General features: G+C 55.1%; 17 protein-coding genes, 1 long non-coding RNA gene and 1 other non-coding gene across 25 annotated transcripts in view; 10 read left to right on the top strand and 9 right to left on the bottom strand.

The window, feature by feature from the left end:
• Positions 1-2,815, bottom strand: part of Vasp (vasodilator stimulated phosphoprotein) — a 14,536-nt gene extending 11,721 nt beyond the window's left edge. The window contains exon 1 of one of the 2 annotated variants that reach the window (XM_051207155.1): positions 2,546-2,815. In XM_051207155.1, coding sequence (XP_051063112.1) covers positions 2,546-2,550 — 5 coding nt within the window. In that variant the 5' untranslated portion in view covers positions 2,551-2,815. The remainder of the gene's footprint in view (positions 1-2,545) is intronic. The other variant, XM_051207154.1, reaches the window with a different exon arrangement.
• Positions 2,816-8,444: 5,629 nt separating this feature from the next.
• Positions 8,445-10,151, bottom strand: Ppm1n (protein phosphatase, Mg2+/Mn2+ dependent 1N (putative)). Its single transcript, XM_051207176.1, has 2 exons — positions 9,234-10,151; positions 8,445-8,581 (listed from the first exon to the last, which is right to left on the bottom strand). Exons 1-2 carry the CDS (start codon positions 10,149-10,151, stop codon positions 8,453-8,455), a joined length of 1,047 nt encoding a protein of 348 aa, XP_051063133.1. The 3' UTR covers positions 8,445-8,452.
• A 2,222-nt stretch (positions 10,152-12,373) lies between these two features.
• Rtn2 (reticulon 2) lies at positions 12,374-23,269 on the top strand. Its single transcript, XM_051207837.1, has 10 exons — positions 12,374-12,545; positions 15,155-15,199; positions 15,278-15,748; positions 15,842-16,111; positions 20,366-20,573; positions 21,146-21,284; positions 21,376-21,445; positions 21,593-21,639; positions 22,569-22,627; positions 22,818-23,269. The coding sequence occupies exons 1-10, from the start codon at positions 12,512-12,514 to the stop codon at positions 22,891-22,893; spliced, it is 1,419 nt and encodes a 472-aa protein (XP_051063794.1). The 5' UTR covers positions 12,374-12,511; the 3' UTR covers positions 22,894-23,269.
• A 4,879-nt stretch (positions 23,270-28,148) lies between these two features.
• On the top strand, positions 28,149-28,235 carry Trnastop-uca (transfer RNA opal suppressor (anticodon UCA)). The gene has a single exon. It is a non-coding gene; the product is annotated as a tRNA-Sec (tRNA).
• Positions 28,236-31,079: 2,844 nt separating this feature from the next.
• Fosb (FosB proto-oncogene, AP-1 transcription factor subunit) lies at positions 31,080-36,565 on the bottom strand. Of its 2 annotated transcripts, XM_051207842.1 has the most exons (5): positions 35,826-36,565; positions 33,622-33,942; positions 33,070-33,177; positions 31,646-31,801; positions 31,357-31,505 (listed from the first exon to the last, which is right to left on the bottom strand). In XM_051207842.1, the coding sequence occupies exons 1-5, from the start codon at positions 35,949-35,951 to the stop codon at positions 31,503-31,505; spliced, it is 714 nt and encodes a 237-aa protein (XP_051063799.1). In that variant the 5' UTR covers positions 35,952-36,565; the 3' UTR covers positions 31,357-31,502. The 2 variants fall into 2 exon arrangements, with proteins under 2 accessions (XP_051063798.1, XP_051063799.1); XM_051207841.1 differs by having other exon boundaries at positions 31,080-31,801.
• LOC127239044 (uncharacterized) lies at positions 31,348-32,428 on the top strand. Its single transcript, XR_007835949.1, has 2 exons — positions 31,348-31,436; positions 31,748-32,428. It is a non-coding gene; the product is annotated as an uncharacterized LOC127239044 (long non-coding RNA).
• Positions 36,566-68,360: 31,795 nt separating the features above from the next.
• Positions 68,361-171,797, top strand: Ercc1 (ERCC excision repair 1, endonuclease non-catalytic subunit). 2 transcript variants are annotated; one of them, XM_051207843.1, is made up of 11 exons: positions 68,361-68,573; positions 68,928-69,036; positions 71,139-71,354; positions 73,513-73,616; positions 74,144-74,243; positions 76,002-76,078; positions 77,560-77,659; positions 78,588-78,659; positions 78,797-78,865; positions 79,974-80,037; positions 171,788-171,797. In XM_051207843.1, the coding sequence occupies exons 2-10, from the start codon at positions 68,935-68,937 to the stop codon at positions 80,025-80,027; spliced, it is 894 nt and encodes a 297-aa protein (XP_051063800.1). In that variant the 5' UTR covers positions 68,361-68,573; positions 68,928-68,934; the 3' UTR covers positions 80,028-80,037; positions 171,788-171,797. The 2 variants fall into 2 exon arrangements, with proteins under 2 accessions (XP_051063800.1, XP_051063801.1); XM_051207844.1 differs by lacking the exon at positions 68,361-68,573 and having other exon boundaries at positions 68,898-69,036.
• Positions 80,231-82,831, bottom strand: Polr1g (RNA polymerase I subunit G). Its single transcript, XM_051207838.1, has 3 exons — positions 82,810-82,831; positions 82,525-82,666; positions 80,231-81,446 (listed from the first exon to the last, which is right to left on the bottom strand). Exons 1-3 carry the CDS (start codon positions 82,829-82,831, stop codon positions 80,246-80,248), a joined length of 1,365 nt encoding a protein of 454 aa, XP_051063795.1. The 3' UTR covers positions 80,231-80,245.
• Positions 84,449-102,102, top strand: Ppp1r13l (protein phosphatase 1 regulatory subunit 13 like). The gene is made up of 13 exons (XM_051207847.1): positions 84,449-84,587; positions 91,923-92,003; positions 92,095-92,237; positions 93,494-94,004; positions 94,081-94,179; positions 94,266-94,357; positions 95,115-95,556; positions 96,610-97,070; positions 98,467-98,598; positions 98,682-98,815; positions 98,932-99,098; positions 100,840-101,039; positions 101,482-102,102. Exons 2-13 carry the CDS (start codon positions 91,949-91,951, stop codon positions 101,518-101,520), a joined length of 2,475 nt encoding a protein of 824 aa, XP_051063804.1. The 5' UTR covers positions 84,449-84,587; positions 91,923-91,948; the 3' UTR covers positions 101,521-102,102.
• Positions 104,170-115,435, top strand: Ercc2 (ERCC excision repair 2, TFIIH core complex helicase subunit). The gene is made up of 23 exons (XM_051207834.1): positions 104,170-104,184; positions 104,406-104,505; positions 106,779-106,856; positions 106,929-106,991; positions 107,107-107,220; positions 108,458-108,574; positions 108,663-108,779; positions 109,105-109,228; positions 109,329-109,425; positions 109,517-109,650; positions 109,723-109,891; positions 110,233-110,351; positions 111,559-111,628; positions 111,706-111,775; positions 111,859-111,960; positions 112,607-112,670; positions 112,996-113,117; positions 114,157-114,249; positions 114,339-114,411; positions 114,588-114,658; positions 114,742-114,885; positions 115,001-115,144; positions 115,324-115,435. Exons 1-23 carry the CDS (start codon positions 104,180-104,182, stop codon positions 115,414-115,416), a joined length of 2,283 nt encoding a protein of 760 aa, XP_051063791.1. The 5' UTR covers positions 104,170-104,179; the 3' UTR covers positions 115,417-115,435.
• On the bottom strand, positions 115,586-120,409 carry Klc3 (kinesin light chain 3). Its single transcript, XM_051207849.1, has 12 exons — positions 120,131-120,409; positions 119,066-119,296; positions 118,660-118,729; positions 118,100-118,319; positions 117,370-117,457; positions 117,188-117,289; positions 116,697-116,870; positions 116,287-116,377; positions 116,156-116,196; positions 115,967-116,073; positions 115,804-115,867; positions 115,586-115,672 (listed from the first exon to the last, which is right to left on the bottom strand). Exons 1-12 carry the CDS (start codon positions 120,392-120,394, stop codon positions 115,601-115,603), a joined length of 1,524 nt encoding a protein of 507 aa, XP_051063806.1. The 5' UTR covers positions 120,395-120,409; the 3' UTR covers positions 115,586-115,600.
• Ckm (creatine kinase, M-type) lies at positions 130,583-140,074 on the top strand. Its single transcript, XM_051207840.1, has 8 exons — positions 130,583-130,639; positions 133,822-134,033; positions 134,525-134,679; positions 135,076-135,208; positions 136,641-136,812; positions 137,986-138,109; positions 138,749-138,938; positions 139,737-140,074. The coding sequence occupies exons 2-8, from the start codon at positions 133,841-133,843 to the stop codon at positions 139,913-139,915; spliced, it is 1,146 nt and encodes a 381-aa protein (XP_051063797.1). The 5' UTR covers positions 130,583-130,639; positions 133,822-133,840; the 3' UTR covers positions 139,916-140,074.
• Mark4 (microtubule affinity regulating kinase 4) lies at positions 142,179-172,092 on the bottom strand. Of its 2 annotated transcripts, XM_051207836.1 has the most exons (18): positions 171,911-172,091; positions 165,301-165,501; positions 162,411-162,464; positions 162,232-162,280; positions 161,636-161,701; positions 161,375-161,445; positions 160,412-160,468; positions 158,696-158,932; positions 155,036-155,155; positions 154,663-154,762; positions 153,117-153,226; positions 152,875-153,034; positions 150,902-151,119; positions 148,487-148,590; positions 146,594-146,872; positions 146,378-146,457; positions 144,685-144,729; positions 143,238-143,444 (listed from the first exon to the last, which is right to left on the bottom strand). In XM_051207836.1, exons 1-18 carry the CDS (start codon positions 171,959-171,961, stop codon positions 143,380-143,382), a joined length of 2,067 nt encoding a protein of 688 aa, XP_051063793.1. In that variant the 5' UTR covers positions 171,962-172,091; the 3' UTR covers positions 143,238-143,379. The 2 variants fall into 2 exon arrangements, with proteins under 2 accessions (XP_051063792.1, XP_051063793.1); XM_051207835.1 differs by lacking the exon at positions 146,378-146,457 and having other exon boundaries at positions 142,179-143,444; positions 171,911-172,092.
• Positions 172,093-181,814: 9,722 nt separating this feature from the next.
• On the top strand, positions 181,815-202,695 carry Exoc3l2 (exocyst complex component 3 like 2). The gene is made up of 11 exons (XM_051207848.1): positions 181,815-182,380; positions 185,902-186,493; positions 189,878-189,989; positions 192,305-192,406; positions 192,505-192,605; positions 193,304-193,414; positions 194,636-194,771; positions 198,728-198,850; positions 199,200-199,355; positions 200,985-201,106; positions 202,350-202,695. The coding sequence occupies exons 1-11, from the start codon at positions 181,861-181,863 to the stop codon at positions 202,639-202,641; spliced, it is 2,367 nt and encodes a 788-aa protein (XP_051063805.1). The 5' UTR covers positions 181,815-181,860; the 3' UTR covers positions 202,642-202,695.
• Positions 202,696-213,261: 10,566 nt separating this feature from the next.
• On the bottom strand, positions 213,262-214,481 carry Bloc1s3 (biogenesis of lysosomal organelles complex 1 subunit 3). Its single transcript, XM_051207845.1, has one exon. It carries the CDS (start codon positions 214,471-214,473, stop codon positions 213,874-213,876), a length of 600 nt encoding a protein of 199 aa, XP_051063802.1. The 5' UTR covers positions 214,474-214,481; the 3' UTR covers positions 213,262-213,873.
• Positions 214,482-215,374: 893 nt separating this feature from the next.
• Trappc6a (trafficking protein particle complex subunit 6A) lies at positions 215,375-223,594 on the top strand. The gene is made up of 6 exons (XM_051207846.1): positions 215,375-215,471; positions 221,679-221,746; positions 221,900-222,017; positions 222,491-222,574; positions 222,686-222,779; positions 223,306-223,594. Exons 1-6 carry the CDS (start codon positions 215,388-215,390, stop codon positions 223,335-223,337), a joined length of 480 nt encoding a protein of 159 aa, XP_051063803.1. The 5' UTR covers positions 215,375-215,387; the 3' UTR covers positions 223,338-223,594.
• A 2,301-nt stretch (positions 223,595-225,895) lies between these two features.
• Nkpd1 (NTPase KAP family P-loop domain containing 1) lies at positions 225,896-232,269 on the top strand. Of its 2 annotated transcripts, XM_051207832.1 has the most exons (4): positions 225,896-226,010; positions 226,902-227,357; positions 229,269-229,400; positions 230,459-232,269. In XM_051207832.1, the coding sequence occupies exons 1-4, from the start codon at positions 225,920-225,922 to the stop codon at positions 232,258-232,260; spliced, it is 2,481 nt and encodes an 826-aa protein (XP_051063789.1). In that variant the 5' UTR covers positions 225,896-225,919; the 3' UTR covers positions 232,261-232,269. The 2 variants fall into 2 exon arrangements, with proteins under 2 accessions (XP_051063789.1, XP_051063790.1); XM_051207833.1 differs by lacking the exon at positions 226,902-227,357.
• Positions 232,270-237,466: 5,197 nt separating this feature from the next.
• Ppp1r37 (protein phosphatase 1 regulatory subunit 37) lies at positions 237,467-265,066 on the bottom strand. Of its 2 annotated transcripts, XM_051206955.1 has the most exons (13): positions 264,681-265,066; positions 243,854-243,951; positions 241,870-241,915; positions 241,660-241,760; positions 241,169-241,288; positions 240,744-240,894; positions 240,504-240,659; positions 240,182-240,294; positions 239,107-239,248; positions 238,836-239,002; positions 237,999-238,716; positions 237,730-237,816; positions 237,468-237,651 (listed from the first exon to the last, which is right to left on the bottom strand). In XM_051206955.1, the coding sequence occupies exons 1-12, from the start codon at positions 264,892-264,894 to the stop codon at positions 237,734-237,736; spliced, it is 2,109 nt and encodes a 702-aa protein (XP_051062912.1). In that variant the 5' UTR covers positions 264,895-265,066; the 3' UTR covers positions 237,468-237,651; positions 237,730-237,733. The 2 variants fall into 2 exon arrangements, with proteins under 2 accessions (XP_051062913.1, XP_051062912.1); XM_051206956.1 differs by lacking the exon at positions 237,730-237,816 and having other exon boundaries at positions 237,467-237,651.
• A 3,038-nt stretch (positions 265,067-268,104) lies between these two features.
• Positions 268,105-271,375, bottom strand: Gemin7 (gem nuclear organelle associated protein 7). The gene is made up of 2 exons (XM_051207607.1): positions 271,181-271,375; positions 268,105-268,817 (listed from the first exon to the last, which is right to left on the bottom strand). The coding sequence occupies exons 1-2, from the start codon at positions 271,347-271,349 to the stop codon at positions 268,414-268,416; spliced, it is 573 nt and encodes a 190-aa protein (XP_051063564.1). The 5' UTR covers positions 271,350-271,375; the 3' UTR covers positions 268,105-268,413.
• Between the last annotated feature and the right edge of the window lie 2,574 nt (positions 271,376-273,949).

Genomic DNA, 273,949 nt, shown 5'->3' with positions numbered 1-273,949 from the left:
CTCACTATGGAGCAGAGGATGACTTGAGGGGGGGGGAATATTTTTTAATGGTAAAAGCGTGTTATTTGTACAAAAACAAAGGAAAAAGCCCACAGATGACGTTACTTTCCTTTTTCTATAATACCAGGAGACTTAGACAGTCCTGGGTCCAAGTTAAAATGTTACCACCTAGAAACTGACTTTATATATTTATTGTTGAGACAGGGACTCAATAGCCCATGTTGGCCTCCAAGAGGTAGCTCCAAGTGCTACCGTTACAAACATGAGTCACAACACGGTGCTCCCAAACGGTTATACTTTAATAGGCTATTCCCTTGATGTCTCTGAGCCTCTGTTTTACTACCTATAAAATGGGGACACAAACTTGTGCTAGCATCACAGGTAACTGTGGTGGAGGTGGATCAGACCACGTTAACTGCTCCTCCTAGCTCCTGGCATGAAGATGTGTGACTGAACCCTCTTCATGGCTTCAAAATAAAATAACAGCCGCCGCTTCTGTTATTACTGTAAGAGGAAAGGAATGAACCCAAGTGCTGTCTTTCAGAACTCGGTCTGCCCAAGAGCCTTCAGACCTCTGACCCCTTCCCTGCCTTCCCAGCTCCCGGATGCAGCAGGCACTCCACAAATATTTGTCAGAGTGGGAGAGAAAGAACCGTATCTTGTAATTTTCCATCTCAGCTACCTCCCTTCCCACTGCCCCCAGGGCTATCCCCAGCGAACCAGTCTGCCCCCTTCCCCAAGGCAGCACAAGATCTCGGAGGGCCCTGGACCCAGGCTCCTGAGGTCACCCAGCTGGGAGTAGGGGGTGGGTCTCTCTCTCGTCTCTCTTTTAATCCGGGCTGTCCCGAGACTAAAGTGCACAGCCCACCAAGTGGCCGAGGGCGGGAAAGGGCAGGGAGACCCTCACTCAAGAGGGTGGGGGACCCGCCCACTCCTGCCCACCCTCAGGGGAGGGAGGATTGTCCCGGGTCACAGTCAGAGGGAGGAGGCTGCGGGAGGACCGCGGCTGGGGGTGGGGGTTTAGGGGGCCGGCCTAGACGTTGCTCCTGCCCTTTTACGGTCTCAGCGAGCGAGGCGGCACTAACTCGGACATCCGCCATCCGCCTTCCACCGGGCCTGGGACCGGAAACGGGTGGGGGAGGGGCAGGGCCGGGGGCAGCAGGAGAGGGGGTGGGGGAGGGCCCCGTGGAGGAACTGACCCCCGTTCGGGGGACAGCACTCCCATGGGGGAGGGAAGGTCAGGCAGGAAGTCTGCAGGGTGTCTCGACGTCCCCTTCCAGCCCCAGAGCCCAACACTCCCACATGCCAAGGCACAGGCGTGGGGGGGACGGGTCCTCGCTCAGGTCCCGGGGCGGACGGTCACCCCGCTGTCAGAGGGCAGGGGAGGAGGAGGTGCACTCGGGGCTGAAGTCCCCAGAAGACTCCTCCCCCAGCCAGGGGCTTGGGGGCAGGAAGTCCCGGCCAAAGTGGAGGAAGGGAGATAGTATTGTCAAGATGTGGCCCCGAGGGAGAGGTTCTGGGGGGCGGAGGGGAGGCCTCTGCCAGCGCAGGCCCCGCCCTCAGGTGAGCCCCGGAGTCCAGGGCACGTCCGGGGAAGACATTAAAAAAGAGAAAAGAGACATTCCTAGGTTCCCCTCACCCCCTGGGTTAGATTTCCGAGAAGAGCTGGAAGAAGCTGGTGAGCCCAGGTCCCCGAGGGAGAAGGCTGTGACCTTGACGCCTCCCAGCGCCCCCTCCTCCAGTCCCACGGCTGGGGCAGGGGGTGACCCCGGGCGACGCTGCGAGCCCCGGGGGAGGGGCCGCGCAGTGGGGAGAGCAGCTGGCCCGCAGCGCTCTCGGGGCCCGCCCCCCAACACCAGCTGTCCGGACAGGTGAGTCCGGAAGACAAAGGCCCCCTCCCTCCCGAGCCGCCCTGGGCCTGAAGAGCTCCCGGCCTGGGTACCCAGGGGGAGAGGAGCCCCATGCAGACCCTCCAGGCCCCGAGGTCGGACTGGCAGGGCCCCCTGTGCAGGGGACCTCCGTGTCCCCTCATTTAGAGGCATCAAGAAGTAACCCCGAAGTTAGGACCCGCGGCCCGTGCCGCTCTGGGGCACTGTCGTGCGCCCCGGGCGCAGGGCGCAGGGGTCCAGTCCCCGCGCTCCGGGGCTCGGGCTCTCCAGCCTCCGCCTCCCACCGCCTACCCACCCAGGGCTGGAGTCAGGGGCAGTGACTCCGCGCCCCGCTGACGCCGGACGGCTCCACCTATCTGCCAACTCGGAGGTGCTCCCCGAAAAGTCTTCACATCCCGAGTCCCGAGGGCGCCCCTCACCCTGGAAGCCATCGGGAGACCCCCAGCCGGCGCCGCCTCAAGCCTTCGGGGAGTCGGCGTTTCCAGATCGCCCCAGGAGGCGTCGGCTCAGCCCCGGGGCGCCCGGCGCCCCCGAAATGCAGCGCTGAGCGAGCGGGCGGGGGGAGGGGGACAAAGGCGGGGCGCGGAGCCGGCGCCCGGCTGGAACCGGGCTGCGGGTGGGGTGGGGAGGGGAGGGGAGGGGGGTTCGGAGCTCACCTCATGGCTGCGCGGAGGGCGGGCGGCGCGCCCACGGGGAGTGCTCCCGGGGCGCCCCTGGTTGGAAGTGCAGGGGTGCGGGGCTGGCTCCAGGCTCTGCTCAGTCTCTCTCGGGGTCCCGCCCCATAGAGTCCAGCTTCCTGGGGAGAACGTGGAGCGGGCCGGGGCGGGTCCAAGGGCGCCTCCTCCCTCTGCTGCCCTGGCGCGCCGCGATCGCCGGTGCTGGGAAGCGGGGTGCAGCGTCCCGACCTCTCCGGCCGGCGCACCCCCTCGGCCGGCTGCACCTACGCGGTTACTCTTACTACTGTACTCTCTTTGCTACATTTCGTTCCAAAATTCCACTCCCCGCACCCACAATGCCCCGCGCCTTAAAGGGGCCGTGGACACCTCCAGGCGGAGGCGGGGGTGGGGGTGGAGGCGGGGGGGGTGGAGAGCGCTTAAAAGGCGACGCGGAACCTTCGGCTTCCGCAACTGCACGCCTTCCCGAGCCCGCGGCGTGGGGGTGCGCCCTGCGCCTCGTCCCGAGTTGGAGGGGGAGGCGCGGTGGAAGAGAAGGGGCCTTTCTTTGATCTCTAGGGGCCTCCGCTATTGAATTCTTAGGTGGAGGTCTGGGGGTGCAGGCTCTCGCGTCCTACTCGCCCCGTGGACTTCTCTGCTCAGTTTTTTTTTTGGGGGGGTGGAGTGGGGTGGGCGGGCCCTCCGGTTAAGCAAGGGATCGCATCAATTTCCACCTTTAAGTAACACTTTGGCTTGTTCCGTGTTCCCCAGATGCCGCTGCTCAGGCCGGGCCCCACCCCTCGCCGCCCCCCACCCTCCCGGGGAAGGTGTGGAGGAAGTGAGCGAGGGGGCGCGGCGGGGCCGCTGACTCACCGCCGCCGGGTCGCGGCTGGGGCGGGGGCGGGGGTGAAGGTGGGGATCGGCCAGGAGCGCAGGACCAGGGCTGGGACCCCCTGATCTGCTCCCCACTCGGGCCCAGCTACCACTTAGCTTCGCCCACGGAGCAGAGTAGGACCGTCCCAGCAACCCCGTAGGCCCAGAGACAACCCCCCCCTTGGGGACCCCTCCCCCAACACGCCCGGGTCGAGCGGAGCCCAGACACCCTGCGAGGCTTCCGCGGAGTCCCTTGTAACCCCGCCCAGAGTTACATCATCACCATGTGGACACGCCCCCCCGTGCAGCTCCACCTGGCTGGGGGAAAGGCGTTATTCCCCTGGAAAGCACCAGTTCCTGGTTCCTGCTTTGCAAGTCTGGAAACTGAGGCATGTAGGTAGGGATGGATGGGTTTAGCCTATGATCGTCTTGGTTGGGTCCCCCAAGACTCAGGGAGAATCAAGCCACGTGGCCTTTAGCCAGTTCATTTCCTGGATGCTTGCTCCCTGTGGGCCCTTCACCTTCGAGAACCTCTTCCTTCACGCCCAACTCTTCTAATTCTGCACTGAAAAAACCTAGTAAGCTCGCCGCCATGCCACAAACCAGGAGGCTGAGGCAGGACAATCGCGAGTCTGAGGCCAGCTGGGGTTACAGAGTGACTTCGAAGTGAGGTTACATATTTAAGGGGTGTGGGGATGCCTCCGTAGTTAAAAATACTTGCTACTCTTCCAGAGGACACAAGTTCAATTCTCAGCACTCACAAGACTCACAGCTGCCTGTAATTCCAGTTCCAGGGTATCCTAGGCCTCTGGCCTTCCAGGGAGCTGCATTGTAGGTGCATACCCTATACAGTCACACGCGCACGCGCGCACACACCACACACAATAACACAGTAAATTTTTTAAGATAAGAAAGCACAAATAGACCAGGCTTACACCTTTACCTCTAGCACTCAGGAGGCAGAGGCAAGCAGATCTCCATGAATCGGAGGCCAGCTTGGTCTACATCGTGAGTTTCCCAGTCAGCCAGGGTTACACAGTGGGACCCTGTCTGAAAGACAATAATCGCAAAACAAAAACATGAGCAATCCATGCTCCCCGGCATCCTTCTAGAGTAGTGGTTCTCAGCCTCCCTGATATTTTGACCCTTTAATACAGTCCCTCATGCTATGGTGACCCCCCCAACCCATAAAGTTATTTTCATTGGTACTTCATTACTGTAATCTTGCTATTGTTGTGAATCATAACGTAAGTATCTGTATTTTCTTTCGACCCCCAAAGGGGTTGCGACCTGCAGGTTGGAAACCACTGATCTCCGTTATAAATCTGTGACTCCCCCAGTCTCTGAGTAGACTGGAACAGACACAGATTTACCCTCTTTGGTGTTCTCAAGGAGGCCAAACTGGAGCAACAGTTACAACTGAAGAACAACCCCATTGCTTGTGAGTTCCCTTTTGCCCATCTGTGAAATGGGAAGGGCAAAGCTCCTGCCCTGTCGCAAGAGCTAGCAAACATTTCCTATAAAAAGTCTCATTAACAGGGCTGGAGAGATGGGTCCAATGCAAAGCGCCTGTTCCGCCATCCCAAGGACTGGGCTGGGGTCCCTGTACCCGTGTAAAAGTAGAACTCAAACCCCCCCCCCAGACCTGGGGAATCAGGACATGAAAGGTACCCACGCTTCCCTGGCCAACTGAATCAACGAGCTCCAGGTTTGGAGAGATGCTGTCTCTGAAATATGGTCAAGAACAATCTAGGAAGAAGTTCCTGAAGTCGACCTCTGATCACATGCATGAGAGCACATGAACACCTGTACCCACACGGGCAGGTGCACAAAAAAAGTCCCAGTGGAAATACTTCAAGCATAGTACACAGTCATGGTCCGTGTGTGTTTGCGTGCACGCGCGCGTGTGCCCCTTGTGAGAGATACAACACAAGCCTTTCACAACTAAATAAGACTCTACCACTTAGGTACATGTGCAGCCCCCTCGCATCTTTTTTGCTTTGATGTTTTTCTTTCTTTTAGTAATTTATTTATTTTATGTGCATTGGTATTTTGCCTGCATGTATGTCTGTGTTGAGCTGCCACATGGGTGAACCCGATCCTCTGGGAGAACAGCCAGTGCTCTTAACTGATGAACCATCTCTCCAGTGCCATTTCTTTGTTTTTTTGAGACGAGGATTTTCTGTATAATCGCCCTGACTGTCCTGGAGCTCACTCTGTAGATCAGGCTGTGTCAAACTCACAGAGATCCACCTGCCTCTGCCTCCCAAGAGCTGGGATTAAAGGGGTGGGCTACCACATCCCAGCTCACATCTTTTTCTTAGAACCCTTTAAAAATATAAAGGCAGAGAGCTGGCTCAAGCTATAAGGGCATTCACCACCGACTGTCCTTCCAGAGGACCCAGGTTCAATTCCCAGCACCCACATGGTAGTTCACCACTGTCTGTGACTCCAGTTCCAGGACATCTGACACTCTTTGTTTCTCTGTATTGCTTTGGAGCCTGTCCTGGAACTCGCTCTGTAGACCAGGCTGGCCTAGAACTCACAGAGATCCACCTGCCTCTGCCTCCTGAGTGCTGGGATTAAACGTGTGGGCCACCAACGCCCAGCTAACAAGCCACTTTTTAGAAAACATGGAGCTGGATGAAGAGGCGGCGCCTGCCTGTGAGCTCGGCACCTGAGAGGCCGAGGCAGGAAGGCTTCCGGTTCGAGGCCCTCCTGGACTGCATGGTCAGAACAGAAATTAAAAGGGCTGCTGGAGATGATGGCTCAGTGCTGGAGGACTTACTACTAGTGTGGTTCCTAGCATCCTTCCACCAATTCAATACTCAGGGTAAATCCAATCGGAGGGGATCTGATGCCCTCTTCTGGCCTCTGCCGGCGGCACAAGGCACGCATGCAATACGTGCCGATAAATGCAGGCAAAACATTCATATCCAGAAAAATAAATAAATAAACGCACGAAAGGGAAATGCAGGGGGGTAAAAAAAAATAAACAAAGAAAGGGGCCCAGCGAGATGGCCCAGCAGGTAATAGAGCTTGCTGCCAATCCTGAGGACCCAAGTTCAACCCCCAGAACCAACTCCTCAAAGTTGTCCTCTAACTCCCACGTGCAAGCTGCATCATGTACGCGCGTGCGCGTGCGCGTGCACACACACACAAAATAAATAGTAATAATGAAAAAAGAAACAAAGAAAAGGAATACACTTGAAATTGCTTTATTAACTCTAATTTAATATTCAGATCTTTTACCACATCCTTGTAGAGAAGGTTAAAAAAAAAATAGGCTGTTACACACTGATTTCTTAAGATCTGTTTGGCTTTAAATACTAAGCAGGAGAAAAAGGAGCACGCTCAGCTGTTTTTTGGTTCTTTGTGCTGTTGGGTGATGGTGGCGTGGCCCCCTCGTAGGAGAAGGGGAAATGAAGATTCTAGGTTCCTCCGTGGCTGGCCCTCCTTCCTCTGCCCCTCATGGTAAGGAAGCACAGATTTCCCCTGAGCTGCGCAGATGGTCCCCAGGGGACAGCCACTGTCAGGCCTGAGTTCCTGTCAAGTGCTGAGTGGGCGCTGGTGGGTTCTCCACCATCTCACCTCTTCTGTAAAACAAACCGTGGGAGATGGTGAAGCCGCCCGTCCGCACCCCACTCAGTCTTCTAGAAGCAGCCCCCCCCCGTTTTGTTTTTCTTTTTAAAAATTAAAATGCAAGTGTATGGGCGTTTTATTTTTTTGTTTGTTTGTTTTTCTTTTTTTGAGGGAGGGTTTCTATGTGTAACCATCTTGGCTGTCTGGGAACTCACTCTGCAGACCAGGCTGGTCTCAGATTCACAGAGATCTGCCTGCCTCTGCCTCCCGAGTGCTGGAACTAAATAATGTGCCACCACTACCCAGCCTCTTTCTTTTCTTTTTTTTCAAACCAGGGTCACATGCCATCCATGGTGACTTCAGTCCCTCACTCCAGAGTGCTGGAGTTGCAGCTGTGACCCACGGTTCCTCCGGGACAGCACTAAGTGCTCCTAACCAGCCAGTCATCTTACTTGCTGTTTTTGAAGGGAACCAGGGCCTTGCACATACTAGAGAGTGTTCTACCACTGATCCTATCTATGGACCTTTATTTTATTTGTGGATTTTTTTATTTTTTTTGAGACAAGATCTCACTGTGTAGCCATGACTGTCCTGGAACTGTCTTTATAGACCAGGTTTGCTTTGAACTCTCAGAGATCCGCCTGCCTCTGCCTTGTAAGTGCTGGGATTAAAGGCATTTGGCACCATGCCTGTCTTAAATTTAAAAAATAAGCACACACGCACGCGCGCACACACACGCACACGCGCGCACACACACACTTTGAAGGGGTGGTGAGACTATCTATCATAGTTTGTATGATACACTTTGTATGTTTACACTTGCCTCCGAGCTTAATGACCTAAGTTAAATCCCTGGGACCCACATGGTAGAAGGAGATAACTGACTCTGGTGGGTAGTCCTTTGACTCCCCTAACAGCAACATGGCACACACACACACACACACACACACACACACACACACACACAAATAAAAAGGGTAAAACATAAAAGTTAAAAACAACAACAACACAGGCCTGGGCCGCGGCTGGGACCTGACCGCGGCTGGGACCTGACCGCAGTGGGGGTGTCCTTGCCAGAGCGGCAGGAGTGTGGAGGGCGGGTAGGGGTGTCGGGTAGGTCCGGGATAGACTCTAAGAGAGCGTGCTTTACCTCTTGACACTCCTCTGGGGTCTGACGGAGTTTAGAGTAGGCTTCAGCAATGACAGTGGCCCTAAGCGCAGAGGGAGGGAGCCCTTAAGAGAAGGCCTAGCCCTGTGACCCAGCCCATCCCGCCTCACCCCTGCTCACTTGCTATGCAGCCCTCCTCCGGGAGGCAAGCCTGGGATGTCCTCTGACTCTAGGGTCCTGAAAACCGTGTTTAGGCAAGGGGGTTCCTGAGCAGACAAATACAGCTCTGAGAAGGAGGTGAGTGGAGAGCCCACCCTTGCCAGCTGCCCCTTCCACAGGCCATTTGATCACCGCTCACCAGCAACTTTGTGGTTCAGGGCTGCATCCAAAGCCATCTCCCTCCTGATCGCCTCCTCACAAGGCCCGGGGGCCCCTGGGAAGCAGACCACCATGCAAGTCATGTTATCCAGACTTCCCTGGAAGGAAAAAGAGCCTGCTGGGAAAGTCAAACCCTTCCCAGGTTCCAGGCCTTTGAGAGCATGGTTTTCCCAACCTTCCCCTCCCCCCCCACCCACCTGACTATCTCATTCAAGCTTTCTCTCTCCCATTTGGGCCCATCTCTTGGACCATGCCCTTTACGGGTCCTAGCCACCAAGCTTTATCAGAGAAAACAGCCACTGGCCAGCAAGATGACTCAGTGTGCAAAGATGCTTGCCACCAAGCCTGACAACCTGGGTTTGATCCCTGGGACCCATATATATGGTAGAAGAAGAACAGACTGCTGTAAGATGTTCTCTGACCTACGCACACAAAATACATCAAAATGTAATACAACTGAATAAATAAAATAACAAGCAGCCCAAAGCCTTTTAAATTCTTCCTGTTTAAGGGGCTCTTTCTGTTTAGGACACATCTCAGGACTGGCCTGAAATCCCAGCTTGGGTACCATTCCTAGAGGCCACGCCCCTTCTCCTAAATCCCTCCCGTTTACCTATATCTGCCCCTACTACTATGCTCTATCATGCTCAAAGCATCCTTGCTCTGGACTCTAAGCCACTCACATCCTCTAGCTCGGTCCCACCTCTTATCATACAAGCCCCTCCGCCCCACATACAGTGGCCCCAGGACCTTGTACAGGCACGTATCCAACAGCTGAGCGCAGAGCTGCTCCGGGGCCAAGCCCAGACGTAGGCGCGACGCCACCAGCCCCGCCAGGTCCGCCCCAGACAGAGCATCCCACACGCCATCGGAGGCCAGGAGCACAAACTCGTCCTCGGCCTGGCGCGCCAGCGCAGCCACCTCGGGCTCAGCGGACACGAGCTGCAGTTCAGGAGGCCTCCCGGGTGCCTGCTTGTAGGCGAAGTCGCCTAGGGCTCGGGACACGGCCAAGGAGCCCTCAACGCGCCGGCGACGGATCGTGCCGCCAGCGTCGTGGATGCGCTCGCGTTCCCGAGGCCGGTGGGGACGGTGGTCCTCGGTGCAGAAGGCCATGGAGCCCGAGCGACTCAGCAGCGCGCGCGAGTCCCCGCAGTGCGCCAGGTAGAGAAAGCGCGGGGACACGAGCAGCGCCACCGCCGTCGAGCCACCGGGGTCGCTGCGGGGCCAGAGCGCGCGCAGATGCGCGTCTGCGCGGAGGAAGGCGCTACGCAGAGCCTGGCGCACGTCCTCGGGCTCCCGGGGCGCGGGACCCAGCTCCCCCAGCACGTGATCTGGGAGGTGGCGCGCTCCGAAGCGCGCGGCCCGCGCTCCGCCGTGGCCATCCAGGACTGCGAAAAAAGCCCAGCCCGACGGCAGCCCGGGCAAAGCCAGCCGAGCGCAGTGCGCGTCCTCCATGCGCGCGCGCCAGCCCTGCACCGCGCTCGACCCGAAACGCAGGCCGGGTGCGCTCGCCGCACCCCCGTGTAGCCTCTGCGAGCATCGGGGCGCAGCCAGGAGACACCCAGGCTCGCCGAGGACCCTGCGCTCCACCTCTGCCTCCTGCTCCGCAGCTTCTTGAGCTTTACCGGACCACCTGAGACGCTCCAGCAGGCGGGCAAAGACAGCCATCCTCCTGCCGCGGGGTCAGGAAGGTTCCATCCCCTCACCGCCTTCCTTCCGTGCCTCCCCTGCCGCCCCACCCCCACCCCGCCTCCCCTAATCTCTCTTCCGTGAGACTTTAAACCAAGTAAATCTCTTTCCTATCCTTTCATCTGACCTGAATGAAGTTGGGTCAATAAGAGGTGTATTCATGGGTTTCTTTCCCGCACTTTCAAGAAAACAGACTTAGTGCCTGGGTCAAGCGCTGGGTGCGGGTGTGTGGGAGTAGGAGGATGAGCGAATTATTTGCATTCTGCTTCCAGGTGTAACGCACCATTTAAAAATCTATCACACTCAGTTAATGTGGGCGGAGGTCAGAGGACAATTGTGAGAGTCCGGTTCCTTCCACCTCGTGGATCCTGGAAATAGAACTCAGGTCATCAGGCTTGGCAACAATTGCCTTTACCCCCTCAGCCCTCTCACAAGCCACACGCACACACTATTCTATTTGACAAATTATTTATTATTATTGTTATTATTATTGGGTTTTGAGACAGACATGGGGGTCTCACTATGTAGCCAAGACTGGCTTGGAAATCACTTTGTAAACCAGACTCTCAAACCAAGTCTTCCTGCCTTCGCCTTCTGAATGCTGAGATAGAAGGCTTGCCCACCACACCTGGCTTTTTGTCTTGTAATTTATTTCTAGATTCATTTATCTTATGGGAATGGGTATCTTGCCTACATGTATGTATATGTCTTGGAATCCTTGGAGGTCAGAAAAGGGCATTGGATCCTCCAGGACTTGAGTTGCATAACTGTAATGGGGATGCTGGGAATCGAACTTGGGCTCTCTGTAAGAACAAGTGTTCTCAACCACCAAGCTAACTCTTGACTCCTTCCCTCCCCAAATGCCCGGCTTTCATGTGGCCAGTTTAGAAAACAGGAAATGAACTCTAGAAAACCCTTGCCCTCAACATAAAGATAGCCTTCATATTGCAGATTGCCTAAACTCAAGCTGCAACCACTTAGGTGGGTCAAATGCCTCCTCCCAAACCATTTTGTGTTGTTATTGAGACAAGTCCTCATTGTAGCCCAGGCTGGACTCAAACTCCATATTGTTGCTGAGGCTGGTCTTGAACTCCTGGCCTTCCTGCTTCTGCCTTCAGGGTACTGGCTAGTCAAAGGTGGCCTCCAAGCCAGACATGGTAATACAGTCCTGTAATCGCAGCACTTAGGAGGTAGAGGCAGGAGGATCAGGAATTCAAGGCCACTTTAGGCCTTGTCTCAAAAGTAAAAAACAGCTATAGTAATAATACCTTTTTAAAAATGCCAGGTGGTGGTGCACACCTTTAATCTCAGCACTCAGGAGGTAAAGGCAGCTAGATCTCTGTGAGTTTGAGGCCAGCCTGGTCTACAGAGCCAGTTCCAGGACACCCAAGGCTACACAAAGAAACCCTGTCTCGAAAAACTTTAAAAAACAAAAGATCCAGCAACCAAACAAAGCAAAGCTGTCTGTCTCCCGCAGAGGTCGCTATGCTGAAGTAACCTTCGTCTCATCCTTTCTATTCTCTCCAGACCACATCTCTAGAGCAGACCCCATCGTTTAAGTCATTTTATGCCATTCTAAACCTCTCCTGCACCCATGCCTAAGCTCTTCCCTGTGCCTCAAAAGTTTTCAGTGCTTTGGGGCGGGCAAGACGGTTCAGTTCTTGCCTGATGACCTGAGTTTAATCCCTCTGGGGCCTAGAACAGTGTCTGCCGCACAACACGCTCTCAGTAGATGATCGTTGAAAGAAGGATGAACTGAAACTTCCCCGAGCTCCTACTTTGACGACTGTGAGTGGAGATTGACCTGCAGACATGCTCCAAGGCACACACCCACACACAATTATTTATAAGTGTAAAAAGTTTTAAGTCTGAGTACTTTTTTCCCGCCCCCCTTTCCCACGCCATCTGCAAGTCTAGGCTCGGACTGTACCCCAGAACATCATATTCCACCCTCTCTCAATGCCATCACCCCTACATTTGCGCCAACCTACTCTGGACCCGCTTCTCCAGCGCCACATTCCACTCAAGCCCCGCCCCACTCCTCTCAAGGCCGCGCCCTCGAGCTCGAGACCCCGCCCTTATGAACGGTAGCCCCGCCCACGGAGCTCTCAAGCCCCGCCCCTCCGCTCCGGGCCCCCGGCGCTGCAGTGCCTGCTCCTCCGCGGCCCCGCCCTCCCGCGCCGAGCCGAGCAGAGGGCGGCGGCGGCGGCGGCTGCTGGAGCAGCCGAGCAGGATGGCGGCGGCGTCGTGGACGCGGCGGAGATGAGCGCCCGTGGCCCCAGGCCCAGGGCGGCGCGGCCGGAGTGGGCGGGGGTCCCGATGCAGGCCCGAGGGGGGCCATGGGGCAGGTCCTGCCGGTCTTCGCCCACTGCAGTGAGTATGCAGAGGCTCCGGCCTGGTGTGGGGCGCAGGAACCCGCGTGGGGTCCTTCTTGGGTCTCCATCTTCCGTGCGCGCCGCGGGCTCGAGGTAGATGGAGCCGGGCGGAGGGGCAGAAGCCGAAGGAGACAAAGGAATTCCTCCTCTCCCCTCCCCCCTACCGCGCTTTGGCGGCAACTGGGACATCCTGACCCGGAGGACCCGGTGCAATGGGGCGGAGGTGGGGGGTCACGGAGATCGCATGTCGGGGGGGCTCCCGGGGCGCGGGATTGGGTCGCCCCGCCCAGTCTGAGAAGGAGCAGGCGCGTGGGGAGCTGTCCCCAACCCTGGTGCTGGCCGCAGCTGACGGGTTGAGTCAGAATGGAAAGATCGACACCCCTCATCATCCATCTTCGAATCTAACCCTCAATATCTGCCCAAAAGGCACTCCTAATGTCACCCCGGATGTCAGGCCCCCTGTCCCCCGCAAAACACCATCCTTGGGTTGGTGCCAGGACTACTGAGCTGAGTCTTTAGCGGGCTTTGCCACTCAGTAGTAACCCGCTGAAGGCCCCATTCCTCTGCAGGCCTCCGGTTGCCCTGCCAGGTGGGGGCAGGGGGTCCGGTTTCGATTTTCGAAGGCTTCGAGGCTCTCCTGAGTGCAGAACTCCCAAGCTAGCCCTGAGGGGCTGGCTTCCGGGTTCCAAGCCCCTCCTCTGATTCGGCTCAACTCAGAGCCCTAGCAGTCGGTATTTACCATCCTGCGTCCCACACAGGGTGGTTCTGACATCTGGGAATGCCGACGCTAGCAGATCTAGCCTCTTGCACATCTTGAGTATCCAGATGCCCAAGTTCTGAGAATATGTGATTTGGACATTTTTAGTTTCACTCTCCTCCTCCCCAGTGTCCAAAGATCTTGTCCTTAGCTGAGATCACATGGGGAGACACCCTGCAGGCCTGTCCCCAGCTCCACTCTCCTCCACGCACACCTTTACACCCCGAGTCCTCTTCTGACCACAGCGCCTACGCCCCAGGGGCTTTGCACAGACCTTCCCCTCTGTCCAGCAGACCTCTCCCGAGAGGTCTGTGTGACTCCACTTCCTTCGGGTCTGAGGTCTGATGCCTTGAAGACAATCACGTGTCAAGCTAGCTTTACCTTGTCTGACTCCATGTTTTGTTTTACGGACGCTCCACTTTATGAAGTCAGGGGTTTTGTCTAATTTGTTCAGAACATGTCCCTCTGGGGTCTGGGGCAGTGCCTGGCGCGGAACATGTGCTTAGTGAATGAATTGAAACTTCCCAGGGTTCCCACTCTGAAGACTGATGTCAATCGCCCTGTAGCCAGCGGAACTGGACCATATATGTTGTATATGTAGTGATCTGAGGTTAATCTTGACCTTCTGATCCTCCTTCCTGCGCCTCTCCTGAGGTGCACACTATCGCCCCCTGTCCGTTCGATGCAGGGGATGGAACCTGGGGGCTTTGTGCCCTGCTGGCCTACATCCTTGGCCATATATCAGAGCCTCTCAGATTCCTTTGCTTCTGTGTTCCTCCCATCATCCCCTTCCTCTTCTGTGTCGTTTATTAATTTTACTTTTTAATATTTATTTATGTTATGTATATGGTGCTCTATCTGTATGTACACCCGCACGCCAGAAGAGGGTGTCAGATCCCACTATAGATGGTTGAGAGCCACCATGTGGGTGCTGGGAATTGAACTCAGGACCTTTGGTAGAGCAGTCAGTGCTCTTAACCACTGAGCCATCTCTCCAAGCCACTAATTTTATTTTGTTGTTGTTGTTATTGTTGTTTTTGACTGTGTTTTTTGTGTTAACGGCTCTGGCTATTAACTCTGTAGACCTGGCTGGCCTTGAACTCACAGAGATCCTCCTACCTCTGCCTGCCCAGTGCTGGGACTAAAGGAGTGTGCCACCACCGCCCGGATGTAAAGGCATATTTTTTATTTTACATATGTAGATGTTTGTCTTCGTGTATGTCTGTGCACCACATACATGCAGTGCCCTCTGCCTAGAAGAGGGAGTCTGGTCCCTTAGAATGAGCTCTGTAGATGGTTGTGAGCCACCGTGTGTATGCTGGGATCGAAACTGAGTCCTCTGCAAGAGCAGCAAGAGAGACCAGCATCTCCCCTTTCCCGTCTTCTTCCTCTTCCCCTTCCTCCCATCCCCCATCCTCACACCCCCCTCCCTGGAGTGTACGGATTGACTGAATAGGGCCAGTAAGTGATTTACTCCTGAGTATCCCCAACCATCTTTTTGCCTTATCTGTCTTTCTGTCTGTCTATCTATCGTTTGTTTGTTTTTGGATTTTTTAGACAGGGTTTCTCTGTGTAGCCCTGGCTGTCCTGGAACTTGCTTTGTAGACCAGACTGGTCTTGAACTCGCAGAGATACGCCTGCTTCTGCCTCCCAAATGCTGGGATTAAAGGCACGCGCCACTTTTTTTTTGGGGGGGCAGTGCTGCTCCACGGGTCTTGTGTGTGCAGGTCAGAAGTCAATTTTAGAGACGCGGGTTGGCAAGGTTGGCAGCATGCACCTGCACAACTATGACAGCTCATGTCTGTGATTTAGACAGTCTGAGTCTCTAGAATCTTTCTTTCCCGTTGCAGAAGAAGCTCCGTCTACAGCCTCTTCTACCCCTGATTCCACGGAAGGTAAGTGGAGTTGGGGAACGTGGACGGGTCTCACGACTGGGTGCTTCGGAGAGGCTGAGACCCCTTCTCCCACTGCAGGAGGGAACGAGGACTCGGATTTTCGCGAGCTACACACGGCCCGGGAATTCTCAGAGGACGAAGAGGAGGAGACCACATCGCAGGACTGGGGTACCCCAAGGGAGCTGACCTTTTCGTACATTGCCTTCGACGGCGCAGTGGGCTCTGGGGGCCGTAGGGACTCTGTTGCCCGTCGCCCGCGGCCCCAGGGGCGTTCAGTCTCAGAACCGCGAGACCTACCCCCACAGCCCGGCCTGGGTGACAGCTTGGAGAGCATCCCTAGCCTGAGTCAGTCCCCAGAGCCCGGGCGCCCAGTTGACCCCGACACCGTGCCTCCAGCTGAGCGCCCGCTGGAGGACCTGAGGCTGCAGCTGGGCCAGCTGGGCTGGGCTGCCCGGAGTGCGGGGTCCGGGGAGGATTCGGCCACCAGCAGCTCCACCCCACTGGAGAACGAGGAGCCTGATGGATTGGAGGCCATCGAGGCCAAGGAAGGTGAGATCTCAGAGGTGCACGGAGGGAGGGTGTGTGGGCGCACCAGGACACGTCTAGAAGAAAGCTCATGGCCTTCTCTCTCTGTGACACTAGAGACCAACCTGGAACTCCGACTTGCTCAGGCTCTACGTTCGCAACTTGGAGTCCTGACTCCTCAGCCTAGCCCCAGCCCTGGGACCCCCCAGGCTCATACCCCATCCCCACCAAGATCACAAGATTCGAACTCAAGCTCGGGTCCTGACGAGGTTCTGCCCAATGAGGAAGGAGAGCATTGGCGGCGGCTGCTGGAGCAGGAACCAATCACGGCACAGTGCTGCGATAGCACAGACCAATCAGAATTCGCATTGGAGCCGCTCCTACTAGGTAAGCGGTTTGTGATCAAACGGGTCCTGTGTTCAGCTACCCAGAGGTGGGGAGATTGACCGGGGTCCGCCCACACCCCCTTGACCTAGGGGTGTGTGGGTTTGAGGTTCTACCCCACAAAGCACATTTACACTGGTAGCTTACTCCAGGACCTTCTCCACACTGGTCTTGAACTTCATCCACCTGCCTTAGCTTCTGCTGGGATCACAGCCTGCAGCCACCAGACCTTGTCTGTTTCCCTCCCTCCCTCCCTCCCTCCCTCCCTCCCTCCCTCTTTGTCTCTCTCTCTTTCTATTTTTCTCTTTTCTTTTTTGATTTTTCAAGACAGTGGGTTTCTTTGGGTAGCCCTGGCTGTCCTAGAACTCGCTTTGTGGACCAGGCTGCCTTTGAACTCACAAAGATCCACCTGCCTCTGCCTCCTGCGTGCTGGGATTAAAGGTGTGTGCCACCGATACCTGGCCCCATTGGCTCTTTCTATATACAAAATTAATGGTCCATGGGGCACCCGGGTTGGGTGATGTGAAAAAAATTAAGCCTCACTTTTTCAGAGAACTCTGTCTACAAGCTGACAGCATATACCTTAAATCTCAGCCCTTGGGTGACAGAGGCAGGTATATCTTGGTAAGTTGAAGGCTGCCCTAGTCTACATTGTAAGCTCTAGTCTAGTTCAGGCCAAATAGTTCAGACCCTGTCTCAATTTTTGGTTTGGTTTGTTTTGTTCTGTTTTGTTTTGGAGACAGAGTTTCTCTATGCAGCTCCGGCTGTCCCAGAACTCATTATGTAGACCAGGTTGGCCTTGAACTCACACAGATCTGCCTGCCTCTGCTTCCTGAGTGCTGGGTTAAACTGCCTGGTGTTGTTTTTTATTTTAGATGTATACGGTTTTGCCTGTGTGTATATCTATCTAAGCACCCTGTGCACACTTGGTGCCTATGGAGCTTGGAAGAGGGAGACATATCCCCTGTAACTGGAGCTACGGAGCCTGTGAGCTCCTGGGTGGGTGCTGGGAATTGAACCCAGGTCTTCTGCAAGAGCCCCAAGTGCTCCCTCTCAGGACAACTTTTAGGGGTCCATCTTCACCTTTCAACTTGTAGAGGCAGAGTCTGTCTGTGGTGGCGGTGGTGGGGGCGGCTGAGAAAGGGTCTCGCTGTGTATGCCGCCCTGGAACTCACTGCATAGCCCAGACTGGACTCAAACTCACAGAGATCCAAGCAGAGAATGCTATTTCTGTTCCTACATTGCCTACTCCAGGCTAGGCGGCTGAGAGCTTCTGGGCGATTCTGCTGTTTCAGCCTCTCATCTCATCATAGAAGCTGTTTAGGCACTGAACCACCCCTACCCCCAACACACACCCAGGGCCTTTACAAACGCTTACTTATGGGGTAAAGAGATGGACTAGCTGTTACAAGCACTTACTTTTCTTACGGAGAGCAGGAGTGTGGTGCCCAGCTGCTTGAAACTCCAGCTCCAGGGATCTGACATTCTCTTCTGGCCTTATTCGTCACCCGCGTTGGTGTGGGCATACTCACACAAAGGTCCATTAAATGAAACAGGTTTCCTCTTGCCGAGTATGCTGGCACACGCCTGTACTCCCAGAACTTGGGAGGCAGAGACGGGAAGATCAAGACTTCAACCTACACAGCGAGTTCTGTTTGGTCCATTGGGACAACTCAGGGTTTTAATCCTAGCACTTGGAGAGGGTGAGGTGAGGTAGGAAGTTTAAGGCCAGCCTGGGCTATGTGAGACACTGTGTTAAAAAAAACAGAACCAAACAAAAACCAAGGGGGCTGGAGAGATGGCTCAGTGGTTAAGATCAAGGCCGCTCTTCCAAAGGAACCAGGTTCAAATCCCAGCACACACATGACAGCTCACACCCGTCGGTAACTCCAGTTCTAGAGTCCGATGCCCTCACACGGAGATACATGCAGGCAAAACACCAGTGCACTTATAAAGTAAAATGGAAAAATTAAACAAAAAACCAAAATTGAACTAAAATTTTTTACCCTGGCTAGGCACACCTTTAAACCCAGCACTTTGGAGGATAGACAGGTGCATTTTGGGGAGTACCAGCTCAGCCCCGGCTTCACAGCAAGACCTTGTCTCCAAAACAAAACAAAGCAAAACAAAACGTTCTGCTTTTCTCTAGCTGTATCCATTGCTCTTTTGTGACTACACCCTGGGTCTCGGTTTTAAAAGCCTGGGCCCCAGGAACCGCAAGCAGCTGTTTAAAGAGGACTCCTAGTCTATTTACAAAGTTCCAATTTGGGAATTGTCCCCACCTCTCTGGACAGCCATTGGTTGGGTGCAAAGGGGCCCTTCCCCTCTGCTCTTCGCCTCGGGTCCCTCTGAAGTGGGCAAAATCCCCAGAAGCCGGGCGTCCGCAGCCGCTCTCTCGGAGCCGAGATGGGGGGTAAAGGTGGGCTTGTGGGGTAGCCTGGAACGGGGGTCCGGGAACGGAAAAGGGGTTCAGATTCGCCCTTTCCTCACTGCGATTTGGGGCATGTCTTCCACCCGGGTATTAGGACTTCGTCAGATTTGCGTGCTGGGACTGGGGCGGCAGGTCAGGGGGCGTCTTGGGAGGACGTTGAGGGAACACGGGGTCCCTTCTTTGAGCCAGAGCTTTGGGGCCCGGGAGCAGGGAGGTTCCCCTCCCCCAGCCTCGAGTCCTGGCTACTGCGCTGTCACTCAGGGGCTGGACGTGCCAGCACAGCTGCAGGAGGCCCCCTCCCCCTAGCGGGCCTAAACTTAGCCCCGCCTCAGGCGACCCGGCCCCTCCCCCACCCCCGGAATCTGGGTGTCGGGGCAGAGAGCTCCTCTGTAGTGGTGTTTGGGAGAATCTATGTGGAGTGTATGTGTGGACTCAGACTGACAGGAACCAGCCCAGGCCCTGGCAGGTTGAAAGGGTTGTTTTGACAGCTGTAAAGGTGGGCGCCTGTGAATCCAATCCCGCTCGGGAGGAAATAATCAAAGTCTGGCGCTCCGATGGGTGGTTTCGTGGGAGGGCTGTAGAGGTTTAGGTGAATAGGCTGAACCCTTGGAGGCTGGGGGTCCCCAGCCCAGCGCTCTGGCCTAGCTTGATAAGTGAGTTCGCCGGCTCTGGGAGGGGTCAGGCGTTTGTTCAAATATCAGGTGGTGTAACCATACGCTTAGGACTTTTAAGAAGTGTTTTGGTAACTAGGGCATGGTGGCACACCCCTGTTACCCCAGCACCTGGGAGACAGAGGCAGGAGGATGGGATGGCTCTAAGTTCCAGGCCAGCCAAGGCTATGCACAACAAACTCACCACCACCAACAAACACATAAACCGTTAGTCTTCCTTGTGAGCAATTTGAGCAAGCTTGTAACGTGAAAGACTAGGGAACAGGATGGGCTGTGGTGGCGCACGCCTTTAATCCCAGCACTCAGGGGGCAGAGGCAGGCAGATCTCTGTGAGTTTGAGACCAGACTGGTCCACAGAACGAGTTCCAGGACAGCCAAGGCTACACAGAGAAACCCTGTCTCTACAAACCAAAGGGGGGTAAAGAAAAAGAATAGGAAACAGGCCAGCCCAAGTGATTTCCAACCTAGGAGCATATCTCAGAATCAGATACATGCGTAGATGAGAGCATCCCTAGAAGGGGCCCTCTGGGCGCTCTGCTGCAGCAAGGGGAAGGAGGTGCAAAACAGATTTAATCCCAGCCCTCCAGAGGCAGAGACAAGTGAATCTCTGTGAGTTCAAGGCCACCCTGGGCTATATAGCAAATTCTGGGATATTCCAGGATAGCCAGAGGTACATAGTGAGCCCCTGTCTCCAATAAATAAGACTGGTCAGGGCATTTAGCTCAGTTGATCGAGTTCTTGTCTAGCATGCACGAAGCCCTAAGGTTTGTGTTTTTTCTTTTAAGGTGTACCTATTTATTATGTATAGTGTTCTGCCTGCATGTCTGCCTGCAGGCCAGAGGAGGGCACCAAGTCTCATTACGGATGGTTGTGAGCCACCATGTGGATGCTGGGAACTGAACTCAGGACCTCTGGAAGAGCAGCCATCTCTCCAGCCACCCATGAAGCCCTAAGTTTGATCCTCAGCACTCAGGAGGCGGAGGCAGAAGGATTGCCTTGAGTTTGAGGCCAGCCTGGGCTACAGAGTGAGACCCAGTCTAAGAAAAAGAAACTGAGAAGTAGAATAGTCGTGAGTTCGAGACCAGCCAGGGCAGCAGAGTTTGAAGTCAGCCAGGTTAGGTCCAAGCCCCAACATTGTCTTCTCCTTGCACGCAGTGGCGGACCTGCTGTACTGGAAGGACACCAGGGCGTCTGGAGCCGTCTTCACGGGCCTCATGGCCTCTCTCCTCTGCCTCCTGCACTTCAGCATCGTGTCTGTGGCTGCTCACCTGGCCCTGCTGGGCCTCTGCGCCACCATCTCTCTCAGGGTTTACCGCAAAGTGCTGCAGGCCGTGCACCGGGGTGATGGCACCAACCCTTTCCAGTGAGAACGCCTGGCCAGCCTCAGCTGACCATCCTCCGTGATCCTTCACCTCAACTCATGCATTGACCGCTTTCAGCCTTTTCCATCCTGGTCGTGAACCCTGGTCCCCAGCCCTGGGTCCTTCCCTTGATCTCTTTCCTAGCCCAGAACTCAACCCTAGCCATTTTCTTCCTTCCTTTTTTTCTTTCTTTCTTTTTCTTTCTTTCTTTCTTTCTTTCTTTTTTCTTTTTTTTTTTTTTTTTTTTGTTGGTTTTTGTTGTTGTTGTTTTTGTTTTTTGAGGCAGGATTTCAATATAGCTTTGGAGTCTGTCCTGGAACTAGCTCTGTAGGTCAGGCTGGCCTCGAATTCATCTGCCTGCCTCTGCCTCTAGAGTTCTGGGATCAAAGGCGTGTGCCACCACCACCACCTGGCGACCCTAGCCCTTTCTACAAGAATCCTCAACCCTAACTCTGGTCTTCTACCAAACGTCCCATTCTATTCTGACCCCTGTTAAAGCCACTGGGCCGAGGCTGAGCCCCCCCAAGCTCTCCTCCCCCCCACAGGAGTCACACCACCTCCTTGATCCCATCAGGGCCTACCTGGACATGGACCTGACCCTGACTCGGGAGCAGACAGAACATTTGTCACGGCTGATCGCCTCCCATGTGGTCTCCACGGTCACACAGCTACGGCATTTCTTCCTGGTAGAAGACCTGGTCGATTCTCTCAAGGTACCCCCCCCTCAACTCCGCCCTCGTGCCCACGGTGGGGGGCGGGGTTCCCAGCCCGCCACTGTCTCTGACACGGGCCCTCACCCTGCAGCTGGTCCTTCTCTTCTATATCTTGACCTTCGTGGGAGCCGTCTTCAACGGCCTGACTCTTGTCATCCTGGGTGAGCGGGGATGGGAGGCGTGGGGAAGGGGCGGGATGGGAGGCGTGGGGAAGGGCTTGCTGAGGTCTAATGAGGGGTACAGTTCCACATGGAGCTGTCTCTCTCTGCTAGAAGAACCTGACCCCTCCCTCCTTTCTGCATCTATAGGAGTGGTTGCTTTGTTCACCATCCCCCTTCTGTACAGACAGCACCAGGTGAGTATGGCAAACTCTCCACTGTCAACATGGAAGCCAAAAAGCGGCTGGTGTGGGCACTGGAGAGATGGCTCAGCAGTTAAGAACACTGACTGACAGCCATCTGGGTGGCGGTGTCGCACACCTCTGATCCCAGCGCTCGGGAGGCAGAGGCAGGTGGATGGATCTCTGTGAAGTCAGCCAGGTCTACAGAGTGAGGTCCAGCACAGCCTCCAGAGCTAGAGAGAGACCCTGTCTCGAAAAAACAGAACAAGGGAGGCTGGTGTGGCTGCCTCCCTTCTATAACTAGGGTCCCACAGATGTGCCCCAGGCAGACTCAGAAGCTCTGCTGCCACCCAACACTCAGGAGAGTGAGGAAGGGATTACAGAATGAGGGTTTACACGCCGTGAGGTTGCCGCATTAGGGAGGCTGAGAACCCCTGGCCTGGACAGATCCCTTGGGATCAATGCCTGTGCCACCAAAAAAGTGAACAATCCGAGAACCCAGGAGGCTGAGGCAGGAGGATTCCCTGCATGTTCAAGGCTAGTTAGGGCTATGCAGCAAAGGCCCGTCTGAAAAACTGGGCTGAGGGTGTAGCTCACTTAGTAGAGTCCTGGCCTAGCATGCAGGAAGCCTCGGGTTTGATTCCGAGTGTACAAAACCAGCGAATGCTGCACACATCTGTAATCCCAGCACTTGGGAGCTAGAGACAGAAAGACCAGAGGTTCAAGGCCAGCCTCGGCTACATTACAAGTCTGAGGCCAGCCTGGGCTACACGAGGCCTTGTTCCAAAGCAACAAAAGCAGAGGTGCGGTTGTGATTCTCACAGCTGAAACTGGTGCCGTAGACGCCACACCCTCTTCTGATTAGGAGGTGGCAGGGGAGGGCTGCAGGCAGCATCCCACATCAATGACCCCTCAATGACCCCTTGCCTCTTTGGTGTCCCCAGGCCCAGATCGACCAGTATGTGGGGTTGGTGACCAATCAGTTGAGCCACCTCAAAGCTAAGTAAGTCGCTGAAATGACGACAGGGAGGGGGACAGAGCCTGGGGTGTTTGCTGTCGTTTGTGGGGGGTTTTGTTTGTTTTCCCTTTATGCTTCCTACCCCCAAATCTACAGGCCGAGGACGGGGGCTAGCTTTGAGCATTAAAAGCAAATCTTCCACACCTCCTCCATCTCCCTAATTTTGCTTCCTCAGGATCCGAGCTAAAATCCCGGGGACCGGAACCCCAGCAACATCTGCAGTCTCCGGATCCAAAGCCAAAGCCGAATGAGAGGGGTGTCTCTCTCTGCCCGAGGGACTCCTGCCCACACCCCAGCAGCCCTCTTTCCTTTCACTTCCTGAGCATCCACACCCTCTCCCACTCGGCCGAGCCATTTCCCAGTGGGAAGTGCCTGAGCGACCGGACTACACTTCCTAAGAGGCTCTGCTCTAAGAGTCCAGGAAAGGCTAGGCTCCTTGGCCGCGGAGCCTGCTGGGACTTGTAGTTGAATAGTCAGACGCTGTCCTGCACTTCCGAGACCCGCCGCTGGAGGCGCCGTGAGGGGTTGGTGTCTCTGAGGCCGCCAACCCCTATGCTGGGGCTTTGCATGGGGCCCAGTCGAGCCCTGAGCTTGGATTTACACTGTAATAAAGACTCCTGTGGAAAATCCACGGCCTTCCGTGCTTTCGGGAGTCTCCACTTACACCATCCTACACTAAAAAGTGTTTTTAAAAAACACACTGCCAGTGGTAGTTCAGTCCTTAAACCCCAGCACTCTCCGGAGCCAGAGGCAGGTGGATCTTAGAGTTTGAGACCAGCCTGGTCTGCACAGTGAGTGTCAAAAGCAAACAAACAAAACAACAACAAAAAGAAATGAATGGGGGCTGCAAGATAGCTCATGTGGTAAAAGCCCGGATATTATGAATCCCATATGTGCCCCGTCACAATCCTGCACTCATCTGCAATAAACAGAAGGATCACTCTAAGGATTTCCAAATGAAAGTTAGAAAATTACTGGGCTGGTAAACAGCGCCTACCTCCAAGCTGATCCCTCGAGTTTCATTTCTGGGAACCACATTGTGAAAGATGGGAAATGACCCCTTCAAGTTGCTCTTGGACACCCTCACATATGCAGTCAAATATATAAATGTTAGAAAGAAAGAAAGCCAGACGTGACCGAGGCAGGCGGATCTCTGCGAGTTCGAGGCCAGCCTGTCTACAGAGTGAGTTCCAGCTCAGCTGGGGCTGTTCTGCAGAGAAACCTTGTCTTGAAAGATAAATAAGTATGAAAATACGCAGTCTACAATCATCAGACCCTGTCTCAAAAAAAGAAAGAAAGAAAAAAGAAAAGAAAGAAAGAAAGAAAAAGGAAAAGGAAAAAGTTTTAAGATCGGTCAGAGAGTTCAGCTCTTGCTACAGTAAAGGCACCTGCTGCAGAGGCCGTAGTAGGATGAGCTGAATTTGGGGCATGTACATAAAGGTCAAGAAATGCGGGGCTAGAGAGATGGCTCAGCAGTTAGCACCAGGTGCTCCTCCGGAGGCCCAGGTTTTCTCAGCTGCCACAGCAGGGCTCACATCCACCTTTAACTCCAGTCTCAGGAGATCTGATGCCCCCTTCTGGCCTCTGCATGGGCTGTGGTGCGCAGACTCATACATGCAGGCAAAACACACCAAATAGACAAGAGTAAAGATCAGAAGTGCCTCCACGATGCCCTCTGACCTCCACGTTCATGCTATGCCATGTACACACACACACACACACACACACAAAGTAAGTACATTTTCCAAGTGTGACCTAGCAGAAATGCATAATTCTAGAAACTCTTATGGCTAGTTAATGATACTGTTTCCCTGATGTCAACCATTCCCTTGTGAGATCCTTATACTAATGGTTCATCCTAGGGATGTGGATTAGGGAAAGAGTACTTGCCAGCCGGGCAATGATGGCAAACACCTTCAGTCCCAGCACTCAGGAGGCAGAGGCAGGCAGATCTCTGTGTGTTCGAGGCCAGCCTGGTCCACAGAGCGAGTTCCAGGACAACCTCCAAAGCTACACAGAGAAACCATTGCCTAGCATGTGTAAAGTCTGTGTTTAATACCCAGCACAGCCTGACACAGAAATGCCGAGCGGACAGTCAGACGTGGTGGTAATCCCAGTGCTGAGCTCCAGACCAGCTACAGAGCCAAACAGAGCTACAGAGAGGCTCTGTCTCAACAGATCAAGGGCGGGACTGCAGAGATGGCTCAGTGGTTGAGAGCACTGGCTGCTCTTCCAGAGGACCCAGGTTAGATTTCCAGCATCCATGTGGTGGCTCACAACTGTCTGTAACTCCAGCTGTAGGGACCTGACATCCTCACACAGATATACATGCAGGCAAAACACCAATGCACATAAAATAAAAAATATTTTTTTAAAAAAAGATCAAAGGCTAGGAATGCAAGTCAGTGGAAGAATCCCCCAGTGAGGGGCTGGGGTGTGGCTCAGTGGTAGAGAGGTAGCTTAGCTTGCAAAGGGCCCTGAGTTCCATCCTCAGCACCATAAACAAGTAGAATAAAATAGAACAAATATCTTTTATAAAGAAAATGTTACTTGCCACCTTGGAAGCAAGCCAGCATTGCTTGTCAGAAATAGACCACAGCAAAGACAAACACAGAAACGTTAAGAATTGTTTGTCACTGTATCACTCTCCTGTTGCTGTGCATGTCCTTGCAGGATACAGATACGGAGATGCCCAGGAGGAGTTATAGACAGAGTTTGCATAGTGGGAAGGGCCAGGCCGTGCAGCAGCTGGGTACGAGAGGAGGGCCTGGCAGTGGTGGCACACGCCTTTAATCCCAGCACTCTGGAGGCAGAGGTAGGGAGAACTCTGTGAGTTCGAGGCCAGCCTGATCTTCAGAGAGTTCCAGAACAGCCAGGGCTACACAGAGAAACCCTGTCTCGGGGTAAAACACCAAGATAAAAGGAGAGAAGTAACTCCACAAAGTTCTCCTCTGCCCCCAGGAGGGAAAAGCAGGCACATCTCTGTGTGTCAGAGACCAGTGTGGGCTAGGTAGTGAGTTCTAGGTAAGACCAGGCCAAAAAAAATAAATAAAATAAAAACCAAAAGCCAACCAACCAACAAACCCCCCCAAACAACAAACAAAAAAGCAAAACAAAACAAAAACAAAACACCAGAATCTGAATCTTCAGCCAAGTTGTGCTACTTTTTAATTTAGTTTACTGTTGTTGCTGTTGGGTTTTTGTTACTTTGTTTTGTTTTTATGAGCATTGGTGTTCTGCCTGATGAGGATGAGGGTGTCAGGTCCGCTAGAGCTGGAGGCACAGACAGGTGTGTGAGCTGCCATATGGGTGCTGGGAATGGAACCCGGGGTCCCCTGGAAGAGCAGCCTGTGCTCTTATCCACCGAGCCTTTTACAGTACTACAAACATGTACATGCACACAAAACATAAAGGTGGGTAAAGGTGATCCCTGCAAGTCGTCCTTGAGCATGCACCCTCAAGAATAAATACGCCAGACCGTGGTGGCACACACCTTTTATCCCAGCATTCAGGAAGCAGAGGCAGGGGTATGTCTGAGTTCGAGAGGGGGAAAAAAACAAAACCAAATAAATATGTATAAATACCCTATATATTATATATATTACACACATACATACTTTTTTTTTTTTTTTTAAGTTTGCAAGACAGGGTTTCTCTGTGTAACAGCCCTGGCTGTCCTGGCACTCACTCTGTAGACCAGGCTGGCCTCGAACTCACAGAGATCCACCTGCCTCTGCCTCCCGAGAGCTGGGATTAAAGGCGTGCGCCACCACTGCCCGGCAACTCTCGTCTTTCAGAAAAGCTTTTTAAAGATGCGTCGGTTCACCTCGTGTTCCCATCAAAGTGTGGGGAGCGTCCTGGAGAGTTCCAGCTCCAGCAACCCGAGCCCTCAGGCTCGTCCGCACCCGACCTGTCCCTGCACCCCGGCTCAGGACACCCAGCACAGCTCGGAACTGAAGGGGCCACCACCGAGCGCACCCTAGCGGCTGCTGTGACGCCTCTAGCCATTGGTCCCGACCCTTATATTCACATTGCGATTCCTAACAGCGGCAAGATCACAGTTAGGAAGTGGCGAAGAAAGCAGTGTTCCGGGCGAGGCGTCACCGCAGCACGAGGAACTAACTGTATTACGGGGTCTCGGTCTCGGGAAGGTTGAGAACCTCCGTCTGCTCTAGGGAATTCATGTCTCAAACACGGTATGCAGATGGGGAAGCCGAGGCTCGGAGGGAGATGGCGACAGCATCTAAGCGCCAGGCGACTTGGTTGTGTGCGGCCGCGGAGAGAGAGGGGCCTTCCTAGGTGGAGGCGCCCGAGGCCAGGGTGAAAGGAGGCTCTGCGCCAGCCGGGCAAGCCGAGGAAGGGCCACCAGGGTCAGCATCACAAAGGCCCCTAGCAGGGGCGAGCTGCATGCCCCAGCCAGTTCCAGGAGGGTGCATGGGGGTGTTTATGGGGCGAAGGGGGTTAGATTATAGGCTCCACAAAGCAGGTAGTGGGTGCTCTGTCTTCTGCGATGGACGGTGCCCTAAGGTTTAAACCGGGTGTGTGACTCATGCCTGTAGCAATCCCCGCACTTGGGAGGCTGAGGCAGGAAGATCGCTTCAAAGTTCAGGTAAGCCTGGGCTACACAGAGGATTCCAGGCCAGCCAGGACTACAGAGTGAGACCCTAACAAAATAAATAAATTTGTAAATAAATAAATAAAAAAGACACTGTCTCAAGGAAACAGAAAAACCAGTGTTGGTAAGAATATCTATCATAAGTTAGTAAGAATATCATACATTACACATAAGTGACCCTGTCTCAAAAAAAAACAAAAAACAAAACAAAAAAAAAAAACAAATAGTATGTGTGTGTGTGATGATGTATTAGGTTTCATTTCCGCTACGGAGTTGGGGGGCAGGAAGTGGGCTGTGATACTATCCATGCCTTGCCTCAGTTTCCCTGGCACAAGTGTAGAAAGGGATGGTCTCTAGCGTCTCATCGCCAGGACCGCTCGGTTGTCATCCCCGTCACCTGGGGACTCAATGCCCGGGGCTCACAGCGGACCCTATGCTTGCAGTTCCGCAAACGAACAGCGGGTGGCGCCCTGCGGCCGCGCTCCATCAGACCCTACGAGAGGCTCGAGTGTCCCTCGCAGAAAGACTCCAATTCCGCCACGAAGTGGCTCCCGAGTGTCGCACAGGAAGTTTTCCTTAAAAAAAAAACAAAACAAACAAAAAATAAAGCTGACTTTTCACTTTGCAAAAAAAAAAACTGTTCCTTATATAGTCACATTAGGAGCTGCTTCCCAGAATGCAAAGCGCTATGCAAATAAAGCTACTCATTTTTGTTTAGTGGGGTAATTCATGGCATGTTTGCAAAGAAAAGCATATATTTGCGATAAAATGTGGAAATAATGTGAAAAAAAACATTAGAATTGGTTGTGTCCTGTAAAAAGCGTAGTCACCGTAATCGAAAAGGTTTGATTTGTTTGTGCTTTATATACCTGTCTGAAAACACATCTTCCTGCCCGGATGATCCTCAGTGGTCTGGGGTGCAGGCTTCAAACCTGTAGCTGTTTAGCGACAGAGTGGTTCAATTCCACCTTTCGGGCGGGAGTATCTTTCCCATTTTGCTCCCTGCAACCTGTATCATGCAATAAACATCTCTAAATCCACACCTCTATTCCTATTGATTCCCTCTTCGTACTTACCTTTTGTCCCTCCCTGAATTACCGAATACACCTCGAAAATGCATTTAAATTTGTCTCTACAGCTTTATAATATTCCTGTATATCTCTGATGTCTCTCCTTCGACGATTTATTATTCATCCAGTCATTTGCTGGGTTATGTATTTAATCACGCATGCAGTTATTAGTCATAACTTTGTTCATTTGTTCAGTCTGGCTCAGCCTTGTCTCTGTGATTTGAGCAGTGATGGGGATAAAGCTGTGATCACACCCTTAGCCCTGGTCTCACGAGGTAACCCAGCCAGTGGAGAAGACAGTACCAGGCAATTATGTATTTAATGAACTCAAGCCATATTGCAAGAAGACCGGACCAGGATGACCTCGAGACAAACTTGATGGATGACAAGGTTGACCTAAGATCGAGAATTGCAGCTCAAGCAAACGCCTTCTCTTTTTCTAAGGTCACCAGAATTCTCTGGTCACTGGTGGTACACCCCCTCCTCCAGTGATGTGTCCTTCCCAGCCTTGCTAGTAATGAACTGACCAGTGTTTTGCCCACTCTATGTGTCTTGGGTTCTTTCTTTCCCAATCCTGGGTCCTCCTCAGCCTCACCACGCCTCTTCTGGCTACTCTCGGTCCAGGAATAGAAAAGACCACCCAACACTAACTTCCCTCTGCTTCTCGTCTTCCCAATACCTGCTATGGACATCCAGTGTTCTGAATATATTCTTTCCCAGCCATGAAGTCTCTCAGACCCTTCTCCACGTCAATACCTCACAGCCGACAACCTGCCCCTTACTTTTTCCAGTAGGCGACACAGCCTAGAAACAGGGGAAGCCCTCCCAAGCGTCCACTTTCCTTTTATAGGCTGATTTGTTAGGTGCCTCAATAAATGCCTGTGAAGGCTTCCTAGCAATACAAATTCATTCTGTCTTGTTGACAGCCACGTAATAGGTACCCAGGGTATATACACACTTCGACCTGATGGATATATTTTTTTTAAAGCTTTTTTATTGGCGACAGTGCAGAACCAAGAGGGGGAGGGGAGTGCCCAGTGCTAGACTGCCCCAGCACCCCCGGGGTCAGGTGCAAAATACAAAAAACCAACAACAACAAAATCACAAATACAGCATGGGCAGGGAGCTATGCAGTCCCGAGTCGTGGTCGGCAGCGGCAGGCCCTTCTCCTGATCATACACTCCCATCCAGAATTCTCAACGATACACACTGTAAAAATCTACCACCCATTCACACTTACTCAAAAAAAGTAAAATTGCATGTCCCCAACAAACCCGGAGTTGACAGACAGAAGGAAGATCAGGGCCAGTGAGAGAGGGGACATGTTCGAGGTGGTCAGAGCGAAACACACTGAGAAAAGACAGCAACAACAACAAAAATGTGACAGTTACGACAGTTATGGAAGGGACAGCCAGGAGAGTCTGACTCGAGTTCCCAGAAGCGATGTCAACTCCACAGCACACTCGCAAACGAGGAAACTCGTATGCACACACGCACGCGCGCACACACACTCATTATATAATATATTTATCTATACATAATAGATATAAGTGCTTTTCGGGAACCAGGGAAAGGATAAATAGCTTGGCTGGGGTTAGGGTTGGAACCAGGGACCCAGGACAGGGTGTGGAATGTGTTCCATGCAGCACAGGGAGGGAGGCGGTAAAGGCCCATCTCCCCAATATTAAAAAATAGAAATCTGACTCGTGGACTTCTCACGAGGTGAAAGCTGGAGGGAGGAGCCAGAACCCATATTTGGGGCTGGAGGAGTTGGACGGACGGGGTGGGATAGTGGGAACTCAGTCCCTCTTTATGCCAGTCCAAAAATATTTGGGGGTTCAAATATCAAGGGTAGGGGAGCCAAAGCCTCAGCCCTGAAAACTTCTCTGGAAATTGCCTCGACCTCTGTGAGAGGATGCAGGGCTCCCAGGGTTGGAAGAAGTTGGCTTCCTAGGCTGGGGAAGGTGGGAGACCTTGGAGAAAAATGCCTGCGGCCTGAGCAAGAAGGCCACCGGCCACCGGGATGCATCACCATCACTCCTTTAAGTCTAACTCCCTGTCGGGGGGAGGAGGGGGGCAGTTGGAAGAAGGGGAGGTCCAGGGAAGGCTTTGGAGGGTTGGGGGTCAATCCCACCCGGCGCACCGCAATCCGGCCGCACAGCTCATTCACAGTATAAAGCGCTCCAGCAAGACGGGCGTCGCAGCGCCCCCTGCTGCCCGAAACCAGAAAGGCCCAACGAGGACGGCCAAGGGCGGCTGGGGGTAGGGGGAGGTGAGGGGTCATGGCATAATACAGGTGGGCTCGGGCCTGAGCTGGGAGGGGGCTCTGTAGCAGATGAGACACATATAAAAATCCAATCCGAGCCAGTTTTTTCCCGGAGGGAAAGACTGGACAGTCAGAGAGGGGTTCACATTTTGGAGTGCAGTCACGGGGAAGTGGGGTTAGCCAGGTGAGGTTGTAACCTCTTGGAAATGTTGGGTTAATCAGCTAAGGCCCGAGGGAGCATAGAGAGCTATCTTGGCCACCCTGCACCCTGGGGGGGGGGGAGAAGAAGGACAGGGCTGTCATTTCCTCGTTGGGCCTCTCTGGGGGTGCATGCCAGCTCATACATACACAAGCCCACCCTGCGGACCGCACACCCAGCCTCACGCAAGACGCCAGAAGTGGGCGTCACACCCCGCCCGCCCGCCCGCCCGTCCCCCCAGGAGTTGGGCTGAAGTGACAAGACCATCAGACATCTGAAAGGGGGGTGTCCATCCCCGCCCCGCCCCCTGTCCCCAAAGTCACCAGCTCTCCGGCCTCGCCGGGGCACAGAAACCAGAGACGGGAGCGCAAAACACAAAGGCGGTCGGTCCTTGCGTCCTGTCCGATGGCAGAGGCGGCAGGCGGTCAGACAGCAGAGTCCAGGGGTGCACGCGCACCCCCAAAGCGCTTCTTCCCCTCTCCTCCTCCTGCTCCTCCTCCTCCGCCTCGTTCCTTGCGGCTTTGTTTGTTTTGTTTGTCTAAAGAGTTCACAGAGCAAGAAGGGAGGGCGAGTTCAGGGGGTCGGACGGCTGCTCGCTGCCGCTGGTGCGTGTGGCGCCGGCGAATGCGGAGACTTCCGGGCAGGTGAGGACAAACGAGGAAGTGTACGAAGGGCTAACAACGGGGAAGGGGTCGCCGAGGACTTGAACTTCACTGTGTGTAAAGAGAGAAGCCGTCAGGTGGGGGGGTGCGTCTCGGCTGCTCTGGAAGGGCAGGGGCGGTGGTGGAGGGGGCGGCAGCAGCCAGCCGAAGCCGTCTTCCTTAGCGGATGTTGACCCCGGCAAATCTCTCACCTCGGCCAGCGGGCCTGGCCCCGGCCCCTCTTCATAGGGGATCTTGCAGCCCGGTTTGTGGGCCACCAGGACAAACTCCAGACGTTCCTTCTCTTTTTGCAGCTCGGCGATCTCCGACTCCAGCTCTGCCTTTTCCTCTTCCAGCTGATCCGTTTCCTGATGGGCCCCCGGCAGGGCCAGGTCATAGGAGACAGAAAGGAAGGACCACGGTCAACGACCACACAGAAAGCCTCAGCCGCCCCCACACGCATCCTAGCTGCTGATCCACAGACCCTCCCGACGGAGGGGCGTGCCCCTCTGAGAGGGACTCCGGGTGGAGAGATGGCGCAACATGGAGCCTCAGCCCCCCATCTGCGCAAGAGATGGTTGGGGGAAAGCCAGGCTGGAACGGAAGTCTCTGATGGGCAACAGCTCCAGGCCTAGTGTGGTGGTGAACACCTGTAAAATCCGGACACTCAGAGGCTGAGGCGGGGGAAGGATTGCTTGTTTGTGGCCAGCCGGAACTAAGGACTGTCCTGCCTTAAAATGGGAGGAAGGGGGCAATGTAGCTCAGTGAGCAAAGGCGATCGCCAGCAAGCCTGACAAATTGAGCTCGATTTCTGGGGCCCACAGAGGGAAGGGGAGAACCAGGCCCTCTGAAAATTGTTCTCTGACCTCCCTATGCGTGCACACCTGCACCCACTCGGACGTAAGAAAATAGATAAATATTAGGAATATGCCTTTTAAAGAGAGCAAAAGAAAAACACTGCAATTTTCTGAGTGAATAAACAACGGTTAAGTGTTGTTTTTAGGGTGGTTCTGCTATCCCCCCTCCTTCAACCTCCCAGTAGAAAAGCAGAGATGTACCCTTGTTCCAAGGGGTAAGAGGATACTCTGCAGGCATAAAGGAAGGGGGACCCTTACACGGAGGTCGAAGGAAGAAAGGGGTGGGTTGGGTGGGGGCCACCAGCTCAAGTTCTGGAGAAATGTAGGTGGCTGGGGCAGGAGTTGATGCAACATCAGATAATTTCGTTTCCAGCCAGCCAGGATGATGGTCCATGTGTCATCTCACCACTCACAGGGACCGAGACTAAAATCCATCAAGTTGTGGGGGAAGGGCACGCGGGGCTACACTGGGAGGCCCTCTGGCTCAGAAGAAAACTGGAGGTGCTTTGGCAAAGTGGGTTGCTCCTTAACCAAGACTAAGAGAATGGCCACCTCCAGCTTGCCCTCTTATGAGCTGAGAGAAAGGGACAGTGGGGGACAGCCGGAAGTGAGTGGGTAGGGGTCTGAGCATCCTTAAACAGCGACTCCATCAGGCAGCATTGACCCTCGGTCCCTAAGTGGGGATCCGCATTCAGGACACAGAGGCAGTGAGAAGTAGGGCCCGAGCAAGGCAGAGCCCCCCGAGCACAGCCCCGAGACACCCCAGAACTCCCCCTTACCGCCTGGAGTCGGTCCGTCAGCTCCCTCCGACGGTTTCTGCACTTAGCTGCCGCCAGCTTGTTTCGCTCCCTGCGAACCCTTCTCTTCTCTTCCTCTTCTGGGGTAAGCTGAGTCAAAGAGACGAGGGACTATGAGATTTGGGGGCACCTCTACCCTCCCTGACAAAACTCCTTTCCCTCCATAACCCCAAACAACAGCCACTAGTCCTCGGGGGTAGGAAGGAAGGTACGATAAAGCTCTCTCCATCTTGAGGCCTCAAAAGACCCCCAACTCAACAGTGACAGATCGCTCACTCCTCTTACTCCCCTCATTCCCCCAGGCCAACTTTTTTTTTTTTTTTTAAATAAAGATCTCTTGCAGTCCAGGCTGGTCTCAAACTCAATAAGTAGCCCAGGCTGGCCTCCGCCCGCAGAGAACTAGGGTCACCAGCCTGCACAGCCACTCCTGTTCATGCTATGCTGGAGATCTCTGCAAACTTGATGCATGCTAGCAAGCTCTCCACCCACTGAGCCCAGGCTCCTCCAGACCAGCTCCCGAGGCCTCATACTTACCGTCTCTTCTCGGGGTCTCCTGGGCCTGGCTCTGGCTGGGCGGGCAGGCCCCGGACCACCGGTGCTTGTACTGGTCGAAGGCCCACCACTTCCGCTTTCTCCACCAGTGCTGTAGGTACTCAGGCCTGGGGTTGAGTAGCTGGTTCCTGGCATGTCATAAGGGTCAACAGCTGGAGGCTGGGAGGCCAATGGCTGCCCCTGGGACTGGGCCATGGAAGAGATGAGGGTGGGTTGCACGAGCCACTGGAGGTCCTGGCTGGTTGTGATTGCAGTGACCGTTGGCACGAAGGAGCCGGGCATTTCCCCGAGACCGGCGCACTCCTACAGGGTGAGACATACACACACAGGCGTAGACACACAAACAAAGCCACCGACACACACACGCCCAACACACATAACACACACCGACCCCTGTGAGTGAGCACAGGGTGAGCGGGTGTGGATGTGTGTGTCACAGGCAAAAAGCCACAACACCCACCCTTTCACTACCCCGTGACGCAGTGGTTAATGAGAGGATTCTGCTCAACTGCCTTCTACCTCCTCCTTCTTCCTCGGGGAAAGGTTGCACGGTTCCAGCGGGTGGTGAATCACACCCTGGGGTTGGTGACTCTTAGGTGTGGGGGGGGGGTGGAGAGGAGGCTGGACAGAGCCTGGTGACAGAACCTCCCGAGATGGAGACACACACACACACACACACACACACACACACACACAGTCACAACATCCCACCCCCACCCCAGAGGAAGCGAGAGGGAGAGCCCTTAACCCAAGCCTTCCTCTCCACTCACACACAAACACACCCCCACTGTATGAGGGCTCCCGCAGGGGCGGAGATCCCAGCTCCAATGGTGTTGGGGGACTGGCCTAAGAGTTGAGAGCATCCCTTTCGAATTTCTGTCTCTTCCCCAACGAGACTGACAAGTGACGAGTTTGAGTGGACTGACAGGTAGAGGAAAGTGACAGTGAGAATCCCTTAGACTATCTTGCAGGGGATGGGGACGATATAGGATCCGCGTCCCCAAACCCAAGAAGCATCCATCACCCCTCCCTCAAGTGGAATCCTAGAGGCTTAACTACTCTGGGGGGCGTGGCGAGGGAAGGGCTGAATCCCTGGCCAATCAGGGTCCTGGGAACCAAGAGGAGGCGGACCTTTTAGAGACCACCTGGCTCTTCCCTTTGGGGTAGTTCATGTAGTGTTTGGACATCTCGAAAGCGCCGGGTGTTCAGCGCGCAGGGAGCGCGTATTCGTGTGCCTGGAGAGGGGGTGACGGCCCCCAGGGCCCACCCTAGAGGCGCTAGCACTCAGCCAGAAGCCTCCTGCTTCTGACAGCGGAGGGGCCAGGTCCCCACAACGTCCCTTTAGACCCATGAGTTGACAGGGTCGCTCCAATCACGACAAGAATCCCCTAGCTCTGCCTCTTGGAGACCCCCCCCCCCAGCACGGAAGAACCACAAAAAGCAGGGAACGGAGCTACGCTCTACAAATAGGAAAAAGACGTTGATTGGCTAAAGCCCGCTCCGCGACAGCCAATCAAGAAGCCACGCTGCCCCCTCCCTTAGCAACGTGGCCTCGGCGTTCCAAAATAGAACGTGCCCGGGACGTCAGGGGCGGGGCGGGCAGAGGGGGCGCTGCGCGCTGTGCGTGCCCCGCGTCAGACGGAGGATTCCAGCACGTCAGCCTTTACGCACGGGTCCCCCGTTACGTATCCGCGCAGGAGGCGGAGGCAGCGTGAACGGGGTTCGAGGCCCGAACTCCCGCCGGGTGGCGGGCGAGCGCGGCCCTGCAGTCCGCGCTTGGAAGGAGGAGGGCAGAGAAGGCTACTGGAAGCTTCTCTGTGTTTTTCTATTGTTGTGTTTTCTTCCCCCCACTTGTCTAGCTCTGGGTTAGGGAGCCGGAGCTCAGCTAAAAGTTCTCAGCTTCTGCTAGCTACCGCGTATGCTTTGCACCGGGCATCGCCAACGCTTGCCCAACTGCATTCCTTTCCCGCGCTCTGAGCACACAACCCGTTGCAAACATCTCTCCTTTCCTTGCAGTTTGCAAACAACAACAACAAAAACCAAAAGTGCAACCCGAGCCTCTTGCTTTCCCAGATCCTGAGTTTTTGGCGCGTCCTATTTGAGAGGATGCCTAATTCACACTTCAGACTTAAAGACATATTTTTTCCATGACCACCAAAGTAGCATCTTTGCGATCTAGGACTTACCTGGGAGGCGGCGGCGGTGGGTGGACTGCCGAAGGAGTCCACCGAAGACAGGTACTGAGACTCGGCGGAGGGTGACGAGCTACACCGGGAGCCGGAGTCGTAGTCTCCGGGGAAAGCTTGAAACATTTCCCTGGGCACAGGGGGGCCCCTGTGACCACGCTGAGGTCGCCGGGAAGCCAAGGCTATGGCCGAGTGGGATGAGATGCGAGTCCGGAGTAGACCGGACACGTCCCCAAAGTGCGCTGCTTGGGGGAGCTCCACGTCCGGCTGGGAAAACTGCCCAAGTTTCGATGCAAGTCCCCTCTGCAAGCGCCCAGGTTCCCTTCAAGTCGCCGCTGTACCTCCTGAAAGTTCAGGCTCCGTCGATTTCACGGGGGTGGGGGCGGCGCGGGGATCGCTCCCCGCCCAGAGACCCGCCGCGCAGTGTCGCCGTTCAGCGTGCGCTTCGGATGCGGTCCCCTTCCTTTCCAGGAGTTCCACGAAATGGGGGAGGGCAGAGGGGCGCGATCCAGAAGCCCACAGAAAGTAAGTCTATCCTCAGGACGAAACGGAAGAACGATCTAGAAGGAGTCTTGCAAAAAAGAAACCCACAAAACTTTCTCTCCAGTTAAAAATTAATATATATATATAAATAAAAATTTTCACGGACGCCAAGAAGAAGAAGAAGAGTCACCAGTAGTCAAGTCCCGCAAGCCCCGGCTCCGCGTGTGCCCGGCGTAGCCGCTCCAGTCTTATGAATGAAGCCGGGAGCTGCCGGGCTTAATTTATGCGGTCGGGACCCGCCCCCCCGCTTGCGTCACCCGCGGCTCGGTGCACAAACCTCCCGAACTCCCCCTCCCCGCCGCCCGAGCCCCTTGCGGCGCCCCCCCCAGGGCCTCGTGCATCCTCCACCTGCCCATAGGGTGACCCTGGTGGCCCCGGGGGTCCCCAAATCCACGTTCCGAGGGTCTCTGCGGGAGGGGATCCCGCCCCGCCCTCCCCGGAGTTCCTGTGACGCAATTAGCCATATAAGGAGCTCGGCCGGCGCGGCCGAGTGTTTGTTTGGTATCCTAGCAATGACGTCAGAGGGAATCCCTCGCTCCCGCGCGCGCCCGCCGCTACGCCGTGCGGAACCCGCCCGCGCCTGCGCAGTGCCACGCCGCCCGGGGGCTGAGATTGACAGGCGCCTGAACTGCCCGGGAAGGCCCCTGCTGACCCCGGCTGGAGAAGGTGCAACCCCAGATGACCAGACCTGGTTACCCCGAGACCCCCCCATCGTCCCCAAGTCGGTGCAGCGCCCCCGGCTGGTGGAAGAGAGCAAGTCCCCAGTGCAGATCTTAGTGAGAGGGGTGTAGTCAATCGAGGCCGGGAAACTGAGGCTCAGGAGGGGCTGGAGGGGCTGTGATGTCCCCAGGTGTGGGTAGAGGTCAGGATGGAGTCCCCTCCCCACTAGCTTAGTCACAGATTATGCCTGACTCGCTGACCTTGGAAAATGTGCTTCCTCCCTGAGCAAAAACTTGAGTGCTGGCAGCTAAGCAATGGATGGTGGCTTCCGGGGGTGGTGGGGTGCCCTGCATCTGGGAAACCTAAGGAATTGAATCAGGTAGGAACCTATACCCTGTGAGTTCTTCAGGCTTGGTGTTGGAAGCCTCTCCTTCCCGCTTAGCGCCTGACCCTGAGACAGAAAGGGCGGTGTGTGTGATTAAGAACAACAATAATAATTGCTGGTAGCGGGTTGGTGGCGGGGCACACCTTTAATCCTAGCACTCGAGAGGCAGACGCAGGTGGACCTCTGTGAGTTCGAGGCCAGCCTGATCTACAGAGCGAGTTCCAGGACAGCCAGGGCTACACAGAGAAGCACTGCTGAAAAATAATAATAATAATAATTATTATTATTATTATTATCATAAATTAATACTTAATGATAATATTATTATTGGTGGCATGCATTTAGCAATCAGCAAGCGTCTACGGGTAAGACCCTTAGAAAACTTCTAACCCTTAGAAGTTAGAGCACTTTAAGAGAGTAATATCTTCATAACAGAGGGAAATGAGGGCAGACAAGATGGCTCATAGGTTAAAAAAGCCTGCCACACAAACCTGGTGACCTGAGTTGTTGTTGTTGTTGTTATTATTATTACTTTAAGCAAAGGTGAATAATTAAAATGAGAACTGGCCTCTAACTTAAAATGGAGCACATGTCTGGCATGTGTGACGTCCTGGGTTCTAATCCCCAGCCCAGTAAGGAAAAGGAAGAAAAGAAAACAGAAAGCAAGGATGTTAGGTTAATTGATAGGTTTGAGTGTCCACTGGAAGGGACAGGGGATGAAGTTTAGATGGTAGAGAGGAAGCCGTAGGGAATCCATTATGAAGCATGCTGGATACAGAGTTTGAGGCCAGCCTGGGCCACGTGATAATGTCTCAAATATATATCTCTCTATATAATATAATATAATATAATAATAATATATATATATATAATCTAGTGTGGACATCCCCCTTTTCTCCCTCCTCCCCCTCTCTGTTTTTGAGTCAGGGTCTCATTGTATAGCCCTGGCTAGCTCAGAACTAGTTATGTAGACCAGGCTGTCCCCTCCACCACGTCAGATAGTGACCATCCCTGATCTTATAGCCTGTTTGCGTGTTTTAAAAACTGCGTCTGCAATTTGGTGCACATCTGTGGATGACCATCAACTTCTGAACCCCCTGTCCTCACCTCCATATTGTCACCGGGTCTGGCTTATGTGGTGCCGTGCCGGGGATGGGAGCCAGGTGAGCAGTCTCCTAACTGAGCTGCATCGCTGGCCAGAGCCCTGACTGTTAAACACTCATTAAGCAGGGTGCCACCATCAACTCCACAAGCCATGTGGACCTCCAGGCCAGCCTGGTACTGTGTGACAAAATTTTCCTGGGGAGATGCAAAACACTCATAACCACTCATCCCAAACAGAGCTGGGAGCCTGGAGCACTCTGCACAGCCTTCGGGCAGCTCAGCAGGCTGGAGGGCGGCCCGGCCAGGTGCCTCAGTTGGCCTAAACCTCTTGCAGGCAGTTTGCCAGTGTCCTCGTGCCCCCTTCCACTTGGCCTGTGAGGGCCTTCTTTGCATTTTGTTTTGTTTTGTTTTCTCCCCTCCGATGGGGGACTCTCTCTCGGCTTTTGTTGCTTACTCTGGCAGGAAGGGGCTTAGTAGTCTGGTCAGTTTTGGGGACTTGCTATTTTGAGTGGTTCAGCCTCCTGTTTAAAGAACTTCTCCACAGGGTGGGATGTTTCAATCTTGGTGGAAACTGTACTCCTGGTCCAGCCCAGAATCCAGAGAAGAAAACAAAGATGTATGTTCACTGCGTTATTTTTTTTTTTTTTTTTTTTTTTTTTTTAGGATTCTTTATTTTATGTGATGTGTAGGAATTTTTGTCTGCATGTGTGCCTGGTGCCCACAGAGGTCAGAAGAGGGCATTGGTTCCCTGGAACTGGAGTTACAGATGGGAACCAAACCAGGTCCTCTGCAATCACAGACAGTGCTCTTCACGATGAGCAATAGGCGCTAAGAAGCACTTTAAACAGGTTGAATCCCACTAGGCACAGTGGTGCACCCCTTTAAAGCCAGCAGTCTGTCGGCAGAGGCAGGTAGATCTCTGTGAGTTCAAGGCCAGCCTGGTCTATATAGCAGACCCTATCTCAAGGAAAAAACAAACAAGCAGCAAAAAAAAAAAAAAAAAAAAAAAAAACAAAAACAAAAACAAAAAAACAGTGAAGTTGAATCTCACAGACCCAGAAAGAAAAAGAAAAAGTCGTAGCTTGGGGCCAACACCAAGGACAAGGTGTGATGTCTTATACCCAGAAGAGTCTTATTCTCTGCACCAAAAATGTAAAGAGGATGGGAAGCCACACAAGGCTAATGGGACGTGGAGGGTGGTGACAAGCGATTATAGAGATGGCCAGACGAAAGCCTTGCCTCGAAGCACCCTCCACCTGGTTCCTCACGCCCCCTCCGTCTGCTCCATTTAGGAGGGAGGAACAGGTACTCCCAGGATGACACAGCAGCAGCCACCGGCAGGCAATAACTTGGCTCAGGCATCAGACAGGGAGTGACTCTTTAATGGTCTCAGCTTCTCATCTTCTTTTCCTGGGGATAAGAGAAACACACAAACGCCCACTCTGGCTGCCCCAAGGCCCTCAGACACCCAAAACGCCACCACAGGGCCACTCAGATGTGTCCACAATAGTAGCCCACAGCCATCTAGAGCCTCTTCATATCTCCACACATCTGCATGGAGAACACACCATCTCCCTTTCTGGGACAGGGATAGAAGACAATGTGCATAGAGACCGCCGGACCTTGCTACAGCTGCTCATAGATACACCCACTCTTAACCACTGGGCCATCTCTACAGCTTCATTTGTTTTGAGACAGGGAGTCTCTATGCAGCCCAGGCTGGCCTAGAATTCATTGGACTGCAACCATGAAGTAGTCTACTCAACTCTCTTCCTGTTTTCTGAAGTACGCTCTCACTCTGTGGGCCAGGCTAGCTCTGAACTATTAAACTCGCCCACCTACCTGCCATTCCTGATACCGAGCTTATTTGCAAAATGACATCGCCCTGGTCTTCATGTATGCAGAGTCCTCTGGACTTCCCTGAGCCAAACCTTCACTACTGCGTCCCTCAGTTCCCCCAAACTCTCGGGTCACACCCCAGCTGTGGCCCGGAGGACCCTTGTGAGCTGTGATGTGTGTGGGCATTCCCATAGCTGAAGAAGAGGGCCTGCCCGTGCAATGCATGCGTGTCCTTGTCCTGCCATCCTCGCTCTCAAAGATTTAGTAGCCTGTCCCCTGCCCGGCGGTCAGGACAGAAGTGGCTGGCTCAGTCACTCTTGGGTAGCAATCCTGGAGGCCTCCTGGAGGTGGTGCTCATGGAAATTCAGGGAGACAGAATGGAATGGTTTATGGTACCTGTCCGTGACCCCTGCCCAGCATCCCTGCTCCTTGTTCTGCTTCAGACTATTGTTCCCACAGCCTGGAACACCCTTTCTGGTTTGCTTGGCTCCCTCAGCCACCTTGTTCTCAGATGAGCCTGCACCTAGTGTGTTATCTCCCAGATGTCCCCCTCAGAGCTGGACTAAGGAGGCCCTGTTCAGGGTTGTGTCCCCGCACAGCGAAGGGAATCTGTAGAGGCTGCAAACATTTTTGCCAAGTCATGATTTTGCCTCATTTTCCCTTTATCCTCTTGTTTTTATTGTTAGTTTATTTTAATTTTTTAAACGTCTTTCAAGACAGGGTTTCTCTGTGTGGCTTTGGAGCCTGTCCTGGAACTCGCTCTGTAGACCAGGCTCGTTTTGAACTTACAGAGATCCACCTGCCTCTGCCTCCTGAGTGCTGGGATCAAAGTCGTGCGCCGCTGACACCACCACCCTGCCCGGGTTTACTTTATCATTTTTGAGCTAGCTCAGGCTAGCATCCAGTGTCTCATGTAGCCAAGGATGACCACCTAGAACTTCTCTGATCCTTTCAGTTCTAACTCCCGGCACTGATACTGTAATTGCAGGTGTGTGTTACCCCACCAGGTTTGTAGAGTGGGGGAGGGCCAAACCCAAGCACACCACCTGAGCCACGCCCGAGCCCATCGTGGGTGTGCGTGTGTGTGCGCGCGGGCATTCCTGTGCCCATGCCCGTGCGTGTGCGTGCGTGTGTGTGGTTAGAGGGCACGTTGTGGGAGTCTTCCCTCATGTGGATTCCAGGGATCGAACTCGGGTCCTCAGACTTGTAGGTAAGCACCTTTACCCACGATGCCATCTCTCTTTCATTTGAGACTCTGTAGCACACACAGGCTGGCCTCCAACTCCCTGCCCTCCTCCTGCTTCAGCCCCCAAAGTGCTGGAATTACAGGCATTAGCTGACTCATTCATGTCTTCACAAGCATCCATCCACCCACCCACCCATCCATCCACCCACTTACCCACCCACCCATCCATCCATCCACCCATCCACCCATCCATCCACCCATCCACCCATCCACCTACCCACCCACCCATCAACCCATCCATCCATCCACCTACCCACCCACCCATCCACCCATCCATCCATCCATCCATCCATCCACCCATCCACCCATCCACCTACCCACCCACCCATCAACCCATCCATCCATCCACCTACCCACCCACCCATCCACCCATCCATCCATCCATCCATCCATCCATCCATCCACTCACCCACCCATCCACCCACCCATCCACCCACCCACCCATCCATCCACCCATCCACCTACCCACCCACCCACCCATCCACCCATCCACCCATCCATCCATCCATCCACCCACCCACCCATCCATCCACCCACCCACCCACCCACCCATCCATCCATCCATCCATCCACCCACCCATCCACCCACCCACCCATCCATCCACCCATCCACCTACCCACCCACCCATCCACCTACCCACCCACCCATCCATCCATCCATCCATCCACCCACCCATCCATCCAACACAGTGAGAGACCTATCTGGACCTCCCTAGACCTTGGGAATGTAGCTACAGGACCACTTGGTGGCAGGGACAGTGTGTAAGTGTGGGACCTGATTCCAGATGTGCCCGAGTATGGGGGGAGAAGCTTGTGTCTCAGGTCTGTTATGTCTTAGGTTCGGGACACTCTGTTACCCAGCCAGGCCTTCAGCACATTGATCCCTTCTGCTTTGGCTTCCTGAGTGCTGGGATTAAGGCGCAGCTGCTAGGCACAGCTAAATATCTGTCAGTGAGTGCATGTGTACCTTCGGGCAGCGCCTGTCCGACGGTGTGTGTTTACACTTGTCCTTCTTTGGAGTCTGTATACCTCTGTATAAATATACACAGCTAGCACTGCATGGTGGCACATACTAATCCCAGCACTCAGGAGGCAGAGGCAGGTGGATCTCTGAGTTCAAGGCCCGCTTGGTCTACATAGTGAGTTCCAAGCCAGCCAGGACTACATAGTGAGACCCTGTCTCGGAGTTAAAAATAAAGCAGGGTTCTGGAGACAAACAGCCAGGCACTTGGCTAGACTCTATGAAGGAGGGGCTGGGGACGGGCTCTGTGGTAAGGCCCTTGCCTCGCCCAAAAGAAGAAGGCCTGGGTTTAATCCCCAGCGCCACTAAATAAACAAATAGCCTAGAACAGTGCCTGTCAAGCTCTACGAACTTCGTGTGTGTAAGTCATTCATATCAAATGAGATAATCGAATACCACGAGTAGCAATCTTCACAATGAGGATTATGGATGCCACTCAGTGGGGTAAAGAAATAAGCATAGGGAGACAGGCTTGTGTGGCTGGAGGCGGTCTGGCCCTGTGCCTGCGTGTGCTTGTGTAAGAGCCCATTATCTGCCCGCTCCATTGTCCACTCTGTGCGCAAACAGCAGGACCCCATTCCACATCCCTGCCGCAGGTCCCCAGGCCACTGCCCACAAGCCACGGCTTCCTGTCACACCCACAGGCACCTCTCTCCCTGGCTGGGGCCTCCCCTCTGGCTTTCCTCCTTCAACCTTGTCTTCCTGTCCCCGGTGGATGCTGTGGTCGGTGGTCTCTGGCAATAGCCACCCTGTCCCTGACTCAAGCTGGTACGCCCTCACTGACCCTGATGTGGCCTGCACGCCCACCCCCGCAGTCAGACAGCCACTCGGGGGTGTCTCAGGGGGTCACTAGTGGCCATGTGCCCATGCCCAAGGTGACTGAATTCAGCCCATGATTCAGTCTCCTTGTCTAGGCCACCAGGGTTACCCTGGTCGCATGATGTCAGCAGTCAGGTATGTGGCCAGGGTTTCTCCAAGGTGACTCAGACGCCTGAGATACCCCATTCTTCCTCCAGACACTCTGGGCCAGTGTCCAGGGCAGGCGGCCACTGACGGTGACACTCCCTTCCTGGCCCCCTCCACACCCTTCCTGGCCCCGAGCTGGGGACACAAAGGAAAGAGAGGGTTCCCGGAGTCAAGGCTCTGGGCCAGCCCGTGTTGGCCACCAATCCGTCCCTACTTTCCCAAAGACCAGAGACTGTGGACCACATCCATCCATCCATCCATCCACCTATCCATCCATCCATCCATCCATCCAGCCATTCCAACATTTACTCCCCATCCACTTGAGCCCCAGGGCACAGAAAGGAACAAGACATCCAGCTGTTGACACAGATTTGTAATAGCTGGGAGGTTGAGGCAGGAGGATGACGAGATCAAGACTAGCCTGTCCATTGTGCATTTCCCACACTTAGAGTCCTTACTTTCTAATCGCACCAACCTGCAGGCTGGCTTCTGTCACTCGCTGAGAGTTCATCACACAATTCTGGTTCCTCAGAGTCCCCCACCTCCCACTGTCCATTCAGGAGTCGGCCCACAGGTGGTCCCGCCTTAGCAGGCCCTCTGTTCCTCTTTTCCACGCCTTGGTCCCACCGAGGGACCCCGATCTCTATGTTTATTCCCCAGACTCTACCATTCATCTGCCTTCCCCAAACCATGAACTTCCAGAGGTGTTTGGAATGGGAAATGTGGACTTATAAACGTGTGTGTGTGTGTGTGTGTGTGTGTGTGTGTGTGTGTGTGTGTGAGTTGTTTGCTTTTGAGATGAGGTCTTAATATGTAGGCCTGGCCAGCCTGGAACTTTCCCTAATCTTCCTGGCTCTGCTCTCCAAGTGCCAGGATGCAAGTGTGTGTGTGCCCCCAGGCCTGGCTGTGCCAAGTGCTTTGTAAACATTTTCCTTATGAACTTGTTTATGGCTGGCAGTCTCATGAATGGGTACAACCACGCGCCCTTCTCTAGGGGAAACCTTGAAATAGGGTCTCATCCTAGTCTTTGCTAGCCTGGGATCCGCTGTGAATTGTGTTGGCCGTCTGGGTGCTGGGATTATAGGCACGGGGCACCGCCCGCATCCATGTTGCCCCATTTAACAAATGGCAGAGACCCAACCACTGGAGCAGTGACAGTCACGCCGCTCAAGCCGTGCACACTGACCCTGTCATGGGTGTGACAGCTGGCATCTTTTAGTTAGCACACGGACGCTGTGGAGACAAAGCTCACAGCAGACAGAGCCCCAGAAGAACTCATGTGATTGCATACGGACACTCATGTGTGTGCAGGGCAGTGTTGGGGACCCGATGTGTGTGTGTGTGTGGCATCTGGGTCCTTCTTGCATAGGACACAGTAACCTGCAGAAGACAGGTAATAATGGAAACTGTAGATAGTACACTATCTTGGTACAGGTTTGCCATTCTAGCACTTGGGAGACCAAGGCAGGGGGATTAGGAATTTAAAGCCAGCCTGGACTATAAAAGAAGATCCTCTTAAAAAAAAAAAATGGCAAAGAAAAGTAGGCGTGTGTTTCCTTGGGTACAGTGCTTGCCTAGCAAGTATGAAGCCCTAGATTCGGTCCCCAGTACTATCTAAACTGGGTATGGGGTACATGCCTGTAATTTCAGGGTTCCTTTGGCTATATGTTAAGGTTGAAGCTGTCTGTACAACATTAGATCCAGTCAAAAAAGAAAACAAACAAATTGGACCCAACACTCAGAGGCAATTCTCACTGGTGGGATTTGAACCCACGGCCTGGTGTGCGCTAAGCAAGCTGCTCTATGAGCTACAACCCCAGGGGAATCTCTGAGTGGATCGTGTGAACACACATAGCTACAAACAGGAGGCACGGCTAGAGAGAGGTGAAGCCACCCACACACGGGCGCTTGCACGTTCTCGGCTTCACAGGTCACCCCGGGGGTGGGACACACACACACACACACACACACACACACACACACACACACACAGCAGTGATCCCCGGGAACCTGCTGTCTATCACACAGCTGGGCACTGTCCCCAGAACTCACTCCACTCAGGCGGTCCGTCACACCCTGCTTCTGCATGCTCAGAGTGCATTCAGCCCAGCCCTGCTCACAGGAAGAAGCTGCGGCATGGGGGGCTCTGGGAGGGGGGGGAGTGTGCAGGCCCAGTGGGTGGGTAGGACCCTCCCAGTTCGCGGATGGCTTTTCAGACACAGCTGGGATGCCTCAGGACGGTGACAGAGGCGGTGGAGGCGACAGGTAGGCAAGAAACCCCCAGGGGAGGGAGGGGAGCGCCGGGCCGTGGCCCCGGGTCGCTTGCGTGCGTACAGGTCGTGCACTGCGCCACCGGCTCCCCCGGTCGGGGGAATCCCCCTGCCCCAGCACTGCACCCGGAAACCTGGGGCCTGAGGTCACAGTGACAAGTCTGAGAAGGGCACGCCTCTTGTTTTCCTGTGTTACGCTTTGGGGGAAGGACACAGTCAAGGCGCGGGCGGCTCTGGACAGACGGGCACTCCGGGGAGGAGAGGGTAATCTGGGGACCCGGGTGTCCCCTCGCTGCCATCCCCGGCTGCCCCGCCAGCCCTGGCGGCTGTGCACGGTCGTGCCGCCTGGCCGGGGACAAACAACCTTCCCGTCGCTAGGCAACGGCGTGCCACAGGCCGTCGCGTCACCGCGTCTGCGCGGGCGGGCCTGGTTGGGGGGGAGGGCGCCCAGAGTGGCCGGCGGCGCCCCGGTTTGTTGACGTTGCCAGGCAACCGCCGCGGCCGCTGCCGGGGCAACGCTGGCCGACTGTTCCCGATCTTAAAGGGACAGGAGACGGCCCTGGGCCCCGCGAGGAGACCCCGGGAGCTGCAAGGAGAGAAAAGGTGTTGCTTCCAGACTACGGGGGCAGTCCGTGGATTATTCGGAGGCTGGGTTAGCAGCAGCTCCGCTGTCCAGGCGGAGCGAGCACACCAGGCTGCAGCTGTGCGTATTTCAACTCAAGCGTTTGAGAAGCCCGCGTTTGTCGATTGCACCTGTGGGCAGGTTCGCTTGCAGCAGGTGCGCAAGGCAGGTACAGGGCGGTTAGAACAGCGAAATGGATTCCAGTGCCTGCCCGATCTGAGGCTTTGACCTGTCTGTAAGTCCCTTCCTTTCCTGGGGCAGATTGATAATGTCTCTCACCATGGACATGTAACCTCGCTAAATGGTGTAAAGTAGGTAGTGGGTAGTAAGTACCATGGGCCGCCTAGGTGGCCAGTGGGTAGAGACGCTTGCCACCAAGCCTGGATAAATAAATTACTTCAGCCCCTGGGCCTCACGTGGTAGAAGGGGAGACCCAACTCTAAAAAGTTCTCCTCCTCGGACCTCTACACGCACCCTGACACCCTCACCTCCTACCCTACACAATAAACAAATAAATGTTAAACAAGCAAACTGGGTTTTGCCCCTACCTCCCTGGTTTTTAAGATAAATGCATGAATGAAGGGGTGGGTCAGTGAGCCGAGGCACTTGCTGCTAGCCTGACAGCCCCGGTTCAATCCCTGGGATCCACAGGCAAAGAGAGAGGTTCTGTGAGCGTCTACACACAGGACATAGCGTGCATATTCACCCCACACAGAACAGATTAATGGAAATATAAAATAAGTTGAGAATTAGAATGAACTGTGCTTCATACAGTGTGGCCCGGTAAATATCAAGATGTGTGGCGCATTAGTGGTTTTTCAAATATATATTTCTTATGTATATGTATGTATATTTATGTATATGAATGTGAACCACCTGAGTGCTTGGGCATTACAGATGGCTGCGAGCCACTAAATGGGGGTTGGGAATAGAACGCAGGTCCTCTGCAAGAGCAACAACTGCTCCAACTGCTGAACCATCTCTCAGCCCCTATTAATGATGTTTTCATTCTGTTCCACTGGCAGCAGATGGGGCTGGAATCCTTGCCCTATCAAATGCTGTGTGACCGTCCCCACAAGCAAGTGCCTTGCCCTCTCTGACCCTACTTGCTTCTCTGTGAAACCGAGTCACTTCCGGCTAACTGTCCTAAGTGGGGTTCCCCTCCCCGGGCTTATCAGGTCACTGTCCCGCGCGTCTGTGTCATGACTCACTTCGCCATGTTATGTAAAGCTCCTGGGTTCTGCATGCAGGGCAGGTTATGTAAACGATGTCTTTTGTCTTCCTACATAGGAGGCCTGGAGAGGAGAGCCTGGTCCCCCGAGGTTGCCAACCCGTGGCAGCGGCTGTGTCTAGCAAGCATGGGGCCATGTGTGTGCACAATGTTGGGAGAGCTTGCACCCCTCCTGGGGAGTCTCAGTCATCGGCTTACTTTTTAATTTAATTGTGTGTGTGTGTGTGTGTGTGTGATATTTGCCCAAAAGCCAAGTCCTGATGCCATACTAGTAGGATAGTTTCTACAAGGATGTATAGGTGCAAACAAGGGTTCATTCCACCGCAAGCTAGGTAGGGAGGCGCAAGCCTGTAATTCCAAGAGGCTGAAGCAGGGGGATTATAAGTCTGAGGCCTGCCTGGGCTATACAGAGAATTCATGACCAACCTCAGTTAACTAGGCAAAACATGTGTTTCAAAACAAAAATAAGAATTGGGAGTGTAGCTCAGTGGTAGAGCTCCTGCCTAGAATCCCCCAGTGAGGGGCTGGGGTGTGGCTCAGTGGTAGAGCCCCTGCCTAGAATCCTCCAGTGAGGGGCTGGGGGCGTGGCTCAGTGGTAGAGCTCCTGCCTAGAATCCCCCAGTGAGGGGCTGGGGGCGTGGCTCAGTGGTAGAGCTCCTGCCTAGAATCCCCCAGTGAGGGGCTGGGGGCGTGGCTCAGTGGTAGAGCCCCTGCCTAGAATCCCCCAGTGAGGGGCTGGGGGCGTGGCTCAGTGGTAGAGCCCCTGCCTAGAATCCCCCAGTGAGGGGCTGGGGGCGTGGCTTAGGCCTTGAGTGCTTTCCTGAGTTCTCAGTGTCTAGTGCAGACAAACAGAAGTGACAGGTACAAAACTTTTGTTTTCATATCATCAGAAAATGCATCTCCAAGAGCCCAGGGCCACGTCTCAGTATACATACATGTGTGACTAAGTTTAGCACGTTGCTGCAGGAAGTGTGGGGTGTGCCTAGTCTAGTCCCATGATTGATTGTGGAAGGCTGTGGGTCCTCCTCTTGGCATGTGCCGGCCTGCCTGTAAGCAAGTGACCCAAGCTGGCACAGGTGATGGTCTGACAGCCCTAGCACCAGCCAGGCAACATTCTCCCTGTTGGTTGGGTCCCGACAACACCCTTCTGGGTGTGGTTAGCATGAGAATCTGGCCCTAGAGTTATGAGACAGCTCCTATGGAAGGGCGCGGCTCTGGGCGCTGGGGGTCTGACAGTGTCTGTCATATCTTGGCGCCTGAGCATCCTGTGTGAAGTGAATGACATTTGGGGAACCTTGGTTTCTGCATCTCTTCTGAAAGACTTACGTTTTCACTTTTCAGTGTGTATGGGTGTTTTGCTGGCATGTATGTCTGCCCACTACATACATGGCAGGTGACTGGTGTCGTCAGAGGCCAGAAGGAGATCTAGGAATCACTGGGATTGTAGTTAGAGATGGGTTTGAGCCACCAGGTAGGTGCTGGGGATCAAACCCGGGTCCTCTGCATGAGCAGCCAGTGCTCTTAACCGCTGAGCCACCTCTCCAGCCTCTAAGATTTTTCTTTTCTTTTTTTTTTTTCTTTTCTTTCTTTGTGTGTGTGTGTGTGTGTGTGTGTGTGTGTGTGTGTGTGTGTGTCACTGTATGCATGCAGGCAGATACTTAAGGAGCCAGAAAAGAACATCAGATACCCAGAAGCTCGTGGTTGTCGGCTGTCACAGCGTGGGCTGGGAACTGAACTCCGGTCCTCTGAAAGAGCAGCCAGTGTTCTTAACTGATGGCTGAGCCATCTCCCAAGGCCGTTTCCCTTCTAAAAACGATGTTTAAAGTATTATTAGTGTATGTGTGTCTGTGTTTATGCATGTGTGAAAGAAAGGTATGCGTGAGTGTGTGTGTATGTATGTGATGTATGCACACATGCATGATATGTATGTGGGGAATTTCCTGTCACGGTGAATGCGGAGGCCAGAGGACATGTCTGTGAAACCGATGTTGTTCCTCTGTGTTTATCTGCCCCCACCCCACCCCCAATTGAACTCAGGTTGCCAGGCTCGCCCAACAGGTGCCTGTACCCACTAAACCATCCCGCTTGCCCTGGTGGAGACCGGCTGCAGGCCATCTGACATATAATGGTGGCTGCTGCTCTCTGCTATGAACTTGCCAGGAATGTGACCGTCAGCAAATTCTGCAGCTCAAAGTTCAGACGCCCTCACAGTCTGCCTTTCCTTTTTTCCTTGCCAGTGTTCGGCGGGGTCTTCGCCACCGCCGCTGCATGACCCTGGGTGGCCTTCGATGTGAATGACGTGACCTCCTCCCTCTGCCTCCCAAGTGCTGCAGTCATAGATGCTCACCACCACACCCCGACAACCTGGGGATGCTGATCTCCATTAGCCGCTTAGTCCCCTGTGACTGCGGTCTGCACGCTGCTGTAACCTCACTAGTCTTCCGAGTCAGCTGTACACATGTAGCCACCTGGGTCCCATTAAAATCAAAGCCAGACCGTGGAGTTCTTTGTTTGAGTCGGGGTCTTCTGTAGCCCGGGATGACCTTAAACTCTTTGTGTAGCTGAAGATGACTTTGAACTCTTGATTCTTCTACCTCCAGGGACTGGGGTTGTAGACATGTACCAACAATTCTAGTCACATGTAGCACTTAGCCTAAAACTCTCTCAGTGCTCTATTCTAGGTGAAAGTCAGAGCCTTCACCAATGGCCTGCATAACATTGTCACTCTCTCCTCCCTCTGCTACACTGACTTCCTCCGTATTCCTGCAAGCTCTCTACACTTGCTAGGCTCCCCTAGCCCCATTTTAGGGCTTTCCAAACTCCACAGAAGCCATGCCCCAGCCCCTCACTGGGGGATTCTAGGCAGGGGCTCCACCACTGAGCCACGCCCCCAGCCCCTCACTGGGGGATTCTAGGCAGGGGCTCTACCACTGAGCCACGCCCAGCCCCTCACTGGGGGATTCTAGGCAGGGACCCCACTTTTGAGCCAAGCCTCTTACTGCTATACACCTGCATTTCCTCTGATTACTACATGCTCTGTCCAGATGTCTACTGGCCCCTTCCCTGACAATTGCCGTATTTACTGAAACATTGCCTTCTTTTTTAGGCCTTCCTTTTAAAGATACTTTGGCTACATTTGAAAAACTTATTTATTTTTACATTGTGTTGTGTGCTCGTGTGTGTGTGTGTGTGTGTGTGTGTGTGTGTGTGTGTGTGTGCGCGCGCGCGTGCGCGCGCGCGCGCGCATGTGCCCATGTGTGCCATAGCTCTAGTGTGGACATCAGAGGATAACTTGCAGGAGTCAATTCTCTCCTTTCTCTTTGTGGGTCTGGGGATCAAACTCAGATCGTCAGACTTTGCAGCAAGAACCTCTTACCTCTTCCTGGCCTTTCTTGTTCACCCCTTTCTTGTTCACCTCACTGATAGTTAGTTACAAGCCCCAACCATTTTTATAAATCCCCTCATTGTTTCGTAATCTTTCTTATAATTTTATCGGCTCATCTATGATATACATACATACATATATGTTTGAGACAGGGTTTTTCAGTGTAGCGTGGCTGTCCTGGAACTCACTTTACAGACCAGGCTGGCCTCGAACTCAGAGATCCACCTGCCTGTGCCTCCTGAGTGCTGGGATTAAAGGCGTGCGCCACCACTTCCCGGCTTTATTTCCTGTGAATTTGTTGGCTAGCCCCTTCCCTACTCATGACCTTTCTCGTGCCCACAGCTGGGCACGCGGGCTGGCGTGCTGATGCTGGATGACTCCTTTAGGAATGGTGTGTGAGGTGCTCGTGGCTACAATCCTCAGGTCTTAGGAGTCCCTTCACCGTCACCACAGTGCGGTCGCCTAAGGCCTGCGTATGCAGGTCCCCACTCTTACCGATGTGGATCTGAGATGTTGAGAGGGGAAGTCCCACATGCAGGACTTGAGGGCTCTGCTGAGCAGAGAAACAGATTGTCTTGATATCAGAGGCGTCCCTGCGCGTCTCGGAGTTGCCTGTGTTTAACCGCACTATGTCGGTGTCTATTTCTGGAGCTGGTCATTGCTCTTCTAGTTATTGGCCTCTCCCTTATCTTTGCATCCCTGATAATTCCCTGTGGCTGACGTCTCTGTGTCTCTTAAGGTTTTTTTGTTTTGTTTTTTGCTCCAGGGTCCCGAGGTTTGTTTAGCCTTGTTATGTCCCGGTCTATTGCATGAGCCAGGACTTGGGGGGGGGTTGTAGTGCGGGGTGACCCCTGTTCCATGCTCTCCGGGCTGAGGCCCCAGCAGAGCTCTTTCTACAAGCGCCCTCCTCTGGCCCTGGCTGCCCGGTTCCCACAGGAGCCGCCCCGGGGCGGGGTTTGTTGCCCCGGAGACCAATGTTTTGTCGCAGCAAACTGGGTCTCTGGGCCACCAACCGAAGCCTGGGAACCCGGGCTCGGGCCGGGCTGGCTCCTGGGGGGTGGGGTGGCTTGACTTGAGAAAGGAGAGGTGGGACATCAGATTGGGGGAAGTGCAAGATGGGGACATCGGGACGGTTCCAAGGAGATAAGCGAAATCTGGGACTAGCAGGTTAGAAAGATCTCTAGGGGTCCGTTGGAAGGGAGAGAGGGGGAAACTCAGAGATGCTGGAGAATACCGGGAAAGGGTAACGGAGGCCAGCGCAGGATCGGGGTGCTGAGAGACAGACTAAGGGTGGCCGAGCCAAAAAGAAAGAAATTTAGGGGGATCTGTAGCTATGGGCTGTAAGGGTGGGGGCTGGCGCAGAGGACAGGTTACATTCACAGGGCGTGTGCCGAGGGGAGTTGTACAGTACAGGATCGCGAGTGATTTTGAGGGACACCGGAATCCCTGCCTGGGAAGGTCACAAAGAGCCGGAAATTCGGGTGAATCAGAAAGGGGGTGCCCCTCCCCGCCCATTGTCCCCAGCCTGGCCAGGACGTCCGGCAACGTCCCAGGGGACACGAGGGCCGGTTATGTAACGCTGCGGGCCGGCCGGGCCGCCGATCGTGCGGGCTCAGTCTCCTCCCTCATCCCCAAGGAGGGGCTTGGGTCGGGATCCCGGCCGCGCTCACTGCGTCACTGTGGGCGGGGCAGCGCCAGGCGGGAATTGCTTCTTCTCGCCCAGGCACTGACCTGAGGCCTGGGGTGGACCCGAGGCTCCGCGATGGCCCTGTGGGAGGCACTCACTCTCATGGCCGAAGCTGTCAGCCAGGAGGGTAAACTAATGCAGTCCCAGACCATAAACTGATTCCCACGGAGTGCTGGTGGAGGGCCAGATGTGGTGTGGCGGCCCTTGCCTTGCAATCCCAACTCTCTGGACGCTGAAGCGGGGAGATTGAGCAGCCGGGCCCCCTCTGGGCGGGCCCAGTCTCAAAACAACAACGGCCAATGTACCGGTGCCAGGCACTGCCCTCAGTCACCAAAACCGGCGTCCAAGAACCCAGACACCCTTGGGCCAACTCCGCCTGTCTTATTGTCCCTGGTCCAGGTAGACCTCCTCCAAGTCTGGGCTCCTCGCTCAGACCAGCCTCCAAAGGCGGACCTTGCCATCGGCCCTGGGGCTGGGGGCAGAATACACATAGGCGTCTGCTACCGAGTTCCCGGACTTCCTCATCCCCACCCCAGAGCATGACTAGCTACGCCCATGCCCGCAGGTGGCGAGACGTCACTGAGCTGGCTATGCTGGCACCTTAGTGTGTCATTTAGAAGCCTCATTTCTCCTGCTTTAAACACTTCTGGGTGCCTCGGGGCCGCAGGAAGGGAGGACAGAGGCTGCAGTGGCCTCAGCCTCCCAAGCGGGGAGGGCTGCCATCCAAGCGCCCGCCAGAATGAAGCGCAAGAACTTCCTTTGTGGCCTAACCCGAATCTTTCTCTTCCTGATCATATCCGCGCGTGTGTGTGTGTGTGTGTGTGTGTGTGTGTGTGTGCGCGCGCGCGCGCGAGCATCTGCGCGCGCACACTCCCGCTCTGGCACATATGAATATGTACATAAGGGTGCACATGCATTTCTCTGTTCACACATGTGCACATGAATATAGAATCCTGGGCGCTCCGTCTGGTATTATTCTCAGGTGCCAATCTACCTTGTACTTTCAGATAGGGTCTCTCACTGGTCTGGAGCTACACAAATAAATGAGGCTGCCCAGCTCTAGAGGTCCATCTGTTTCTGCCTCCATAGTGATGGGATTAGAAGATGCTTTAAATTTTATTTATTTATTTATTTATGGGTTTTATGTCTATGATTGTGTTGCCTACCACATGTGTGTGTAGTACCTAAGGAGACCAGAAGAGGGCATCAGATCCCCAGAGCTGGAATCACAGTTGTAAACAGCCATTCGGGTACTGAGAACTCAACCCTGATCCTCTGCAAAAATCTCTCCAGCCCTCATGCCTCACTTTTATTTATTTATTTAATTAATTTAATCTTTTTAAGGATTCATTCATTTTATCTCATGTGTGAGTGTTTTGCCTGTGTGTGTGTGTACACCATGTGCGTGACAGGTGCCCACAGAGGTTAATTAGAAGGTGGCATCATGCCTTCTGGAACAGATGGTTGTGAACCACCATGTGCATGCTAGGAATCGAACCCTGGTCCTCTGCAAGAGCAGCTAGTGCTCCTAACCGATGAGCCATCTCTCCAGTGTGTTCTGGTGATTGCCGTCAAGGCTTTGAGCTTGTAGGGAGAGCACACTACTGACTAGGAAGTCTCCACAGAGTTCATGCACCCCCTGCCCCCAAACCTCTCTCTCAGCCTTCTGGTCTTCAATGTGTTTGAGTCTTCCTGCCTCTGGGGTGAAAGGTGTACTCCATTACACCTGTCTTCCCCTTGACAATTTGAAAACCCCTCATTCCCTTAAAAGGCAGTATCCCTGTGCTTCTCCAAGCCTGAGGGTCTCCTCTTTTCTTATGAGGTAAGGTCTCATAGGAATATATCTCAGGCTGGTCTAGAACTCTTGCCTCAGCTTCCTTAGGGCTGAGATTTTTGGATGCCCCACAACTCTCATGGGAGGGGCTTAGTGGCAGTGCCTGGGCCCCGTTGGCACGGGGTCAGTGATAGACCACCCCAGAGGAGGCAAGGCGAGGTCTGCCTAGATCCTCCTGACTGTAACCTACAAGAGTTACTATGGATAAATGACAGGCTGTCGGGGTGGGAATGAATTGTCCTAGCACCCAGGAGATAGGAGCAGGAGGGAAGTTCGAGGTCATTTTAGGCTATAAAGCCAGTTTAAAGCTAGTCTGGGCTATGGAAGACCCTTTCATAGTACAGAAGAAAAAAAAAAAGATAAAAGTTAAAAATGATAGATATGCTAATTAGCCTATGCTGATCATTGTCCAATACAAGTGGAGTTTAAAAAAAGATAAAGTACCTCATGAATATGTATACCTATGATGTCAGTCAAAAATAGTAAATAAGAGCCTGGGAGGTAGCTCATTTGGTAAAGGGCATGCCTTGCAAGAGAGAGGACCTGAGTTAGCCCACTTAAAAAACAAACAAACAAAAAAGCTGGGTTTGGTGGTGTGAGCCTTTAAGCACAGCACTGAGGAGCCAGAGACAGACAGATCCCTGGAGCTCCCAGGCTTGCCTGCTTGGATACCAAGAGACCCTGTCTCAAAAGTAAAAGCCTGGCAGAGATGGCTCAGTGGCTAAGAGCACCGGCTGCTCTTCCAGAGGACCTGGGTTCAATTCCAGCACCCACATGACAGCTCACAACCAGTTCCAAGGCTCTCACCCGTCCCCTCTCTGACCCCCCAAGGGCACTGAACAGGCAGCTGCCAGCAAATAGGAAGGGAAAAAACCCAATCACTGAGGAGATTGAGGCTGGAGGACTGGGATTTAAGTCTAGCCTGGGCTGCCGAAATGAGGGCCTCAACCCACCCAAGGAAAAAAGTAAATAAAATATAAAATAGCAATATAGGGCTGGGGAGGTGGCTCAACCATTAAGCATGTTTACTACTCTTGCAGACGACCGTAGGACCCACATGTTGGCTCAGAAATACTTATATCTAGGAGAGATATGACACCATAGGATTCCCCCCCCCCATTGCATTGGATGCGTATGCGTATAAATTCAAAGCCAGCTGGGACTCCGTCCTAAAGACGCCCTCAAAAAGCGTGGCTTCTGGAGACTGGGATGGCTCAGTTGGTCAAGGGCTTGGTCCTGAGAACCCGAGTCCACTACGAAGCACCCTTGGACAAAGCAGGGTATGGCTGTACATGGTGTTAGTCCCAGAGGTGGAGACAGGAGGATTCCTGCGGCTCTGTGATCAGCTGGTGTGGCCAGTCAGTGAGCTAACTCCAGGGTGGAAAGCAATTGAAGAAGACAGGACTTCGACCTCTGGCTTTACAGGTGTAAATACACAACAAATACATAAGTAAGTGTACATTTAAATTATTTTAAAACCAATAAATAAGAAATAGTCAGGTATGCTAAACTTCTAACCCCAGCACTCAGGAGGATAGGGCAAATATGTCTCTCTGATCTACAGAACGAGTGCCTGGCCACTCAATACTACATATTTGAGATCCTGTCTAAAAAAAACAAATATCTTTTTTTAAGTGACACGAGCCGGGCAGTGATGGCACACGTCTTTAAATCCAGCAATCGGGAGACAGAAGCAGGTGGATCTCTGAGTTCGAGGCCAGCCTGGTCTACAGAGTGAGTTCCAGGACAGCCAGGGCTACATAGTGAGACCCTGTCTCAAGAACAAAGTAATCAAACAAACAAAATAGAAAATAAGAAAGGGACCCGAGTCAGGCCCAGGATGAGTCCTAGCTCAGGCCATCTCAGGAGACCGACCCCAGTAGAGAAGGGTGTCAGACCCTCTCTGCCTCAGCGCTCAGCCCGGCTGCCTCCCTGGACCACGCGGCTGCCACGGGGCTGGGATGGACAGACAGATGCAGAGGTCAGACGGACAGATTCGGTGGAGGGGGTGCAGATCCGGGCTGGGCTGGCCGGGGTGACCGCGGGGCCGCCTCCCGGCTGCCTTCCGCTCCCCGGAAGCGCTGAGTCGTCGCTGCCTTATCAGGCGGCCGCTATTTCGGGCTCCGCTCTCGCAGCGCGGTGACTATTTTTAGCGGCGTTCGGGTAAAAATGGAGCCGCCGCGCGCGCGGGTGGCCGAGGCCGTGCGCGCCCGGGGAGCCGGGGACGCGCCTGAGTCACCGTCCCGCAGAACCTTCCAGGAGCCTCGGGCGCAGTTAGGAGGGGGCCTTCCACGCAAGGGCATCGCGGGAGGACGAACCCGAGGCATGCTGAGCCCGGGAGGGGCTGGCAATGTGGATAGTGGGCTAACGGCGAGGTAGTATCCTGCGACTTGAGCTTGGGTCTCTTTGTGTTTCTGTGTGCCTGTCTGCATTCCCCTGCCTCTCTGTCGCTGTGTGCGTCTGCCTCTCTGTGTCTGACTCTCTGCCTTTCTCTGTGTCTCTCTCTGTCTCTGTCTCTCTCTCCCATGCCCTCTCCTCTCTTCCTTTTGAAATAGGTTATACCAGACTAGCCTTGAACTCACAGCGATCTCACTGTCCTCCTTGCCTTCTAGCTTCCTCCCTCCCCCCCACCCTTTGTCTCCCTTCTCCTCTCCTGCCTGTCTCTCTGTCTCTGTCTCTCTGTCTCTGTGTGTGTCTTTCTCTCCCTCCCTTTGAGATAGAGTAGCCCTGGCCGGCCTGGAGCTGCCTATGTAGACCAAGCTGGCCTTGAACTCCAAGAGATCTGCCTGCCTCTGACCTCCAAGTGCTGGGATGGATGGCTTACACCATCGAACGTGGCTTTTATGTTTGTGTGTGTGTGTGTGTGTGTGTGTGTGTGTGTGCGTGCGCGCCTGCCTTTACATGGGTTCCAAGAACACCTTTACCCATTGAGCCATCTGGATGGTCCTGTTATACACTTAAAAAGTTTATTTGCCAAACAGGGAGTACACACCTTTAGTCTCAGAACCATGGCCCCACCACCACCCCTGGGTCTTCTCAGAGGCAGGCAGAGATTTCTAAGAAAGGTCAGCCTGGTCTTCATATCAAGCTCTAGGCCAGCCAAGGCTTTGTAATGAGACCCATTTCAACACACACACACACACACACACACACACACACACACACAGAGAGAGAGAGAGAGAGAGAGAGAGAGAGAGAGAGAGAGAGATCCAAAACAGAACCTCCAACCTGTTTGTGAGCTGTGGAGGTCATGTGGAGGTCAGAGGACAACTTTGTGGAATGGGTCTCTTGGACTGAACTCGATGGTCAGACTCAGTAACAAGCACTTACCTGCTGAACACTCAACATACATTTTATGTGTGCCAAGCCTGGATGGAGCCAGGCTCGTGGTACGGGGCATGGAAGGACCCCAGAATCTCATCCACAGTGCATTGTAAGAGCTGCTAAGAGATGCCCATCAGCCATCAGGGACCGCGAAGAGAAGCTCTGGGTCTGGGTCAGGGTCAGGCTCAAGTCTGTGTCTGGGACATGGAGGTGAACACCCGGATCACCACAGACAGCCTGCCTTGTGAGGGAGGGAGGGAGGGAGGGAAAGAGGGAGGGGCGGAGATGCGGATCACACAGCCCAGGCCTCACAGGGTCCCAACTGTCATGCAGAGAGTATCATGATGCTGTCCCCAGGACTCAGAGTAGTAGAATTTAGGGCTAGTTCTGGGAGGCCTTGAAGAGTAGCAAGGGATTAATTAGGAATTTCTCAGCCTTGGCTACAGATTGAGGAAAATGTATTGGCTTACCAAATAAGTAAAAACAGAGAGAGTGTGGAGGGAGAGAGAGAGAGAAAAAAAGTTACTATCCAGCTTCAGTCACAGCTTGATGCCATGAGATCACAGTCTGCATTTCCGTATTCCTCTGTGGTCCCCCCAAGGCAGGCTCTCCGTAGCATTTATTAATCACTAGCTTATTATTGCTTGTGTGTGTGTCACATGAGTGTGGTGGGGGGGCAGTTTGTGGGGTTGCTTCTTTCTTTTCTTTGTTTTGTTTTTCGAGACAGGGTTTCTCTGTGTAGCCCTGGAACTCACTCTATAGACCAGGCCGGCCTTGAACTCACAGAGATCCGCCTGCCTTTGCCTCCCGAGTGCTGGGATTAAAGGCGTGCGCCACCCCAGCTTGGCTGGGGTCTGTCTTAGTGTTCTAACCCTGTGTTGGAACGCCACAACCAAGGCCATGTGTAGAAGGGAGCATTTAATTGGGGGCTTGCTTAGGGTTTCAGAGGGTGAGAGCACATGACCATCATGGCGGGGAGTATGGCGGCCAGCCGGCAGGCAGGCGGTGGAGCGGTAGTCAAGAGCTCGCATCTGATCCACAAGTTGCAGATAGAGAGGCAGGACAGGCATGGCTTGAACCTTTGAATCCTCAAAGCCCAGCCGCCCCTAGTGATAACCTCCTACCTTTTCTCAAACAGTTGCACTAACTAGAAACCAAAAATTCAAATGTGTGTTCTCCCCTCCTCCCGCCACCCCGTCCCCCAGACAGGGTTTCTCTATATAGCTGCCCTGGCTGTCCTGGAACTCGCTCTGTAGACCAGGCTGGCCTGGAACTCAGGGATCTGCCTGCCTCTGCCTCCAGGGCGCTTCAGACACCACACCCAGCACAGCCAGAATTCTTGACCATGACCGTGGACTTCTTATCCTCCTGCTTCCATCTCCCAAGTGATGGCAGAACAAGTTTGCGCCACTCGCTGCTGGGGATCGGGCCCAGGCCTTCCTGGTTGCTAGGCGAGGGGTCCACCCTCTGAGGCCCCCCCCCACCCAGCCCTTACTGCAGCTTATTAACGTTATTTTAGGAAAGCGCTCTCTATGCCCTCGGAGCTGGGCACCTAGCATTCCAAACCTCCTGCCTCAGCCATCACTCATTGGTCCCCAACAGGGTCACATGACTGCCTCTGAGCCAATCACGGCCACATGTGGGCAGAGGCTAGGGGTGGGCCTGGGTTGGGTGAATTCTCTTGAAAAAGAGATAGACTGAACCCAAGGGGACCCTGTGAGTCGAGCTTCGGAGTGGGAGCCTCTCCCAAAGAGCTGGATGGCGCTAGCAGAAGGCATGGCTGGGTGGAGGGGGAGGCAGGGCGGGTTGCCTTCCATGTTAAACGTATGAGAACAAACAGTTCTTCCCTTCCAGGGTTAGGGTGAGCGTTTGCGTGGGAGGCATTCAGCCCACAGTTTGGCGCGGAGCCGGTGCTGGGTGACAGACGGCTGCCACTTTCAAAGTCACCCCTGCTGCTCCTGAGAGGCGAGTTCAAGCCAGGAGGTCATGAGCTCCCCGGCTCGGGGCGCAACCAAGCCGGGGCTGAACCTGAGATGGAAGCTCACTCTGCACCTGAAAGTACGCCTCCACCCAGCCCTCTGAGTCTCCCTCCGGGGATGGCTGTGACAGGTGGATGAGATGGGGAAGCCGGAGGGAGGTGGAGGTTTCAGCCGTCACCGTCATGGCTCCCGACAAAGGTTGCCTGCTCTGGCTTACTCTCACCAGACCTTCCTATCAATTCACTTGTTCATTCGTCAAGGCTGGCTTTGAACTTGCCAGGCACTGGAGGATGGCCCTGCATATCTGAGCTTCCTGTTTCTTCCTCCAGAGCCCTAGGATTACAGGTGTGCACGGCTCCCCTGGGTCTACTTTACTCGCTGCTCACTTATTTCCTTTTGAGACAGGGTCTTGGTAGGTAAACCAGACTGGTCTTGAACTTACAGAGATCCGCTGGCCGCTGGCCCCCTAGTTCTGGTATTAGAGGCATGTGCCACCACATCCAACCCCCCCCCCCGTGTGTGTGTGTGTGTGTGTGTGTGTGTGTGTGTGTTATGGTGTTTGGGGTAGAACTCAGAGCTTCCAGGGAGACAGACAAGTACTACATCACTGAGCCACGCCCCCAGCCCCTCACTGGGGGATTCTAGGCTGATGTTCTACCACTGAGCCACGCCCCCAGCCCCTCACTGGGGGATTCTAGGCTGATGTTCTACCCCTGAGCCACGCCCCCAGCCCCTCACTGGGGGATTCTAGGCAGGGGCTCCACCACTGAGCCACGCCCCCAGCCCCTCACTGGGGGATTCTAGGCTGATGTTCTAGCACTGAGGTACACCTCCTTGGCTCAGTTTCTGTAACATTCTCAACAGAGTCACATTTGTGTACATTTTATGAATAAAAATTAAGCTATACCCAGTTCTCAGGAGCTTGAGAGATGATTGATTGCCCCCTGGGCTACACAGCAAGACCCTGTTTTGGGAGAGGGTGGGGAGTGTGGAGGGAAGGCAGAGCAAATTAAAACCTCCAAATCTGGCTGGCAAGATGGCTTGGCAGGGAAAGGTGTTAGCCTGGAAAGCCTGACAAACGGGGCTAGATCCCTGAAACCCTGAAACCCTTGTACGCAGGGTGAGAAATGACCCCACTCCCTCCTAATAACAAGTATGAGAAACCCCAACACCAGAGCCAAGTATGCCGTCTCCCACTTATGACCGCAGCACACGGGAAACTGGGAAAACCGAGGCAGGTGTATTGGTGGTTTTGGGCGGGAGGGTTTGGTTTCTTCCTGGGCTAGCCTGGCCTGTATAGTGAGGCCCTGCTTTGCAAACCACAGCCAGACTTGATACTCCATGCCAGTCACCCCAGCCAGGCTGTAAGGCAGGAGGACAAAGAGGAAACTCTATCCTGAATTAATTAATTAAGATCAAATACAAAAACGTCACCAGGTCAGCAGGACAGCTCGGTAGGTGAAGACACTTGTCACCAAGCGAGACTACCTGGCTTAATCTCCAGGACCCCCACATGGCGGAAGGAAGGGGAAGAACATTCCCGAGTGTTGTTCTTTGACTCCCATATGAGTATCGTGCACACGTTCCCCTCCCCAATGAATGTACAGCACTCATAATCATCATTATTATTATAAAACAACAAAAACAGCCACATTCGGCGAATGGCCTCCATGTGTGACAGCATGCCGGAGGCAGTGGCCTAAAGTTATGAGTGAGGAGGCCGCAGTCCGGCAGGTTGCTTTGGTTCTAATATCAGCCCTGCAGCTGTCCAGCTGTGGCTTTAAACCTCCCTGAGCCTCAGTTGATTCATCTACAAAATCAGAAGCCCCAGCAGGGAATGAGGCTCAGGGGACAGAGTGCTCACCCAGCAAGTGGGAAGCCTTGGTCCCATCCCAGACGCCCCCCCCCATGTGGTGCGCATGTGCGAAGCCCTGGTTCCTGTTCCTGTCCCTGGCACTGCACAACCAGATGTGGTGGTCGAATATGTCTTCCCAGCACTGGGGGAGTGGAGGCAGGACGATCGGGGGGGTAAAAGAAATCTTCAGCTACATAGTGAGTGGAGGCTAGACTGGAGAGAGAGGGAGAGAGGGAGGAAAAGAGGGAGGGAGGGAGGGAGGGAGGGAGGGAGGGAGGGAGGAGGGGAGAAGAGAGAGGGGAAGCTGCACTGGCAAAATGGCCAGTCACAAAGATGTTTGCCATGCAAGCCAGGCAACCTGAGTTCTACCCTTGAAACCTGTGTAGAGACAGAAGGAGAGAATTAATGGCACAAGCTTGTTCTCTGACCTCCATCTACACACACACACACACACACACACACACACACACACGAAGAAGAGTTTTTAAAAATGAAATCGGGCCAGATGGGAAGGTGCGCGGTGCACACCTTCAGGCCCAGCACTTGGTAAGCAGAGGCAGAAGGATCTCTGTGAGCTCAGGGCTAACCTGGGTTACATAGTGAGTTCCAGGCTAGCTTGGGCTACATAAAGAGACTGTCTCAAATGGATAAAGAACAAAGAAAACGGACAAATCCAAGGGACATGTAGCAACTCATTAAAATAATAATAATAGCACATTTCATGTTAACCTGTGTTGTACAGTTTAGTAAAACAGCACATTCTCCAGAAGTCAGTAAGGTCTCACTGTTTTTTGTTTGTTTGCTTTTTCTTAATTTATTTTTTTACATTCCAATTCAGTTCCCCCTCCCCCCTCTCTTCCCAATCCCCCCACTCCCCCTCAGCTCCCATCTGCTCCTGGGAGAGGGTGAGGCCTCCCCTAGGAAGTCTACTAAGTCTGTCCCATCATCTCATTGAGGCAGACCAGGCGCCTCCCCACCCCCACACCCCTGTGTCTAGGCTGACAAGCTATCTCTCCATACAGAATGCCAGTGGCCTCATACATTGTCCCTGTCAATATCGCTGGTTTTGATGTCTTAATTTATTATTATTATTATTTATTTTATGAGCACTGGTGTTGGGCTTCCTGGGACTGGAGTTACAGACAGATGTGAGCTGCCGTGTGGGTGATGGGAATTGAACCCAGGTCCTCTGAAAGAGCAGATCTCTCCAGCCCCTGTTCTTGATGTTTTTTAACACACTACAGCTCTAACCAACAGCATAGTACTATTTGCTTGTTTGTTTTCTTATTTACTTGTTTAGTTTTGAGACAGTTTCAGGTATCCCAGGTTGGCCTCAAACTCCCTGAGTAGCCCTGGATGACCAGGAACTCCTGATCTTATATTTTTGGTTGTGAGCTAGCCTCTAACGGCTGAGCCATCTCTCCAGTCCTCATACACACACACACTCTCTCTCTCTCTCTGTCACTGTCTCTCTCTCTTTCTTTCTTTTTTCAAGACAGGGTTTCTCTGTGTAGCTTTGGAGCCTGTCCTGGAATGCGCTCTGCAGACCAGCCTGGCCTAGAACTCACAGAGATCCGCCTGCCTCTGCCTCCCGAAAGCTGGGATTAAAGGTGTGCAAACTCCTGGTCTTTTAGTCTCCAGCTCTCATGTGTTGGGATAACAGGCCTGAACCAACCGGCATCCAAGGTTTATGCAGTGATGGGGGATCAAACCCAGGACTTTGTTGATGCTAGGTAAAAGCTCTACCAACAGAGAGCTAGTCTGCGGCCATTATTTGATCTTGTTAAGACAGAACCTTGGTGAGTAGCCCAGCTGACTCCTAACTAACCCTTTTTTAAGCTTTTGTTAAATTTTAAGTGTAAGTTCTTAGCCACGTGGGCGCCATTTGTAAAGAGTAAGGTTTTTCCTCCCGCCGCCTGGTCTAGTCCCGCCGCCGCGCCAGCCCCAAATAACGCACAGAGACTCTGTATTTGATATAATCCTGTTGGCCAGGTACTAGTTTCTTATCGGCTAGCTCTATCTTAAGTATTAACCCATTTCTGCTGATCTATGTATTTCTCTTACTGGGGAGCGGGCCGGCATACTGCTTTCTCCAGACTCTCCATCTTGGCTCCTCCTTCCTACTTCCTCCTTCCTCCTAGTCTCCTAGTCCTGCCTATCTTGCTTTCCTATTGGCCAACAGTGCTTTATTCATTAACCCGTATGAGAAACATATATACAGAATGGCATCTCCCATCAACTTTTCATCCTCTGGCCTCAGACCCTGGAGGGCCGGCATCTAGGTCTGGGCCTCCACACCCAGTTTAGGATCCTTATGTCCTTACAAGCTGCCATCTTGTTGGGCTTCAGTGAGACTTCATTTCTCTCCCTCACATTTACTTTTCTTTTTTTTTTAACAATCTTATTTTACATACCAATCCCAGTTCCCTCTCCCTCCTGTCCTCCCATCCCCCCTAATCATACCCATCCACTCCTCAGGGAGGGTGAGGCCTCCCATGGGGGATCATCAAAGTCTGTCACATCACTTGGGGCAGGCCCTAGGCCCTCCCTCCTGAATCTAGGCTGAGAGAGTATCCCTCCATGGGGAGTGGGCTCCCAAAGCCCATCCGTGCACTAGGGATACATACTGATCCACTGCCCGCAGCCCCATAGACTGCCCAGGGGTCCCAGCTGACACCCACATTCAGGGGTCCTGCTTCAGTCTTGTGCAGTCTGGAGTCTGAGAGCTCCCACTTGCTCAGGTCAGCTATTTCTATGGGTTTCCCCAACATGGTCTCGACCCCTTCCTCATATTATCGCCCCTCCCTCTCTACAACTGGATTGTAGGAGTTCAGCTCAGTGCTTGGCTGTGAATCCCTGCTTCTATCAGTACTGGATGAAGGCTCTAGAATGGCATTTAGGGGAGTCATCAATCTGATTACAGGGGAAGGGCAGTTAAGGTAGCCTCTCCACTACTGCTTAGATTCTTTGTTGGGTCGTCCTTGTGGATCCCTCTGTCAAGGTATCTCTTCCCTTGCTCTATCTCTCTGTTCATATTTACTTCTGTGTCTGGTCTGCTGTGATTTCCTGCGGGCTCCATTTAACTCAGGAAAAATACAAAAAGTCTTCCAAATGTCTACATGTGATTACAGCAGTCATTTTGTGGTCCTGAAATTGCAGGAGATCCCTGAGGGGTCATCACACCTCTCCCTGGGGCCTGATGCTGGGGCCTGAATGACCTCAGGACCGGTTTGCCCAGGTGTAGGCTTACAGTAGGGCACTGTCAGCCTGGCTGAGCACCCCCTCCCCCCCCACGAGCATCTTTGCAGTGTGCCCTTCCAGGGGCTGTAAGGAGGCTCTGGGGCCATACCTGCCCATCGCACCCGCTGCCAGAACAGAAAGCATGCTGCTGTTGGATCCATGCTCTCTTCCTGCCAACACTTTTTAATCCATGCTAATCAGCTAAGTGAAATCCATATTTAGCTCCGTCTTGAGCTACCCTGGGCATCACTCATTTATCCCAGGCCAGTAGGTCACCGAGGGATGGCTTTCTGAAGTAAGAGGATGGGTTCTCAAGTCTTTGGAAGCAAGAATGAACATCCCAGGCAGAAGGGATATGGGGAAGACGGGGGATTGCACAGGCGACACATTATGGAATGACGGCTGTCCGTGGGGTCAATGTGTCTGTCCCTCCCAAAACATTTCAGTACTCTTTCTGGCGAGAAGCAGGTGTGCATACCTAAGTCCAGTTCCTTTGGTGGAAGTCCTACCCCTAATCCATCTGTAGTACCCCACGCTAGAGACATCTCTTGCCGTGTTTCTATCTATCCACGGCCTGTCCCAGTGACATGTTGGGATGGCCTAGTTGAGGAGGTGTCCGCGAGGGCGCAGGGTCGGGTCCGGTATGTTCTACTGTCCTCCATCCCGGGGCCTCCACTCCGGGCCGGGTGAGTCAGCTCCGGGCGGCTCCCGCGTCATCCCGGCCGCTCTGCTCCACGCTATTTCGGGCTCCGGGCGCTATAAATAGAGGTTCTCACAGCCTAGGCGAGCCGCCCCCCTCTCTGCTCGGGCCCCCTGCGTCCCCAGCCCGCCGCGATCGCCGTCACCACGGCTAAGTTTAGAGGCGGGTGGGGACGCCGGCCTGGTCACTGCGCTCCTCCCCCCACCTCCCCACCGCCGAGGGCGGAACCTTTGTGGGTCTCCAGCTGCCCGGTTACTTTTTAGTCCTAGACGCTCCCCCCCCCCCCAGTTCTCCATCCCTTCTGGAGTGCAGAGGGGGAAACAAAGTTGATACAGGAGGAACGCGCTCAGGAGAGCAGGACCTGGATGCTAAGTGAGAAAAGTGGGGTCATTTGAACTCAAAGCCCCTGGAGTGGGCATGCGAGGCTCAGTGCAGAAACTGAACACGAAGAGCAAACTTGGAGATGGTAAAGAACTAAGAGTAACTTTTCCCGCCCTTGACTAATACAAACGACTCAAAGTCACAGCCGCGGGCGGCCGGGACGCAGGTTGGCTGCCGTAGGGATGCGCATCGCCTTCTCTCTGGGTCCTGAGCATTCCGCGTGGTCCAGCCCAACCTGCTGGGGAATCCTCTAGCAGGGAGCTGCCGACCCCTGGCGGTAGAGCGGAGAGTTGCAGAATCAAGACTTGGGATCCCCCGAGAGAAAGAAACTAAGTTAGGATTCTGCTTGGCTTGGCCTCTGACTTTTCATTTGGATTCGGAGACACGTGTCCTGGCACTTTATTTTTAAAATGGTATTTTGTTTTATATGCACGAGGGTTTTGTGTGCCTGGTGCCTGGGGAGGGGTTTGAGATGGTGTGAGCCACCCTGTGGCTGCTGGGAATCGAGTCCTCTGGAAGACAGAGCAGTCAGTGCTTTTAACCGCTGAGACTCATCTCCAGTCCCTCGTCCTTTTATGTATCTCTCTCCCTGGCTGATCTGAGACTCACTGTTGTACACAAGACTGACGTTGTACACTCACAGAGATCCGCCTGCCTCTGCCTCTCGAGTGTTGGGGTTGAAGGCGTGCGCCAATACGTCAGGGCTGGCTGTTTTGTTTGTTTTTCAGGGTCTTGCTTTGTGGCACAAGCTAATGATCCTCCTGTCTCAGCTTTCTCAGTGCTGGGTGTAAGAGTATGCGAATGGTTGCCACCACACACTGCTGTTTCACCGTGTCCTTTTAACCTCAGCAAATGACTCCAGGTAGAGAAACCGACTCTTGCAAAAGCTGGGTTTCTGTGGCTTCTTCACACAACACACGGTTCAGGCGCGCCCTCTGGAGGCCAGGCTTGTGAAGGGCACGCTTTTTCGGTGGCCGCTCAACCCTCTTCCTTTCCTGTACTAGTAGGGTCAATGCCTACTTACTACTTTTCCTTACTTCAGTCCTTTTTTGAGACAGGATCTCACTTTGTAGCTCTGGCTGTCCTAGAACTCAGGACTAGGTTGGCCTTGAACTCGCAGAGATCTCCTGCCTCTGCCTCCTGAGTGCTGGGATTAAATGTGTGAGCCAATGCCCAGTTATTAACTGCGAATATTTTCTGCTGTGTAGGGGCTGGGGGCGTGGCTCAGTGGTAGAGCCCCTGCCTAGAATGTGCAGCACAGTAGGCATGTGCTTGTATACACACACACACACACACACACACACACACACACACACACACACCATAACAAGGAAAACATTAAAAATACATAGCGGATTACATATTATAACCTTCGGGCATGTCCTCCTTCAACACTTCAAGACCAAAAGGAGAACATGTTGGTAAATACACGCAGAAACGGAGAATTCCCAAAGTATGAACCAGGAGGAAACATTTGCAATCTATGGAAGTGACTAACGGAATCGACACCCAAGCATCCCTCCAATAAATGGGCAGTAATAAAAAGATGCTCATCTCCTTCGCCTCCCCCTTTTTAATTTTAAAAACTATTTAATTGAATTGCTCATTTTGAAAAACATGGGCAAAGGATATGAGCCAATCTTTTTTTCAAAAAAAAAAAAAAAGTGGGCAAAGGAAATGAGCAAGAACACAAAACATATAAGACCATTAAATTCACAAAACGATGCCCCATTTCCTTAGCAATCAGAGAAGAACAAGTTGAAACAGGGCGAAATTCTCCTTTCAGGAAATGAGTAATACTAAGTCATCCATCGGGCCCCAGGTCTCGCGGCTCTGGTGTCCCTTCCTTCAGGGACCTGGGTGTCCTGACGCCCAGGCGGGGTCGGGTGCTCTCCCTTCCCAGGTCTCAGTGTCCTCTGGACTCTCCCGTCCCGGCCTGTGGGGGTGGGCACACGTCTGGCTGGCCCACCGACCGTAGGTCTGGGAAGTCACAGCTGTGGCTTGCAGCCCTGTCTGACACGCAGGTGGGGGACGGCGGCTCAGAACGAGTGAGTCAATGCCTGTGGGCAGAGGTTCAAACCAAGCCAACCCCCAAGGACAGGCGGGGAGGGCGTGCGTCCTTCGGGATCTCGCCTCCCTGGCTGGCTTCTTTTCCCTCCCGCTCGCCCTCTCTTCCCCGCCGAGCCCGGTCTGGAATCTGGGGACACAGGAAGCTCTCAACAGCCCTTGTAGCCGAACCACTCTGCACCGAGGTCCACGCCTCTACCCGCCCCAAACCTCCACGGTCCTCCAGGACCATAGAGAGCAGCGTCAAGACGGCGCCTCTCCGCTCTACCTCGCCTGGGGGAGCAGCGAGACGAGCGGCGGGCCAGAGCGGCCGGAAGTGAGTGCAGCCAGGGGTCGTGCTGGCCGCGCCGGCGGTGTGTCGCCTCTATTCCCCTTGTTGTAGTTTCTTCTAGGCCTCGGAAAAGAGCAGGTGAGTTTGACAGGACTTAGACCCGCGAGGCAGAGCCCAGAGGGGCGGGGAGGGGTGGGGGGCGCGGGTGGGCTGATGATTGATAGAGTACGAGACCAATCATTGCCGAGGCTGAGACGCTGGGCGGAGCGAGCGCACCCAGGTGTGCCTCTGGGGGCGGGGCCAACCGTCCCCGGGCGGCTGTGGGCGGGGCAGCGTGGTGGTGGGCGGGGCCGCACGGCTCGCGCGCCAATCCGCAGTGGGCAGGCTGAAAGGGGGCGGGTTCGCGGGTTGGGCTCCTGGAACGGTGCAAGCTTTCTGGGAGCACCGCGGGGAGACTGGAAATGCCGACGCCCTTGTCGCCACGCCTCTCAGGCTGCAGATGGACCCTGGGAAAGACGAGGGAAGTCAGCCGCAGCCCTCAGGGCCTCCCACCGGCAAGAAGTTTGTTATCCCGCTGGAAGACGAGGTCCCTCCTGCAGGGGTAAGGGCGAGGACTTGGGGGCGGGCTGTCGGGAGTACAGGGAACGGGAAGGGATCCCTGGGATCACCGTGTGAGTTTAGCGATCTTCGGGGTTTGCCTTGCTTTGGAAAACTAGCCCGCTGTCCTCTACAGGCCTCGGTTTCCCAGTCTGTAAAATGGGATGACAGAGTGGTTGAGAGAGGGCTGAGTCAAAGCTGTAGCCTGGCAGCTAGCCAATGGCCAGTGATGGATTTTGTTGTAGTTTTGGTCTTTGAGATTGGGTCACATGTTTCCTGGGCAACCCTTAAAATTATTATGTAGCTGAGGCTGGCCTTGAACCTGTTCTTCCCATTTATCCCTCCCAGGTGCTGGCTGGCATTACAGAAATGGGCTATGCCTGGTTTTTTTTTTTTTTTTTTTTTTTTTTTTTTTTAATGTGTGTAGATGTCATGCCTGCACATATGTCCGAGCACCACATGCATGAAGGCCCACAGAGACCAGAGGGTGGCACTGGGTCCCTTGGAACTTGGAGGGGTAGTGTTGTGAGCTGGCACGCTGGTGCTGGCAATGTAACCCCAGATCCTCTTGATGGACAGCCGGTGATCTGAACTGCCAACTCTCCAGCCCCCAAACGTTTCTTTATGGTGTGTGTGGGTGTGTGTCACGGAGCTCCTGCGAAGGACAGATAGATAACTGTGGGAGTCGGCTTTCTCCTTACACTGTTTAGCTGGGTCATGAAGCTTGGTCACCAGCCTCCCCCCTCCCTCCCCCGTTCCCTACCTTCCACTTTCTCTTCTTTCCACTTTCTCTTCTTTTTTTTTTAAGATTTATTTATTGTGTTTACAATGCTCTGCTTACATGTCTGCTTCAACACCAGAAGAGGGCACCAGACCCAATTACAGATGGCTGTGAGCCACCATGTGGTTGCTGGGAATTGAGCTCAGGACCTTTGGAAGAGTAACTAGTGCTCTTAACCTCTGAGCCATCTCTCCAGCCCCTTCTCTTTCTTTTTTAAGACAGAGCATTGCTATGGTAGGCCTGGCCGACCCAGAAATTGCACCAATCTTCCTGCCTCCATCTCCCAAATGCTAGGGCATCACAAGTGTGTTTCACCACAGCGAGCTCTGCTATGTGCTTTGTATGACCAGTTCTCTGGGTTTTCAAGACACAAATTTGGATCTGACACTTTTGGCTACTTTGCTTTTACATGTATTTATGCCAGTGTGTGTCAGGGTGTGCGTGCCATGGCACTTGTGTGGAGGTCAGGGGCAGCTTTTGGGAGTTCTCACCACATAGCTCTCAGGCATCAGCCCAGCCTTCTCCCTGGCCCCAAATCTGATGTTTAAGAATCCAAAGCTGGCAGGGCGGTGGTGGCACATACCTTTAATCTCAGCAGAGGCAGGAGGATCTCAGTGAATTTGAGGTCAGCCTGGTCTACAGAGTGAGTTCCAGGGCAGCCAGGACTGTTACACAGGGAAACCATGTCTTGAAAAAGCAAAAACAAAAAAAAAACAAGAATGGAAATAGTTTAAGAAATGGAAATCAGGGTCTTAGAAAGATGGCTCAGAGGTTAAGAGCACTGCCTGCTCTTCCAGAGGTCCTGAGTTCAATTCCCAGCAATCACATGGTGGCTCACAACCATCCATAATGAGATCTGATGCCCTCTGCTGGCCTGCAGGCAGACATGCAGACAGAGCACTGTGCACATAGTAAATAAGCAAATCTTAAAAAGAGAAGCCACAGTTAGATAGGGTGAGAGTAAGTCAGGGGGCCAGGGGCAGTTCCCACAGGAGGTCTGCTTCCCCAGGCAGGGCAGCAGGGACAGACCTAGTTCTGTTTATTTTTCTTTTAGACAGACAGGGTCTCAGGTAGTGTCACGTAAATGAGTAGGACTTGAACTTGAGATCCTCCTGCCCCTGCCTCCCAAGTGCTGGATGATGTGTGTATACTGCTCTGCCTGGCTCACCCAGAGCTTAGGCAGGCACTGCATCGACTGAGCCAGGACCCCAGCCCTTGTTTTGAGTTCTTGGTCCCCGAAAGCATGGGGAAGAAGGATGAGAGTCAGAGGAAGGTGAGGGTTCCAGTGTTCCTTCACAAGCCCCAACCTTCCTTTCTCTCCATAGGCCAAGTCCTTATTCAGATCTTCACGGAACACCAGCACCACGGCAACCTCAGTCCAAGCAGCCCCTCAGACATACGCGGAGTATGCCATTGCCCAGCCTCCAGGAGGGGCTGGGGCCACAGGGCCCACAGGCTCCGAACCTGTGAAGGGAGAGAACCCCAGCCAGACCCTGAAAACAGGAGCTAAATCCAATAGTATCCTTGTGAGCCCCCGCCAGGTGAGCGGGAAGCTGGGGTGCTGGGGGTTCTGGTGGGAGACCCCGTTACAGGCATTAGTGTTGGGAATCAGTGGAAGGAGGTCTGAGGCTCACACGCTGCTCTCAGAAGCACTGACGGTTCAGGCCTTTCCTCCTGCATCCATCACTTCATTCTCTGATTTCATTCTCTGCATTCATTCACTGATATATAGGTTCTATCATTCATGCATTCCTTTATTCCTATATTTGTGCATTACTTCCTGAATGCATTCATTTGTTCCTTCATTCATACATACAGCCCTTCATTCATGTGTTGCTGGTGTTTTCTTCCCCTTCTCGCCACCCTTCAGCCCGAAATACACACACTGGCACTATATTAATTCTAAAACTGTTGGCCGGTGGCTAGGGCTTCTTACCAGCTAGATCTGCCGTAATTATCAACCCATAACTACTAATCTATGTGTTTCTACATGGCCCTATCTTACCAGAGGACGCCTGGCTCATCCTGTCTTCCCGGGCTCTACATGGCGTCCTAACGGTCCCGCTCTGCCCACCCTTCCTAGAATTCTCCTCGTCTCCTAGTCCCGCCTATTTTCCTGCCTCTGTTGTCCAAACAGTGTTCCACTCATCAACCAATAAGAGAAACGTGTACACAGGACATTCCCCGTCATTCATACATTCATCCATCCCTTCACATGGACACCCCACAATTCATGCACTCATTGGTGGCTCGTGGGTTGAGAGGGCCCCAGGCCTTCCTGCTAGGGCTGTCGCTTTGTTAGGCCCCTCTGCTCCTGTCCCAGGTTTGTTCATTTAGTTAGAACCTACAAGGAGAGCACTCCATGAAATGGTGTCCAAGCACAAATGCTGGCTGTCTTTGTGGGTGCAGGGGGTCCCCACTCAGGTACATTTTACCGTTTTTACCACTTCACCAAGTGAGCCCCAAGGTTCTCACTATGTACCCCTGGTTGGCCTGGAACTCACTAAGTCACTCTGTAGACCAGGCTGGCCTCAAACTCACAGAGTGCTTGCCTCTGTCTCCCGAGCGCCACTACACCCAGCTTCATAACGAAGGATTTTGATATCTGTGGTAGCTTCAATGAATTCATGCATCCATTCTTTCCCATGTATGTTCGTTCATTCCTTTCTCCATGCATTAACTCTTCCATGCATTTAATGCCTGGGGTGTCATGGCATGGGAGAGGACGTAGCCTGGAGCTTCCATTTTCCTCCACGCCCCTACCCTCTGGGACCACCCATGCACCCATGCACCCAGCTACAAGGAAGCTCTTGAACTTGGTCCTTTTGGGTTATGGTAGGTTATGTCATAGGCTTGGACTAGTGCCATCCCTAGCTGTTGGTGTACACTCAGCCTTGAGCTCCTCCCTTCCCTGGAGGCGGGGCAGACAATCCCAGCCCTGAATTCTGGGCATGGGTTCTCTGTGTTCTGGACCAAACAGGAGCCACTGTGAGTCACCCTACACAACACAAGGTGTCTCACGGGAACCCCACAGGGCTTAGGAAGTGCATGCCAGACGCTATCTGTCACTCAGGAAATTCCAGAAGTCTTAAGAATCGGGGTCAAGGTGCATGTGGCAGAACCAAAGGCCATCTCTGTCCCATCCACAAGGGCTTCAGGAGAGCCAGATCTGGAACCAGGGGTCAGAGTCCAGGTGACCCCGGAGCCTGGCCACAGCTGTGTCTCTGGCATGGAGTAAAGCTTGGCTCATCCAAATGGCTTCAGTCCCAGTCTGTTGAGGGTGTCGGAGCACAGGAGGGAACAGAGGACGTGTTCTATAGCCTGCTTCATTCTGGGGACACTGGGGACCATGGTGGAGCTGAGCTGGTGCTCCTGGTTATCGTTTGCAGGGTGGCCTGGGCCAGGGAGGTGCTGTGGTGTCGGAGAAGGGGGTGCTGGCAGGGGAGGAGGGGGAGAGGACAGCCTGGGGCTCTGGAAGCCGGGCCCTCCCAAGGAGGGGCAAGTATGGGTGCTTTTGAGGTCCCAGTGGGGCATCCAGCAGAGAGTAGGATGAGCTGAAGCCTATGGTGTGGAGGCTGTGATGAAGGCCTGGGGAGGGATGGGCTAACATTCAAATTCCAGGCTTTAGGGTGCAGCCGGGCTAGCCTCCTTAGTCCAGGTGTTACCCCATAAGCAGCTTCTGCCTCTCTCCCTTGGCAGAGGGGCAACCCTGTGTTGAAGTTCGTGCGCAACGTGCCGTGGGAATTCGGCGAGGTGACCCCTGACTATGTGCTGGGCCAGAGCACCTGTGCCCTTTTCCTCAGGTGAGGAAGCCCCGTCTGAGTCCTGTCCCACAATTCTGGCATTTTGCCGGGCTCTGTGGACAGGTGTGGTTCAGGGTTGTGTGCTCCGGGCCTGTGCATGGCCCTGTGTTGAAGAAGGGTGTGTGGCCTCTAACTGTCCAGGGGAAGAGTGGCTGGAGCTGGACCCCAGGTTGTGAGGGAAGAGGGTCTGCACACTGGGTGTGAGGAAAGGAGGCTTCTGTATCTGAGGTGGGCCGCCTGGGGTCTATATTCCTGCCTCTGACAGAGAAGGGCGGGGGTCCTGACTTGAGGGAAGAAATCAAGTGTCCGGCCTCCGAGAACACCGAAGCCGGGCTGCCCTTCCCTACCCAGAGCCTACCTGGAAACCTATCCCTGCTGGCTGACTTCCCTGGTCCCGGGCCCTGCGGTCTCCACCCCTTGCTGTGCTAACGGGTCTCGACCGCTGCATGCCAGTGAGACACACAAGGGTACCTGGGCCTCGGGGACACTGAGACCCTCATACCTGTCCCCTTCCCTGTCTCCACCAGCCTCCGCTACCACAACCTCCATCCAAACTACATCCACGAACGGCTGCAGAGCCTGGGGAAGAGCTTTGCCCTGCGCGTGCTGCTGGTCCAAGTGGATGTGGTAAGCAGGGCCGTCGCCGCTGACCTCCCTCTTCCCATGCAGCTGTTAGCGTGGAGTTAATGCACGGGCTGCTGGATCCCTTTTAAGACAGAATACCTAAAACCTCAGCTGAAACTGCTACCAGTCCCGGAAAGTCCCGGAAAGCCTGCATGGGCTGGGAGGTGGGAAGGGAAAGTTGCTGAAACCAGACACGATGGTACATCCTTGTCTTCTGATCTCAGCACTCGGGAGGCTCGGGCAGGAGAATCATGAGTTCCCCAGCCAGCCTGGGCTACTGTGGGACTTGGACTCAAACAAAAGATAAGATTTCTAGCTCAGCAAGAGAGCCCCTGCCTAGAATCCCCCAGTGAGGGGCTGGGGGCGTGGCTCAGTGGTAGAGCCCCTGCCTAGAATCCCCCAGTGAGGGGCTGGGTGTGGCTCAGTGGTAGAGCCCCTGCCTAGAATCCCCCAGTGAGGGGCTGGGCTGTGGCTCAGTGGCAGAGCCCCCGCCTAGAATCCCCCAGTGAGGGGCTGGGTGTGGCTCAGTGGTAGAGCCCCTGCCTAGAATCCCCCAGTGAGGGGCTGGGGTGTGGCTCAGTGGCAGAGCCCCCGCCTAGCATGCACTAGGTGTGATCCACAGTATTACAACAGCAAAAGTTTGCCCCATGCCTCTTCGCCTAGTCCCTGACCTTTGCCTAATTATCTCTTAGATCTTCTTCATCTGTCATCACAGCCTGTCATGTCTGATCCACAGTTTCTTCCTGCCTGCAGACCTGGCTACCATCCTTTATTTTGTTTTTGTGTTTGAGGCAGGGTTTCTCTTTGTAGTGCTGGCTGTCCTGGAACTCACTTTGTAGACCAGGCTGGACTCCGCAAAGGCATGAGCCACCACCACCCAGCTCGTTCTTCTTCTTTTTTAAAGGCAAAGTCTCACAACACAGCCCAGACTAGCCTAGAATTTAATATATAGCCCAGGTTGGCCTTGAACTCCTGTCCCAGCCTCCTGAGTGCTAGCATTAAAAGCTTGAGCCAGCATGCTCACCCCTGTGGCCTCCAGTCTTACTCTCCTTTCATAATAGCAGCTGGACAGGCCCCCGCATGGATCTCACACCAGCCTCTGGTTCTCTAACACCCCGCCCCTTCCTGGGCGAGTGAGTGATTGTGAGACGTGGCCTCCACTTGGCTCCCTGGGCTCATGTCTAAGCTTCTTTATTGGACATTGTATTAAAGAACTTGAGAAGAGCCAGTTGGTGGTGGTGCACACCTTTAATCCCAGCACTCAGGAGGCAGAGGCAGGCGGATCTCTGTGAGTTCCAGACCAGCCTGGTCTACAGAGTGAGTTCCAGGACAGGCTCCAAAGGTACACAGAGAAACCCTGTCTCAAAAAAAAAAAAAAAAAAAATTAAAAAAAAAAATTAAAAAAAAGTGTTTTCCCATTTATTGATTTGTGTGTGGACACACACTCAAAAGTCAGAGGGCAACTTTTCGGGGGACACTCATGAAGCCCTACACATCCTTTATTTATTGAGATAGGCTTTCTCACTGGGACCTGGGGCCCCACAGCATTGAGATTAGCAAGCCACCACACCCAGGTTTTTGGTCCATGTCGGGGACAGAACTTGGGCCCTTGTGGCTTTACAGGCTCTCCTGTTTTATCCATGTCAACCCTGCCCTGTGCCCTCACACCCTGGACCACCCCTCCCCCCAAGTGCTCAGCTGTTGGGTTCGCAAATCCCTGTTGTCTCCCAGGTGTCTACTTCTGCCTTTCTTCTCTTCTAGAAAGATCCTCAGCAGGCCTTGAAGGAGCTGGCTAAGATGTGCATTTTAGCAGACTGCACCCTGGTCCTGGCCTGGAGGTAAGACACAGACCCCCCTCCCCCACACCTCACCTGCTGCACCAGCCCATCCAACCTGTGTAGGTAGTCCCTAAGCCAGGCATGGTGGCACAAGCCTACAATCCCAGCTCTGGGGACTCAAGGGGGGGGGGGCAAGAGTACAAGGCCAGCCGGGGCTTAAGGAGACCAGGGGCCCCCACCCCCATGGTGCCTGCTGTGAGCACTGCCTCTCTGAGCCTCAACATTCTCATGTGGAAGATGGGGTCTTCTCTAGTTTTTTGTTTTACTCTTCAAGACGGTTTCTCTGTGTAACAGTCCTGGAACTCCCTTTGTAGATGAGGCTGGCATCGAGCTCAAGAGGATCCCCCTGCCTCTGCTCCCCAAGTACCAGGGTTAAAGGTGTGCACCACCACTGCCCAGCACATTTTTTTTTTGTAGCATTCTAAGCACCAAGGCAGGTGACAGAGGTCAGATGTGTCCAGGTTAGACCAAATGATGGAAGGAATTCTGCATTTAGTGTTTCTGGTTTGTTCTGACTCCCAGAGTCTCCATAGCCGAGGCTGACCTAGAATACAGCAGTCTGCCTGCCTCGGCCTCCTAAGTGCTGGGATTGTGTGTGTACCCACACTGCTATCAGTATTGAGATCTATAGATGGCACACCAAGAGACCACAAATAGATAATAAAAAAAGACACTCTTCCTCACACCATAAGTAAGACTAAAGCCTGGCAAATTAATAGTGTTCATCTTAGAAAGAAACACTCAGTGTTTGCGAGCGCTGGCTTCCTGGCAGTAAGCCCTGGGTTCTATCCCTGCACGGCATAAACCCAGCATAGCGGCTCACGCCCGTGATTCCAGCACATGGGAAGTGGAGACGGAGGGTCAGAAGGGCAGCACAATCTTTACTAAGTAAGCAGTTCAAAGCCAGCACTGGATAATTGAGACCCTGTCAAAGAAAGAAATCTCAGGCTGGGTGTGATGGGGACATCTGTAATCTTAGCAGTAGGCTGAGGCAGGAGCATCAGTTCAAGGCCAGGCAGGGATACTTAGTGAGACCCTGTGGTGGTGGAGAAAAGGGAGATGGGGGGCGTGGTTCACTGGTAGAACACATGCTAGAATCCCCCAGTGAGGGGCTGGGGGTGTGGCTCAGTGGTAGAGCCCCTGCCTAGAATCCCCCAGTGAGGGGCTGGGGGCGTGACTCAGTGGTAGAGCCCCTGCCTAGAGTCCCCCAGTGAGGGGCTGGGGCGTGGCTCGGTGGTAGAGCTCCTGCCTAGAATCCCCCAGTGAGGGGCTGGGGCGTGGCTCAGTGGCAGAGTGTCTAGCTCTACAGTATCCTGGATTCCATCCCCAGCATGACTACCGTGTAAGATCCTACCCTGCAGGGCTCACTAGAGGACAGGAGTTGGGGCTGGGATTGTCTAGTTTTGGAGTTGTTAGCAGTCCCATGAAGGAGAGCCCTGAATGACAGCCCTCATCCCAGCTGGCCTGTGCCCCGTACCCAGTGCCGAGGAAGCAGGACGGTACTTGGAGACCTACAAGGCATATGAGCAGAAGCCGGCCGACCTCCTCATGGAGAAGCTGGAGCAGAACTTCCTGTCCCGGGTGAGACCGCCTCCCTTGTCCCTCTGCACCTCCTGACCCTGCGGTGGCTTGTCCCCTTCACAGCAAGTGCACGCACACTGTCGCCCTCCCTCCCTGTCCAGCCCTCCCCCATCCCCCTGACCTCTGACCTCCTGGCTTGTCCTCAGCATCCACCATTCCTCCCTCTGCTAGAACCACATTTCCCATGCCAGCTCTGCTGCTGCCTCCTCCAGGAAGCCGCCCTTCACCCGCTCAGCCTAGTAGCCCAGAGTGCCAGGCTGCAACCATCGTGACCCTATGACTGCAGCACCACCCAGCACTCGGGCCGCTTGGATGTTAATTTGTGAATGAATTGATTTCCAGTGCTAATGAGGCGCCCTGCATCTGTGTCTGGGAGTTTTCCTGAGCCACAGCGCCCACTAGCAGTTAAGGGCCTCCACAGCTGTACCCCTCTCCCCACACTGGACACACTGGCTCCATAACCCTCAGGGACGGTGCTCCCCTTCTCCCAAGGGAGAGAAGAGACTCACCGGACCCAGAGCCAGTATGACCTGGCCCTGCCCAAGCTACGGTGGCCCACGCCCTTAATCCCAGCACTAGAGAGGCAGGGGGATGTCCGTGAGTCCAGGCCAGCCTGGTCTAATTGCAGACCAGTCAGGCTTACATCTGGAGATCCTGTTGCAAAAAGTGAGTCATGCAAGGTGGGTGCTGGGAACTGAACTCGGGTCCTCTGGAAGGCTGATGTGTGCTCTTAGTCACTGAATCATCTCTCCAGCCCCCCTTTCTGTTTCTGGAGACAGCATCTCCCCGAGGCCCAGCAGCCCTGAAAATGGCTGCGGACCAGGCTGGCCTCAAACTTCCGGAACTCTCCCTGCAGCTGCCTTTTATGCAGTACTCACGGGCTGTGCTGGCCCCGATCCTAAGAAAACACCTGTCTCTTCCCACTCAGGCCACCGAGTGTCTGACCACTGTGAAGTCAGTCAACAGGACGGACAGCCAGACTCTCCTGGCTACATTTGGCGTAAGAGGCCCCCTGGGCATCCCCTCCCTCCCTCCGCACTGCCCCACACCTCCCCAGTGAGGTCCTGGGCTCCCTGCAGCAGGGACCGGCTGGAGTGTGGAGCCCACGGCCCCTGATCCCTCTGCCCCACCTTCCAGTCCCTGGAACAGCTCTTCACTGCATCACGGGAGGACCTGGCCTTGTGCCCCGGCCTGGGCCCCCAGAAGGTGAGAACTCTGGGGAGACACCACCGGGCGTGGGGGCGAGCCCCAAACCAATGAACCTTAGACCTTGAAGGGCTATTAGATCAGTGGCTCTCAACCTGAGGGTCACGACCCCTTTGGAGGTCAAATGACCCTTCCGTGGGGGTCACCTACCATCAGAAAATAGATATCTGCACTACGATTCATAACAGTAGCAAAGTGAGTTATAAAATAGCAATGAAAATAGTGTTGTGGTTGGGGTCACCACAGCATGGAGATCTGTATTAAAGGGCCACGGCATCGGGAAGGCTGAGGACCACTGTATTAAGTGGTTGTTTTTAGGCAGGCTCTGAATATAGAGCTCTAGCTGGCCTGGACCTCACTGTAGACCTGGCTGGGCCTGAACTCAGTTCCGCTGCCGTCATAGACCTGAGCCACCATGCTTGATTTAAACAGCCCCATAAAAGCTTTCTCCTGGGGGCTGAGAGCGTCACTCAGTGGGTAGAACACTTTCTTAGCATGCACAAATCCCGGACCAATCCCAGCACTGCCTAAACTAAGCGTGATGGGCACTCAGAACAGCCTGCGAGTCCTGGTTAAGTCCCGGTACTGGGATAAGGCTGGAGGATCTGAAGTTCAAAGTCACCTTGGCTAGCCGGGCCAGCCTAGGATACTGACACCGTGTCCCAAATATAAATAAGGTTTTGTTTGTTTCTCTTACTTGACTTTTTTGGGACTTTCTCATGCAGCTCAAGCTGGACCTAATGTGTGGCCCCAGCCTCCTAAGGGTGTGTATTCATTTATATGAAACAGTTTCTCTGCACAGCCCAGGCTGTCCTAGAACTCCCCCTGTAGGCCAGGCTGGTCTCGAACTCACAGAATTCCACCCGACCCTGCCTCCCGAGTGCTGGGATTAAAGGTGCGGTCACCACAGTGGGCTAGTTTTATGGTTCTAAATGGTCCTATTACGTCTGCTGCTCTCTCACACATGGGGAAACTGAGGCCCAAAGGATGAGAGAGCCCAGCCTCCTGGCCAGTCTCAACTAGAAGCCCAGGAGAAAAAGAGCCACACGGCGCTCTCGGCAAACAGCCTTTAATGACAAGCTCTTTTCTCTTCTCTCCCTGCCCTTAGGCCCGCAGGCTCTTTGACGTCCTCCATGAACCCTTCCTCAAAGTGCCCAGATGACCCTGCCACCGAGGCTCCAATGGCACAATAAAGCATTTCCAGGCCCGGGCTCCTACTGGATGTGCTGGCGTGTTCGCTGGAAGGGAAGGGCTCACCTCTCCTGTGCGGCTCATTTCTGACGGCCTTCCCGGGCCACCTCAGCCCTGCTAGTTCCTCAGTTTCCCCAGAGTGCTCTTTCTCCTGCCCGCGGTGTCCATCTCCCCGTGGGGAACGGCGGTTTACACCACACTTTCCCGGTCCTTCTTCTGCTTCTTTTTCTTTGTGGACCCTTGAACTGTCCTGGCCTCAGGCTCTCTGGGGTCAGTCATCTCAGATGGGGGCTCTATCGCCGTCTGTCCTTTCTCTTTCTTCTTGCTGGGTGCTGGAGCCACCTGGGGCTCAGAGTTAGCCGTGAGTGCAGCCCCTGTGGCCTCCGCCGCCAAGGCCAGTTCCTCACCCAGCCGCTTTTCCTTTTTCTTCTTTGCCTTCTTGGGGGACACAGGAGCTGCCTCGGCCTGAAGCCCATGCTCTGATGGTTCGGGCTCCGTGGCCACTCCAGGGAGCCCCGCCTCTGGCTCCATCACCAAATTCTGCCTCTTTACCTTTCTCCTCTTCTTTGTGGGGGACAGTGGGATGGCTTCCTCCTGGGGTTCCACAGTGACCTGTGACTGAGAGCCAGCCATGGTACCCTCGGCTGCCTCCATCCCTTCGGGCTCCTGCTGCCTCTTTCTCTTCTTGGTGGGGGACAGGGCGGTCCCATCAGGAGGCTGTGTTTCAGCCACAGATTCCGTGCTCCCCAGCTCCTCTTCCGGCTGGAATGTCTCTGCCCCCTTGGACCTGCTCTTCCTCTTCTTGTTGCTGGTGGCGGATGGGGATGGTAGTCCCAAAGGCGCCACCGCCTCTGCCATGGGCTCCGATGCCTCAGCCTCCATCATCTCTACCTCACCCGCCTGATGCTTCTTTTTCTTCTTCTTCCTCATTTCTAGGCCACCGCAGGGTGTGTCCCCCTCCACGACCCCGAGGCCGTTCAATGCCTCCTGAATGGCTGAGGCCTCTGCCAACTTTCTCTTCTTTTTCTTCTTCCCTGAAGTGGATGACCTCAGGGCCATGACTGACCCAGGCCCTGTGACCGGAGGGCTGCCTCCAAAGGCAGAGAACCGAGGCCTTAGGCCATCAGGGATCCCAGGTGGAAGGCTTGTGGGAATGGTCTGCAGAGGGACCCGAGAGATAAGGAATTCTTGAAGACCCTCCATGATCCTTAAGCTTCCATGGGGGGCCGGGGCGCAGGTGAGTTTTCCTCCTGCCTCTGTTGACGAGGCCAGCAAGGTGGCGTCTCCATCCTGGGGGCTGCTGGTAAGGACCCGGTATCGGCACCTCCTGCCATCCAGTTTGCCCTTAATGGTCTTTGAGCCAGAGAGAGGCACACGCCGCCCATTGAGGCTGAGGAGAGAAAAGGGGGAAGGCAGGAGCTGGCTAGATCCTTCCTTTGCCAGTGCAAAGCTGGGCTGGGAACAGCTGTTCTGGGCCGGGGTGCAGCTCAGCATTAGAGACTCCAGTTCCCTGTCACAACTAACCAATCAACTGCCATTGCGTGACACCCAGAACCCCTGACCAGCCTGCATCAACTCCCCCACCCCCAGCTACGGCAAACAGACGGGAATGTGCCACTGCTTGCTTGCTTTTTATTGCTTTGCTTTTTCAAGACAGGGTTTCTCTGTGCAGCGCTGGCTGTCCTAGAACCAGGCTGGCAGGAACTCAGAGATCCACCAGCCTCTGCTCCTGAGTGCTGGTTAAAGGTCTGTGCCGCCAGTGCCCGGCTCCTGGCTGGCTTCCTTCCTTCCTTCCTTTCTTCCCCCTGAGACAGGGTTTCTCTGTGTAGCCCAGTCTGTCCTGGAACTCGCTCTGCAGACCAGGCTGGCCTCGAACTCACAGAGACCCACCTGCCTCTGCCTCCCAAGTGCTGGGATTAAAGGCGTGCGCCACCACCTCCCAACCTGGCTGTTTCTTGAGACAGACTGTGTGAGGCTACCTTGGTACTCCCTTGCTCATGATGGCCTTGAAGCCCACCATTTTCCTGCCTCAGCCTCCTGAGTGCTGAGATTAAACCCAATCCGGATCATTACCAGCTAAGTAATGTTTAAGGTGGGCAGACAGGTGAGGATGAGGCTCAGGCGTGGAGTGTGTCTGGCATGAACGGGCCCTGGATTTGATCATTTGCACTACATAAAACTGGGCACAAAGGCTTTACTACTGAGGTGGAGGCCGGGGAACCTGAAGTTTAAATACTACACAGGACATAAGACTCAAGAAAGAAACTGAGGCTGGGGCATTCTGCGACTTAGAAACCAGCCTGGGCTACAGAAGGAGGCTGTTTCCAAAAAACACAAAGTAGCATTTCCGGGCTGCTCAGAAAAGCTAAGTTCTAGGTCCACGGTGTGGGTGGGCTCAGCATGTGGCGGGTTCAGCCTCTGGCGTGTGTGCGTGTGCGACTCCCAGTAGGGGACCTGGGACCACTCACCACTGTGGGGCGAAGTCTGCAGGGGCTCGGATAAGCCACAGTTCTGTATCTGGGAACGTCAGCGCCTCCAAGGAGAAACGAGGGGGATCCGAGTCCGCAGACACCGCAGTAAAGTTGGGGGGGCAGGAGAACCGAGCGGCAGCTGTGAGGAGACAGGTGTGGCCCTTTCGACACTGCCAACCTCTCAAGGAGTCGGAAGGTCCCAGCCGTCCCCTGCAGGGCCCCCTCCCCAGTCCCCTCTGCCCCCGGGCACCCTTCCCCTGCACCGGCTCCAGCTCCACTCACCCGAGGCCTGGAGACCCGCCATGCCAACTCTGCTCTGCGCTGCCCACCACGTGGACCCCGGAGGTGGAGTCGCACCCGGAAGCGTCCAAGTCGCGTGGGACAGTGGGGGCGTGGCCAGGCGCCCGTCACTCTATTCATGGAACCCGGCCGGTCTCCACCTTTGAACTGCGCACAGCGGAGGAATGACGAATTTTCCAGCCATCTACCACCGGGGGAAATCAATCCACTGTTTGTCGGGAATGCAAGCCAGGGCGGATCTCGGAGGGTCCGACCCCCCAACCTTGCTCACGTGGTTCCTTCCAACACAGTCTTAAAGGGGCAGTGACCCAGCCAGGCCACGGCTCTTAAAGAGACAGAAGGCCTATTGTGCAGACGTTGCTGCAAGGGCCAGGAGCGAATTCTGGTTGGCAGGCTTCTGCTATCAAAGCTTGAGTGTGTCTTGGGGAAAGCCCTGATGTGGCGGAAGCGGAAAGCTTGAGTGGACGAGGTCGGAAAACTAGAGAAGTGTGGGCAATCGGAGCATTTAAAGCACCAACGAGAGGCGGAGTTTCTGGAGTCCCGGGTAAGCGGGAAACCGAGGGGGAGGAGTCCTCGGGGTCAGGGGAGGCGTGTCGGTCCCCAGGGTCCCGAGCTTGGCTCCAAGCGGAGTGAAGGGTAGTGAGTGGGTCGTGTGGAACTCCTAGGTGACGCCGTGGTCCTAGCGTCCTGAGCGGGAGGGAAGTATTCCCCACCTCTGCCGACCCCTCCCTGCCCCGCGCGGCCCAAGTAAACAGCTGCACGTGGACGCGGGACCTGGGGGACGCGCCCACGCCCCTTCCCAGCAGAGCTGCAGCGCGTGGGGCGGCGGGTGGAGCTGCGGGACGGCGGCGAGACAGGGTGACCCGACTGCATTCCTGGCCGGTGTGTCAGCGTCGCGTCCCGCCCCCTCCGCGGGGATTTAGAAGACTCCTCCAGAGTTGGGGTGCTCCCTCTTCTCCTACGGCTTTCGAGAACTCAGAGGGGGCCATGCGGACAGGGAAGGGTTCCCTCCGCCGGGGACCTCCAGGCTACGTGTCCTCCGCGCGCCTAGGCTAGAGACTCGGGCTCGCCCTTTGATGCACAGAGGACCCGAGGGTGGCTGGCGGGGGGGGGGGGGGGGGGACTTCGCTCAGTAGTGATGCTGGGGATTGTAGTCCAGCCTGTTGCTAGGCACGCCAGTAAAGCGCCAGTGCGAGTTTTTGTGTTGTTTTGGTTTTGAGACGTGGTCTTACTATGTAGCCCAGGATAGCCTCGAACTCACAGATATGCCCCTGATTCTAAATTGCCGAGTGCTAGGATTAAAAGCCCCTTCATTTTTTAATTTAAGCATATAAACCGGGACTAGGAGACCTGATTAAGGTGGGTCGTGTAAATTTCTCCCCTCCTGGGAAACTGAGTCCGGAGGAGTGGGGAACTTAGGAGTTCTTCTCCTGCACTCACAGCGAAGTGGGGGTCTGGACTCCTGTGCATTTCACCGTCCAGGGCGCCCTCGATCTTCTTGTTCTCGTTCTTGCTGTGGGTGAAAAGGATCGCGCCTGACTCCTGAGTGCGCCCCGTCCCGCCCCTCCGGGACTACAAATCCCAAGATGCTTCAGGCGACCGCAGCTCTCCCTCCCCTGCAGTCAGCTCTCCCTCCCTCCAGTCAGAGTCACGTCGTCTAACCTGTTCCCCAGCGACTGCCCCGCCCCGTCCTCCGCTCCCCGCCGCCGGAGCCGGAGCCCGAGGAAAAGCCCCCCGGTGCCAGGATCTGCCCCGGACGCGTGAGTTCCACCCCACCTGGGGTCTAGCCACCCCAGAAGCTGACACCGCGTCCCTGGGAAGACCTCGGGGACCTTAGGTCCCGGAGCAAATGTGGGGCGCTCGCGCCTGGGTGCCTGGAAAGGGGGCCCGGGGGTGCAGGCTTCCCTGGGCAGGTGATGGGGGCTCTGACGCCTGCGACCTTAGGGGTGCTCGGAGCCTTTGGTCCTGGGAGCCATTGGAGAGGGAATTCGTGAATACTTTCACTGGGGACTCTCGCAAGGGTCGGGGGGGGGGATGCTGGGGTCTCGGTTCTCTGAGTTTTGGGTGAGTGTGGGGTGTTAGGGCGTTCTAGAATGGTTGGGCGCCCCATCGCCCTCCAGCTGCCTTCAGCACCTAGTCGCTAGGTCTTTGCGTCGTTAGTGGCGCTGAGTGAGTGGATCCTGATGTTTGAAGAGACAAGCGCGCGCGGCTGGGGTGGCGGTGGCGGTGGCGGTGGGGGTCCTTCAGGAGGCTGTGTCCCGACGCTACACACCACTTTCTGGTTTTGGGGTGGGGGCAGGGGATGAGAAACCGGGCCAGCTCTCCAACCTCTTCTGTGCCGCTGAGCGAACCCCAACATGTCATTAACCCGGGCGTCAGACCTGCCTAACCAGAGGAGGCACATCCGACCAAGGGCGCCCCCTAGCGGAGACGGGGTTGGCCCTCTTGTTGCCCCATTAGGGTGGGAAATAACTGGAGTTTGCCGAGGTCATTGTGGAGCCCGGGCCAAAATAACAGGACCGCAGGGGATGGGTCCTGGAGGCTTGCGTGACCCTGCACACCGCTGCATTTACACAGCATTTACGCCGAGGCTGGTGGGCATGCAGGCAGCTGCATTTGACATCTCCTTTCCTCTTGTGACAGCTGTCTATGGAAAGGGTGTCTTCACTCCCACCAGAGTCTTCCAATTAGCCTTCTTCCTCCCCGGGTGGGGTTCCCTGCTCTGACCCAGAGGTGAGAAATGTCACCTCCACCTCCATCTGTCTGACCTGAGCCATTGTGGGAGATAAGGGAGGGTTAGAAGCTAATTCTGGAGGTGTCTGTCCTTGAGCCTGGGAGAGGGCAGGGGCAGGCAGGCAATTCCCTCTCTCTCCACCTCTGGGCCCTTACTTATGTCAGGGATTAAGAAGTTGGGGCAGAGAGGGGACAAGGCTCTGAAGAGTGTGAGGGGTGAATGCCTGCGATAATACCGGTTGACAACCCTGAAATGAAATTCAAAAAACAATAGTCACAGCTGCCAACACAGACTGTGCTCTGCCAGGTTTGGGTCAGGATGGATCTCTCTGTCCACAGAAGCCTTTGGCAATCATCCAAAGGAAGGAACATCGAGTTCCACCTTCAGTGGAGTTTGTTGACCCTGGGGAGGACTCCTCCCTAACAACGGGGAAACTGAGGCCAGCAAGCCGGCACCACCCACACCCTGGGACCTTGCCAGTTTCTGTCTGGAATCTTCCAGGGTTCTCACCCTGCAGTACTCCTGAATTACTCAGGATAACCGCTGTTGCAGGTGGGAAATTTAGGGTCTTAGGTCCAACGGCTCAGGCAGTTGAGACCACACCAGCAACAGAACCCAGAGCTCTTAAGAAGGGATTGGCATGTGGGCACAGAGTGTAGAGTGCTGGCTCATCTGGCACGCAGGAATCCCTGGGGTTCAATCCCCAGAACTGAATAAAGCAGGCTGTCACGTTACATGTATGTCTAGCACTGGAGAGATGGGGGCAGGAAGACTGGAAATTTATGTCTAACATGGGTGCTGGGTGGTGGTGGCACATACCTCTAATCCCAGAACTTGGTGGGGGGGGGGGAATAAGCAGGCAGATCTCTGGATTCAAGGCTAGCCTGATCTACAGAGTTCCAGTATAGCTCAGACTACGTTAAGAGACCCGGTCTCAAAAACCACCCCCCCCCCAAAGAAAAAGAGAAAGAAAGAAAAGAAAAAGCATAGCATGTCAGAAATGCTGTCAGAAAAATACAAACCACTGTGGGCGTGGTGCTGCACACCTTTAATCCCAGCACTAGGGAGGCAGAGGCAGGCGGATCTCTGAGGCCAGCCTGGTCCTGGTCTACATAGATCCAGAGAAGCTAAGCCCACATGAACAAACCAACTAACGAAGAATCTCTGGGAGAATTGATGGAGGCTGGGTTTTTGTCCCTGGCTCTGAGTCTGCCCGTGTGTGGTTGATTCCCCCTGGCCTCAAGGAACTGAACCCAAGCCACAAGCAGGCTATATAAGCAAACTATTGCTGGGAGCTCTAGATTGAGACAGTGTCACTTAGCCCAGGGTGGCCTTGAACTAGAGATCCTCCTGCCTCAGTGTTGAGTGCTGGGATTGCAGACACTCACCTGTGTTATGCTGGGGAACCAAGGAGGAAGGCTGGTAGAATGAATAGCAGTCCAGGGTTGGAGACAATTGGTCCTTAAAGTGCACTGTTGTAAACACTATAATTTAGGTCTTCCCATGCCCACACCTCATTTGGGTGAAGGCATTGACTCCCCCCCCCCCCACACACACACACTATTCACATGAGCAAACAAGGGACAAAGGAGGCATCTGGGCTAGCAGACGCTTAGCTGGGGGAAGTCTAAGCCCATTCCACAGAGGCAAACATCAAGTCTGACCCGCCTAGAGTGAAGGATTACACTTTGGGTGTTCCCAACCCATCCCAGTGCCCTGACCTGGATCCCACAGACTCCTCCAGGAAGCCCAGAGGGATCCTTCGCCTCTGAGAATCTGGCTGGGGTGCAGAGGAGGCAGGCAAGGAAACTTAAGGGTGGAGGAGAGAGGGAAGCCAGTTGAATGGGAAGCAATAGAATTGGAGGGGAGCCCAAGGAACAGGAGCCTGGGAACAGAGGCTCTGCCCCGCCTGGCCCGTCCTGCTCCCTGGCCTGGGGAGCTATGCACCTGCCCGGGCCCGCCCCGCATTCCCAGGGCCTGAGCTCAACCATTGCGCCCGCGGGGGACGCGCGCCCCCTCGCGGTTGAGATGTTCCTAACACCCCCACCAGCACTGGGAGCAGCTCCGCAATCAGAAACCAGCTGATAATGATGCATTTACCAAAAGATCCTTTTCCTGTCGGGCATTGGGAAGGGAATTTCTGTCCTCTGGAAGAACAGGCTCTTCCCTGCAGAGCCATGTCTCAGCCCTCTGTGTACATAGGAGTGCTGGTACCTACAAATGTCGAGGCAGCAGCTGCAGCTGGTACATGCAGCTGGGAACTGGAACTCTGGTCCTCCACATTCTAAACGTCGGAGCCCTCTCTGTCTCTCCAGCCTGGAGCCCGTGTAGCTCTGGCTGGCCCGGAGCATGAGATGTAAATAAGCCTGGCTATCTGCAGACCTCTGCCTTTGAAAGCTAGGATTACAGGCGTGTGCAGCCAGGCCTGGCTATACTTTCTGAGGCCCGGATTCTCTCACGGCCCTGATTTCTTCTTCTGTCTTCTGTCCAGATAGATCTTTGCACTGGTCCAGTGAGGTGACCTAGTTATCTTTGTTTTACAAGTTAAGCAGCTGAGGGACTCTTGTCGGGGTGTTCTAGAGGTCACATTTTCATCTCTGGTTTCTGGTCTGTGGTAGACCCCAGAAGAGTGTAGTTCTGGGATAGACAGAAAGTACAGCAGGAAAACTGGAAATGGTGAGCAAAACAAAGAATTCTAGAATAGAATAGAGATATAATAGAAGGGTAGAACTTGGACTTGGATCGTATTTTTTTAATAGGGATTGAATTTAGGGCCTCAGTCACCATAGACAGAGCTCCATTATTGAGCCACACCCCCAGCCCCTCACTGGGGGATTCTAGGCAGGGGCTCTACCACTGAGCCACACCCCAGCCCCTCACTGGGGGATTCTAGGCAGGGACTCTACCACTGAGCCACACCCCAGCCCCTCACTGGGGGACTCTAGGCAGGGGCTCTACCACTGAGCCACGCCCCAGCCCCTCACTGGGGGATTCTAGGCAGGGGCTCCACCACTGAGCCACGCCCCAGTCCCAGGTCAGAAGTTTCTCTCAGTAGACACTGAAGCTTTCATCTCCATCTTGGTAGAACTTCACCATCTCAGAGTCATTACTGGGCGTGGTGATGCATGACTGTAGCCCCAGCCACAGAGAGGCAGGAGGAGCCATTAGCAAAGTTCTTGGATAGTTTGGGCTACACAAGGAGACTATAACATTACGTTTCAGAGTGCAGCCCTCTTTGAGATCAGAAGGGCCTTTCGGAATACTTAGTTTACATCCTCCTGCCTTGTGGGGAGTCTCAGGAGTAGTCAGGGAGTCTCCAGACCCAGGAGTGGAGAGGACTCAAGGTCACACATCCTCAGATGAGCCACCAGCCCCAACAGGTTCTGTCCCTCGTGCCTCTCCAGACAGAGGCTGGTGTCAACATGTCCCAGCTGGTCCCACTGCCTACACCTTTACCGCCAGTGCTAAGAGGTGGCAGGGCTGGCAGGCTTGGCGGTTGCCATGGGGATAGGGATGGCTGGTGTGACCGGTTCCCAGTGGCCTGGCTCCCTCCTGCTGGCTTGTGACCATAGCTTCCTCTGTGGCCCTGGCCACCCTCCTGTCCCTCCTCTTAACAATGGGCCAGAGTGAATAGGGCCTCTTATAGGCAGTGACAGAGAGGAGTCAGTGATGTTATATCTGCCCCTGGCCGGCCTAGAACACACTCTGTAGACCAGGCTGGCCTCAAACTCAGAGATCCTCCTGCCTCTGCCTCCAGAGTGATGGATCAAGGCGTGGCCACTACCACCTGGCTAATTTATCTTATTTTTCAGTATGTGAATGTATGTGGGCGCACACACACGTGAGTGCAGGTGCTCTTGAGGCTGGAGAGGGCATTGGATCCCTTGGAGCTGGAGTTCCAGGCAGCTGTGAGTTGTTGCGCATGGATGGGTGCCGGGAATTGAACTCAGGCTCCTTGAAACAGTGGGAGGTGCCCAGAGCTGCTGAACAATCCAGCCCCAGGTTACTTTCTTTCTTTGTAGTTTTTCCTTTTTCTTTTTGCTTTTTGAGACAGGGTCTCATATTGTCTAGGCTAACCTCTGACTTGATGAGTAGCCGAGGATTGTGTCTTAACGCGTGATCCTGTTGTCTGTACCTCCCAAGCTCTGGGATGGAGGGGTGTACCACAGACGTGCGCTTGGCTCCAAGCCATCTAAATTGTGTTTTCTTGCTTATTAGCAAGAAGGTTTTATGTGCGTGTGCTCCTGTGTGGGGAGTGTGTGTGTTCCTGTGTGTGGAGTGTAGGTGTACCTCTCTGTGTGTGGTGTGTTTGTGTGGAGTATGTTGCTATGTATCGTGTCTTGGTGTGTCATTGTGCATGGAAGCCAGGGTCTATATCACATATCCTCCACTACCTCTCTCCACCTTGTATGTGGCTGTTTCTAAAAATGTATTTCTTTTGTTTTATGCATATGAGTGTTTTACATGCTGGAGGTACAGATGGTTGTGAGCTGCCATGTGGGTGTTGAGAATTGAACCTCTTGACCTCTGAACCATCTATCCGTGCCCATCTTAGTTTTTGAGACAAGGTCTCTTTCTGAACAGACTTGGCAAGAGTGGCTAAGCAGCCACTGCCTGTTTCTACCTCCTCAGAGCTGGCATTCCCAGCATGCACCTGTACTCCCAGCATGCACCTGCCTCTCAGTTTCGCTGGGGTGCTAAGGGCTGACTTCGTGCTTACACAGAAAGGCCTGAACCGACTGAGCCAGCTCTCGCGTAGCCTTTAACTCAGGCTAACTTCTCCCTTGCTTAGTCTGCTGGTATGCCTCACCACAATTGGTTGGAAATATTTTTTTTTTTTAAGGCAGGGCTCACTCTATCCCAGGCTATGCTGAATGAGCTCTGTAGTTCAGGCTGGTCTAAAACTAGAAATCCTTAGCAGTGGCTCAGTGGTTAAGAGCACTGACTGCTCATCCAGAGGACTTGGGTTCAATTCCCAGCTCGTACATGGCAGCTCACAACTGACTGTTACTCCAAGATCTGACACCTTCACACAGACGTACCTGCAGGCAAAACACCAATGCACATAAAATAAAGATAACTTTTTAAAGAAATCCTTTGCAGCTGCCTCCTGGGAGCTAACATTACAGGTGAATGGCACATGCTCAGCTTGTAACTATTGTTTAGTGGGAACTAGGGATGTGGGTTAGTTGGTAATGTGCGTACGTAGCATCCATTCCCAGCACCACTTAATCCACTTGGCGCTCCAAGCCTATAATCTCAGCACTCAGGATGTACAAGCAGGAGGATCAGAAGTTTGAGCTCATCCTAAATTACATACATGCTTTAGACCAGCCTGGGCTACATGATACCCTGTCCCTAACAAAACAACAAAATCGAACTGGAAAGATGGCTCAGAAGTTATGAGTACTTGTTATTCTTACAGAGGACCCAGGTTCAGTTCCCAGCACCCATATACATGAAATAAGTAATCTAAAAATGAACAAAACAAAAACCAAACAACAAACTTAATATGCAGGTATGGTCTTTAATCCACAAGTCCTGGATGCCAAGGAAGGTCAAGGATTGTGAATTTGAAGTCTGTGTAGTTTTTGGCTATATGAAGTTTTCCAGGCCACCCTGAATATTTAAAAAGATTGTGTCAACAGTAAAATGATGGCTGGACGAGTAACTCAGTGGTAGAGCCCCTGCCTAGAATCCCCCAGTGAGGGGCTGGGGGTGTGGCTCAGTGGTAGAGCCCCTGCCTAGAATCCCCCAGTGAGGGGCTGGGGCGTGGCTCAGTGGTAGAGCCCCTGCCTAGAATCCCCCAGTGAGGGGCTGGGGTGTGGCTCAGTGAGAGAGCCCCTGCCTAGAATCCCCCAGTGAGGGGCTGGGGTGTGGCTCAGTGGTAGAACCCCTGCCTAGAATCCCCCAGTGAGGGGCTGGGGCGTGGCTCAGTGGTAGAACCTCTCCCTAATATGTATGTGGCACACTGCCTTTAATCCTCATTACAGCAATAAACAAAACAAAAAATCAACAACAGAACATCTGGTGGTGTCTGCTGGTCCCTAGTAGATGTTTGTTACAATAACAGTTATTTCAGCCCCAGTTCAATACATGAGGGGTGATAGATTCTTTGTCTCAAACTTTCTAGAATGGCTTAGGACTTCTAGGTATCTAATGGACAAGGACAGGGTTTTGAAGAAATTGGCATTCTGGAACTTTAATGGCTGTTGAGGCCACCCCCATCTCCACACACATACACACACACACACACACACAGACACACACACACACACACACCGCCTGCCCTGGGGGTGGGGCCTTAGGGCGTGGTCTGTGAGGGCGTGGCCCGAAGGGTCTGAGTGAAGTCTCCATCCAGGCAGGCACCCTGCTCCGGCCGGCACCATGGACAGCGAAGCATTCCAGAATGCGAGGGATCTTCTGGATCTGAACTTCCAGTGTGAGCTGAGGGCAGGGGCAGGTGGGTGGGACCCGGGGAAGGGGGCGTGGTGGAGGGGGCGTGGCCCTGACCTTCACTCCCATCCACCCAGCGCTGGCCATGAAGCACATGGACCTGAAACAGATGGAGTTGGACACTGCAGCCGCCAAAGTGGACGAACTTACCAAGCAGCTAGAGTCCCTGTGGTCAGACTCGCCAGCGCCTCCTGGCCCACAGGCTGGAGTCCCCCCTAGGGTGAGCCCGGTGACACCCACTCCCCACCCCCAAAGCCAGCTTCTCTGCATGCCCCAGGGAAGGCTTGACTTTCAAAGCTTGTACAGTGACTGTGAGCTTTGCCAGGCCATCTGGAAGCGACGGACAGCTAGGCATAGAGAGCAGGCTCACCCCTGCTCTAGGAGCTAAGGCAGAAGTAGCAATTCAGTGCCAGCCTCTCTACTTCATCGTGAGTTCAAGGCCAGCCTGGGCTACACAGAGGCTGGCTAAATTGGTAGAATGTTTGCGTAGCATGAATGGAAGTCTGGGTTCTATCTCTCCTGCCATGTAAAACCTGGGCTTGTGGTACATACCTGTCATACTGGGGCGGAGAGGAAGGAAGATAAGGAACACATGGCCACACTTGGCTGCATGAAGACCTTAAGGCTAGCTTGGGCTCTGTGAGACCCTGTCTCAAAAGTAATTTTTTTAATTTTAGTTAACTTTTTTTTTTTTTTGGTTTGCTAGACGGGGTTTCTCTGTCTAGCTTTGGAGCCTGTTCTGGAACTTGATCTGTAGACCAGGCAGATCCACCTGCCTCTAACCTCTAACCCCCAGCATTAGGATCAAAAGTGTGTGCTACCACCACATGGCTTAATTTATTTATTTTTAAGACAGTGTCTCAGTATGTAGCCCTAGCTGACCTGGAATTCACAGAGATCCACCTCTATCTTCTGGAATTAAAGATGTCAGCCTCTCTCTCTCTCTCTCTCTCTCTCTCTCTCTCACACACACACACACACACACACACACACGCCACTTTTTTTTTTCCCTAGACAGGGTTTCTCTGTGTAACAACCCAGGTTGGCCTTGAACTCACAGAGATCCTCCTGCCTCTGCCTCCTGGGTGCTGGGATTAAAGGCATGTGCCACGATGCCAGGCTAAATTTTTGTTTTGGATACACAAGTTTCTCTGTGTAGTCCTGGCTGTCCTGGAACTCACGCTGTAGACCAGGCTGGGCTCTGCTTCCCGAGTGCTGGGATTAAAGTGGAGAAAACGTGAAAGCTCACGTGAAGCAATCATATAAATGAGCCAGTAACAAGCTAGACCCCTCCGCACCTGAGGTCCGCAGGCCACCACCCCCCTGCACCTGCAGGCCACGCCCCCTCCTCACCTGCGGACCGCAGGCCTAATCTGACATCTCTGCCTTGACTTTCCATCACCTATGCTGATCTCCCCCGGCCACGCCCCTCCCCTGTTGTCTCCTCTGACTCTTCCACGCCCGAATTCCCCACAGATGTCCAGATACAGCACCAGCCCTGTCCCGGAGCATTTTGGCAGCAGAGGGTCCCCACAGAAGGCATCCACGGATGGCACGGAGGGCCGATTTGGACGCTCGGAGAGTGCCCCGTCCCTGCACCCCTACAGCCCTCTGTCCCCCAAAGGCCGCCCGTCCTCCCCGCGCACCCCCATCTACCTGCAGCCAGATGCCTACAGTAGCTTGGAGCGCGCCCCATCGCCCAGACCCCGCGCCTTTGACGGGGCGGGCAGTCCCCATGGCCGAGCGCCATCCCCACGGCCGGGGACCGGCTCGATGCGCCAGCCGGGACCCCCGACGCCCTTCGACTACCTGGGCCGCGCAGGGTCCCCCCGGGGCAGCCCTCTAGCCGAGGGGCCCCAAGCATTCTTCCCGGAGCGCGGACCTTCCCCGCGTCCTCCCGCCGCAGCCTATGACGCACCGGCCGCGTTCGGGAGCCCCCTGCTGGGCGCGGGTGGCAGTGCCTTCGCTCCGCCACTTCGCGCACAAGGTACACAGGGACCCGCTCTTAGGGAGGCTGGCCTGGTCTAGCCTGTGCTCACACCCTCACTCACCCCTTCCCCCAGACGACCTGACGCTGCGCCGGAGGCCCCCGAAAGCCTGGAATGAGTCGGACTTGGATGTAGCTTATGAGAAAAAGTCTTCGCAGACAGCGAGCTACGAGCGTGAGTGACGGGCGGGCAGGGGGAAGGGGGGGATGGAGGACGGGAGTCTGGAGTCTGTCCTCACCTATGAGGTGCGTGTTTTGCAGGGCTGGATGTTTTCACACGGCCTGCCTCGCCCGGCCTGCAGCTTTTGCCCTGGAGAGAGAGCAGCCTGGATGGGCTGGGGGGCAATGGCAAGGTGAGGAGGGGCAGGAGGACAGCACAGGGGTGGAGGAGGAGAGTCCAGCGTGCGTGCGTGCGTGCGTGTGTGTGTGTGTGTGTGTGTGTGTCTATATGTGTACCTTTTTCATGGACTTTAAAGTGAGAGGCTGAGGATTGAATCCAGAGCCTAGTCCACTCTAGGTGAGTGGATAATGGTAAGCTACACCCCAGCCCCTCACTGGGGGATTCTAGGCAGGGGCTCTACCACTGAGTCACACCCCCAGCCCCTCACTGGGGGATTCTAGGCAGGGGCTCTACCACTGAGCCACACCCCCCAGCCCCTCACTGGGGGATTCTAGGCAGGGGCTCTACCACTGAGCCACACCCCCAGCCCCTCACTGGGGGATTCTAGGCAGGGGCTCTACCACTGAGCCACACCCCCAGCCCCTCACTGGGGGATTCTAGGCAAGTGCATTACTACTAAGCTAACTATATCCACAAACTTCTGCTTAGCTTTCGTAAACTAGTTTGAATCTCACCTCAGCCTTCTGAGCGGTGGCCTCCAAGTGTGGGTACTCTTCCTCTTTTGTGTGTGTTTTTATTTTTTATTTTTTTTCCTCTAGTCCGAACTGGCCTTGTAAGTGAAGGCAATCCTGCCTCAGCCTCTGCTGCTGGGTTTACTGGTGTGGGCCATCACACACAAGTTCTTCCCTCTCCCTTACACCCTTGCCCTTACCTGTCTAGGTTCCTTTCCCTCAGTTTACTCCCTCTCCCTTTCTCTCTCCCTTCCCCAGGACAACATCACCAGTGCCACATTGCCACGCAATTACAAGGTGTCCCCTCTGGCCACCGACAGGCGTTCCGACGTCGGCAGTTACCGCCGCTCTCTGGGCTCAGCAGGGCCCTCGGGCACTTTGCCCCGCAGCTGGCAGCCTGTCAGCCGCATCCCCATGCCCCCCTCCAGCCCCCAGCCCCGCAACGCCCTGCGCCAGCGCCCCATACCCCTCAGCATGATCTTTAAGCTCCAGAATGCCTTCTGGGAACATGGCGCCAGCAGGGCTGTAGTCCCAGGGTCCCCCATCTTCTCCCGAACACCCCCACCTAAGCTGCCTCCCCAGCCGCCAGCCCAGCCACCCCCCCAGCCCCAACCTCAGATGCACCCCCAGCCCCAGGCCCAGCCCCAGGCCCAGCCTCAGACTCCAGCAGCTCAACAGACTTGGCCTCCCATGAATGAAGGTGAGTCAGACGGGGGTCCGGCACAAATGATGGGGACCAGAGCAGCTGGGCATCCATGGCAGCCAAGCCTGAGTCCAGACACTTCCCCCACAGAGAGCCAGGCCAGATAAACACGGGGCCAAGGTTACAGAGTGGTTGAACACGCTGTGAAGTTTAAGGCATGGGCTTGAACCTTTCTGAGCCTTATGTTCCCTGAGTGTAAAACCTGAATGTTGATAAAATCCTGTCTTTTGGGCCATGGTACTGAAACCATATCAAGTCTTGAAAATAAGGCCCAGTGCATAGTAAGGGCATATTGCCCTTCGTCTCCTGGCTGACAGCATCCTTCAGCGCTGGAGGGGTGGAGTGAGGCTGAGAGCTGAGCCTCTCTGAGATACTCACTTGCTGCGTGACTCAGGATAAATCACTCAACCTCTCTGAGCCTGGTTTTCCTCACCTGTGATAAGACTGTAACAATGCTTACCTTGTAGGATTGTGCCAGACTTTGGGATGGTGGATAAAAAGTTAGTGCTTTTCCCTTGCTTCCGAGGCACTGCTATGGAGTGAGGAGATAGAAAACAGAGGACCCTTGAACACTGGGTTTCTGCTCTGGAATTTTCTGCATGAGATGTTAGGGAATACAATTGTTAGGATCCTAGATGACCAAGCGTATTGTTGTTGGTAGGAGTGCGAATTCCAGAGTCAACCAGCTGTGTGACTTTGGGCAAGTGGGTTTCCCTCTCTGAGCCATAAATACCTTTCTGTAAGTGGAGACAGTCGCTGGTCTTCTCTGTAACATAGAAGGGTGATGGGTATGTAACTCAGCGGGTAGAATGTCTATCGTGTGCCCCGCGCTCAGAGCTCAGCACCATAAAATAAATCTGGCATAGATGCTTAATAAGTGGGAGATAGCACAGCGTTATATGATGTACAGCGCTGGTCAAAGTGTAGTCTAGAGAGGGCAAGTAACTGCCCTGGGGCCACACAGCACCGGAACTGGTTGCGTCCCACAAGTTGTAGATCTTGGGAAGCTTCTGGTTACTCTTCCTCCCATGGTGCTCCTGTTCTTACCAGGCCTCCTTAAATCCCCTGCCGAGCTGGAGCCAGAGCCGGAGCTAGAGGGACTACTGGCTCCCGTGCTGGAGGCCGGGGACACAGATGAAGGCACCGTCACTCGGCCTCTCAGTCCGACCCGGCTGCAGCCAGCGCTGCCACCGGAAGCACAGACCGTGCCTGAGCTGGAGGAGGTGGCCCGAGTGCTGGCAGAGATCCCTCGGCCCCTCAAGCGCAGAGGCTCCATGGAGCAGAGCCCTGCCATCGCCCTGCCCCCCACCCACAAGAAACAATACCAACTGATCATCAATAGACTCTTCCATCGGCATGGAGGCCCAGGGCCTGGCGGGCCCGAGCCCGAGCTGTCCACAATCACAGAAGGATCTGAGGCCAGGGCGGGGCCCCCTGCTCCCGCCCCACCAGCCCCCATCCCACCCCCAGCCCCACCCCAGAGCACTCTTCCAGAGCAGCCACAGAGCTTGGTAAGTCACAGCGGGAGCCTATGGTGTGTCCTCATCACTGATACGGTTGCTGTAACAAAAAAGTCTTCACCATATAGTGGTTTAAATGAGAGGAAGTGTTGTACCCAAACCCTGGTCTCTGGCTACACACTATCCATCAAGATTAGCCTGGCTTCCTGACCCACTGTGCTGCAAAGGAGCTTGGGAAATGTAGTCTTTTGTGTAGACAGGGCTGGGCTCAGGGAAAAAGGGAGAGGCTGGATGGATGGTGGGGTGGCCTGACACCTTGGCTTCATCCTGGGCACCTGCTCGGTCTCCTTTTGAAGAGAGAGTCTCTGATCCCCAAGTCTTTGGTCCTCAAGGCGTGTGTGTGGGTGTGGGTGCCAACGGTAGAGTTTTCCTTCACTCCCTATTCCGCTTATTCAGCTGAACGGCCCAGGGCGGCACTTAGCCACCCTGTGTCTATGAAACGGGGGTGAGGATAGCCGTGCCCACCTGATCGGTTTTCTGTGAGGTTTGACCGCTGCCTGGGACGGGACGTAACCGTGACCCTCCCGTTGTTAACACTGGCCCGGCAGTTTGTTTGTGCTTGTGTGTATTTGTTCATCTTTTATCGACTGGCAGTTCAATTACAATAGCAGTTGCTGACCAGTTAGCAACATTATTAGCAACTACAAATGGAGGGCAGATTGTTGGCTCAGTTTGAGGGTGCAGTCTGTCATGGAGGAGGGCAGATTGTTGGCTCAGTTTGAGGGTGCAGTCTGTCGTGGACGGAGAAGGGATAGTGGCGGGAACAGGTGCAGCTCCACAGTCGAGAAGCAGACAGATAAATGATGGTGTTTTGCCTGTCTTCTCCCTTCTATTCGGTCCTGGCCCATGGAATGGTGGCTATGTGTGTTATTTTTCTCTATTTATTTTTTGTTTGTTTTTTTGAGACAGGGTTTCTCTGTGTAGCGCTGGCTGTCCTAGAACTCTCTCTGTGGGCCAGGCTGGCCTCGAACTCACAGAGACCCACCTGCCTCTGCCTCCCGGGTGCCGAGATCAAAGATGTGCGTCGCCACCGCCTGGCTCTAAGCTGTCCTTGAACTCACTGCAGTCCTCCTGCCTCAACCACCCAAGTGCTGAGATTATGGACAAGTACTACCATGCCCATCTTACAGAAATAATTGTGAAGGCCACCTACTCCCTGCCTTCCTAGCTTGCTCTTTGATCTCAGGGCTCTAGACCCCAAAGTCATAGGATGACCTGATAGCTGTAAAGGACCAATGTACAGGGGCGTGGCCAGCCCTCCCTACCTTCACATCTCCCTGCCTGGGAGTGATTCCTCCTCACCTTGAGGTGACCTGGCCCCTGGGTCTGTATTCCCCACTGAGGTGTGGGTGGGAAGGCCTCTCTGAAGCCCCGCTCTGTCATGCAGGAAATGCGTTCAGTACTGCGCAAAGTGGGGTCCCCGCGCAAGGCCCGGCGTGCGCGCCTCAACCCACTGGTGCTGCTGTTGGACGCAGCGCTGACTGGCGAGCTGGACGTGGTACAGCAGGCGGTGAAGGAGGTGAGGTAGCCCCCCCACCCCGAGGGAGTGTATGGCGAGCACAGGGTGGCAGGCGGGGCTGAGTCCTCTGCTGGTGTTCCCAGATGAATGACCCAAGCCAGCCGAATGAGGAGGGCATCACCGCTCTGCACAATGCCATCTGTGGTGCCAACTACCCCATCGTGGACTTCCTCATCGCCGCAGGCGCCAATGTCAACTCCCCTGACAGCCATGGCTGGTGAGTCCTTAACTGCCCCTGCTGAGTGGAGGGAGGGACCTTGGCACGGGCACTTGCCGTAGGGTGGTGCTGCCCGGTGGTCGGGACCTCCGTCTCCCTCATCCTTCCGCCACCAGGACGCCACTGCATTGTGCGGCCTCATGCAACGACACCGCCATCTGCACCGCGCTGGTGCAGCACGGTGCAGCCATCTTTGCCACCACACTCAGTGACGGGGCCACTGCCATCGAAAAGTGCGACCCTTACCGCGAGGGCTACGTGGACTGTGCCACCTATCTGGCAGGTGCGCGGCTGTGCCTGAAGGCGGTGGGGTGGGGGCCGTGCATACCCCTGGCAGATGCCCGCGGATGGGTAGGGACTTGGGAGCTGTGTCATTCAGACTGTATAACTCACCTGTATTCCACCTGAGGGGCAAGCGGTCCAGATGCCAGATATGCCATCCAGCTGCTGTGGTAGCGAATGCTTGGGATCCCAGAGCTGGGGAGGCAGAGGCGGGTGGATCTCTGTGAGTTGGAGGACTACCCGGTCTACAGAGTGAGCTCAGGCTAGCCAGGACTACAGAGCGCTACCCCGTCTCAAGACCAAAGACAGACAAAAGGAAGGCGCCCTGCTGGAAGCCGTGTAGAGGCTGGGACACTTGTAGATCAGGTTTTTCCCCGGGACCAGGCTAAACTGCATGAATGGGACTGCCAAGATAGATTGCACCGGAGGCTTGCCCGTAGTCTCCCCCTGGAGAGGCAGGTCTTGTCATAAGCTGGCATTAGGGGTCATGGAGCAGAAAGCGTTTACATTGTATGGGGTGGGGATGGGGGCCAGGCAATGCCAGCTCATTCCTAAGGCTGGAGGATCATAGTTAGAGACCAGCTAGAGTTCTAGACAGGGCCTGTCTTTAAAAAGGTTGGGTGGATGACAACCGTCTATAACTCCAAGATCTGACACTCCTACGCAGACATACCTGCAGGCAAAACACCAATGCACATAAAATAAAAAAGCAAAGACATTTAAAAGGGGGGAGGGGTGGATATAGGTCAGCTGGTAGAGCGCTTGCCTGGGATGATTGAAGTTCTGGGTTCTGTCCCCAGGGCCACACCGGTAATACCACAGCTTGGGATGTGGAGCCAGAAAGACCAAAAGTTCAGGGTCATCCTTGCGTGTGTACCTAGTCTGAGGCCAGTCTGAGACACATTTGACCCTGCTGGGGAGCCGGGCAGTGATGGTGCACATCTTTAATCCCAGCACTCTGGAGGCAAAGGCAGGCGGATCTCTGTGAGGCCAGCTTGGTCTACAAGAGCTACTTCTAGGACAGGCTCCAAAGCCACGGAGAAACCCTGTCTCAAAACAAACAAAAACAAAAACAAAAACAAAAAAAAAGAGGACATGGGGGCCTGGAGGGATCACGATCACTCAGCAGTTAAGAGTAGTGAGTTCAGTTCCCTGCCCTGCCATGGTGGGTCCAACCAGCTATCACTGTGATTCCATGGGATCCACTGCCCTCTTGTGGCGTGCCGGTGTACATGCAGACAAAGCATCCATCTACATAAAATATATAAATAATCAACTCTTTAAAAACAAACAAAAAAAGGACTAGCGAGATGATTCAGAAGTTAAGAGCACTGAATGTTCTTCCAGAGGACCCAAGTTCAATTCCCAGCAACCACATGGTGGTTCACAACCAGCCATAATGAGATCTGGTGCCCTCTGCTGGCCTGCAGGCAGACATGCAGGCAGAACACTGTATACATAGTAAGTAAATAAAATCTTGGAAGGAAGGAAGGAAGGAAGGAAGGAAGGAAGGAAGGAAGGAAGGAAGGGTGATAACCCCAGCCATTGATTCTGAGCAAAGGTAGGTTGTCCATTTTTGCACACCAAGACTCCTCATATGTCAGGGAGTGCCTGTCCCAGCCCCTCATTCCCACCCACAGACAGCTTTTCGGTGGCTCACCTCTGTTGACCCTGCCCCCCCCCATGGCTGTCTTCATTCCCGGGCCCTGGCCCGCCTGCCATTGTTCTTTATGTATTTTCAGACATCGAGCAAAGCATGGGACTGATGCACAACGGGGTTGTGTACGCACTGTGGGATTACAGCGCGGAATTCGGAGATGAGCTGTCCTTCCGGGAGGGCGAGTCAGTCACTGTGCTTCGGAGAGACGGGCCAGAGGAGACCGACTGGTGGTGGGCCGTACTGCATGGCCAGGAGGGCTATGTGCCGCGCAACTACTTTGGGGTGAGCCCGGAGGGGACCCGGTGGAAGCCGCCATTAATGGGTGTGGTCAGGCTGCTCTCAGGAAAGAGAGAGCCGGCAAGATGATAACATTTCCTGTTATCCCAGTACTTTGGAGGCTGAGGCAGAGGAATTGCGAAGTTTGAGGCCAGCTTGGGCTACATAGTAAGTTTTAGGTCAGCCTGAGCTACAAACGGGCCTCTCTCTCCCTACAGAGTTCATTATTACAATGGTGAAGGAATCTAGAAAAATCATTATTGGGTGTGCTATGGTGGGGTTGGGAGGGATTCCTTTCACTCGGGAAAGTGGATGACGGCCCCATACAGGTTTCCCCATGTCTTCCTACCAGCGGTGTGGCTGGTGGTTAGTTGGCAGCCCCCCATCGTGGGATTGGGATAAGCAAGGGGGCCTGGGTTCCTGGAGTCTAAGGGTTCCCTTCCTTCAGCTCTTCCCCAGAGTGAAGTCTCAGAGGAGCAAAATCTAGCAGCAACGAAGGACGATTATCAAGGTCAAAAGTGCAAGCCCGCCTTTCCACCCGGACCTTTCCAATGCAACTATTGCTGAGTTTACCTGCGCCCTAATCTCCAGACAGGTGCAGCCTACACCAGAAGTTCTTCCAGAGGCTCGAGGGAGGCCAGCCCCAGACTTAAGAGTAGGAAGCTGCCTTAGGCATTGGGGTGACGTGGGGCTGAGGACATTTGTGGGCAGGAGACTTCCCCCCCACACACACCCCCCCCCACACACACACACACAGACTTGCCAAATCAGATCTGGTGCAAAGAGCCTCCTAACTGCCAGCAAGCCACTGTACTGTCGCAGCTGAGCCTGGGAGGGTGAACCACCATTTCTCTCTGAGTCCCTTCTGCCTCCATTGCTCCCAGCAGCCCCCATTCCTCCCAGCAGCCCCCATTCCTCCCAGCAGCCTTGGGGCCTGGGTGGGGTCCATAGCTCCTGAGCAGGATGTCTGCCCCCCTTCCCCAGCCAAGTGCCTTCACACCCGTGTGGCTTGATATTTGCAATGACACGGGGAACTGTTCCTTTATAAATAAAGGTAGTTTGCACAGAAGTGAGCATCGTTTTAAGTCTGTTCAGGTTTCAAGAATGCTGTCTGTGCTTCAGCTTAACACAAACCTCGACAAGGTCCTTCTCACAGGTCCGTCACACGCAAGTCTAATATTTTTATCTTATTGTTGGTTTTTTGAGACAGGCCTGGATCATGCTATGTAGATCAGGCTAGCCTCAAACCTGCTGTTTCCCTTCCAATGCTGGCACTAAAGACAAACACCACCATACCCAGATTTTTGTTTTGTTTTTCGAGACAAGGTTTCTCTGTGTAGCCCTAGCTGTCATAGAACTTGCTCTGTAGACCAGGCTGGCCTCGAACTCACAGAGACCCGCCTGCCTCTGCCTCCTGAGTGCTGGGATGAAAGGCGTGCTCAGCTACCTCCTTACATCATGCCCAGCTTTTGAGAAAGATTTTGAGATTGGATTTTATTGTGCAGTCTAGGCTACCTTCAAACCTGTAATCCTGGTGCCTTGGACCCGGTAGGAGGTTGCGGTGACACATGTGTCCCACCATGACCATTTTCTATTTATTTATTTATTTATTTATTTATTTATCAAAAACAAAGAAAAGTTTTTAAACCATGTGACCACATTAGGAAGTGGAAGAAATGGAAAAGGTCGAGCGAACGCAGATGTTTAAAGGGGAAATAAAGAAAAATAAAGAGGGTCTGGGGCCACCTCCCCCAAGTCCATCTTCAGGGTCCTAACGTGAGGTCCAAGTTGAGAGAGCAACAGGTATGTGTAATGAAGCAGCTGGACACTGACCCCTTCGTGTCTGGCTGGCCTCCACCGTGGCCTGCAAGGTGGTTTGATACATGATCAAGAACTGTGTGAAATCTCAAATGGAAACACAGGTTTCCTCACCGACTGGCACCAGTGTGCGTGTCCAAAAGACGTGATTCATTTGGGAACTTGGGGGTTAGAAACACCCTCTTTTAGAAGATGACATCTGTGAGCTGGCAAGATGGCTCCGGGGGTCAATGGATGCTCTTACCACGCCCAAAGTTCTGAGCTTTCGCTCCCCAGGATCTACACAGTGGACAGAAACAAACTTCCCGGAAGTTGTTCTCTGGCAGACACAACACGTGCCCGCGTAGCTAATAAAGAAGTAAGCTATAATTAAAAAGCAAAGTGGAGCGATGGCTCAGGGATTGAGAGCGCCGCTGCCCCTGCAGAGGACCTGGGTGTGGTTTCCAGCGCCCAAACCATCCACAGCCCCAGTACCTGGGGATCTGATTCCTTCTTCTGACCTCCAAGGGGACCAGGATATATCTGCTGCACACACATGCAGCAGGCAAAACACTCATACACATGCAATAAAATAGTTAGAAAGAGAAAAAGAAGGAAAGGAAGAAAGACCTCCAGGCAACCCAGCATTCAGGAGGCAGAGGCAGGCAGGTCTCTGTGAGTTCAAGACCAGCCTGGTCTACAAGAGCTAGTTCCAGCACAGGTTCCAAAGCTACACAGAGAAACCCTGTCTCTAAAAACCAAAAACAAAAAAACAAAAACAAAACAAAAAAAAAAAAAACCTGCACTGCAATGCAATCAGGTGGGACTAAAGGCGTGCGCCGCCACCACCTGGCCTTTAATGATTGTTTTTAATTACAAGTAGAAGAATCTGGCTAGAGTAGGAGCTCAAATAAAAGGGAGAAGCTGTTTTTAGGTTTCTTGTGTTAGGTCTGGACACGGATTTTGTAATTCTGTGCTTGTCTGGTACATCTAAGTCATTAGAACTGAAGGTCTCCGAAAGGCCTCCAACTTTTCTGTTGAATTCTCCTCTCCACTCTATTCACTGCTTCCCCAGCCAGGAAACAACCAGAAAGAGCTAAGTCAATGAGCCTGATCGATTCTCGGCTCTCACCCTTCCCAGTCGTCGGCGATCCTCAGCCATGCCTCGGGCTCCGCCTCTCTCCCTCCGGAGCCCGCCCTCTCGCCTCCGTGCGCACGCGCCGGTCTTCCTATTGGCGGGCTGACGGACAGGCTCGGCCAATAGCGTCACGAGGGAGGTGGAGCTTCTGTGCCCACGCCCCCTCGTTGAATATTCAAGAGGCGGGCGAGGGACGCCGCGGCGAGACGCCATGAAGTGAGGAGGGGTTCGGGGCGCGCGGTCGGCGCTGCGGTGGGCGATGGGGCGGCCGGTGGGCGCCGCCGGGGCCGGGGCGCGGCGCGGAGACGCTGCGGACACCGGTCCGGGTGGCTTCGGGGTCCGTGGCGGGGACACGCCGCGGGGGCGGCCGGGCGGGCGGCACGGAGGCCGGGGCGGCCCGAGAGCGCCGGGCACCGACGCTCCGCCGCCGCCGCCAGGCTCAACGTGGACGGGCTGCTGGTCTACTTCCCGTACGACTACATCTACCCGGAGCAGTTCTCCTACATGCTGGAGCTCAAGCGCACGCTGGACGCCAAGGTGGGTGGCGGGGCCGCGGGCGGCCGCTCGGCTCTGCACACCCAGGGCTCCCCCGCCCCGGCCCGGCCCGGCCCGGCTGACTTCCTGCTGGGGGCCCGGGCGTGCAATCCCAGCACCCTGTGACGCTCAGGCTGCAGCACCGCTGCGAGCTTAAAGGCCAGCTTGGGCCATAGCGGGAGCCTGCTCAACAGTTAACAAGGTAGCTCGCTCAGCTGGTAGGGCGCTTGTCCAGCTAGCGTCATGGATGAAGCTGGGGGTTCAACCCCCGCCACCGCAAACCTGAATGTGACAGCGTGTGTCTGTGATTCCAGCAGCTTTGAAGGCCAGCCTGGCTTTTATAGTGAGTCCCAGGCTAGCTAGGGCTATGTGTAGGGAGGCTGTTTTCCCAAAATGTCTAGATAACCTGTGGAAGGGTGAGCATACTCGAATCCAAACACTGAATTAACCCGGTATGGGATGATGCGTGCCTGTAACCCTAGCCCTGGGGTGGCTGAGGCAGGAGAATGACTGGGCACTTGGAGCCAGTCTACATACAGAATTTCAGGACAGCCTGGGCTATGTAGAGAGAACCTGTTCCGTAGAAAGAATTGAACCAATGCGCTGGGCAGGTACCTACACCTTCGGCTACATCAAAGCCCACTCTTCACTTTTTGTTATTCGACAGGACCTCACAAACTTGCCTAGACTCACGATGCATTTAACAACCCACTTGCCTTAGGTCCCTGTCTTGAAGAAGAGGAAGAAAAAAAATAATGTTTTGGTGATCATCTTGGGGTATATGAGACTCTGGAGAGGTGGCTCAGTGGTTAGGAAGGCTTGCTGCCCTCCCAGAGGACCCCAGTTCGATTCCCAGTGCCCATGCCTGGCACTCACAACCAGCTGTGACTTCAGCTCTAGGGGATCCGGCACCCTCTCCCTGCTTCTGCAGGCACTGCATACACACAGTGTACACACATACATACATACACATGAGTTAATTTTTTTTTTTTTTTTTTAAGATGGAGCCAGTGACGGCCTTCCTAGGTTATTGTGAGGATTGGGCCAGTTCACACATGAAAGGCAACAGCTTCCATTTTACAGCAGTTTTTTTGTTGTTGTTGTTTTTGTTTGTTTTATTGTTGTTGTTGCTAGGAATTAGACCAACGTGCTGGGCAGGGTGAACATTTGCACCTGGAGCTACATCCCAGCCTCTTTCCTTTTTCTACGAGATAGGACGGCCCTGACTTGCGCAGGCTGACTCTGTAGCCCAGGCTGACTGGCGCTGGCCTTAGCAGCCCCTGCCTTAGGTTCCTGGGTGTCAGACAGGCTTTCATAGGTAACTGGTGTGGATACTCAGGCTCTCCGGCAGGTGTGCAGTCACAGCTGTGGAGGTTGGAGGGCAGCTGCCTGGGCTTGGTGGTACCTCCCACTTTCTGTGGGGCCTAAGGATCAGGCTGGTAGGCTCAGTGGCAGCCACCTTTACATGCTCGTCTCCACAGCCCTGAACACAAACTTTCTTTAAAACAATTTTTTTAATGGTATTTGTTTGTTTATTTAGAGTGTGTGTGTGTGTACATGCTATGGGGTGCATGAGGAAGTCAGTGGATAACTTTGAGAGACAGTTTGGTTCTTTCCTGGGGATTGACCTTGAGTGATCAGGCTTGGCCACAGGTATCTTTACCTGCAAAGTCATCTCGGGGGCCCACAATTCTATTAATCCTCTCAGTGTTTTGGTTTTGGTTTTTCAAGACACGGGTTTCTCTGTGTAACATCTCTGGCTATTCTGGAACTCGCTCTGTAAACCAGGCTGGCCTCAAACTCAGAGCTCCTCCTGCCTCTCTGCCTCCCAAGTGCTGGGATTAAAGGTGTGCGCCCCTGACTGTCCTCGCAATCTTGCTCCAAGTAAGGGCTGTGAAGGCACTCAGAAGCAAGGATACTGTGACCCAGAGACGTAAAGGTTCTCAGCTTCTGCTGCTCAGCAAGGTCACCGGAATAGGACTCAGCCTGTACCCTCAGTACTCAGGAGGTAGAGGCAGGAGCATCTCCAAGAGTTCAAAGCTGGCTGGAGGTGCATAGGAAGTACTAGACTAGCAAGATTCTTGGGGTGAAAATTAAGAATGAAAAATAAAAACTCAGTAAAAAGGAGAAGCAGAGATGAAGCTCCTTGCTCCCTGGGCCTTGATGGCAGCTCAGTGTTTTGTGTCTTGTGTTCCTATGTAATGGATGTGTTGGGGAGAGTCCCCATAGTTTTGTTCTGAGAGCCGGGTCTTGTGTCTTCTGTGCCCAACTTTCAGGGTCATGGAGTCCTGGAAATGCCCTCAGGCACTGGGAAGACAGTGTCCCTGCTGGCCCTGATAGTGGCCTACCAGAGGGTGAGTGACCATCCTGAGTGTCTGGACTGGGGAGGGGGTGCTGGATGGGGCTGAGCTGATTGTCACCCACAGGCTTTTCCGCTGGAGGTGACCAAACTTATCTACTGCTCTCGGACCGTACCTGAGATTGAGAAGGTGGGCAGCGAGGGTGGACCCGGTGCTCTGTCCCCTCCCCTGGGCCTCAGTGGTCCCCAGGTGCTGCCCTCACCAGCCTGGTGAGCAAGGGCTTATACTGCCATCATCTAAGCAGGTCATAGAAGAGCTTCGCAAGCTGCTCAGCTACTATGAGCAGCAGGAGGGCGAGAAGCTGCCGTTCTTAGGACTAGCGCTGAGCTCAAGAAAGAACCTGTGCATTCATCCCGAGGTGAGACCCGGGCCTTGCCCTCAGCCTTGGCCTACCCAGTAAAGCCCCGGAGACAACCCTTGGCCAGTATGGGGTGCCCACCAGAATCTCCTTTTTCAGTTAGATCTTGGCTCATCCTTCATAACCCAGGTTGGCACTTGTGCCAAGATCAGAAACTGCTTGAGTGCCAATGTGGGGCCTCAGAATTTCTCATTTGACCTTACGGGATAAGTCAGTCTGAGTGGTATAGCATGCTTGAAGTATTGGCATTTTTGTATACATAAAACATAAGTGAATTTCATGGCAGCCTCCCGTCCTATCTGACAGTCTATTACATGTATGAAGGTATTCCAGAACCCCAAACACAGTTGAGCCAAGGGCTTCTCAGTGAAGACAGGGTTTCTCTGTGTAGCCCTGGCTGTCCTGGAACTCACTGTAGACCCGGCTGGCCTTGAACTCACAGAGATCCTCCTGAATGCTGCGATTAAAAACATGCACCACTATTGTCAGCTTGATTAGTTTTTTAAAGATTTATTTATTTGTATTTGTTGATTTTATGTGAGTGCTCTATCTGCATGTGCACCTTTATTCCAAAAGAGGGTATCAGGTCCCATTATAGATGGGTATGAGACACCATGTGAGAATTGAACTCAGGACCTCTGGAAGAGCAGCCAGCGCTCCTAACTCCTGAGCCATTTATTTTTGGTTTTTCGAGACAAGCTTTCTCTGTATTGTTTTGGAGCCTGTCCTGGAACTCACTCTCTAGACCAGGCTGGCCTCGAACTCACAGAGATCCACCTGCCTCTGCCTCCAGAGTGCTGGGACTAAAGGTGTGCACCACCAACTCCTTGCTAGGTGTTTATTTATTAAACATTTATATGTTGGTTTGTTGTTGTTGGGGGTTTTTATGATTTATTTATTGTGTATACAGTGTTCTGCACATCTCCCTGCACACATTATTGTGAGGTAGGGCCTGAGTGTGCAGTCCTGCTTCAGCTATCTTAGTAAGTGGGATTCAGGCAGGGGCTGCCATGCCCATCTCTAGGGAAAGTTCTGGGTCTTAGCAGTGCCCCCACTCTGACACTCCTGCAGTACGTTCTTTTAACTAATAGTGGGTCAGGTGAAGGTTCCGGTTGCCCAGAAACCCCTGCTGACATGCTACTCGTGGTGGCCTGAGTTTGGAGACCCGGGTTGGCACAGCTGGCATGTACTACCCCTGCCTCTGTTGTAAGTTGTCCCCTGTCCCCTGAACCCCCAGGTGACACCACTGCGCTTTGGGAAGGATGTGGATGGCAAGTGCCACAGCCTCACGGCCTCATACGTGCGGGCCCAGTACCAGCAGGACGCCAGCCTGCCTCACTGCCGTTTCTATGAGGTGCAGGGAAGGGAGGTGCCGGGCGGGGAGGGCAGGGGCTCTGGGCGGCAGCTCTCCCTGACCCTGCCATCCTCTGGCCTTGCCCCAGGAATTTGACACCCATGGACGCCAGGTGCCCCTCCCTGCAGGCATCTACAACCTGGATGACCTGAAGGCCGTGGGGCAGCGGCAGGGCTGGTGCCCCTACTTCCTGGCTCGATACTCGGTGAAGAGCTGTTTTGTTCTCTTCTGGCGCAGGCTGGCCTCAAACTTAGAATAACCTTGCCTCAGGTTCCTAGCTATGGGGGTTGTAGGCATGAGCCACCTTGCCCACCATCTGTTAGCCTGTCCGTCTGCTTGCATCTTTGTTGACTGGTACCTAGGCTAAGTCTCCATCCCGCTACCTCTGTTTTTGCCTTGCCTGGGTGGTCCTCTCTGTCTGTTCCATCCATCTACTGTGTCTGTCTGACTTTGGGTCACGTCTGTACGTCTGGGAAGGATGACGGGAGCAGCTGGGCCCAAGGCAAAAACCCTTCCATCCACGTGCCCAGATCCTGCATGCCAACGTGGTGGTTTACAGCTACCACTATCTCCTGGACCCCAAGATCGCAGACCTGGTGTCCAAAGAGCTGGCCCGCAAGGCTGTTGTGGTCTTCGACGAAGCCCACAACATTGGTGAGGAGGGTGCCAGGGTGTGCGGACGGGGGCAGCCTCTCTGCCCCTCCTCCACCCCCAGAACCTGGCTTAGCCCGCCTCTGTCTGCTCTTCTCCCTAGACAATGTGTGCATCGACTCCATGAGTGTCAACCTCACCCGCAGGACTCTGGACCGCTGCCAGAGCAACTTGGACACCCTGCAGAAGACTGTGCTCAGGTGCCTGCTCTGTCCCCGTGTTCCGTCCGGCTCAGTGGCCCTAGTCACCTGCCCCATTCCAGCTCCTGTCCCTGTCCCGTGTCCCCATCAGGATCAAGGAGACGGATGAGCAGCGGCTGCGGGACGAGTACCGGCGCCTGGTAGAGGGGCTGCGGGAGGCCAGTGCGGCACGGGAGACGGATGCCCACCTGGCAAACCCTGTGCTGCCCGACGAGGTGCTGCAAGGTGAGCCGTGCCCCGCCCACCGCCGCTCCTACGCCCTTCCTTCCTGCGCCAGCTGACTCAGTCTCCCCGCAGAGGCCGTGCCAGGCTCCATCCGCACAGCCGAGCACTTCCTGGGTTTCCTGCGGCGGCTGCTGGAGTACGTCAAGTGGCGGCTGCGCGTGCAGCATGTGGTGCAGGAGAGCCCGCCTGCCTTCCTCAGCGGCCTGGCCCAGCGCGTGTGCATCCAGCGCAAGCCCCTCAGGTGCGCCGGCAGAGTGTGTGTGTGTGGGGGGGGGGCAGGGGTGGGTGACACAGCCTCTGGGAGCCTGGGAAGGTGTGTGTGGCTTTTCCTTTTGAGTGTGGGGGTCCATGACACTGGCTGAGGGGGGTGTGGCCGCACAGAGGTAGAGTGACTGTTGGTCATGGGTCTTGTTTAACAAGAATTTGCATGCAAGAGGCAAATCTGGGCACCGTGTGATAGTGCAGTGTGCCATCCGGAGTGGCAGCTCTGGGTGCCTTGCACAGTGTGGGGACAGGTTGGCCACAAACAATGCCCAGGCCAGCCCGCTGTAGCTTCCCTCCCCTGACCCGATCGCTTCTCAGGTTCTGTGCTGAGCGCCTGCGTTCCCTGCTGCACACCTTGGAGATCGCGGACCTGGCGGACTTCTCCCCGCTCACACTCCTTGCTAACTTTGCCACTCTCGTCAGCACTTACGCCAAGGGTAAGCTCTCCTCTCGCCTCTACTGGGGCCCTGGCGGCAGGACTTGGGGGCCCAGCCAAGTTGGGTGAGTTTAACTAGAGGAGGTCTGGGCGTGTGAGACCGGGAAGTTGGGCTACTGAGGGCCCTGGGGAGCCTCGTGTTCAGATCATGTGCCCAGAGGGTCCTCCAGGCTGCAGAGGGGACATGGAGTGAGCAGCTGTGCCACTGCCCAGAGGGGTGCTGTGGGGTCAGCTCACTCTGGAGGCCTTTGCTTGGGTCTGGGTGTCGCCCCCCACCCCTCACTTTACAATGAGTTTTTAAAGCTTATCCCTGGGGATTACTACCGTAGCCAGGAAACCAGGTCAGCTGGCATCCTGCAGTTGGCTCAGCCTCGGAAGGAGGGTACCCCAGCCCCGCCCCAGGGCTGTTGGCAGCTGCCTCCAGCCCTCACCCAGCCCCTTCTCTTGGCCTTCCTTGTTCTCTCTCCTGCTCCCCCAACTGATCCATCACATTCTTACGTGAAGCCTGCTTCCCTGGGCCCCCATCACCTGCCCAGTCCTTTTCCTTTGTCACCCCCACCCAACTCCGTGCTGGGCCTCCCCCCCCCGTCCCGGCTGGGTGTCTGGATAGCTATCCCCCCAGTGCAAGGGGACCTTGTGGGTGGGACCCAGGCTGTGTCGGTCACTGCCGAGTCCTCAGCATGGTGCTGGACACAGGACCTGATCGCTTCTTACCAAGTGAAACAGAATCCGTGAATGTAATCATTTGTTCAGTCAACAAATGGGCCAGGCCCAGCCCTGTGGAGGCAGCGGGCTCTAACACAGCCTTACCTGCCCTCCTCATCCAGGGGTCACAGCCTGGGGGCAGGGAGCAAAGACCATCGCAGGTGATACTGGTGTGGCAGTGCTTTGAGGAGCAGTAGCCTGGCCTCCAGGGGAGCCTCTGGGGCAGGGAAGGGCCCAGCCCACCGAGTGGGCCCTGGGGGTGACTGACTCGGCTGCTGGGAGAACTCGGTACTCTTCTGGGTGTGGGAGCAGTGTGCAGGCGCCAGCCAACCTGAGGTTCCACCGTCTCCCTGGCTGGCCCTGTTCCCACACCTGAGTACAGCCCTGCCATGTACCGGCCCGGCAGAGGCGTGGGCGGGCACTTGGATGGTGAGCGTCTGGGTCGTATGTGGTAGTGACCACATGGTGACCATGTGAGACTCACCAGCCTCCTCCCCCCTCAGGGTTCACCATTATCATCGAGCCCTTCGACGACAGGACCCCCACCATCGCCAACCCCATCCTGCACTTCAGGTGAGAAGCAACCCGGTGTGGATGGGATGGGCCTCGGCCCCCGGCCTCTGCCCCGTGTGACTGCCGTTGTCCCACAGTTGTATGGACGCCTCCTTGGCCATCAAGCCTGTGTTTGAACGCTTCCAATCTGTCATCATCACCTCTGGGGTAAGGACTCTGTGCAGTTGCTCCATGGCGGTCCTGGTCCCTGCCCCATCCTGCTGAGGTCTCCCTTGCTGCCTCTGTTGCAGACATTGTCCCCCCTGGACATCTACCCCAAGATCCTGGACTTCCACCCCGTCACAATGGCAACCTTCACCATGACGCTGGCCCGAGTTTGCCTCTGCCCAATGGTGAGTGGGTGATACTGGCGGGGCCACCGCCTCCTGGCTTCTATGCAGGCAGCCAGCCGTTCAGCTGTGGCTTAGGCCACCGATGGACCCAGCAACCTGGACCATAGCATTTAGGGAGCAGGCTTGGTGCTTTGTCGCCATCTTGGTCAGGGCACGTTTGCCACTTCTCAGACTGTTACTTGGGTAATGAGCCTCCCTCTGAAGCCTAGGGCACAGCTGTGTCCTCTAACCTCCAGGCCTCTGCTTTGGAGTGTAGAGTGTGGCGGGGTGTTAGGCATGTTCACTCCACAGTCCGTGGGCCACACAAAGCCAACTATGGCTGGGGATGCACATCAGAAACCCTTACACAAGTTTGTGGCCTGCTTGCACGCTTCAGGAGCACGAGCTGTGTAGAGGGCAGTTGCCAGAGGGGTGGATCTGTGTGCACGCCTCCTCTCTCGGCAGCAGGGTTAGACGGATGTTTTAGAGCTGTGGGCTTTTTGGAACTTCAGGGGCTGGGAAACAGCTTTCTCATGGGTGGGGAGGAGGGGGAGCCTCATGAGGCTCCTAGACTAAAATCCAGCCCGGGCTACATGAGACACTATCTCAGAAGAGGGGGCATTTTTAAGTCAAGGGTGTCACAGTACCTTCGCTCTGACTCTTCCAGATCATCGGCCGTGGTAATGACCAGGTGGCCATCAGCTCCAAATTTGAGACCAGGGAAGATATTGGTGAGTCACCTGTGTGGGTTTGGTTGGGGTGGGACGCAGGTGGATGAGGTCCAGCCTCTGTGGCTAACACAGGCCCACCATGGGTGTCTTCACTGTGGGAGCTGCACCTCTAGGCACATCACTGGGGCCTTTGGAACATTGGGCACTGGCTTCTGAGTGTCCTCTAGAAGGGTCACAGCCACTTCTACGTGTTTCTTATGGCCTTGAACTTGGGGTGGCAGGGGACAGCCCTCTGATAATAGGCTTGGGAGGAAGAATCCGGGATCTAGGTAAGTACCTCAGTGGGCTGCAGGAGAGGATCCAGTCTCCAACCCCCTCTCCCTAGCTGTAATCCGAAACTATGGCAACCTCCTGCTGGAGATGTCTGCTGTGGTCCCCGACGGCATTGTGGCCTTCTTTACCAGCTACCAATACATGGAAAGCACTGTGGCCTCCTGGTATGAGCAGGTACGCCGTCCCCACTGCCCACACCCTCAGCTCTTGCTGTGGGGTCCCACTCCCCATGTTTGCACTGGGGACACGTCACAGGGTAGGGCTGTAGCGCTAACAGCACCACTGCACCATCCCCACCAGAGGGGCCACCCCACCTTTGGGGCAGGTGTGATGCGCTGCCCTTGGGGTTACTGCAGACTACGTCCCCAGCAAGCAGGCCCGGCGCCAGGGGACGGTGCTGTGAGCTTTAGGGTCCAGAGAGTTCGGCTGGACTAGAACTCCCACCCTAGGAGCTCTCCTAGGTGTATGGATGAGGCTCCATGGGGCTAAAGGGACGTTCCAACAGGCACTGTGGACTGTGGGCGTGGCTCAGGCAGGTACCTAGTCTGGACTTCCCCAGTGAGGGGCTGTAGGTTAGGTGAGTGGTGGAGCAGAGCATGTGGGTAACATGTACAGGCACTTGTCACAGTAGATCCCTAACCCTGAAAAACAAAGTAGATTCACCACTGTGAGTCTGTGAAGCACCTGGACCCCTCATCTGAACTTGGTGAGGTCGGGGCAATTTGTATTTTTTCCAATCAAAAGTCCCTTAGTTTATAAACATTGCTAAGAGCTCTGCTCACTGAGTTGCACAAGTGACCCTGTATTTTTTTTAAGTCTGTGCACTCCTGGCTGCCTTGGAACTCGATTTGTAGATCAGGCTGGCCTCAAACTCTCAGAGAATCGACCGCCTCTGCCTCCCTAGTGCTGGGACTAAAGGCATGCACCACCAACGCCCAGCCAGAACCTGTATTGTCCTGGTGGGTGGCCTGACTTTATCTTGGTCATTGCAGTGACAGATTTGAACTCGGGGTACCCCTGGTCTTGCCTGGATTATGGTCAGGCCCTCCACTTTGGGCCCCGTGCCCACCTTCTTGGGTAGGGATCGGCACCCCACTTTGGACTGTCAAAGAGGTTGGACAGCTGAGGGCCCGGAGAAGGTTCTCCATGGGAGGCCGCAGGGCTGAAACAAGAGTGTTTTGGTCCTGTGGCCTGACCTCCTTGTCACCCCCAGGGCATCCTTGAGAACATCCAGAGAAACAAGCTGCTCTTCATTGAGACCCAGGACGGGGCAGAGACCAGCGTGGCCCTGGAGAAGTACCAAGAGGTGGGTGCCTTGGACGGGCAGGCAGGGCGATGCCAGTTGCCAGCAGGCGGATGGGAAAGGGCTGGGAAGTGACGGCCTCCAACCCCTAGGCGTGTGAAAATGGCCGGGGGGCCATTCTGCTCTCGGTGGCTCGGGGCAAAGTGTCAGAAGGGATTGACTTTGGTGAGTTGACCCCGCTCAGCCCAGTGGCCTGCCCACCCTCCCATGGCTGCTCCCTTGGGGACCACTGGGCATGCAGAGGGAGGGATCCCATGCCCGAACCACACCCTGGGGGGTCCCTAAGCGTGCACCCTAACACCAGCCCAGAATGCACTGTTACCCTGCTGTCCTGCCCCCAGTGCACCACTATGGACGGGCTGTGATCATGTTCGGGGTCCCCTATGTCTACACCCAGAGCCGAATTCTCAAGGTGAGTGGGGGGGCAGCCGTGTCAGGAGGGGCATCGCGTGTGGGAAGGGCGGGGTCCCTACCTTCCACTCCTCCTCTCCCCAGGCCCGGCTGGAGTACCTGCGGGACCAGTTCCAGATCCGAGAGAATGACTTCCTCACCTTTGACGCCATGCGCCATGCAGCCCAGTGTGTGGGCCGCGCCATCAGGGGCAAGACGGACTACGGTCTCATGGTCTTCGCTGACAAGGTGGGGCTCGGGCCCGTGGGCACCCAGCCTAGCTGACGCCCTTCCTTCCTCACGGGACAGGGCGGTAGGCAGCCTGGGTCCAGCCTGGGTTTGCCGTCCTCCCCTCCCTCCTCAGCGCTTCGCACGGGCTGACAAACGGGGGAAGCTGCCTCGGTGGATCCAGGAGCACCTGACTGACTCCAACCTCAACCTGACTGTGGACGAGGGCGTGCAGGTTGCCAAGTACTTCCTGCGGCAGATGGCGCAGCCCTTCCACCGGGTAAGCCTGGGCCTGGTGCCTTCTCCCCTCCCAGGGGCACACTTCCTAGTCACCTCAGGGCCATGTCCAGGCAGTAAGGGAGAGGGAGAGACCAGTGCCCGCTCCCTCGTTTGGTCACCGGACACGGGGCCATGTTGATGTGTGCAACCTGACGCCCTGTCCTTTTCCTCTGCCTCCAGGAAGATCAGCTGGGGCTGTCACTGCTCAGCCTGGAGCAGCTGCAGTCAGAGGAGACGCTGCGGCGGGTTGAGCAGATCGCACAGCAGCTCTGAACACAGACTGGTGACATCGGAGGCACCAGGAGGTACTGGAAGGTTCCGGGACCCTCAGGCAATTTTTACCCAGTTCCAGACAGCAGCCTTTAATTGCAGGGAGGACAGCAGGACCCTGATCCACAGGTGCCACCCACCCTCCCCGATTGCTGAGCAGCTGCGGCCACTGTAGCCGCCAGTCCACTCATGGAGGGCTCAAGTCCTGCGTGCTGGCGCTCAGGGTCCGAGAGGCTTCGCTCAAGTGCCGGGTTGAGAGCTGGGGGTAGGCACAGGGTGGTCAGAGGTCTTTCCCAGTGACACTGGGACCATGGCGTGCCTCTGCCCGCCCCCCACCTTCCCGGTCTTACTGAGCCTGCCAGCAGCACCTACTCATCCCTGGCCCCTCACCTGCGTCCTGGCAGCCCTTGGGCCATCCACGTTCAGCATGTTGAGCGACATGGCTCTCTTCATCCTTCAGAGGGGGCCAAGAGTCAGGAAGGACTGCAGGGCCCTGGCTCTGACTAATGTCACAGAGAGGGCTGACAGGCTGCTGACCTCACCCAGCACTTACCCTGCAGCCCCTGCCACGCCCTCCCCGCGCAGGCGCGAGACCAGTTTCTCACTACCTCGCCGGATGGATTCTCGTAACTTGGAGAAGGAGCTGCTCCTACGCAGGACCTGGGGAGGGCGGGCGCAGTGACGTGTGGGCACATGGTGGGGACCCACCCAGGCCAGGCCACCCAAGGTGGAGCCTGCTTACTTGCTGTTGTGTGTCACCGGCTGTGCCTACATGGGGGGCTCCTGTGGAGTAGAAGGGACATGGAGGTGGGAGGGACAAGCGCCACACCACGGGGGGAGGGAGGGAAGGAGGGAGGGGGCAGGGTGGCTCACCAAGTGGGGCGGGCAGAGCCTCCTGGCTGAGGATCTCCTTGTACAGCTCCTCCGCCTGCTGGTACTTGTTCTGTTTCAGGTAGGCCGAGGCCTGCAGGAGGGCAGGGCAGGGCGCCAGCATCTTGCTTAGGCCTGGGAACGTCTCAGACCCGCCTGCCCGCCTTCCCCAGGACCCCGCCTTCCCCGCACCCCGCCTCAGCCGACCACAGTGTGGACCCACATCCCTGCTCCACCCACCCCTGTGCCTCGGTTTCCTACCTCAATGTGTGAAATGTTAGGGGCACCTGCTGTGAAATAAAGCCTGACAGTTACTGTGAACGGTTCTCTGTACTGAAGGACCCACGGAAGCCTGAGGCCCCTACCCTGCCCACACAGCCCCCGGCACAGCACAGGACCCACCCACGCCTCACCAGATTATTCTTGGTCTTGGCCACATTGGGGTCATGTGGCCCCCCCAGGGCCTCGTAGATGCTCAGGGCACGTGCGTAGTGCCGCTCCACGTCCTGGAACTTGCCTTGGTTCTGACAGAGCAAGGCCAGGTTGTTGAGCTGCTTGGCCACATCAGGGTGGTCGGCACCCAGGACCTGGGGAACACACAAGCCATGTGTCACATAGGGTTGTCCATGAGATGCCACAGTCATCTAGGGCAACAGGTTGGGAATGTAGTGACAAAGTAGAAGTTAACATGGTGGGTGGGAACTTTCGAGACCAGAGGTCACAGGGTGCTGGGTCCAACAAATCAGCTTGGAGATAGGGAGTGGGTCAGGGGGTCAAAGGCAGGGTGCTGGACCATGGGATCGGATGCTCAGACCCAAATGGGGGAACGTGTCACCAAATGCAAGGCACACCAGGGGTTACGGCTTGTGGTACCAATGACAAGGCAAAGGGCTGGCCGCAGCACCTTCTCACGGATCTGCAGCGCACGCTGGCACAGGGGCTCTGCCTCCCGGTAACGTCCACGTTTCCCATAGAGGACAGCCAGGTTGTTGAGGGTAGCGGCCACCTGCAGGGGGAGGGAGAGTTGGCAGAGGAGGAGGGCCCCTGCAGCGACCCCAAGCCCACCCTCCCCGAATTGCTGCTCACCGCAGGGTGTTCAGGACCCAGAGTCTGCTCCCGGATTTGCAGGGCATCGTGAAGAAGGTCCGTGGCCTCCTTGTATTTGTTCTGGTCCCTGCAGAGCAGGGACGGAAGGCTGGGTTAAGCTGTGCTCCGTGGCGTCTTTCAGGGGACCCCTTGTCTGCCCACACACCCCAGGTCTCTAGCACAGGTTCCCACACTGCCAATTCTGTCAAGCGTCCGGTCTCATGCCCCTTGCCCACGCCGGTGCCCAGACTCAGGACTGGATCTCACCACCTCTCCAGATCACTGTCACACACAATTCTGTTCCCACCCAGATGCTTTATCTTGTCAGAGGATCACCACTGCACCCACTACCACACACAGGGCCCCTGCGGTCACCACTGCACCCACTACCACACACGGGGCCCTGCGGTCACCACTGCACCCACTACCACACACAGGCCCCTGTGGTCACCACTGTACCCCACTACCACACACGGGGCCCTGCGGTCACCACTGCACCCACTACCACACACGGGGCCCTGCGGTCACCACTGCACCCACTACCACACACGGGGCCCTGCGGTCACCACTGCACCCACTACCACACACGGGGCCCTGCGGTCACCACTGCACCCACTACCACACACGGGGCCCTGTGGTCACCACTGCACCCACTACCACACACGGGGCCCTGCGGTCACCACTGCGCCCACTACCACACACGGGGCCCTGCGGTCACCACAGCTCTCACCTGTACACCAGTGCCAGGATGTTAAGCATAGTGGCCACATCGGGGTGGCAGTGGCCCGAGCTCCGCTCCAGGTCCTCCAAGGCCTGGCGACACAGAGGCACCGCCACCTCGTAGCGGCCCTGGCCAGCGTACTGGATCACCAGGTTGTGCAGGGTTCGAAGGCGAGCTGGAATCTCGTAGCCACCCTGCTGTGCTGCCGCAGCTCCGGCTGCCTCGGGACCTGGGGGAGGTGGTGTGGAGTCCCCACCACAGGCCTCAGCCTGCGCCCCACAACTACCGCTGGCTCTAGGGCCTCACGCTGACACTGGGCATGGGGGCTGCAGAAGTGTAACCGGCCAGAACTGAACCCGCCTAGGTCATAGGCTGCCCAGCTTCCGGCCTCCAACCTCCCTGCTAATGAGGGCCACCTGCCTCATGTTCTAGACCCTGCCCTCCCTTCCCGTGCCCTGTGCTCTGCTCAGAGGCCTTGGCGTCCCAGATCAAGGTTCCAGCCGCAGGCTTAGCCTGTAATCCTGGGTGACGACCCACTGATATCATGCCCAGGGCTCCTCCACACCCACCTTTCCTTTCGTCCTCTTCACTGGGGAACAGAGAAGCCAGGCTGTCTCGGCGAGGCGGGGACTCGGGCCTCTGTGGGGACCAGGAAACAGTAATTCCCAGAACAGCAAGCATCAGTGCCCCGAAACTACTTCAGGCCTGCCCGAGTAGCCTCTGTAGTCTAGGACAGGCTCACTCTGTAGAGCAGGCCGGCCTCGAACTCAGCACCCTCCAGCCTCAGCCACACTAGCTCTGAGTCTGACAGGGGTGTGGGTCAGGAGCCTTCGAGGTTTTAGTGGGCTGGAGAAGATCTGGGAGCTTGGGGGAGCGCTGAGGGGGCTTTGGAAGCTCAAACGGGGATCCCACGGGTGCTTGACGGCGAACCGGGTACTGAGAAAGGCCTGAGGGTGTCCAGGGACTCCCTGGTACCTGGCTCTCCTCGGGCGGGTCGTACTGCCGCAGCTGACCCAGGAACTGGAGGTGACTCTTCTCCTCCTCCAGCTGGGCCACAGCCTCCTCGCTGGCCCGCAGTCGCCTCTGTGTCTCCTCCAGTTCCTCCCGAAGCCATGCATTCTCTTGGGTTAGCCTCCGCGCCTGCGCCCGCAGCCTCTGCTTCTCAGCCTCTAGCACACCCACGTGCGCAGACAGGGCCAGCAGCACCTGCAAAGCATTGGGACCATGAGGAGGAGTGGGTGCATCCCTCGGACGGCCCCAGCCCAGGCTTTCTACATTAGGCCAGATACACTCATTCTACACAGGTTCCTCCAGATTCTGAGGACAACCCAGTGTGGCTCTGATAATAAGAGTTTTCCAGAAACCCCTGCTTTCAACCAAATTATGTATAAGGTTAACTCCTGTTCCATCTATTTAACCCAGCACCTGCATAATAAAATCCATCTGTGAATAACAGGGGCGTGGCTCAGCGGCAGACCACCTGCCTAGAATCCCCCAGTGAGGGGCTGGGGGCGTGGCTCAGTGGTGGAGCCCCTGCCTAGAATCCCCCAGTGAGGGGCTGGGGGTGTGGCTCAGTGGTAGAGCCCCTGCCTAGAATCCCCCAGTGAGGGGCTGGGGTGTGGCTCAGCGGCAGACCACCTGCCTAGAATCCCCCAGTGAGGGGCTGGGGGCGTGGCTCAGTGGTAGAGCCCCTGCCATTAGCAAAACCTGGGATTCCATTCATAATGAAAACTCCAACCTCCCTCCAGGACTGAGTTCTACAGGAGGGCCACACAAGCGCCCTTCCCTAAGCTTCCTAGGGGTGCATCCTCTGACCTGCAGTCCCTCCTTCCAGGCCTGGCTCCTTCAGACCACCTATACTACCTGAACTTCCCCCTGCAGTACCCCTGCTTTACGGTCCCCTCATCCCTGGGCCAGGCCTCCCCCACCAGGCCTGCCGGTAAACACACACACACACATGCACGCACACATGCACGCACGCACACACGCGCGCGCACACTCACACCCCTCATCCCTGGTCCTTCTCACGGTCCCACGTACCTGGGCCTCGCCCAGCCCCAGCTCGATGGCCTCCAGCGAGTGGTTCACCACCTGTTGCTTCTCTTCCAGCAGCTCCTCTCCAGCCACAGGGCTCGGTCCAGCCAGGGCCTCCGCCAAATGCCCAGCGAGACTGTAGTGCTCAGCCCGCAGGGCCTCCAGCCCCTGGACCACCTGTCGCGTCTGCCGCACCAGCTCCTCGGGGTTCAGGCGCTCTGGGCCCAGCCCTGCGCTCGCGCTTGCGGGGGCTGCCACCTGCACAGACATGGCTACTCCTGCGGGGCAGTGAGGTTGAGGGAGTCACCATGTGAGCCACGCAGACTCACAGCTTCTCTCCGTCCCAGCCATCCCCCTGCTACCCATCCTGGCTAGCTCCCCTCGCCACCCCAGGCAGCCTTCACCGGGGACTTCTCCTCTGCCCCTGTAAACCCAGGGCGGTACTCCAAACTGTCCGCACCTAGCTAAGAGGGTTGACAGCTGGCTCCAGCGCGCCCTCCACCCTGCGCACCCCGCTCACCTGCCCCCCCCAGATCCCCAGACACCCTAGTTCAGAGCTCCCAGCCTGGCCTGCTAAGCGCCCCTGGGACCGGAGGCGCCACCTCTGCCAGGCTCGGGGCGGGGCGTGTGGAGGCGGCAGGAGCCCGGTGAGCTCATTCTTAGGGTGTTTTTGTCAGGAACCAGTCAGGCCACTGGGGGGGGGGGGTGCGGGGGTGCGGAGGGGCGGGATGAGGGATGGAGCCCTGAGAGCAGAGAAGTAGAGCAAAGGGCCTGGAGGCGGGGTCGGGAGGGGTGTCTAAGAGGGACCTGGAAGTTGGCCCCTGAGCTTGGCAAGACCTTGAGGGACCAGGACCCACCAGGGTTCCCAACCACAGCAGCCAAAGGAGTGATGAGACACACCTATGCCAGCCCCGCTCAGGGATGGCAGTGGCCATCTGAAGCCGGTAAGCGGGGAGGGTTCCCCCCTCCCAGTGGGGTTCTGTGTGTTAACGTGTGGGTAACGGAGTCAGACACACACTACCTATTCAAACGAGCCTCAGCAAACGCACACACAACTCTCTTGTCCTTGGTGACACAATTAGAGGGATGTGCCACCACACCTAGCCTTGACCTTGCTATATAGTTGAGGATGATCTTATACAATTTATGGGGTCCTGGGGATGAACCCTGGTCCTGGGCATGCTATGCACACCCTGGGTGGGCAGGCTGGTCTTTATCAACTGAGTCCCAGCCCAAGTTCTTCTTAAGACACAAAGGCAGACATAATCCCAGCTCAATACGTGAACTCCCTTCTTCCACACGCCCCCATGCCTTCTCTACACAAACATGCTTATGTGTATTACCTCATTAGAAGTACATCATACACATCCCCATCTTAGAAATACAAAACACACTACACTTTCTCCTTCTCACAACACTCAGCGCCAGGTGTGGTACTGGAGGCTGAGGCAGGAGGATCACAGGTTGAGGAGTCATGAATTCTGCTTAGGAAAAGAAAATCTAGGGTCTGTAGAGGTGGTTCGGTGGTTAAGAGCACTGGCTGCTCTCTTAGAGGTCTCAGGTTCAATTCCCAACACCCACAAGGCAGCTCAGCGTTTCAAGTGATCTGACACCCTCATACACACACACACACACACACACACACACACACACACACACGCAGGCAAGACACTGAAGTAAAAAACAAACCAAAAAAGAGCCCCTGTTGCTCTTGTAGAGGACCCACACCCAACCACACCTCCAGTTCCAGAGGACATCACCCTCTTCTGGCCTCCATGGGCACGGCACACACACGGTGCACATACATGCATGCAGACAAACACCGTATACATTAAATAAAAATAAATCTCTTAGATGAAAAGGAACATGCTGTGGACACAGCTAGCCAAGCATGGCCAAGGCCCTGGGTTCCATCCCTTGTATCAAAAGGAAATGAAAAGGTGAGGAACAGTCATGGGTTACAGCCCTGAGATCTGCACTCTCCACAGGCCGAAGATCAGGGGTTCAAAGCCATCCTTGGCTAAACCTTCCTACCTCCACCTCCCAAGTGCTAGTTACAGGCAGGCTGCACAGTTCTAGAGCTCTGCTTTTTTACAGGGTCTTTTTTGTTGTTGTGGTGGTTTTTCAAGACAGGGTTCTCTATGTAGCTTTTGAGCCTGCCCTGGAACTCGCTCTGTAGATCAAGCTGGTCTCAGACTCACAGAGATCCTCCTGCCTCTGCCTCTCAAGTGCTGGGATTAAAGGTGTGCGCCTCCACCTCCTGGCTTACTATATGTAATTTTTAAAGAAATAATCGTCTGATACACAGAGTACGCACACGCACGCATGCGCACACACACACACACAGACACGCATGCACCAGGGCACCTAAAATAGCCTTTTCCATGTACCGGCCTCACAAGCAAGTTGTGCTGCACAATTCTCTCCCAGAGAGGGCAAACTTCAAACTCTGAAGTATAGTTTCTACTTGGTGTCATTTTAAAAGCATTTTAAGTAAAAAAAAAAAAAAATCCTAATTCTATGAGTTCGAGGCCAGCCTGATCTACAGAGCTAGTTCTAGGACAGCCAGGATTACACAGAGAAAGCCTTGTCTTGAAAAACCCAAACAAAGGCAGGCTGTCTGTGGCGGTGCACATTTTTAGTCCCAGCCCTCGGCCTCGGAAAACAGTCAGGTGGATCTCTGTGAGTTCGAGGACAGCCTGGTCTATAGAGTGAGTTCCAGGACAGGCTCTGAAGCTGCAGAGAAACCTTGTCTTGGAAAACTAAAACAATAAAAACCCAAACAAACAAAACATATTACCGGGATGTGTGTGGAACCCAGGCAGGCGGAACCTCCTAAGTGGTCAGTCTCTATGGCCCCCAGCATGGCTAGTGTCAACATCTCTCATCCCATGACACAATCCCAAACCCAGCTGAGTCCAAAGCCCCAGACGCAGCCTCCCCCACACCACAGCCAGATACCCACATCAACAACCACAGCAGCGGCTTAGCCACAGCCATCTGCCACTCAGGCTGTAGCCGGCACTCACAGGAGCACCACAGGCAATCTCTCAGGACAGTAAAAAGCCAATGATAACTACAGAACAGCCCGCTCTCTCTGCCATGACCCCACTCACCCCCACCCTACAGCCACAAGTGAGCTTCCGGCTGCACGCAGTAAGCATGCAGCGCGCGCACACACACACACACACACACACACACACACACACACACACACGCACGCAAACCCCAGCTTGCAGGCACAGCCACACACCTCCATACGAGGGACACACAACCAAGGTGTCAACAGTCAGTGACAGTCACATATCACCCATATCACGGACACAATTCCACAGACTCCATTCCCTCAGCCGCACAACACCTCGGTCCAACCCTGTAAGAGGTTACACACTCTGCCACACATGTAAATCAGCCACAAGTATCTACATAGCTCACCACAGACACGGCATCTCACAGTCACACAGGATGAGTAGCGTGTATAGTCCATACCTCACACAGGCAGGGCAGACACACAATCAGGACACACATCCATGACACGGTAGCTCATCTCCCTTTTACACTTGTACCCACAGTCTGGCTCTCTTCCTTATTAAAAAAAAATTATATAGAAGCTGGGTGGAGGTGCCACACACCTTTAATTCCAGCACTCGTGAGACAGAGACAGGCGGATCTCTGTGAGTTCGAGGCCAGCCTGATCCACAGAATGAGTTGTCGGACAGCCAGGGCTACACAGTGAAACCCTGTCTCAAAAGTACACCATAAAATCATGGATATATAGCATGTTCAGGGTCTCTCTCTCTACGCAGCCGTGGCTGGCTGGGATTGACTATGTGGCTCAGATTGGCCTCGAGCTCAGAGATCCACCTATCTCTGTCTCCCGAGTGCTGGGATAAAAGGCGTGCACCATGACGCCTGGTCTTTATTTAAAAATCTCCCCTTTAAACACTTACTGTGTGCATGGAAGGTCAGAGGACAACCTGCAACTCGAGGGGGTCAGTTCTCTCTCCACCTTGCGAATTCGGGAAAGCAAGCTCAACAGGCAGCTTGAAGGCAAGCACCTTTACCCCAGAGCCATCTCTTTCCTCTCCTTTTCCCTCTTCTTGACACTGGTACCCACAACCTGGTCTCTCTCTCTCTCTCTCTCTCTCTCTCTCTCTCTCTCTCTCTCTCTCTCTCTCTCTCAGAAAGGGCCTTACTACGTAGCCCAGGTGCTCCTCCTGCCTCAGTTTCCACAGTGCGCCCTGCCCGACGCCCTCTCTTTTGCACCCGAGGGTCCCTTACCGTGCATGGCTTGCACTCCCAGGCTGCAGCGGGCGACCCTCCCCCAGCCCCGACAGTAACCACCCGGGCGGCCGCGGATACCCTGCACCCGGCTTCACGTCACAAGGCCCCGCCCCGCCCACAGCTGTTTTCCTAGCCGGCTAGGGGCGGGGCGTGGCCCGCGGGGACCCCCAGGCTCGTCCCGGAAGCCCGGGCCGCGGCCCCCTATCCATCCCCACGACACCCTCGGGGGTCGCCCTCGCAGCAGCCGTCGCCGACCCCCTGCACCCACCTGGCAGCTGCAAGTGGGAACCGCCTCGCTGCGCCGAGACGCCGCTGCTCCCGCTGCGCCGTCGCCGGTCCCGGCGGGCGGCTCCCCGGGAGGGCGGGGCGGGGGCGGGGCGAGGCCACGCCCACACAGGTGAGCAGGCCACGCCCCCAGCCGCCACACACGGAGAAGCCACGCAGTCTGAGAACTTTTCAAAACTTTATTTGGGGCCTGAAAGCGGACTCAGGCGGTGAAGGCGCTTGCCACCAAAACTGAGGACCCGAGTGTGATCCCTTGGACCCATTCCCACAATGTGTCCTCTGATTTCCACACGTGTACACAGGAAATAAATGCACACATGCAGGAAATAAACACATAAAGATGTAATTTATCCTTTAATCCCAGCTCTTGAGAGGCAGAGGCAGGAGGATTTCTGTGAGTTCGAGACCAGCCTCGTCTACAAGAGCGAGTTCCAGGACAGGCTCCAAAGCCACACAGGGAAACCCTGCCTCGAAAAACAAAACAAAACAACAACAAAATGTAATGTATATAGTTTTTCTGATTTTTTACCATTGTAATATTTTATTTTTTATTTATATATTTTTTGAAGGGTTGGAAAGACAATGACTCAGCAGGTTAGAGCACAAGCTGCTCGATTCCCAACATCCACGTGACGGCTCAAAGCCATCTATAACTCGGGTTCCAGGTGATCCAGCACCCTCTTCCAGGACCTGCACATGCCACCCAGACATGCAGGCAAAACACCCAATAAAGATAAAAATCTCCACATTTCTTGTTTTCATAATTACAACCTCAGAACTTGGTAAAGGCCCTTGTGATTGACAACCTGATGTTCATCTCAAAGACCCATGCGGACCAAGGAGAGAGCTGACTCCCGGAAGTGGTTCTCTGAGCTCCGCGTGCATGCATGGAGCATTTGCAACCACACACGTGCATTTGCGCACACATACAGACGCACGAATAAGAGGACTTTTTGTTTGGGTTGGCTTTTCGAGACAGGGTTTCTCTGTGTAGCCCTGGCTGTCCTGGAACTCACTCTGTAGACCAGGCTGGCCTCGAACTCAGAGAGATCTGCCTCTGTCTCCCAAGTGCTGGGAGTAAAGGTGTGCGCCACCACCGCCCAGCAATTTTTGATTCTGCTAACAATTTCCCTCCTTTTGGAGACAGGGTCTCACTGTGTATCCCATTGAGGCCTCGCAGTCATAGTGATCCTCCTGCCGTGGTTCCCTTAGTGCTGGGATTACAGTCACTACACCCCAAGTTGTCTTTGTTTTATTTGTGGAGAGCTCAAATTCGCAATCTTCCTGCCTCAACCTCCTGCATAGTTGGGAACGCTGGCCCGTGCTCCCACGCCGCGCTCCTGGGTCTGTAATATCCTACAACAGGTGCCTTTGTCTCTCTTCTGTTTTTCTCAAGGGCAAGACTGCATGGCAGAAGGTCATAGGTGCACAAGAAATATTAGCGGGTGACTGAGCCAATCAGGTTACCACAGTCACGAAAGGTCCCAGCAGTGCGAGACGCTGCCACAAGAGGGCGCTGCGGGCCCACGGAGCAGCCCACGGTGCGCCCATCCGCCGGAGCCCAGGCCGAGGGGTCCTCCCCAGGGAAACCTGAGTCACCCCCACCTGGGCTCGCAACCTCCCGGGCTCTAGGTCTTTACCCCCTTGCACACTCCGGGTCGTCACACAGGGCGACAGGTGTCTGCCACATTGAAACTGTCAATATTCAGCGCGGGGCAACGTCCTGAAGCCTGAGTGTAGATTGAAGCCTAGGCATACACTCAAACTCATGTTGTAACTTTTCTGGTTGTTTCTATGGCCCAGGACTGAAGAGGGCAGTTAAGTTCCACTCCGTCGTTCGATTGGATCTGCCACACGGTCATCATGAAGCAGATGCAGGCCCAGCTGTGTCATTTGCGCGCGCTCTCTCTCTCTCTCTCTCTCTCTCTCACACACACACACACACACACACACACACACACACACACACACACCATCTCTAGCCTCTGGTTCTTCCTGTTCTACAGATCCAGAGCCAGAGAGGGAACCTGCTTTTCGTAAGCAGATCCTCCAAAGGTCTTTGGATGGGGTGGGTGGGGTGGCTCAGCGGCTAAGGGGGCTTGCTGCCTAGTCTGACAGTCTGAGTTTGATCCCTGGGACCCATCCAGTGAAAGCGAGAACTGACTCCCATAAATCGGGCTGTGTCCCATTTATCTCCCATAAATCGCAGATCTGTGTCGACATCCTAATCTGGCTGCCTTTTCCCCCACGGGACCCGTTTCCTTAGCCACACAAATGCAGCATCCGAGGATTATAGGAGATAAAGATTATGAGAAACCTCCAGGGAGGCATTGTTGTTAGACCAGCCTCGGTTCCAGAACACTCGATGCACACTCCAAGTGGGGCCCGTACCAGATCCTCCCTGCAAATTACTTCCATTCAGTCTCCCCATTGTAAAGATGATGGAGATGAAACACAGAGAGGTTGTTTGACTTCTCAAGGTTACACAGCCACACAGCCATCCATATCCCGAGGTAGGCTCCCTGGCCAGGCCCACGTGAAGATGAGGAAACGGATGAAAGGTCATTCATGCCTGTAATCCCAGCAACTGGGAGACTGAGGTAGGAATTGTCCAGGAATTCCAAGCTAGCCTGGGGTACACGGAAGTAAGACCTCAAAAACGCTAAAAAACAGAATACAAGCGTGGTGGCCCTTGCCTATGGTGGAATTGCTCGGGAAACCGAGGCGGGAAGGTCTCTGTGGGATCTAGCACGGCCTGGGCCCCCAACCTTCTCAAGACCTTGGGCTCCTGACTAATCCCAGGCCAACCACTAACCCTCATGCCCCAGAAGGGGGCAGCAGCGTAACACAGGCAGGACAGACATGACCAGTCCTGAAGGTCTAGGTACTGGGGACACAGCCTGACGATGCTGTGACCAGGAATCATTCCACCAAAGCTCTGCACCCTCGGCCACCCCGTGCCCCTCTGATTAGCAGCTCTACCCCTTCCTAGCTGTTTGCCCTTGGCTGGTTGCTTAACCTCTCAGTTTTATTGGTGAGAATGTGTTGGCTGAGTTATTCGGTAAGCTCTCAGAGCAAAACTTAGCAGATAGCATCAGCACCCACAGTCGCCTCCCCAAAGTTCATCTTCTTGCAGTTGGACCCTACCTTTGATTGGCTCCTCCAAGATCACATGATGAGCCCGTGACCGCACGTCATTCTGGGAAACCGAGTTCTCCATATGTCTGGCATCTCAAAAGACAGTGAAGCAGACCTCCAGGATCTTCCCGCCCCGCAGCATAGAAATCTACACGCAGCCAGAAAGAATGCCTAGAGCCTGCAAGATGGCTCGGCGGTAAATGCAGCCAAGCCTGACAACCTGAGTTCAATTCCTGGAACCCACAGAACACAAGGAAGGAACCAGATCCCAGAAACTGTCCTCTGACTTCCACGGTGTCCCACCCCCTCAGCCCCGGAGACAAACAAACAAACATGTAATCTTTTTAATTTAAAAAAAAAAATGTCGAAGCCGGGCGGTGGTGGCGTACGCCTTTGATCCCAGCACTTGGGAGGCAGAGGCAGGTGGATCTCTATGAGTTCGAGGCCAGCCTGGTCTACAGAGTGAGTTCCAGAACAGCCTCAGAAACCCAGTCTCAAAAACCAAGACAAACAAAAATGTTGAGGGGTTCTCAGGGGCCTGGAGTTTACCACAGGGCCAGAGCCCACCTCTCCCTGAGTATACCGTCAGTGGCTCCCATCAGGTGTGGATAGATATGACGGCCACCCCGTCTCCGATGGTTGACTGTTGCTGTCTCCCCTCAATGCTCCCTACCTCAGGACCTAGGCACTGGCTCTTCCCTCAGCCCCCTCCCTCCCTACACAGCCAGCTCTCTCCTGTCAGATGTCACATTCCCTCCGCGGAGGCCTGCCCTGATTTACCCCGTCTGAAACGGCCGTGATCTGTTCCCCTTCAAAAGCCTATGGACCTGTCTGTATCTGCCTTTGGGGTTGCCACCAGGGGTGGGGGGTGGGGGGGCAACACCCTGTACCCTCTGTTCCCAGTAAGTAGTCAACAAACTAATTGTTTAGGGGGCTTTGTTTTGTTTTTTGGGACAGGGTTTCTCTGTATAGTTCATGCTGTCCTGGAACTCGCTCTGCAGACCAGGCTGACTTCGAACTCTTGAAACCTAGATCCTTTTAGCTCTTTAGTCATTACCTTTGAAGATCCCAAAAGTGGCCTTTGCCCATGGGACCGTGGCTGGCAAGGCACTCGGGGTGCCAGGGCCAGAGATTGAACCCCAAGCCCATTTTTAAGTACTTCTTCCCTTCTCCGCCCCCTAGAGCAGGCCACCGTTGCCAACCTGGGCAGAAATGGGGGAGAAGGGACCGAAGCTAAGTTCGCCACCCCAACAGGAATCCAGATAAGGAGCAATCCTGAAGGAGGTCCAGTCTCTGCAGTCCCAGCGCCTCCGAGGAAGACGCTTCCTCCATGCTGGCCTCGTTCCCACACGCCTCCTCCTTGGTTGCTGGGGTCCTTTGTCACAGCTGAGGTACAAGAGACTCCTGAAATACCATGTCCTGCTCCAGTCTGTCCTCCACAGCTCGGGGACCACCCAGCCTACTTCTCTCTGGGCATAGGAGCAGCCACCAGGGGTCTAGGCTGCCCATGTATGGAGGCAAGGCTTGGGGACACCCGAGATGCCTGGCTATAATTAACTTGGACACGTGGCGCCCCCCCCAACACCTGCTGCCTGAGTCCACCCCCACCCCCACCCCAGTGCCCCGGTCTTGGGCTCTGTAGAGAAGGCAGAGCTCGCTCTAAAAATAACCCTGTCCCTAGTGAATCCAGGGCAGGGGGCAGGCTGGGGGTGACCACCACTTCCCCTACCCCAAGCTTGCCGCCTCTCACACAGGTTTTCTGCTTGTTTCTTTCCCTGTTAATTCCACAGTGGTAGGAGCGGCCCGCGCAGAGGCTCCTGGGATGAAGCTGCACCTGGTTCTAGAACCCCAGCCTTGGTCACTGCCATCTCTGCAGCTGGGTGACCACAGGCCTCTCCTGTGTCCTCTCCCAGGGTTTGGGGGTGCTTGGATCTCACTGCAACACCCCCCCACCCTCCTACCCTTCCACATCCCCCTCCCCCCCAGGTGTGCAGGACGGGTGTGGCTCCGAGGAGCAGCGCTTGCCCGGCATGCACAAGGCCCTGGGTGCTGAACCCATAACTGCAAAAAAATGACACACACCGGGAATCCCAACACTTGGGAGGCTGAGGCAAGGGGGAATTGCCACAAGTTCAAAGCCAGACTGGGCCACCTAGTAAGTCCCTGTCTCAAAAAGCCAAAATAACTTGATATGAAAGTGAAGTTAGGCATGTAATCCTACTTGGGAGGCTGAAGGAAGGATTATCACAAATCTGAAGCCAGCCTGGACTGCATGTGTAGTGGGATCCGGGCTAACCTTGGCTACAGAGTAAGACCCTATTTCAAAACCACAAACAAAACCAAAATGGAATGGTTTCCCCAGCTGCTGATGCTCAGCAGGCAATGAAGCCCAGGGGAGGGTACTGGCTGGCTGTCATCGAGGCTGTGCAGGCCTGAGGCAGGCTATACAACAGGCTCAGGGGCCAGCGCTTCGTGCCTGGGACACCCAAAGTATTACTGTTCCATGTTCCTGGCGGACGGCCAGCCATCCCCCGCCAGCTCGACTCAGCACTTGGTCCGGGAAACAGTGAGCAGGCCAGCCCCTGGGGCAGCCCATACAAGGCCATGGGGCTGGGCACATAGCATGCCTGGGTCCGGAGTGGGCAGGGTGCCCAGGCAATGAGTTGAGAGCTCAGCTGCCCTGAGGGACTCCTCCCTGGGGACAGCCCCTCAGCGCTGGCCCCTCTATATAACCCAAGGGCTGCGGGCTCTGCCTCCGGGTCAGCATCGCCTCCAAAACAGACAGCGCCTCCCAAGCCACCCAGCCAGGTAGGGCCTTCGGGGAGTTGCAGGGGTGGGCAGCGGCGGGGGCAGGGGAGCCCAAGGGCCTGCTCACCCTGTACCGTTATGCTTGTCAGTTCTGCAGCACAAGTTGTGGGGACAAATGGCAGGGGCAGGGCCACCGAGGTCTCCACAGCTGCCAAGCCTCCCTGCTTGCAAGGCAGGGCAGCCTGGGACTAATGCTGAGCCGAACTAATCAGTGAGGGAGGCAGGTGACCCGATGGCACCTGTCAGTGGCCCTTTAATTCCGTCGTCTCGTCTCGTGGGTCTGTGTTTCATCCCTGTAACCTTGTGTCTCATTGTCCCTGACTCTCCCTTTGCTTGTTAAGTTTAAGTATCATTACGTGTATTTTGTGTGCGGGGTGGGGGAACAGGTCACACTGTACACTGGGCAGAGGTCAGAGGACAACTTTGGGGAATCGGGTCTCTCCTTCCACCCTGAATCTCTGGGGACCAAATTCAAACAGCCAGTGTCTGATGAGCTGATGAGTTGTCTCGAAGGCCCCTGGCTCTCCTCTGAGTCCCTCTGTCCGGCTGTCTCTGGGATCCTGAGGGTCTGACTGCATGACTCAGTTTACCCTGTAATCTTAGGGAGTCTGATGGGTTGTGTTGGGGGCGCTTTCTCCTTCTGTCTCTTGCTTCAGTGTCCTATCTCCTGGGGTATCTGTCCCTGATGAGCTGTGGCAGGGTGGGACCTTCTGAAGGGAGAGGCCTGGGCTGGAAGCCCAGGGTGTCCTTGAACCCCAGGGCCTGACTGGGTGTCTGCCTGGCCACCCCAGCCCACCTGTCTCTATGCTGACTTAGTGCAAGGCGAGCTTGCATGAGCGGAGGGGCAGGTGGCTGTGGGGGTGGGGAGCATCTAAAAATAGCCACAAAGCAGAGGCTTCCAGGGCTTTGAGTCTCATTCCTGCCTTCTTCTCCCAGCTGGGTACACACACACACACACACACACACACACACACACACACACACACACCTGTGCCTTCCAGCTCTGATCCAGGCATGGATCATTGTCAAGGCAGGGACCTCAGTCCCTCTGCACAGTGGGAGGAAACCCCCCCCCCCCAGCCTCATGAGCGAGAGGTTTTTAAAGGCAAAGATCACAGAATAGGGTTAGGGGTATGAGTTCAAAACTGATTGGCTGCAGAGTCCAAGGGGATTGGGGACTTTCCAGGGATTTATTTCTTGTACCATTTGTGCCCATAAAAGTTGTTTCAACTTCTCCTGGGTTGGCTGTCCCGGGGTCAGAGCCATTTGTCTCCCCTTCAAGCCTTTTGGGGCCTGTTGAAGTGAAGTAACATCTCCTTCCTTCTCCTTAGCCTGTTCCTGTTGTTTAGGGCCGTTTGAAGTAATCTTCCCTTCCTGCCTGTAAGCCTTTTTCTGGGGTATGGTGTAAGTCATCCCCACAGGTTCTCAAAAGCGCTGTTTTGGGCCCTTTTTCTCTAGGAGGGATGGATGGTTTGGCCTTTCAATAGTGATAGATTAGAAATGATAAGGCTGGGCAGATGTCTCCCGCAGTCTGTCTGTCTTGTGAGCATCAGGACCTAGGTCAGATGCCAGAATCCACCCACACCTCTCAACAAAAACCAACCAAACAAACAAACAAAGCTGGTGCCTGGGGCTGGAGAGATGGCTCAGTGGTTAAGAGCACTGGCTTCTCTTCCAGAGGACCTGAGTTCAATTCCCAGCAATTGTATGGTGGCTCACAACTGTCTGTAATGAGATCTGGTGCCCTCTTCTGGCAGAACACTGTATACATAATAAATAAAAAAACCCGTGCCTGATAGGGTGGCACATGCCTTTAATCCCAGCCCAGAGGCAGGTGGATCTCTGTGAGTTTGAGGCCTGCCTGGTCTACAGAGTGAGTTCCCAGACAGGCCCCAAAGCTACACAGAGAAACCCTGCTTGAAAGAACAAAAAACAAACAAGCAAACAAACAAAAAAGTTGGATGTGGGGACAGGTGGGTCTCTGGGTCTCAATGGCCAGCCTAGCTCCAGGCCTGTGAGAGACCCTGCCTCAAAACAAACAAACACGCAACAAAAACAAAAAGACAATGTTGGCAGCACCTGAGGTGGTGTTAGCCACCATTAAATGTTTACACCTGTGCACACACATGAACCACATGTACAAATGAGACTGTAATGAGTCGTTAGAGTCCCAGGTTCAGTTTCATGCCAGGCACCAGATCCATCCTTACCAGCCATGGACTCCAACTCAGAGATCTGCCATCCCCACGGGAAATCCTTGGCCCCAAGGATGCAGAAGTCAGAGAGGTCTAGTCAGTAGCCTGGAGCCACACAGCACTGACTTAGGGATGTAGGTTACTGAAGCTGGCTCAGTAGAAAGCCAGAGGCAGAGGGCAGGAGAGAGGTTGATGGAGCATCCTGGGCCCGTTCCTATGCCCTCACCTGGACTATTTGGATGGGGAATCTCAACCGAGCCTTTATCCCTTCTCTCAGACGTGCACATATCGCCTCCACCTGGGGCCTCACGTGGAGCTTGTTGGTGTTGACTTGCAACGCCACAACTAAGGCAACTTAAAAAAGAAAGCACAATTTAGGGCTCACACACATGGCCTCCATGGCAGAGAGCGTAGGGGCAGGCGACACCGTGCTGGAGCAGTAGCCCAGGGTTCACATCTGATCCACAACCGAGAGGCGGAGAGAGTTGATTGGGAATGGGGTGGATTTTCCAAACCTCAAAGCCCATCCCAGTGACACGCCTCCTCCAACAAGGCCACACCCTCAGCCCTTCCTAAACAGTTCCAGTGACCCTGTACCAAGCACTCAAGCGTGGCACGTGGGGGCCGTTCTCATAAAAGTCGTCACAGACCCGCTAACAGCAACTGAATAAAACAGTATGTGTCAATGACGGGCACTGGCCCAGGTGCTTTACCTTATCAAATCCAGGGTCGTGTGCATGCCGGGCAAGCGCTCTGCCACCTGAGCCCCAGCCCCCAGATCCTTCTCATTTTTTTGTCACTGTACTCCTGTGGCTCCAGACAAGGGTTTCACTCTTTCCCAGCTAGAGAGACTGGGTCCCTAGCAAGGTCACATGGCCAGGATGTGGCGGCACCAGGGCAACTTAGACTGGGGCTCTCTGAGAGGGCTTCAAGCTCCCAGCAGCTGGGTTCTCGAGTCTGAGCCCACCGTCCCCTCTGCCCACGCAGGGTCCCGCAAGCCGCCACCATGCCTTTCGGCAACACTCACAACAAGTTCAAACTGAACTACAAGCCTGAGGAGGAGTACCCCGACCTCAGCAAGCACAACAACCACATGGCCAAAGTGCTGACCCCCGACCTCTACAAGAAGCTTCGGGATAAGGAGACCCCGTCCGGCTTCACTCTGGATGACGTCATCCAGACTGGGGTGGACAACCCAGGTGAGCCTACAGTGGGACACACAGACCAGAGGGCAGACACCTGTCTGTCTGTCCCAGGGAGCCTCCCTTCTTGGAATGAAATCTAGGACTTCTGCATGCTAAGTAACTAGTCTAGTACTGAGCCACGCCCCCAGCCCCTCACTGGGGGATTCTAGGCAGGGGCTCCACCACTGAGCCCACACCCCAGCCCCTCACTGGGGGATTCTAGGCAGGGGCTCTACCGCTGTGCCACACCCCAGCCCCTCACTGGGGGATTCTAGGCAGGGGCTTTACTTCTGCACTGCAGTCCACGCCCATGAGCGGATCTTTCAAGCCTCTTACCTGGCTCCTCTGTGGAAGTGGACTGACATGCTACATTTGGGGACTTCAAGAAGTCCTAACATCATTGGCCCCATTTTCCTGATCCCTGACGGGGCTCCTTTACCCATATTGGACAGCTACATCTGTCACAAGCCTGAGCTTCTGGTGCTGACCTCAGCCCCACCCCGCAGGTCATCCCTTCATCATGACAGTGGGCTGTGTAGCCGGGGATGAGGAGTCCTACACGGTCTTCAAGGACCTGTTTGACCCCATCATCCAAGACCGCCATGGCGGCTACAAACCCACAGACAAGCATAAGACCGACCTCAACCACGAGAACCTCAAGGTCAGTGGCCCCAGGAAGCATGGTAGGCACAGAGATGGGAAGACAAATAGAGACAGAGGGAGGGACAGACAGAAGCCGACTCCCAGGACAATGGGACCTGCAGTGTCCTGGGGGTGGTGGGGGTGGGGGTGGGGCTGGGTGGGGCCCAGGAGAAGCGCAGTGGCAGTGTCAATTTAGGAACCTAGGGGAGATCTAAGGAGCCCTGGGGAGACGTAGGGCAGACCCAGGAGGAATGGGGGGACCCCGGAGGACGTGGGGGACACCAGGAGGATTGGGGATACTCTGGAAGGTTTGCAGAGAGACTCGTGGAGGCTCTGGAGTGAAAACCCCACAAGGTTCTTGGGGAGACCAGGGCTGGCCAGGTTTGCCTCCCCTGACACCCCCGCGCTCCCCCAGGGCGGAGATGACCTGGACCCCAACTACGTGCTGAGCAGCCGCGTGCGCACTGGCCGCAGCATCAAGGGCTACACGCTGCCCCCACACTGCTCCCGCGGAGAGCGCCGCGCTGTGGAGAAGCTGTCTGTGGAAGGTGAGGTCCCCAAAGGCCGCGCCCCGGGGTTCCAGATCCGCCTCGTCACTTAGAAGTTTGGCTGCATTCCCTGCGCTCCAGCTCTGGGGGCACCTGGGAAGTCCTGCACTCAGCTACCCCAGGGTCTTCACGCTCATTGCTCATGCAGTACTCACTCATTCACTGATTCATTATTTCAGCAAACATTGTTTGAGCTGAGATTTCTCAGAATGGGTGAGGCGACAAGGCCAGGAATCTGGCAAGGGTGGCAGAGAACCGTCAGAGGGTTGCTCCTGCTAGTTGGCCTGAGCCTGGTACCCCTTACGCTTGTAATCCCGTACTTTGAAGACTGAGGCAGGAGGATCACCACGAATCGAAGGCCAGCCTGGATACGTAGTGAGACTCTGCCTCAAAAACAAGAAATCAGGCCAGGCAGTGGTGGTGCTCACCTTTAATCCCAGCACTGGGGATGCAGAGGCAGGAGGATCTCTGTGAGTTCAAGGCCAGCCCGGTCTACAGAGAGAGTTTCCAGGACAGCCAGGGCTGCTACACAGAGAAACCCTGTCTTGAAACTCACCACCTCAAAACAAAATAAAAACAACAACAAAACAAAATTAAGAAATCAAAGCAAAGTAAACAATAACAAATTTTGCAACTGCAAATTTCTCTCTCTCTTTTTGTCTGTTTTTGGTTTTTTGAGACAGGGTTTCTTTATAGCTTTGGAGCCATGAACTCACAGAGATCGCCTGCCTCTGCCTCCCGAGTACTGGGATTAAAGGCGTACGCCACCACCAATCGCCACAAATTTCTGTCATTTCATTGAGACAGAGACTCCCTGTCTCAGGCCAAGATCAGGGTGGCTTCCAACTAGTAATCTTCTGGCCTCAGCCTCGATAATGCTGGGATTACATGTGTGCGCCCTTAGCTGGCACAAGGTGTAAATACTATATTGGCCTTTTTTTTTTTTTTTTTTTTTTTTTTGAGTCTCTCTACATAGAGCTTGCTGTCCTGGAACTCACTATGGTGATCAGGCTGGCCTCCAACTTACAGCGATCCACCTGCCTCTGCCTCCCAGTGCTGTAGTGGCCATCCTTATAGTGGCCCTCTGTGATTAAGCCACACACAGTGAGTTTGAGGTCAGTTTATGCTAAAGATGATGAGACCTACTCTCCCTCCGAAACAAGCACGGAAAGCCATGTTCAGCTAGTCTCACGGGTAGACGGGGAGGGAGGTTCTGCTTATGTCCTTGGGGACATGGGCACATGGGGGGGAAGGGTCCCACGAATTCTTGAAACAGGACATGTATTTGGGTTTCGACACGGAGAGTAGTGGTTTGGAAACCTCTCTGCTGTCCAGGCCCAGGGTGTGATGGGCAGCCACGTGGGGTCCTCCAGGCTTGGTAACCCCAGCTGAAGTGAGGCAGGGTACTGATTGCTCTCCTGTGGCCCCTCAGCTCTCAACAGCCTGACAGGCGAATTCAAGGGCAAGTACTACCCTCTGAAGAGCATGACAGAGCAGGAACAGCAGCAGCTCATCGATGACCACTTCCTGTTCGACAAGCCTGTGTCCCCTCTGCTGCTGGCCTCAGGCATGGCCCGGGACTGGCCCGACGCCCGTGGCATCTGGTGAGTCCTTCTCCTGGCTCCTCCAGCTTCTTTCCGCCTCTCTAGCTGTTCTCTGCGGCTTGACTCCATGACCTTGACCTTGCCTTCCAACCGTGCGCAGCCCTGGTCAGGTGTCATACTTTAAAAAGCTTGGCTCAAAGAAGCACAGTGCAGAATTGACATTGGCCAGGCGGATGCCTCTCATCCCCGCCACTGAGGAGTCGGAGTCCTAGGCTTCAAGCTCGGGGCCAGCCAGGTTGCAGGGTGTTTGCAGCCACACTGGGCCTCAAGATAAAAACTGAAAAGACAGTGATGGCGCACGCCTTTAATCCCGGCACTCAGGAGCCAGAGGCAGACTGATCTCTGAGAGCCTGGTCTACAGAGCGAGTTCTAAGTTGGTCAGGGCTACACAAACACCCCCTGTCTCAAAAAACCACATCAAAGCAAAACAACACAAAAACCTGAAAAGAGAGTTGGAGTGGGGTGTGGCTCAGTGGTGGAGCCCCTGCCTAGAATCCCCCAGTGAGGGGCTGGGGTGTGGCTCAGCGGTAGAGCCCCTGCCTAGAATCCCCCAGTGAGGGGCTGGGATGTGGCTCAGTGGTAGAGTCCAGATGTAATCCTCAGTATGGCAAAGAAAACAAAATAAAATGTTTATACTTGAGCCACTCCCTCAGGTCAAATCTCAGTTCTGTTACTAGGTGTATGACCCTACATACCTGTAGCTACTCCAGCAGCCTTAAGCAGGAAGATCACTTGATGACAGAAATAATTTTGTTCAATAAAACCATTTTTACCAAAATCCATTGTACAACAAAATACATGTATGAAAATAATAATAATAATAATAATAATAATAATAATAATTTAAAATCTCAGAATCCTGGGATTTGAAACTTGGGATCAGAATGGATAAACACTGTCAATATTTCCTTGCGGTCACAAGAGGTACATTGCCGCTGTGTCCCACGCTGGCCTCGAACTCACTCTGTTGCCCAGCCTGGCCTCACACTTATGGGTATGTCCCGTCTCAGCCTTATGGGTATCAAGATAATAAGCCGGCGCCCAGAGGTGGAGCAGTCAAGCTAAGACTGAAGGTTTACAGTGTGTGACTGGGACCCCTGTGAACCTCATTCATGTCCTTTCCTGGACCACGGGACTCTGCTGACTTTTAGGCCTCGGGTTGCCCCTTCTTAGGCACAACGACAACAAGAGCTTCCTCGTGTGGGTGAATGAGGAGGACCACCTCCGCGTGATCTCCATGGAGAAGGGGGGCAACATGAAGGAGGTTTTCCGCCGCTTCTGTGTGGGTCTGCAGAAGGTGGGTGTCTGCCCCTCCTCGCTCACCTGTGATTGCATCCTGAATGCAACACCCACTTAGTGAAGCCACGCCCCTTCCTAGACCCAGCCCCGCCCTTCCAAGCCACCATGCCCACTTCCCAAGACTCTGCTCCCTCCACTGTGGCCCCGCTGGCTTTTCCCCACCCACAATCCAATCCCTGCCTCTTGCAGACACACACACATGCACACACACACGTGAACACATATGTATACACAGGCATGGCACACTTGCACACACAGGCATTTACACACGCTTGCATGCACATACACACATGCATACACACAGATTGCACCCTACCCATCTCCCCAAGAAGGTCCCAACCCTTCCCCACACTCAGACACCCCATCCGTCCTACCAACATTCTAATCCCAGCCCTAGCCTGAGCCCCACCGTTCAGAACCACCTCACCCATTTTCGAAGCCCCGCCCCTCCAATCTAAGCCCCATCCCCACACCCAAGGTCTGCAGCCCGCCCCATCTCTGCCATAGTCCTCCCTCCAGAACTCCTCCCCTCCCACGTGTTGGAACCCCCCCCCCATACCCTAACACCTGGCCCCTCAGGAATCTCCTGGCAGGCTGCATTTGGAGCTCAACCCCTGGTACCCTCTCCCCTCCCCAGATTGAGGAGATCTTCAAGAAGGCTGGTCACCCCTTCATGTGGAATGAGCACCTGGGCTACGTGCTCACCTGCCCCTCCAATCTGGGCACCGGGCTGCGCGGAGGCGTGCACGTGAAGCTGGCGAACCTGAGCAAACACCCCAAGTTCGAGGAGATTCTCACCCGCCTGCGTCTGCAAAAGCGTGGCACAGGTGCGTCTCGCCCCGTGACGTCTGGGGAGGGCTCCTTCCTGAGGAGGCGGCGTCCCTGAAAGTTCCGGGATCAAAGCTATTTGATGTGCATTTTACAGACGTTCCTGACTCTCCGCTTGGGGCCTCCGATTCTCAGTCTGTAAATAGAGTGAGGTCAATTGGACCACAGGCAGCCACTGTTAACCGTCATATTCTCCTCTCTCTCCTCTCTCTCTCTCTCTCTCTCTCTCTCTCTCTCTCTCACACACACACACACACACACAAACACACACGTATAGGGAGACACAATCTCACCTTGGAGCTATGGTTGGCCTAAACTTGCTTTGATGTCCAGGCTGGACCCCCAACTCTCAAAGTCATAGAACTCGCTATGTAGACCAGGCTGGTCTTGAACTCACAGAGCTCCTCCTGCTCCTGCCTCCCGAGTGCTGGGATTAAAGGCATGTCCGGCATATTTTTAAAATTACGTTTATTTATCTGCGTGAGAGAGGGCACCCCCATTGTGCGGACATCAGAGGACAACTTTCGGGAGTCAGGACTCTCCTTCTGCCATGTGGGTCCTGGGAATTGAACTCGGGTGGTCAGGCTTGGCAGCAAGCATCTTTACCCGCACTGCCGTTTCTCCGCCTGTACTATAATTTCATGTTGGGTGCTCGAGCCAGGACCTCACCATACAATCCAGGCATGTGGCTCCGAGTACTGAGAGCCGGTGACCCGTGCACCCCGTTTGCAGTTGGGCCCAGGGGCGACCCTGCCTCTCTGCTCACGCTTGCCTGGGTGACCTCTGCTCCCGCGCAGGTGGCGTGGACACAGCTGCCGTGGGCGCCGTGTTCGACATCTCCAACGCCGATCGGCTGGGCTCCTCCGAGGTTGAACAGGTGCAGCTGGTGGTGGACGGCGTGAAGCTCATGGTGGAGATGGAAAAGAAGCTGGAAAAGGGCCAGGCCATCGACGACATGATCCCTGCACAGAAGTAGGCGCCGCGCTGGGCTCACCGGCCCGCCCTGCGCACCTGGAGCCCCGCCCCCCGGAAGTCCAATCAGTGGGCTCCGTCCTCTGGATTCTGGCCAATGAGAACCCGCCTCTCCGGAGCCCCGCCCACCAGCCCGAGCGCCGTCTAGGCCTCCCGAGAGCAGCTGGAGAGCCGGCTGCCTCCCCACCTCTAGCCTTAAATAAAAGTCCGTGGTGGCCTTAGCGTTGAGTGTGACAGGTACTGAAGGAGAGGGAGCTGGGACTTGGACAGCAGCCACCAATGGCTTCCTTCTTATGCGTCGCACTGGTTTCCTGTCTGTTCTGTCTTCGGCCCTCTCTAGCTGCCAGGGTTTTGTTGTCGCCCTTTTGAGACACCTTCTCATGCAGCCCAGGCTGGCCTCGGAATTCCTTGTGTATCTGGGGATGGCCTTGGATGTCTAATCCTCCTGCTTGTACTTTCCAAGTTCTGGGGCTACAGGAGTGCGCCACCAGGCCTCCTGGCTTGTGTGTGTGTGTGTGTGTGTGTGTGTGTGTGTGTGTGTGTGATATGCACTTACTATGTAGTCCAAGCTGGCCTCAAATTTGCATTAACCTCCTGCCTCAGCCTCCTGAATCCTGGGATGACAGGCAGACACACCCAGCAGGATGGGCAGTTAGTGGAGGCAGCTGGTAAGGTGGGAAAACGCTAGGTAGCTGCACTGGGAATCCGATCCCAGAACCTGTGTCCAGGAAGAAAGAACCAACTCCCCATCCTGAGTTGTCTTGACAAAGGTGTCCCTTCACCGGGAAGCAGAAACTTGGACAAAGAGATGTAGCCAAGGTAGGGGTGGCTGAGCGTGGAGAGCAAGAGTCAACATTTGGTAGAGGGTTTGTCTGGCACTCAGGAAACCCTGGATGGGTCTCCGGGGTTCCAGGTCCGCAGAGTGTGGCGGTGCATAGCTTTCACCCCAGTACTTGGACATGGGTTCAGCCTAGCAACCCCCATCACAGCTCAAAGCTACCTGTAACTCCACCCGGAGGATCCGACGCCCTGCTCTGGCTTCCCTGGCACCTTCATGCACACAGCACAAATAAAACTCACACAGAGGAACACAAAATAATGAACTCTTCAACAAAGTAAATAAAGCCACTACAGATCAAGAAATTCATGAGGTCCAGGGCTGTCCCCAAGACTTCAGAGGATGTGAAATAGAGGCACACGACAAACACAGCTTGCCAGATATTACACCATACTGGGCAATATCATCCGTTTGAAAACCTCCCTGCTGCTGTCAGCTCTACTCACAGCCATTATTATCATTTATTATTACTCGTTTTCTAAGACAGGGTTTCTCTAGACAGGGTAGCTCTAGAACTCACACTGTAGACCAGGCTGGCCTTGAACTCACAGATCCTCCTGCCTCTGCCTCCTGGATGCTGGGATTAAAGGAGGGCATCACCACCATCACTACCCAGAACTCAGTCATTATTGAAGACAGAGTTACAGGATTTAGTCTGTCTGTCCTGTGCCTGCTTTACCTCCTGAACCCCTTTGTCAGCATCCACTGGCTGACCCACCCATCCCAGAATCTGGCTATGTTGACAGTCTCACCAAGGCTCTGTACTGCCCTTGGAAAGAATAAATATCCCAGCTAGCCCTCTTCTGGGACGAAGGTCCCATGAAGGCAGGGCTGTGGCTGTCGCACACATACTATTGGCAAGTGAAGGGCTAGCCTGGGCTACATAATGAGATGAGCCTGATGCTTTCAAGTGTCAAAGGACAACAAATACTACTTTGGCCAGGTTGAGGACAACTAGCAAGGCTTAGTTTAGGGCCCCAGAACAAAGCTTGCTCAGCGTCTATTCATTGGCGTTGGCAGGATTCTGTAAATTTTTTTTTTTTTTTTTTTTTTGTGGTGTTGTTTGGTCTCAGACTGTGGACCGCAGCACGACCCTCATCTTGCCTCCACCACCTACATGCTGAGATTACAGGCCAGACACACACCGACTTTTATTTTTTGAGACAGGCTTTCCCCGTGTAACCCTGTCAGGTCAGTCCTGGAACTCGATCTGTAGACCAGGCTAGCCTCTGCCTCTCGAGTGCACCACCACTGCCCATACAAGTGACTTCTGCAGAATAAGGATGAAATTTGGGACCCATTAGGCAAGCTCTGTACCCACTGAGCCACAGCTGCAACTCAGATCATTTCTTTGCAAGGCCTCCTTTCCTGGCGGCCTGCCCAGGGCTCTGCTTACCTGCAGCCCCTCCCCCACAGACGGGCTCTGTACTCGTGTCCAGAACTGGGCCTAGCATGGAGTCGGCACCAGTTGAGCGTTTATTGAATACATGTATTACTGAATAGGAAGAGGCTTTCAGTCCAGTGTAATACGGCAGAGGGGAGCGAGTGGCCAAGAGGAGGGTCTGACAGAACACCGGGGCCTCGCAGAGGAGGCTGAACTCTGTTCTGCCCCCTTCCATCGTCATCCTTGACCCTCCAACCCCACTGTTCCCATTCTGCAGATGAGAAAACCAAGGCTCAGCAAGCAGAACCACAGGTTAGGGTCAAGTCCCCAGCTCCCTGGCTCACCTGCAGGCCAAGGGCCGGGAAGGAAAACCCCAGATCGGCCAGGGAGGGCTTTGGGGGCCAGAGGAACTCTCCTACTATTTATTGGGTAACAGGCTGCAGATGAGGAGCTGACGGGGGGGGGCAATAACTTAAAAACTGGAGGTGACAGCGGCAGCTCCCCAAGAGACCTCTGCGGAGGGACAGGAGTGTGTATATACAGGGTTTGTACAAAGTGCCCTGCACCAGCCTGGGGCAGGGAGTTCGCGCATAGCAGGGGCGGGGGAAGGTTTCTGCCTGTGACCCCCCAACTCCCCATAGCCCCAAGTTCTGTCTCCAGTCATTATGCCTTGTGGGTCTCCCTGAGGGAGAATTCCTCAGTTCCCCTTCTCACTCCTGTCTCCGAAGTCTGCTCAGTCTCCCCGCAGCACGTGCCGGGGTGGGGCCCAGGAGGGTGCCAGCTCCCCCTGCGGACCCTTATTTTGCCATGTCACGTGTCTCTGTCCACCTATCTAATACGGGGAAACCGAGGTCAAGAAATGGGGCGTCCGCTCCTCTGTCCTCTCCCCTCTCGGGGAAGTGAAAGGGACCAGAGAAAGAGGAAGGGACCCAGGCTGCGATCGTGGCTGCGGCTGCGGCGGCGGTGGTGGTGGCTCAGAGTTCGAGGTCGTTGGAGATACGGGTGACGAGGGTGCGGAAGGCCAGGGCGGTGCCTGCCACTCGGCGGAAGAGGACGCCCCTGAGGCCGGGCCGGGGCAGCTGGCACACCTCTACTTCGAAATGGGACAGGGGCTCGGGCCCGCCCGCACCCCCGTGCAGGCAGGCCAGCAGGAACGGCTGCGGCTGGCGGCACCGGCAGCGGGCAGCTGCGGTCGCTTGTCGCAGGGCAGCCATCAGAGCCTCGGGAGGACGAGAGCTGGTCAGCTTCACACTCCAGGGGAATCGGAGCAGCCTGGGGGCGGTTTCCGCTTTATCCCAAGGTAGATGGCAACTGAGGAGCGGACAGGAGCAATCAGACAGGGCAGAGGACGAGCGCACATTCCCACTCCCATCCGAGCTACCGAAGACTGCACTTCCCACCCCCATCTGTGGGTCAAAAGGGTGAAATTCACTCTGTAGACCAGGCTAGCCTCAAACTCACAGAGTTCTGCCTCCCAAGGTCTGGGATTAGAGGAATGTGCCGCCATACCTGGCTATGTGTACATATGCATAATTTGTTTTCCTTTTTGAGGCAGGACCTCACTGTGTAGGCCATACTGGCCTCAGCTTCCTGAGCCATGGAATGGATGGCATCCTTGTTGGTTCACAAGTAACGTCCAGCAAAGTAGGGTCCTCTCATCATCTTTGTTTGGGATAGTCAATGTTCTGGCCAGGCAGGCATGAGCACATGACCAAAGCTGACCAATCAGAGCTCTGAACTCTTCTGGCAGCTGGCTTTGGTTTAGAGATAGACATGTCACCTATACGCAGTCAATGAGACAGACATCCTGGAGGATTCTGAACCCGTGGTGTGTCACACTAAGTAGATGGGAGCAAACTGTAACACTGCCTGCTCTTGTAAATAAAGTTTTATTGAAATACACCTAAACGAATTAATTTTTTTCTCATCGTAGGGGCTGAGTCTGGAGTCTGGGTAAGCACTCAACACTGAGCCACATCACTGGGGGACTCTAGGCAGGGGCTCTACCAATAAGCTACATCCCAGCCATCCACCCTCAAATTTGAGACAGGGTCTTACTAATTTACCCAAGGCTGGCCTTGAGTTCTTTGTAGCCTTGGCAGGCTTTGAACTGCATTCTTCCTGTCTCAGCCTCCAAGGAGCTGGGATTGGCAGACCTATGTGGCTACAGCCAGCATGGATATACGTTTTATTATAACACAGTGTTTCCACAGAGGTTATGGCTTCTTTAGTCTTAGAATGGCGGAACCCAGGAGGAGCGACTACGATAGGCTTTCAAAAGTATTTACAGGCTGGGTCTGCACGGACACTTAGCCAGTGTGTGGCTGGATTTGCCTACATCCTGCAGGCAATGGATAAAAGATGTGGGTCATAGATAAGAGATGCAAATATCGGAGGGATCTTGGGCCGCAGGTGGGGTGGCGCTCAAAACCCTGACAGCTGTGGGAAGGTGTGGAGACAGGACCAGGTGGGAACAATGATCTCAGTACAGTTGGGAGGGGCCCAGCAAGTTGAGATGTGTGTGGGCAGGCAGGGTGGGAAGCACACTCACCTTGTGACCTCAGGTCCCCCGATTCTCTCAGGTTCGTCTGCGACCCTAGTAGAGAGGCAGAGGGGCAGCATGTAAATCTAGACATAAACAACCCCTCCCCCACCCACTGCCAAGAGACTCCAGGCAGCCCCTGCTGCGCTCAGCTCTCCTGCATGCTGGCTGCTGGGAGGGCTGCAGTGTGGGTTTGATCCCTTCCATCCAGAGTGGGTCCACACATAAATGGTTAGTGCAGGTTGGAGAAGAAATATTGAAGGGTTTGAAAGATGAAAAAAGGGCAGACAGACATACTCACACAGTCACAGATACACAGTGACACACAGGTATTCAAATGACAGTCAGCTCTCTAACCACTGAGCCACGCCCCCAGCCCCTCACTGGGGGATTCTAGGCAGGGGCTCTACCACCGAGCCACGCCCCAGCCCCTCACTGGGGGATTCTAGACAGGGCCTCTACCACTGAGCCACGCCTTCTCTTCACTGGGAACTTTAGGCTAGTGCTGAGCTGTGTTCCCTTCCTCAAACACAGTGTCAGCTCTATTCTTTTTCAAAATTTCAGACATGTCCTTCTATACCCTGGCTAGCCTTGCACTGGGGACTTTCCTGCTCAGCTCCCTAGTGCTGAGGTTGCACGTCTTTTTCCGTCAGTACTCTAACTCACTACCTCATGCCCTACCAATGTCGCCTGTCCTCTATTAGAAGGGTAGCTCCCTCAGCACGGGGAGAGTTCACATTCGGTTAGCTATGCGAGGCCCCCGGTAGGTATCCATGGGTAACAGAAACACGGAACGAAAATAGACGTCTCAAAAGCACTGTCCAGGGCCGTGTCTTCTCCGAGTCCCCATGACTACCCTACCCTTGGAAGCAGCTTCTGTGGCCATTAGCCCCATGCTGCACTGAGGACCAGCAGAGCTAAATGGCTTGCTCTGTCTAGGTCTGACACCTGCACCACCCCCGGCCTGCAACACTTTGTCACTCCACAGACGCTACATACAGACCCCGTACTCACCCACGGGGCTCCTCCCAAGGTCTCACACACACTCACACACACACACATCATACACACACATCATACACACACATCATACACACACATCATATACACACACACACCACACACACTCACACACACCACACACTCACATCACACTCACACACACTCACACACCACACACACTCACATCACACATCACACCACACACACTCACATCACACTCACATACACTCACACACCACACACACTCACACACACCACACACTCACATACCACACACACCACACTCACATCACACACACACCACTCACTCACACACTCACTCTCACACACACTCAATGTACACACATCACACACACATCACACTCACGCTCACATACACACTCACATATACACACACAACTCACTCATTCACACACATGCGCACACACACTCACACTCATTCTCACACACTCTCACACACACACTCTCTCATTCTCACACTCACACACCACACACTCACCACACACACTCATTCTCACACACTCTCATCCACACACCACACTCACATTCACACACACCACACACCACACACACACTCATTCTCACACACACTCTCATTCACACACACACACTCACACTCATTCTCACACACACTCTCATTCACACACACACACACTCACACGCCGACAGAGAGGTGGCGCCAGAGCAGAGCGGGACTTACTGATTTTGGATCCCTGGGGCAGAGAGGCGCCCGAGACACAGCGGTTAGAGTTCTGCCGTTTAGAGGGGTCGAGGGTAACCCTGCGGGGTAAGGGGTGAGGAGGGACAGGAGGTGCAGAGGACCAAGAGGTCAGACGCAGGAGGCAAAGCAGAGAAGACAGGTTAGGCCCCGCCCCTGCCCCGCCCACACCCACACCCCACATCTGGTGCAGCTCACCTTCGGGTCAGTTTGGAGGTCAGCTTGGTGAAGAGGTTGGTGGTGGGCCGAGGCCGCCCAGAGGGCAGGGGTGAGGCCTCATGGGCCAGCGTGGGTGAGGCTGGGGGTCCATTCTGCACGCCCCCGCCACTCCCGCCCCCTGCCCTCCGGTCTCGAACCTGGCCCCCGTGGAAGGTGCTGCGGATGGTAGAGCCCCGAGCCAGGCGGCTCCGCTCTCCCGATGGGGGAGCCAGGCTGTGACTGGAGGGGGAGGCAGGGGGTACCCGTGAGCTACCGGAGCTGTGGGCAGGAAAAGGCGAGTCAGGTGGGGCCCAAATTCACCCTCCAGAGTCTCTCGTCCACGTTCTAACCACACCGGACCCTGCGTATCTCCAGTAACTAGCACCAGACCTCCAATGTGACGGTCCCAGGGCCCCTGGAGCTCAGCTCAGACCTCAAGGGCTACTATGCCTCCCCTATTATCTACCTGCCTCCTCTCGGCATCCACATCCTTAGGGCTAGCAGGAGTCATACACATAGCTTCCAGCTGGAGACCATTTCCCAGCGCTCCATGCTGCAAGAAGCCACGTGACTGGCCCCCACCCAGGAGGCTGCCAGCAGCTGCTTTGTACCATTTCTGGGCGATGCCCTCAAAGACCCTGCTCCGAGGCTGGCAGTTTGCAGAGACCTCAGACCTTGACAGGGGCAGGCACGGATACTGTCAGGCTCAGGAGAACCTGTTCTTGGATTCTGCCTCAGAAATCAGGAACCTCCATCTCAGCCCGGCTCCCTGTCAGAACTTGAAGGCCACATCTTAGGCTGATTACAAATGAGGGTTCTGGAATCCTTGGTCCTTGGCTCAACCGCTGTGCAACTTTAGACAAGCTACTTAACCTCTCTAGGCCTCATTTCTTCTCAGCTGAAAAATGGGGGGATTAGGACCTACCCAGAACGCAGTTGGTAGTAATTAGCCAGTTTTCTGGAGACACTCAGGGCAGCCACGGAGCTGCTGTTTGATGAACACCCGTTATTAGTTTTTTTGTTTGTTTGTTTGTTTTTTGGTAACTACGTCATCTCCAGACTAACCCTGGGTAAAGGATTACGGGGCCTGGGAGTATTAGTGCCAGTCCCATTTAGACAGCCGAGAGACTTGCGATGTCCCCCATTAACCCGGTGCTGAGCAATCCTGGGTTCACACCGACACCCACCAAATCATAACAGGCAGGAATGTGAAGCTCTGCCCCAGAATGCACGGGCCAATGATATGCCCAAAGCTGGGGGGGGGGGAGTTTTGTCTGCTCAGGGTGGGGCCAATTCACACTCCCTCTTTTTTCCCCTTCCTTCAAAAAAGAAAAAAAAAATATTTTTCTCATGTGCACGGGTATTTTGCCCGCCTTCACACCACATGGGCCTGGTGCCTGCAGAGGTCAGAAGGCGGCACTGGATGTCCTAGAATTGGAGTTACAGAGGGTTGTGAGCAGCCCATGGATGCTAAGATTAAACCCGGGTCCTTTGCAAGAGCAGCCAGTAGCCCAGGTTGGCCTCAAACTTCTGATCTCCTGCCTTCACCTTCCCAGGGCTGGGGGTACAAGCATGTGCTGCCCCCCACCCCCAGTGTAGGACAGACACCAGATTAAAATTTCGTGTGCGTGTGTGTGTGTGTGTGTGTGTGTGTGTGTTTACTCACTTCCTATTCAAGCTTGCTTCCTAGGCTTGTGGGTGGAGGACGGCGTGGCCTACCTTGTAAGCACCGAGACTGGTTTACCAAGCGGGATCACCTTCAGCAGTAAGGGCTGGGCTGGGCTGGGGTGGGGGCTGGGCTGGGGTGGGGCGGGGGCTGGGGCGGGGGCTGGGGTGGGCGAGGGTGCCGCTGAGTGCACACTGCCTTTCATGCCTAGCCCCTGCCTCACGTACCTGTTCTCTTTGCCGTTTGGCAACAAGGATGGGCGCTCAGACCCTGGTCTCTCTGTGCACACGTAGGTGTTTCTGCGGGTCATCATGCTGGGGGGCAGGTTGTTCTGTGGGAGACACACCAAGACAGGAGACAGGTGTGAAGGCACGCCTCAGCCTCCCTCTCCCTGCCACGACGAAACCTCTCCTTCCTTTCAAAGATCTGTTTTTATCCTTCCGTGTGTACGCGTGTTTCCCCCCATGTCTATCTGTGTACTAGGTGTGTGCTTGGAGGCCAGAAGAGGGCACTGGGTCTCCTGGGACTGGGGATACAGACAGCTGTCGGTCACCATGTAAATGCTGGGAATCGAACTCAGTTTCTCTGAAAGAGCAGTCAGTGCTCTTGACCACGAGTCATCTTTCCAGCCTTATTTTCTGATATATATATATATATATATATATCTTTTGTTTGAGACAGGGTTTCTCTGGCTGTCCTGGGACTCACTCTGGCCTCAAACTCAGAGATCCGCCTGCCTCTACCTATCTAGTGCTGGGATTAAAGGCGTGCACCAGCACCACCTGGCCCAAACTTTTTTTATTTGATATGTGCTAGGGTTTTCCCTGCACGGCTGCATATCACCCGCATGTAGTGCCCTCAAGAAGCCAGAAGAGGGCGTCAGATCCCCAGGAACTGGAGCTACAGATGATTGTGGACTACATGTGGGTGCTGGACTCGAACCCAGGTCCTCTGCAAGAGCAGCCAGTGCTCCTACCTACAGAGCCATCTCTCCAGTTCCTTTGCGTGGGGCGGGGGCTCATGCATCGCAGGCTGGGGTTAAACTTACTATATAGCTGAGAATGAACTTCTGATCCCCCTGCCGCCACCCCAGGTGAGAGATGAGCAGTCTGCAGCTCACCTGCAGGCTAGGCGGAGCTATGCTTCTAGCCCTCTCTCCACTTTCTTCCCCAGAACTCCCGTGGGCTTGTCACCTGCTCGGAACAGTCCTTTTACAACCCTAACGTGCTCCCACAGATCTCTCCTGGTGTGCTTCCCAGGGCGGCTGTCAGTGCCAGAAGAGACCCACCTGCCTCGGGCTGGCTGGGATTAAAGGCATGTGCCACCCTATCGGTCTCTAGTCCCAGGCACCAGCTTTGTTTGTTTGTTTGTTTGGTTTTTGTTGAGAGGTGTGGGTGGATTCTGGCATCTGACCTAGGTCCTGATGCTCACAAGACAGACAGACTGCGGGAGACATCTGCCCAGCCTTATCATTTCTAATCTATCACTATTGAAAGGCCAAACCATCCATCCCTCCTAGAGAAAAAGGGCCCAAAACAGCGCTTTTGAGAACCTGTGGGGATGGCTTACACCATACCCCAGAAAAAGGCTTACAGGCAGGAAGGGAAGATTACTTCAAACAGCCCTAAACAACAAGAAAGGGCCAACTAAGGAGAAGGAAGGGGATGTTACTTCATTTGAACTGGTCCCAAAAGGCACGAAGGGGAGACAACTCAGGAGAAGTTGAAACAACTTTTATGGGCACAAATGGTACAAGAAATAAATCCCTGTAAAGTCCCCGACCCCTCCACCCCTTTGAACCTGTACCCTAACCCTCTTCTGTGATGTTTGCCTTTAAAAACCTCTCACTCACGAGGCTTGGGGTTTCCTCCCTCGACTGCTGGGCCAGTGTGCAGGACGAGGTCCCTGCCTAGGCTTGAATTCTTGCATTCGAGGAGTTGGCTCCGAGCGGTGGCCTCTCTGGGGGTCTTGTGGACCTGGCATAACCCTTGTTGTATTTTATTCCTTTTGTTGACTAGACCCTTGCAGTTCTGACAATGATCCATGCCTGGATCAGAGCTGGAAGGTGCATGCGTGCGTGTGTGGTGTGAAGCCGCCAGCAAGCACACTGCACGGGCTCTCCAGCCCGCTGCAGACCAGCCTTGCCATCCAGGCCTTTTCTAAAGCTTGCCTACAGTTGGAATTGCAGGGGTTGGAGAGGTGCCTTGCTGCTCCTGGATGTGTGTCAGACACCCTCTTCTGGCCTATTTTGGTACTGCAGGGATGTGCTCTACCCTGCTGTTAATTCCTTAAAAGGTAACAAGAACTCCAATTTTCTCCTTATTCTTTTTGTATTTATATATTTTTTTCTTTTTTCTGAGACAGATTTCTCTAGCCCAGACTGGCTTGAAACCCACAATTCTTCTGCATCAGGCTCCTGAGTGCTGGGATTATAGGCATCCACCGTGCCTGGCTTGGCGGATGACTTCTGTCCTATGGGGCACATGTGTATGGGCGGGGCACGGAAGGGTGGTGCATGTGTGGTGCATGCGCCTGTGTTAAACGTGGAGGCTGGGGGCGGGGCTGTGGGGAAGAGGGCTGGATCTCAGCAATGCAGGACCAGGTGGGACCTGCATCCCTCCCCACCGGCCCCGGCCACTCACAGGGGTGCTCGCGCTGTCCTTCCGTCGCTCGGGGATCTCTGCCTTGTTGGGGTTGTGGGCACTGCTGACCATGGGACTGGAGGGGGGCAACCCTCGACTCCCGCTCCCAGCCGCACTGCAGCTCGCTTTCCGACCCGGCAGGCGCTCTTCTTTGAGCTCCGTCTCCCCGGTGCTGGTTGGGCTGCGCTTCGGGTGCAGCGGGGCAGGGGACGGGCCACCTGGTGGGGGACCCGATCAGATGCCGGCCAGATGATGTGGCCACTTGTCATCCCACCCCCTGGAAGGCTGAGGTCACCAGAGACAGACGGGATCCTAGGGGCTCCCCAAAACCTAAGGACACTTCATAATGGCTGTGGTTTATTTCTTTTTCTTTTTTGGGGGGTGGGTGGGTGGGGTGGGGTGTTTTTCAAGACAGGGTTTCTCTGTAGCCCTGGCTGTCCTGCAACTCGTTCTATAGACCAGGCTGGCCTCGAACTCACAGACCCTCTCATCTCTGCCTGGAGTGCCAGAATAAAAGGCGTGGGCCACTGGGTCTGTCTGGCTACAGTTTCTACTGTAGTTTTGACATCTGTCTTACATGGATCTCTGTGAGTTCAGGTCAGTCTGGTATACATAGAGTTCCAGGCTAGACCTTCTGTCAAAAAAGAAATTTTTGGTAACAGTGACAGCTGGTGTCTGGGGAGTCCAGCAAAGGGCAGTCTAGATTAGCTTCCTGTGGAAATGCTGCAGCGTGTGTGTGTGTGTGTGTGTGTGTGTGTGTGTGTGTGTGTGTGTGTGTGAGACAGAGAGCATGAACCGTGTGAGAGTGGAGAAAGTGTATCGGGCACTAGCACCCACCCACGCATGCGTTCACTGCTCTGGGCTCCCGACTGGATACAACAGGAAGATTTCCTGCCCCTGTGACATCCCCACCATGACAGACTGTAACCCTAAGCTGAATAAACCCTTCCTTCAAATGCTTCCCGAGGCTACTTACTCGAGGCAACAGTAAAGAAACTAAGTTTCTAAGGACTGTGGAAGGCCACGCCCCCACATCAGTGTGGAAGGCAGGCTCTCAGCAGCCACACTGTGTAATGTGTCCTGTGATCAAGCTGCAGATCACCAAACCTAACTAGATTTTTTTTTTTTAAAGATTTATTTATGCTGGGCAGTGGTGGTGCACACCCTTAGTCCCAGCACAAGGGAAGCAGGTGGATTTCTGTGAGTTTGAGGTCCGCCTGGTCTACAGAGTAAATTCCAGGACATCTAGGACTGTTTTACAAAGAAATCCTGTCTTGGAAAAAAAAAAAAAAAAAACAGACTTATTTATTATGTATACAGTGTTCTGCCTGCATGTGTGCCCTGCAGCCAGCAGAGGGCGCCAGATCCCATTATAAAGATGGTTGTGAGCCACCATGTGGTTGCTGGGGATTGAACTTAGGACCTCTGGAAGAGCAGCAGGTGCCTTTAACCTCTGAGCCACCTCTGCAGCCCGCTGACTAGACCCTATCAAAGTTCCATCTCTGACTAAGGAGTCACGCTAACCGTGAACTGTGACAGGTTGCTGAATTGAGAGGACAGGAAAAAGATACGGTGAGAAGATGAAGACAAGCTCAGAAAAACAAGGAGGATGCAAGAAAGATAGCATCATCTGCTTGGGGTCCGAACGTTCTTCTAGAGGCAGGAACTCGGGTGGTCCAAACTGTCCTGGTACTAAGAGTCGGCTCAGTGGACCCAGGTTCGATTCCCAGCACCCACATGGTACTTAGCATCCTTCCCTCTCAAGCCAGGTGCCATGGCCCGCTTGTCATCCCACCACCTGGGAGGCTGAGGCAGGAGGATGGTGAATTTGAGGCTGGCCCGGATCATCTAGTGGGATGGAAACTCCTCAGAAAATCTATTTCCCTGGCACCTGTAGGCAGCGCCGGCTGGCTTCTGGCTTCGGACTGCCAGTCAGGGCTGGGCGGGGCTGCAGGGTGGGGCGGGCCACTCACAGAAGTCACTGTGCCGGCGTTGGCGGTGGTACGTGGAGGAAGACCCTCGCTGCCCTTTGTTGTGGCTGCCGCTTTTGCTGGAGCTCGTGCCGTTGGTGGTGTCGCTGGGCGCCCGCACCCGTGCCAGGGCCAGCCCTGGGGCACCCCGGTCCCCGCCCTCCTACAAGAGGAAACACAAAAGGTGCCTCAGCGCTCTGCCCGAGCAGCCGGCCCCCGAGGCCCTCCGCCCCACGACCTCTGACCTCAGTCTTCCTGCCCAGCAGGAGGTAGGTGGCCGTCACCTCGTTGTACTTCTGGTTGGTCAAGGCCTCTTTGATCTCTTCCCGCGTGTAGCCCATACCCACCATTACCTCTGGGAGAAGGATGGAGAGAAGGGTCAGTCTCCGCCCCAGGCTGCCCCTTCCACCCCTCCTATCGCTCAGTCCGCTCTTCCCCCCTCCGCCAGGGGCACGGGGATTTCTTGTGGAAGGGGTTAACCCCTGCCCGCTCCTATCCACAGTAGGGGTGTGACCCAGCTTGAGCCAATCATCGTTCAAACCGCAAAGATACACTGGTTAGATCAACACACGCACACCGCCAAGCTTTGACAAAGCAAAAGGCCCCACCCCCAAAGACACTGATGGCATCAGAACAGTCTTGATAGGCACTCTACCACCGAGCCACGCCCCAGCCCCTCACTGGGGGATTCTAGGCAGGGGCTCTACCACCGAGCCACGCCCCAGCCCCTCACTGGGGGATTCTAGGCAGGGGCTCTACCACCGAGCCACGCCCCAGCCCCTCACTGGGGGATTCTAGGCAGGGGCTCTACCACTGAGCCACACCCCAGCCTCTCACTGAGGGATTCTAGGCAGGGGCTCTACCACTGAGTCACACCCCAGCCCCTCACTGGGGGATTCTAGGCAGGGGTTCCACCACTGAGCCACACCCCAGCCCCTCACTGGGGGATTCTAGGCAGGGGCTCTACCACTGAGCCACACCCCAGCCCCTCACTGGGGGATTCTAGGCAGGGGCTCTACCACTGAGCCACACCCCAGCCCCTCACTGGGGGATTCTAGGCAGGGGCTCCACCACCGAGCCACCCCCAGCCTTAAAGTATTGGTATTAAAGTGGCATTTTCTATTAGTTGTAATCATAAAAGCTGACTATGTGGCTATGCTCCAGTGGTGGTCCATTTCTTCAGCTGTGGAACGCAAGGTTCTTGGATTTAATCTCAGGCCACCCAGGTGGACCTTCAGGCTGTTACATAGTTGAGGATGACACAGTGTTTGGATTAAAGGCACAGAGTGGTAGCGTATTTTCTACTTATCATGTGTATGGATGCTGTGCCCGCATGCGTATCTGAGCACACCTGTGTGCCTGGTAGCCTAGGAGGCTACACGAGGGGCCCTTAGGACTGGAGTTACCCATGACGGTGCTGGGAATTAAACCTGGGTCCTCTGGAAGAGCAGCCAGGACTCTTCATCGCTCAGCCATCTCTGCAGCCCGCGTGGTTTGTTTTCTTACCTTCATAGTCAAAGCCCCAGTGTACGGGGCGCCGCGTTACACACCAAGCACTGGCGTAACTATGTACTTAGTACTTATGCAGATCACTCCCTCCCCTGATATGCACGGGGCTAGACGGGGAAGTAGAGCACAGAGAGGGAAAACACTCGCTTGGGGTCACACAGCTCGAATGTGGCGCAGTGGTGAGCGGGAGCAAGACGTGACCGGCAGGGGCTGGGTGGGCTGCTGCCAGCCGTGGCTCTGTGGCCCTGAACCCCTGAGCTGAGACACATGCTTCACGCTCACCAATTCTTTTGGTGTCCCCAAAGTCCTCCTCGGGCTCTGTGTATGGCTTCAGCTCCTCACCCTCATAGCCAATGTTGATCCATTTGTCCTTCATGATTTGCTGAGGGCGAGGGGGGAGGGGTCAGAAGGGACCAGAAACACATGAAGCTCCGCGCAGAGCCTACCACGCCCCACGCAGCCTTCCCTACCACCCACCTCCTCCGCATCGTCTGGGTCCACAGCTCCCTGCAATCATCCTAAGAGTTCATTAGCTTAATTACTGACGTGGCGAGGACCGCCCAGGAGCCTCCTCACTGCCGTCTGGCTCCCCTCAGAATGGGGCCACAGGGATGAGGGGACAGGAAGGGCCCAGAGGGTGCGGGCTGCGGCTCACCTCGAGAGTACAGCGCTTGGCGGGGTTCAGCACCAGAAATCTCCGCAGAATGCTCTCGCAGTCTGTAGACATGTAAAAGGGCACCCGGTACTTCCCTCTGAGGACTCGTTCCCGCAGCTCCTGCGAGGACAGGGCATGCTAGCCTCTGCAGACAGGCCTCACTCCGCCTCACCCCTGCAGACAGGGCTCACCCCCCCACCTCACCTCTGCAGACAGGGCTCACCCCCCCACCTCACCTCTGCAGACAGGGCTCACCCCCCCACCTCACCTCTGCAGACAGGGCTCACCCTACCACCCCATCCCTGCAAACAGGCCTGCTCCCCAACCCCTCCAGGTCCAGACCTTCTGGAAGACAACCAAAGTTCTAGCCCAAATACAGTAAGGAGAACTTAGCTCCACTCTCCTGACCACACTTTCTCATCTGTGAAATGGGGGCAACTCAAAAGTCCTCCCCGACTTTAAGACAGGGCATCACAGAACGAGCTTCCTCCCACCTCAAGAATGCTGGGGTGACAGGTGTGAGCTGCTGTACCCGGGTCATGTGGTGCTGGGGACAGAACGAGGAGCTTTTCATCTTCACAGTCAGTCACCTGAGCCTCAGACTCTTAACATTTCTAGTTTTAATATTTTTTGTTTTTCCAGACAGGGTTTCTCTGTGCAGCCCTGGCTGACCTGGAACTCTCTCTGTAGCCCAGGCTGGCCTCGAACTCAAGAGACGCTTCTGCCTCTGCCTCCCGAGAGCTGGGATTAAAGGCGTGCGCCACCACAGCCTGGCATGGGACATTGCTCATATCCCCTCAGGACCTGCCTGAGGGGTTCACAAAGGAGAAGGTGTGGCACGGGCTTGTCACGTATGTAGGAGGAGAGGGGTTCAGATTCCTAAACCCCAGGGAAACGCCCAGTGAGCATGGTCATGTCTGTGCATCCAGCCTTGAAGATGGAGGGGTGGTTACCAGAGAATCAAGAACAGCCACATCACAGAGCTCCGGGTGTGACAGCCTCCCTCAGGCGTCCACAGCATCCACCACACACAGGACGACACAGGGCTGGAGGTGGGGGCAGTGGCTGATGGTGAGCCCTGCTTTAGCGGAGGATCTAAGTTCGGTTCCCAGAACCCACATCAGGCAGCTCAACACCCTTTCTCCGGTGACTCTAGTCCCACGGGACGCAATGCCCTCTTCTGGCTTCTGTGGGCACCCGCACAAATGTGAGCAAACACATGCACATACACATAAATAACCATGCGCGTGCGCACTAAATAGATAAATAAATAAACAAATAGCTAAATCAACCAATCAATCAATCAAAAGGAGCGCGGCTGAACTGCAGACTGTGCATAGAACGACAGGATATGAAGGTGGGACAAGGGCCTGGGGCAGCTGAGCTTCTGGCCGGACCTTTGGAAATGTCTCAGCCTCGTATGTGAACTTGCCCAAGGCTATCCCACAACAGGAGCTCTTGTCTCTGTGCCCCGGGCACCCCAAGTTCTTCAGCTTTGCATCAACAAGCATGAGGGCCAAGTCTTGGATGAAAGGAGGGGCTGGCTGAGGGTCAAAGGGCTCAGCCCTTCACCCTGGGACAAAGAGTAAAGGCATTTCCTGCTCCTTACATGCTCTCCTGTGGCCCAGGGAGCTGCTGAGGAATTCTTCCAGGAATTACTCACCAGGGGACACAAGATAATCCAAACTGAGAGACATTCTGAAAATAACTGACCACAGGTCAAACCACTGAGTGCCCCAGTGAGGGGCTGGGGGCGTGGCTCAGTGGTAGAGCCCCTGCCTAGAATCCCCCAGTGAGGGGCTGGGGGGGGGCGTGGTTCACTATTCCTTAGACAAATGATGTCTAACTTGGGCCTGTAGGGTGGAGGCCAACCCTGTCTCAATGTTGCATTTCCTGTGTGTGATCAGCCACAGGAAGATGTCCCGAGTCTCAGGAGATAACCACCTCAGCCTGTAAGGACAGAGGGACACAGTGTCTACAATGAACTGTCCACTGGGGCATCAATAATGACATGGCTACGTGTAAGACACAGGCAGCTCCGGGGCTGGATGCCGGCCAGCGTGGACCTCCTGAAAAGTACTGCGTGTCTCTACTCGCTCCTTGCAACTTTTCTGTGTACTGGCAATGTTTCAAAGCAGAAACTTCAAAGGGAAAAAACCAAAAACAACAACAACAACAAAAAAAAAACCCACCTTCGAATCACCCTGATGACACACACCCCACACTTCAGTAACTCCCAATTATCTGGGTTCTGTGTCCCTCCCAGCACCGGGCAGCAGCTGGTAACATTTTCTGTTTTGTACATCCTTTTGTTTTCTGCCTTGACCCTCTGTAGGAATGTGCAGCGGATTTGGGTGGAATCTTTCTGTCTGGCTTTGCTTTCTTGTGGTGATGAGGGCGGAACACCGGGTTACAGCCTCAGCTTCCTTTGACTTCTGTGAGACAGTACGCCGCTAAGATGCCCAAGACGACTTTGGCATCCCCCTGCCTCAGTGTCTTCAGTGCTAGAATGACGGGACGGGCATGTCCCATTCCATATGGCATTAAAACCAGTTTGTAAAATCACAATTCTGAGGGTGTTTTAGTATGTCTGGTGAATACACCATCATCACCACAATTCATTTTAAAATATTTTTTTTAATCATTTTAAAAGAAGCCCTATGAGAGCTGGGGTGTGGCTCAGTAGTAAAGCCCCTGCTTAGAATCCCCCAGTGAGGGGCTGGGGCGTGGCTCAGTGGTAGAGCCCCTGCCTAGAATCCCCCAGTGAGGGGCTGGGGGCGTAGCTCAGCGGTAGAGCCCCTGCCTAGAATCCCCCAGTGAGGGGCTGGGGCGTGGCTCAGTGGTAGAGCCCCTGCCTAGAATCCCCCAGTGAGGGGCTGGGGCGTGGCTCAGTGGTAGATAAGAGCCCCTGCCTAGAATCCCCCAGTGAGGGGCTGGGCGTGGCTCAGGGGTGGAGCCCCTGCCTAGAATCCCCTAGTGAGGGGCTGGGGTGTGGCTCAGGGGTAGAACCCCTGCCTAGAATCCCCCAGTGAGGGGCTGGGGCATGGCTCAGGGGTAGAACCCCTGCCTAGAATCCCCCAGTGAGGGGCTGGGGCGTGGCTCAGGGGTGGAGCCCCTGCCTAGAATCCCCCAGTGAGGGGCTGGGCGTGGCTCAGGGGTAGAGCCCCTGCCTAGAATCCCCCAGTGATGGGCTGGGGCGTGGCTCAGGGGTGGAGCACTTTGCCCTCAGTCCCACCCCTAGTCATACTCACACAGTAAAACCCCTGAGCCCCTTAGCTGTTCTCCTTTCCTCCACCCTGACCTTGGGTAACCACTAGTCTGCTTTATGTGGATTTCCCTGTTCTGGGCATTGCACACAAATGAAGCCCTGCGCTGCCCTTCTGCCATTGTTTTAGAAGTCCCTCCCTCCTGCCATGTTTCTGCCTCTCTTACGCACAGTAGATCTGAAAAATGGGGCATGGCCCAGAAGTTTCTAACATTTTCCCCCAAGCAGGTCAATACTAGAACCCAAATCCTCCAGCTATGCAGCTCACAGCTTGGGCGCCAGTATCACTGGTCACATGGGCTTCCCTCCAGGCACCAGGCACCCAGGTCACCCTTGCGCCTTGTCCGACCTTGTGACCTCGAGCCCGGCTGACCCTGCCGCCCTGTCCCTGGCACCTTGAGGTTGTGCCCATCGAAGGGCAGAGAGCCGCTGACCAGTGTGTACAGGATGACACCAAGGCTCCAGATGTCCACCTCTGGCCCGTCGTACTTCTTGCCCTGGAACAGCTCTGGGGCGGCATACGGGGGGCTCCCACAGAAGGTGTCCAGCTTCGAGCCCAGTGTGAACTCATTGCTGAAGCCGAAGTCGGCGATTTTGATGTTGGCCTCTGCATCCAGCAACAGGTTCTCTGCCTGAAAGGAAACGAGAGGCCAGAGGGTGAAGAGAGGCTCACTGTGGAGCCTGGTTGACCTAACTTGCCATCCTCCTGTCTCTACCTCCTCAGGGCCACCACACCCAGTAAATGTGGTTCTGTGCATGCTAGGCTAACGCTCTTCAGAGGGAGCCATGCCCGCAGCCTGGTAACATTTCCTTTCCCGACATCTGAGGGGCCACGGGCCAGCCTTGGACCTGGGAAACCACTTTGGTCAATTCCAGTCTCCTTCACTAGGTGGCGCACAAGCTCCAGGTTAATTCTCCCCATCAACCAACCAGCGGGCTGAAGGATGATGGCAAAGTGCCTGTCTGCCTCACAGCCACAGCCAGTATCCTGTTTCCACAGCCATTCCACAGTGGGCTTCCAAGCCTACTTAAAATGTCTGCAACCAGGCTTCCTTTTTGTTGTTGCTGAGACAGGGTCTATGTGGCTTTGACCTCACTGCACAGCCCAGGCTATGTCCCAACCACGTCCTAAGTGCCGAGGCCACAGGCTTGCAGCCCGCACGAGGCTTGCATTTCAGCCCAGGCTGTCTTCAAACCTACGGTCATGCTCCAGCCTCATCCTCTCGAGAGCTGGAATTACAGGTGAGACCAGCCACACCCCAGGGTTTGCTGTTGCTGTTGTTGTTATTTTGGGACAGCGTAGCTGAGGCTGGCCCTAAACTTCTGTTGATTCTCATTCGTCCCCTGTGGCTCAGACTGAACCCAAGACCTCGTGAGTGTCAAACAAAGTGCCCTTGCTGTGTCTACTTGCCAAGTTCTGGGATTTCAGGCAGGTACGGGCCACACTGAGCTGGCCCCCGGGTTTCCACTGCTGTTTTTATTTATTATTATGTGGGCATGGCTGGGGAGTGGGGTGGGAGTCGTACACAAACTATAAAGTCAGCTCTCTCTCCTTCCACCACGTGGGTTGGGTGGGATGGCAACCCTCCCCCAGGGCTCTGAAAGATGAAGAAACAACTCTGGTCCCCAGGCAGTTTGTCTTTAGAGCCCTTAGTGCCCAGCCCAGCACATAGTAGGTGCTCACAAAGGCGACCCAGACCGGTCTGCACGGAGCCTACTGGGCTATCCGGACTTCGACTTCCGTGCTCTTTGATTTGGAGTCACCAGAGAGGCTGGGCGGGGCCCTAGGGTCCCTTTCCCATCCGCCGCTGCTGGTGCTGTGTGCCCTGTGTCATCCTAAGCCCTGCGCTGAGTGACCTGGACCTGAAAGTGCCGTTCTCACGGCTTCCAGAGGTCAGAAAGAACGATGGTCAGAGATACATCCAGGCACTGAAGGCCGAATACTGATACCTTATCATACCCTGGTGTCCTCCCAGAGGCCATCCTGGGACACTTGGTCCCAACGCCCCAGCACAAATGCCTGGGGAAGAACCCTGGGAACCGGGTGGCAGCTGGGGAGGGAGGCCGGGCTGGCAGGGCTGGAGCCTGGAGTCGCAGTGGGAGGGGCTTACCTTTAGATCCCTGTGTACAATGTTCTTCTGGTGACAGTAGTGTACAGCTGACACAATCTGCAGTAGAAGACAGTCAGCCGTCATGGAGCCACCGCCCACAGCCGACCTCCATGCCCAGTACCTCCTCTGGGCAAAGGCTGAGGCCCACAGGACCTCGGCACACTTCAGCACCCCGATACCGGATATTCTCACAGTCAGATCGCTCATGTGCACGTGCACGCACACACGTGCACAGACAAACACGCACGCGTGCGCGCGCACACACACACACACCGCGAGGACCCACATACCTTTCTCTGTAAATTCTGTAGACTGTGTGTGTGTGTGTGCGCGTGCGCGCGTCAGTCAGCGCGTGCGTGCGTGCGTGCGTGCAGAGGTTGACATGGGGCCTGCCTCAATTGTTCTCTACTGTATTTATGGGGCAGGGTGTCTCTCTCGCTGAACCCAGAGCTTGCCAATCTAGCCAGCATGGTTACCCAGCCACAGTGAACCCGTCCATCTCTGTCTCCTGGTGCCGCGGTGGAGGTTAGCCACCCAGCCCACCCCGCCCGCCCACCCACCCTCTGGCTGGCTCAGCAGCTCTTGCATCCACGGAGCCATCTTCCCAGCATATCGGGTTCCCTCCCTCCTCCATCCCTTTCGTGACACACCCTCATATAGCCCAGGCTAGCCCCAAGTTCTGCGTGGCCCAGGACGACCTTGAGCTCCGGACCCCCCTCTCCCCCGGTCTCGATCCTCGAGCGCTGGGGGACCACCCAGCTTTGTTACACTTTTCCCATCCTCCCGACCCTCACCCCGGCCTCCGCAGCTACACCCACCTCCCTCACTTGTATCCCCCAGGTCCCCAACGGCCGCCTCCCACCCGAGTCCCTGCACATCCTCACCCCTGAACTTGAGCATCTGCACGGCACGCCGCTCAGCACGCACCCTCTTCCCAGGAGCCAGGGGCACCCTGCCTCTCACCTGTCTGAACTTGGCTCGGGCCTCTTTCTCCTTCATGCGGCCATGGGACACGAGGTAGTCAAACACTTCTCCTGCAGATGGAGAGGAAAAGGGTCAACACTGGATCCAGAGGGCAGGAGGGTGTGTGAGCACAGGGCATGGGGTGCAGGGGGCATATGAGGGCAGGGTGTGGGGTGCAGGGCGTGGGGTGCAGGGGGCATATGAGGGCAGGGTGTGGGGAGCAGGGTATGCCGGGAGCAGGGCGTGGGGGCAGGGCCTCACCTGCACTGGCATACTCCATCACCAGGTACAGCGTCTTCTCAGTCTCTATCACCTCAAAGAGCTTGACTAGGGGGAGGGGAGGGGGAGGACTCGGGCTTAGGTGAGAGTGGGAGAGCCCCATTCTCCACCCAGAGCCCGCAGCCACCTGCCAATCACCACAGGCCTTCCGCCACAACCTCCGAGGCTCTCTCAATGGCTTCCTACTGGCAGCCCGGGTTTTCCAGGCCGCTCAGCCTCCTTTCCCTGCAGGAGAGTTCCAGCCTGATGAGGCCTGGGACCTGTGCCCGCTGCCAGCATCAGCACTTACATGGTAAATACATGCGGCTGCCACATCCAGGAGGCTGAACTGTGTTCCTCTCCTCTGCCTTACTAATGACAGCATACGGGTTCACAGGAACCGAATACAATGTATCACAGGGCTCATCTTATCCAGCCGTTACAACCTGGACACAGATGCTTACTCCAGGAGGCCAAGCAAAGCTCAGGGAAGGAAGCCATTTGCCCAGAGTCACTGGGTCTCTGTAATAAGGTCTCACTCTCCCTTCCCAAGGCTCCACCCCTGGCCTGCTTCCGGCGGCCGCCTGTCCCCTCCTCACCGATGTTGGGGTGGTTGAGTCCCTTCATGATTCGGACTTCTCTGAACAGCTGGGCAAGGTCAGAAAGGAAGAACAGGGGTGAGGGGAACGGGTTTGGGGACCTTTCCCCGCCAGGCCTGGTTCGGCCCCACCTCCCACCCGGCACTGCGTTCCCACCCGGGCCCCTCTCTGGGCCTCACCTTCTGCAGGCTACTGGGGTTCAGCTGGGTTTTATCAATGATCTTGATGGCGACCTAGAGGTGTAAGAAGGCGGGAAGGTCAAAATCCCCCAGCTCAGATCACATAGCAAAGTTGGGACCAGCATGGGTTACATGAGACACGTGAAATATTATCTTAAATACCAAATGTTAATCAAGCCTTAACTGAGCTAAGGATGATGGTCCATGCTCATCACGCCAACAGTGGGGAGGCAGAGGTCAGCCTGGTCTACATAGCAAGTTCCGGGCCAGCCAGGGGCTGGAGAGATGTTAAGCACAGCGATGGTTCATGCAGAGGACCCTGCAGAGTTCATTTCCCAGCACCCACCTGGCGGCTGGCAACCGTCAGTAACTCTAGTTACAAAATGCCCAATGCCTCCTTGGTCCCCTGTACTCATGCACATATCCACTCACAGAAACATAGACACACAATTTAAATAAATTAGTAAATAAATTTTACAACAGGTGTGGCGGAGCACTTGGGGGGGGATCTCTGTGAGTTCTAGGACAGCAGGGAGACCCTGTCTCAAAAAAAAGGCAAAATAAACGTAGAAATTTAAAACAAACATAATAAATCTATTTTTTTTGGGGGGGAAGCAACCTCTGGAATGGAATCCGTACCCCACATATGGGGAACAGCCTGTGCCCTTGCCGGATTCTCACACATGGGTTTTTGAGAATTCTGTCAGGTACTTTCCAGGCCAGTATTGAGACGATCATATGGTTCCTTTCATCTGTAAATGTGAGCAAGCGCAAGCATAAAGTGTGGAATGAAAACGAATTCTTTCCTGGGAGGGGCCCAGCGCTGTTATCACACGGCTGGTGCTAATTCATTTGCCCGATTCTATCCCTAATACTGTCTTTGAGATGGGGGCACGGGGGGGGGGGGGGGGGAGGGTCAAACAGCTCGGCAGGTAAAGGTATTTCCGCATAGCCTGACAGCCTGAGTTTGAGCCTTGGAACCCATGGGGTAAAATAAGAGAATTAATTCCTGCAGGGTGCCCTCTGACCTCTGTACACATGCACACCCACAAAACAAATAAATGGAAAAAAAAACAAAACTAAAAGGAGTTTTGACTTGAGCCTCCGTCAATCTAGCAAAAACCCATTTCAAAAAGGAAAAAGGTTTTAATCTATATTTACACTGATGAGCAATACCAGCCTGCCATTCTGTTTCTTAGGATTTGTTTTGCTTTTTTAAAAGCCCTAGATAGACTGGAACTCACTCTGTAGACCAGGCTGGTCTCCAAACTCACAGGGGAGATTCCCCCCCAGCCCCATGAGCCACCATGCCTGGTCCTTAACCAAATCCAAGGCCTTGTACAAGCCAGGCAGCCCCTCTACCATTAGGCAGGGGCTTCTCCGATGAGCCACGCCCCAGCCCCTCACTGGGGGATTCTAGGCAGGGGCTCCACCACTGAGCCACACCCCCAGCCCCTCACTGGGGGATCCTAGGCAGGGGCTCCACCACTGAGCCACGCCCCAGCCTCTTACACCCCAGCATTGAGATGGACTTGGGAGCAGGACAGTGGATGCAGTTTAATGACAGAACCGGTCAGAAGGTAAACAGGTGAGAGGTAAAGACCCCTGATGTCATATTTGGTCCCTCCCTCTCTCACACACACACAACAAACAAACAATACAATAAAAATACTAGAAACCCGAAGAGGAAGGCAGGCAACACACCTGTCACCTAAGACTTCTGACAATTCAGGGAACTTTCTAACTCATTTTCTTTTCCTACCGGGGCTGTTCCGGAAAAATCTAAGCAAGCAGGGGCTAGAGAGATGGCTCAGCACGTAAGACCGCTTGCTGCTCTTCCACGGGACAGCGTCTGTCCCAGCACCCACAGTCAGGCAACTCCTAAGTGCTAAGTGCCTGTGACTACAACGCCAGAAGCTCTGATGCCCTCTTCTGACCTCTGTGGCCTTGTATTCCCACGCACAGACAGACAGACAGACACACCACACACACATCAATCACACACACACACACCACACAATCACACACACACCACACACACAACCACACACACACCAATCACACCACACAATCACACACACACACACCACACACACCACACACACCACACAATCACACACACACCACACACACACACCACATTCACACACCACACAATCACACACACCACACACAATCACACACACCACACACAATCACACACACCACACAATCACACACACCACACAATCACACACACCACACAATCACACACACCACACAACCACACACACACCACATACACACACCACACCACACACACAACCACACACACACACCACATACACACACCACACAATCACACACACACACCACACAATCACACACACACACACCACACAATCACACACACACACACACACCACACACACCACACAATCACACACACACAAAGTTAAAAATAACATTAAGACCAGGTGTGGCAAGCACACGCCTTTAATTACAGCACTCAGGAGGTAGAGTTGGGCAGATCTCCGAGTTCAACAGCACTTGTCTCAATAAACAAGACAAAACAAAACAAATAAAAGTAACATTTAAAAAAAACCACACTTTATAAATTTTAGGTCAGGCGCAGAGGCTCACACTTTTAATCCCATCACGAAAGAGGCAGAAGCAGGTGGCTCCTTATGAGTTTGAGGCCAGCCTAGTTTATTTAGGGAGTCCAAGGACAGCCAGGGTTATTTAGAGAGACCCTGCCTCAAAACAAAATAAAACCAACTTTAAATTTTGATAAGTGGAGGATTTCCCTGTTTAGAAGGCCAACCAGGACCAGTGCTGACCTCGAACCTCCTGAACTGCCCTGCCCTGCCATCCAGTGCCCATCCTCTGTCATCTGGTCATCTGCACTCACCTCCCGACCCGTAAGGATATGCCGGGCCAGCTTGACCTTGGCAAAGTTGCCCTTCCCGATGGTCCTCAGCAGGCGGTAGTTGCCCACATGGGGTTGTTCCTCGGGGCAGGAGGCGATAGAGTTCCGACAACGGGCGCCCAGGGAACGGCTAGACCAGGATGGTCCTTTGTCCGAGGATCGGCCACTGCCCAAGGTGCCATGCTGCGTGGAGAGAAAGCATGTGAGCACCCGAGCCGAGGGCCAGGTGGGTGGCTCTCCGGAGCTCCGGCCACTGTGCCCTCCAATCTCTTTGCAAACCAGGGTGGTAGGGAAACAATGAACAACGCTTTTGGGTCACCACCTCTACCCCCACAGAGGCCTCCAGCAGGGGCTGTGCCTAGGTGGTGGAGAGCTTGCCTAGCAGGCATCAAGCCCTGGGGGCCAGCACTCTGGATGCTGGAGGCAGGTAGAATGGCATCCTCCACTATGCTGAGTTCCAGGCTAGCCTGGGCTACATAGCAAGCTACTCCTTTTGTTTTGTTGAGAGAAGCTCCTCCTAGTGCCCAGGTTGGGCACTATGTATCCCAGGGCCAGCCTTACTGTCCCGTCCTCCCCTACTTCTCAGTGGCTGTGATAATTGTGAATCACCACAGTCTCAAGCAAAACCAAGTGCCTGGGAAGCATTTCAGTGGTGGGCGGAGTGCTTGCTTCCCTGGCACGAGGCTTAGGGTTCTACGCCCAGCGATGTACAAAAACAGGGGCTTCCGAGACCCCCCCTTCTCACGCCCGGGGCTGCCAGCATCCGGATTTCATCGTTCCAAACGCTGCCAACCTCAACCCCCAATGAACGTCGACCTCCATCCAGACGCAACACTCCTTCCCCGCCGGCACAAATCCCAAGCACCTTATCTTACCCGTCAACACCCCTGGGCTAGCCCCAAGTCTATTTTTCTTGGGGTGGGAGAATGGGGAGGTTGGGAGAGGATCTCAAGTAGCCCAGGCTTCCCTCCAACTTGCTATTTAGCCAAGGGTGACCTTGAACCCTCAATACTCTGGCCTTGGCCCACCTAGCGCTGGGATTACGGGCCTGAAGTCACCACAGCCAGCCTTCCAGCCCCTCAATTCTACACCCTGCAAATACATCCCAGTCATTTCTACAGTGGCCCCTTCCTACCCGCCAGTTTTCCATGGTTTGAAAAAATTACACTGGAAACTCTTAGCAGTAAGTCAGGCACTGTTGGCTCTTGAGAACCTTTAATCTCAGCACTCAGGAGGCAGAGGCAGGTGGATCTCTATGAGTTCGAGGCCCGCTTGATCTACACAGAATCCTAGAACAGTCAGGGCTACACAGAGAACCCTATGTTGGGGGGAGAGGGGGAGAAAGGAAGGAAGGAAGGAAGGAAGGAGAAAAGACTCTAACAAAAGAGTTTTATATTCTTCTTTTTTTTGGGGGGGTGGTTGAGACAGGGTCTTCAGTAGCCCAGGATGGCTTTGAACTTACCATGTAACTGGAGAAGACCTTCAATTCCCTATGGCTAGAATGCCTTTCTTGCGGTACCCTACTTATTGACTTATTTTTTTCTTTAATTTTTAAATCTGTTTTTTGGGGTTTTATTTATTTATTGACACTTGGTCTTACGCTGTAGCCCAGGCTGGCCACCTGATTCTGCCTCCTAAGGGCTGGGAACACATGCATGTCAGGCTTTATGTTACAGCCCAGACAGGGTCTCAGGTGGCCCAGGTTAGCCCTAAGCTCCTGATCCTCCTGCCTCAGCCTCCCAAGTACAGGGATGACAAGCCTGTGCCACCATGCCCACCTTGTACTTAATTTATAAGTGACTCTCCTGATCAGCCACATGTCTACGTGAACAGAGAGCTCGAGTTCGGAACGGGTACGGGCTCGGGGAGCTTCTGCTAGGGTCTTAGACGGGGCGGGGGAGATGCTGTCCTGCCATCATTGTTCCCTCAGATTCTCCTGCAAACAATAGAAGTCTTCATCCTGCCCCAGCGTCCCGTGCTGGCCATTCTGTCCACCTCTGCGTGAAACACTGTTTCATCCTGACCGCCCTCCGCCACCCTGCCTGAGGGTGACATGTGCCCTGCCCTGCCATCTCCCACGCCATCAGCTCCTCTGTCCCCGCTGGCCTGCCCTGCCCTGACTGGGAACCTCCAGGGACTGGGCCTCCCTCCATGTCCTCTTCACAGCTCAGGGAAACGGGGCACAGGGCAGGGAGGCAGGGAGAAGGCCAGACAGACAGAGAGCTGAGGCCTGGGCTGCCTGTGGCGGGGGAGCTCTGCCACCCCACAGCAACAACCGGCATGGACAGCCTACGTACCATCGCCCCCATTTTACAGGCAGGGGAAACTGAGGCCTGGAGCTGGGATCTGAACTCAGCCATTATGCCAAACTGACATTTTTTTTTTTACAGGTATTACACTAGACTGACCCATACTTCTACACCTGTTCTTGTCTTTTGTTCATAACTTAGAGGAGTGCTCCTCCACTGAGCCACACCCCAGCCCCTCACTGGGGGATTCTAGGCAGGGGCTCTTCCACTGAGCCACGCCCCAGCCCCTCACTGGGGGATTCTAGGCAGGGGCTCTACCACTGAGCCACACCCCCACCCCTGATTAACACGTGCTGTACTATCTCTCAGTTCTTTCACGAGTTCCTGAGGCAGGATCTCACTGAGTTGCCCAGGCTGGCCTTGAACTCACTCCGTTTTCCGGACAGTTCTTGAATTTAAGTTCTGCTGGCCTCTGCTTCCCAGGTAGCCGGGATGCATGGCAGGCTTGGTGGGCTTTGCCCTCTAGCCTCTTGTGAGGAAGCTGTGTGGATGTGGCTGGCTCCTATCCAGTCCCAGCCTTTGTTGCTCTCTGGACTGTGGGGGCACAGGGGCCTCCCTCACTGGGCTCCGTTGGGAACCGAGTGTGGGTGAGGTGCTTGTCTGCACAAGACTTGGCGGATGGTGTCATTCATCTAGTAAAAACCACGTGGGGAGCCGGCGTGGTGGAGTGAGCCAGTGGACTCTGCTGCTTGGGAAACCGAGGCAGGAGGATTTCAAGTTCCCAAGATCTTGTCTCAAAATTAAAATTAGAATGAGAGTTGAGGGGGATGGGGAGATGGCTGGCGTGGTAAGGTGCTTACTGAGCCAGTGTGAGGACTTGAGTTCAGATTCCAGTACCCACATAAAAGCTGGGCATGGCGGAACACACCTGGGTGCGGGTGGAGAGAGAGTAGAGGTAGGCGATACTAGGCACTTGCTGGCCAGGCGGTCTAGCTGAAACAAGAATCTCTAAGTTCACTGAAGACGGAGTATTTCAGAAACTAAGGTTGGAGAGTAATAGAGGAAGATGCCCAAAGCTGACCTCTGACCTCTGTCTTCCACAGGTGAGCACACATACATACACACACACACACACACAAAGAAAGGAGTACACAATGCAGTGGTAAAGCTCCTGCCTAGAATCCCCCAGTGAGGGGCTGGGGTGTGGCTCAGTGGTGGAGCCCCTGCCTAGAATCCCCCAGTGAGGGGCTGGGGTGTGGCTCAGTGGAAGAGCCCCTGCCTAGAATCCCCCAGTGAGGGGCTGGGGCGTGGCTCAGTGGTAGAGCCCCTGCCTAGAATCCCCCAGTGAGGGGCTGGGGCGTGGCTCAGTGGTAGAGCCCCTGCCTAGAATCCCCCAGTGAGGGGCTGGGGTGTGGCTCAGTGGTAGAGCCCCTGCCTAGAATCCCCAGTGAGGGGCTGGGGTGTGGCTCAGTGGTGGAGCCCATGCCTAGAATCCCCCAGTGAGGGGCTGGGGTGTGGCTCAGTGGTAGAGCCCCTGCCTAGAATCCCCCAGTGAGGGGCTGGGGTGTGGCTCAGTGGTAGAGCTCCTGTGCAGCATGCTCAAGCCCTGGCTTTTTAACCCCCAATACTGTGCTACAGATGTGGTAGGCAGAGCCCTGGCCTATGGTACAGTACCTGCTACTTCTGAAAAAGAAAAAGACTCCCCCAGGCTGCTTGGTTCTGAGCTCCACCGGGTTCCCTCACCGCCTCTCCCTGCATCCCTGCTCCACTGTGAGTCCGGTCACAAAGAGCATTCTCAAGCCTAGACTCAAGCTTCTCCAAGGCTGATGGAGAGAGCGCTGGCCCAAGGGCACCCGGCGGCGGTGTGTGGATGAGCAGGCCCCGGACTCTGGCTCAGCTGCAGGCTCCTGAGTACGGATCCTCCCAGATGCCAGAGTCTGCTCACAGCTCCTGGCACCCAGGAGGGGCGGGCGGGTGTTGGAGATGTGAAATAAGGTCTCTGGTCCCTGCTGAGCCAACAGCCTGGAGAAGAATCCCTGTTGGGTGCTGCCAGTGGGCTCCCGGGCGCACAGGAAGGCAATCCACTGAAGGCTGAATGGCCGAGGGGACCCCTGCTCAGGGGGCAGCTGGGACAACGCCCCCAGGGGTCAGAGGCAGGCGCTAACCCAGCCAGCACCACCAGCTGGCCCGGTCCTGATGGACCAGTGCTCTAACGCCAGGCCAGGCCCGTTGCTAAGGAACACAGGGAAGCAGGCCCCTGGTCTGTGAGCCCTAGAAGTTGGGGTAGAAGAGTGTGTGTGTCCCTATGTAGCTGTCACCAGGTAGCAGAGAGGGGTCTGAAGCCTCAGACTGCACGGAGAGATGGGTGTCACTTCAGCCAAGACACAGTCCCACTTTCTACTGGAGTTGTGGGGGGGGGCAGAACCACCCATCGAGTATCCCCACTAAGCGCCAACAATCTTAGGAGCGTGGGAAAGAGAAAGATTTGGGAATGCAGGCTCAGAGAAGTGAGGTCACTGGCCCGAGGTCACACAGCAAAGTGATGTGAACCCAGGTCTATTTGAATAATTAAGGTAGCAATAGCCACAACTCGTGAGCTGAGGAAGTCCCTGTCGGGGAGGTGCAGCCACCAACCCACTTGACAAGGAAACTGGGCCTGAAGCAGACTCTGTGAGCTTGCCTGACAACTAATGACAGCTGCAGTTGAGAGCAACGCGCCTTCTGACTCAGAGCCACAGTCACACCAGCAGCCAACAGCCATGAGCGCCGCCTGTGTACCAGCCTTCACCCACATGCCTCCGGTAATTCTTTGCGGGACTCGAGTCGTTACCCCCCACCTCCCCAACACATACATACTTTCCAAGGCAAGATTCAGGTTCAGAGAGGGAGAGCCAGGAGCCTGAAGACACAAACAATGCTACCTGGCACATGGAGGCAGCATTTGAACCCAAGACCCGGGAACCCAAAGTGGGTGGGGCTGGTTGAAACCTCCAACTTGAAACTTGGGGCAGTAGGGGAGAGGGGCAGACTGGAGTATCTGTGACATCACCGAGACAGACAAAGGCCTCTGATTGTACACAGGAGGCAGAGACAGGTGGATCTCTGTGAGTTCGAGGCCAGCCTGGTCTACAGAGCGAGTTCCAGGAAAGCCAGGGCTACACAGAGAAACCCTGTCTCAAAACCAAGTGTCTGGTTGGGCTCTGGGGGTGAGAGGGTGGTGGAGGAAGCCACATCCTAGGGGGAATGGATTGATGAGTTGGTTTTTAGGGACCTGGAGAGCTGTCAGAATTATGGGAAATGCGGAGGGGGGCGTGCTGTGAGAGAAGGGAGCCCAGGGATGGAAGGCAGGGTGCAGCCAGGATCCCTGAGCTGAAGCTCCAGGCTCAGGAAACTCTCAAAAGTCAGGGCTATAAGGGCCCAGCACGGGGAAGTCAAAGGCATGGGCAGAGCAACGCCAGAGGGGAAGGAAGGTTTAGAGCCTGAGAGTCTGGGGGTGCACATCTGGGGGGCAGGAAGCGGAGGAGAAAAGCCTAGCATGGAAAGGGGGCTCCAGTTAGCGGGAGTCCTGGGGAGGGGTGTGAGGACGGGTCAGGACCCTGGGAGGCGGGCTGGGGCTTGCCTGCAAGCTGAGGAGGCTCAGGAGGAGGCCAGGAGTCAGCCTGGTCCAGGGCCTGGAAACCCAAGCCCAGGGATGGAAGCCTGCAGCCTGGAAGCCAAGACTTCCTGTAGAGAGACCAGGCGAGTCTGGGTCGCAGCTCGGGGAGCCCAGCAGCGCCAAGGGTCCAAGGGCAGGGCTGCCGGGCCGAGCAGGGCCAGGCCAGGGAGCAGAGACACCTTGAAGGAGCCAGGCAGGGCCCTGGGCCCAGGTGGCATTTGGCTTCCTGGGGGAGGCGGCTGCTGGGGACGGACTAGGGGCGGTGAGGGGAGCCAGCACCCGGACAAACAGGAGGCAGCGAAGGCAGCAGCAGGGCCAGGCCGGGTCAGGCCTGGCTGGGGACGGGGGGAGGGAAGCGAGCCGGGAAGGGTCGAGCCGAGGCTGCGGGCAGCCAGAAGGGGACAGAGCCGGCGGCCGGGGAGGGAGGGCTCCGGCGGGCAGGGGAGGGGGCTTCCTGGAGGGCCGGGACCGGGCGGAAGCCAGCGCTCTGCAGAGGGACGGGAAGGGTCGGGAGGCAGGGGCGCCCCTAGGGGTCGGGCTGGGCCCGGGCTGCGGGAGGAGGGAGCACCGAGGCCTCAAAGTCGTGGGGAGCGGCGGTGGGGGCCGAGCGGCCGGCAGAGGCGTCGGGGCCGGCGGCTGCGAGGCTGCGCCCCGAGCCAGGTTCCCCGAGGGGCCGGGCCCCACTTACCGCGTCCGAGTTGCGATCGTTGCCCGGGGCCAGCGCCGTCCTCGAAGACATCTTCCCTGGGGTCCCGGGAGGGCCGGGGGCGGGGTGGCCGCGTGGGGGGGGTGGGGATCGCGGGGTCCCCTCTCCTCCCCTCCCCCCCCAGCCGACCTGGGGACGCGAGCTCAGAGAGCCGGGCGCCGCGGACGCCCGAGTCCTCGCCGAGCGAGCGAGCGAGCGAGCGCGCAGCCGGGGGAGGGAGGCACCGAGCGCCCTAGTGGCCCCGCGCAAGGGGGACCCGGGGCGCCATCTGGGCGGCCGGCAAGCAGGACGGTGCACGGGCGGGGGCCGGGGAGGGGGCGCGGAGCCGGCCCGGGGCGGCGGCACAGGGAGGCGACCGCGGGGCCGGGGAGGAAGGGACGTCAGGGGGAGGGGCGGGCGGGGCCCGGGGCGGGGCCCGGGGAGGCCCCGCCCCCGCCGCCGGCTCTTAAAGGTACAGGCCCAGGCCGGCTCGGGGGCTCTGGGGGCGGAGGCAGGTCTGGGCGCGCCGGTCCCCGGCAAGTTCTCACAGGAGAACCGGGAGTCCTCGGCCAAGAGAAGGGCAGACAGATGCCGGGGAGAGCAGAGGGAGATGTTGAGAGATGGGAGAGACACACACAGACACAGGGACATCCTGACAGCCGCGAGAAGCAGAGTGACAAAGAGGGACAGAGAAGCCAAGGGCAGAGACCAAAGGACCGAGGGCAGAACGGGGACGGAGAGAGACACAGAGAGAGAGACAGAGGAGAGACAGAGAGACAGACAGAGACCAGGTACCAAGGCGGAGGGGGGGGGACACACGAAAGAGACAAAGAGAAACTCAAGAAGTTGAGATCTGCAGATACAGATCTGCAGAGAAAAGGAATAAAGAACGAGAGAGAGAGAGAGAGAGAGAGAGAGAGAGAGAGAGAGAGAGAGAGAGAGAGAGAGAGAGAGAGAGAGAGAGAGGGCTGTGCGTGCCTGTCATCCTAATACTCGGCTGAGTTGCTGTGAGTTAGAGACCAGCTTAGACTACACAGCAAGATCCTGTCTCAGAAACAAACAAACGAAAAACAAAACTGAAGCCAGGCTGTGGGGTGAAGAGGAGACAGAGATGGAGGAGCTTGTGCTGGCTCTCCACCAGAGGTAGAGAGTGCAGTGACTTGCACCCTTCCTGGTGGGTGACAGGCAGCCCCAGCTGGCCTCACTTTACCAGTCTGTATAATTAGGGGGAGGGAGCCTGGGTTTCTTTCCTCTCAAGCTGGAAGCCCAAACAGGTATAGGCCTGCAGGGCCAAATAGACCAGAGAGGGTGAGAGCTGGGCTGAGGTCACACAGCACAAAGAAAAGAAAGGGGGTTTGCATAACCCTGGCCTGGAACCAGGTGCTGGGGGTGTGGTGGGGGAGGAAGGTCTCTGTGCTGCTGTCTTTAAAAGTCTATCCAAGCCTCAGTTTCCTTTGGTGAAAATTAGATGTTGCCAAGCATGGTGATGTCCTAGAAGATTCAGAAGTTCTAGGGCACCCTTTCAACTACACAGTGAGTTTGGGACTAGCCTGGGCTACACGAGACCCTGTCAAACAGAATGAGGGCAGAAAAGAGAAAGAAATTATTATGGGACTGGGACTAGCTGTGAAGTATAAACATTATTTAAAAACTAAATTATGCAAGCATACAAGTAAGCAAATTATATTAATATTCAGGTTGGGGAGCTGGAGAGATGGCTCAGCAGTTAAGAGCACTGACCTGTCTTTGCAGAGGCTGGGGTTCAGTTCCCAGCACCCACAGGGCAGCTCACAACTATCTGTGACTCAGTTCCAGGGAACCTGATGCCCTCTTCTGGCCTGGAGGCAGTGTTACACACACACACACACACACACACACACACACACGCACGCACGCACGCGCGCACGCAGAACACCCGACACAAAATACACATACAAGCTATAAAAGAAAAGGGCCGAAGTAACAGCGAGTGGCAGAGCAAGGATTATTTCCTTATTGCATTTTGAGCAATTTACTAAACTGGGCGCATGCGTGAGGAGGTCAGGGGACAATGTTTAGAACTCATTTGTGTCCTCTTACTCTCCCAGGATTAAACTTGGGTCATCAACCTTAAATGCAAGCACCTTCACCCTTGAACCGGCCCTCCAGGCCTATGCATTTATGTGCCTGAGACTGGGTTCTTGTGCGACTGAGGTTGGCCTTGATCTCCTACCTCCACCTCAGGGAATGCCACCACACCCAGTTACACCTGGGAAAGTTGGGTTTGGTTTCTTTAACAGTGGAGAGCTACAACACAGACTCACTACCACAGATTATGCGGTCCCTCCCACATTTGGGGAAACCGAGGGGTCAGAGCATCCACATAATTGTAGCCCTGAGAAATGAATTCCATTTTTACCACAGTGCTAAGTCCCCTGCCAGGTAAGTGGTTTTGCTTTTTGAGACAGGGACTCATTCCATAGCCCAGGGTGATCTTGGACTTCAGGCCAGCCTGTCCTGGAACTTGCTCTTGTAGACCAGGCTGGTCTCGAACTCACAGGGATCCGCCTGCCTCTACCTCCCGAGTCCTGAGATTAAAGAAGTGTGCCACCACCACCCAGCTCCAATTTTAAAATTCTTTTCTGCCTTTTTGTACATGTTCTTGATGTGTAGCACAGACTAGCCTCCAACTTTTAATCCTCCTGCCTCAGTCTTCCGAATGCTAGGAATTTGAACTCAGGACCCTGGTCTCTCAACTGCAATGGCTTCTTTTTTTTCCCCTCAGTAATAATAATGAAACCAAACTGCATATACAAATAAAACGCTTAAGCGAGATTAGTAGCAGGTGCCCAGCATCCCAGCATTTGTGAGGCTGAGGTAGGAGGGACTCTGAGTTCAGTCTGGTCTACACAGATTTCCAGGGTAGCCTGGAATGAATGTATATATATATATATATATATATATATATATATATATATGTGTGTGTGTGTGTGTGTGTGTGTGTGTGTGTGTGTGTGTGTATGTATGTATATATATATATATATACATATATATATATATATATATAATGACCATGCCTTTATTCCCAGCACTGGGGAGATAGAGGCAGGTGGATCTCTGTGAGTTCGAGGTCAGCCTCATCTACAGAGAAAGTTCAAGGACAGCCAGGGCTACACAAAAAAAAAACCTTGTCTCAAAACAACAACAACAAAAAAAACCATAAAAATAAATCTATAAAAAAAATAAAGTGGGGGCTAGAGAATGTTAAGGGAGGAACTCTGGGTGAGTTTCCAGGAGTCTTGTGACCCCCAAAGACTGTACAGCATAGAATGGGGTTCCTGAGGTGGGGCACACCCGCCCCCCCACGCCCCGCCCCGCCCTGCAGCCTTCCGGGACCCAGCTCTGACAGCTGCAGTACTCATGTCTACCACCAGGGGGCAGGCTGTTGTCTCCGTACTCACTCTTAGGGTCTCACTGTCCCCACTTTTCAATCCCTCCTACACGCCATCTCCCAGAAGCAGAGACTAAGTGTTTCGAAGTGGATGAAGCTTGAAAAGTGACATTTAGTGTAAGGAGCGGGACACAAAAGGTCGCATCCTAACTCCGCAGAGAGAAGCTGGAGCCGTGGATTCCTGGTGACCCTGGGCTTTGGGAAGAGGCAGAGGGATGGCTATCAGAGTCTCTGGATTCTCTTCAAGGTGATGGAGATGTCCGGGATGCAGATGCTGGCGTCTTCTGCTACAACCCTGTGACTGCACCAGGATTTGCTAAATCGCAAGTCATAAAAGGGTTAATTTGGGGCTGGAGAGCCGGCTGGCTCAGCGATTAAGAGCCATTAAGACCCAGGTTCAATTCTCAGCACCCACACACAGTGCTGAACACAGAGTAGTGGACAACCGTCTGTACTTCAGTTGCAGGGGATCTGTCTCCTTCTAGCCTGTTTGGGCATTGCAAGAGTGTGATGCACATACATATATGTAATTACTCACCCGCATGAAATAAATAAATATTACACTTTTGTTTTGTGTTTTGAGACAGGGTTTCTCTGTATGTATAGTTTTGGAGCCTGTCTCAGAACTCACTCTGTAGACCAGACTGGCCTCGAACTCACAGAGATCCTCCTGCTGAGAACTACATTTTTAAAACCATACCAGGGCTATCCCACCGGGTCCCCAGGCTCAGCCTCTGGGGCCAGCGGGGTTTCCTCTGAGTCCTGTCCCCTTAGCAGGAGATACAAGAGGTACACATGTTCCCTTGAGACCCCATCCAGGTCTCTATTACCCTAGAGTGCGGCTGTGGGCCCCTGTCCAGCTCAGAGTGTCTCCCCTGGGTACACAGGATGGTGTTGTTACCTTGGGAGGCGTGAAAAGCAGGCAGGAGGGCGGGCAGATTCCGGCAAAGCTGGGAGGGGGGGTTAAGGGTGGGGACAGGGGGCTGTGGCCCTTGTCACAGCAGGGCCCAACCACAGCCTGGCCTAGAAGGGCAGACAGATAATGGGGCCTTCCAGCCCCTGGCCCCAGAGAGGGAGGGGCTTCCTGACAGGAAACTGTCCTCCTCCAAGCCCCCCCTCCTCAGATCCAAGCTCTCAGCAGTCCTGGCCCAAGTAGTCTGGGGACTGGACAGCAAGAGGGGACAGAGGGTCTGGCACGGACAGGAGACAGGAGGTGAGTGTCTGGGGGTGAAGAATGCATGACCCCAAGTTCTTCCAAGGAGGGGTGCCCCGTCAGACCAGCCCCCAGAACCTGGAAGGCAGGAGGGCTGAGCGGGCAGAGGGAGGCTCGAGGCTGAGCGGTGGCTGTTGCGGGAAAGGCAGAGTGCAGGCCAGGCCTGGAGGGCTCTGGGTTCCAGAGAGGGAGGACTGCCTTGTAGAGATTTGGGGACCACTCTTGGAGGAGGGGGATAAGGAATGTTCGGCCCAGTGGGAATCCAGTGCTTGCTGCCTCCCAAGAGATGAGGGGTGCAGCACCCAGAAAACCCGTTACAGGCAAAAAAAAAAAAAAAAAAAAAAAAAAACACCTGCAATCCCAGCCCTAGGGCACTAAAGGGGGCTGAGGCAGGAGGCTCAGTTTGGGTTATATAGAGACTTCCAGCTAGTTTGAATTAGAGATGGAGACTGCCTGAACAAATAAATAATAAAAAGAAGACAGGGCTCTCAACACCGCTCAGCAGGTAAAGATGTTCTCGGCCTCGAGGAGCTGGGTTCCATCTCGGAGACCCACAGGGCAGAGAGTGCTGAGTATCGAAAGCTTACATTAGACCTTCACACAGACAAAATAACTAAATTAACGAATAACATTAACGAGAGAGAGACCCAGCAAGGCTGGGATTGGACATGGGGTCTGCTCACTGGTGATGGATCAGGGTCTTCAATGTGGCCATCGGTAAGAATCAGGCTTAAGGGCAGTTAGCCTGAAAGGACCACTTCCCCAACACAGACCTTGAGGACTCTTAAACACATTATTTTTCAGCCAGGCATTGATGGAGCACACCTTTAATCCCAGCACTCGGGAGGCAGAGGCAGGTGGATCTCTGTGAGTTTGAAGCCAGCCTGGTCTACAGAGTGAGTTCCAGGACAGCCAGGGATACACAAAGAGAAACAAAAATAATTAACTGAATAAGTAAATAAGAATTTTTTTTCCCAGTCTCATGTAGCCCAAGTTAGCCTCAAACTCTTGTATTGCCCTATATTGACACTCTGATCCTCCGCCTTCATGTTCAGAACTCCTGGATTTTAGTTCTGTGCCCTGTGCTCTGCCACACTGGTTTGGGAATCTGGGGTGGACTGGCTGCACCACTAAGCCACATCCCCTGCCTAGGCTTTTGATATTTGACCTCCTGCCTCTATCTCCCGAGGGCCAAGGTTACAGGCAAGCCCTTACCACACCAGGTTCGCGGGTTTGTCTGTACACAGGGTCTCAAAAGCGTGTGGTCCTCCCACCCAGGGGCCCTGGCGGGCTCTGGGATTCCAGAAGGCTGTGCCACCGTACCCAGCTCGATGCTGAGGGCTTGGGGAAAGGCTGGCAGTGAGGAAGAGGAGGAGGGGCCAGCAGAGGGAAACGCTGGTGGCCTAGACATCCTGCAGAACCCGGAGGCTGGGGGCTTGAGTGAGGCTCGGAAGTGAGTCAGGGGCCTGGGCACCGGGAGGCAGCGGAGGGCGTTAGAAGGGGCAGGATGTCGGGAGCCAGGTTGCAGAGGGAGGTGTCGGAGCCAGGAAGGGGAAAGAGGTGGGGGGGGGGGTTTGAGGTAAATGCTGCTGCCAGTTTGGGAATTTGCTGGGAATGTGCTGGGAATGGTTTGCGGCACACTGGGGAGGCAGTCGACTGATGGAGTGAGTGTAAATAAAGTCTGAGCATTGCTAGGTTCGGTTGGAATCAGCAGTCACGGGGCATGGAGGTACTGGGAGGGACGCAGCATTGTTTCATTGCAAGTTTGTGTGCGTGTGTCAGGCGCTCACGTGCTCTGGCGTGTAAGTGGAGGTCAGAAGACGACTTCTAAGAGTCCGTTTTCTCCTTCTACCACATGGATACAAGGCATCAAACTCAGTTGTCAGGCTTGGTGGCAAGTTCCTCTACCCACTGAGCCACCCCACCTGCCCCGAGCTACTTCTGGGTGAGGCATGCATTTCAGAAGAGGGAAGACTAATAAATCAGTGTGTGAATAGTGTGTGCCCATGGATGTATGTGTGTGTCAATTTTACGCCGCCATGGGGGCTCCAAGCAGGGGGTTGCTATGGTGACTACCTCATTCAGGGATAGGGATGCGGAAACTGGAGGGAGGTTGACAAACGGTGTGTATAGAAACCGGAGGGCTCCGAAGCAACCGCAGAGGTTTAGAGTCTGGAATGCAAGTGTCCTACAGGGTGGATGGGCATTTTACGCACAGCCGCGGCCTCTCTCCAAGGTATCCACGGGTCCACGGTTCTGCGGTCTTCCCCTTCACATTCTTCCAATGGGCCTAGTTCATGGGGAGAAAAAACAATGAGCATCCAGTGGTTTATTTACCCAATTTTGCCTGGAATATTACACAGCCCTTAAAACAGTGAACCAGGGCAGCCTGGCTATTTGTCAGTAAATGTCACAGGTCTGTGACGTTAGCAAGAGAAAGGGGAAACTCAGAGTTGCAAAACACAGACACTGCAATGCAAAGCCACTTCTGTTTTTTTGTGTCTTTTTTTTTTTAATCTTATGTGTAAGCATGTTCTGCCTATATGTGTATCAACACACCACTTTCATGACTGGAGCCTGAAGAGGCCAGAATAATAGGGGCATTGGATCCCCTAGGGCTGGAGTTTCAGACCACTGTGAGCTGCCTGCCATGTGGGTGCTGGGAATCGAACTCAGGGCCTCAGCCAGTGCTCTCAACCACTGAGCCGACCCTGCAGCCCCCAGTCTCTGTTTTGTGAGACAGGGTCTCATTGTGCATCCCAGGCTACCCTGGAGCTCACTATGTGGTCCAGGCTGGTTTTGAACTCAGGATGACGCTCTCATCTCAGCCTCCTGAGCTCTGAGATTACACATGTGGGCTATCACGCTGGACTATTGATTTAAATGTTTGGAATAGTTCATTTATTTGGTTGTTTTTTTTTTTTTTTTTGGTTTTTATTTTGTTTTGTTTTGTTTTTTGTTTTTTGTTTTGTTTTGGTTTTTTTTTTTTTTTTGGTGCTGGGGGGTAGAATCCAGGGACTGATGCCTGATGCATGTTGGGATAGTACATTATCTTCTTTCTCTCTCTCTCTCTCTCTCTCTCTCTTTTTGCCAGAGTCTATATAGTGAGGTTCTGGTTGGCTAGAACTGTATAGACCTCTATACAGACCAAACTGGCCTGAAGCTCACAGAGATCCTACTGCCCCTGCCATCTTGCTGACCCTAAAGTGTACATTTTACAAAAAACAAGGGGCCTTGGTAAAGCACGTGCTGCCAAGCCTGGGGACCTGAGTTTGATCCCTGGGACCCACATTAGAAAGACAGAACGGACTGCCTCATAAGTGCTGTGGCACTCTGGTGACCATGTTCACAAACACACGATGCGGATGAAGCCAAATGATGGCCCAGGGCTGAGGAATCTCAGTGGTGAAGCCGGGGTCCACACTGACCAGGCTCTGAGTCCTATGCACAACGCTGAAAGTAAGGTAAAATTAAAATGCCTCCTGTAGCTCACCAGTTCCCTCGGGAAACAATCCAAGTCCCTTGTCACAGAGTTCAGGTCCTGTGTGGCCTACTCCTCATGACCTCCTCCCCCCCAAGGAATGAACCCTCTGCCTCTTTCCTTCCTTTGCTTCCTGTTAGCACCCATTCCAGAGTGCCTGACCCATGCTCTGAGCCAGGGACGCAGAAATGATTGACACAGGCCCAGCCCTGCCCTCCCGGGGCTCTCAGACCAGACAGGGACCTGTCTGTCCCCAGGCAGGGACAACCACAGAGGGAACCATAGGGAGCCCAGAGGTTATAAGAGACCCAAGGGCCCGGAGTACTTCCTGGAGGAGGCAGCCTGCAGACAGATCTAAAGCATGGGGACCTGACTCCATGTGGGGAGACACGTAGACGCAAGCCCAGAGAAAGGAACCAGAGATTTAATACCTCCAGGGAGCTGTACAGCTCACAGACCCCGGGGACTATGATAAGGGGCCTGAACTTCGAACCAACAGCTCTGGGGAGATATAGAAGGTTCCGGAGAGGAAGGCTCAGGTTCACGCTACGTAAAAGTCTTCAAAGCTGAGCTACAAGGGCCAAGAAGCTGAAAGTGCATGGTGGCCCACTACTGTAATCCAGGAAGTGGAGCCAGGAGGATCGGGAGTTCAAGGCCAACCTGGGCTACATGATTTCTGACTCAAAAATTAAAATAAGGTTGGTGTGGTGGTGGCTCAAGCCTGTAGCCGTGCCTAGGAGATTGAGGCAGGAGGATCACCTCAAGTTTGAGGCCATCCTAAGCTACATAGCAAATTTTGGGTCAGCCTGTCATTCCTTCTGAAAAGAATCCTGAGCTGGGGCAAAGAAGTGATCATAGGTTCCAGCTGTGAGGGGGGTGTAGGGAGGGATAAAGGACCAGAGGGGGGGACTTAGAGATGGACAGGACTCAGGACAGTGTGACCCTGTGAGGGCAGGGCCTGGCCTGACTGTGTCACAGCTGTGTCCCCACTGTCTGCAAAGGGTGGCTCCCAAGACCTCGTGAATTTCTTGCATTTTGACAGTGTGGAGTGTCCCGTCCAGAGCCTTGCGCACACTGGACAGGAGCCCTAGCGCTGAGCCCAGGCCCTCACGCGGTAGGGGGGGAATTCTAGGCAGGGGCTCTACCACTGAGCCGCACCCCGCTACAGTTTTGTTTTGCTCCTAGTCGTTGTTTGTTTGTCTGTCTTGAGGCTGGGTTTCCTCTAGTCTTGCTGTCCTGCAACTCAGTATGTAGACCATGCTGCTGAAGAGGCGTCCACCCTCCTGTTTCTGTCTCCAGAGTGCTGGGGTTAAAGGGATGTGTCAGTACATCCATCCCTTTTGTCTTAATAGCGCCAGCTCTCTCTCTCTCTCTCTCTCTCTCTCTCTCTGTGTGTGTGTGTGTGTGTGTGTATGAGAGAGAGAAAGTGTGTGTGTAAGAGAGAGGGAAAAGAGAGAATGTGTTTCATGTAGTCTAGTTCAAGTTGCCCTAAAACTTTAGTGTAGCCAAGACTGGCTTTGAACTCCTGATCCTCCTGCCTCTGCCTCCCCAGTGCTGGGATTTCGAGGGTCGCTGACACACCCAACTATGTCTTCACTGTTCTGCAATCAGTGGCCATTAGGCACCCCTGGCTTGGCTGGAATCCTCAATTCTCCTGCCTCAGCCCCATATTCTGGGATTACGGGTGTGTGAGTAAGCTTGACTTGGGGCTTCTAAGCGTCCAGACCTGTGCCTGGCCGTTTCTAATCCAAGTCCTCAGCACACAGGGACAGACGCGGTCACCAACACCACCTTTGTCATCATTTTTCTGCAGGTGCCAGCCTGTCAAAATGCCAATCCTCAAGAGCCTGGGGGTGGGAGACCCTAAGGTGCCGCGGGCAGGGACTCTGCCCCTGCGGTCCTCTCGCAACCCCTTTGAAGACTCTCCAGCTCTGGAAGAAGAGACAGGGCAGTCTGGGACACTGCCCAATGGGACGTCGTGCGGCCGGCGGGCCACGCTGGAGAAGCTGGCGGGTCTGGCCCACTTCCGACTGGGCTGGACCTCGGGCCGGAGAGCAGGCAGCCCTGGGGACGGGCAAGGCCGCTCCTTTTTGGGCCGCGTGCTGGCACCGGGCATACGAAGGAGCTCAGCCGATTTTGGCCTCCTGACCCGGCTTCAAGGGTTCCGAACCCATGGCGATGAGGAGCCAGCTGGAGAGACTGCTCGAAGACTGGCCTTCCTGAGACTCGGGCGTGGACCCAAGCCCCGACGGGCATCCTTGGCGGAGAGAGTGGTACCTGCAGGTGAGGCGGCCCCTGAGCCCCCACCCAAAGTCCAGGAGCCCCCAAAGATGAAGGAACCACTGTCGGGTGAGCGAATGGGACCCTGGAGGTGGGGTTCCCAGCCTTTCTACCTAATCTCATGCCAACCACCATCTGTGACACAATCTCAAGTCACACAGCCTATGCACCCAACCATCCAACCATCCTTCCTTCCCTCCAAAAGTCCGTCTTTGGGTCAGCAAGATGGCTCAGTGTGTTAGGGTGCTTGCTGCACAAGCCTGGCAACTTGGGTTGGATCCTTGGAACCCACATAAAGGTAGACAGAGGGAATTAAGTCCTTAAGAGTTTTCCTATGACTTATGTGCAAGTGAGCATGTGTGTGTGCATGTGTGTGTGCGTGCGCACGTGGTGTGTGTGTAATGTGTCTGTGGGGTGTGTGTGTGTGTGTGAGTTCTCTCCTTCCACTGTGTGGATCCAGGGGCTCAAACTCAGTTTTTCAGGCTTGGTTACCAGTGTGTATCTGCTGAGCATCATTCCTACCCTCGCTTTTCTGTTCTTACAAACAACAGTCTCTGGCTTAGGACCAATGCCATCTAGGAAGATGGGCACATAGGTTGTATGTAACTGAGGTCACATTCGGAATACGGAAAGACTAGAAGCCACATCTTAGTTGAGGGGACACAGCCAACGCATAATACAACCAATCTCCATCCTCAAACCCATGCCATGGCACAGTGCATCGCCATTGTCACTTTTTTCCTGACGCATTATCATGCTGTCCTCAGGTCCCGGACCTGTGAGGCAGCCTAGCTTGGAAACCTGAACGAACTCCATCCCCAGAACCCAGGGAAAGATGAAAGGGAGCAGCAACTCTGCTAAGTTGCCCTCTGACCCCCATAAATGCATCAGGACATATGTGCTCACCCGTCCCATCATACACACATATGCAAACAATAATAACGAATACACAGAAGCTGGAGAGATGGCTCGATCATTAAAGGCTAGGTTCACAAGCAAAAATATAAATGGGCAAATTCAATTATTTTCCTTTCCTCTTTTGGGACAGGGGATTGAACCCATGGCTTTCTACCCTTTTGTATTTGGAGATTTTTGTTTTATTATTGCTATTTTATGAGCTTGCCTACATGTATGTATGTGCCCCATGTGTGTGCAGTGCCCCCAGAAGCCAGAAGAGGGCACTGGATCCCCTGGAACTGGGTTGAGCCACCGTGGGTGCTTGGAACTGAACCTGGGTCCTCCGGTTCTTCCAGTGGTCTCTCCAGACCCAGTGTGGGTTTTGGGAAGGTCTCAATGTGCAGCCCTGGCTGGCCTGGAACTGTGTGAATGGGGCTGACTTCCAACTCAAGGGTAATCCCCTGCCTCTGCCTCCTGAGTGCTGGGATTACAGGCGTGCACCACACAGTTGGCCTCTTTCTCATCTTGAGACAAGTCTGCAAAGTAGCCCAAGCTAGTCTTGAAGTATCTTTCTGCCTCAGCTTCCCCAATAGACAGGATTGCGTCTGCCTCATCCTGCCTGGCTTTCTTGTTCAATCTGCAAATCCCAATGCCAAGCTCACTCTGAAGCTAAAATGCCCTCCACCTCACTGTGCCTTCTTGCCAGCCTCCTCCAGACTCGGTCCTCCTCCTCAGCCCTGGGCCACGCCCACTTCGTGCTTCGGAGTCGGGGGACCTTCCTGGAGTCTCTTCTGTCCTCTGATGCCCTCCACATCCTGGACAGAGGCTATTTCAGCTCTGTCTCCCTGGGGACTGGGAGGGCACACTGCAGAGAGGTGAGGAGGGGGTGACTGGAACCCCCCCTTCTGGAAACGGATGGGCAGAAATAGCGCCGCTCAGGAAATAGCTTCTCTGCCAGGGAGGAAGCGGGGAGGGGGGGAGGTGTTGAGGGTAACTCTTGGCCAACGGGACCCTCCTCCCCCTTGGCCTCGACTTAAGGCCTCTCAAACCTGCGACTCCCCTTTCCACAGTGGCTCCCATCTTCGTAGAGTGTGGCCTTACCCACACAGCCATCCTACCCCCAAACACGCCAGTTATGCTCTCTACAACTACCCCTGTCCCGCCCGCCCCTTCCCCCTCCTATGGCTATCTCCATCCATTACTTACCTGGCTCTGAGCACATCTCTGACCCCCACAAGCCGCGCCTCAGACGCTCCTCTCCGTCCCAGCCCCTTCCTCCAAACCCTGCGTGTTTTCCCTTCTCTAAGGAAGTTGTACCTGAACACTCACCCATCCATCCTTGCCTTACCTCTCTCTAACTCTTCCCTTCTTCACCAGCCCCTCCCCCTAACTCTCTCAACTCCTGCTTCCTTCCTCATCACATTCCTGGAGCTCAGAGCATAGCCCGGGATAGCCTGGAACCCAAGGCAATCCTCCTGCCTCAGCCTCCCAAGTGCAAGGGTGACCGATGTGAGGCCACCCGGCTTCTCTGGGTCACCTGGGTCTCGTTGCCTCTGCCCCACAGACAGGTTCATCTCCTAAGCTCCTGGCCCAGTCGTCCGTCTTCCATGCCAACCTCTACCCCCCTAACTCCTTCCCTCATCTTGGCCCTTTCTGGGGACTCATTGCCGACCTTATTTATTTTTTTGAGACAGAGACTCGTGTATCTCAGAAATGGCCTCAGACTTGCTATGTAGCTATGACAGACTTTGAAATCTTTTTTTAAAAAAATAATATTGTTTTACATGTATGTGCTTTGTATGTATTTCTGTGCATTTCACGTGTGCTTGAGGAGCCAGAAGAGGGGATCAGATCCCCTCTCCAGCCCGGAGACCTTGAACACTTTATCGTCCTGGATCCATCCCCTAGTGTTGGGATTTCAGGCAACCTCTCTCCTCTCTCTCTCTCTCCCCTCTCTCTCTCTCCTCTCTCTCTCTCCCTCTGTCCCCTCTCTCTCTCTCCCTCCTCTCTCTCTCTCCCCTCTATCTCTCCTCTCTCTCTCTCCCTCTGTCCCCTCTCTCTCTCTCTCTCTCCCTCCTCTCTCTCTCTCTCCCCTCCCTCTCTCTCTCTCTCCTCTCTCTCCCTCCTCTCTCTCTCTCCCCTCTCTCTCTCCCTCTTTTTCTCTCTCCCTCTCTTTCTCTCTCTCTTCCTCTCTCTCTCTCTCTCCCTCCCTCCCTCCTTGTCTGTCTGTCTCTCTCTTGCCTGTGTGCATGTATGTGTGGAGGACAGAGAATAATTTGCAGAAATCAGTTCCACCATGTGGGTCCTGGGGTTAGAACTCGGGTCGTCAAACTTAGCCGCAGGCAGCACTGCAAACCACGAGCCATCTCACCCTTGGTTTGTTGTTAGTTTTTGTTTTGTGACAAGTTCCCACAAGTGGCCCAGGCTGCTCTCCTGAGCGCAATCGCTGATCTTAGGGCGAATGTCACCAGGGTTGACAATCACACTCGCTCTCTCATTTTGGAGAGAACTAGTGGCCCCCACCCCGAGCCCTGACACCCTCTCCACATGGCCGCCCTCTCATTTTGGGTGTCTCCTCACCACCACCACCACCCCCGCAGCGACTCGGTCATTTCTGCGGGTCCTGGGGCACCCGCCCCGCTTCCTGATACCCTCTCTCTCCCCCCCCACCTCCACCCGAACCCCTCCAACAGTGCTAGAGATCCTGGGCCTGATCCAGAAGCGCGAGCTGGCGCGGGCGGACGAGCACATCCTGGAGCTGGAGGCGGAGGCGCCGGCGGAGGCCGAGGCTGGCGCGGGCCGGCGCGCGCGGGACGTGGCGCTGCTGTACGAGGCGCTGCAGCGCGAGCTCTGGGCGCTGGTGCGCGAGGCGCTGGCGGCCCCGGGCCCCGGCGCGGGCGCGGTGGCGCAGCTCGGCCGCGTGCTGCAGCAGGAGGAGGCGGCGGACGCGCGGCGCGGCCCCGGGGCGGCGCGCAAGCTGCGCGCGCGCTGGGCCGAGGCGGTGGCGCGCGCGGCGCGGGAGCGGCTGGAGGAGGCGGCGGCGCCGGGCGCGCGCGGGGCGCTGGCTGGGCAGCTGGAGGCACTGCGCGCTCGCCTGCTGGAGGACGTGGCCGCCGTGCGCGGTCGCCTGGCGCCCGCCTACCCCGCGGGGCTGCGCGCCGGCGCCGTCTACCTGCGCGGCTACCACGAGGCGCTGGCCGAGTGGCTCGGGGCGGCCGCGCGCCGCAGGCTCCCGCTGGCCGATCGCTACGCCCTGCTGCATTGGCACCATCAGGTGTACCCCAGGTGAGCCTGGGGCGCCCCGGGCCGTGCGCACGTTACCCCAGACACCTTGTTTGAAGTATTGGATTTAGGCGGAGCGTCTCATGTAGCCCAGGCTAGCTTGAACATTTTTTGAGACAGGGTCCCGCTCTGTAAACCAGTCTGGCCTTGGACTCAGAGATCCGCTTGCCTCTGTCTCTTGAGAGCTAGGAGTAAAACAAGCACCGCCCCACCCAGCTTTTTTCCCTTTCTTCTTTTTTGCTGCAGAGCTGACACCTTGCAAAGCTCACCTTCCGATCCTCCTCTACCTCCCTTATTCATTCATTCCTTTTTGTTGTGATAAAAAAAAAAAAAATTACACTCTGACCAAAAAGCAACTTGTGGGAGGAAAGGATTCATCCAGCAGGCAGGCCACAGTCCTCGCTGTCCCTCACAGAGGGCCATCAGGGCAGGGACTCAAGCAGAAACTCAAGGCAGGCTGGCTAGCTGTCCCACCCAGAGAATGACCTAGGTAGGACCAAGGAACTCACAGCCAAGGAATGCAGCAGAAATCGTGGAAGAATACTGCTGCCTGGCTGGCTGGGCAGGCATCTCAGCTCAGGCCTACCTGCCCAGGGAATGGGACCACCCACGGTGGGCTGTGCCCTCCGGTGTCAGTCAACTATCAAGACATTCCCACACAGCCTGATCTGAAAGTCCCATAGTTAAAGGCTCTCCCTGAGATCAGGTCTTGTCGAGTTGATAGTTGAATGTTGACATATTATATTAGAGCTTAGCAAATGTAGAACCACCAATGACATTGACCCTTCCAGACCTCGTATCGCTCATGTCCACCCGTCCACCAGCTTCGTCGATTGTTCCTGTCTCAGAGCCTCTGTGAACTCAGCGCTGATGGCCTTGGGGCCCTCGTGCTGGCCCTTCTTCGTTCCCTTTGATTGAGCACATCATCCTGAGGCCACTGTACATAGCAACGCCCTGCTTGCCTCTTGGAGACTGGAAATCTTAGCACTTCAGTCCCTCCAGGGCTGAAACATCGTCAAGCATTCTCATTCTGACTTCTCAACATTGTAATCTACAGCAGTCCTAGTGGCTCAGTGCTACAGATCCTTCTGGTAAATGCTGAACTATTCATAGCATGAACCAGACTGTCTGTCTGTCCTCCCTTCCAGCCCCAGGATTTTAGCATTGTGAATCTCTGTCTGAGAGAATTCCAGAAAGCAGTGGGGTGTGATAGCCCACGCCTGAATTCCCAACACTAGGGAGGCAGAGGCAGGGGAATCTTTGTGAGTTCCAGAATATCCTGGTCTACAGAGTGAGTTCTAGGACAGCCAGGGCTATAGAAATACCCTGTCTCAAATAAAAGAAAATAAAATTGTACGGGGCCAGTGAGATGCCTCAGGGGTAAATGACTTGCCATCCACGCCTGGTGGCATGAGGGGGAACCCTGGGACTCATTCATGGCAGCGTAGAAGGAAAGAACAGACTCCAATCTCCTGGCCTCCACATGCACATGATGGCTTCTTGCCCCTTTTGATCATGCATACATGCAGTAGTTTTAAAAAACAGTAGCTCTTGGGTAGCAGAGGCAGGTGGATCTCTGTGAGTCTGAGGCCAGCCTGGTCTACAGAGAGAGTTCCAGGACAGTCAAGGCTACACAAGGAAACCAGATCTCAAAACAAAACAAAATAGACAAAACAGTTCTCTGTTTCTCTCTCTCTCTTTCTGTCTGTCTGTCTGCCTGCCTGCCTCTCTCCTTCTGGGAATTAAATCCCTGGCCTTGCATGTTCTCACATCCTAGACAAGCAGTCTGCACTGAGCTACAGCCTCAGCCCCTTTTATCTTCTCAAGTTGAGATGGGTCTTAGTCTATACCCCAGGTTAGAGTCGAACTTCCTCTCCATATCAGGCAAACCTTGAGCTTCCAATTTCCCCCCCTCAACCTTCCAAGTATCTAGGGAGACAAGCCTGCTAGGCAGATTTTTGTTGTTGATGATGTTGTTGTTTTGGTTTTTGAGACAGGGTTTCTCTGTGTAGCTTTGGAACACACAGAGATCCCCCTGCCTCTGCCTCCCAGATGCTGGGACTAAAGATGTGCGCCACCGCCTGGACCAGTTCTTTCTTCTTCTTCTTCTCCTCCTCCTCCTCCTCCTCCTCCTCCTCCTCCTTCTTCTTCCCATTTTCCAGTGTTTCACCTTATTTATTCTTCTTTTAAATTTATTTTTTACATTCCAATCTCAGTTCCCACTCCCCTCCCCCCACCTCCCACCTGATCCTCAGAGAAAGTAAGGCCTCCCCTAGCAGACGCATTTTTTTTTTTAAGGTTTGGTAGATTTATAACTCTCCCATCCTATCGTGTTAGCACTAAAGCGTGTCACCCTTTGTCCTACTCCCTTTGGATTGTTGGAATCTGTCACTGTTGAGCTCTGTTATAGCTTTGCGAACCTCAGCACCGCCAGCCCTTCCTCCTACTTCTAGAGCCTTATTTGTATTGAGCCTCTGAATCCCCAAATGGACTACATTGGGGGGGGGTGCTGGAGGGTGTGATATGGGGTAACTCCATTGGGTTGTGTACCATGCCCTCTCTGGAAGGAAATAAGTTAACTACCTCCAAATCACACATCAGAGAATGAAGGGTTACAGCAAAACGAGGGCCCTGGGGACAGCGTAGTCGTGAGCATTTGTGCGTTCAAGCAACTGGAAGGCAGAAGTAAGAAGGTCAGGAGTCCAGAGTGAGCCTGGGCTATATAGTGAGTTGCAGGCTAGCCCGGGCTGCACAGTCCCTAAAAATATTTAAAAGGTCAGAACGCTCTCATCAAAAGAATAGGAAGGCAGGAGCCATTGGAATTCATGTCAGTGAGGTCTCAGACAATCCATGACAGGTAGAGGCAGGATGTAGGTCCGGAAAGCTCCTCCAAGCGATAAGACACGGGCTAAGTCTGAATCAGAGGAAGATGGCATTTTTGACCAAGCAGATCCCATAAGGAAAAATCTTGTGGGGGTGGGTGATGGGAGGTGCCGGGATAAACAATGATGATGCTGTTACAAGCTCGCCTGGGAGGGGCGAGTGTGGAGCGGGGTGGGAAAGGCCCCTGAGCCAGGTGAGGTGAAGCTCTTAAGGTTAGAAGCACAAGGGCGCCTCCGCCCCCGCGAAGCTGCAGTCGGCTCATCAAGCCTGAACTTGACAGCTAAGTCTTGCCCGGACACCATCCATCAGGAGAGCTGACTCAGAGTACCGGAGCCAAGGGAAACATAATTCTCAACACTTCCTTTGAGAGATGAGAAAGGCTGCCCGAGAGAGGAAGGGTGTGGGTCAGGGTCGCCGACACCGCGGTTGTGGGGACACGTGGAGGGCCCCGGGGCTCAGCCCCATCTCCTACAGACCTTTCTGTCTCTCGTTTCCCCATCCCAGGGAGATCCTGGGCCTGGTGGACGTGGTCGCCTTGGAGAACGGAGAGCTGGGGCCCCTTCTGTCTGCTGGCACCCTGCGTGGTTTGGAAGATGAATGTGTCACAGACGTGAAGGTACCTAGGACTTGGCCACTTGGGGTGGGGACAGACTCTGGAGATCACAAGGGGTTTGGCAGGCTGGCCTCCCCGACTCAGTTTCCATTTCCCTTTTCCTGTGGTGACCTGAGTTCTGCCCAAAGACCATTGCCATGCACATCTGTAGTAGACTTTGCTTCCTTCCTCTTTTCCTCCCTTCTGCCCATCCTCCTCCACCTCTTTCCCTCTTTATTCCTTGTTTGTTTTCCAGACAGGGTTTCTCTGCTTATCTTTGGCTGGCCTGGAACTTACTGTGTAGACCAGGCTGGCCTGAAACCCAGAGAAAGATCCGCCTGCCTCTGCCTCCCGCCGATTGCTGGGACTAAAGGCGTGAGCCACCACGCCTGGCTTTCTTTCTTTATTCTTAACTTTTTTCTTTTGACTCAGAGTCTCGCTCTATGACTCATAGTTGTCATTGTTGAGATTACAGCCACCATGCCTAACCATTTTACATTTTATGTCGCCTCCCAAGCATACCCACAACACACAGAGGTTTGATAGCTTCACACCCCGGTCCCCGGGTCTCACTGCAAGGTCCCCATTGCTCAAAGCAGCTCAGCAGTTAAACTTCTTGTCAGCATGCTCACACATCTGAGGAGCAACAGCAACGGATGGCCAAGACTGGGGGTGCACATCTTTAATCCTAGCCCTCGAAAAGCAGGGGCAGGTGGATGAGTTCCTGGTCTACGTAGGGAGTTCCAAGCCATCAAAAACACAAAACAAAACAAAAACAAGCAGTTAACGATGGGTCTAATGGAATCAGAGAAGTCAAGCTACTCTCACTTACTGAATTGAGCACACTAGGGAAGTAGATAGGCAAGACTCTAGAGTTCTTTTTGTGCCCACCCCATATTGCTGTGATGGAATAGGGGCCCTTTGATAGTGTTCTACCCCTCACTGGGGGATTCTAGGCAGGGGCTCTACCACTGAGCCACGCCCCCAGCCCCTCACTGGGGGATTCTAGGCAGGGGCTCCACCACTGAGCCACACCCCCAGCCCCTCACTGGGGGATTCTAGGCAGGGGCTCTACCACTGAGCCACACCCCAGCCCCTCACTGGGGGATTCTAGGCAGGGGCTCTACCACTGAGCCACGCCCCCAGCCCCTCACTGGGGGATTCCAGGCAGGGGCTCTACCACTGAGCCACACCCCCAGCCCCTCACTGGGGGATTCTAGGCAGGGGCTCTACCACTGAGCCACGCCCCCAGCCCCTCACTGGGGGATCCTAGGCAGGGGCTCTACCGCTGTGCCACACTCCAGCCCCTCACTGGGGGATTCTAGGCAGGGGCTCTACCACTGAGCCACACCCCAGCCCCTCACTGGGGGATTCTAGGCAGGGGCTCTACCACTGAGCCACGCCCCCAGCCCCTCACTGGGGGATTCTAGGCAGGGCCTCCACCACTGAAGTAAATCAGCTATCCTTTAGCCTTTGGCATTCTTGAATCAGAATTCAGGACTCTTGGGTGTGTCTCTTTCTGTGAACAGTGCCTTGAATAATCTAGAGCCTTCTCCATGTGAGGTCAGGGCTCTACCATACTTTCCCAGCCCAAATGTGAGCATTTTAAACTAAACCAATAGCAGAGCCTCACCAGCCTCAAACAGTGACATGTACACCTTTTAACCCCTTTGGCTGTTACATAAAGTCTAAAAATACAAGGTGTAGTCAGACATGGTTATGCACCCCTTTAATTCCTGCACTCAGCAGGCAGAGGCAGATGGAACTCTGAGTTCAAGGCTAGCCTGGTCTACAGAACTAGTTCCAGGACAGCCAGGGCTACATGGAGAAACCCTGTCTCAAAAAACAAACAAACAAAACATGTATATACAGTGTTGGAGCTGGAGAGGTGGCTCAGCATCTAAGTACAGCTTGAGTTTAGTTTCGAGGGCCCACACCAGGCAGGCAGCCATAGCCACCTGTAATTCCAGCTCCAGTGAAACCTGACACCTTCTAGCTACTGTGGGCACCTGTGTTCACACACACACACACACACACACACACACACACACACACACACCTCTCCCTCCTCTGGACCAGGCTAAGAGTAAAGGTGTGCACCACCACCACCACCACCTGCCTTACATATCTTTCAAAAACTACAAACTCCCATATGGTTTATGGTTTTAACGTTAAATCCCAGACTGCAGGCAAGAAAGGAGGGGAAGGGGAGGGCTCTGGCCAGCTTTTCTTCCCAAGCATCTACCTTGACCTTGGAGACTCTGGGTTGAGCCCAGAACTTCTGGGAAAGCAAGTCCCAGGCTGCGCCTGACTTCTGCCGGTCCATCCCCCTGTTGCAGGCTCAGACCCGAGCAGCCCTCCTTCGAGTACTGCAGGAAGATGAGGAACACTGGGGAAGCATGGACTACAGACCCAGCAACCTGGCCCAAGATGTTTGTGAGGTAGCAGGAGGAAGGGGATAGCCTGGAGCATGCGGGGGAGGGGGGGCTGGATACCTCCCCCTCACACACCGAGTCTCTCCTCCTCATGCTCCGCACAGCTGCTGGAAGAGCACACAGAGAGAGCACCCCACATCAGTCAGGAGTTCGTGGAGAGAATGGCACACTGCTGTCTGGGAGGGCTGGCGGAGTTCCTGCAGAGGTAAGGGTAAGGGGCGGGAGAGGGCAGGACTCGGGGAGCTGACCGCCAGGTCCGGTCTACACTGAGCCTGGCCCCCAGGATGAACATCAGCAGGAGGGCTGGTGAAAAGTGGGCACTGAGCATGAGTTCCCATGTGAGATAGCTCGCAACCGTTTGTAACACCTCCCCAGAGGGATCCAATATCTATGGTCTCGCCAAGCACCAGAACGCATGTGCACAGAGACGTGTGAATTTGCACAATTAAAAATGAAGTTAATCTTTAGAAAGAAAAGAAAGGCAACAATAATCCTGGAGGCAAGGCTCATCAATAGAAGACTAGCCTAGAATCCCCCAGAGAGGGGCTCGGTCCTAAAAGGGTTACCTAACACCTAAGAGTTTTGGGTTCAATCTCCAGCATTTGCAGTGGGTGGTTGAAAATAAGGAAAGGAGGGTCAGAGATGCTGTCGGGCAGGATCTGGCTTTTTTGTTTGTTTGTTTGGTTTTTTGTCCTGTCCTGGAACTCACTCTGTAGACCAAGCTGGCCTTGAACTCACAGAGATCCGCCTGCCTCTGCCTCCCGAGTGCTGGGATTAAAGGCGTGCGCCACCACTGCCCGGCTGAGCAGGATGTGTTTAAATTTATTGGCTGTGTGTCTGCCATGGGACTTTGACCCAGCAGTATGTGCCATCTGTTGTGGCCATTGTCTCCTCTGGTATCAGTTTCCAGCAGCGGGTGGAGCGATTCCACGAGAGCCCAGGGATCCGAGAACTGCCCTCTGAGACCTACATCAGCAGGACCATTTCGCTAGTCAACTGTGGACCCCCTCTGCGGTGAGAACGCCCGTAGGGACAGTGGGTGGGAGTCTTGGGTGACCTGAGGAAGTAGGTTTGGAACTTTAGCGTCGTCGCATCTTGGGGATGGGGGGTAATGGTGACCCACGCCTGTCCAGAATGCAGCATCCATCCATCTAAAGGGAATATTGATGTGTTAGAATTAGAGAAATATAGCAGCTATACTCCGAGAAGGAAGGCCTGAGTTTGGATCCCCAGCAGCCATTGTAAATGCCGAGCAAAGTGAAACTGTATCCTCAAAAAATAAGCTGGAGGCCTGATAGATGGCTCAGTGGTTAAGAACACTGACTTTTCTTCTATGCAACTAAGGTTCAGCTCCCAGCACCCACTTTCTGTGTGTAACTCCAGCTCCAGGAGATCTGGCCTCCAAAGGCACCAGACACTGATATACATGTTGACAAAACACTATACACGTGAAAAAATAGAATTTAGACAATTAATGAAGACACCTGATTCTCACCTGTGGCCGGCCCCACACACGTGTGCATGCAAAGAAACCTTTCTTTTCATTTTTGTTTTTCTGAGTCAGGGTTTCTCTGTGTAACAGCCCTGGCTGTCCTGGAACTCATACTGTAGACCAGGCTGGCCTTGAACCCACACAGATCCACCTGCCTCTGCCTCCAGAGTCCTGGGATTAAAGCGTACGCCACCACTGCCCGCCTTGCTCTGTTTCTGTCCTTTAAAAACGAGATTTATTTTATTCTGTTGTGTGTGTGCGCGAGCGCGTGCGTGTTTGCACATGAGGTCAGAACAGGGTGTGAGCTCCCATGGAACTAGAGTTGTGATATGGTTTTGAGCTGCCATGTGGGTGCTGGGAACTGAACCTGGGTCCCTCTTCACCACTGAGCCATCTCTCCAGCCCCAATCAAAGCTAGTCTTTATTTTTGTTTTTGTGTTAGGAGACAGGGTTTCTCTGTAGCTCTGGAGCCTGTCCTGGAACTCACTCTGTAGACCAGGCTGGCTTCGTACTCACAGAGATCCGCCTGACTCTGCCTCCCAAGTGCTGGGATTAAAAGCGTGCGCCACCAATGCCCAGCCAAAGCTAGTCTTAAATTCACTCTGTAGCCCCGGCTGGCCCTGAACTTTACACCCCTCTGCCTCAGCTTCCTCCCACTGGGATCGCAGATCTGACCCAGCTGGTCCTGGCGAGGGCATTAGATGCCGGGAGGCCCAGACTCTGAGTCCCATTGATCCTCATAGGTCTCTGGCTGAGCGACTGGCCAGGGTGGGGCCCCCCGAAAGTGAGCCGGCCCGGGAAGCGTCAGCCATCGCTCTGGACCGCGTGACCCGGCTCTGCCATCGTGTCCTCGCTGAATTGTTATTCCAGGAACTACAGGTGAGTGAGACGGGACTGGCGTGGGGCTGTGCCAGGGTGGATTGGCATCGCCCCCCACACCTTCTAACGCATGACTCAGTGTTCAGGGAAACAGCAGGGCTGGGGGTGAGTGCCGTGTTGGGACTGTTTGAGGGGAGAAAGGGGGGCATAGGAAGGAAGAGGAGGGTGTAGCCCAGTGGGATGGCCAGAGAGCTGCCAGCAAGAGATGGCTTATGCAGTTCTTTCCCCAAAGCCATGCCTCGCTATGCCCCGCGCCCCTTCCAGCTCTCGCGGGCCTCTTTAAATGCCGCGAGGGGGTGAGGTAATAAGTGGGTTAGGTCCTGCGTGGACTGCAGGGAGGCGAAAAGCCATTCAGTAGCAGTATAAAGGGACCCTATGTTCCCTTTCCCTGCTCAGAAATCATCCTGGGCTCCCCGATCCTTGATAGAAAAAGCCAGAGGCCTTGCTGTGCCGCCCAGGACCCCGAGTCAGCTATTCTGAGTGAGATCTCATACCCTCCCACCTCTGAGTCCTTTCCGCTTTCCTGACATGGGTCTTGCAGTTCCCTCCGCTCCGATGCTCCTCCTCCGATAACCCTGTGGCTTGCCCTCCTTGCTTCTTACAAATCTTTTTATTTGTTTGTTTGTTTTGTTTTGTTTTGTTTTTTTGAGATAGGGGTTTCTCTGTGTCTCCCTGGCTGTCGTTGAACTCGTTCTGTAGACCAGGCTGGCCTTGAACTCACAGAGATCTGACTGCCTGGGATTAAAGGCATGCGCCACCACATCCGATTTCTTTCATTCTTAGGGAGATGTTCCTTGATTATTCCACTTAAAATGTAGTACCTTGGGCTGGAGAGATGGCTCAGCGGTTAGGAGCCCTGGCTGCTTTTCCATAGGATCCAGATTAAATTCCCAGCACCCACATGGCATCTCTCCAATTCCCGGGAATCCAACACCCTCACACACACAAATATGCACATAAAAATAAATAAATAAAATATTCTTTAAAAATATAGTGCCTTTGGCCAGCCAGCTGTGGAGGAAGTTTGAGTCCAGGCTAGTCTACAAAGTGAGTTCCAGGGCAGCCAGAGTCACAGAGTGACACCCTGCCTCACAAAAACAAACAAACAAACAAACAAATAAGTAAGATTCAACTGGACAGTGACTCAACCCAGACAGCTGGGTGTGACAGCACACCTGTTCTTCCAGTGCCTAGGAACGCTGAGGCAGGAGAATCCCTTGAGCCTAGGAGTTCAGAGCTAACACGGGGGTCCTGGAGGAACTCACTATGTAGCCCAGGCTGGCCTCCTCCCAATACCAAGCTTCCAGGCATGAGTCCCCACAAAATCAGAAGCACCGGGAGGTCCGAGAAAGCTGGAAGAGCGAGCGTTTGGGAGGCACAACTGGCATGGGGTCACATGGAGGTCAACAGAAAGGGGGCGCATGGGCCAGGCAGACCGCTGTAAATGCTCAGTCAGTGCAACTGGTTATGGTGGTATCCGCCGATGATCCTAGCTCATGGGAGGTGGAGGTAGGAGGGTCAGAAACCTCAGGGCATCCTCAGCTACATAAGAGCTGGGGGTTAGCCTGGGGTACATGGGACTCCGCCTGAACATGATTAGGCTATTACTCAGAGATGGAGCAATTGAACTGATAATAAATAATGATGATGAAGTCTGATGTGGTGGCACACACCTTTAATCCCAGCACTGGGGAGGCAGAGGGAGGCAATCTCTGAATTCGAGGCCAGCCTGGTCTACAGAGGGAGCTCAGGACAGCCAGGGCTACAGGAAAACAAACAACAACAAAAAAAACCCATAAACAAACTATATTTTTTTGTTTTTGTTTAGTTTTTTTCCTTAAAAAAGGCAACAAAAACAAAACAAAACAAACGAAAAAACCCCAGCAGAACAGGACAGGCTCCAAAGCAATACAGAGAAACAAAAGCAGCACAATGCTTGTGATGGTAAAGAAGCGAAAGTCACAATAGTTTTTGAAGGAGGGTTCCCAGTTTTTGTTGTTTTGAAACAGGGTTTTGAAAAGTTTCTGCACCCTGATAAGCCTCTCCGCCGATGCAGCAATCCAAATTGGACCAAATCAAACCAGATTAGTAAAAGCCCACATTTAATGGCTACAAGGCTCTCAGGTGGCCTTCCAGTCTGTTCTCTGGGGGGGGGGCAGTTTAAATACCCTGTGGGAGTGGTCTTGAGCATCTCTGGGGGAGGGGCCATCATTTGTTGGGTTTTCTGAGGTGCAGCAGGGTTTGGAGGGAGATGGGGAGGGGGCTTGAGTAGAACTTCCTCCATAACGTCCCAGAATCTTAGGGTATGTGGATGCAGGGGCTGGGGTGAATCTTCCGCTATGTCTGTGTAGACCAGGCTGGCCTGGAATTCAGAGACCCTCCTGGAGTACCAGGACTAACGGCGTGTGCGCCACAGCCAGCTATGGGTTGCCAGTTTTCATTTTGCATCGATCCCTGAAGGTGACACAAACGGCCCCTCTAGGCACACTGATCTCCATCCAGGTTCTCACAAGCTCATTGTCATCCGAATTCTGCACCTTGCGGGTGCTCAGCCCTCCCTCATCACTCACCTATCTGCCAGAGGGTGGATTTCCCTCTCCAGGAAGCCATTTTGTTTTGTTTCTCTGTATAACAGTCCTGGCTGTCTGCTATGGACCACAGAACTATGCAGCGTGAGCTCCGATGGAGGACCAGGTGCAGGGCGGTGGGAGTACTTGCATTATGAATAGTCGCTGTCCTTACTGTAATTTCCCTGTGAAGCCATAGGGCTCCCTTCCTATGGTGGGGGTCTTCCTATAAACTCCAGCACTGTATTACTGGGCACGTCTTGCCCTGGGTATTGGTATATTGGATGACTCCCCCCAGCAGTTCATGATTCTGGGAAGAAAGCAATCTCAGTCAATACCCTTGCTCTCTCAAGCAAGTCTTTGTGTAAACTTAGAAGTCTGCCCCTCTGCAGTTATCTTCCTTGGCAGACAGCTGGTCATTGTTAGTGTCCAGGCAAAGAGACCTCAACCGAGACGTTCACAGATGCCCAAGGACAAGAATTACAGCATATCTGAAGTAGTTGACCATAGTTCTCAGATAGAGAACAAGAGTGTCCCAGATTCTCTCTGCCAACAGATAGGAAAGTGCTAACCCACGCTGACCTCACATTAACCTTAAAGCATGCCTGTTCTCCACTTGCCAGTCTACTAACAGTAGATCTGCGTCTTAAAGTTGTTACTGGGCACTGTGCCCTCCCTGTCTGGTCATGGTTTTTCTCCTATGGCCTTGGATCCTTGTGTTGCTGTGGTAAATGGCTCAGCTCCTTATAGATTGCACTAGGAATGTGCTTTTGACCACTGAGAGAAATTTCTTTGTCCCTTCAAAGCTCCTGCAGGAGAAGAGTTTTTAGAATAGAAGAAACTAGAAGAAGAGAATCATAGAGAAGTTAGAAGTAGTACAGGATTATTAGAGTAGAATCAGAACAATAAAGAGCACAGGAAATAAGCAGCATGGCCCTCAGATTGTGTGTGATGTTGCTATAATTCCTTCTTTGCTTCTGAAAAGCATTTCACCTTTGGGACGGTGGTAGGGGCTAGAGCAGGTCTCTGAGCTGTCCTGAAACTCGCTCTGTAGACCAGGCTGGCCTCAAAATCACAGAGATCCGCCTGCCTCTGCCTCCTGAGTGCTGGGATTAAAGGCGTGTCAGCGCTTGACACTGCTGGCAGTCTATGTGTCCCAGCAAGGCTACCCGATATGTCCTCAATCGCCACACAGTCTTTATTCTTCCCTTGGGGAGAGTTTAAATGAAGTATTCCCAGCCCCGGAGAGTTAGCCCACACCTGTAACCCCAGTGCTTGGGAGACGGAGGCCGGCCCTACAGTGAGCATCTAAAGGATGAAAAGGTTTCCCTAAGAGAGGTGTGGGAGGGTGGAGGGAGGAGACTAACCCTCCCTCACTGTCCTACACAGCCGCACTTCAACAAGTTGATGCGCAGGAAGTGGCTGAGCAGCTCTGAGGCTCTGGATGGCATCGTGGGCACACTCGGCGCCCAGGCCCTGGCCCTGCGCAGAATGCAGGATGAGCCTTACCAGGTGCATTGACCTGAGGATGGAGATGCCAGAGCGCTCTCCTGCCAGTGGGGTGTCGGGGCCTGCAGATGGGAGACGTTCCCCCTGGGAACTAGGATGCGGGGCCAGGTTGGGGGGGGGGAACCTGAGGGCACGCTTGAGAGCGAGTGACGGCGTGTCTTATCAGATTAAGGGTCTGATGGGATAAGGGAACCCGGAGGGAGAGGGCCTGGCTGTGGAAGGGGCGGGTTCCCATCGGGTGCCTTGAGTGCCCCTGCCTGGGTGCACAGAGAGCAGAACCAACCGGGGTCCTTCGTGAACCTGCTGGGTTGGAGCGACCCAGAGAGTTTTCTGTTCTAACCCTGTTCCCCAGGTGCTGGTGGCCGAACTGCACCGCCGGGCGCTGGTGGAGTACGTGCGGCCACTGCTGCGCGGACGCCTGCGCTGTCGCTCTGCGAGGACCCGCGGCCGGGTGGCCGGGAGGCTCCGCGAGGATGCAGCGCAATTGCAGCGCCTGTTTCGGCGGCTGGTGAGGGCCTGGTTGGGTTTGGGAAACAGAGGCCACGGGATGCGGGTAGGGCTGCTTGGCTCTCAGAAAGGGACCCTCAGCAGAAACCGGGTTCATGATGGTGCGCACCTGCCACTCTGCACTCAGGAGGCTGGGGTGGGAGGATTGCGAATTTGTGGCGGGGGGGGGGACACCCCGAAAGGGGGGAGGGACGGGGACTGGAGAGATGGTTTAGGATTAAGAGAGCCCTGGCTATTTTCCCGGAGAACTCGAATTCTATTCCCAGCACCCACATGGCAGCTCACAAACCATCTATAACTCATCCAACACTATATTCTGGCGTCTGGGGCTCCAGTCATCCACATGGTGCAGAAAGCACACCTATACATATAAAATAATTTTTGTTTTGTTTTGTTTTGTTTTTGAGATGGCTGTCCTGGAATTTCCTCTGTAGATCAGATTTACTCAGAGATCCTGCTGCTTCTGCCTCCTGAGTGCTGGCATTAAAGATGTACAGCCACTATGCCCGGGTAAAATCTTTTCTTAAAGAAACCGATTACAGCAATCCTGTAATACCGGCACTGTGAAAGATGAGGCAGGAGGATCATGATCTAGAGGAGGCCAGCCTGGGTTACATATTGAGTCCCCCGGCCAGCCAGGGTTAAGTGGTGAGACCTTGTCTGGAAAAAATTAAAGCAAAACACCTCTGAATCCAAGTGTCATCAAATCCAAGAGTTTGAAGTCCCAAATCTTACTTGTGCCCAGCTGTCATAGGCAGGGAGGAGGTGTCCGAGTACCCACCAGCTGCTGCCTGTGTCCTTGGGAGTTTGTGTTTAGTTTCATTTACTGAAACATTTTCAAGATAATTGTGAGCATGCAGGCAGAGCAGGAAAGACCACACTGCGCTCCCCTCTCCCCTCCCCACGGGGACATTTTAGCCTTGCTAAATTTTTTCTCCTTTTTTTAGCCTTGATAAAATTTTTTCTCTACAACTGGCAGTGCCTAAAATGCAACTCAGAGCTTGTACATACCCTCAACACCCCCCTTACAATAGTTCTATTTTATGCTCCCCTCCCCCACGAGGAATTGATGTAGGGCCTCAGTTTATCAAATATCTATGTCCTAGCTCTTGTCTCTTGAGATTGCCTCTGGCTATATGGCCCCAAAATTCCCACGCCTGCGCCCTGCCTCCCCTTACCTAATGTTGGCATTTTGTTCGGTTCTGCTTTGGGATTTAAGGCCTCATACAGCTGAGCCTCAAACTCCCCATGGCTGAAGATGACTTTGAACTCCAGATCCCCCGTCTCCATCCCATGTGCTGGGATTATCGGCATTTGCCACCAAACCTCGATGGAAGAGTCAGGGTCACTCTATGTAGAGCTGGCTGTCCTGGAATGTACATCAAGCTGGACTTAAACTCACAAAGATTCCAGCTGCCTCTGCCACCTGAGTGCTGGGATTAAAGGCATGCTCCACCACTGCCGGGCCAAATAAATCATGTTACACAACCAAAAATTCTAGCTAATCTCTGGTCAGAGTTTGCCTTCTGAGACATTTTACACATGGGGAAGAGCCTAGCAGGAGCAGGGCTCATCACGAAAGGGGTAATGGGAGTTTGCATTGGGTGACCCAGCAGCCCTTGTCCCGCAGGAGTCCCAGGCTTCCTGGCTCGACCAGGTGGTGCCTCATTTGGCCGAGATCCTGCAGTTGGAGGACACTCCGAGCATCCAGGTGGAGGTCGGGGTGCTGGTGCGCGACTACCCAGACATCAGGTGAGATGCGGCCAGGCCTGAGTCTCCTTGGCATCCATCGCAGCGTTTCCTGGCCTGCGCCAAGGCAGGGTGGCGGCGAGCGTGTCTGACGGCCGTTTCCTGCTGGAACCAGGGCATTCTTAATACTATTTCCCTCCTTCAGCCGCCGCCACCACCGCCATCAGCGCTTGCAAACAAACAAGCAGCACAGGAAGCCTAGGGCAAAGGGGGGGGGGGGGCAGGCCGCCTGGCGGCAGGAAGGGCTGGCCATGCAGGGAACTGCCCGGGACATGGGGACGCACATGGGCATGCAGGCATACACTCAGGACAGCAACGGACATGTCCAAATCTAGGTGGGCCCCTTCCTTTTGATGGGACCTTCCCTGAGTCTCATTCTCTTGTCTACTGCCCAGGGATGGTAATACAGTTGTGGACTGGATACGGGAATTATGCAGTCCAGCCCCGTGCGGTGGCACAGGCCTTTAATCCCAGCACTCCGGAGGCAGGGGTTAGGTGGATCTCTGAGTTTGAGACCAGCCTGGTGTACAGTGAGTTCCAGGACAGCCAGAACAATATAGAGACCCAAACTCAAAGAAAAAGTGACTCTGAAAGATTTAAATGCTTAAATGACAGCTAGAGATGTGGCCAGCAGGCAGCACTGCCTAGAATCCCCCAGTGAGGGGCTGGGGCGTGGCTCAGTGGTAGAGCCCCTGCCTAGAATCCCCCAGTGAGGGGCTGGGGCGTGGCTCAGTGGTAGAGCCCCTGCCTAGAATCCCCCAGTGAGGGGCTGGGGTGTGGCTCAGTGGTGGAGCCCCTGCCTAGAATCCCCCAGTGAGGGGCTGGGGTGTGGCTCAGTGGTAGAGCCCCTGCCTAGAATCCCCCAGTGAGGGGCTGGGGTGTGGCTCAGTGGTAGAGCCCCTGCCTAGAATTATCCAGGTGTGAGATCCTTGTTTCAGTCTCCATTACTGTAAAAATCCGTTTAAAAAGGAGACTGCTGAAGCAAATTAGGGTGAAGAGTGAAAACTAATTAATGAAGATTAGAGACATTGGACAAAAAAAAGTCTTTACTACTGGGCTTGGAGGTGAGCATTCTGGAAGGTTCTACATGGAAAATTTGGAAGTGGCTGCAGGAGATTGGAACAAGAGATAACACAAGGAAATGAGACAGGGTCCCAGAGTTCAAGCGGGGTGCGCTGATGGGCTGGGTACCTGTCTGGATCCCAGGACCCTCGAGTAAGTGTACTCTGTGTTCCCGTCCCGCCAGGCGGAAGCATGTGGCAGCCCTCCTGGACATCAGAGGACTTCGAAACACAGCTGCCCGCCAGGAGATTCTGGCGGTGGCCCGGGACCTGGAACTATCTGAAGGTGGTACCCTGCCGCCCCCTCGGGACCGCACCTTCTTTGCTGACATCCCCGTGCCCCGCTCATCCTTCTGCCTCGGCCTCCCTCACTTCTTGGGGCGCCTCCCTGTCTCCCGGCTGGCCAGGCCCAGTTTTGCTTGTCTGCCCCTGCGGCCTCGTCCTCCATCGTCACTTAGAGCCCGAGCCCAACGCTGAGGCTCCTGGTGCCTGTGTTGCTGCTGAGACGCCCTCCTCCCTTCCATGTGACTCGTTGCCTGAGACACAGACCTCGGGGATGGGAGGTGCCTTAGATATCCCACCCAGCCCGGAGTGTCCCCTCTGGAAGGGAAACAGAGGCCAGGATTAGCGAAAGAGTCCCCCAAGGCTGCCCAGGTCATTTCCAGCACCCTCCTCCCCCATAGCCCAGCATGGCGGAGAGCCTTCTGGAAGGTTCTACACAAATATCCCCGCCCCACCTCCTTTCCCCTCACCTCAAGGTCTGGCCCCAATCCAACGTATTAAGGAATGGTAGATACTTAGAATAAAGAGGTTTCTATTTAACACTAGGAAGGGCTGAGTCCCAAGTGCAGGGGAGGGAAGGCAGGGCCCAGGGCCAAGCACTCTTTGCACACACCCAAGGCCACCAGGGCTGGGGTCCAACTCCTCTGGAGCGGGGAGCACAGTGAACATGAGCAGAAGGTGTAGACGGCCAGACACCGCCGGTTGGTAGCAAGTCCTCAATCTGCGGCTCTGAGGCAGGCACTTGACCACTATTTTATTTATCCCAGTGTCTGACTTTCTCTGCTTGCTGATGCCACCTTGGCACGGTCCTCCTCGTCCATGCTTAGGGGAGGAACCTTGTCCAGAGAGGAAGGAGCTGGGGGGGGGGGCAGCAGGCATCCAGGACGCCCTCCTGGGTTGATGCAGGAAAAGTCTCTGGGTGGGAAATTTTTCCAGACTCTTAAGCCGGAGCCCAGCTGGAGCCCAGTCCCTACAGAATCCTTGAGGTCATCGGCCTGCTGACCTCTGCCCCTCCGGCCTCAGCTGGACAGCTTGTGATGGATGCTTCCTGGCCTGGGTTGTGTTTTATTTTATTTTTTTATTTTTCCCTGAGAAGTCAGAGAGGAGGCAGCCAGGGGTCAGCACAGGGGCCGGGGTTGAAACCTCACGCATGTCTGCACACTCTGTAACATGAGGCTCTGGCCTCTGAGAGCCGAAGCCGTTAGTCTCTGGGCTGTACTTCCTGTCGCTCCTGGGAAATTGCTTAACTTCTCCTTGCCCCGGCCTCAGTAAGAGGCCCAAAGGATGTCCCTCCTCCCTCCCTGGCCTTTTGAGAGTGACACCTCAATGTCATTGACGTTCAGGAGAGGGCTGACGGGCGGTCTGATGCCTCTGGGGGCACTTGCACAATTACACATGCATTTCATCTCCATGCTCTCATGTTTTGCGTCGTATTCCTGACTTGGTATTTCGTCATTTGAAAGCGGCCTCGTCTTCATGCTTGGTGACAGCAGAGCTGTAATCCCAGCAGGTTGGGTACTGAGGCAAAAATGACGGAAGTGTAGGGCCGGACGGGATTCCATCTCAAGTGGGTAAAGGTGCCTGCCACCAACTTAACAGTCTTGAGTTTGAGCCCTTAGACCCACGTGGTGGAGAAGACACACACACACACACACACACACACACACACACACAGAGTGTCAATTCCCACTGCCCTTTTTTCACTAAGGTTTTACTATGTAGCCCTGGCTAGCCTTGAACTCACAGACATCCACCTGCCTCTACCTCTTGACACATGCCACTATACTTGGCTTCTACATTTCATATATTTACACTGACATCCCTGTTTCCAAGACCATATTGTGTGTGTGTGTGTGTGTGTGTCCGTGCGTGTGTCCCTCAGATGGGATCTCAGGTAGCCTAGACTGGCTTTGAATTCACTACATTGATGAGAATGACCTTGAATTTCTGATCCTCTTACCTCTGCCTTCCTAGGCCTGGGATTTCTGGTGTGTGTCAAGTAATCTTCACATTTTAGACAAGCAGTCTGTCTCCTGAGCCAACACCCCCAATCCTAGAAGATGATTTCTTTTGCAAGACACAATCTCTATATGGCCCTGGCTGTTCTGGAACTCACTGGGTAGACCAGGCTGTCCTCGATCTCACAGAGATGCACCTGCCTTTTCCTCCCAAGTGGGTATTAAGCCAGTCTGGGGAGGTGGCTCAGGGTTAAAGGTCTTTGCGAAGCTTCCGGACGATCTTAGCCTTGTGTTCCCAGCATGTACACTGGGCAGCTCTGTACCTGTAATTCCAGTTCAGAGAGCTCCAATGCCTACCCTCAGACATACACACCTCGGACATACACAAACAGATTCATAATTATAAAAAAAAAACAACAAAGCAAAACCATGGTTGGAACCCACATGGGCTCAAAACTGCCTATAATACCAGTTCCAGGGGACCTGATGCCACCTTCTAACCTGCCTAGACACCAAGCCTGCACGTGGTGGTGTACATACTTGCTGGCCAAACACATAAAGCAAATAAATCTATCTTGAAAATTGTTAAATGGTAAGTAAACCTCTAAAGAGATTAGCGTTGAGAATGTCACACTGAGAGCCGTAATGGATAAAGCTGGATACAGGGTGGGTTTTGACTCTGATGGGCCCGACCAACACTATTACAGGAAACGGGAGAGGGGATTCTCTGCATGGGTGTGGGGCCACAGTCATTCACTCCATCAAACTGCAGCCAGAATCCAAAGACAGCAGGGGCTAGATGTAGGGTCACGCAGAGATAGGAGGCCTGTGAGTTGGAGGCCAGCTTGGGATGTGACATTCCATCTCAAAGAAACAACCCAAGGGTATAGTTCAGTGGCTACATCCCTACCTCAAATCCCCCAGTGAGGGGCTGGGGGGTGTGGCTCAGTGGTGGAGCCCCTGCCTAGAATCCCCCAGTGAGGGGCTGGGGTGTGGCTCAGTGGTGGAGCCCCTGCCTAGAATCCCCCAGTGAGGGGCTGGGGGCGTGGCTCAGTGGTGGAGCCCCTGCCTAGAATCCCCCAGTGAGGGGCTAGTGGTGTGGCTTAGTGGTAGAACACTTGGGTAACATCAAGATTATTGGAGGAAATCAGAAAACACCAATGGGCAAAGGGCACAGTGGGGTCTGCTGTGGCCCCAAAGGAATACTGTGTATGTGATTACAGATTGGAGGCCAGGGCCGGGTGAGCGGCTTGGCACAGAAAGGCACTAGCTGCCAAGTGTTACAACCTGAGTTTGATCCTTGGAATTCACAGGGCAGGAGGAGATAACCCTCACCAGTTGTCCTCTGGCCTTTTGTACCATCTGTTGGAGCATCTGACAAACCAAATTAGTACCATATCCGGGAGTTGGGCTGGGCAGACACAAAACATCACGCAGCTAGGTTTGTGCCCCTCCCAACCTGCTGTAGGCCATCCTGCCCTAAATACATGTGGCCTGGGGGAGACGCATATGGCTGGAAAGGACTAGGGGTGTGGGGGCTTCATCTACACAGCCGTGAGGTGTCATCATCCCTGCTGGGTAGACCGTTCAATGCAGCAGCTGCCCTAGCCCCTCACCCCTGGCTGCTCTGGTTCCCCAGGTCAACTGTGGCAGAATGTGCCTCGATTGGTGGCTGGGACCCTGGGAGGAGGGGGTGTTGTTTATGACTCTCTGAAGGAAGAGATTTTAGAAACACTTCCGTGTGCTTGCACTAAATAAATGATAAATATATAATACACACACACACACACACACACACACGCGCGCACACACACACACACACACACACACACACACACACACACACACGGTGCCCTTCCTGTTCTCATCTAGAACATTCCCCAAACTCCCTGTTTGTGGGGAGAGGATGTTACATCCCTATCCACAGAACCCTAAAGACAGTCCCTGACACTTTCCACGGTGCCGGAGCACGCACATGGAAGGAGGGGGTGCCCATCTTCAGGTCTGTAGGCTTCCATACTGTTCCACACTCAGCCTTGACCTTCTCTAGCCTGTGCCTCAGTCTCCCGAGTATGGTGATTACAGGGCCTGGTTCTTTCTCTGTCTCTGCTTGCATTTATCTATTTATTGTTTGCAAATGGCTGAGCTCAGAGCTGATTCCTCTCCCATCAGCACCTGGGTCCCAGGCATCTAACTCGAGCACCCCTCCCCCATTCCTATTTTCTTTCTCATTTAATTTTATAAAATTCCTACTTTTTTTAAACTTCCTTTTTGGACCCCTAGGCTATTTACTTTCCAAATACTTGTGGTGTCTTGAGCCATCCCCTTGATTTTGATTTCCGCTGTGGTCAGAGAAAATACTTTGTAAACACTATCTAGCCACGACTTGCCTTTTTGCCCAGCCTCCCGACCCTACCCTTGAAATATGTGTGTCCCATATTTATTTATTTGTGTGTGTGTGTGTGCCACAGCTCGTGTGACGGCCAGAGGATAAGAGCTGGCTGGCTGTCTTCTCCCACCGTGTGGGACCCAGAGACGGAACTCAGGCCTGACGTGTTGTTGGAAGCCTTTTCTTACTGAGCCATCTGGATGACCTGATTTTAAAAAAAAAAAAAAAAAATTTTTTTTTTTTTTTTTTTTGGTAAAGCAGGAGACAAAATAGGATATTCAGACATACCAAAGGCTCAGGAACATATCTGCGGTGACAGTCCATGGAATGTCACAGGAAGGCCTGGGGTAAGAGGAAGAGCTACCAGATGGGAGTGTGCATCTCCACGGGGAGAAACATAAGCCAGTCTTCCGTCTTCAAATTATTTAAGTTTCTTTCATACAATATCAACTATTTACTGAGAAGCCCACACCTGGTGTGGCGGTGCTGGACCATCACCCCAGCACTGGGCTGAGGCAGGAGGAGGGAGATGGGCATTGGGGGGGGGGGCAGAACCTGAGCACACAGTTCCCTGTGTGAGTCAATCTATGTCCCCTGCGGGTCAGCTTTGGTCAGTTATAGATATAGATGGAGACATGCTTCTAGAATATTAGAACCAAGGGCCCCAGTGGGTGAGTCCCAATGTGAGGTCCTGAGTTCGAATCCTCCCGGGGACTCCCATAAAGCCGGGCACTGGAGGACATTTGTAATTCTTTGCTAAGACGGGAAGCAGAGACAGGAGAATTCCCAGGAACTTTTGGGTCAGCTAACCTGACGTAGACAACAGTGAACCCAGGTAGACGGCAAGAACCCAAGGCTGTCCTTTGACCTCTACACTACACTGTGGCTCATTCCCCCACCTCCAGAAGTCTTTGTTGTTCGAGACAAGGTTTCTCTGTGTAGCCCTGGAACTCGCTCTGTAGACCAGGCTGGTCTAGAACTCACAGAGACCAGCCTGCCTCTGCCTCCCAGTGGCGGGATTTAAGGCATGCACCACCACCGCCTGACCACACAGAATGTATTTTAAAAGAGCCACAGGTACGAAACCTCTGGTGAAAATAAAAAAGGGTCATAAAGCCTATCCGAGGGCCAGCGAGATGGCTCAACAGGTAGAGGAGCTTGCTACCAAACCTGATGACCTGAGTTCAGCCTGGGGACCCGTGTGGTGAGGGAGAGCTGACTGCTGCTTGTCACTTCTGACCACCATGTGCAGGGCACAGTACCTGTGCCCACACACATACACTTAAAAAAAAAAAAAAAGGATGTAATTTAAAGATACATGTGTGCAAGTGGGGGCCGGAGAGCCGCTTCCATGGTAACCATGCTTGTTGCTGTTCCAAGGATCTGAGTTTGATTCCCAGGACCCACATCAGACTCAGTCACCTGTAACTCCAGCACCATCACGTCTGACAACCTCTCCTAGCCCCTGAAGGCTACACACGCAGATACACAGACACACATGCTTACACTACATCTCATTTTATAGTTTTTTTTTTCAAGACAAGGTTTCTCTGTGTAACAGCCCTGGCTGTCCTGGAACTCACTGTGTAGACCAGGCTGGCTTTGAAAACTCACTGAGATCCACCTGCCTCTGCCTCCCGAGAGCTGGGATTAAAGGTGTGCGCCACTACCGCCACCACCTGGCTTTTTTCCCAGTAAACACACATAAACACACACACACACACACATAAACACACACACACACACACTGCTCCTGGGCTGGAGAGATGGCTGACTTTTGAATTTCAGCCATAGGCATGGTGACTCACAACCATCTGTAACTCCAGTTTCTGGGGATCTGATGTCCTCTCCTGGTCCTCAGGCACCAAGCATGCACACAAAATACATACAGACACATAGGCAAAACACCCATACAGATAATAGCTTTTAAAACTAAAATAAAGCCAGGCGTGGTTCTGCACCGCCTTTGATCTCAGCACTCAGAGGCAGGGGCAGAAGGTGCTATGAGTTCAAGGCCAGCCTGGTCTACATAGTTCCAGGACATCCAGGACTGTCTCCAAAAACCAAATATATGATGTTAAAAAAAAAATCAGCCCGGAGCATTGGCACAGCTCTGTAATTCCAGAAAACAGGAGCTCGAGGTTAACCCCAGGGAGTTCCTGGGCAGCCTGGGGTACATGAGACCCTGCCCTTCTCCCCCCAAAAAAATTTCAAATAAAGATTTAGATCACCCTTAAGCTACTGTTCCCCACCCCAGATAATTAATTCTTTGAAAAATTAGAACCAGAGAACATGAAGGCTCAGAGCCAGGCTCAAGGTAGACATATGTTGGGTCACAGAAGGGTTAGGTCGTCACTGTTCCAGCGAATTCCCATAGGCAACATCCTGCCTTCTCAGGATTTCCAACAGAGGGCGGCAGAGATCCAGGGAGAAGACCAGCTAGCTTCCAAGAGTGGATAATGAAACTGGGGACTGGCTTAATCACACCTCGGAATCTCCAGGACATGTGCACAATGCTCACTGTGCAAGCGAGACAAGCTGGGTCACTCCCACCATCCAGAGAAGACCCTGTGCCCATGCAGGAGACTGGCATGGGGCTGCCACCTGCGTAGCCGAGGAGACCATCTGTGGGGACAGGTACACAGATCTCCACGGATCGGGTGAAGTCAGCCTGCGCTCTGGAGAAGGGATAGAAGGGGAGGGTGTCGGTGTCGGGCCCTCAGCCACACCCCTGCCCCCACCTAGTCTCTCCCCTAGTAGCAGATACATTCCTGCATCAATTACAGATTCTGCTTGTAGGCTGGCTCCAGCCAGGTCCTGGCTGGAGACACTGTCCACCTGTATTCTTTGTGTGTGTGTGTGTGCGCGTGTGCACGTATGTACGCACAGTGTGAGTGGATGCCAGAGTAGGTTGCTGCGGGTCCTCTTCTGTTACCCCCACCCCTGGCTCTTTGTCTTACGGCTTTGAGATAGGCCCCCATTGAACAGAAGCTTGCCTTTTCTGCTCAGCTGGCTGGCCGGCAAGCGCCACCACCACCACCACCACCGTGCAGCTATCCCTAGCTTCGTTTTTGTTTTTCAAGACAGGGTTTCTCTGTGTTAACAGTCCTGGCTGTCCTGGAACTCCCTCTGTGGAGTAGGCTGGTCTAGAATACAGAGATCCGCCTGCCTCTGCCTCCTGAGTGCTGGGATTAAAGGTGTGCGCCACCGCCGCCCTGCTAAGCTTAGCTTTTCACAGGTGCGCTGGAACCCAGGTTTACATACTCCCAAAGCGAGTGCTCTTAACCACCGAGCCATTTTCTCAGCCCCGCCCCCACCCGCCCCGCCCCTCCTCTGTTCTTGGTCAGCTGAGCAGCCAGGTTTTTCCCTTCTTCCTGGATTGGCGGCTCAATCCTACAACCCAGCACCTGGCAGGCTGCGGCAGAAGGGCTGCTCAGTGGAGTTTGTGCTCAGTGGGGCCCCACAGTGCAGCCGGGCGGTGGGCGGTGGTGGCGCACGCCTTTAGTCCCAGTACTTGGGAGACAAAGGCAGGTGGATCTGAGTTTGAGGCCAGCCCGGTCTACAGAGCAAGTACCAGGGACAGAGAGAAATCCTGTCTCAAAAAACAAACAAACAAAAAACAAAGTCCCTAGGCCATATATCGGTATATCAGGACCCTGTCCCAAAACAAAACGCCCATATGTGTGCTAGTGGAGGGGGACACTGTAAGCAAAATAAATAAAAACAAGGCAGAGCCAGCTGTCCTAGTCCCTTCTGTGGCTGCGATAAATGCACTGGTAAAGGGGTTTGTCCTGGCCCACGGTTTGGGGCCAGGAAGTTCATCATGGTGGTGGGAGCTTTAAGTAGTAGCCTTTAATCCCAGCACTCAGAAGGCAGAAGCAGGTGGATCTCTGTGAGTTCAAGATCAGCCTGGTCTACGGGACCTACTCCCAAGATAGCTGGGGCTACAGAGAAATCCTGTTTCAAAAAAAAGCAGAAAGGAAGGCAGGCAGACAGACAGACAGACAGACCAGGAGGGGATGAGGAGGGCTACGAGGTCCCTGCCTAAGTTAAGTGTCCAGCCACTCCTGCCAAGCAGCGTTTGCAACTGTGCCGTAATCACACCGTGTGAGGGAGAGGGTACAGGCGTACAGGCTAGGAGGGACTAAGGAGCGGACTCCATCCTTACAGCCACAGGGAAGCCATCATCCCTCTGCGCCCGCAAGCCTTCCCGTGGGGTGGCTCCTGCTTGTAACCCCTCACCCTGTCCTGTAACTAATCCTAATAAGCTCTGGTTCCCCTGGGTAAGGGTTAGTGGGATGGTGTCTCAGTTTGCCACTGGGACCCTAGGGAAGGGGTGGACAATGTGTAGTGTCCCCAGGGAAGAAATTTGAGCGTGGGGTTGACATCCATCGATCGGCACGCCCCGCTCATTCTGCACATTATCGGTGTTATCATTATTAGTCGTCGTCATTATTACTTGAGACAGTCTCTCACTGAGCCCAGAGCTCAGGGTTTCAGCTGGACTGGTTGGGCTGTGAGACCCGGGGATCCCCTCTCCCTGCACCAGGACAAGGCTGGAGGGCAGCCGGCCCCCGGGTCCACAGAACTTTAGCTACAGGAGCATGCAGCCACGCCTGGCCACCATTGTTTTACGAGACAGGGTCTCTCACTGAACCTAGAGCTTGCTGTTTTGTTTAGACCAACTAGCCATCCAGCCCCTGGGTTCTCCTGTTTCTGTCCTCAGCACCAGGCTTACACCCGTACTTACACCGGCGCTGGGGACCTGAACTCAGGTCCTTATGATAGGGTTTCACTGTGTAGCCCTGGCTGCCCTGGAACTCAGAGATCCCCCTACCTCTGCCTCCAGAGTGCTGGGATGAATGGTGTGAGCCACCGCCTGGCAAGAACCATCTTGAAAGGGGGCAGAGAAATCTTAAAATGTGCGAGCTTTTCCTTTTCTTTTGAGTGGGGCAGTACTAGGAATTGAACCCAAGGCTGCCCACACTCTAAGCATACCAATACCACTGAGCTACAGCCTCACCCCAGTCCTGAGCTTCCTTCCATATAAGGTCAGAGAAGCCTCATTAAGACATGGGGTGTTGGTGTGGCACGCCTTTAACCCCAGCACTCGGAGGCAGAGGTGGGTGGATCTCTGTGAGTTTTCAGCCAGTCTCGTCTACACAGTGAGTTCCTGGACAGTCAGAGCAACACAGAGAAACCTGTCCCCCCCCCCAAAAAAAAACCCCAAAATCTTTAAAGGATTAAAATAAACTTTCCTTTGGAAAAAAAAAACTTATTTGTGCATATATAATGCACAGCATGTGTGTGGAGGTCAGAGGGCAAGTTTTGCAGGCTGGTTTCCTCCCGGTCCTTAGGTTTGAACTTAAGTCATTAGTCTGGGTGGTAGCCTCCTTATCCTATGAGCTACACACACCACACACACACACACACACACACACACACACACACACACACGCTGCCTTCACCTTTCCTCTTTATGAGTTGCCTCCTAGGGATAGTTTGTCAGTCACACAAAGCCTTGTGAGCCAGAACCTTTGCTGCTGGGGCCTGAAGCTTCTTTTGAGTTCGCCCCCATTTAGCTTCACTCCCGAGACTGGGACACCTGCAGACCATCACACCTCCCCACAGTACATGTCATTCTTCAGGGTTCTGCTCATGGTGCCAAAAAGCAACAATAACCTGACCCCTAGAATTATTTATAGATGATTATGCCTATGTCATTCCTACTAGACAGGGGCTGCTATTCCCCAGCTCGGGCACCCCTAAAAGAAGGAGACTGATTTAATATACTAAGTGTATTAACAAGGCAAAAATGAAGGGTTTTCTTTCTTTTTAATGTGCATTGGCATTTTGCCTGCATGTGTGTCTGTGTGAGGGTGTCCGATCACTAGGAGCTACAGCCGGCCATGAGCTGCAGTGGTGTTGAGATTTGAACCTGGGTCCTCTGGAAGAGCAGCCAGTGATCTTCACCCCCGAGCCATCTCTCCATCTCTGGGCTCTGATTTTCTAAGAGCTTTGCCTTGACACTTTTATTTTCATGTGTAGTATGTGGTAATGTGCATATGTGTGCCAGATACCGATGAAGGCCAGAAGGGGACATTGGACAAATGGGAGCTGAGGGTACTGCTCCAAGGGCTGTTGCTGCTTTGACTATCTCTCTCCAAGTCCCACATTCACCTGAAATAAGCTAGGCCGGTGCCTCTGGGACCCTTCTCTGGAGAAACCACCGTTCCACTCACTGTGGGCTCAGAGGGGAGGCAGCCGAACGGACTTCATGAGGAAATGCCTTGTCGGTCAGAGAATTTCTCTCTCACCTCTCCATCCTAGGAGTCAGCTTGGGACTGGGGTAAGGAGGACAGGGCAATAAGATAAAGGGAGTGAATGTGAACAGGGCCGAGAGAGCAAAGCCAGGACCCAAACAAGCAGAACAAAAACAAAAACACACAAACCCAAACATGGGACTGTTGTCCTTAGTGCCCAGTGAGGTCAGAAATCCATGTCCTTTTAGCATCCAGAAACAACACAGTGAGCGGTGGGCAGTCATGTCTTATAGCGACAAAAAGCACCAGGGGGCGCTGCCCCGACCACAGGGCCTGATGGGTGTCAGAGGGTTAAGGGTTACTACCTTGTCTAGTTTGGTTCCTGCATGCTGCCACAGTGGTCTGCCGGGAGTGTAGGAAGGTCTCATTGGGTCAGGAGTGGCCATCATTAGGGAATGTAAACCAGAGAGACCCCTCCCCTCTCCAGCCTAGACCCAGGAAGGTTCCACAAAAGAAATCAAAGCATAGCTTAGCCCAAGAATAAAGCTTGATTTAGGAAACAGACCAGAGCTGATTGAGGTCCACATGACCTGGACCGAGTTTTGGGAGTGGAGAATCCCAGAACTGTGCTAAGAATAAATAAAATCGGGCAAACCAACGAAGATGCCAGGACTAGTCTCCTGTGGGCACAAACCAAAGGCTACCACGCATTGGGGGCTCCCGATGTGATCCCGGATCAAAGAGCGTCAGGTAGGGGGGGTGGTGGGAAGGACCGGAGTGGTGAGGGGACTCGGACAAGACAACACTGCGTGTCAGCCTAAGCTCTCGGTCCTGGGTCCTGCTCAGGCTCCATGCCCGGCACCCCTCGTATGTCCGGCAGCAGGCGACAGCCAGCCACGATGTCCAGGCGCTCGGCGAGCGCACAGAGGTCCCCTCGAGCCAGGCGCACGCTGTGGGCGGCCGCCATCCCCGTGGCTTGTGCAGCGGCCAGCCTCCCGGCCAGGGCAGCCACATCGCGACCCGCACGGCGGTACACGCCGCTCACCGCGGCCGCCACGTCGTGGTCCAGGCGCGTCTGGCTATCCGCCAGCCGGAGCTGCAGCAGCGAGCGGGCAGGCGCTACGGCCGGGGCCTCCTCGGTGCCCCACGCCTCCGCCGCCGCCTCGCGCTGCACCACGAGCGGGGGCAGGTCTCCCGGCGCGGCCGTGGGCTCGGGCTCGGGCTCCGGTTCTGAGTCGGTCTCCGCTGCCTCCCCGGCCACGCGGAGCCCGGTGGGGCGGCCGCGCATCGGGCCCGAGGGACCCAGGTATAGCTCCTCCTCCTCCGACGAGGATGCGGACAGCTCCGAGTCGGTCTCCGCCGCTTCCCCGGCTACCACGGTCCCCGATCTCCGCCGCCGACCCCGGGACGACGCCATGGCGCGCAGCTTGGAGAAGAGGAGCGCGGGGACGCAGCGTGAGGTCGGGAGTACCAGCCCCCTCCACCGCCTCCCCCAGACGGCCCCGGCCCGACCTCAGTTTCCCCTGGTTCTGCATCTCAGTGTCGATCGTACGCACGCGGTGGGGGTGGGCGTGGGGGTGGGGAGGGACCCAGGACCGGCCCAGCGAAGCTTTGGAACGAGGTCCCGAGAGACGCCTGACTCAGCGGGGCATAAAGTGAGCTCGCAACTTGTCTAGAGACGTCTGCAGGGCACGCACGCACGCACGAGCACGCACTGAATCCGTAAACATAAAATAACAAGGCCGGGCGGTGGCGGCGCACTCGGGAGGCAGAGGCAGGCGGGTCTCGGTGAGTTCGAGACCAGCCTGGTCTACAGAGTCCCAGGCCAGCCAGGGCTACGCAGAGAGACCCCCGCCTCAACACGACACCGCCAAAATAGCATTTACAGGGCGCTGTAACCGAGGCCCCCGGGTCCTCCTGCACAGACCGCACGCCCCGCGGTCCCCAGGCCTAGCTCGCGCGCGCGCGGGCGGGCGGGCGGCACAGGCGGCAGCGCGCGCCCGCCCGGAAGGACGACCGCCCGCGGGAACACCAGCGGGGGCCATCAGCGGGGGCCATACCCGATCCCGGGAGCTCCGAACCCGAGGGATCCGTCGCCGGGCGGAAGTGAGGCGCGAGGGGGCGAAGTGAGGGCGGAAGAGCCTGGCGCGCGCAGCGCCGCGACGGACCCGCCCCCTCGCTCCCCCAGACTTCTGTGCGCGCGGCACGCCCCTGCGGCGGGGGCGGGGCCGCGCCGGGGATCCAATCAGATCGGTCCTGCCCCCTCCCCGCCCCAGGCCGCCGGTGGGAACCGGAAGGGGTGTCCGGTCGGGGGCGGGGCGGACGCGGCGCATGGCGGACGCGGCGTTGTTCGAGTTTCTGCACACCGAGATGGTGGCGGAGCTGTGGGCCCCGGACCCAGACGCTGGCTCGGGGGTGAGCGGCACAGCGTGGCCTCGGGGGTGACGTACGGCGGAGAAGTGGGGTGCTGGAGCCTTTCTGGGCGGCCAGCGCGAAGGGGGAGTGAGAGGGCTTGGGGCCTGGCCCGCCGGAGCTGCTGGTGATCAGGGTAATCGGCGATTATTAGGGGCGGGAGAGCACCCGCCTCGCCTCTCACTTGTGAGCAGCTCAGCATCTTCATCTCCCTGCCCTCCCGTTCCCCGTCTCCTGTGTGCCCCGTGTGAGCCGGGGTAAAGTCCGTGCTGATCGCGTCACGCCCAGCGCGCAGTGGGTCTTTTAGTAAGGATCTGCTTCAGTAGTGAATAAAGACCCCACCCGGTGATGTGGAGGGTGTTGCTGGGATCACCGGAGTACTGTAACCCATAATAGTTCCTACCACTTACGTGTTCCTTTGTGTTGTCACGGGTGTCACGCTCCCGTTTTCCTGCGTCTTCCACCCCATTCCTGGGAGGTCAGCCTGACCCTTCCCCCGGGCCACGAAGACACTGCTTGCACTCTGTTCTGTGTCTCCTTGACTCAAAGGGTTTACAAATAGCTCCCCGTGAGCCTGCCTGCAGAGACGCGAGCTTGCCCCGACCCTCTTCTAGCAGCGCCTGCCGCTGCCACTGACTGTTTCCTTTCTGGGGTCCCACAGCTGAGTTAGTAGAGTTGGTGGAGGGTGACGTCTGAGCATCTGGTCTCAGGGATCTCCCTGACATTAGGCTACGTGGCAGCTGTCATGGTTCCTCTGGATGATTCTATGTGGGAGTTCAAAACCTGCTCTAGAGACTGCTCTACCCACTCTATAATTTCCTCTCTTCCCTGACGGCTGCCCCCACCCCCTGAGCATGTAGTTTGTGAGGCAAGTTTTCACTGTGTAGCCCAGGCTGGTGATGATCCTGCCTCTGCCTGGAAAGTGCTGGGATTAGAGGTGTGCAGACTCCAAACTAAACATCCTCGCGCTCTGTACCTTCTCTGACATGAGAATTGCACCTCTGGACCAAACTTGGGCCCCCAGTGTGGTACAGTTGACCTTTGTATCCCAGAATCAAGGTCTCAGACACATGATCCTCCCTCCTGCCTACACTTCCCAGGTGCTGGGATTGGAGGCACCGGGTTTTTAAAATTACATTTGTAATGATTATTTACACACTTTTTGAATTTCCTAAACTGTATGGTGTAACTATATAGCAGTAACATTGTATTAGTTTCATAACCATCTAGAAAAGATTTACAGTGCGTAAGAAGTTGGAGGTTGCCGGACTGTGGTGGCTACGCCTTTAGTTCCAGCACTTGGGAGGCAGAGGCAGGCAGAGGCAGGCAGATCTCTCTGAGTTCAAGACCACCCTGATCTACACAGCTAGTTCCAGGAAGGCTACACAGAGAAACGCTGTTTAAAAAACAAAACAAAAAGGCTGGGGGCATGGCTCAGTGATAGAGTCCCTGCCTGGAATCCCCCAGTGAGGGCCTAAATTCTGTCCTGAGCAAAACAAAATAAAGCAAGGTCTGTGGCAGAGTGTGTGGGCCATTGCAAACACTATTCATCCGAAGGACTTTTGCAGTTTATCTGTGGAGGTTAAGTTCAGGTCCTAAAACAGCTCACATGGCAGACAACTTGTCTTGGTTTTCAGGACTGGGGCTTTGGGAGAATGTCCTTATTTTGGAAGCTGCACAGGCTCTGGGCACAGTCAAAAACAAAAACTCAGTCCCTTAATTCCAGAACTTGACTTTGGGTAGGGAATCTGCCTGACCCAGCTGCTCTCTGTTTTACAAGCCTGTGTTCCAGTACCGATCACTTCTCTCCCAGCATCCTCTCTCTTTCTACCCATGATCATGTGGCCAGCAGGGACAGCCCAAGAAACATGCTGGCTGGCCAGACTCTGGTCTGTTGATGAGGACAATGGAGTCCCTGCTTTATCTCCTCCAGGAGAGTAAGACACTCATGTGTCACAGAGCCTTTGGAGGCTGCAGTGGGGGCGTCTCCTCTGCCCATCCTTCCTGTCCCACCTACTTTCTGTTGTCTCCTCGCTGTAGTTGGATTTTTCTTTAGGCTGTCAGTTCACAAATAACCTCCTGGAGATTTGTGAATTATGAAAGCCTGGCTGTTAGGCTCTTTATTAAACTAGTCATAGCAGCGCACCTTCACACAGTGTACACATTTCCCACAACATTTCCCCGTTCTGAAGAAACAGAAAGGAACGGTTTTAACTCTAAATTATATACAGTCTGGGTGATGGGAAAATTCAGGGCTTGCCTCAAGTCCTGGCTGGAGAAATCTACGAGGCTGGACCATCTCAGCTAGCAACTTTGAAGCTGCTCTGGATATAGAGTTTTGAGGGAATTGCAACAGAGGCATCTGAGAGGCTGGATCACCTGGGCTACTGTCTTTGTTGGTATCTGGCCCTTTTTTTTTTTTTTTTTTCTGAAAACACACACACACATACATACATACATACATACACACACATAATTCTGTATTAACACAAGTATGGGATGCAGAACTGACACCAGTTCTATGTTTGAGCAGGTAAAGGGCATCTGTTAACTTTACAGGCCTATTTGGACTATGTAACCAAAGTGTAATAAAAGTCTCTATCCATTCATGTGAAAGGATGGCATGTAATAATGTGTCATGAGGACTGTGTAGCCAACAAGATGTATATGTCTCATCCAGTCTCAGAGCTGTCCCCATAGTAGGGGTCAGCATATGATAAACGTCACCTGTCCTGTGGTCTTTCTTAGTTGCTTTGCTCATGTCTGTAGCCAAGATTCTCAGGAGGCCTCCCTCAATCAAATCTGGTCTTTATTAATTTTGAAGAGAACCATAACTTTCTGTTTCCTGTGGAAATAAAAGCACAACCTCTCCCCCAATGCAACGTATATTTTGACTTCCATTCTGAAGTGAAGACATTCTTAAATATATAGATTTGTTTAACTTAGCAGTTTCCATGATGCAATGTCTCTCAGCAGCTATTGTTTTTTGTATATTAGCATTTAAATTCAAAATTAACAAAGCACCATGTAAGATCCAAAGTCCCCTGTTATAATATTTCCCATCCTTATATGGCTTTTTTTTTTTTTATATATTACTTTGCTCTCTCTTTAAAGATTTTGTTTTTGGTTTTTCAAAATAGGGTTTCTCTGTGTAACAGCCCTGGCTGTCCTGGAACTCACTCTGTAGACCAGGCTGGCCTCAAACTCACAGAGACTTACCTGCCTCTGCCTCCCGAGTGCTGGGATTAAAGGTGTGCGCCACCACTGCCAGGCAGAGATTTTACAGAGTGTGTGTGTGTCTGGATCTGGCTTTCTGCGCATCTGTAGTGTTCTCTGACAGTGTAGGCCAGATCTTGAACTCTTAGTAGGTGTTTAGGTGGCTGCCCCCACCCCCTCAGCCCCCTGAGAGACTGGCCTCATGCCATGGGTATCTGCTGGGGCCTCACTTACTGCCCCTGCTCTGGGAAGTTGAGTCTGTCGCAGTGCTGCCCTGGCTTGATGTCCCCGCTTGTGTGGTTGTATCCTGCGTTGGAGTGCCAGATGTCTTTCCCTGCCCCATCTGCCAGCCCCCAAATTACGACAGAGACTTCTTATTAACTATGAAAGCTCTGCTTTAGCTTAGGCTTGTTTAACTAGCTCTGACCACTTAAATTGACCCATTTCTGTTAATCTGTGTCCTGTCACATGCCACCCATCCTGCTTCCTCTGTCCCCTGGAGTACCCGCTCTTATCTCCTCCTGGTTCCTCTCTCTGCCCGCAAGTCCCGCTGTTGGTCTTCACACAGTGTACAAATGTCCCACAGCACCTCCCCCCTGAACCTGTGACCCTGCCACTCTGGTCTATTCAGTTCAGCAGATACTTAATTGACCCCTGTCCAGGGACAGGCAGAGGGAAGCCAGTGGTGACAACAGCTGTCTCTGTCACCATCACTGTGAGCAGGCAGTGCCTTAAGCTTCCTTGCACACGTGGGACCTGAGGCCACTGTATCTAGGTCACTCATCCACGATGTCCATCCCAGGGATTTTGAAGTTTGTAGAAGGAAAACTTGAGCTTGCTATCAACCCCTCTGACCCCTCTTCTCCGGACTTGGCTGCCGGGCCTACCATACATCTATACCTAGGCTACCTCAGCCACAGAGGGTGACATTTCCTGTCACCCTGGGGAATCCTGAGTGTGGACACATGTATTCCTTCACAGTAAACTGGCTCTGCCTCCAGGAATTCTGAGGAAAACACTGGCCACCAGAGTCCCCAGGCTCACGTACTGCCAGGCTATTCTAGGTTCTGGAGCTTTGGAACATAGACATCTCCTTTATTGAGTTCTCCTGGGGGTAATGGCTTCATTCACACCGCCTTACTTACTGTGCATGGTGTCACAGTAAGGCTTAAGAGGCTGATGTGTGGTTTGAACCCCCACCCCATCTCCCTGGCCCCTCTGCAGGGGAGTGCAAGGGTGTATCTCAGAACACGAAACAATGCCAGCACAAGGGTGACCAGTGTGACAGGTATCGCCCATGTGTCACCCTGCAGGTCAGCAACATCTGTCCTCCTCCTAGGCCATGCTGGAGGAAGCCAGCAGAGCTCTCCACCATCTCCCTGTGGGAAGGCCTGTTGTCTCTGCTGGTTTGGGTGAGGCCTGACTCCCCAGTGATGTGTTTTTGTTACATGTATTTATTTTGGAGGGAACAGGGCATGGCATGAGTGTGAAGATCCCATACAACTCATTAAAGTTTAGAAACGGTCTTGCTCTGTGGTCCCGGCTGTCCTGGGACTCACTTGGTTGACCAGACTGGCTTCAAACTCAGAGATCCACCTCCGCCTGCTTCCTGAGTGCTGGGATTAAAGGTGTGACCCACTGTCCTCAGCCAGAGGACAACTTTAGATGATCAGCTCTCCTTCCTTGTGAGACCCCAAAGTGCAACTTGGGTTCTTCAGGCTCGGCTAGCACCCTTACCCACTGAGCTAATTTTGCTGGCTTGCTTTGATGTTTTGTTTTTATTCTTTGTATTTTGGTTTTTTGAGACAAGATTATGATGCTCTGGTTGTCCTGGAACTCACTATGTGGACCAGGCTGACCCTGAACTCACAGAGATCCACCCACCTCTACCTGCGGAGTGCTGGGATTAAAGGTGTGCGATATCACTAGCCAGTGGTTGCACATACTTTTAATCTCAGCATTTTGGAGGCAAGAGGCAGGCAGATCTCTGAGTTCGAGACCAGCCTGGTCTACAGATCGAGTGCCAGGATAAGCTCCAAAAGCTACACAGAGAAATCCTGTCTAAAAAAAAAAAAGTGTGTGCTATCACGCACGGCACCCAGCTTGGTGGGGGAGGTAGCTGAGACAGTCTCAGTACGTAGCCCAGTACGAAGAATCAAATTTGTGATTCTTCCTCAGCCTTCCAAGCGCTAGGGTCATGGGTTGTACCGCCATGCCTGGCTAACACCCTGATATGAAACGTGGGTGCCCTTTACCCAGGTTCCCCTGCACTGAGCTAGCACCGTGCATGATTGTGGCGAGTTGAGGTGAGATTGAATGCAAGGTCTCGGCAATGCTTACTGCTGAGCCACGCCTCCAGCCCTCTTGTGTAACTGACAGACAGGGTCTCCTGTCACCCAGGCTGGGCTCTGCTCACTGTGGGAAGGATGACATGCTCCTGGTCCTCCCACCTCTGCCCCCCAAGTTTGGGGACCATCGGGGGCCCCACCCCACCTACCTTGATTTTTTTTCTCCTCAACATAGGGTTTGACCAAGTTGCCCACGCTGGCCGTGAACGCACTCTGTAGTTGGGGCACATCATGTGTCCCTCCTACCTCAGCCTGCCAAGCAGCCAGATGACAGGTCTGCAGTGGGCCTAGGGCAGCTGCTTAACCCTTTGGAGTGTGTTTCCACCCATGGAGGACAGCCTACCTCAGCCCCATTGAGCACCAATGGCATTCCTGTGAGCCCCTGCAACAGCACGCCTGCTCAGCCCCTGGCCCTTCCCTTCCCCTGTTGGGTATCTGTGACTGGTGACCTAGGTGACCTTGGCAGCTAGGCCCCAACCTCACAGGGACAACATGGGGTCAGGGGCAGATGAGAGGGTTGGGCGCAGGGACTGCACCTGGACCAAAGACCAGGACAGCTTCCAGGAATTGGGTAGAAGGATCTGGAAGCTGAGCTTGGGCAGAAACCTGCAGAGTCCTCCTAGGCCTCCCTTTCTTGGCCTTCTAGGGAAAGAAGAAGAGCTTGTCAGTCCTGGAGGGTGTGGGCTTCCGCGTGGGCCAGGCTCTGGGTGAGAGGTGAGAGCCAGCCCTGCCTGCCTTCCTCTGATGCCTGGGAGGGTGGGCAGACCTGATGTTGGGGTTCCTGCTGGCAAGACCTAGGGTGGAGAAGGTTGCATAGACCCACGCGTGTACTGGATGGGCCTGGCTTCATCCCACACCCTTATCCAGGCTGCCCCGGGAGACGCTGGCTGTCAGAGAGGAGCTGGACGCCCTCAAGTTCCTGTGCAAAGACCTGTGGGCAGCCATGTTCCAGAAGCACATGGATGGACTCCGCACCAACCACCAGGTGGGTGTGTGAGCCGAAGCCCCATCCCCTGGCCTCCTGGGTGGGGGCAGTGGAAACCCTCCGTGGGAACATCACAGCCAGCCCATGGGGCCTTGGGAGGCAAGAACCCTAGATTGCCGTTCCCATCTCCTCCTCCTTGCAGCCCCTATGGGAAGCCAGGCCTGCAGTTGGGTGGCAGGGCTATTTCTGCCTGTCGGGAGTGAGCCCTACACTGGCAGCTAGTGTCCCAGGCTTGCAGTCCCCATTGAATACCCACCCACGCTGTCCCCATCCCCACCACCACAGCATGGGCCAGGGTTTCTGCTTCTTCCAGCACCCTGCCAGGTAGGGGCTGCTTCCTAAGAAGCCACGTGGCTGGCGGGGTGGCCCATGTGCGCCTGGCTACCCAGCTCCCCATCCCCCCAGTGCTAAAGGAGTGGGCGCTGGGGTCCCCTGTCACTGCCCAGCCTCATCAGTCTCTTTTCTGTCACCAGGGGACCTATGTGCTGCAGGACAACAGCTTCCCCCTCCTCCTCACCATGGGCTCCGGGTCTCAGTATCTAGAGGAAGCTCCCAAGGTATCGGCTGTGGTACAGGGCCTGCCTATCTGCCCACCCCCCTGCTAGACCTCTCCTGGGCTGGGGCTGGGCCTCCCCTCTTCCCACAGTGGTCTGTGTCCCCCATCCTAGTTCCTGGCCTTCACCTGCGGCCTTCTGTGTGGCGCCCTCCATACGCTGGGCTTCCAGAGCCTGGTCACCGCCTCTGTGACTGCCCTGCCTGCCTGTAAGTCATGGGGGAGGGGCGTTTTGCGTCCCTTAAATGTGGCACAGACTTCGGGGCCTCCTCATCCCTGGTCCCTCATCAGTGTTGAAAGGGGAACCTGATTACCAAAACATACCTGACACGACAGCTAACGTGAGCACATCCGTGTCCCTAGGGCCCCCCTAAGGGAAGAGGATAGCACAGGACCCAGTGGGACATCTTAGACACCCTGGCCAGGTTCCCCCATGACTTTGAACTCACCCCCCATCTGCTCTTACCTTACTCCCACAAGGCATGGCTGGGCCTGAGCCCCGCCCCACAGTGGGCAGCTGCACCCCCTTCTTGCTGCTGGGGACCTGGGGTGAACAATGTTCAGCCACCTGGCCCCAGGCTCCCTCATGGTCTGGGGTGGGGGCCAGTTGGGTGGGGGTGGTTGCCCTGTGACCCACTCACTCCGGGGCACCCCGGTTGTTGGTGCAGGTGGACAGCCAGTCTGCTGGCAGGGTCCCTGTCCCAGACCCAGTTAAAGGTGGCCCTTCCCTTCCAGGTAAGTTCCAGGTGGTGATCCAGAAGTCCTGAGGACCGCACGCAGGTTTGCCCTGCCTGACCTCAGCCTCAGGAGCTGGCACCTTGGCCCTGTGTGAGTGGTCACCTCTGCGGGTGGCCTTGAAGCTGGAGGTTGTAGGCTCTGAGGTGGTCACCTGCTTCAGACGAGGGAATGAAAGCAGCCAGAGGGTCCCGGGAAGCAGGACAGTCCCATGACTTCAGAATGGGCATGGAGGGACATTGGGGCATCACCCAGATAACAAATGCTCAATAAAGGTTCTTTACCTGGAGACAGATGTGTGCAGTGATTGTTACATGTCCCTCTGCATCCACCCCCACCCTGTTCACCTGGCCCAGCCCACAGGCTCTGCCAGCCAACAAGCCTGGGGCCACCCTTGGCCCGGCTCTGCTGTCCACTGCTATGTGGGTAGGCACCCAGGCCCAGGGACTGCAAACTGAGGTGGAGCTGAGTCCTGCAGCGGAAGGAATTACAAAGATGTCTGCTGAATCCAATGCTCTTCCCACAGCGGAAAGAACAAAGGCCACTGGCTCTTTTGTTAATGTTGAATTACAAGGATGTCTGCTGAATCCTGTGCTCTGTAAAGCAGTATGCACTGTTAACTACTGAGCAATTGCTCCAATCCCCCAACCCCGAGACAACGTCTCTCCAGGCGGGACAGGGCAGATGGTTCAGAGACCCAGGTTTGATTCCCAGCACCTGTATAGTGGCTCACATCCATCCATCCATAACTCTACCTCCAGAGGTCTTGAGAAAGCCTGTCCTCACTACTGTGGGCACCAGATATCCACACATAAATGCAAGTGACACATCCATGCACATACGATAACATACGATAACATACGACAAGGTCTCGTTACGTAGCTCAGGTTGGCCTTGAGCCCATAGGTGATCCTCCTGCCTCAGCGGCCCAAGTGACGGCTGCTATGTGTCACCAGGCTCAGCTGGGTCCCTGTGGTTGGGTCGTCCACCGCTGTGGAATGATCCAGATGCCTCAGGTTCCTCAGCCTGCCCCTCCAATTCCCTATAACCAAACTGTACCCCAATTTGCATACATAACCCCCTGCCTGTTCGGCCCCACCCTAGTCCCTTCTCAGGATCCAGCAGCCTTGACTATCTGTCAAGGCTACACAGCCTAGTGAGCAGGACTAACACCCCACAGTCCACCTCCAGATACATCCCTGCCTCCTCAAAGAAGGGGCTTGAATGACTGAGGGAGGAGGGTGGCCTGGCCCCGACAGCAGGAGGCACTGTGGCTACCTGGACCCCCTGCTGGTGCACGGACGAATTCCACAGTATGGAGTATCATTTTCCGGGGCACCACCCTGACAGGACCAAGCACAGGGCAGGATCCTGGGAGTCACCTCTACCTTTCACTGCCTCGCTCCGTGTGGTCTGGGGCAAGGAAGTGGCTTTGTGTCTCAGATTTCTCGTCTGTGGAGTGGGTACGACTTCTGTGGGTTGTGGTCACAAAGGGGGCTACCGAGTGACCTGGCTCAAAAGCTCCTCCCAATGTGTGCCAGGGTTCTATGCAAGGCATCCCGAGCAGCGCCTGGTAAATGGGTCACCCTTTGGACAACCTCAAGAAACAGGTGCCAATCCGGCCTATTCATCAATGAGGAAGCTAAGGCCCAGAGAGATGAAGTCACCAACCCGCGGTCACACAGCTGTGCCACAGAGGAGCCAGAAGACGGTCGGGATTTTTTCAGCCTCCTCCCTCCCGGCAGAGATGCGCAGAAACCTGGTGTGAGGGTTGCTGTGGACTCTCCACCCCCTCCTGGGTTCATCCTCTCCCCGAGCACCCAGTCCTAGAGAGCAGCAGGCCAGGCGCCTGCCCAAAGGGCGGGGACACACGCCGGAGAACCGGCCGAGCGGGCGCCACTGGGCTCCAGCCAGGCCTGCGCGGGGCCACGGCAGCCAGCTGGGGCCGCGGGGGCCACCGCCAGGTGGGTACTGGGAGCCCAGGCTGGGATGGGTTGGGGGGAGCGCGCGGTGGGAGGCTGGACCACTGGCCTGATCCCCAGCCCTAATCACCCGGGTTCCCATCGCCCTGGGCCAGTCAGTATCTTTCCCAGCTCAGCTCCGGCACCTCCGAACCTCCCGCTGCCTGAGTCTCCTCAGAAGGCGCCAGTTTCACTTTACCCCAGAGGTCCCTTCTCTCCAGCTCCGAGTTTAGCTCCCCGCACTTGTTTATGTTTGCTTTTGCTTTGGAGGAGGTCTCCCTCTGGCCTCAAACTCAGAGATTCCCGCTGCCTCTGTCTCCGAGTGCTGGCATTACAAGCATGTGCCACCATGCCATGCCGGGCAGTCCCCTACTCTTCTGGCTCTGCTTGGTGGCTCCCCCAGGTCAGCTGCTTCAGTCTCCCTATAGCGCCCCCCCCAAGCTCTGTACTCCCCACCTAGCCTAACAGTGACCCCCCCAGTCATCTGGCCATTGTCTTCCCCTCATGTGACCCTGCCAACCTCTCACTCCAGAGCCCCCTCCCCCAAACTTGGACCGTGCCTGTCCAAGGTCACAAGGGGTCCCCAGGGGACCCTACCAAGCTGAGTGCCGACTCTTCCATCTAGGAAGGGGCCACTGACAGCACGGCCCGCCATGCAGAAAAACTACAATGTCCACTTCACCAAGAGTGCCCGGACCCCCAATGAACAATACTTTTTGGATCCTGAGTTGGGGCACCAAAAAGGTAAGATTTCATTCTCGGGGGGGTTGAGCGGTGGCAGGAGACTGGGCAGGGTGGACGGGTGCTGAATTTATGTGCAATCGCAGAGACAGGCTCCAAGGATAAAAGCCACACGGGCCAATTGTTGTGGCCTGTGTCTGTAGCCCAAGCGTCTTCCAGGCTGAGGCAGGAGGATTGTTGCAAGTTCCAGGCTAGCCTGGGCTCCAAAGAGACTGGTCTTACTGAAAAGGTCTGAGACAGGGTCTCACTATTGCCCAGGTTAGCCTTGACCTCCTAGGCTCAAACACTCCTCCTACCCCAGGCTCCCGCACGAATCTGGGACTACAGGTGTGCACGCCATGCTAGTCTCTTGTAGAGTCCAAAGGTTGGAGTGTTCAGTCGGGGCGGGAGCGGGGGAATCCCTTCTGAAACTCTCCAGGCTGTGAGGGACAACCTCCAGAGGAGCCATATGGTGGCGGGGCAGACGGGGAGCCCCCCATGGAGTGGCTCAGGATCCCACAATGACCAAGGGGAGTGGGGAGGGGCTGTCACAGACTCCTGGGGTCTGACGGCTTCTCAGCCCCTGGCCTGCCCCTCTCCATGAGCACCCTGGCCACTTCTGACCAGCCAGGCCAGCTCCTAGCAGATCCTCAGCCATCCTCACCCTAAGATTTTGCAGTGCCTCAGGATGTGGGGAGCCAAGATGCACGAATCTCTAGTAGTGTCCTCCCTCCATGCTCCCTGGGAAGCACAGACCCTGTGTGTCCTTTGTGCCGGCCCGTCTCACTCCTGGGGCCTCTGGGGCTCCCACGGATGCTCCAGTCCAGCCTTGCCAAATAGCACAACCTGGCTCAAGCCAGTGTCCCCGGGGGGCACCGGGACCCAGTCCCAGTCACCCCGCTTCCTTCCTTCCAGGATGCTGTCGTCAGTGGTACCAGGACCCGGTGGCCACTCACGCCCACGGGCCCTGTCAGCTGCCCCCCCAGGCTCACTGGCAGCAGGCCTACCGCAGCCACCGGGGTGGCAGCAGCTGTCGCAGGTGTCCCCAGCCCCTCATTCTGCAGCGACAGCGGCAGCAGCAGCAGCAGCAGCAGCGACAACCCCCTCCCCTCCCTCCCAACCCGCTGCGGCAGCGGCTCTGTCCGGTTCGCGGGGCCCAGAAGGGGTCACCAGCGATCGCCGCTGCCCGCATGGGACCAGCCAGCGCCTCCCAGCCCGTCTCCTCATCACCCACAGCAGTATCAGCCGTGGCCAGCAGCGGCCCGGCCCTGGCCCCCGCAGCCGGCGCCCTCCTGGAGCCCAGCGAGCCCACCGAGGCGCGGCCCCTGCCTGCGCCCGCAGCCTGCGGCTCCTTCACCTCCTACGGAGCCGGTGCTCAGTCCAGGCCTTTCTTTGGGGGCTGTGTCCCCATCTGTCTCGCTTCTGCCTGGGCCTTCTGCTCCCTGGCTAGCTCTTTGGGCCTGTCCTCACACACACACACACACACACACACACACACACACACGGTGGTCCCCGTCTCTCTCTCTCTCTCTCTCACACACACACACACACACACACACACACACACACGGTGGTCCCCGTCTCACACACACACACACACACACACACACACACACACACGGTGGTCCCCGTCTCACACACACACACACACACACACACACACACGGTGGTCCCCGTCTCACACACACACACACACACACACACACGGTGGTCCCCGTCTCTCTCTCTCTCACACACACACATACACACACACACACACGGTGGTCCCCATCACACACACACACACACACACACACACACACACGGTGGTCCCCGTCACACACACACACACACACACACACACGGTGGTCCCCGTCAGGACAGCGCTGATCCCAACCCCTTGGTCTCTGCCTCAGCTGTCGGGGTCCCTGAGTTCTGGGCCAGGCCCGAGCTCGGTGCCTCTGCCCCTGCCCTCTGCTGGTGTCTGGCCTATGCTTTCTCTTTTGTCAGCCCTGCCTCGGCTGGCCCACACGGCCAGGGAGGACACGGGCAGGGGGTGATGCGGACCTGCCGCAGCTTTTTGGCCAGCTGTGGTGTGGGGGGCGGCGGGGTGTGCATAGGTCAAGAGTGGAGGTTCAAGAAGAGGTAGGGAGTGGGGGGGAGCACTCAGGGATGGGGACCTGTAGGGCAGGCCGCAGGAAGACAGGCGGGAAAGGGGAACTGGGGCCTAAGCCCGGGCTATCAGCGGGTACAACCCAGGCGGCAGCGCCTTGTTAGACCCTGAGGCCGCCTGCCCCAGGGACAGCCAAGGTGACAGGCATAGGCTTGGGGTGTCCCTCAGAAAAGGGGCCGCTGGGAGGAGGCAGCTGCAGAGTCCATTAGGAGGCGGGAGGGGCTGGCTACCTGACCAGGTTCCGGGGAGGCAGAGGACCCAGGGTTCTTCCGGGATCTGGGTCTGAAAGTAGAACAGCTGGTAAAGATGGAGTGAGCACTCACAGCGGGGTTGGGCAGACACAGCCCTGCCATGGCCCTGGGGCCGGGAAGTCCATTTCACACTCACAACAGGAGAGGCTTAGGAAGGTGAGGTCACCCATTGATTAAGCCCGGCTATGGCTGGGGATGAGGTCCGCCCAGGCCACTGTCACCTCAGCTCACCTTATCCTAAGCCCTTCCTGGCACAGCCACATCCCAAGGCCCCAAGCATCAACTTCCATGATTGGGCCCCACCTTTTGGACACCCTAATTGTGGGTCCAAGAAGCCATGTTCAGGGGGGACAGGGTGCCCCCTGCAGAGGAACACTGTGGTCCTTATGCACAAGGAAGGCCTTCCCGGGTGGGGTGAGGAGCTTGTGTCCTAAAAGGCCACTGGATACAGGGTCATTGACCAATGACTAGACCAACCGACCTCTTTCCGTCCATTCTCCCTCGTGTCGTGTCACAAAAAGGGACAAGGGACGAGTGGTTGGCAGGCCTCAGTCCCTAAATCCCTGTGAGGGGCCGCTGAGCATAGGGAGGTTTCGAGGGAGCTTTTGTGGCCGCTGAGGGTCTTGCGCCACAAGACAGGTTCGTGGGATTTTCCTAGAATGACTGGCGTGTGTGGGACTGACTGGGCCTAGTGATGTAGGGCCAAGAATGACAGAATGACAGATCTTTTTGTGCATCAGGGCTGGGGACAGCGCAGGCCAGAGCCTAGAAGGGGCATAGATGCTCTCCCGCCAGCGAGTCACCTTGGGGATTCAGGGAGGAGGGTGCTGGTGGCAGCCAACCAGCCTCACTGACTTAGTTTCCCTTTCCCACCTCTAGACATCCTGACGGAGGATGACGTCTACTGCAGCTGTCTGGCTAAAACCCTGTGTCACGTGCCCGTTCCCGTGACCGTGGGGTTCTATGCTCCCTTCGGCTGCCGTCTACATATGATGTTGGACAAGATCATGAGTGAGTATCCCCATGTATGGAGGGCAGGGCGGGGCAGGAAACACGGTCTGGTCCCTTCCCTGTTCTCCAAGTCGCATCCTCTCCCAGTCACCTCCATCCTCACCAAATCTGCTGTGAGGAACCCTCTTGAAAGACACTCTGGCCCTCCTCCTCCCCTGCTCCAGAACATTCCTCGCTCCCTAGTACCCTAAGGAGAAAGCCTGGGTTCATCACTAAGGCCACACCCCTGCTTCTGATGCAAGCCTTGTGCTCCGGTGGGGTGGGGGTCCCCATGATCCCAAGCACAGGGATGCACATGGGAAGACACCAGCAGAAAGTTAGCCAGCTGTTGTCGGCGGCAGCCTTTGCCACTGATGGCTGGAGTTCAGTCCCTGCATTGTTAACTAGGGTGGGAGAAGAGATCAGGATATAGAAATGAATGCTCCCGAGTTCCAGCCCTGGGCTAGGTCACAGGCCAGGTGACAGTCCACACTCACTCACTCACTGCTCAACACCCATTGTTCAGATACCGACAGCATCTCCCTCCTTAGTGCTTGGGGGATCCAGGGGTGACCAACACCCTGAACAGTCAGGGCCCTGCCCTCCCTGGGTCCCTGCCCAAGCCTGATCACGGAAGGCTCCCCGGAGGAGGGGCAGTCTGCCAGAGAAAGACAGGCTGTGTTCCTGCCACCTCGTCTGTCCTCTCCCCACATTCCACGCATCCATTCAAACATCCGTTCATTCGCTCGCTCGTTTAGCCATCCATCCATCTTCTTGTACCTAGGTATTTCATCCATTTGTTCCTCCATCCATACATATTCTTGTAACCCAGGCATTTCGTTCATTCGTTCCCCGCGGGTATGGGGGATGGATGGATAGGACATCCAAGCTGCCCCGCCCTCTTGCCTGGTCCTGGCTCTTCCTACCTCTCTCCCACCCATCCTCTCCCCGGGGAGGTTCCGGAGGTTCCTAGCCGGGTCCCCGACCTCCCAGTCTCTCTCTTCAGACTTTCCGCCTTCATCCACCCGGCACCTGGACCCAGCCCCTCCCCCACTGACCCCTCCCCTCCCCTCCCCCAGCGCTGATGCAGCAGGAGGCCGCGCAGCGCGAGAGCGAGGAGCTGCAGCGCGTGCAGTGGCGGCCGCGGCGCGTGCGCGGCTGGGGCGTCCCGCAGCTGCTGTGGTTTCTGGTGTTTCTGCAACCGGTGATCACCGAGCTGCACCTGCGGCGCAGGAACGTGCGCTTCCTGTTCATCCGCTTCAGCGCCTGGCAGTACGCCGGCACCGACAAGCTGTGGGCGGGCCTGGTGACCACACTGTGCGAGGGTATCCGCCACCACTACGGTGCACTGCCCTTCAGCGTGTACTCTGTGCTGGGCAACAAGCCCTGTGGCCCGCGCGATGGACTCTGCCAGCGCGAGTGGCACTGCCGACGCCGAGTGTGCTTGGCGCTGCTGGCGCTGCTGGCCGCGCTGTGCCTGGGGGTGGGGCTGCTGTACTTGTCGCTGGGGGGCCACGCGCCGGGCCACGCGGGTCCTGGCGTGCTCAAGGCGCTGGGCGGCGCGGCCACCACGCTGTCGGGCTCGGGGCTGCTCATGGCCGTGTACTCGGTGGGCAAGCACCTGTTCGTGAGCCAGCGCAAGAAGATCGAGCGCCTGGTGTCGCGGGAGAAGTTCGGCAGCCAGCTGGGCTTCATGTGCGAGGTGAAGAAGGAGGTGGAGCTGCTCACCGACTTCCTGTGCTTCCTGGAGATCTACCAGCGACGCCGGCTGCGCGTGGTCCTCGAGGTCACCGGGCTGGACACGTGCTACCCGGAGCGCGTGGTGGGCGTGCTGAACGCCATCAACACGCTGCTGTCCGACAGCCACGCACCCTTCATCTTCATCCTGGTGGTGGACCCCAGCATCCTGGCCGCGTGCCTGGAGAGCGCAGGCAACATGAAGGGCACGGCGGACAACGGCTACCTGTTCCTCAACCGCACGGTCACGCTGCCCTTCTCCGTGCCGGTCATGGGCCGTCGCACCAAGCTGCAGTTCCTGCATGACGCGGTGCGCAGCCGCGACGATCTGCTCTTCAGGGAGCTGACGCGCAAGCTGCAGCCGCAAAGCCAGGGCTCGGGCGCTGGCGAGGGCACGCAGCTGCTGGCAGTGGAGACGCAGGCAGACGCGGAGCGCACGCAGGGCCGCGTGGACGCGGAGGCGGCGCGGCGCATCCAGGAGGCGCTCGGCTGCTTGCACGACGAGAGCGACTGCTTGTACGAGTACGTGCCCGACAACGTGGTGTCCATGCGGCGCATCGTCAACACGGTACCCATCACCGTGCGGCTCTTGCAGCAGCAGCAGCACCAGCAGCCGGACCGCGTAGGACCCACCCCACGCCACGCGGTGGCTTGGGTCGTGCTGGCCAACCAGTGGCCTTGTCGCCTCAGCTGGGTGCTGCAATGCCTGGAGGACCGACAGCAGGCGGGGGGCGCGCCCGAGGGCCGCGCACGTCTCTGGGACGTCTTTTGTGACAACAGTCGAGAGTTGCACACCATGACCAAGGCCTTGCAGAATGTGCTGGACCTGGATGGCGACCCCGAGCTTTTTGAGCGCTTTCTGGGCACTGATTTCCCCTTCACCGTGGCCGAGGCACAGAGTTTGCTCCGCTGTACGGTTAACCTGGACCATTCCATCCGCCGCCGCATGGGCCTCATCCGGGCTGTCAGTGCGCTCAAGCCCCCCAGCCCGCCCAAGTCCCCATCCCGGGATGATCCCCAGGCCAGTCGTGGAGCCAGTAATGCCACAGGGGCGTCCCAGGTGACCCATGGATCAGGACACAGTAGAGAGGCGCATCACCCCCGGGACCGGACCCACGGGGCCAAGCCAAGGCCAATGGCCTAAGTCCTTTAATTTCAGGGGTGTAGAGCCCGCTGGGTTTGGGATGGAAAACACCACGGACGGCAGCAACCTCACCCCTGCTCTGAGGAGGCTGCTAGGGTAGGGCTGGGCTCAAAATGAACGGGGTTTGGAATGGCACACACCCTGGCGACTTTGGAAGCCAAAGGGCGACAGACAGGTAGTAGCTTCCTGGAGTAGGCAGCTGGCCACACCAGTGTCTGAGCGAACAGAGGGGCCAGTGAGGAACACAGGAGTCACAAAAGCAATAAAGGAAGCTGTGGAAAGCCAGGGCTGGCATTCATTCATGTCCTGGATTTCTGGCTAGGTGAGGATGCCACCTGCCCCCATGTACTTCCTCCTCAGGGAGCCTCTGAACCGCATCCTAGCAACTGATGCTGGCATCACAGGTGGTGGTAGGCTTGCGGGGGCAGTGGGTGAGGCTGCGGGGGCGGAGATGAAGGACAGACGCCAAGTTCACTCAGGCAAAGAGGATCACCCAGGCCTCAGGGGATCCCAGGTCTTTTGTTCCCCACACCCTGGCCTGCCCTCTGTGGGCAGGGCAGGAACTGGCATTTCCCAGGGCCATGCCTGTGACCTCACCAGGTGGCTCCACCCCTCAGCATGTGGGCTAATTAGGCCTCAGCTGGATGGGTGTGTGGCCCTGCCTTCCCCAGATAGGCAGGTAACTGTCCAAGAGGAACTATTAAAGGTATGCTTGTTTTGCGAGTCACTCCGGGACTAAGGGCTGGGACTGGTCACCGGCTGTGAAGCCACATCACCAGCAGGGAAGTTGAGGAACAGGGATTGGGACATGAGGGGAATGCAGAGTCAGAGAAGGGCAGTGGCTGGGCTGGGCCCTTCCCTGCCAGCACAGTCAGAGACCAGGGAGTCACTCCTGTAGGTGGCTTCTGAGTCCCTAGTGGTCCAATATGCAGTCACACGCCAGACTGGGGTCCCTCATTCACTATAGTAAGGTGGGGAGGGAACAGCAGATCTTAGGACTGAATTACATAGAGACCGGCGTCCAAGGGGATGTATTGTGGTGCTGAGGATTGATAAAGAACTTCCTGCCTAAGAGTTCTACCCTTGAGCCACTACCCCTGCCCCTCACTGGGGGATTCTAGGCAGGGGCTCTACTGCTGTTTTACACTCCTGAACAAATGAATGACTTTTTGAGCCAGGACCCTGAGGACTAAAAGGACAGTACCCTTCACCCCAGGAACCAGGAGCTTAGGCAAAGTCACCCACTCTCAGACTATGGGGGTCCATTGCTTGCTGGTATTGGTTTCACATTTCAGGTCTCAGGCTTAAGCCAGTCTATCCCTGACTATCTTGATGTCTCATGATTACTGGTGAGTCAACACAGGTCAGAGGGTCCCTGTCATTGTCAGGAAATGTGCCTTTCCGTCTTGGTGTGGCTAAGCTCATGTTTGGAATTTCACAGTGCTGGGCATTGGCACACACCTTTAATCCCAGCACTCTGGAGGCAGAGGCAGGCGGATCTGAGTTTGAGGCCAGCCTGGTCTACAGAGTGAGTTCCAGGACAGCCAGGGCCATACAGAGAAACCCTGCCTCCAACCAAACCAAAGCGTTTACAGCAAGGTGGATGATGCCAGTCGGCGGGAGGACGAAGCCACTGTCCTGACAGGGCCTCCTGAGTGTCAGGTCCCATGGATGCACAGGCTGTGTGGGGTTCGGATGTCTCCTTTCCCATCCGCCAGGCTGCTTTTTCAGCAAGTGGAGGCTGGGAGAGATGTATCCCAGCATCAGCCAAGACCACCGTAGACTGGAGCTGGAGGACCAGGAGTGCTGCCAAGTGTTGTTTTCTGGGCAGGGCAGACCCTCACGTAGCCCAGTCTGACCTGTAGTGGAGGAGGACCTTAGACTCCTGATCCTCCTGGACTGCTCACCACAACCTGCCTGCTCTATCTTGAAACTCTTGTGTGTCTGCCAAACCCGATAGGGTGTCAGGATTCAGTCCCCACACGTCCCAGGGCTTTTGTGTGATCTTGTACAGGCCAAGGACCTGGCTGGCACCAGAAGAACTCTTACCTGTCCTGCTCCTGCAATGGGCTCAGTAGATGGGACCCTCTGACTGTCCTACGACCCGTGATGCTTGTAGCCCTTGGGGTTGCCTGCCAGCACACGCCTGAAGGTGTGTTGTCCGAGTCAGGTGGTGGATGGAGAGCCGCTGCTTCCAAGATTAGCTGCAAGGAGTCTAGCAAGGGACATTTCCTGTGTCAGGGAGTTGGGGTCACTAGGACTGGGTACAGCTTCAGAACAACCAGACCAAGGAGGTGGAGGCGCACACCTTTAATCCCAGCACTCGGGAGGCAGAGGCAGGTGGACCCTCTGAGTTTGAGGCCAGCCTGGTCTACAGAGCGAGTTCCGGGACAGCCAGGACTACACAGAGAAACCCTGTCTCATCACAAAACACAACCGTAACGAAGAGGGACAATTGGCTGTTTTCAGAGATTTACGTGGCCAGATGTTTCCTCTACCTCCAGCCTGCAATTCAGGCCCTGGAAACCAGCGAGCTCTACAGAGCGGGCCGTGGCAACAGTGACGAACCCCGAGTGGCTGTCGCTGCTGTTGCCACCGCTGCCTAACGTTTTCTCCCGAATATGGGGGCCCTGAGCACGAGAGACCTTTCCTGGCCTGTTGCTTGTCACTCCGACCCAGTTGTCACATGGCCAGCCCTATGGTTTTGTCCATATTCTTTGATTTTTGGTAAGAGCCAGGCTCTTGCTGTGTTTTCCAGTCTGGCATGGAGTTCCTGGGCTCCAGTGAGCCTCATGACTACAGGTGTGTACACACACACACACACACACACACACACACACGCACACACACGCGCTAAGGGTGGGACCAGGGCATGCTTGATAAGAACTGTACCACCAAGGCACCCTCCACCCAACTGCCCCTTTAAAGATTTTTCTTTTTTGTTGTTTTGTTTTTCGAGACAGGGTTTCTCTGTGTATCCCTGGCTGTCCTGGATCTCACTCTGTAGACCAGGCTGGCCTTGAACTCACAGAGATCCACCTGCCTCTGCCTCCTGAGTGCTGGTGTTAAAGTTGTGCATCACCCCCGTCTGGCTTTAAACTATTTTCTTTATAAAGATTTATTTATTAGGTATGCAATGTTCTGCCTGCAGCCAGCAGGGGGCACCAGATCTCAGTATGGATGGTTGTGAGCCACCGCGGGGTTGCAGGGACTGAACTCAGGTGCTCTTAACCCCTGAGTAATCTCTCCAGCCCGAATGGCCCCTTTATAAGTACCCTTTCATGCTGGTTTGGTGCCCATCCTAAGGGACTCGTTTTCCCAGGATCGACCAACTTCTCACACCATGTTAAGAGCTGGGGACAAGTGGGGACAGAGGCAAGACCAGGGGACCCACACAGGCGCACAGAGGGCACATCTATTGGGCCAGCGCTGCTGAGACCCAATTCAGTGACCACAGCGCCCCCAGGTGGTTGCGGACTATACCGTCAGGACCCCACCAGAACTCAGGACAGCCCAGCCCCTCCCCAGCCCAGCCCACAAGGGGGCTGGTAGCAGGGTGGCTGCACTGGCATCTCCCAGTACTTAAGGGGCCCCACACACCCCTCAAACAAGTGTGTGGTGTGTCCTGAGGAGCGGTGAGGTCTGTAGCAGGTGACGGAAGCACAATCCTCCAGCGTGCCAAGGAAGGCTTCTGGGCCGGGGAGACAGCTCCATGTTCAAAAAAAAAAAAAAAAAAGCTTGCTGTACAAGACTGAAGACCTGAGTTCAAATCCCAGCACCGATGTGAAAGCCAGACAGTGCATCCTGGCCGCCCGTGATTGCAGTGTTCCTGTGAGGAGTCGGGAGAATCTCTCCAGTTCAGTCCAGCTAGCCTGATGTAAGAGGGCCTCGCTCAAACGAGGAGTGACAGAAAAATACCCAGGTTTCCCCTCTCATCTGCATGAGTGTGCCATGGCAGGCACGCACCACCTCCGCACACTAATCTGTACACACACATCCTTGTGCTTAAAAGTAATTTTGAACAGTTTCTGACAGATACAATGGTGGGGTGCAGAGGGCTCTCACGTTTTTTGGTTGGTTGGTTTTTTTTTTTCCAGTTTCTCTGTGTAACAGCCCTGGCTGTCCTGAAGTCTATAGAGCAGGCTGACCTTGAACTCACAGCCTGTATCCACAGACAGGCAGCAGGCCATTTCCTACAGATGGCTCTCCTCAGTTTTCATTCCCTGTGGTGCCTGAGATTGAACCTTTCTGATGGGTTCTAGGCTAGGCTCACCACTATCCAAGTCTTCACTTTCAGTCTGAGTTACCCAGGGTGGCCCGGAACTTGTGATCATCCCATCTCAGACTCCGTGGTAGCGGGGATGACACGCCTGTGTCAGACCCGCTCCTTCTCTGGTGTTCTGCAGGGGAACCCTCTGCTGAAGATGGTCCACAAGTCAGGCACATGCTAGTGACACAATGGCTCACAGGCCCTCCCGCAACAGACGGGGCCAACAACAGACAGGCTGGCCCTGCTACCCTCACCGCGGGAGGGAACACCTTCACCTGGCACCCTGGGCACCTCCAGCATGGCTGCAAGTGGCCGAGCGCGCCCTTAGTGTGCAGATCCAGGTGTGGACGGGTAAGAGGGTGTAGGACGTGGGGAGGTCTGTCCAGCCTCCTGGGTTTCCTTGGGGGACCACTGCACCAAGCCAGCAGAGGCTCCAAAACCCCTCGCCCTCTCCCCTGCCCCTTGGACACCTGGGCCCAGCACGAAGCAGAAGCACATGGTGAACCCAGCTCCTGTTTATTAGAAAAGGTGTGACAGCTGCACCAACAGGGGTGGTCCAGCCCCAGCCCACCCTCACCACACCCACCCACCCACCACCCACCGCCCACTACTGTAGTGCCTGCCAGGGCGCAGCCTCAGTGGCCCGGGCAGCAGGGTCCAGAACCCCACTGCGGCGTGCCCAGCTCCCTGATAGATTTTATTGCACTTAAAGAAAGCTCTCTTCCTCTCTGCTGGCCCCACCCCACAGGGGCTGGCAAACTCTACCACCACGCTCAGCAGCCAGGTCCTGAATGGGGCCAGGGGGCCATCGTGATCTGTCCTGCCTCCTACCCCTCCCCAGAACCAGAGCAGCCGCGTGGCCAGAGACCCTGGAGAGCTTCTCCCGTCCCCTTCCTCCTGTCCACCCCAGCCCCAACCTGGAGAGCGAGAGGGGCAGACACATAAATACGTGCTTTGCTTTCAAGTCTGGGAAGCCTCTCCCAGCCCTGCGCCCCTTGTGGCTGTAGTGTTCCTGCAGCGAGGCCTGGGGTACCCCGCCTGGCTTCCTGGGGGACTAGGCGGGGAGTCGGCAGATCCTTGGGATGGCTTCAGCTCATCACAGAGCAGCCGGAACTAAAGAACTGGGGAGCAGAGGTGGGGATGGTCAGCGCGCATGCGTGTGGTAGAGGGGCGCAGTTCCCACTCGGGCACCAACTTACAGTGTCACAGTGTGTCCCGCGGGGCCTCCTGGCTGGCCTCTAGGAGCAGTTCCTCCAGCTTGCGGGCGCCCTGGGGGCGGTGCAGCGCTGCAGGTGGTAGGCGCAGCCCCCTCAGAGGCAGGTGGGGCACGGCCTCGCCCCTCCAGCCCACACGGCCCCCCCGCCCAGGGAGGGCCCCGGGGCCCAGAGTAGGACTCAACGATCCGATCCGGTCCTTTCTCCTATCCCTTTCGGGCCCACCCACAGGCCTATCCCCTGCCTCTCCTTACCGTGCTCCCGGCTGCAGCTGCCCCCCTTAGCCTCCAGCCCTGGGGGTGGCTCTGGGGGCAGTGCGAGGGCAAACTCAGGCTTCAGGCCGTTGGGCAGAGGCTGCCCTGCCTGAGATGGCTCCGGCTGGAGCTGAGCCTCGGATGACTCTGGGTCCCGGATGTCCATGGTCTGAGATGGTGGAGAGGCAGGTGGGGAGGGAGGAGAGGGTGGAGGGGAGGAGACGAAGGTCGGGGGGACAGGGGGCTCTGGCCTCTCGGGTGGACTCTCCACCCGGGTCACCACAAACACCTTGTGGCCTCGGCCCGGGCTGGAGACAGAAATGCGCTGCTCAGTGGGGGAGGCGGGGCTGCCTGGGGGGCTCCGGTCCCCGGGGCCGAGGGAGTCCGTGGAGGGCATGAGGGCAGGGCAGGGGGCTGAGGGACTCTGCTCAGCGCCGCCCTCATCCCTCTGCTGGTCCTCCTGCTTCTCCTCTTCCTCCTCCTGCTCCTCCCGGTCCGAGTCCGAGTCCGAGTCCGGGCCAGGGGCCCCATTGTGTGCCCCCTCGGCTGGCAGGTCCCCAGGCTCTCCCAGGGGCTGGGGCGCGGTGACGGTGATCTCGGGCATGGAGACCGACAGCTGCGGCTTCTCCTCCCGCTCTCGCACCAGCACGAAGTTGCGCTTGCAGCCGTTCTGGATCTCGGCCAGTAGTGCCTTCTGCGTCTCAATGAAGGTCTTCACCTGTGGGACCCGGCCTGCTAGGGCTCTGTGTGGCCTCTGCCCCACCCTGCCCCACGCACCCTCCTGCCCGCCTGCCCGCCCGCCCGCGGCAGCGCTGGTACAGACGCACGCGCCCTCACCGCCTCCTTCTTGGGCTCTCGGTCCAGGTCCAGGCGAAGCAGGGAGTGGTTCACCTTGAGGGCCAAGGACAGCGCCATGAGCCCGCCCGTCTTGATCTCGTTCTCCCGGAGGTCCAGTCTCAGGAGGCGGGGGCTCTCGGCGATGAACTCTGCCACGGCCACCGCGCCTGGGAGGGGGACCGCAGGGGCTGGCCACGGGCCCCATGCCTGGCCGCTGGCCGGCCGCCCTGCCGAGCCCCGCTGGCCCATGCGCGCCTGGCCCGAATCCTACCCTCGCATGTGAGCTTGGTTGAGGCCAGGCCGAGGCGCAGCACACTCCGGTTGCTGATGAGTCCATTCTTGAGGTTGCGCACACCCTCGTTCCCAATGGGGTTGTGGCCCAGGTTCAAGGTCTCCAGACTCTGTGTGTGCGGCTGGAAGGGACAGGAAGGTGAGGAGGGGAAACCATGGTGGAGGAAAGGCCAGCAAGGTGCCAGGAAAGGAGGCAGAAAGAGGAGCCGAGGCACGTGTGCTCTGTCTCCCAGCACAATCTACCGCAGGCAGGCCTGTGAAACGCAAGTCCTTCCCACGCTGGCTCTCCCCTCGCCCACACTGCCCACACTGCCCACTCCCGCAGAGTCCACGTGGCCCCCATATCCACCGCCTCCCGGCCCTCACCCTGCCTGTCTCTGAATGGCTTAAGGACCCCTCTTGTGGGAGGGGACCTGGGCACTGAGCACAAAAGAACCCCCTTTCCCTGGGAGTGTTCCTACCTGCTCCAATTACTTTATATATTATGTGATAACAAAAAAGACTAAAAACTTACTGGCTGCTTCCAGAAACATTAACTTTTTAGGCCAACATGCTCAGTGTGTGCAAAGCACTGTCCTATGTAGTCTGTACAAAAAGACAATTAAAGAAACAGGGCCCAGGCCCGCAGTGGTGCATCTCTGAGTTCTAGGCCAGCCTGCTGCTCTACAAAGCAAGTCCAGGACAGTCAGAGCAGCACAGAGATACCCAGTCTTCAAAGAAAGAAAGAAGAGAGAAAAAAATGAAAGAAAGAAAAAAAAAGAAATGAAGGAAGGAAGAAAGATAATGGAAGAAACAGGGCCAGGGCTAGCTGGATGGCTCGAGGATCCGAGTTCTATACCTGTGATATTTATACATGGTAGAAGGAGAAAATGGACTCCTGCAAGCTGTCCTCTGACCTCAACATTCGAGCACCTGCATGTGTGTTCGCGCACACACATGCACGTGTACACACATGTGTGCGCGCACACACAAAGACGTAAATGTAATAAAACATTTAAAAATTAAATATGTTGGCGCCAGGCTGGAGGTGCTGACGAACCAGGCCCTGAACTCACCAGCGCCATGCCCAAGAAGGCCATGCCTGTGTGTGTGAGCTGGTTGTTCCACAGCACCAGGGTCACCAGACCCTTCTTCTGCTCCTTGAGCCCCTCGCAGATGTAGGCCAGACCTAGGGAAGGCGGGTGATCAGTGCCTCTTCCATCCCAGAGGCTCTGGCCTGGCTTCTGAGACTCTCCTGCATGGGAGCCCTATCAGGGCTGGAACTGTCTTCCCTGCCAGCTGTGAATAGGCCACACTGTGTCCAGGACCCCCACCCCCAGCACAGGGCTGAGCACAGTGAGCGCTGGGTGACAGCGAGGACAGAGCACACAGGCGCACCTGAGTCTAGCACATGGTTGTTTCTCAGGTCCAGGATTTGCAGGGAGCAATTGAACTTGAGCAAGTTGCCCAGCTGGGCTGAGTCCTGCAGGCCATTGAGCTTGTTGTCTGCTAAGTACAGCTCCCGTAGGTTCATGTTCATCTTCAGAGCTGTGGCTGGAGAGCGAGTGGGTGGGGGTGACTGCCGGCCCTCGTCCTGGGTCACCTGTCCAGCAGCAGGCCTTACGGACACAGACTTACCCAGCAGCATGAGGGGCCTCCCAGACAGGCTGGCATTCTCCAGATGCAGCACTGCCAGGCTGCTGCGGATGCGTAGAGCGCGGGCCACAAAGGGCGCAGAATGGTCCAGCAGGGGTGTGTTGCGGGCATCTAGGTATTGTAGGCAACTTGTCTGGTGGGGACAGGTCAGGGGATGGGTCATTTTGCAGTCACAGCTAGCACCTGGGTTTTACACAGGAGGCCTGTGTCTGAGTCCCCTGAGTGCTGTTATGGGAGCCCCCCTCTTCCCAGAGTCCCATCTCCTTCCTGCGCCAGTCTTTGCAAGGGCGAGTAAAGCAGGGCTGGCGGCACTGCCACGTTCTAAGGACCAGGCTAGGGAGGGGAGGAGGGGTGCATGACCGTGTGGGAGGGCAGGGGGGACAGGCGGGCACTGAGCAGGTACCCACCTTGCGCATCATGTGGGCAGCAGCCTGCCAGCCCCGGGTGCCAATGTGCTTGTTGAAGGAGATGTTGAGGTGGGTGGCTGACTCGTAGTACTCAATCATGTCAAAGAGGGCGGACGCACCCTGGGGACAGGCACAGGTGGGCTTGGCCTCAGGTCAGAGGGAAACATGGGCTGTGCCACGGGCTTGCTGGGCAGGCAAGAGCCTCAGAATGTCAGGTATGCCCTGGACGACCCGGGAGGGCGGGGCCCCAAACCCTCGGAGGCTGCAGCCTCCCCCAGGTGCCTACCTCTCGGCCCTGCACTGTGACAGCCAAGAAAGCTCCCGGTGGCCACACTTGCCCCTCACCCGGCTCCCAGGCCTTGTCTTCAGGCCTTAGGCCCACCCTGGTCACATCAGGTACCCCCTTCTGGTGTTCACGAGGCCCTGCCCTTGCCTTCTCCGTCCCCAAGCCTCACGAGGGCCTAGGAGCCTGGGGGCAGCAGGGCTCTTACGTCTTCATCCAAGTTGGTCTGTTCCAGGTCCACAACCTTGAACTGCAGCCTCTTAAAGACCTCCTCCAGAGCCTCACAGGCCTTGTAGTCAAGCTTCTCCCCTGGGAAGGAAGGGGTGGGCACCTTTATGTGGAGAGGCCACACCACCACCAGCCCATCTCCTGCGGAAGCCACCAAACCCCGGACAGCCTGCTAACCCTGGGGACACACCTTTCAGGTCCAGGCAGTTGATGCGTTGCTCAAGGTCCGTGAACTCCTAAGAAAGCAGGATAGGGCTGGTCAAAGCAGGTAAGACACCCCAGCAACTGGAGGGCCCGCCAGTGGGGCCATCAAGGCTCAGCGGGCTCTGCCGAGCCCTCCAGTGAGGCGGCATCTGGAATGGGGCTGGCTCTGAGCACCCAGGGCATGAGATGACTCTGCCCTGCCCAGGGAGTCACAGCCACATCACCCACCTGGTACAGTCAGGTGAGGGCACCCAGCATCTCTGGAGAGATATCCAGAGTCAAAGGTGGCACTCAGCAAAAGACATAAAGGCACTAGATCAGGCGTTCCCTCAGCTCCTTCCTGTGGGGCCCGCCTAACCTACACACACGCCAGACAGGCTAAGGCTGGCTTCACAGCACACTTCACTGATAAAATGCTAAGGTCTAGTCAGCCTCAGACGCCACACTGAGTGGCTTTCCCTGGAAGGCGAGGCCCTGCTCTGCTAACCCTGCAGCGTAGACACAGGCCTGCAACACTAGAACAAAGACCCAGACACCCCTTGCAAGGAAGGGCTCTGTGGAGGGGGGTGGGCTATGGGTGGGCAGGGTCTGTCCACACTCACACTAACTCAGACAGTGCTTGGTGCCGGCCCTTCTGAGCTAGAAACTCCTACAAGCTCTCCAACAGACCGAGGTAGGGCCTTCTGGGATATGGGGGAAAAGGAAAGAGATGACGACGACGAGTCTTCTGTTTTCCATATCTATATTTAGACTCTTTTTCCGTGTGTGTGTGTGTGTGTGTGTGTGTGTGTGTGTGTGTGTGTATGCTCACATCATTGTGCACTGATGTGGAATAACCCTTTTGTATACTGTGTTGCTTTCTTTGTTAATAAAAAGCGATTGGCTGGTAGCCAGGCAGGTATTATCGGCAAAACAGCCAGACTTGGGAAGAACAGCGAAGTCAGACGAGACACCAGCCAGCCACCACGGAAGCAGGGCCAGGTGGTAAATGAGGTAACCAGCTACAGGCCTCATGGCAAAGCATAGATAAGAGATAAGCGTTCATTTAGTCAGGCCTTGGTGGCACACGCCTTTAGTCCCATCACTGAGAAGGCAGATCTCTGTGAGTTCGAGGCCAGCCTGGTCTACAGAGCCAGTTGCAGGGCAGCCTCCAAAGCTACACAGAGAAACCCTGTCTCAAAAAACTCAAGAAAAAAAAAAAGACAGAGAGAGAGATGGGTTAATTAAAGTGTAAGAGTCAGGTAGTAACATGCCTGAGCTATTGGCCCATTGGCCCAGCATTTCTAATTTACATTAAGTCTGAGAGTCAGTTATTGCCGGGACAGGGAAACCCCACCCACGGTGCAATCAGTTCTCTACTTCTACCGTGTGGGGACTAGCACACCCAGGTTGTCAGGCTTGCCAGCAAGCACCATTGCCACTGAGCCAGCTTGTTTTTGATTTTGGGGACGAACAGGGTTTCATATAGCCCAGGCTAGCCTCAAACTCATTATGTAGCTGAGGATGTCCTTGAGCTCTGTCCTCCTGCCTCTACCCTCTAAGTGCTGGGACGACAGCCAGCGCTGGTTTCTGTTAACTTCCCAAACAGCAGAGAGCATACACCACGGTTCAGGTCCAGACTTTTGAGTCAGCCTGAGTACGAGCCCAGGCTGACGCTTGCCTTAGAAGTCACAGATAAGAATGAATTTCAGCGTTCAGACTTGAAGGGACTGACAAGATGACTTGTCTGAGGACAGACTTCTCTGGGGCTGACAGGTTAAGAAGTAGCTATCACTTTATGTGATTCTGGATTGTTGCTAACTTCACAGCTGAACTAAGGATTTCTGCAGCTGTCCTTACACAGGCCCTGGCTCGGGGGCAAGCTGGCTGGGCAGGCCCCAGGGCTGTGCGGCCCCCCCCCAGGCACTCACACACGCACGCACGCAGAGGCACCGGCAGAACACTTAGTGAGTGTCCCCATCCCCTCATACCTGCAGCTGCCTGAGGAGCTTGGGGATCTGTCTGCAGTTCAGCTTCTGGCAGGCCTGCCTGTAGGCACTGATCACTTCATCCACGGTCACGTTTTGGGCTGCGGGCAAAGGAGCAGGCTCAGACTCCACAGCCCTTGTTTGCTGCCTTGCAGGGCCCTCCCTTCCTCTGGCCCAACAGCAGCGTGACAGAGCAGGGGTCATCGGCATCGCGCACACAGCTAGCATGGCCCTCTACGAAGTGCTGGGCTCTGGGGCAGCCACAGAGACATCCCCAGCCCGTTTACACGTTCCCTCCCTACCACATGGGGAGCACTAGCTGGGCAGGCCATCTCCACGTCCCCAGCAAAGCCAGCACGCACCAGGCTTAGGGCAGGCATTTGGCTCTGCGGGTGCTCGAGTTTCATTTTTGTGACAAACACCCTGACAAAAAGCACCCCGGGAGGACGGGTCATGAAGGAGCTCTAGACAACCGCTCACCCCACACCTGCTGAGGGGCTGAGGTGAATGAACCTATGCTGGCAGCCCATGAAGCCATGTCCACACAGTGACAATCAAGAAAGCCTCCAGATGTGCCCACAGCTCCAGCTGGTGTAGGCCATCCCTCGTTAAAACACTTCCTCAAACCACCCCTCCCACACGGGGATGGCTTGACATCCAGCCCAACAACCTGAGTTGGATCCCTGAACCCACGTGGTGGAAGGAGAGGACCAACACTCCCAACTTGTCTCCAACTTCACAAGTGTGCCTGGTGCAAGTGACACCCACCACCACAACATAAACAACATAAATAAACAATGCAGTCTTTTTATTAAAAAAGGCAGGTGGTGGCGCTCGCCTTTAATCCCTGTCCCACCCCCTGTGTGTGTGTGTTTTGTTTTGAGACAAGGTTTCTCTGTATAGTCCTGACTGTCTGGACAGCAGGCTGACCTCAAACTCAGAGATCCATCTGCCTTTGCCTTCCGAGTGCTGGGAATAAAAGCGTGTGCCACCATGCCTGGCTAAGACATGTCGTTATCTGTGAGAGGTCTCATTAGGACCCCTGTCTGCTTTGAAATGGCTGACCGCCCTGCCTCGGCCTCTTGAATGCTGGGTTACATGTATGTGCCACTGCGCTCTGCTTATTTTGATGGAAGAATGAAGGCTCACTTCAACTCCAAGAGACAAAGCTCAAAGAGATCAGGAACTTTCCCCTAGGGCACACAGCTGGTATAAGGTACAGCCAGGATTTGAACTCTCCCAACTCTCCAATTCTTCCCTCCTGAAACACAGCTCATGGCTAACCATGCCCTTCAGTCTTATACCTTTCTGTCTGCTCAGATCTGCTTCTTCTGAACTTTTAAGAAAAATACATTTAAGCCAGGCATTGCAGTTACTAAGGAGGCAGAGGCAGAAGGATCCAAAGTGCAAAGGCCAGCTTGAGCAACTTAGTGAAACCCTCATGAAATTACAAATAAATAAATAAATAATAAATAAATAAATAAATAAATGGGGGGGGGGCTGGAGGGATAGATAGCTGTTCTACCAGAGGTCCTGGGTCCAATTCCTAGCAACCACATGGTGGCTCACAACCACCTGTAATGAGATCTGGTGCCCTCTTCTGGCCTGTAAGCAGAACATTATATGCATAATAAATCTTTAAAAATTATGAATGAATAAACAATAGTTTGATGGCAGAGCACCAGCCTAGAGTCCCCCAGTGGAGTGTTGGGGATGTGGTCAGCGATGGAAAGATTACAGAAAGTCCTAGTTTACATCTCCAGTACCCCATGAGCCCCACAAGATAATGAAGTGACAAATGTCCTCATATGACATACATATTGAAGATTCCGGGTGCTCACAACCACTTTGAAAACGGCATCAATTACAGACACTTGCACGGGGCTATTCAAGTGACCACAAATAGAAGGGGACAATTTTAAAAGGTGGTCAGCTGTATCCAGTTGGCCTTTTTTTATAAGTCTGTTTAATATTTTACCTCTAAAGGTCACTCTGAAGAGTCCCAGGGTTTACCAGAGGGCGCCAGTGAGACTCCAAACAGACATGTGGTTCAATAAAGGCCACAGGTCCAGGCCAGTGGCATCAGCTGGGCTAATATGGGCTGCTCTGTCATCGCTGGCAGTTCCCAGCCCTGCAGTCAACAGGAAGACTGACAGCACAGGCTGTTATGGGGCCACACGCACAGAATCTTAGGTGCACAGGCTGGGGCAGGAGGGGCTGTTATGGGACACACGCACAGAATCTTAGGTGCACAGGCTGGGGCAGGAGGGGCTGTTATGGGGCACACGCACAGAATCTTAGGTGCACAGGCTGGGGCAGGAGGGGCTGTTATGGGGACACACGCACAGAATCTTAGGTGCACAGGCTGGGGCAGGAGGGGCTGTTATGGGGCACACGCACAGAATCTTAGGTGCACAGGCTGGGGCAGGAGGGGCTGTTATGGGGACACACGCACAGAATCTTAGGTGCACAGGCTGGGGCAGGAGGGGCTGTTATGGGGCACACGCACAGAATCTTAGGTGCACAGGCTGGGGCAGGAGGGGCTGTTATGGGGCACACGCACAGAATCTTAGGTGCACAGGCTGGGGCAGGAGGGGCTGTTATGGGACACACGCACAGAATCTTAGGTGCACAGGCTGGGGCAGGAGGGGCTGTTATGGGGACACACGCACAGAATCTTAGGTGCACAGGCTGGGGCAGGAGGGGTCAAGGACAACCTGGGCAGTGCAGTGAGACTGACTCAAAATAAAACTTCAGAGGAGGCTGGGGTACAGCTCCTAGTGCCGTAACAGTGACACTAATACCGGGCTGGAGACACGGCTCAGAGGCTAAGAGCACTGGCTGCTCTTCCAGAGGACCTGAGTTCAATTCCTAGGACCCACGTGCTGGCCCACAACTGTCTGTAACTCCGGTCCCAAGGGAGCTGATGCTCTCTTCTGGTCTCTGTGAGCATCAGGCATGCCTGTGGTATACAGACATACATGTCTGAATAAAAATGACAACTGCAAGAAGGAAAAAAGAAAATGACAACTGCATTTTATCGATTTCCCACTTTTTAAAAATTTATATCTATTTGCATTGATATTTGGCCTGCATGCATGTCTGTGTGAGGGTGTCAGATCTTGGAGTTACAGACGGTTGTGAGCTGCCATGTGGGTGCTGGGAATTGAACCGGGGATCTCTGGAAGAGCAGCCAGTGCTCTTAACTGATGAGCCACCTCTCCAGCCCCCATTTCCCACCTTCTAAGTAGTGACAGATACAGTAAAGAAGAGCAGGGACTCAAAGCTGGCCCTGTGACACCTGTGCTGTGGCACCTGTGCTGTGACACCTGTGCTGTGACACCTGTGCTGTGACACCTGTGCTGTGACACCTGTGCTGTGGCACCTGTGCTGTGGCACCTGTGCTGTGGCACCTGTGCTGTGGCACCTGTGCTGTGACACCTGTGCTGTGGCACCTGTGCTGTGACACCTGTGCTGTGACACCTGTGCTGTGGCACCTGTGCTGTGGCACCTGTGCTGTGGCACCTGTGCTGTGGCACCTGTGCTGTGACACCTGTGCTGTGACACCTGTGCTGTGGCGGCCCTGGCCTACCACAGCTGGCTCCACTGTACCGGGAGTCATCAGTGTGAGCGACAGAACATCAGCAGTGCAGACAAAGGAGAAACTGAGCAGCTCGGGAGCCAGCAGTTCTCTTTGTGAAGCAGGATTGGAGAGACAGACGGTTCAGGGTTGAGAACACTTGCTTTTCTTGCAGAGGACCCGGGTTCCGTTCCCAGCATCCACCCAGGCAACCCAAACCATTTACAACTTCAACATCCCGCTCTGGCCTCCAAGGGCACAAATACAGTACACATATATACGCACCCAGGCACATACTCATACAGGGTTTCTCTGTGTAGCCCCGGCTGTCCCGGAACGCTATAGACCAGGCTGGCTTTGAACTCACAGAGATCTGCCTGCCTCTGCCTCCCTAGTGCTGGGATTAAAGGTGTGTGCATCACCTGGCTAAATAAATAAATCTTAGCAGAGAAAAAGACGCAGGTCAATACAGTGCTTGCTATGTTGAGGGAGGCCCGGGAGGCCCAGTGCAGCAGGCTGTGGAACGGTCGTGGAGCCCAGCTCAGGTTCAACCTCCGTACCAAGGGATGGACAGCTGTCCAGTGAAATGGTTGTCAGAGAGGAAAAAGTCTCTCTCTCTCCGTGTGTGTGTGTGTGTGTGTGTGTGTGTTCCAAAGAAGGCTGTGCTGGAGTGGGCACACCCAGGTGACAAATTAGACTAAAAGCCACATTCTGATCCTTGCTCTCACAAGACTGGACAAATGACCCTGCGATCTCTCTGAAGAGCCACCAGTCTCAGGGACAAGTGACATGAGGAAACCAGAGAACCAGCTGACTCTGTCAGCAGGGACACAGCTGGGGAGGAGTCAGTAGCAGTGGCTTATTTTTGGTCTTCAGAATTCTCTCACTTACGTTTTTTTCCTTATGACAGGGACACCTTAGAAAGTCCAGGCTGGCCTTGAACCCATGACCTTTGTGCCCTGGCCTCACTAGCACTGGGACTCCATGCATGGCTAAGGAGTTTGTACAGGCAACTTCATTTGGCCAGGTCTGGGACTGATCCCAGAGACAGGCCCACTTCCGTGTCCATCTTATACAGGGAAGCCCGCCAGGGGGCAGGGTATCTGCCTAGTCCCAGAGCCAGAGGAGGCAGGCCTCTGAAACAGGAGCCAGCCCCGGCTTTTCACCGCCTCAGCAATGGAGGTGGGGGTGTGGGGGGGTACGGGCTCGTCATTCAAGGAAGAGCCACCGGGGACAGATCTGAGTTCCATAAGAGAAGACTGCAGCATGGCTGGCTGGCAAGGCCTCAGCCCTTGGGCCCCTCTCCCCAGGGACAGGGAGAAATGTGATGCCGAGCGAGCGAGCGAGCGAGCGTCAGGTGACCCTGCCAGGAGGCCTGAGCTCACATGTGCACACATGTGCTAGGGTGTGGATGGAATGCAGGCATGAGGCGGCAGTATGCTAAGCCACCCCCAGCTTCTGGGAGCTGGTAGGAAATGGGTGGCCCGTGGGGGTCCCCGCCAGAGACCACTGCACCCTGGCTCTATGCTGCCCTCATGGGGAACAAGCTCTGTGCTCCCTGGTGCCCGGCATGGACAAGGAGACCTGGAGGCCAGGCTCACAGTGCTGGCTCACTGGCAAGGCCCCAGTTAATGAGCCCCTGGGTGATCTGTGGGCACCACCGAGAGCCCCCGTGCCTGGCAACGTATAGACTGTGTTGCTATTATGGAACAGAGAAAGAGACCAGCTGGCAAATGGAGAGGGGCTGGTCCCCAGGCAGCGGCCTTAGGGAGTAGGTCTGCCCCTTAGTTCAGCAGGCATCAAACCCCAGCCCAGTGGGGGCTCAGAGTGGGGACACAGAGCGCAGCACCTGGTGGCAGCAGCCCTTGGAATGCCCTGTGGTGTAGGACAGACAGTAAGGACAGAGGGAGACAAGACTGAAGGCTTGGGCGGCAGGAGCCACTGAGGCAGGAGCGGGGGGGGGGGGGGGGCTGCTGAGGCTCCAGGGAGGACTGTGTCTTCTGTAGGGACAGGAGGAGGCCACCTCATGTGGCACAGCTGAGGAGCGGGCCCGGCAGACCCCACAGGAGCCCGGACAGCTGCAACAGGCCCACACCTAGAGCAGGGGCTCGGGGTGGAAGGCAGGACAGAGGGGGCAAGTCCAGAACCTCAGGCTGAGCTGCATCATGGCCAGGGAGTGTTCTTCCAGCCAGGCGGCAGAGGCCAGGCTCCGTGCAGGACACTGCTGCTGTAGTGACTGACGGCTGTGGCTGCAGCAGGTGAACGGTGCATGGGCACACCCACGCCAGGCCGTCTTAATGAATCAAGAGCTTCCTCCGCAAACACTCGGGTCAGCTCCTCAGACTCCAAGTGAGGGTCTCACTTCACTTCAGGGGAGGGACATAAATTAGCAAACTGAGTCTTATGCTCAAACCAGATGTTCACAGCTGGGCCTCCCGGTGCCTCACCCTCTCCCGGCCCCTGGTTGGTCCCTTTGCCCTCTCTCCTCTCCTGCCCTGCCCCGCCCCGCCCCGCCCCACCCTCAGCCAGTCTATTCAGCTGGCCGCCTTCAGTCTGGACTCCTGTAGAAGCCTGTGGCTGTACTCTCTCTATACCCACAACAGACCCTTTTTCTCAGCCACACCTGCAAGTGCTCAGTCACATAGCCCTAGTTAGCATGGAATACACAGGGGACCCCTCCCTCAGCCTCCCAAACCCCGGGACCACAGATGGACACTGCCATGCTTGTCCCTATTCTCAGCACCGCGCCCTGGGGACGTATCCAGACACTCAGTCACTTAGAAAATCCATGGTGGCCCACATCTATAATGCTAGCACCATGGGGGCCGAGGCAGAAGGGTTAACCTGAACTCGTGGCCAGTCTAGGCTACAGGGGGAAGGAGACTCTGCGGTGGCTAAAGTTGTGCCTTAAATTACTGTGTTCAACTATCTGTAAAAACGAAGCTGCCTCTAACCTGTAAGCCCCACTTGCCCTAGGATAGATAATTTCCTGGAATGGCGGAAGCTGGTCTTTATGGAAGATAACAAGCCATGTGGTTTTGCTCCTGTGAACAAGCCTGTTTGCCCCAACTGCACAGGCAGGAAGTTCGTCAGGGTGTACGCTCGCCCCCATTGGACAAAGAGCTCGGGTTAATGTAATCTGGTGCCATTCTCTGGGAACCCTGGGTATGAGCCGGCCAGCGTCCATTGTCCTGGTCAGGATTTAATACAGCTTGCTTCAGATCTGGCTCAGAAGCTGTGGGAGTGGTCCTATTTTCATGTGGTAGAATTGGCAACTTCACATCAGTAAACTAGGGACAACTTTCTGCTGTCCTCAAGAGGCCAGGCTCCTGGCAGAGCGTTTGAGAGTCAGATACAGAGAGGGGAGGGGCGGGCACAGTGGGGCTCGGAGAGGGAGGGATGTGGGGTGCAGCGGCCACCATGCTCACTGGAGAGGTCCCTGTTCCTCAGCAAGCCTTGGCTTCCCTTAGCTGTGCCGGGACACTGCCTCTCAGGGACACCTGCACACTCTTCCCTCAGCGTCTGCGGGGGTGGGGGCCCACACACACACACACACACACACACACGCCTCAGGGTGTGAGGGCACAGGAGGAGTGGAGAAGCTGCCTGGGAACTGGGTGAGTACTGACAGTATGGCCACACAGCCAGCTGCACGCAGTCTCAAACAGCATCGCTGAGAGTGTGCATGGCCTTTCCTGTGAGCTGTCTCGTCTGGGGATGCCAGGGTGGCACTGGAAGTGGGAGCTATTCACAGCCCGCAGTGGAAGAGAGCTCCTTCCTAACACACACTGGGGCTGTGACCATAGGGACCTGGCACCGTCCACTCCTGGAACCCTGAGACAGGGGGAGCGGAGCAGTGTGGGGGGCTACTGTGGCCAGGAGGCAGCCCCTCAGGGGGAGTTTCTCTCCTAAGTCCTACCCCAGCCTTCTGAGGGGGTCTTCAATACTGACTGTCCTCTGAGTTGGCTTTGGGCTCCTAATCCTCTGCCTCCATGCCTGGGTACTGCGTCTCCTAAGAAAAATACACGGGAGCAGGTTGAGCTGTATCACCTCTGCTTTCAAGATGGGTCAGCAATCAGAAGCTTGGGGGGAGGCACGCTGCTGGGCGGACTAGGGGAGACATGTGGAAGCCCTTTCTATTGGCAAAGCCAGGCCAGGGGACAGAGGCACAGAGCCGCTGATCCAACCCGCTGAAGGTTCACTTGCCCAGGCTAAGTGAAAGGTTATTCACCACAGCATGCTCTGCTGGCATCAGCCAGCATCAGTGAGGCCGGAGGCTCACCCAGGTCATGGACATACCATGGAGAATAAGCCCAGTAAAAGTGTCGGAGACCCGGTAAAGGAGCAGACCAGAGTGGATGCCCAACGGTGACATGATGTCCTGCAAACCAAACCCTACAGCTTCACTGCTACCCACTGCTACCACCCTGCCCACAAGCTCCCCAGCCCTGCCGAGGGCAGAGACCAGTCATCAGAAGATGAGAGACCCCAGAGCATCACCCCAGGAAGGCAAGCCGACCTCCTCCGGTCATCACTGTGTTCAGACATGATACTGGCACATGGCCAGCCGTGCTGGTAAGTTCCCTGCGCAGACTGAAACCCCAAAATGAAGTGTGGCCCACGCTGGGGAGGGGCTTCATCTCCTCCATGTGTGCACCTGGCTGTAACACGGAAAATAAAAGATCCAGAGACAGATACTGGGGTTCAAGCTTCAGGTTGAAGACCAGAGAAGCAAAGCAGCCAAGTCAGTAGATTTTACCCTCTGCCAAGCTGAAATGGCAATCCTCAGAGACAAAAGTTCTTAGCTCTGGTCCCCTCCTCCTCCTGTTCCTTCTCTGCCCAGCCACATCACTCTGGTCTCCATCACCCTAGTGCTGGGATTAAAGGCGTGTGACTCCACGTGCTGAGCTCATCTTCCTGTAAACTGTTTCTTTTGGGATTGAATCAATTGCAAGTAGTCAGTGTGGCCTTGAACTATCAGATCTGTCCACCTCTCAGTCCTGAGTCCTGGGATTAAAGGAGTGTACCACTATTGCCTGACCTCCATAGTTTGTGGCTGACTTTGCTTTCTGAAACCTCAGACAAGCTTTAGTAAATTATAAATAATGTGCCACCACACTACACCCTCCTTCCTGCCCTGTGTGCTGTACCTTCAGCCAACCTGTCACTCAGGCCTCAGCTCTCCCAGCACCTTCCCTTGGAAGCTGTACGGCCTGGACACACATAGCCAGCCTACAAGGGTCTGACTGTGGCTCACTCTGGTCCTAGCCTATGTGAGCGGGGTCATAAAAAGCAGAAAACGTTTCTGAACTTGCAATAACCAAAGTAAGGCATGAGTGTGTGGCAGCACGCTCTGGGGCTATCTCCTGCAGCTGCACTGCAGCCTCGGCCCCGAACACACATGCACACCTTGCAATCACCACGAAGCACCTCAGCTTAGATCCTGACTATCATATGGGAAATGGAGGGCTTTTACAGCACACTCGAGGCTTTCCACTCGGACGGCACAGAGCAGGGCACCACAGGCAATAAGCTAACCCTTCCCGGCTATCAATCCGCAGCAGGTGTGGGTGAGTGGTGTGCTGTGTTAAACAGCAGGCTTACCCAATTAGTACGCACATTTTAGTCTCTTACATTTATTTCCTGTGTGTGCACACTTGGAGGTCGGAGGTCAACTGCAAGAGTTGGCTTTCTCCTTCCACCATGTAGCTCTGGGGACTCAGACTCAAGTCAACAGGCTGGGCAGCAATGACTTTACCACCCGAGCCATCTTGTGTGCCTGGCTTTAGTTTTCCAAGTTATTTAAAATAATTTAGGAGCTAGAGAGATAGCTCAGTGGGTGAGAGCATTTGTTACTCCCTCGGCAGGCTGGAATTCAGCTCCCAGGACACACACATGGGTTCGTAATGGCTTACAGTGCCAGCTCCAGGGGACCCAATGTCCTCTTCTGGCCTCTGAGAGCACTCCATTGCATGCAGCATACTCTCTGACTCTGTCTCTCTCTATCTCTGTCTCTCTCTCACACACACACATACACCGCCCTTGCTTTTCTGAGTGGTCACCATTGTGTGTTGCAGACACAAAGGCCCTTGTGCCGAGAGCACTAGGGAACCAGGAATGGGAAACATGCAGGGGCCTCTCCTAATGGAGGAGATAAAACACCTGTTTTCCCACCCAGAAGGCTGGGAGTGACCCTTTTGCTATCTGTGGTGGCAGACCTCACCCACCTTTGGATATCAGATCTCTCCCAAATTCCCCAAAAACGATTATCCCAGACTCTCCCTCCCTAGCTCCCAGGTACAAAAGCCATGGGGGGGGGGTGTCACACGTACTTTGCAGACTTCTGACCTTTACCTTATCAGAGACCACACTAGACACTAGGCCTTTTAGCTATGGGACCCTGGCGGTCTACAGATGTCTACACAGACCTCAGGGTCACATGTCCTTTGTAAGGAGTTTCTAAGCAGTCACACCTTAAGCTTTACTGTGCTCCTGGATTTGGACTGATTGCTGCCTGGAAACTCTCCCCCAAATTGTACTTGTTTAATACGCTGACAATGAGCCTCCTGGCTCGGACTCCCAAACCCGATCCAGTGTAAGAGTCATCTGCATCAGGTTTCCATCCTCACCCCTTCCCTGCCTGGACACCTGAAGGGTCAGAGGTGCACGTGAATGCCCACCAGCGATGCCGAGAGGCAAGCATCAGGTCCTTATCAGGCCATGCTCCCGAGCCATTATCGGTTCCTAGTGGTGATGTTGAATTGGAAATGGACGGTGACCACTGAGCTAGGAAAGGCCCCCGGGACTCTCACAGGTGGCTTCCTCAGTGTGGTCTGACCTATCCCAGCACGGGTAGGCTCCCTCTCGGGTGACTGTGGAGCTGCTGCCAACCCCCTCACCCCAGTCTTGTCTCTCACACCTCCCTCTCTGGACGGTGAGGTAGGACACGTCTGTCCTGGCCACTACTGTACCCTTAGTATGGGGCTGGGCACAGAACTTAAGTCTGGTTGGATGAAGATCTGAACAACCATGAGGGTACATCTAGCCCGGTGCTGGGAAGAGAATAAGGTCACCATGGGATTGTCGCTGACGGAAAGCTTTCTGCAGGCTTTCCTCTATGGCCCCAGCAGGAGGGGCTCCCCACAGGGATGTGTGCACCACAGGACACAGGTGACACTGCCTCATGACATGCGTGCACCATCACAACAGAGAAAACAGTGAGCAGTGAGGACAGAGCTGGGAGTCGGGGACTTGGACTACTCAGGATGGCCAGGCTGTGTGGCCTAAGACAGAGCAGCAGAGGCGGCGCTGCAGACAGGGAGAGGGCCGCGTGGTCCAAAAGTAAGGTATGCACCGCTCCCATGTACCTGGTGTCCCCGATGACCTGCGGACCCAAATGTTGCAGGCCCTGCCTCTTATTTCATGCCTGGCTCTTCATACCCAGAAAACAACCAATGACACACAGAGAGACTTCTAGAAGCAGTGAGTGAACCAGTTCAGCTGGTAGCTGGTAGCAAGGGGCCCAAGCTTTGTAAACAGCAGCAGTGACCATCACAGTCCAAGGCCAAACACCTTGGTGGCCAGGTGACGGGAGAGCAGAACAAACAGCTCCAGCTGCAGAGGGAGGGTCACTATACCTGTCTCAACCCAACTGCGTCCTGGAAACCCTGCTCACACACCCACTGTTTGCCCTTAAATATTTACCCAGGACTAGGTAGCTGAGGAGGAGTGCAGACCAGGACCTGGCATCGGGTGGGGCTGAGGAACCATCTCTCAGTGTGTCCAGGGGCAAAGCAAATAAATGCTTTGCCCCCAGGAGGTAAAACTGTATACAGGCCCTGGAGGGCTCAGTGGCCCAGAGAAGCAGGACAGGCCGCACTGAGGTTTTATAGGCCATGTCTGCAACCTACCCCCATCTCCACAATGGGGCAAGCACTTCACACTCCCGACACGTGTGGGTGCCTAGAACTGGGGGCTACACAGAGCTGAGCCCTGTAGTCCACACAGCTCACACTCATGCCAGCTACAACATCCTCGTGGGAGGGGCGGGAGGGACTGGAGGGGCGCATGCCTTTATCCCAGCCTCTGGAGGCAGAGGCAGGCGGATCCATCTAAGTGAAGCCAACCTTGGCTATAAGAGAGACTCTTAAGGAAACAGGACAAAACACAGTGAGATCCCATTTCTTGCCCCAGGGCAGAACCACAATCGGAAGGGCAGAGAGCAGCAAGGGCTGCTGTCCTTCACACCCTGCCGGGGCAAGGTCACACAGCAGGTCTGGAGGGGGGGGGTGGCTCTCTACCCTACAGGTGGGTCCACCACAGTTGAGTTCCCAGACCCTCCTCCCAGGTTCTGGGCTGGAACCACACATACTGCCAAGGGCCTTGAACACTGCCTTGGTGCAGTGGACCAGTCCAACTAGGCAAACTAGGAACAGATGGCCTGCGACACACCTCAGTTCTGAACCGCATTCCCAGCAGCATGGTGAGGTGTCAGAAGACCGGGCACCCTGTCTCCAGGCTTTTCTTGACCCATCCTGCTGCCCTGGGCCACTGAGACCAGCACCCACCACTTCCCTCACTGCCCTATCAGGTTCTGGCTGAAGCCACATACGGTGCCATGTGGTGTGGGCTGTGGGGAAATGCCCTCTGGCCTCCTGGCGGTCTCAGACAGGAGAGCGCATCAGCAGATCTACAGTCTGAGAGTTATGGTCAGTGTGTGCACAGGACCACCGATCCAGACAGATGCAGTGTGGGGCCCTCCTGCACCTTCAACCTTAAAGGGAGCCAGGGGCACAGGCCAGGTGAATCCAGTGGCAGCCAGGAAGGGAGGAGCTCATTACCGGCCGACCGTGAGCTGTGATAAGGGTCTAAGTGTAAGCTGAGGGAGATAGCAGGCTACTTTTCCAGACCTCCAGGGCAGGGGGGCAGGGGGGCAGGGGGGCAGGGGGCAGGGGGGCAGGCTGGGCGCACACTGGCTCTTAGGCTGCAGACAGGCAGGGGCCAAAAGAGACAAGGTCTGGACAAAGGCCACCTCCAGGAACTCACACCTGGAGTCCCAGCACTTACCAGCCTAAGGCAAGAGGATCTTGAGTTCCAGGACAGCCTGGGCTACACAGTCTCAAAACTGTCTCAAAAATAACACAAGGGCCAAGTATGGTGATTAACAGCCTGTAAACCCATCACTTGGGGGTAGACACAAGAGGTCAGGGAGTTCAAGCACATCCTCAAGTTACTTATTATGAAGCCACTCAGGACTGTAGGTCTCTACCTTAAAAACAAACCAATACTTGGAAGGACGGGGTGGTCAGACACCTACAATCCTGGTACAGATGAAGCAGAAAGGCCACTCGATGGTCAAGGCCAGTCTGGGTTATCATCTGAAAACCACCAAATAAATGCTTTCATACATGGGGGAGGGGAGTCAAGCGGGGGGGGGGGGTGAGGGCTTGACCACACCCCCTCCAGCCCCATTCTGATCTGAAGTGCTCCAAGGTGGCCGAAGACACACTGTCCCCAAGTCCTTCAATTTCTATGGCTCCTCCCAGAGCCAGATGCATAGTAAGATGTGTCCCCGCAGCTTCCAGCCTAGTGGGGGAGATGGACCCAAACAAAAGTCAGTGTGAGGCGGCACCGGGCGCTAGGGGAGGGATTCGTGGGAGGTGGTGCCCCCAGGTAGGATGAGCGAGAGGATCAGCAAGGGAACCTCAGTCTGAGGGGTGGTGGGGCCGGGGGCTGGGCACTGGTGTGGGCATCATCCTGGGACTCTAGAGCTTGCCCAGCACAGGGGAATGTCAGAACCCTCCTGGACAGCCAGCTCCTCCCCTGAGGCCCTCTTCCTGCTACAATAACACAGAGCTAAAACCTAGTAAGGGACGAGTAAGAGGGGGCTTTGAGGGTTCCCTTTAGCGCCGTGATTACCTTCCCCAGCATCACCATGCCCTCATGGAAAAGCCTGGACCCCTGCTCATCCTCTGGCAGCCTCACCCTCCCTTCCCTAGCCCCGCCCTTCCCCTCTCTGGGGAACCAGCCCCAGCGGTGCTCTGCACAGACAGGGTCCTGTGACTGCAAAGCTGACAGCTGCAGCCTCTGAGACAGACGAAGGGAAGAAGGGAGAGGAGGGTGTGAGGGGTCCCGAGCTGCAGCTGGCAGGTGGGCCACCCACCAGATCAAGCAGGGAGGCCGCGCCTGCTGCAATCACCAGCCTGCAGGCTCCGCTGGGAGGGGAGAGGGTGCTGGGCCAGACACATGAGCACAGCGAGCAGTGGCAGCAGACACTTCCAGTGCCACCCCCAGCAGGCAACAGTCCCTGCAGCCGCCTAGAGAAAGTGTAGGGAGGAAGACAACGTGAGGCTGACTGTGAGCCACCATCATCGCCCAGCCAGCCACATCATCCATCGCAGCCCTGCCCACGATGGAGGCTGGGAGCTAGGAAGGGCGAGAATCTCAGCATTCCCAATGTGGGGACACAGCCAAGCCCTGTACCTCTCTCTAAGGACGCTGGCAGCCAGCCGCAGAGCTCCTTCCTGGAACTGGGGGCTCTCCACACCACCAGACACACCAAATGCCTACGCAGAGAGATGCAGCCTTCAGAGGGGACAGACCTGGGCCTACAGCGGCATCTAAAGGCACCATGAGCCACCCCCCAAGAAGGGCACCTATAGCCCTGGGCTGGGCCCAGATGCATGCTTCCCTTCACCAGTTTCCTGCCCCTCCTCTTCCCAAAGTCAAACAATTTGACAGAGAACTCCAAGTCTCTGCCAAGCAGACGAGGCACAAGAGTACCTGTCCAAGGTCGCAGCCTGGGTGTGGTGTGGAGAAGTTGCTCCTGACCACAAGTCACCAGCCTTCCTCACAGAAAGGGGAGGTAAAGACAGCCACCTCACTCTCAGCAGCGGAGCCACACAGGCTGACAGGTGGCAGGCACACTTAATCCCTACAGCATGCTTGTTTGTTCTAGTATACATCAATGCCATCCTCAGGCCACAACCAAGCGGGCTGGCTCCTGAGGAAGGAAGCTCACTGGCCCCATTCTGCACCTGGTGCCATTGACATATTGCAGATGGAGCCCCACCCCCTCAAGCTCCACGTTTTCCTCCCAGGGACCCTTGAACCACAACTTTTCTGGTCAGGCTGTGGTGGCGCACACCTTTGATCCTAGCAACTTGGCCTCGGTAGGCAGGGCAAGGCAGAGTTCTGTGAGGTTGGGGTTGGCCTGGCCTATAAAACAAGTTCCAGAACAGTCAGGGTCGTTACACAGAGAAACACTGTCTTGAAAACCAAAGAGAAAAAAAAAGGAAAGAAATTTTCTGGATTTATTGAGCTGCAAGGTTACGCAGGGTTGTAAGTAACCTGAGGGACTGTGGAGGTCCTGGAAGAGGCTTGGGTGGGCTGCACTGGAGAGCAAGAGTGAAGGAATGGAAGAGATGAGAAGCCAGAGACCCTGGGGTGGGGTGGGGTGCACTAGTCACCTCACAGGTGAACCAATCGCCAGCAATGACTCAGATCAGAGCCAATTATCATTGCCGGAGGAGGCAGCTTGGAAGGAGTACTTTCCTAGCATCCAGGAGGGCCTGGGTTCAATACGAACCACAAAATCCCAGACACGGTTGTCTCCTGCACACAGCACTGGAGGGTGCGGCAGGAGATCACGGCGAGCCTGGACTCAGCCTGGGCTACTGTGAGAGCATGCCTCAAGCGCAGGACGCAGGTAGCGCTGCACACCTTTAACCCTGCCCTGAAGACAGAGGCAGGCAGACCCCAGGGTTTTGAGGCCTACCTGGTCTATGCAGTTCCAGACCAGCCAGTTAAAGCTCTTAAAGAACTAACGTGTCCAGGTGTAGTGGCACACACATTTAATCCTAGCACTTAGGCAGGTGGATCTCTGTGAGTTTGAGGCCTGTCTGGTCCACAGAGCAAATTCCAGGACAGTCAGGGCTACACACACAGGGCTACTCAACAAGACAAAAGGAAAACAGTAATGTACATGTAAACACACACACACACACACACCCCGAAGCAAGCCAGCCCCTGCAGACCCACCCCCACCCCCTGTTTACTAGCTGTTTCTATAGCCTTGCTCGGCCCCCTGTGTCTCCCAGGCTTTTCTGTCCTTGCACGTTTGTCTAGCTGATTGTGTCATTAGTCCCCACAAATTTGCAACTGCTCCACACCAGGCTGACTCCAAGGACTTCTCAGCAGACACCCTGTCCTCCCTCACCCCCCACCCCAGGCCTCAGTCTAGGATCTCTGGTCATCTTACCAGGCAGTGGTGACTGCCCCTGAGTCACTTGTGTGACAAGAACCCACAGCAGCACCATAAAAGTGTGTCCTACAGGTGAAGGTGCGGACAAGCTGCTCGCAGAGGTAGAGCAGGAGCCGCTTTCCCCTGAGAGCCACAGTGAAGGCCCTGGCTGTCACCTCTAGTTTAGATGAAGTTACGCTGCCTCCGGGTTAGATGCACTTGCCTTTGGTCCTGCGCAAGTACGGGCTCTAGGAGTGTGTGTCCCGTGCCCCCCCCCCCCAGCCCTGCCCTTTCTTGGCAACTGTGTGACAAAGGCAGGTGAGTCGCTTTCATTCTCAGGGCCTCTAGTCCTCACACCAGATGCCTACACGCTGGGGCATGAGCACCGGAGCCAAACCTCAGGTCACAAGAGCCTGGGAAGGAAGGTCTGTTGTGCAGAACCAAGCCCCTGAGGCCTGCAGCAGGCCCAGCCCAGGCCAGGGCTCCCAGATCCTAACCCTTTTGGAGCCCTGCCCTGGAGGCACTATGTGCTCAGGGACTGTGCCCAGCCACAGCCCTGAGTGCTTCAGTGGGGCTCAGGAGTGTTGCCAACACCTGCCTGGCACCGTGGAGGAAGAGCCCTGTGCTGGCACAAAGCGGATTAACTGCTCCAGAGCTTCCTCCCAAGCACCACCACAGGGTATCACCTTCATGCCCCCCTCGTGTGCACCTAGAACCAGACTGGGCTTGGAGCAATGACCTGTTTCACCTTTGAAGTGCAGTTAGCACAGGAACTCAAATCAGGGACCCAAGGTTAGGGTTGGGGAGGGTTGTCACACATCTTTAATCCCAGTACTAGGGAGGAAAGGCGGATCTCTGAGTTCGAGTCCAGCCTGGTCTACAGAGCGAGTTCCAGAGCAGCCAGGGCCACACTCACAAACCCTGTATGGAAAAACAACACACACAAACAAACTAAAAAAAAAAAAAGAAGTAAGCTGGGCACCAGGGGCGCACAGGCCAGAGAGAGGCAGCCTGGAGCACCAGCTGGAAGCGACAAGTGCCCAGTCTTCAGCATTCGGCAGGCCGGACAGGCTGGCAGCGCCCGGCCTCTGAGCATCAGTTCCCTGGAGACCTACCCCAGAGTACGGGGCGAGCGAGCCTGAAGGAAAGGGAGGGGTGTAAGGGCCCAAAGCACTGTGTGGCCGGCAGGGCAGTGACAGGAGCAGGCTCTCTCCACACTGCACTCTCCTGGGGACTGAGGACGGGGACTGAGGACGGGGACTGAGGACAGGACGGGGACTGAGGACGCAGCAGCCCTGCCTACTCCCCAATGTTGTCTCAACAGCAGCGTCTCCCAGAGCCAAGGGGTGTGTGTGCTTCACCTGTCAAACCAGTTGGAGGAGTAAGGGCAGGAGGAACAAACAGTAAGGCTGTCTGTTCTGGCCGGCAGTCTGTCCGGCTAGGCCACTGCCCCCTCCAGCCTCCCTTAGATCCCAGGTGGCCAGGGACGGTCACAGGAACTTCAGGAGAAGTGTCCTGGTGGGAAGCGCCAGGACTGGGTGAGAGCTGGCCGTGCGCCACCGTCAGTGGGAACGGCAGGGCAGTTGTGTGTCACGGTGTCATGTGCCTGGATCACACGTCCCTCTCACAAGCCTGCCTGGCAAACCCAGACTCTAGCGGGGCCTGCTGGGCCCACTGAGCGCTTTGTTGTGGTTTGGCCTGGACGGGGCTGCTGGTCCCTGGAGGAGCTAGGGCCCAGAGGCTGCCTCTCATCCGTGGAGGCCTGGCCAGCCCCCTCTTCCGTGCCCACATGCCCAACGCGCCTCTGCCACTCACGACTCTCACGGCCTCCCCACCCCCAAGCCTCACTTCCCACCCCACACCTGGCTGCAGCTCCCAAGCCATGGCCTCCCCACCCTCCCATCCCGCCAACTACAGCCAAGGCCCACTGGCCCCGATTTAGAGAGGAAGCCACAGGGCAGGCACAGCACACACTGTGGGGTTCCCGAAGCCTCCCTCAGGCTCATCACACTGCTACAGGGCTGCAGGTGTGGCAGAAAGTGAGCTAAAAGGCCAGCTCCCATCCCTGCCGGGGGACTAAGGAGAATTAGAACACCTGCCCCCCACCCCACCCCACCCCACTGACAAGGAACAGGACAGGTCCTTAGATCAGCCCACATCAAGGGGCCTGGCCCTCAGACAGGCACCTAGAACCCCAGACAGCCCATCCCCCCTCCGGCTAGGGCTGAGTGGGGGCTGGTGCTGGCAGACTCCTTCAGAGCTGTCCCCCTGCCCCAGGCTTCCTTTACTTCCCCACACCCAGTCAGCTCTCCCATCTGTCTCCATGAGAAGAACAGACTTGACACAACCGAGTCCCTCAATTGAGACCCTCCAATGACTGTCACTCAGGGCACTGTTCGGGGTCATCACTCTTCCACGAGGCCCAAATTGATATACCCATGCTACGCAGGCTCAGAGGCCAGATGTCACAACAGCTGCTGCCCCTGGTCCAGGCCAGACGCCGGCTCTCAACTGGGCGGTCACCAACCCTCTGACCCCACCAAGCTTCCTATCCTCCCCCCCCAGTTCCCAGCCCATGGACAACCCTGCTGAACCCCTGTGCACCTGCCCCTAGATGCTGATGGTTCCACAAGTCTCTCTGTCCAAACTGGCCACCTTCACAATCCTTCCCCTGTAGAGGCCAAGTCTTCAAGCCTATTCCCAGCCTGCAGCCACAGCTGCCTCTCTACCCTCTCCTCCAAAAATGAGCCCTGAGTAGTCCCTGTGGTCACTCTGGAAAGCTGGAGGAATGACAGCCTCCCTGGCCTGGGAGGCATCATCACCTGTACCTGTCACCCTTACCAGTAGCAATCCAATCAGCTGCTTTACAAGACAGGGACTTAGAGGAGCTGTCTTGTTTAATGCTTACAACTGGAAAATTAGCACCTTCATTTGGAGAGAGAGAGCAGAGGCTGGAGGGGAAACCGCTTTCTCGACTGACAGACCTTTCAGGGCATGGCGGGTCCTGCTGCTGTCCCAGAGCTTGGAGACAGGGGCTGATGCAGGAGGACTACCTGCCATGCCTTTGAGACCAGCCTGGACTACCAAATTCTATCCTGTCTCAAAAACAAAACAAAGCAAAAAACCAGAGGGAGGCTACAAGTGTGGCTCTATGGCAGAATGCTTGCGTGGCATTATAGAAGCCCTGAGCTCCATCCCCAGCCCTGCATAAAATAAGTGTTAGCACAGACCTGTAAGCCCATCATTCAGGAATGGAGGCAGGAGGACCAGAAGTTCAAAGTCACCCTTAGCTATATACACACAGCCTGTGCTGTAAGACAGTCTCGGGAAACTTAGATTTAATTAAAAATAATAATAATAAAAGGCTTGCCCTTTCCAGGGAAGCTATGGGCCAGAAACTTAAAGTGCTCTTACCTCCAAGCCCACACTATCTGAACCCTCATCCTGGAAGGCCCTGGCACAGTCAGTCAGTCAGTCAGTCAGTCAGTCAGTCCAGCGACCTCTCTCTAGGCCTCAAGGCTGCCTTGGTAGCCATCACAGATTTAGGAGGGCTTGACCTCACCAGGCACTCACTGTCCATGTGTGACTTCACTTAGTCTCCAGTGAACCTGGACGGATGCTTCTGTCACTCACTTTAGGGGGCAGGGCCGGGCAAGGCTCAGGGAGCTAGGGAGCCTCTCTGCAGTTGCAAAGAGCAAATGGGAAGACAGAGTGTGATCCAGCTGTCCGTCCTTCCCTTCTTTTTTCCTTTGGTTTTCTTATAGCAAAACAGGGTTTGACCACGCAGCCCAAGCCCTCCTAAAACAGCCTACACCGCTTTCTTACCCACCTCTGGATGGCCACACCGCCCCGCCTCTCCCCTTCCTGCTCTCCACACTGATCCCCAGGCTGCTGCCAGGACACAGCTGCCTCTCCCTGTCCTCAGCACCAGTTCCCAGAAGTTCAGAACCCCAAACAGACCACCCGGCCCCTGGCCAGCTCCTCAGGCCAAGGCCTGGGTCTCTTTGATAATTACTAGTCAAACTGGCATTTGTGGCAGGCTCCCATATCATTTCCTGCAAACCAGTTCCCCACCCCCACACACATCAAAGCCACCAGCTGCCCACTCTGCTGCCCACTGGGCAGCAGTGTCTGTTCCCGGACTAAGCAGGTTAGCTTCTAAGAACACGGCCACTGGGCACCGTCGCTCCACAGGGTCCACCCCAGCAAAGCAGACTTCGTCAGCACAGAAACGGGATCCACCTGTGTCCATCTTCCCAGTGACCTTTCACCTGCCCAGGCCATTGAAGCCAATGCACTCCTCCAAGGGTCCTTTCGGTCCTACCACCCCCCACCAACCTTTTCCGAAAGACCTAGACCTATGGGTCTTCCCATATCCCAACACACAAGCACCTGGCTTTCACCCTCTGTTCACCGAGTAGGTAAAATTCCCTAAGTCCTTCCCCAGGAAGACCCTGCTCGAAGCCGGGCTGGCTCCACGTCCTGCTGCGGCTGAACTTGGCTGTGGAATTGCTCGCCCACCGGCAAACTGGCCACCACGTCCTATGCTTTCCTGTCTGCTGCCCCTGCCCCTCTTTTCCCAGTCCAAGGGTTTCCCGACCTCTCGACGCAGTCCGTGTTTATTCCCTTTCCTCCTTCCAGCCAGGAGAGCGGCGGCGGCGGCCGGAGCCACCCTCTGCCTGGGGATCTGCAGACCGGCAGCTTCCCTGTCGTCAGCCCGTGCACCCAGACACCCCCGCCCCATACTGTGGACCGGCTCTCCCCGTCCACCCCTGGACGTGCTATGAACTCAAAGGCTGGCTGCCAGAGTCCCCGACGGTCAGGGTTTGAGATCCCCCGGCCCCGGCCCGTGCATCTGCCCAACAACTCTGCCTCCAACCCCAGCTCTAACCTAGGCACCGCTCCTGAGTCACCTCCGTGCCGGTCGGCGCCGTCGCGGTCCCGCCCGCCCGGCCGCCCGCCCGCCCGGCCCTCGGCTCGTGCCCGCAAGCCAGCCTCGCCGGAGCTACCGTGTCTCCAGGGGTCTTTGGGTTCCACGGCTCCGGACACGATGTCCTCGTCCGACGGGAACGTGACGCGCTTGGCTGAAGCCTTGAGGCGCCCGTCGGCCGGGGGCGAGGCCGCGCTAGGAGAGCCGGCTTCGGCCGGGGCCTCCTCGGCGTCCGCGTCGGCGTCGGCGCCGGCGCCCGGCCCGGGCGGAGCCTCCTGCGGCGGGATCTCCATCGCCGCCGCCGCCTCCTCCTCACGGGGGCCCCGGGGACATGCCCCGGGCCCCGGACTCGTCTCTCCGGGTCCGCCCGCCGTTCCGGACCATGGGCTTCGCCGCTGCTTCAGGCGCCGCCTCCGTCGTCGTCGTCGTCGCCGCCGCCGCCGCCGCCGCCGGGAGCCCCAACGCGCCTCTGCCTAGCTCCGCCGATACCTGCTCGTCCGCAGCCACACTTTCGTTACAGTCCGAGGCGCCCGCTGCGTACCGAGAAAAGCACAACACCGACTCAAGCTTTTGTTCTGGAAGAATCGTTTTGAGAGCGACACGAAGACAGGAACAAACAGCAGTAGGACCCACGGGAAAGAGAAACGTGAGCGACGAATCTGCAGAGCCTGAACCGCAGAGAAGCAGGGGCGGGGCCCGGTGGACGCCGTCTCCCGGAGCAGCGCGCATGCGCAAGCCTCAGCCGCCAGCTGTCAACACTCAAGCTCCCGCACATTCGTCAGAAGCCCAAGTGATTCGGGAATTAACTCGGTAGAAATCGTTTCGCCGGAGCCTGCGAAAGAACTGTCAGCTACTAAAGCCATCTGAATCCGATACCAAAACCACGTAAAAGTGAAAATTAAGGACCGCCGCCACGAAATTGCCCTCTGATCTCCACACACGCGTCCGCAAGAAATAATGAAATCATTTAAAATATAAACTAAGGATCAGAGACATTGGTTAAAAAACAAAATCAGTGCTGGGCCTGGGCATGGTAGCGGCACGCCTGTAATTCCTAGCCTTGCGAATTCGGGGCTAAACCGAGTGCTGGAAGCCAGGGAAAGGGCTATCAGAGCTGAGCTGAGTGACAGAAGCTGACAGATGAGTCTCTGTCCCCTTGCTTTCCATTTACAGACTAGTTTCACTGTGGCTCGTCAGACTTGTACCAAATGTAAAATTACATTATTAAAACAAACGAGTCTGTAGGGTATTCATGAACCTGATTTAAAAACAAAACAAACCTGGAAGACATTCCAAAGGAAAAGGATGAATCAGCTGAACCGAACCTGAGCGAGCCCAAGCCACGCCTCGAAGGTTCCTTAGCTCAGGATTCGTCGCAGTATTCCAGGGACTGAAACCATAAAAGGGGACTCGGGGAGGAGCGAACACAACGTTGCCAAGACAACTGGACAGCTAGGCAGGCGTCAGTGCGAAGTGAGGGATGACTGGCCGCTGAGGCTACTGCTGAAGGTAACTGCTTTCCTGTTCACAGCAGAGGGCGGCCGCCCTTGGAGCCTGAGAAAGTACCCAAAGCCCGTACGATTAACGCGGTCTTCATTCACGTGAACTTAAACTAAAAGGCTTTTGTTTGTTGACAGGTTCTTCCTTAACCCAGGCTACCCTCAGACTTGCTATGCGTGCAAGACTGTCTGCCCTTTAGCCCTCTGGCTCCTCTCCCCCATCGCTAGTGCTGGGAGTACAGGCTTGTATACCTGTGCTTTTGAATACCACCTACTGAAAGACTCCTAGTGGCGAGGGGCTGAAACAGGTGGCACAGACTGCCTCACCAGGAGGAAGGGTGACCTTCGTGCCAACTGTCAATCTTCAACTCTGTCACCCAGCAACCTATGGACACCACCGCCACTCCCGTGCCCTGCTGTGGGGAAACACATCTCCTGGTTGCAGTGGACCTCATCACCCAGAGGCCCAGGAGCCTGAGATACACAACCATGTAAGTAAGGTGAGGCCTCTTCCTGGGAAAAGGCCACCCTTGCCTACCTCAAAATAAACTTAAAAGACCGATCGATCTCTTGCTGGGCGGTTGTGGTACACAATTTTAATCTCAGCATTTGGGAGTAAGAGGCAGACAGATCTCTGTAGTTTGAGGCCGGTACCATCTACAGAACGAGTTACAGGACAGCCAAGGCTACACTGAGGGAAAAAAAGCTGATGTCTTGTGCAGAGAACACCAGCTGCTTGGGGAGGAGATGGACCCCTCACCATCATGGCTTAGCCCCACAGGTTTTAGCCTGAGATAACTTGCCTTACTAACTTTGTTTTTTGACAACAACAGCTGCTGATATTCCTACATTTGGGGGAGGGGGAAGAGACAGGGTTTCTCTGTAGCCCTGGCTGGCCTGGAACTCAGTCTGTGGACCAGGTTGGCCTTGAGTTTGGACATCTACCTGCCTCTGTCTCCCGAGTGCGGGGGTTAGAGGAGTGTTCTACCATTGCTGGCTGCCCTCCTCTTTTAAATGCTACTACTCCAGGGGCTGGAAAAACAGCTCAGCTGTTAAGAGCGCCTGCTCCTCTGCTCCAAAGACCTGAATTCTCTTCTCAGCTCACAAGCACCTGTAACCCCAACGCCTGCTGATTGAACCCTCATCTGACCTCCACGGCACCCACACTTAGGAAGCACACACATATAACACCTAAATTAAAAAAAAAAAAAAAAAAAAAAAAAAAAAAAACAAAAAACTTTTAAACATGACACTGTCCTCCATGGGGGACAACCGAAAGCATAAACAGGAAAGTGTGGTGGCCTGACATGCAATGCCAGCACTTGGGGAGCAGAGGCAGGAGGATTGTGACTTACAAGCCAACCTGTCGTCTTTAAAAAACACTGGGGGTGGGGTGGAAAGATCCTCAGCAGTTAAGAGCAGGGGCTGCTGTTGCAGAAGATCCAGGTTCAATTCCCAGCACCCACAAGGTGGCTCACAACTGTCTCTTACTCCAGTTCCATTGGATCTGGCGCCCTCTGCTGGCCTCAGCCGACACTGCATGCATACACAGACACCCATGCAAGTAAAACACCCACACACATTTAACAATAAAATTTTAAAAAGAAACAAGAGCCGAGCCAGCCGTGCAGTGGTGGCTCACACCTTTGATCCCAGAACTCAGGACTCGGAGGCAGGTGGATGTCTGAGTTCGAGACCAGCCTGTCACAGAGTTCCAGGAGAGCTAGGGTTGTTACAGGGAAACTGTCTTGAAAAACCAAAAATACCAGAGAGAGAGAGAGAGAGAGAGAGAGAGAGAGAGAGAGAGAGAAACAAGAGCCAGGTTTCCTTGGACAATGGTTTCTTTGGCAGGAGGGAGGTGGAGAAGCAGCTTCAGAGGCTCAGCTAGGAAAGCTCTTCACTGCTGACCTCAGCTATTTGCCTTGGAATCTGCCCCCGACCCCACTCCCCACCCCCTGGCAGGGCTACCATGAAGGAGGCCCTGACTTCCATCCCTGGCAGCCATCACCCGGCCTCCAGGGACTAGCCTCCGGCCCTGCTTCTGTAAAGTTCAGTTTTAAGAGGTAGAGCATTCCTTGTAGAGAGATCTAGAAAGTCTGTTGTAGTCTCCCACTGTAGCATGGGCTGGCCTTGGATTTACCATCTTCCCACCACATTATCAGCTTTGGAACTTCCCTGAGTTCAAAGCCAGGGTTCCTTGCAGCTCCATCTGGAAGCCGAGGAGGGTGTGCGGAGGGAGAGCTCTGTGGCTAGGAACAAACAGCTGAAGGCCTGGGCTAATGTGGCAATGCCTACGAGGGAGACGGACGGTCTTCACAGCTTGAAGGTATAGGAAATGATGTCACTGCATCGAAGCAGGGCTTCCGCCTGCACGCCGATGGGGGTCTGCAGCTGGGACACGTAGAAGTTGGCTACATCCAGGTCCGTGGCTCCAAACTGGGCAGTCACATGCACACCCTCGTGCAGCGTGAAGCTCACAGGGTGTCCCACCATGGCTAGGAGGCTGCGGAGGTAGCGCTCTCGGAGAGCGGCTCGGGCCCGCTGTTCCTGCGACTCTGGAGGGTCTTGAATACCTTCTCCGACTTCTGCGGCTTTGGGCCTCAGGAGGGTCCTGCGTCCATCAGGGGCAAATCCTCGGCTAAAGCCATCGGGGCCCCGAGGGAGGCGGAGCACGGGCACGGGCACGGGAATGGTCCGCGGGGTCTGCATGGCCCAGGCTAAGGAAGAACGTAGAAGGAAGGGGTTAAAGCCGCACACAGCTCCAACAGGCCAGTGTTTCACCTCCACACTATAGCCCCAGGTAGGGAAATTTGTCTGTGGTTGTCAGAGGCTTTTGGAGACAGGGTCTTGCTATGTGGCTCAGGCTGGCTCTGAACATACAGGCACCCTGCCTCTTAGGTGCTGGACAGGCGTGTGACACCAGATGGGACTCTTTCGACTTTTTTTTTTCCCCTTTTCTACAGAGTGTCCCTATCACACACACACACACACACACACACACTGGCCTTGAACTCTGTGTAGCCCAGGATGACTTTGAACTTCTGACCCTCTGACCTGGACCTCCCACGTGCCAGGATTGCAGGCTTGCCTTACAACATCTGGTTTATGGCGTGCTAGGGCTGGAAGTCAGGACCTCCTGCATGACAGGCAAGCTCTCCACTAACTGAACCGCATCCCGGGCTCCCTTCTGCCTACTGTCACCACTGTGTCCTGTGATTCTGGGGAGTAATTGCCATTAAGAATCATAGCCCCTCTGAGATCCGGCCTCTCCAGTCTAACCTCACTTAGTCCTGCCGGCCAGATCCAGAGAAACAGTTACACACGGTGACTACTGAGAGAAAGCAGCCCCGGCTTAGAGACCCTGTCAAAGGTTTTTTTTTTAAAGAGTTTGCAGAATCTTGGGTTTTTTTGGTTTTGAGTGTGTGTGTGTGTGTGTGTGTGTGTGGTGCACACGTGAAGGCGAAGTCAGAAGGGTTCGCAGGAGTCAGTCCCACTACATGGGTACCAAGGAGAGAACCATGTGAAGGCTGTGGCTCGGCGGTGAGCGCCGCCTTGACCCACTGAACCATGTTGCTGCAGAAATGAGTGAATATCACTTTGCTAGGTCCAGGCTGTCAGACGCCAGAGGAAGCAGCACCCTGAATGTCCCTGAGGCAGGCCAGCTTACAGCAAGACACCAAAAATGACAAGAGCTAAGAATGTTGCCCAGCAGTGGTGGCTCACACCTTTAATCCCAGAGCTCTGAAGGCAGCAGAGTTCAAGTCTGTGAGTTCAAGGCCAGCCTGGTCTACAGAGTTCCAAATAAACAAACAAAAACAACAAAAAACTAAGAACATGGCTCAGTTGGTGCACAGTGCTTGCCTAACTTACAGGAGGCCTTGAATTCCATCTCCAGTACCATATAAACACCAAACGCAGGTGAGGATGAAAAATGCAATTGGCTACAAATCAATTTGGAGGCCAGCTTGGGCTAAGAGACATCCTGTGTCAAGCATACAAAAGATTTAAGAGTCCCTATCATGTTCCCCTCTTGGAAAAAGTAAAGGAAAAAAACAATAGTTGGATGGTGGTGGTGGCATACACCTTTAACCCCGGCACTGGGAGGCAGAGGCAGGCAAGATCTCTGTGAGTTCGAGGCCAGCCTGGTCTTCAGAGTGAGTTCCAGGACAGCAAGCCAGGACTGTTGCACAGAGAAACCCTGTCTGGAAAGGAAATTGAGAAAAGTGAGGAAGAAAATGTCCTACTGTGTACAAGGCAAGGACAACTAGAATTGGCCATCTTCCCTGTTGGCCTGACCTCAGAGCCCTTGATCCAGAGATCATGGGTTCACTGCCCAGAGGTTAAAAGTCCAAACCCATGCATCCCAATGCCTGGCTCATCCCAATGCCCAAGGCCCATGACTTTGGTCGATGGAGAGGCAGCAGCTCACAGGGCTCTCCGTGGGCCTTAAGGAGAGCAGAGCTACAAACAGTGGCCAGCACCTGCAAGCCTAGCACTTGGCTGAGGGGAAATGGGGGCGGGGAAGGCTGGAGACACAGCTCAATAGGTAGGGTGTGTGTGTGTGTGTGTGTGTGTGTGTGTGTGTGTGTGTGTGTGTGTCAAGTATAAAACAGGGTTCCATCATCCGTTCAGCATGCACTGTTGTGGCAGAGCAGGCCTGTACACCCAGAACTTGGCAGGTGAAGATGGAGCACAAAAATTCAAAGTTATCCTGGGCCACAGAGTAGTGAGTTCAAGTCCAAGCAGCCAGAGGCTACTGCTCAGAGAGAGACTAGGAGACAGGTACCAGTCTCCCCCACACCATTAAGGTGACTGTTCGCTCCCACCCCCAGCAAATTCGGTAAGTGGGGCGGTTTCTGAGAACAGGCAGCCGGAGGGCAGGATGTGCTCTCCCCGGCGGCCGCGCAGGTCACTCTCCTTTCCATCCCGCTAGAGTCCTTCCTCCCTTTCAAACTCTGAGCTTGTCCTTCCGCCCCGGCGCGGCCCGCCCCGCCCGCCCGGCACCCAGCGCCCCTCGCTCGCTCAGGCCGTCCCCTCCCGGCACCCAGCGCCAACGCCGCCGCGGCCACCGCGAACTCACCCAGGTCGTCTCCGCCAGCGCCGCACTTCCGCCCCGGCCGCCGCCGCACGGCTCCCGGCCGGCAACCACCGCGGAGCGCACGGGTTCCGCCAGCGCAGTCGCCACACAGGTCCGGGTGGGCACCGAGCCCCGCACGCCCGGGTTCCGCCCGCGCCTCCGCTTCCGCCATGTGTCCGTCTGGTCACTCGTGGGTCGTCCGGGGCCGGCCGGCCTGCGAGTTAGGGACGTCTACGATGGCCACTTGAGGGAGCACGAAACCCACTCTCAGAAAGTGGGACGCGGAGGTTCCCAGGCTTGCAATCCCCCAGGGCTCTCGGGAGGTGAGGCAGGAGGATTGTCGGAGCTCTCCGGGCCTGATAGCCTAGGCTGCAGAGTTAAGAACTTGTCTGCAGGGGGCGGGGAGGGGGCAGGAAAAACGAGTGCCTCACGCCTGTAATCTCGGCACTTGAGAGCCAGAGGCAGGAAGACTTCAAAATTGAAGTTCAGGGTCAGCCGGCGCAAAAATGAGTAAATAACAAATAAATAAATAAAGTCCCACAGAAAGAGAGAAAGAAAGAAAGGGAGAGAGAAAGAAAGGAAGAAAGAGAGAGAGAAAGAAAGAAAGAAGAGAAAGGGAGGAAGGAAAAAAGGAGAAGGAAACAAAAGAAGGAGGCAGCAAGCTCGGGCAGAAATGAAAGGGGGGAACCCCCAAGGCTCAGAGACTATGATTAGTTTTCTCCCAGCCATTTGTTAAGTACCCCTGTCCCCACCCCTCCCTTCCAGGAGGAAGCTACCCCCACCCCATTATTCTCCCAGCCTTCACAAACCAGGAAGAGGGTTTACAGTGTGTTTACAGGGTGCTACATCTTGGATGGACAGAGGTCATTAGCAGTGGCAGCTAACACCTTTAGTCCCAGCACTTAGGATGCAGAGACAGGTGGATCTCAGTGAGTTTGAAGCCAGCCTGGTCTACAAGTGAGTTAGTTCCAGGACAGCCGGAGCTGTTACACAGGGAAATGCTGTCTTAAAAACAAAAAACAGCCAGGCAGTGGTGGCGCACAACGTTAATCCCAGCATGCAGGAGGCAGAGGCAGGCGGATGTATGTGAGTTTGAGGCCATCCTAGTCTACAAGAGCTAGTTCCAGGACAGGCTTCAAAGCTATACAGAGAAATCCTGTCTCAAAAAAAAAAAAAAAAAAAAATGCAAAAAATTGAGGCCCTGCATGGGAGAATGTGAACCCTCACCCCTCACTGATTTCAGCCTAGGTGGAACTGATCTTATTCCCACAGAGTTCCACTGAGGCAGGGAGAGGACTTGGGCTTTCCCTCACTGCCTGGCACACAAATGCGCTGCAGTGCAGAGCCAGGTGCTGTGGTGCGTGCCTGTCCAATTACCAGGGAGGCCAAGACGAGGATTTCCAAACCAGAGTCCCATCTCACTGAGGAAAAGTAACGAAGCAATAGGAGCTCTATTCAGGAACTGGACACCCACTCTTGTTCTCTCAAAACGTGCATTCTTAGCCCGGCAGTGGTGGTGCTCGCCTTTAATACTAGCACTTAGGAGGCAGAGGGAGGCACAGCTAAGTGAGCTTGAGGCCAGCCTGGTCTACAGAGTGAGTTCCAGGACAGCCAGAGCTCCACAGAGAAACCCTGTCTTGAAAAAACCATACAAAACTGCATTCTCTTTCACATTGGGGGACTAAAAGAGGCTAAAAGTGAGCAAATAAATAAACTAAGATAACTGGGCAGTGGAGGCACACACCTTTAATCACAGCATGCTGGAGGCTGGACAGGGAAGAGAGGGAGAGGGGGAAGGAGGCAGCAAAGGAACATGCCGGCTGTGATGGTGCCTGCCTTTAATACCAGCACTAGAGAGGTGGAGGCAAGCAGATCTCCATAGTTCCAGGCCGGTCTGGTCTACATAAGGAGTCCTCAGATAGCCAGGACTACATAGTGATCCTGTCTCAAAAACAAAACAAAAAACCACCACCACTAACAACAAACCAACCCTAATCCTCACACATCTCAAAAAAAAAAAAAAAAAAAAAAAAAAAAAAAAAAAAGGGAGGGAGGGACTGTCGAGCTAGCCCAAACCTAAAGGACATGAGTTCAATTCCCTATACCCACATAGTGGGAGGGAGGAGATCCAATCCCTGAAAACTGTCCTGTGACCTCCACTTGCATGCTGCAGCATATGCAAACACACATGGGGGGAAATGGAAACATTTTAAAATAGACTGATAATAAATTGATTTAATGATTTTAAAAAGTGCATTTAAAAATCCACCTTTGGGCCAGGCATTATGGCTCACACCTTTAATCTCAGCACTGGGCAGACAGATCTCTGTGAGGTCAAGGCCAGCCTGGTCTACAGAGTGAGTTCCAGGACAACTACACAGAGAAACCCTGTCCCCCTCCCCCACCCCCCCAAAAAAAGCCACCTTTGATGAATCTCTAATCCAGCATCTCCTATTTCTTTCAAGAGTGTAGGAAACGCCGGCTGAGAGGGGAATGGGAACAGATGGAGGTCATCTGGAGTAATTTGCAAGGCCTTCTGCAGGGTGTGGCTACTTTAGATAGGCTGGCCAGGGAGGCTCTGGGCCCAGGAGGACAATTGAGTCCATGCCTGAATAACAATATGAAGGACACCAGAGCTTGGCCTTGGGCCTTGGAATTCACTCCGGTGCCTGAGGACACCTGGGGCATCTAACCTACTGGGGCTTGGGTGTGTGGATGGGGGGGTGGGCAGGTAGTCAACAAACAGTTTTTCGACTGTGCTGTCTGTGGGGG

The sequence above is a fragment of the Phodopus roborovskii genome, unplaced genomic scaffold (assembly GCF_943737965.1).
Source record: "Phodopus roborovskii unplaced genomic scaffold, PHOROB, whole genome shotgun sequence".
In the NCBI taxonomy this organism is placed as follows: domain Eukaryota; kingdom Metazoa; phylum Chordata; class Mammalia; order Rodentia; family Cricetidae; genus Phodopus; species Phodopus roborovskii.
The sequence above is the reverse complement of the archived record's forward strand: the minus strand, read 5'-3'. Positions and strand labels throughout refer to the sequence as shown.

What these genes read in the sequence shown, in the direction of transcription:
- Ppp1r13l (XM_051207847.1), top strand. Translation starts at nt 91,949, where the DNA reads ATGGACAGCGAAGCATTCCAGAATGCGAGGGATCTTCTGGATCTGAAC. An exon ending in TCTGGATCTGAACTTCCAGT is followed by an intron (nt 92,004 to 92,094) that starts GTGAGCTGAGGG and finishes CCATCCACCCAG; the next exon opens with CGCTGGCCATGAAGCACATG. An exon ending in CTGTGCCACCTATCTGGCAG is followed by an intron (nt 99,099 to 100,839) that starts GTGCGCGGCTGT and finishes ATGTATTTTCAG; the next exon opens with ACATCGAGCAAAGCATGGGA.
- Ckm (XM_051207840.1), top strand. Translation starts at nt 133,841, where the DNA reads ATGCCTTTCGGCAACACTCACAACAAGTTCAAACTGAACTACAAGCCT. An exon ending in GGAGAAGCTGTCTGTGGAAG is followed by an intron (nt 135,209 to 136,640) that starts GTGAGGTCCCCA and finishes GTGGCCCCTCAG; the next exon opens with CTCTCAACAGCCTGACAGGC. An exon ending in TCTGTGTGGGTCTGCAGAAG is followed by an intron (nt 138,110 to 138,748) that starts GTGGGTGTCTGC and finishes TCCCCTCCCCAG; the next exon opens with ATTGAGGAGATCTTCAAGAA.
- Mark4 (XM_051207835.1), bottom strand. Translation starts at nt 171,961, where the DNA reads ATGTCTTCGAGGACGGCGCTGGCCCCGGGCAACGATCGCAACTCGGAC. An exon ending in ATATCCTTACGGGTCGGGAG is followed by an intron (nt 162,465 to 165,300) that starts GTGAGTGCAGAT and finishes TTACACCTCTAG; the next exon opens with GTCGCCATCAAGATCATTGA. An exon ending in TTGTACACAGGGATCTAAAG is followed by an intron (nt 158,933 to 160,411) that starts GTAAGCCCCTCC and finishes GTTTCCTTTCAG; the next exon opens with GCAGAGAACCTGTTGCTGGA.
- Ercc1 (XM_051207843.1), top strand. Translation starts at nt 68,935, where the DNA reads ATGGACCCTGGGAAAGACGAGGGAAGTCAGCCGCAGCCCTCAGGGCCT. An exon ending in ACGAGGTCCCTCCTGCAGGG is followed by an intron (nt 69,037 to 71,138) that starts GTAAGGGCGAGG and finishes TTCTCTCCATAG; the next exon opens with GCCAAGTCCTTATTCAGATC. An exon ending in AGCAGAACTTCCTGTCCCGG is followed by an intron (nt 77,660 to 78,587) that starts GTGAGACCGCCT and finishes CTTCCCACTCAG; the next exon opens with GCCACCGAGTGTCTGACCAC.
- Ercc2 (XM_051207834.1), top strand. An exon ending in CTGCAGAAGACTGTGCTCAG is followed by an intron (nt 109,426 to 109,516) that starts GTGCCTGCTCTG and finishes TGTCCCCATCAG; the next exon opens with GATCAAGGAGACGGATGAGC. An exon ending in TGGCGCAGCCCTTCCACCGG is followed by an intron (nt 115,145 to 115,323) that starts GTAAGCCTGGGC and finishes CTCTGCCTCCAG; the next exon opens with GAAGATCAGCTGGGGCTGTC.
- Fosb (XM_051207841.1), bottom strand. Translation starts at nt 35,951, where the DNA reads ATGTTTCAAGCTTTCCCCGGAGACTACGACTCCGGCTCCCGGTGTAGC. An exon ending in CCACCGCCGCCGCCTCCCAG is followed by an intron (nt 33,943 to 35,825) that starts GTAAGTCCTAGA and finishes CTCACCCTGTAG; the next exon opens with GAGTGCGCCGGTCTCGGGGA. An exon ending in GGAGACCCCGAGAAGAGACG is followed by an intron (nt 33,178 to 33,621) that starts GTAAGTATGAGG and finishes TCTTTGACTCAG; the next exon opens with CTTACCCCAGAAGAGGAAGA.
- Exoc3l2 (XM_051207848.1), top strand. Translation starts at nt 181,861, where the DNA reads ATGCCAATCCTCAAGAGCCTGGGGGTGGGAGACCCTAAGGTGCCGCGG. An exon ending in GATGAAGGAACCACTGTCGG is followed by an intron (nt 182,381 to 185,901) that starts GTGAGCGAATGG and finishes CCCCTCCAACAG; the next exon opens with TGCTAGAGATCCTGGGCCTG. An exon ending in TGCAGGATGAGCCTTACCAG is followed by an intron (nt 198,851 to 199,199) that starts GTGCATTGACCT and finishes CCTGTTCCCCAG; the next exon opens with GTGCTGGTGGCCGAACTGCA.
- Rtn2 (XM_051207837.1), top strand. Translation starts at nt 12,512, where the DNA reads ATGGGGCAGGTCCTGCCGGTCTTCGCCCACTGCA. An exon ending in GCCGGTCTTCGCCCACTGCA is followed by an intron (nt 12,546 to 15,154) that starts GTGAGTATGCAG and finishes TTCCCGTTGCAG; the next exon opens with AAGAAGCTCCGTCTACAGCC. An exon ending in TTCTGTACAGACAGCACCAG is followed by an intron (nt 21,640 to 22,568) that starts GTGAGTATGGCA and finishes TGGTGTCCCCAG; the next exon opens with GCCCAGATCGACCAGTATGT.
- Bloc1s3 (XM_051207845.1), bottom strand. Translation starts at nt 214,473, where the DNA reads ATGGCGTCGTCCCGGGGTCGGCGGCGGAGATCGGGGACCGTGGTAGCC.
- Gemin7 (XM_051207607.1), bottom strand. Translation starts at nt 271,349, where the DNA reads ATGGCGGAAGCGGAGGCGCGGGCGGAACCCGGGCGTGCGGGGCTCGGT. An exon ending in CGCTGGCGGAGACGACCTGG is followed by an intron (nt 268,818 to 271,180) that starts GTGAGTTCGCGG and finishes GTTCTTCCTTAG; the next exon opens with CCTGGGCCATGCAGACCCCG.
- Klc3 (XM_051207849.1), bottom strand. Translation starts at nt 120,394, where the DNA reads ATGTCTGTGCAGGTGGCAGCCCCCGCAAGCGCGAGCGCAGGGCTGGGC. An exon ending in TGGGTCCTGAACACCCTGCG is followed by an intron (nt 117,290 to 117,369) that starts GTGAGCAGCAAT and finishes CTCCCCCTGCAG; the next exon opens with GTGGCCGCTACCCTCAACAA. An exon ending in CCAAGACCAAGAATAATCTG is followed by an intron (nt 116,378 to 116,696) that starts GTGAGGCGTGGG and finishes GCCCTCCTGCAG; the next exon opens with GCCTCGGCCTACCTGAAACA.
- Trappc6a (XM_051207846.1), top strand. Translation starts at nt 215,388, where the DNA reads ATGGCGGACGCGGCGTTGTTCGAGTTTCTGCACACCGAGATGGTGGCG. An exon ending in GGCCAGGCTCTGGGTGAGAG is followed by an intron (nt 221,747 to 221,899) that starts GTGAGAGCCAGC and finishes ACCCTTATCCAG; the next exon opens with GCTGCCCCGGGAGACGCTGG. An exon ending in GACTCCGCACCAACCACCAG is followed by an intron (nt 222,018 to 222,490) that starts GTGGGTGTGTGA and finishes TTCTGTCACCAG; the next exon opens with GGGACCTATGTGCTGCAGGA.
- Polr1g (XM_051207838.1), bottom strand. Translation starts at nt 82,831, where the DNA reads ATGGCGGGTCTCCAGGCCTCGG. An exon ending in GGCGGGTCTCCAGGCCTCGG is followed by an intron (nt 82,667 to 82,809) that starts GTGAGTGGAGCT and finishes GTCTCCTCACAG; the next exon opens with CTGCCGCTCGGTTCTCCTGC. An exon ending in GCAGACTTCGCCCCACAGTG is followed by an intron (nt 81,447 to 82,524) that starts GTGAGTGGTCCC and finishes TTCTCTCCTCAG; the next exon opens with CCTCAATGGGCGGCGTGTGC.
- Nkpd1 (XM_051207832.1), top strand. Translation starts at nt 225,920, where the DNA reads ATGCAGAAAAACTACAATGTCCACTTCACCAAGAGTGCCCGGACCCCC. An exon ending in TGAGTTGGGGCACCAAAAAG is followed by an intron (nt 226,011 to 226,901) that starts GTAAGATTTCAT and finishes CCTTCCTTCCAG; the next exon opens with GATGCTGTCGTCAGTGGTAC. An exon ending in GATGTTGGACAAGATCATGA is followed by an intron (nt 229,401 to 230,458) that starts GTGAGTATCCCC and finishes CCCCTCCCCCAG; the next exon opens with CGCTGATGCAGCAGGAGGCC.
- Ppp1r37 (XM_051206955.1), bottom strand. Translation starts at nt 264,894, where the DNA reads ATGGAGATCCCGCCGCAGGAGGCTCCGCCCGGGCCGGGCGCCGGCGCC. An exon ending in CTGCCCACATGATGCGCAAG is followed by an intron (nt 240,895 to 241,168) that starts GTGGGTACCTGC and finishes TGTCCCCACCAG; the next exon opens with ACAAGTTGCCTACAATACCT. An exon ending in CAGCTGCAGCCGGGAGCACG is followed by an intron (nt 237,817 to 237,998) that starts GTAAGGAGAGGC and finishes TACCACCTGCAG; the next exon opens with CGCTGCACCGCCCCCAGGGC.
- Ppm1n (XM_051207176.1), bottom strand. Translation starts at nt 10,151, where the DNA reads ATGGCTGTCTTTGCCCGCCTGCTGGAGCGTCTCAGGTGGTCCGGTAAA. An exon ending in TGGATACGTGCCTGTACAAG is followed by an intron (nt 8,582 to 9,233) that starts GTCCTGGGGCCA and finishes TTTTCCTTCCAG; the next exon opens with GGAAGTCTGGATAACATGAC.